Source organism: Myotis myotis, unplaced genomic scaffold (assembly GCF_014108235.1).
Source record: "Myotis myotis isolate mMyoMyo1 unplaced genomic scaffold, mMyoMyo1.p scaffold_m19_p_1, whole genome shotgun sequence".
In the NCBI taxonomy this organism is placed as follows: domain Eukaryota; kingdom Metazoa; phylum Chordata; class Mammalia; order Chiroptera; family Vespertilionidae; genus Myotis; species Myotis myotis.
Genome location: NW_023416313.1, coordinates 216,722,770 through 217,011,127, shown reverse-complemented (window position 1 = coordinate 217,011,127; position 288,358 = coordinate 216,722,770). Strand labels below are relative to the sequence as shown.

Below are 288,358 nucleotides of genomic sequence, written 5' to 3'. Positions count from 1 at the left end.
AGGGCAAAACCAAATCCTCGGCTCTTCAGCCTGCGCTCCGGGGTCTGTTCGGAAAACTAGCTCCTGGTGAGTCTGTGGGTTCAGCTGGCCTATCATCTCGCCGAGGGAAGGTTGGGAGTCCCTGAAGAAACCTGCACTTGGAGGCAGCTCAGGGCAAGTATTTGGTGATGCATAAAAATTCTTTAAAAATCGGAGGAGGGGGTGTTTTTTGTCTGTGGTGTGTGTGTAAGTTTAAAGCAAGAGCTTCCTTAAAAAAAATTTTTTTTATTGATTATAGAGAGCTAGAGGGAGATAGAAACATCAATGACGAGAGAGAATCATTGATCAGCTGCCTTCTGCACACCCCTCACTGGGAATCAAACCCACAACCCGGGCATGTGCCCTGACCGGGAATCAAACCATGGCCTCCTGGTTCAGAGGTTGATACTCAACCACTGAGCCACTGGCTGGACAAACATAGGGGTTTTTATACTTTGGGGTGAGTCCTGCTCATTGTGTTTCTGTGCTGGGTGAGGTTTCTGGTGCCCAGACTCAGGAAAACTCGACTCAGAGCCCATCTGTTCAGTATCTGGAGCAAAATCATGGGCAGGGCTCAGGCTGAGAGTGGTCTAGGGTCCCGATGGTCTAAAAAAAAACCCCAAATTCCTTCAACCACCGTGCCGATGAGCATAATGTCTTAAAACACGCCGCCTTATGAAAACACACCAAGTGTCATCTGCTTTCCTGATCTTTGGGTATTCTAATTTCAGATGTCTGCCCTTCAGCGTGAGGCATGGCTGTCACTTTAAATGCCAGACTCTTGATTCAGGATAGCCTTAAGGGACCGGCGGGTTCTGTGGCTGTTGGAAGGGATGCCCGCCTCTGTGGGTGCCAGTTCCACGGAACTCCCAGGACAGAATACAGGTTGAAGTGTGTTGGGCGTGCATGTCTGCCGGTTTGGGCCACTGTGAGGTCACGCGAGGGTGCAGCCTGATTCCCCCTCCCAGTCAGCTTGAACGGTGCCCGCCTGGCCAGCAGCCACACGGGGCGGAGCAGCTCATCCCTGGGCCTCTTCCCACGTCCTTGAGAGCCAGCAAGGCTCACCAGACTCTGTCCTTGGCCAGGACACAAGCTGTTCCCGTCCCGGCGCCCTCCCCCTCCCCTCTGCTAGGTGCTCCCCTGCTCCGTGTGGAAACGTTCCCGACCGGCCACCATCAGGTCTTCCCCGTGCGTAAGTAAGAATGGTTATGTCCTTCCCCTCGGGTCCCCGGTGTGGTCCTTTCAGACTCCCCAAGAACAGCACGGCGCGCCCGGGATTGGAGCTACTAATTGCAGCAGGGGTCTCCTTCAGACCCGGGGCTGAGGCTGGGGCTGGTCTCCAAGAGCCTGTGAACAACTGAAGGGTGAGGAGGCCGATCCCCCTCACCTGTGTGTCTCCAGCAAAATAGAAGCTCAGTCCGTCTCTGCTGAGGTGAATGTCATCTTGCGAGGCAGAGAACGGAGCATACACGTCACACGCTCGCCATCCCAAAGAAGCCAGCCCGGACGCAATCCTTCGTCTTCCCAGCGTGGGGAACAAGAGGAAACACTCAGGGTTTGTTCTTTGCACTAATTAATACCCACATTTTAAACTCTGAAATCGTTGTATTATCTTTATGACCTGGGATTTATTAGTCCGATAAACAAAGGCAATTCTAATGAGAGGTTGATAATTAATTTTTCTCATTTGAGCGTATCCTCTCTAGCTAGTTTCCTCTTTCTATTAAATAACAAATTCAGGACCCAGGGCAGGGCGTGGGGGATCTGAATTCAGCTCAAACGGATCTGCCAACCCTGCGAGAGAAGTAAGACCTGGCCCACGCTACCGTTTAACAGTGAAATTCAATGTGGAGAGCCCTGGGTCTCTCCACAAGGTGTGTGTCTAAGTAAGCTCCTTTGTAAGTCAACTTGGGGAAAACCCTTGCATTCTGTGTTAACACTTCATACTTTTCAAAGCACTTCTATGTGTCTTATTCTCACAACCACCCACTTAAATGAGAAGAAGTCCCATTTTGCAGAGGAGAAGACTGAGGCATGGAGAGGTCCAGAGATCTGCTGGCGTGAGTTCATAGCACAGTTTGGATCCTAATGGCTTCCCTACTCCTCTGGTTCAATAATTTCTGATTTTACTGCACATTTATACGTTTAACATTGAGTAGGGCCTTGCCAGTGTTTTAAATCATCTGCCCACCTTCCCTTCACTTCCCTCGGGCACATACCAGCCAGGGCCGACACCCAGAACCCAGCCGGCTGCCAGTCACCTCTTTTCTGGGGCAAGAGCCTTTTTCCGACTTAGCGGGCTTCTTAGACTCCACACCGCCGCCCAGCTGGTCTTTGGTTGCTAGGCACAGAATCCATCTCAGGAATTAGAGAATTTAGGGTCAGGCTTCAGAGGCAGCATAACTCAGGACATGCCGAAGAGCAGGACCTCAAGAACAACAGGGTGTGATGGCCGGTTCTGGGTCCAAACCGGCCCACGTCCCCAGCAGCAGAAGTTAGCAGCACTCCCCAGCCTCGCACCCTGCTGTCCATGAGCCCCAGCTCTCAGGGAGGCGATTTGGGGTGTCGCTCTCTGTCTTGCCTCCACTTGCCCAATGTTTTACTGCTGCTCAGAGCAGGTGGAGCGAATGTTCTGAGGTCAGCACATTAGCTGGCATTCCAGTGGAGTCAAACTTTGCCCTTGAAAATATTTTTAGGCCTCCAGAGAGCACAGTTGGTATGGTTTGATGCATAAAGCCCTGTTTGGTCATACGTGTTACACGCAGAACGGGTGAGGTACGATCCTTACAAACACTTAATGTTTTGCCTGGCACCGTCACTCCGGGACCCAGACGCGTGAGCTGATTTGCCCAATGAAAATAGTTCCACAAAAGCCCAGGCATTTCTAACATCTGACTGATGACTTGCAGCAAAGAAAGGAAGGAAGCGCGCGCTGCTCTGCCCAAGTCTGTTTTGAAAACTCCATCAGCTCTATCGCAGTCACTCTGAGTACAGATACAAATATTTGTCATATTTCACAGCCGCAGCTTCTATTTCAGTCAGCGGCACATCACAGCTGGTTCGGATGAATTAGAAGTTACATGTGCATCCTAGCCAGTTCCAAGGTCCCGGGTACTTGACAGTGTAATGTAGTAAACGCATCGTTTTTATCACGAACCCGTGTTTCACCGAAATACATATTTGTACCGAGACCACAAGAATTTTATCTTCAAATGCCGGATATTTTAACTGAATGTACAGTACCGTTTACATTCCTTTAGGATGTTTTACCTTTGCTGGAAAAAGCTTCCTAAAGCTTTATTTCGATTTTATGAATGGGTTGAAAAAACACACAGAGATCCTCAGTGGAGGTACGGATCTACTTAAAACATCAGATCAAATTGGCATCATTGAACCGTTTGCAAAATCATCCTGCCAGTGGAGGCCACACTCCATTAAGTTGCCACTTCTCTTTGTTTGTGTACAAAAAAAAGGTGGAATAAAAAATGGGTAAGATTTTTTTATTGTGGTAAAATGTACATAACATAAAATTTACCATTTTAACCATTTTTTTAAAGGTATAGTTTAGTGGCATCCAATACATTCACATTTTTGTGCAAACATCACCGTCATCCGTCTGCAGAATTCTTCATCTTCCAAACCAAAACTCTGTCCCCCATTAACCGCTAACTCCCCATTTCTCTCTCCCTCCAGCTTCTGGGAACCAGTTTTTATTCTACTCTACCCTACCCTGTTCTTTCTCTATGAACTTCACTATTCTAGATACTCATGTAAGTAGAGTCAGACAATATTTAGATTTTGTGTGTCTGGCTAATTTCACTTGGTATAACATCTTCGAGGTTCATCCATATTGTAGCATGTGACAGAATTTCATTCTTTTTTAAGCTAAATGATATTCCATTGTAACATTTTGTTCATCCGTTCATCTGTTAGCAGACATTTCGTTTGTTTCCGCCTTTTGGCTGGTGTGAATAATGCTACTGTGAACAATGGCAATCCAAATATCTGTTCCAGCCCCTGATTTCAACTCTTTGGGGTTTATACCTAGAAGTAGAGTGGCTGGATCATACGGTAATTCTATGTTTAACTTTTTGAGGAACTATCACACCATTTCCATAGAGGTTACACCATTTTATATTCCCATTAGCAGTGCACGGGGTTCCAATTTCTCCATATCCTCACCAACACTTATAATTTTATCTTTTTTTTTATAACAGCCATCCTAATGGGTGTAAGGTGGTGTCTCATTGTGGCTTTGATTTGTATCAGAGTGACACTGAGTCCAGATGGTGTGGCTCAGTGGTTGAGCATTGACCTATGAACCAGGAGGTCACAGCTTGATTCCTGGTCAGGGCACATGCCCAGGTTATGGGCTTAATCCCCAGTAGGGGACATGCAAGAGGCAGCCGATCAAGGATTCTCTCTCATCATTGATGTTTCTATCTTGCTCTCCTTCTCCCTTCCTCTCTGAAATCAATAAATATATGTATTTTTTAAAGAGTGACACTGGGCATCTTTTCATGTGCCTTTTGACCATTTGTATATCTTCTTTGAAGAAAGGTCTATTTAACTCCTTTGCACAAAAAAATGGGCAAGATGAATTTAATGAACAATTATTTGATTAGAATAAAACGTCCTGGTCCACAGAGTGGCGTGTAAATGCACTTTTCCGTAGCTGTGCACACTAAATCATCCTCTTTGGGCATCGTCTCCTTAAAAGACGCTACCCTTCCCATGGATGTTGATGTTCTCCCGCAGATCGGTGTCTCTGGTTTCTTATGGTCAGTGACGGTGGCCCCGGGCATCTTGGTAAACATCAACATTATGCACTAGGTACACATTGATCATCAACTTTCCAGAAGAACAGAAACCTGTTGCTCTGTGTTCATTAAATACACACACAACCGTTTTTGAGCTTTTGGCTAAAAGAAACAGACAACTTAGACCACAGGAACAGAGACTGCAGGTATGTGGGGACAGATCTGTCTCCGTATTTCTCAGGTACCTTGCGACTTCCATTCCCTGTCTCTCAGAGGCCACGGGGACTCTCACAGTCCGCTGCTCTCGGACCCATCTTTCTGTTAGCTTGGCTTCGTGCTAATGCCTGCCCCCCATGGCCTCCCGCTTCAAGTCGTCATCACCCAGGAGATCCAGCTATCTTAGTGTGGGTTGGTCCATGTGGGTTGTTTTCATTTGACCTTGACAAGAGGATTCTGGGTAAGTAGTTGATTTTGGAGGCAACCTGTAAACACTGTGGGGGTGGGAAAGTGAGACAGGGAAGAAGGAAGTCAATAAAGAGGCCATTATCAACCAAGTTACCACCATGAGCAACTGAACCTCCATCCTCCTGGGAACCTGGCAAACAGAGTTACTGAGAGGGGGGCTAAGGAATTTGGGGGGTCTATCTCACTAGATCTGCTCGTCATGTTGAGGGCTGCTCCTGGGATCATTAACTCTCGGGCACTTCTGACTGGCCTTGTACACCGGCTAAGGGTGCTCCCACTGAGGGTGGAGGAGACATGCATGATGCAAGGGGCACTGGCAACATCTCCTGCCAGCACCCACCCTGGCTGAGAAATCTGTCTCTTGGTACAAATTCTCAAGGAAGAGCACCTGATTGGTCACTGTCCAGCCAATGGGCTGGTTGGCCCTAGGTCAGGTGGTGACCCTCCCTCCAGTCATCCAGGGCTGGGTGGTCAGAATCTGGGCAAGTGTCAGCACCTTCTCCTTCAGCAGGGGCATCAGGCTGGGGCGTTATCACAGACATGGGCAAAGGATGGGGAAGCGCTCCATGCCCATGCACCACATTCCCAAAGTTCATCGTGTTTGTATTTACAGACGGAGTTAAACTCTGTCTCTTGACTCTGCCCCCTCTGAGTCAGGCACCGCCCCGACCCGGCCCAGTCAACCTTCTAGGCCGTTCCTTTCCCATCTCCGAGGCTGCATGCACAGGCCCCTGTGTCTTCTCCTGTCTGGGCTAAATCAATATCCCCCCCGTGTCTTCACCTCATCCTTGCTGCATGCTTGTGTTTTCATTTGATCAGAAGAACCCTCGGTCCAAAGAGGCAGCTGTGAGTGAGGAAGGCAGAGGCGGGAAGCGGGGCCCCGTGTTTGGACTCGGCCTGAGTGTGTGGGATGGCTGGCAAGGCCAGCTGGTAAGGAACTCGGGGGCAGAAGGCCTGGCCTTGGTCAGAACCATCTTGTTCCCATCGTCTCCGAAGCCAGATGGTGCTGGTCCCTTCTGTCTCCAGGAGGAGCCGCTCGGCAGGGAGGTGAGGCGCTTGCTCTGGGCCACCCACGCCCAGCCAGCTGGCCAGGAAACTGAAGTCGATGGGTCTGCTGGTGGCTGAGAGGACCACGCCACGGCCAGCGGGACCCCCGAAGGCAAAGGAAGTGCCTGTAAAGAGAATGCCCCTGAGGCGGACCTAGGAGTAGGCCATTTCTCTCCATCGGTGCCTCTTCATTAAAGAGAGGACATTTTCAGGACGTTTTCATCAGGGATTCAAATAATACTGGACAGATAACAAAACAGGATAAACAGACCAAAGGAACACAAGCACCCAGGCTTGGCGGATCACAGATTCTGTCTGCGTTCTATTTCCGGGTTCAATAGCTCCAACTCACCATGGCCCTTCTTAGAATTGAACCCTCCTGAGTCCAGCCAGTGGCTCAATGCCACCCAGAGACTTTCTTTAGTCGTTCGTGGCTTCTGTCGCCATCAGAATTGGCTTTTCCTTTAGTTGCCAACTCTTTTGGTTTACTGAGATTGCCCTAACCAGTTACCACAAACTGGGTGGCTTAAAACAACAGGAATGTATTCCCTCACAGTTCTGAAGGCCAGAAGTCTGAGATCAAGGTGTTGGCAGGGCTGCACTCCCTCAAGGGCTCCAGGGGAGCATCTGCTTCTTGCTCTTCTGGGTTTAGGTGGATGTCAGCATTCCTTGGCTTGCGGCCACATCCCTCCAATCTCTGCCTCCATCTTCACATCACCTTCTCTTCTTTGTTTATTTCTTCTCCTCTCCTGTCCCTCATAAGGACACTTGTCATTGATCTTTAACTCAATTACACCTACAAAACCCTCTTCCCAAATAAGCTCACAGGCACAGACTCCTAGGACGTTTGCGCAGACATCTTTTTGCAGGCCACCAGTCAACCCACGGTACCAACTAATTGAAAAGTTTGCTCATGGAGTATTTGTTGGATGCCAGCTCTGTGTCAGGCTTGTGTGGGGCTGGGTCTCCTTTGCAACACCCCTCACCTGAGGCCTCGTGGGGCTTGGGGCAATTTCTACTCTACCTTCATCTCAGTCCGCACCTGGCTAGCCAGCCATTGACAGCTGTGGTCTCCAGCGACCCAGGGAGAGCCAGGGCTTGCCAAGCGAGGGCTCACCTTTTCCTGGCCAGTCTGGCTGTGACATTATCACGGGCACCCAGGAAACGGAACCCCACCAGGAAGCCAGCCCGACGTCACCCGCATAGCACAGCATCCTGAAAATGCCGACTCAGGCGCTGGAACTGGGAGGGTCAGGGCATTCGTTTGCCCGGCCGCTGTGACAGAGAGCCACACACTGGACGGCAGAAACTTATTCTCCCACAGTTGTGGAGGCCAGAAGTCAAGTTCACGGTGTCCGCGGGGTCACGCTCTCGCTGAGAGTCTGGGGAGAACCCTTCCTTGTCTATTCCTGGTTTCCAGGGGCGGCCGTTGGTCCTGGGTGAGCCTTGGCCTGCAGAAGCGGCACTCCAGGCTCTGCCTCTGTCGTCACCCGGCCTCCCTGTGTGTCTGTCTCTGTGTCATCTCCCCTTTTCTTATAAGGATGACAGTCACACTGGGTGAAGGGCTACCGACTCCACCCTAACTAATTACATCTGCACGATCCTATTCCAAATAAGGCTACCCTCCGAGGAACCAGGGGTTGGAACTTCAGCATATATTTTGAGAGGACACATCCATTAACTGTAAGCAAAGGGCAACACAGTCAAATGCATCTTACAAACAATGTCTGTATTTGGTATGTTTCTTGTCTATTTCCTCTGCCACTAGAATAGAGATTCCATAGGAAAGGTGTGACTATTTTGTTTGTTCGTGGATATATATCCCCAGTACCTCAAACAATTCCTGACATGTATTAGGCATGTATTCATTCATTCATTCATTCATTTATTCACTCAAGAAATAGTTATTGGGTGTCACAATGTGTCAGGCACTCCCTAGGCACACAAACACGGTCTTAACCTTCTTCCTTGTCTTGCTTCCTTGCCCTTTCCTGGCCTCTGGCTTGCTACTGCCCAAACCCTCTGTACGCCCTGCATTGCCATCCCAGGGTGCCAGCCCTCTAGGCCCCATGGCTGGACTGGCATGGAGAGCAAGGAGCCCCTTCTGCACGGCATGATCACAGGCGAGGCTCTCCCGATGCTTCCGCTGCTGTTGGCGGCTGAGTTGTTTGAAGCCAGAGTTCCTGGGGTGGCTGATTGTTAAACAGTGAGACAGTGTACACATTCAGCACTTCTGCCCGCGGCCCTTGGCAACCGCTGGAGCCAGCTTCCTTGCAGGCTGATAAATTGGCTTCTGAGCCAGCCTCTTCCGGTCCAGTCCGAGCTGGGCAGCATCTCACCTTGGAAGTCAGTTCATCAGAACGTGACAAGACCAGGTCTGCAGAGGTGCCAGGGAGGCTCTGTGCACCATCTCTCAGGACTAACGACTGTGCCTCAACCATTCTCTCGCAACTCTCCCTCAGAGTTCTGGACGTGCAGCAAGACCTACACCCAAAGGAAAATCGATGCACGCAAATTAACCTTGATAGCAGGTGTGCTGTGTCTGCCAATTTGTGAAAGCAAGGGGCTGCTGACGGAGGGAGAGCGGGTTTGTGCCCGCCGACGCCCCGGAGGCAGAGGATGCTCCCAGAGGGGATCGAGGTGACGGGTTATTGCACTTGTCTCCAGCTGCCTCCACTCTTACTCCTCACAGTCCCGTTTCCACACAGCGTCCAGAGAAACCCATCAAACAAACATAAAACAGCCTGGCTGCTGTGGCTCAGTGGTTAGAGTGTCAGCCCACGCACCAAAGGGTCACTGGTTCGATTCCCGGTCAAGGGCACCTACCTGGATTACAGGTTCAACCCCCGGCCCCAGTCGGGGTACCTGTGGGAGGTAGCCAATCTATGTGCCTCTCTCACATCGATGTTTCTCTCTCTCCCCACCTCCACTCTCTCTAAAAATCCATGGGAAAAATATCCTCAGCTGAGAATTAACCAATAAACAAACAAACATAAAGCAGGTGCTTCTTCCCTGCTCAAAACCTTCCAGTGATTCCTCACTCGGAATCAGAGCCAGCCCTTCCCCATGCTCACAGGGCCCTAGGATGGAGCCTCGGCCTTTCTCCAGGCTGAGCCGTCTCTGCAATCCCCACGTAGACCGAGCTCCGTCACAGTGGCCTCCTTGCAGCCCTGCTCTTGGCGGCCTCAGGGGCCTGGCACCAGTTGCCCCTCTGCCTGGAAGGCCCTTCCCTGGTCTTCACATGATGATGGCAGCTCCTTCGTGTCCCTCGAGGCTGAGTTCAGATGTGGCTCCTCCACAGAGCCTTCCGCAGTCACCCCACCCAAAATGCCCCCTCCCCTCAGCACACATGGGAACCGAACCACGTCTCACCGTATCGCCCTCTATTCCCTTCTGAGCAATCATCACTAACCTACAATGACTTTGCTTATGGGTCTACCTGTCGACTGCCAGCCCCTCTATGGGGATGGAACCTGCCGGAGGGCTGGGTCTGCCCGTCCCCCGCAGCCCCAGCCCCTGGAGAGGCCTGACGGGGCGTGTGCTCAGTAGCTTGTTCAGTCACCGCAGCTTGTCTCTGGGACTTAAGATGTGGCCCTGTGCACACGGCCTCGGTTTCCTCAAATGTAACATGGAGCCCACCCTATAAAATAAAAGGCTAATGTGCAAACTGCCCCCTCGGCTGGGAGTTAGACCGGGAGTTGGACCAGGGGGCGGGGCCAGCTGGCCAACCGCCCTCGGACCCCCCCCCAAGCCAGCCCCACCCTTAACCAGCGCCCCCCCCACCCTGATTGAGGGCAAGACTGGCCTGCCAACCGCCCATGGCCCCTCCCCCAGGCAGGCCCAGCCTGATCACCCCCCAATCGGGGAGAGTCTCACCCATGCACGAATTCGTGCACCGGGCCTCTAGTTACCTTATAAAGCTCCCAGCACAGTCCCACACCCTGGGGAATTCGGCACATGCTGGTTAATGTCTGTGTCCATCTGAACACTTTCAGCTGTGCAGACCAAAGCACCCAGGTTCAGCAATAAGGGGCTTCCTGGTCTCACGTAATTAGAACAGCTGCCCAGGGCTGGTTCTCAGCGATGTCCCCATGGTCACCGGTGGCTGCCACAAGTCCAACTCACAAGTAGACGTGACAACATCTGCCTGGAAAGGAAGAGCATTTCTACTTGTGCATCTCCCGTTCATTAGGGAAGCCTTCCTTACCCAGAATGCACCTCCTCTCAGTGGTCCCCTTGCCAGGGCTGGAGCCTATGCCCCTACCTACCTCTGTTGCAAAGGAGGAAGGCAAGGTGCCCATCTGGCCTGTCTCCTCTGTGGGAGGAGGGGAAGCGGTGGGGTGTGCATCCCAGAGGTTCCCTGCCCTGCTCTCCCCCTCCTCTCTGCTCTTCTTGTGTGTTTTGAACTATGGGCCCACAGCTCCTCTCTGCTGTGGTAGGCCCTATTTAAAGGAGGCCTGCAGGTGTCGTCTGGTCGGTGTGGGTGTGTTTTGAGGCTGGATTGCAGAGAGTTAGTAAGAACTAGGCAGAACGAGACGCAGATGTGGCTGGAGGCGGGTAGAAGACGGTGCTGAGCAGCCTGGGAGGGCCAAGGAGGCTGAGGCAGAAGCAGGTGGATGCCTGGATGCCTGGAGCCCGACCTGCTCTGGGAGCAGGAGAAATGGACAGAGGGGGGGAAAGAGCTTTTATTTCGAAACCTCAACTTAACCTCTACCCTTCCTCCTCAGCCCACCACCACCTCCCTCTCCTCCTTCCTGCCCATCTAGACCCTGATGCTGCCCAAGGCTCCAGCCTCCCTCCAGCTCCTCCTCTTGTTCTCTGGGGACCGGCTGCTCCCAAGCCAAAAGGGACATTCCCATCTGAGGACCCACATGGGGCCAAAGGGCCAGGAGGGAGCAGGGTGTGGGCAGGGCTGAGAGGAGCAGCTGGAGCTCTGGGAAGCCCAGAGCTCTCCGCTCTCCCGGTGAAGAGGGTGTGTCTGACTTGTGGGTGTGGTGTGGGTGTGTGTGTGTGTGTGTGTGTGGGAGTGTGTGTGTGTGTGTGTGTGTGTGTGTGGTGTGGGTGTGGGAGTGAGTGTGTGTGTGTGTGGTGTGGTTTGTGGAGTTGGGTGTGGGGGTGGGGGTGGATGTGGTGTGGGGGTGGGGGTGGTGTGTGTGTAGGTGGGGGTGGGTGTGGTGTGTGTGGAGGTGTGGTGTGTGTGGAGGTGGGGGTGGGTGTGGTGTGTGTGAAGGTGGGTGTGGGTGTGGTGTGTGTGGAGGTGTGGTGTGTGTGGAGGTGGGGGTGGGTGTGGTGTGTGTGTAGGTGTGGTGTGTGTGGAGGTGGGGGTGGGTGTGGTGTGTGTGTAGGTGTGGTGTGTGTGGAGGTGGGGGTGGGTGTGGTGTGTGTGGAGGTGTGGTGTGTGTGGAGGTGGGTGTGGTGTGTGTGTAGGTGTGGTGGGTGTGGTGTGGGTGTGGGTATGGTGTGGGTGTGGTGTGGTTTGTGGAGGTGGGTGTGGGTGTGGGTATGGTGTGGGTGTGTGTGGTGTGGGTGTGTGTGGAGGTGGGTGTGTGTGGTGTGGGTGTGGGTGTGGGAGTGGGTGTGGTGTGGGTGTGTGTGGAGGTGGGTGTGTGTGGTGTGGGTGTGGGTGTGGTGTGGTTTGTGGAGGTGGAGGTGGGTGTGGTGTGGAGGTGGGTGTGGGTGTGGGAGTGGGTGTGGGTATGGGTTGTGTGGAGGTGGGTGTGTGTGGTGTGGGTGTGGGTGTGGGTGTGGTTTGTGGAGGTGGAGGTGGGTGTGGTGTGGAGGTGGGTGTGGGTGTGGGAGTGGGTGTGGGTATGGGTTGTGTGGAGGTGGGTGTGTGTGGTGTGGGTGTGGGTGTGGTGTGGAGGTGGGTGTGGGAGTGGGTGTGGGTGTGGGTTGTGTGGAGGTGGGTGTGTGTGGTGTGGGTGTGGGTGTGGGTTGTGTGGAGGTGGGTGTGGGTGTGGGAGTGGGTGTGGGTATGGGTTGTGTGGCGGTGGGTGTGTGTGGTGTGGGTGTGGGTGTGGGTTGTGTGGAGGTGGGTGTGGGTGTGGGAGTGGGTGTGGGTATGGGTTGTGTGGAGGTGGGTGTGTGGATGTGGGTGTGGGTTGTGTGGAGGTGGGTGTGTGTGGTGTGGGTGTGGGTGTGGGTTGTGTGGAGGTGGGTGTGGGTGTGGGAGTGGGTGTGGGTATGGGTTGTGTGGAGGTGGGTGTGTGTGGTGTGGGAGTGGGTGTGGGAGTGGGTGTGGGTGTGGGTGTATGTGGGTGTGGGTGTGGGTGTGGTGTGGTCCACAGTTCATTCCAGACTAGGCTCTGGGCCTTGGGCGCAGTGTTCGGGCACCCGCCTCACAACCTGCCACACGGTGACCAAGAGCTTGGCCCTGACTTACAAGGGTTGGAAACCCAATTTTCATCCTTCCTAGTTAGACATCAGTCACCCCTTCATTTTGCGATGAACCCTCTACTGGAAAAGGTGGAGCCTGCCTCCTTTTCTTTAAAATTTCCATTTCTGCACCGTTAGCATCTAAAGAGTCAATCCGGTCAATAAACAAATTGCAGGAGATTACCCTTCTGTCCTGCATTCTAGCTAACCTCATTGGCTGGATCTAATCGTGTCTTTGTAAATTCTTCGGACTTTTCTACGGAGGCGATCACCGTGCCTGCAGTTTTATTCCTCCCCTCTCCTTGTGCCTCGTATTGCTCTGTCTGGCCCTTATCTCGCTGACCAGGACGCTGACTAGGAGCGGTGAGAGCAGACATCCTTGTCTTTGCCCCAGTCTTTGGGGGAAAGTGGCCTGTCTCTCACCATTAAATGTAATGAATGCTCTTTGTTAAGGTGAGGAGTTCACACTTATTCCTTGTTCGCTGAGAGCTTTTATCATGAATAGATGCCCACTGACCTTTTAATAAAGCTCTCTTCTGCTTCAATCAGCCAGATTCGTTTCTGTTGCGAATAGGAGGCCTGAGTGACATGCTAGCCTTCCAACGTCAGGCAAGCTCCCTAATAGACTCGCATAGCCTGAGCCTGGATAGAAGCCCGGTGATGGAAACTTACGTCCTTTTAATTCCACCACCTAAAGAAAATAGCTGTGATCACCGTTAAGGCTGTTCCCTTGCACTTAATTTGTTATTTTTCTCCCACTCCACTCTCCAATAACCTTGTTTATTGTATGTAGTTATATAAGTAATATATACTCCTTGCAAAGAACCTGAACAATCCAGTAAGATATAAAGAAGGGAGTGAAGGTCGCCTGGATGTCACTGTCCTGAGGTAGCCATCATTAGCAGTTCGGTGATCATCTTCCAAGCCCCTCTTTATGCATGTCCACATACAACATGCATGCTTTTACATGCATGTTATCACATGCTGCTTTATCACAGGCATGTGCCACCCCCCCTCCTATATCAGCACTGCTCCCCACACGCCTCTCTCCTGGTTCTCAGGACGCCTGGGCTCGCCCGCACAGTCCCTGCCGGAGGTGCCATCGTAGAATAGCTCCGGGATGCTCCTCCCACAGGCATGTCCAAACTGGTCACTGTTGGGACCAGCCGTTGGCGCTGCTGTCACCTGTGAGCCCAGCTGGGGCTGTTGACTGGAGCACCTACAGGTGGCCTCTCCCTGGTAGAGCAGGTGAGTGGGGGCGCCAGACCAAGGTGGGGCGCCCATCGCTGTCATCAGGGCAAGACACTAGTGGTTACTGAAAGTTCTTTCTCTTGCACAAAAACAGTCCCACCCCAGCGCTTGCAACTGCTGCTGGTGCTGGCCCCACTCACACCCGTGGCCGGCACCGGACCCACCGCTCACACCCACTGCTGGTACCCGGCACCAGTCCGATTGCTCAGCGCCGTCAGCAGTTTCGAGTGGCAGCTGCCGGCCTTGATCGCCCCTAAGGGCTTCTCCACATCCCCCTGCTCCTGAGGGGCAATCGGGGCAGCAGCTGCTGCTCACACCTGCTGGTGGAGCCGCCCCACTCGCACCCCCTGCTGGCACCAACCCCGATCACTCTGTGCCCTCAGGGAATCGAATCCCCGACCCTTCAGTCCGAGGGCCGACGCTCTAACCACTGAGCAACCAGCCAAGGCTGGAATTGACTTTGTAGCATGAGTACACACACAATAGACAAGCAAGTGAATAAAATAAAGCTAAACAAAAAAAGCTTGCATTAATTAAATCAATAAATCAAATGAGAGGCCCTCTTCCCCTGAGGCCCCGGGAGCTTTATCAGGACTTTGCTTCTGGCTCTGTTGCCTCTGGGCCTGACACTCCAGGGGCTGATATTCCAGCCTGCGTCTTTCGCGGGAGGGACCCTGACCACTGCCCAGGGCTGCCCGTGGAGCGACATTCAACAGCAACTGTACAGTGTGGGTTGCTGTGAGAATTGACATTGATGAGCCACTTGCGACAGTGCCTGGAGCATAGTAGGTGCTTTGCCTGTGTTTGTGGGATGAAGGACACCTCCTCAAGCCTCTGAGGAATGGAGTCAGCTCTTCTGCTGCGGTGGCCCAGCCACCCAGCCCCCACACGCTGGCCTCCAAGCCACGCTGACTTGTCCACACAGACGCCTTTCGTGGTGGTGATGAGCATGCCCGCTCCAACTGTCATTTCAGGAAGACCAGCCGGGCATTCCCCGCAGGGGCTGCGGCCAGGCAGTCACTCATCATTAGCACAGCCCCAGAGAGGCACAAGGGGGGCCTCCTAAATAATTGATGCCTGGCAGTGGAGGCCTAACCTTCCCCGAGTCTGCGGTGCAGTGTCAGAATTCAAACGCCTCGGCTGTGTGGCCTGGGGCTCCCGGCCTGCGGACGGAGGACCAGCAGCCACCCTTGCAGGAGGTTTGTGCTAGTGACATGCTGTGGGTTCGGAGCCCGGCGCTCTGTCGTTAAGCTGAGTGGCTCACCTCCTGTGCCTTCCAGCCCCGGGTAAGTAGGCTAAGGCCAGCCTGGGAAGATTATTTGCAGGGAATTAGAGCAGGGGGATCAGGATTAGGGCAACCTTCCAACCGGTGGCTCCTCTGCACCTGCCATCTGCAAAGGACGGGTGCCACCTTCAGCTGAGGTGACACCGACGAGAGGGAGAGTCGGTCAGGAGCCGGGGGACCCACTGAGGAGGCGCCTCATGAACTTAGGGCAGGTGTTGCCCTGTCCCCGCTCCTCCTGCCAGGACCTCTGACCAGCTGCACCAGCTTTGCAGAGCTGGGCAGGTGGCAGCTGGGAAGGCAGGGGTCTGCGTGGGTCCCGGCCCTGTCACTCACTCTGTCCTGGGCGAGCCACCTCTTCTGCTGGGGGCCTCTGTTTTCTCACCTATCAGACCACCTGGCTCTAATGGTCTTGAGATGCCATTCCAATCCAAAGGGAGGAGGTTGGGAAGGAAAGATAGATTTGGGATTTCTACTGGGTTTGACGGCAACAACAGCAGAGAAAGAGACCAAACTGTCGCCTACAGGGAGATAGAATTTAATGCATGAGTAAGTGACGAGTGAGTGAGAGAACAAATGAGAGAAACGGTAGGTGTGGATGGTATATGGGGCTGTTGAAGGGCAACAGAGTCTGTGGAGACAATATAACTCAGCAGACTTCTGAAGGTAAATCATATAACCCACATAAAGTCAATTATCCGGGTAATCTAAATAATGAATAGTGGCACTCACTGAGCACTTAGTCACAGCACTGTTCTTTGTTTCGCAAGGGTAACCTCCTTTAATCCTCACAATGATATAAAGTAGATGATGTTATAAACCCAGATCTACAGAGGGGGACGCTGAGGCACAGAAAGGTCCAGCTAACCTGGTCGTCTTGCTTCAGAGCCCACAGACTCACTCTCCCTAGAGTAGCCCGAATGGCTCTTAGGCCAGAGCCAGCCTTGGCCACCATGTCACTGAGGCGGGTACCACTTCCCCTGACCAAGGGGAAGAGTCCTTGGCACCAAGTGGGGCAGGAAAGGAAGGGGCTGAGCTTCAGACTCCCTGCCCGCTCCAGGCAAAACCCTCGGGTCCCCCGTGTCCTGTACCAGCGCTGCCAAGCGCCAGGCTCACAACTCAGCTGCTTGCAGCTGGAACCCGGCCACAGCGCCCTGTCCCCAGGCACTAGCAGAGTTGGGGCTGTGAGACAGGGGCACTCCCCACAGCCCCCCTCCTGCTCCTGTGCCACTCACAGGCCTGGTCTCCCTCCAGGTTCCTTTCCCGCCTCCAGCAGGAGTTTTCCCCCAGAGGGATTAGCTCAAGGGAGGGGCGGGGGGCTGGGCCCTGCAGGATGACAGCACTGGCAGGAAGCCCCCAAGTCCGCACAGTGGCACAGGGCTCAGCACGTGGGGGAAGAGCATGTGGTGGGCTCGGTCCTCAGGCTGGTTCCACGACTTAAAACTGACTTCAGGTAGGTCATGGCCTCTGCCCATCTACCAGGAGCCCCGGCTGACTGCACGGGGCTGAAATGACAGATGTGTTCTTCTTCTGTCGCAAACACGTGATTTCTAGCCCACAGAGGTAAACGCTACCTTTGTCCAGCTACTCTAAGACACACTGTTTTGTGGGGTTTTTTTAAAGAATAGTTTACTGATTTTTTAGAGAGAGGAGAGAGAGGGAGAGAGAGAGAGAGAAACATTGATGTGAGAGTGCAGCATTGATTGGCTGCCTCATACAAACCCCCTCCCCCAACAGGGGATGGAGCCCACAACCCAGGCATGTGCCCTGACCGGGAATCCAACCAGCAGCCTCCTGGTGCATGGGACAACACCCACTGAGCCACACTGGCCAGGACCACACTGTTATTTTATATATCGCTAAGAAAGGGGAGATGCAACTTGTCAAATTTTTTGCTACTTGGCAAATTTTGACATGCAAACAATTTTAAGACTCAGCCCGATTTCAGAGGTGGGAAAATGTGCTTCTTGGCATCGATGAAATATGGCAGGATCCCCATTTTATAGACGAGGAAACCAGGAGCTTAGTGTGGGTTATGCCCTCAGGGTCCCATAGAAATGAGACACGTGGTGTTCCAGACCTGTTCTGACAACAAAGCCCATGCTTTGTGCGCTGGGACCCAGTCCCCTGGGGGCTGTGTCAGGAGGGAGAGGGAGGGCCAGCCTCGCTTGCAGACAGAGACGCACACGCATCAGTCCCTGTTTACGGTGGACCACTCGCTGCCTTGTGCCCTTTGGGATGCACTGATTGCGGTGAACTCAGAGAAAGGTTGCAGGGGTGAGGAAGGGATGCTGGGAGGTCAGGGATGAAGGCAGGGCCAGGCGGTGGTGAGGGGAGAGAAGCAGGATGGAGAGCCCCAAATCTCAGCGCTCCTACTTGTCAGCTGGGTGGCCCTGCCCTGAGACCTCTTAACAGAAGAGGGAGCCATCTCTGCGATGCAGAATCATTTGCACTTGGAACATTGTGGAGCACCCCACACATTTAAGTTTGCTAGTATTACAGGAAAAGCACAGGATGCTGTGTGAGGCCCATCTCAGCACTCTAGCCCATCAGAAGAACCCCCTCCCCAACAAACAGGGGGGTGAGGGGGAGAGGAGGGGGAGGGAGAGGGGAGGAGGAGGGAGGGAGGGACCGCGGCTAGCCACAGTGGCCTTTGCCCTTTCTCTCAGATCTTCCCATTTCAGGATCTACCCTTTTTCTCTTGCACACAGATCTCTGCCCTTTTGGAAATAACTCAGTCTGTTTTCTTTGCTCTTCAAATTCTGCAGTTCTACCCCCATCATTATTAGCACACCAGCCAGCCGCCCAGGCCCAGAAGTGCCCACACAGGAAAGGATCCTTCCTTGTGTGGGCGGTGGCGTGGGAGCATGTTAATACCTTTTGTTCCTGGCATATAAATAATCAGCAATGATCTCTTGACCGATCACATCGCTGCTGTCGGATTCATGATTGGCAGGCAAATATAAAGCAACGTATAAGTTCTCCTGGTGACTAAGCTGTTACTACAGACACACTCGCATAGGTCAGGAATCCTCCCTCACCCTCAGGAGGTGCCTATATCCAAGCCCTCACAACATCTAGCACACCGTAGGAAGCTTTCTGGCTATCTTGAACATTGAAATAGTGTTTTGAGAAGATGCATCAGTCTGAAAAAAAGAAAATCAGTCGATGCTAAATTGGGAAGCTCATAAAGATCCCGATAATCACCGGATGGAAACAATAACAAGGGCCAAAGACATTTGACTCGGTGGTTGAGCATCATCCATGCACCAAGAGGTCCCGGCTCAGTTCCCAGTCGGGCACACCTGGGTTGCAGGCTGGTTCTCCGGTGGGGGCCGTGCAGGAGGCAGCCAGTTAATGTTTCTCTCTCATCAGAATGTCTATCTCTCTCCCTTCCTATCTCTCTAAAAATCATTAAAAAATATTTAAAAAAAACAAAAACATGTAAGGACCACTAACAGGCGATGTATTTAGCAGCATAGGACACCTCCCCGGGCCCCGCCAAGCCCAGGCCTCCTGGACGCCTCTCCCGCCTCCTCTGGGGCTTTCAGATCCAACTCAACCCAACCCAGAGTCTCCAGGGAGCTCTAGGGGCCCTGCACCCCGTCTCTGCGGTGGGTGGGACAGGGGCCCCTGAGATGTGCACGCCCGCATCCCCAGAACCTGTGACTATGGGGCCTCGCCTGGCAAAAGGGCCATGGCAGGTGTGGTTCCCGTGCCTGGAGGGGCGGGGGGGGGGGGGGGAGGGCACAGGCGTGCTCCACAGAGAGCCTCCTGGGTAGAGCTGCCCTTGATGACAAGAAAAGAAAAACACTTTAAAAAGGAATTTGGTGTCCTATTTTGAAAAAGTAAAAAAAGGGGGGAAGGGGAGGGGACTCTGGTTTGGCAACATTTTCACTCAGAATTTCCCAAACAACTTTGATTGGAGAGAACAGTGGACTGAAGACCATTGAGCGACCCGGTATGTGTTTCGCTTTCCACAGGCTCCTCTGTCCTACGCGATGCCCGCCCCCACCCCCCCACGAGGGCCAGGGAAGCTCCGGCGGAGAGAAGAGGGAAGACGTGTGCGGCTCTCACAGCCGCTCGGTCTGTGGGGTGGGCGCTCTTTAGAACTCTTCCACTGCAAGTTTTCAAAACATCAGCCCAAACCGGCTGAAACAAATAAACCAAGAAAAGGGGAATTTGCCAGTTCATATAAGAAGTCAAGGGGTGCGTTCAGAGGACCTCAAACAATATCAGCTTGCACACTTGCACTCTCTTCTCTCCTCTCTCTGTCACACACACACACTCACACACACTGTTTCCACCTTTGCCCTTCTTGTGTTGGCTTCCATTCTCAGGCAGGCTGTCCTCAAGACGTGGCAATGAGGCAATGAGGACTCCCCCCGACCCCCACTCCAATCCGCCCCCCGCCCCCCACCGCAGGATTGGATCCTACCAGCTCAGCAGCCCAGGGGGTCAGTGAGCCTGGGCCTGGGCCTGGGCCTCTGTGGTCTGGCTGGAGTCACATTCCCAGCCGCAACCCTCACTGTGGCTGGGGGTGTGGTCAATCCCTTTCCGGTCAAATGGCCTGAGAGCCAGGAGGGAAGGATCTCTGACAGGCAAACCAGGTGCTGTTACTAGAAGGGGGTGGTTGCTGGGGAGGCAAACGTGCGTGTAGAACAGTGACGTTGAACCTATGACACACGTGTCAGAGGTGACACGCGAACTCATATTTTTGGTTGATTTTTCTTTGTTAAATGGCATTTAAATATATAAAATAATATCAAAAACATAACTCTTTGTTTTACTATGGTTGCAAATATCAAAAAACTTCTATATGTGACATGGCACCAGAGTTAAGTTAGGGTTTTTCAAAATGCTGACACGCCGAGCTCAAAAGGTTCGCCATCACTGGTGTAGAAGTCTATCCCACTCGTCGTTCTCATGATTCAGGTGAGAAAACCCAAGTAGACAGGCAGGGTCGGGGTCCCGTTAGCCACGTCTCAGACGCCAGATCCCGTGGCCTGTTAGCTCACTGGTGGGGAGAACCCCATTGACAGGCCTCACCGAGGCTGAATTAGTACCAGAACGCAGCCCACCTGCTGTTCAGCTCCAAACTCACGCTCACGGTCAGAAATCCCAGCTCAGACCCATCCCACCATGCTGCACACAGCTCGCTACTCTACCGGGGGTCTTAATCCAGCATCTAGAAGGGTTCAGCAATCTGGAGAAGGGCTGTGCGTAAATTAATCAAGAGTCAGAGACGAAACATAATTTTGGAAGGCATATGGGGAGTCAGAAAAGACTTAGCTAAAGGAACTAAGTTCTCCTTGTCTCAGGACCCCTTGCTTTCTATTAACACAAATTGTCCTAAACAAGGTGGAGATATACACATCAAAGTGTAGGGTTTGTATACAGAAGTATTGTCAGGTTATCAGGTTTTGGAGAAACTGCCTTCGGCTGTTCAGGTGTTTGGCCAGGAGGAGGCAATATGTAGATTAAGATGCCCTTAGCTGTCTGGCAGCAAACAATCATCCCCCTTTTCAGGTTTGGGGAAATGCCCTTGCCACCGAAGATGATTCAGCCCTTGCTGGAATTGGCTTCGGGCACCACTCTCCCAGCACCACCCCTGCAGAGCAACACCACTGGATTGGAGAGAATGTTTTCTCAGGTTCAGGTAAGTCCATGGCCAAGCCTCCTCCTGTTCCTCCTTTAGACTTACTGGGAGGCCGTCCAGGCCCCGCCTCCATTTCTTTCTGAGGTTGGCCCGCCCCATCCCACCTCCCCAGCCAGTAGGAGGGGCTCAGTAGTGCTCCCCCACTTCCCTCTTTCTCTCCATCACCCTGGTCTTGGGCATCTATCTAATCAGCACAGTCCTGATCTCTTTAAGACTGCTGGACCTGTATTCTTACACATTCAACTGTTCAATGCCAGGGGCTGTGCCCTAGTTCCTTCTCCCCGGGAGGCACTAGTCCAGCACCCCGCACAGAGTCAGCCTTCAGGACCTGAGTCTGACCTGCACTAGGCACAATTTTGGGGTGACTTGAGGGTAACAGACAATAGACTAGAGAAGGCATAGTGGTAGGCAGGACTCATTTCTACTCCTATTTCTAAATGTTCTGGTCACAGATTATTTCAAGAGCCATAGGTTGTTCCCGGGTGGATGGGATGGGAGCAATTTCAGAGGCTATGAATTGGTCTGAGGGTTATTTTTCTAATCAAAGCATCTTTCAGCTGCTTCACAGTGTATTTTTCAGAAAACAATTTCTCCAAATGGTGTTCTCTTTAGTTCCTCGCAGTGAAAGAGCCCCTTTCACATTTCTCTTTTCATCCTTTGGAATTCTCGTTCTTTCTGTAAGCAGAGATTTCTATAGGAGATCTATAGATACAGATAAATATATAGGTAGATAGATTTTTGTTTCCCTCAAATGTTTGTGTCTTCTCTGGATTCTATTCCCTACTTCAGACTGAGCATAGGGAGTTAGATGGTCCAGAGCATCAAAGATTTATCAACTCCATCACTCTTCATAGGACATCCCCTCTTCCGAAGGGCTATCTCCTTGCTTAGGTTATTTCACAGAAGAAAGGGGAATGAATGTTTTCTGAAGCCCAGCGTGAGTTCTCAAAAATCTGCAGGATGGTGAGTTCTTAATAACTTCAACTAACTACCTCTTAAGATTAGATGTTAGGTTGAAGCCTTCACGTGGACACCACTGAAACTAATAAAACCAACTAGAGGCCCAGCACATGAAATCGTGCACGGGTAGGGTCCCTAGGCCTAGCCTGCAATCAGGGCCATCTTCCACCCGCTCGCCAGTCCCCAGTCCCGCCCCGCCACCACCAGCCACCACCAGCCACCCCAGTATCCCATTTGCCATCCGGCAATCGGCAATCGATTGGTGCCTGTGGGCCAGGGGGAGGGACCAAGAGGCCGGCCATTCTGCCCGCTCGCTTGTCTCCAGTCCAGCCCCACTGCCACCACCCACCCCGGTTCCCTATGGTTCCCTGTTCACCATCCAGCGATCGGAGCCTGCGGGCTGGGGGGAGAGGGGAGGCCAGGAAAGGAATGAGAGGTGGTCAATGCACCTCATAGCAACTGGTTGAGCGGTCATTCTGGTCATTACGCCGTATGGTCGCTGGGCTTTTATTATATAGGATTTATTATGAACAAAATGTGGTTTCAGTGGGAAGATGCTTGCAGGGAAGAGCCATCTGTACAAGATTTTCCCTGGTTCAGGTTTGAGGAGATCTATAGTAATCCATCCAACAAAGGAATGTTGGCTGAAAGTGCTAAAATTACATGCAGTTTTCCCCTTTACTGGGAGCAGTGGGCTGAATTCATGTACTATTTGTTTTCTACCCACTCGGTTATAATGGCAGTGAGGAAGGGGAGGGCTGGGTAGAGGATGGGAGCTTGGGGGACCCAGAAAAACATTTATTTGCTAGGTTTTGCTTTCCTTGCCTATTCCCCACAGTGTCTTGGATCTAAAAAAGAGAATGCCACGCCCTAAGGACCGCAATATATTTGACTTGGATCATCATGTTGAAAAGGGTCTTATACGTTTTCCAGACTAACCCCACCCAGGTCCATTTCACAGACACATAAACTGAGGTCCAGAGAGGAGCAGAGACTTGGCCAAGCCCATAGAAAGTAATAGTCTCAAGCCTTCCAAATCCCCAGTCAGTGTTCGTTCCACACAGAGATGCCCCTTTGCTCTCACATGTTCTCAATCCATTTGGGGTGGCTAAGGTGGGGACAAGATCCAAAACACTAGTGCCAAGTCAAGTGTACTTGTTCTTAAACTCCTCACCTGAAGCCATGTTGAATGTCAGAACTCATCTGGACTCTACAACTTTTAAAGGGCAATGAATCCTGTATTGGACATGTGGTGGCATAGGCTGGACGGCACTGTGATGTCTTCAAAGGCAGGGTCTACTCTGGGTAGGCAGCGGGAGGCCAAGGACAGCCAAGGGCAGCCTGCTCTACCGCCTGCTCTTTCTCCCCTCCCCTCTGCCCCATCCCCTCCCCTTCCTCCTCTCTGTGTCCTTTCAGACTAAGTCCTCACTGAGGCAAAAAGAACTAGTAAAAGTCACAAACTGAAGGCTGGGGCATTGTTCATCTTTCATGCAGGCCTCGGTTAAAATCGTCCCTCAGCCATTTGCATATATGGTTATAAAAAATGGAATCATACCTTACAGATTCCTCTGCAACTTAGTTTTTTTTGTTGTTTTAATAGTTTTATAAGCATCATAGACACAGACAACAGCGTGGTGTGACTATGGTGGGAGGAGGGGGGGGGGATGTGGAAGAGGATACATGGGGGATAAATGGTGATGGAAAAAAATATACATACGTATTATATACTTCCAGGTCAATATAGAGCATCAATCTGGCAATCAAAATTATTTTTTTAAATAGATGCAACATATTCCAGCCTGGATAGACTATCAACAACTCCCTATTCATGGATGTTCTGTGTTAATCAGACCTGCTGTTGCAGGAAGTGCAGTGACGAAGCGCCTCGCCCAGTGGCTGTGGTATAAAAACCCAGTGTCCAGTTCCCTATCTTCCTTAGCTGTCGGTGCCTTCACAGCTGTTCACAGCCAGGAGGGGAACTAGAAGTGGAGGTCAGCCATTCCAAAGGCCCACTACGCATTTTGTGATCTCTCCGTGGCTGAGGTCATAGGTTTGCCTTGGTTTCTGAATTTGCATTTGACACTAGTCCTTCCCCTGCTTTATTTCAAAGGTGGAGATCTCAAATGGCAGCACCAGCAGCAGAAAAATGCTCCAAGGGGGACAGAAGCAGTAGCTCGCTGCACCAGCGTTAGAACGGGGGAGACATCACATGGTTCCGGTTAAACACCAGCTTTAACTGGGGTGGCCAAGGTTTCTATTTTGAAATGGTGGTGAGGAAAGCAAGCTGAAGCCCTGAAGTTTCAATGCAATGGACAGAGCCTCATGAAGGCTTCCATCTCGGAAGGACAGGAAAAGAAATGCCGGTCTTGTTTTATAAATGTCGTCACATCCTTTGCAGCCGTACAACTGATTCCCTCCTCCTTCCTGAAATACCTCTGTGTTGCTGCAGTGGGGTAGGGCTACATCCGTAGTCACTCCTGTGACGTCTTTCATCCCAGTGTGGACTTTGGAATACTCGGAAAGCTGGATTCGTACCCGGCTACAGCTCCTAATTACTGGTGCCTCTCCGAGTCTGCACTTGATCTATAAAATGGGAATAACTTGTTAGATCTGCAGTGAGGAGCGACAATGCAACATGTGCAAGTGTGTGATACACAGGTAAGGGTTCAACACCAGTCCTCTTCATGCAGCAACTAAATGGAAACACTGCCCCTGCCCCCCCTAGTGTAGCACATGGTGTATAACATGCTCTATGGTTACGGTTTGTCATCTATGTCCGTTGTCCTTCATTGATTTCCACAGACCGCCAGTGGAAGGTGGCCCTTTCTGAGCTCACCTAAGACTTAAGCGTTTGGTGCTTCTCAGAATGGCTGCTGGAGGCCATTGTCTGTGGGGGAGTTTTGTAGTTGTCACACTCAATAGCCTCGCTTTTCCCACCATGAAACATATTTTTTTTAAAAATATATTTTATTGATTTTTTTTTTACAGAGAGGAAGGGAGAGGGATAGAGAGTTAGAAACATCGATGAGAGAGAAACATGGATCTGCCGCCTCCTGCACACTCCCTACTGGGGATGCGCCCACAATCAAGGCACATGCCCTTGACCGGAATCGAACCCGGGACCCTTGAGTCTGCAGGCTGATGCTCTATCCACTGAGCCAAACCGGTTAGGGCAAAACATATTTTTAATAATTACTAGTAACAAGGTCATGGAAAGAGTGACCGTTCTAATAAATCTTAATTGTTCTGGCTCCACTGGGATGGTCAGGGTCAAATGTGGTCGCACAATTTTGAGAGAAATCTTGGGGTGGGTGGGGAAGGTAGCAAAAGGAGAAAAGATAAACCCACCAGTAGATGACTCACATATAAAATGCTGGCACTGGAAGCAAATTCTTGGAACAGTTACGTTTGGGGGTTGGATCAGGCTATTGATGTTCTCATTTAGTTGTTGAATGTTGATTTCACTCCTCTTCTCCAAAGAAAGGAGGTTTTCTGCACACGGAACCCATAAAGCCAGGCCACTCCTGGAACCCTGAGGAACCCTGGGACTTACCTGAGGCTCAGCTTCTGGCTGCTTTCAGCGAGCTGTTGGGTGCCCTCTTTTCCAAACGTAAGCCCTATGGCTACTCCGACCTGTCTTTAGTCCTGTTTGCTGTGGTTTCCAGGTCATTCGCCAAGTCGGCTCCTCTCCTCTGGACCTCATTCAGACACTAATGTCCCTAAAAAGCGATATTTTGGCTGTTTTGTTATGTACTCGCATTAATATAACCATGATGTGTGGCTTTGTGAATAAATCCGTCTGCATTTCAGATTACAGAAAAAATGAGAATCCATCCAACAATTGGAAGGAGCTAAATAACTAATGATACACCCATATGATGGGCTATTTGTAGCCATTAAGAGATGTTTATAAACATGGGGAAATTTTCTCTAAAGGCACAATGAAAAAGTATACCTATCAATTCCATGAACATTTCATTGGGAAAAAAAAAAGATGAAAATAGGCCAAAATGATAAAAGGACTCCATTCAGTATAGGGCTTGGTCCTGTTTCTTTATGTTTGTAAATTTTCTATAATGTGTATTGCTTATCAGAGGAAAAGTAAAAAGAAAAGAAGAAGGTATGTGTGGGGGGAATGTTTACTGAATGAAGGGCTCTAAGGGCGGCTTACCTGAATAAGACAGGACCCTCACCATCTCCATGATAAACAGTTAATAGTAATTACTGTCCATTAGTCTATTAGTCACATGGCCTCAAATCATGACCTTTTTTGGCAACCATCTCTACGGCCCGGTAAAATGCTCTTATTTTAAACCTAGAACTCTAGGATTTTCCTCCCCATCACATACTTGTGTCATTGATTTAGAAGGACAGGTGAAATGTCATTTCTTGAATTTCGCCCGTTGTCCAAACTTGTCAGGATCCCTGTGGGTTCCAATTCTGTCATCTTGCATAGCTCCTTCTTCCAGCGGCAGGTCATTTGCATCTTTCCTCAGCCTGCCACCACCCTCCTCAACCAGAAAACTTACCAGCGTGTCAAGCAGGGTGAGATGAGGACAGAGCCTGCTCAATCGGAGTAACGCGTGCCCCTCAATGCGCCACCTTTAGAAACCCACTTGACTGAATCCTAACAGCCCCCAGCCCTACCTCTTACCCGTATTTTATGGGAAAGTGCTAGATGGCTTTCTGGAAAAAACATATAAGCATTCCTGGATGAGTGTGGTCCAGCCTGTGGATTTTCTCATTTTCAGCCAAGGGATGCCTGTTTTCTGTAATTCTATGAGAAGAGCATAAAATCAGCAGGGAAGACAAGAATAGACTCAGTATCTCCAGATTCATGCTCTCCCTTTGACCAAACCACAAATTTTGCTGCATTTAAACTGTCCTAGAGAATGTCTTAAAAATGTCTTAGGTCTACATTAGATCATGGTGTGCCCCCTCCCCACCCCCCGCCCCATCAGAAGAAATTATGAATAATACAGCAGAAATTACTTCGAGGAGCTAAAAGGATAAATACTGAAGCGGCTGTTTGTGGATCACATGGCTTGGCCTAGGCACCGATCGCTGCTGGCCAGCTGTGTGACACGGAAAAAGCCACCCAGACCTCCCAAAGCCCGTTTCTCCACGTGTGCATCGGAGGGCCACACACGCCTTCGGGACGGTAGTGGAGGGAATGCGGCCACGCATGTGAAAGCACCACCGAAGAGCTGTGTGCACGTTTGGAGGGGCTTACTATGTGCCAGGCACTCCAAGTGCTTCGTGTGGTTCCCAACATGTAACCCTCGTGGGACCCTAGGAAGCGGTGCCATTAACATCCCTGTGTCTGTGAGGCGCTGATACGAGGGAGGTGTCCGGTCCACACACAGTGGCCTTGGCCTGTGACGCCCTTGACGCTGGGGCTCCTTCTGCACCATCTGGAGGGTGGACATTGGTGGTGGCCCTGTCTGCCAGGACCCATTCTTCTATCTTGTGGTAAAAGCCCCTCAAGTTTCTGGGCCGAATTCTGTGTCTCATCCCGGCGAGACTGACCTCCAGCCGGAGTCGGCATGTCACAAAGGCCGGCCAACGCCCAATTTCCTTCATGACTTTGTATGTTGAGACCCGCGTGGCAGCAGACTCACGCCTGCGTGGTGCCTGGGAAGGCTGTCCGGCCTGCTGCCCGGGTCCCCAGGGCTAACTGGGGTTAGTGTAATTAGAGTCCGTTAGTCTATTAGTCACGTGGCCTCAATCACAGGGAGTGAATGAGTGAGTATATTGAAGGTCAAGTCATGACCTTTTTTGGCAACCATCTCTATGGCCCAGTAAAATGCTCTTATTTTAAACCTAGAACTCTAGGATTTCTAGAGGGAGTAGTGACTCCCTCTCCCGAGTCAGCCAGAGGTGGTTTCTTCTTCTCAAAACGAAAGGCCTCTGATAATATACCGGAACCAGGGAGCACTGCAGCACCTATCACGTGAGAGGCCTGGAGGACAAACACATGGGAGGCTTCCGCACCCTCATCTGTAAGATGGGGGATAGCAGGGCCCATCTGCCCAGGATCATTATGATTAGGGAGATAACGCGTGTAAAGCTCTTGGCTCAGTAACGGACACACAGAAGATACTCAGTGTCGGCTACTATTGCTGGGGGCTCAGTTATTTCTTAGTAAAAAAAGCACTTGGGCAATTTAGCCCATTAGGTGAACCGAATCTCTAAAACACCAATAATGGCCACAGACCCCATGTTCCCACATGTAGGAATGAGTTCTAATAAGTATCCAGGCTCCCACATTTGTTACATAACTGGACTCCATCCTGAGCTAAGGAATCATCTGTCCAGGGGCAAATGATATTATTCCTCCCACTACAAATGGTTGTGACTGAGGAATAACTGGCTGTTTAATAGAAGAACACCTCAGCACTCAATACAGTGAACCTGGTCCTGACACTCCTAAAACTCAAGACGTAAGGGGGTGGCTGATGAAATGAACTGACAGGCAAAGTTTTCTGCAAGGACGGTTATGAAATAACACAGAACTTGAGATTCTTACCTGCGAGTGTGTCTTAGAGGCCATCGCAGCTGTGTGGTACCCTCCCGCCACCCCATTCCTCCCCTCCAGACTGGTTCCCCTCCCCCTTCCTTTTGATTCCCTCCTCCACTAACCCCACTCCACTGCGACGGGTACTCTGCCTGCCTTAACTATAAAGGAGAAAGTACTGAGGAAACTGTGGTAACAAAACAACCAAGACAAATGCCCCAAGACTATACAGTCCCAACGTAGAAACCTTTGGAATCTGGCGGTTTTTTTCCACTACGGCTAGACCAGGTAAGCTGGAAGGAACCACCTACCGTGGAACCACCTACCGTGGCACCGCCCTGAGCTAGCGTGGCACCGCCCTCTGGGCTACCATGGCACTGCCCTGGGCTAGGGTGGCACCACCTTCTGAGCTACCGTGGCACCGCCCTCTGAGCTACCATGGCACCGCCCTCTGAGCTAGCGTGGCACTGCCCTCTGGGCTACCGTGGCACTGCCCTGGGCTAGCGTGGCACCGCCCTCTGAGCTAGCGTGGCACCGCCCTCTGAGCTACCGTGGCATCGCCCTGAGCTAGCGTGGCACTGCCCTGAGCTACTGTGGCACCGCCCTGAGCTAGCGTGGCACTGTCATCTGAGCTAGCAGTGCCTTCTTTAACCTGCTCTGCAGTTCAGTTGGCAGGTGCTGCCATGGACTGAGGAATGGGAGGAAACTCAGTCCTTGCAGCCAACCCCAGGGCCATGAGATTGGTTAATCACAGGGAGTGAACGAGTGAGTATACTGAAGGTTTACTATACAGGCAGTAAAATACGGAAAGGGGGAAGACAGAATAAGGCTTATGGAGCAGAAGAGGAATTGGGGATGAGTGTGAACTTGTGGCTTGTCGTGCACATAGATGAGGGAACAAGCACAGACGTGTATATTTCCACATTGCCCACAGAGAGGACTAGTAGCAATGGTAGCACAGTGGCCATGAGCACAAACTCGCACCCAGATCTTGGTTCTAATTCTGTTCTCCACTAAAGTGAGCCAGGACTGGTGGGGAAAATATGAGGAGCCTGGAGCATCTTGTGGAAGTGCTCAACGAACCATGGGGATGTGCAGCCACTATGGAAAACAGCTGGGTGTTCCTCAAAGTACTAAAAACAGAGTTACCATATGACCCAACAACTCCACTGGATATACATCCAAAAGAATTGAAAGCAGGATCTCAAAGAGGTTATTTGCACACCCATGTTCCTCACAGCATGAGTCACAATAGCCAAGTGGCAGGAGCAACCCAAATGTACAACAATAAATGAACGGATCTAGAAAATGTGGTACATCCACCCAATGGAGTATTATGCAGCCTTAAAGAAGAGAGATCCTGCCCCAGTCAGCGTGGCGCAGTGGTTGAGCGTCAATCTGTGAACCAGGAGGTCACAGTTTGATTCCCAGTCAGGGCACATGCCTGGGTTGTGGGCTTGATCCCCAGTGGGGGGCGTGCAGGTGGCAGCCTATCAATGATTCTCTCTCATCATTGATGTTTCTATCTCTCTCTCCCCCTCCCTTCCTCTCTAAAATCAATAAAAATATATTTTTCAAATAAAATAAAAGTAATTGACCTTTCTCATATACTTGGTAAATGAATGTGAAAAGAAATGAAACAGAGAAATCAAGATGGCGGCATAGGTAAATACCAGAAATTGCTGCCTCGCTCAACCACTTCAAAAATACAACTAAAAGACAAAACGGACATCATCCAGAGCCACAGGAAGGCTGGCTGAGTGGAAATTCTACAACTAGAAAGAAAGAGAAAAGCACACTGAGACTCAGAGGAGGTGCGGAAGTAAAGTGCAGAGGTACGGAGGCGCACATGGAAAGGGCTGGCAACTGAGGACGCAGTTGTCTTTTTCAATCAGGAGGGAGTCTCAAGCTCCTGACTGCTCTGAACTCCAGTTCCAGGAGAGTCTCTGGGGACCCAGACTCATACGGGGAGAAACTGGACTGTCTGGCATCAGTGGGAACTTGAGGGCGGCTTTCTCTCAGAGGTGCTCGCAGCGATTACCAGGACACTAAGACTCAGGGTCTCTTAGGGTAGGACTGAGGATCAGCCATAGCTGTTTGCTCTGCCCTGTTGATCCCGAGACCCCGCCCCACCCAAGCTGTGCACAGAGGCTTTTGCATATGAAAGGCCTGGCCCTTTGCAATCTGAAAATTACCTAACAAACTGCAGCTGAGTCAGAGAGACCCAGAACAAAAGAAGGCCCAAGGCCCCACAGCAGCTTGCACTGCTTCACAGCTGGGCCTCATCTGGGCACATCCAAACCCCAAACAAAGAAGAAGAATCTGCAGATCCCTCCATAGCTCCTGCTGGGTAGCCTCAGGCAGAGGCTAAATTAGCACCTCCTTAGAGATGCAAGAGCCAGTGAACCCAGTGGTCAGAGTGGGACCATCCAGATCACAACTCCTCAGATCCATAAGGGACACACTCAGGGGGCAGACTCAGTGAGCACCAAAACCCCACTGAAGCAAGTCTTGCCCCAGAAGGGTGTCTCCAGCACAGAAGTTCTCCCACTGCAGACACAGCTGATTCTCACAGCCAATTGGCCTGGAGGTCAATTCCTCCCAGTGATAACAACAACAATCAAGGCTTAACTACAACAAGACTGTGCACAAAGACCACAAGGGGGTGCACCAAGAGTGTCCACCTCAGGTAATTGGGGAGGCTGAGTCACTGGGCCCTATAGGACACCTAGCACAGAAAGTCACTCTATCAACACAGGGAAGCATAAAAAATGCAGAGACAAAGAAACAGGTCACAAATGACAGAAATGGAGGAAAGCAAACTACTGGATATAGAGTTCAAAACCACACTTCTAAGGTTTTTCAAGAATTTTCTAGAAACCGCCGATAAATTTAGTGAGACCCTCAAGAAATCTAGTGAGACCCTCGAGGTTATGAAAAAGGACCAACTAGAAATTAAGCATACACTGACTGAAATAAAGAATATTATACAGAGTTCCAACAGCAGACTAGAGGATCGCAAGAATCAAGTAAAAGATTTGAAATACGAAGAAGCAAAAAACACCCAACCGGAAAAGCAAAATGAAAAAAGAATTCAAAAATATGAAGATAGTGTAAGGAGCCTCTGGGACAACTTCAAGCGTACCAACATCCGAATTATGGGGGTGCCAGAAAGAAGAGAGAGAGCAAGATATTGAAAACCTATTTGAAGAAATAATGACAGAAAACTTCCCCTACCTGGTGAAAGAAATAAACTTACAAGTCCAGGAAGCGCAGAGAACCCCAAACAAAAGGAATCCAAAGAGGTCCACACCAAGACACATCATAATTAAAATGCCAAGAGCAAAAGACAAAGAGAGACTCTTAAAAGCAGCAAGAGAAAAACAGTCAGTTACCTACAGGGGAGTACCCATATGATTGTCAGCTAATTTCTCAACAGAAACTATGCAGGCCAGAAGGGAGTGGCAAGAAATATTCAAAGTGATGAATACCAAGAACTTACAACCAAGATTACTTTACCCAGCAAAGCTATCATTCAGAATTGAAGGTCAGATAAAGAGCTTCACAGATAAGAAAAAGCTAAAGGAGTTCATCACCACCAAACCAGTATTATATGAAATGCTAAAAGGTATCCTTTAAGAAGAGGAAAAAGGAGAAAAAGATAAAGATATAAATTATGAACAACAAATACACATCTATCAACAAGTGAATCTAAAAATCAAGTGAATAAAAAAATCTGATGAACAGAATAAACTGGTGAATATAATAGAATCAGGGGCATAGAAAGGGAGTGGACTGACTATTCTCGGGGGGGAAAGGGGTGTGGGGGATGCGGGAAGAGACTGGACAAACACGTGCACCTATGGATGAGGACAGTGGGGGAGGGGAGGTGGTAAGGGTGGAGGGGAGCTATGGGGGGAAGAAAGAGGAACAACTGTAATAATCTGAACAATAAAGATTTAATTAATAAAAAAAAAAATGAAACAAGGACAACAGCAGCACTCCTGGGATCAGACAGCTTCCCACAGAGGTTAGTTTGAAGGATTTCACTAGTTCTGAACATAGTTTAGTAGTACCTTTTAAAAAAGTATAGCAATTGTGTCAGAAAACATGGAAATACATACAATAAATTGGATTCTGAACACAAAAATCAACACAACCTCAAAAAATGATGTAGGAAGTCCTTATGAGTCTTCTGTATATCCTCCACATGAGATGACTACTTACCATTTGTGTAGCATCCGTGGAGTCCATCAACAATTTCACAAAAGCAGCACATACACCTTTGGTTCTCTTCCACTACAGTGAAGAGAGATGTAAACTCTCCAAACTCCTATTTTGCACCTTGAAATCACATTTTGACTTCAATAACTAAAATGAACGAGGTACTGAAATGAAAAGACCAAAAAATAGAGCTGTGTGTGTGATGATGGGGAGGAGAGGAATCGGAGAGAGAAGCAGATACCCTGACGTCCAGCGAAGCCCGGGTTTTTAACTTATTTTAGTAATTTGCAGTATGTTTCTCATAAACACAATTGAGGTGGTTAAGAGAAAAAACCTTTCCTTGGTCCCTGCCCAGGGAGGCAGATCTGAGTGCTCCTTCTCTAGTTCCGCTGCATCGTCACTTATGCACTCGTTCTAGCACTACTGAATGGTTGAATAAAAAAGGTGGTCAGGCGAAAGGGGACCCCCACCACCCGAACAAACCAACCAACCAACCAACCTCTCAATCACGGAGTTACTAACCCCCATGTACGTCCTTTGACTTAAGTGATGATCAACTCATCGATGTTTATTTATTTTTTAGATTCCACACTGCAATTAATTTTGGTTAATCCTCACCCAAGGATATTTTTATCACTGAATTTTTTTAGAGAGAGTGCAAGGGAGGGGGAGAGACAGAAAGAGAGCTACATCGATGTGAGAGAGACACATCGATTGGATGCCTCCCACACTTGCCCAGACTGGGCATCTAGCCTGCAACCGAGGTACATGCCCTTGCCTGGAGTCGAACCTGGGGCCCTTCAGGCCACAGGCCACGCTCTAACCACTGAACAAACCAGCTAGGGCAATTCACCAATATTAAAAGGACAATAACCTTGTGATAAAAATCTAGAACCTTACAACCAAAAAAAAAAAAACAACACAAAAAAACAATGTAGAGCGTGACTTATACTTTTCTCCCCCTACCATACAGAATGGACATCAATCTTTCAGCATGCTATCCTAAGTAATAGTTTGCCAGGTGCCATTCTTAGACAAGATAACAGAACGTATTGTTTTAATCAAAATGAACATAAACTAAGCAATTGAAAAAAAGCTGTGCAGGAAAAAGAAGCTGAAATTTATAGCTTAAAATCTCAGAATGTTATGACTGAGAGGGACTGCAGAACTCATTTAGTTCAACACATATTGTATCGAATGACTGGATTCTGTAAGGACTCTAGATTTATTCATTTAGTATTGAATAAATGGACTATGAAAGGCTGGGTTCCAATTCCAACTCTGTCTCTAACTGGCTATTTGGCTCTCAAGCAAATCCCTTCTTTTCCACTGGCCCCCGTCATTTATTACTAAAATAAATGTGTTGAACTACATGAATTCCATAGTCCTTCTCAGCCATAACATTCTAAGATTTTAAGCTGTAAATTTCAACCACCACCCCCCCATGGCTCTTTTTTGCAGAAATTTATAAGCTGATCTAAAATTCCTATGGAAATGTAAGGCAACCAGAATAGCCAAAACAATCTTGAAAGAGAACAAAGTTGGAGGACTCACACTTGTCAATTTCAAAACTTAATACAATACTACAGTAAACAAGATAATGTGGTACTGGTATAAGGACAGAATTGAGTCCAAAAACAAACACATGTATTTATGGACAACTGTTTTTCAGCAAAGGTGGCAAGAAAATTTGATGAAGAAATAGTCTTTTCAACAAATGATACTGGGACAACTGGATATCCACCTGCAGAAGAATAAAAGTGGACCCCTACTTCACACTCATATAAAAATAAACTTAAATGGATCAAAGATTTAAATATAAGAGTTAAACTTAAAAAACTGTTAGAAAAAAAAGTCATAAATTTTTGTGACCTTGGATGAAGCAATGATTTCTAAGATATGATACCAACAGCATATGGAACCAAAGGGAAAAAAAGGTAAATGAGACTTAAAAATCAAAAGCCTTTATGCTTCAAATGACACTATCAAGAAAATAGACAAACACATAGAATGGGAGAAAATATTTGCAAATCATATATCTAATAAAGTTAGTATTCATATTGTATAAAAAACTCCTATAATTCAACAACACAAAGATAAAAACCCAATTAAAAAATAGGCAAAGCCCTCCATGGTTTGGCTCAGTGGCTAGAGCATCAGCCTGCAGGCTGAAGGGTCCCAGGTTCGATTCCAGTCAAGGGCACATGCCCCGGTTGTGGGCTGGATCCCCAGTGGGGGGCATGCAGGAGGCAGCCAATCATTGATTCTCTCTCATCATTGATGTTTCTAGCTCTCTCTCCTGCTCCCTTCCTCTCTGAAATCAATAAAAATATTTTTTTAAAAAATAGGCAAAGAATCTAAACAGACATTTCTCAAAAAAAAAAAAGATATACAAATGGCCAATAAGTACAGAGAAGATGCGCAACATCATTAGTCATCAGAGAAACGCAAATCAAAACCATAATGAGGTACCCCTGCACACACACTAAGATTGCTAAAACAAAAAAGATGGCGGACGACAAGTGTCACTGCAGACGTGGGGGAAATGGAATTCTCATACGCTGCTGGTGGGAATGTGAAATGGTGCAGCCACTTTGAAAAACTGTCTGGCAGTTTCTCAAAAAGCTAAATAGAGTTACCATATGATCCAGCAATTCTACTCTTAGATACAGGGTTGGGCAATAGGTATACAGTTGTGAGTACGTGAAACAGAGTTCATTCTTGCATTACTATTTCTTAATTATTGTATTATTTTCCATATGAACAACTGTAAGCCTTTGCCCCATCCTGTATATACCCAAGAAAACTTAAAATTTATGTTTATACAAGAAATTTGCACATGAATGTTCACAGCAGCATTACTCAGAACAGCAAAAAACAACCAAAATGTCCATCAATTGATGAAGAATAAACAAAATGTGGTATGTCCACGCAACAGATTCAGCCATAAAAAGGATACTGATGCATGCTACCACATCAATCAATCTTGAAAATATGATGCTAAGTGAAAGAAGTCAGACACCAAAAGCCACATATTTTGTGATTCAGTTTTTTTTCTGAAAACATCCAGAACAGGCACATTTATAAGAGACAAAATAAATTAATGGTTGCCTGGGGTTGGGAAAAAGGGAGAATGGGAACTGACTGCTAATGGGTATGAAGTTTTTTTGGGGGGTGATGAAAATATTCTGGAATTAGATAGTGGTAATGGTTGCACAATGCTGTAAATATACTAAAAAAACCAATGAAATATATCCTTTAGAGGAGTGAACTGTATGGTATGTGAATCATATCTCAAATTTTTAATAAAAGGCAAATGGCCCTTAGAAAATTGATTTCCTTGCTTTTGTTTGAGACCACCTACTGGTTCATAGAAATATCTAAAAGTTTGCAATGATATTTGACATTTATAATCCCACTGTAACAAAACACTACAAAATTTATTTTTAACCTGATGGTCTACTTGTATTTATTTTGCTTCTAAACAGTAAAGATCTAAAAATTCCTCTGAGTTCATGATTTATGTCATAGTCCTTTTTAAAATTTGTGTTTTCTTAAGTAAATGAAGTTAAACAAATGTCTTCATTCTAAAAATTTTAGTAATATTGTCATCTAGAAACAGGTAAAAATACTGCTCCTGCAATGACATCAGTTGATCTTCAAGCAGTACTTTAAATTTTCATTCCTGTTCATGGGACAATAAAAAGGTTAGGCAAGCCCTGCTGGTGTGGCTCAGTTGGTTGAGTATCCCATGCACCAAGAAGTTGCCAGTTCAATTCCCGGTCAGGGCACGTACCCAGGTTTCAGATTCAATCCCCACTCAGGGTGCACATGGGAGGCAACAGATCAATGTTTCTCTCTCACATTGATGTCTCTCTCTTTCTTTCTCCTTCTCCCTGCCTCTCTCTAAAATCAATAAAAAAATTCAAAAAAATTTTTAAAGATTAGGCAAAAAACAAATTTTCAATATCAGTAATACAATGTAATATGTATAACCCAATCATTAGGCCATGAAACAAATGCAGACATTCCCCCCACCTCACCCCACCCCACCCTCCAAAAATAAATAGAATTTTAGGCTTACTCTATTCAGGAATAAGAGTTTAAGTGAATTTTTTTCAAAGCTCCGCAAAGAAAACATACCCTTCATCTTCTGTCACATTGTTGTACCTATCTGGTTTTCAGTATCAGAAGGCAGTAAAAGTATAATCCACAAGAAAAGCTCTGTACGCATTTGCAATGGAATGAAATGAATTCTAGTCTGATTTCACTTATATGGAACTATACATAGTTAAATAAGACTGATCCTTCTAAAAATACTGAGTATAAAGAGGAGAGCTTAAATACTTACAAAATAAGCATAAAGGCCTTCCACGATCAAGCTACATGCTAAAAAGGCATCGACAGATTACAATAGGGCGACATGATTTTCATTTTTAAGTTCAATGGAAATTGCATATATTCCCTTTTTATTCTTAAACACAGGTGGTGTATACTATTATCAGGCTGCCAAGATGTGAGGACAGAAAGGATGACTGTCTCCAGTTACAACATTATGTTTGTCGCATTGTATATAAAATCTAACCACTGCTTAGGCAAACTTGGGAGAAAGCAAGTCTAAAAGATGAAAACATTTATAGCTTGTAAATCAGTGATACTATTATCTTATTGAAATGTGAGGTTCGAATTTATTTCCTTGAAAACAGAGCACTAAACAGTTTCTAACACAGTCATCTAGCTGGTAGTTAAGCTGTGTCTAACATGTACACAGAACGCTTAAGACTGTAACACATCGAGGAATTCTGTTGAATTATGTGTATTCAGATGACGGTGTTATAATTCAAACTGAAGAACAACAAAATCTTGGTAAAAGAAATGGAAGAAATAAAAATTGATTTCTGAACCAAATGTGTCCAACCTCACGCTAGTGGATCTGAGAAATACAGGCATGGAGGAGATATGCTGCATGTGATGACAACTGCATATTATAATTCAAGAGAAGAGTTACAGCCCATACTCTACCTTTTTTTTTTTTTTTTAACTAGGTAGGCCTCAAAAAACTTTTATCAGTTTTTTTCTAATAGCACATCTTTTCTAAATAAGTCTCAGTTTGCATTCCAGAAAATGTAAGAAACAGTTTGCAAGAATTCGTGCAAATATGTTTCTCTAAGGCCATGAACTGGTTTGCTAAGTTGCATTGTTTTATTCAAGTAAAGAGCCCTTCAAGAGTTAGATTCTGTGAAGGAAAGCAAGTACCTTCACCTCTCAGGCCTGCACACAGGTCTCTCCCGTTCAAAGCCAAAAGGTAGAATGCTTATTAGAGCATTGCAAAATATTTACATTGTAAAAAATATAATGCACGTTTAGTTTTTCTGATAGATTCTTTTTGTATATTACAAAAAAAAGCGCAAAAGCTTAGAATAAGAATCCTTTTTTTCTTATAAAGGTCAAACAGATACTTCTTGACATGCTGTCCTTTACACAATGGCATACTGTTCATATAAAAGGTCTCTTATCCTATAAAAATCTTGACAAAGGCAGCCTTCTAATCCGATGCGTCCAGTTTCCGTCTAGAAACCAAGTGAAAAAAAAAGTTCTTTAGTACATTCTCTACCATTAATATACACACATAATAACCAAAATAAGTTAACTTTAGGATTGGTCAGGAAATAGATTACTCTGGTTCACGGAATATGGATATATTATTCAAGTCATGAATTTTACATACATATCAATGTCAGAGAATTCAAATAAAAATTTACAGTAAAATTATCAAGTCTTTGAGAGTCACTTTTTAAAGCCTTCAAGGTCATCATTATGAATATAAATGACTGATTTTCAGTTTTGTGAAATTACCAATCAAGAATTATAGAATTCAAAATGACAAAACATCAGAAGCAGCTGTTCAATTCAACCCTTATTAATTAATAAACATGCTTACTCTACGAACTGCTACTTGATTGTTGCAAACAAGGACACCTCCTACAAATTCAGCTTGGATCCCCTCCCGTAAGAGAACTTGTTTGAAGTCAGACAGTCTTGGTTCGTTCATGAAGACTGACTGGTGTCCAGGAACCTTGGATAGGTGAAAGGGGAAGAAGAACTTGAAACGGAGGACTAGACACATAGCTGTACTGACGAAAGTAAAATAGCCCATGACCTTTAAGACATTTTCTATTATTCCCTGAAGTCCTTCGACAGATCATTTCAAGACTGTAAATCACATTCCAAGTTGTTACTCTGAATCTCACCACATTATGTGACATTACAAAAGCCTTCACATTTTCTGAATGCTTCACAATCAATTTTATTAGTCATGCCTCATAATAAGAGAGACATTTGGTAATGTTATGCTCTTCACTCACCCACTTGCCTCAGGGGGTCAACTAGAGTGCCAGTGGGCACAGCTGAACCAAAAGCCCTTTGCTTAGTTCAGAGGAGATTTTCTCCGGATCCCAGCACCACTTCCCTCCTCCCTCAGAGCGAAAGCAGTGGATGCTACGGGCTTTAGAACCGCAAAGACAAGTGCTTCAACCTAACGCTGCTACTTTGAAATTGCTCTGATGAGTGCTAGCTTCAGCACAGAGAAAAAAACAGTTCTAACTCCTCCCCATCTCAAGAGTAGTACTGACAGGGATGGAGGCTGTCTCTATTCTTTATTGCTTAGAAGGGCTAAGCCATCACTTGACATGCATGTAAGACTCTTATAATACGGTTTTAGTGTTGTAAGTTAATTCCCTGAAACCTCTGCTAAGTAGATATCTCTTGAGAACATGTCAATACTAGACTAGAATTATATTTGTACTAAATAGATTTCTAACTATATCAAAACCAAGTGATTTGAACTGAACTGACAACAGACAAAACTGGGGTGCAGGAGAACAACATTCTTAGGAAATTATAAATCTCCCAATTAGAGGCAGGTAGACAATTCTCAGAATCATCAAACTTAAAGTCCATACTGAAAAAAAAATCATGAAACAATTATGCATCTTATAACATTTGCTAACGGTTTCCTTTAAGTTATTATTCCCTAGCCATACCACACACACACAACGAGTAATCTAAAAAACACCGAAATCAGCCTACATATGACATATATTTTTAATGGAAAATTCAAGGATGACAAATGAAGGAAAAGATAGAAGCAGCGCACGCTTTCCTACCTCATTAGGTGGCAAGGGTTCCAAAGTAGGAATGATCTCACTTTCTTCACCTGTTTCTTTCTCATCATCTCCAAACAGACTTTTCATGGCCTTTTGTTGGGCGATAACGCTAGAATCTGAAGGTGCGTCCACTTGCATTTCTGAGTCCTCTCCATCATCCTTCAGTTCTCCTTCTTCTAAAATAACTCCTGTGTCCACTTTGGAAACTCTCATGTCTAAGACACCATCTATCCAAGCCAGTTCAGCATCTTTTGCCTTACAAAACTGAAGGGAGCTAACAAGTGAGTCTTTTAATCTCACCTACACACGCAAAGGGGAGGAAGAGAAATAAAACCCATGAATAAATTAACCTATTACTATCATTTTCTAAGTCTGGTAATGTGCATTAAAATTTCAAAATCGTTCACTTCACCTGACCTTCACCATGACTGGTAATGACCTAATGACCTGTAAGGTCACTTGGCCCCTGTCTACTTCCCAAAATAAAGCTTCTTACCCCAGACTGCACACTGGGGTCACACTGCACATTTTTCCCCATTTATCAGTGTCAGGGCCCCACTTGCAATGACTCGAATATAACTAGTGAAACTCAGAGCACTGAGACCCCCAGTTCCCCCACAGCTTCCCCAGATGTACAGGTGAGGCTGAAAACCACTGGTAAGTGTCATTCCCTAATACCTGATGGCGCTAGAGCAGCACTGAGTTGCTTACAGTTTTCTAAATAAGCCATGAGGTTTCACACCTCCCTATTCTTAGAATGTTGCTTCCTCCTGTTTTGCCCAGAATGACAAGTTTTGCCTGGGAAATTCTAATCCATTTTTCCCAAACAAACATAGATATCACTTCTGCCTTAACGGACACCATCTCCACTAACAAATAAGAATTAATCCATTTTCCCTCTATTCCTATTTTCTGTGCCTGTCCCCTTTTTTGTTCTATTAGTAGAACCTGACATCTGTGAATTTTTATAAAACTTTTGAATTCTTGAACACTCACCATTCCCCTCAGCTGTATATTTTTGCAAATGTAGTTCCCTCTCTTTCCTACTCTATATACACCCCTGCGAATCCATCCATCAGGATTTGGTTTAGTAATCACTTCCTCTGGGAAATCTTTTGTAGCCTCTAAATATGGGTTGGTCTCCCTCTTTAGACTCTCGTAACATCCTCTACTTTCTCTATCAAAGGTAAAACCATGTGATAAGTACTATTTCCTTGCTATAAGCCCCACAGACTAAGATCTGCCCGGGCAGGGGACCATGTGTGTCACTCACTGCTACATTCCTAATGGAGCTGTCCGTCCTAACCTGCAGCAGGCAGTGTTTCCTATGTGTGGCTCCAGTGCCGGCACGCTCACCTGGTAGATGTGGGTCTCGCTGGTGGCGTCCACGGTCTCGTGCAGCTTCGGCATGTACACTTTAATGTCTTTCCCCCCGAATGCACGGCAGCACTCGGCCAGATCCTGACTGGCCTCTGGAGGCCCGTGGACAATGATCAGCTGTCGGGGTTTCATCTGATTAATGATCTTTTTAATGGAATCCCCATCAGAGCGTCCTTCATAGTCTATGTAAGTAACCCTGGCTCTGTAATTAGACATAATTATTCAATTTTACTTTTCTGATAATTCAAAAACTAGAATTTAATGACTTTTATTATCTGGAAAGAAACATATACAGTATATAAAATGAGGCTTTAAAGAACACACATGTGTTATATTATTATTAATGTGTATTTGAGGGAGGTACTATGGATTTTTTAATAGGTGTTATTAGAAAAAAATGGCTCACTATACAACAAAAAATAAAACTGGGTCTTGACCTAATGCCATATAAAACAGCAGCTGAGTTGAAATCATAAAAAAAAAAAAAGTAAAGCTTTAGATTAAGGAATAAAATATAAGAATTATTTTTGTGACCAAGGATAGGGAAAGACTTTTTAAAATATGAAACCCCAAATACCTAATGGGAAATATTCTATTATTTCCTACATCAACATTAAAGATGTTTTTAAACGAAGTAGACCATGGTCAACTCTTATAAACAAATACTAGAATGAGAGGTGGCACTTATTGGCATTGTCTAAAACAAGCCAGCAATAATATCCAGAATATACACCGAACTCCTGCAAATCAATTAACAAAAAGGCAGCAACCTCTAGAGAAAAACGCACAAAAGATATAAACATGGACTTTACAGAAGAGAAAACAAAAACCGTAACAAGCATCTGAAGAGATAATCAAACTCAATAATAATCACAGTAAGACAAATGGAAATAGCACTGACATGTTACTTTATACCCATGAGACGGGAAACATGAAAGAGTTGGATAAGCCGCATGTGCTGGTGAAACAGGGAAGACGGAGCTCCTGCTCTGCTAGTGAAATGTAAACGGGTCCAGCCATTCTGGAGAGACCTTGTGAGACTGCTGATATGCAGCACTGAGAACTTAGCTTTACCCAAGAATGATACTATATGATATCACTGGACAGATATAAACCAATTTGCTCTCTAATGAGTTTTTTAAATTCCAAAATGATGATTTACTGGTGTTAACTGTGCCAAGCAGAGAAGGAAACAGAGTTTTCTGAAGATCACGATAGCAGTTTTAAGATAGCAGGACACTGGAAATGTCTAAGTCGAGTATATTAAACAAGCACTTGGGAAAATTAAACCTATGAATTGTATGCCTTCACCTGCTACTAGACACACTAGAAATGCCAAAAAGAATGTTTCTTTATATAAATGTACAATTTAATGTTTAACCCCTCCTCTCCACCAATTCAATTACTCTGGCATTCAGGTATAATTAATGAAGAGAAAATACGTCCATACTTCACAAGTCTTTACATGAAAAATTAAATTTTGAAAGTGCAAACTTACTAGAGGATATTCAGAAGTTTTACTTTGGAAACAACAAATTATATAATTCAAGTGTTTGAAATTTTTATTTACAAAATGCAATGAAAGCACTTACTTTATTTCAATAGATTCTGTCATAGAAATACACTTGGTAGGAACATCAGATAAATCCTGATCCATGGGTTCATCTCCATTTGTCAAGCCAGATTCTAATTTGCTTTTTTCTTCTTCAGTGGCTTGAAGTTCTGGCACCAAGAAATCCTCTGGTCTAAATAATAAGTCTCTAATTAGAAGTAGTAACAAACAAGCTAATATTATGTTACTATAACTGACTAGTAGATGGCATAATTTTTAGACTCCTCACATATCTCAAGACTTAAATATACAGTTGATCCAAAGCCAATGCAACTTCATAACATCAATTATCAGATGACTGCATATATTATGTTCTTCATGGCCATTAAGGAGTACGCTTTAAAACACAGCCTGTGAGCCAGTGAGAGCCCCCAGACAGGTCATCAGATCTTAGCGGTTAGTGTAAGTACTATTACAGCCTGGCTCTGCATTTGTTTCCAGTTTCTGTGGTTTCCCTGGCCACCTCCCAATTCTTATAAATCTCATACATCCTTGATTTCTTTAAGACCCCCAGTCCTCCCACCCCTGCTCAAAGAAAGCAGGTAGCTCTCCATTTGCACATTAACGAGAAGACTGACATACGAAATCATCAGCTCCCTCAAAAGCCCCTGTCTTTATTACAACGAACTGTTAAGACATCTGTCTTCCATTTTTACCTCCAGGTTCAGAGAGTTGAATGTTAAAATTCAAAAACAAACTTTTAAAACTGTTTTCTCTAACTCCTGTGATTACTGTCTAGGCCCCACCCCCAAACCCACTCACACTCCTTGGAATCCCCACCTGTTACCCAGCACCTAGACTGCTGCAGCTGCTTTCCCCTGAAGCCCAGTCGCCCATTGTCATCCACATTACAGCAGCAGCAGCCAACTGACGTGCATTTACTATGATTAGACTCTATGCTAAGTGCCTTAACAACAACAACCTTGTTTAATTCTTACCCCATTTTTCAGACAAGGAATTGAAGCTAAAAAGCACCATCCATATGCTAAACAGATTGGCCATTAATTAAGTGGGATGGTAAGCAAACTCACCAGTGCTGTTTAGATTATTTTTCTTCTCTACTATTTTAGACGTCCAAGTAGACAGTGGAATTTTCCTAATTAAACCCAAGAGTGAGTTTAAAACCTAAGTCCACCACAGGCTCAAGACAGTATTATGAAAGTACAACGAGAGTACAAGAGAGGAACCGTGTTGAGGTAGCAAGGAAGAGCCAGGGAAGGTTTCCAATAGTTTGTGGGGCCAGATTTAGCAGCCCAGACACCTGGGATGGGAAGGTGGGACAAAGCAGAAGAAACAACATGTGCAAAGGGGTAAATGAAGAAGCTGAGAGGGAATCTGAGAAGGCTGGAGAACACGGACGTAGCAGAAGGATGTCGAAACATCACAGAACAGGAGGGAGAAACTAGGTCGTGAAAGACATCGTGCGCTGCGCTAAGGCACTGACATTTACCTGAAAGCAATGGCACCCTAAGGGGTCTTTATACAGGATAGTGTTTTCAGATTTGAGATTAGAACATGTGACTTCAGTTCTTTTTCTAATTGTGAGTATAGACTTTGTAGATTTCCCATGGTTCCACTCATGCTATCCCATGTTTTTCTTCTAAGTAAAACATGCGTGTAACACTATCTGAGACATAACCCATTTCCCAAACTTAACATAATCCCACCCATCAAAGTTCTTCCTATCCTTTGTCTCTTCCCAATGCATGTCCTTTATTTCTCTTTTCAAGTGGGAAATAGAAGTCTTCATTCTAAGTAATAAAACTACCAGCTCTCCACCCTAGCTGGTTTGGCTCAGTGGATAGAGCATCAGCCTGAGGACTGAAGGGTCCTGGGTTCAATTCCAGTCAAGGGCCCATGCCCAGGTTGGGGCTCGATCCCAAGTAGGGGGAGTGTAGGAGGCAGTCAATCAATAATTCTCTCTGATCATTGATGTTTCTAGCTCTCTCTCCCTTCCCTTCCTCTATGAAATCAATAAAAATATATTTAAAAAAATAATAAAAAAGTGATACCTGAGTATAAAAAAACAAACAAAAACTACCAGCTCTCCTTTAATTTCAATTCTCTAGATGTTCCTCCACCTTCCCACTTTTACATTTCACACTGTTAAGTCTACATTTTTCAAGCTGAGGTTCTCAGAAAGCAACAAGGTACAAAGACCAGAAAGACCAAATTCACTGGACTCAAGTGATAACACACTTGATACCTCTAATCTGTAAGAAAGAAAAGCTTGTTTTGCTCACATACTTGATAATTTCTCCATATTCATCCCATTTAATTCTCTCTTCTGGGGCAGGAAACATGGGATAAGACTTTTTAGCCTGTTTGAAGAAACTCCCTTTCCGACTGCCTTCACCTTTCATCATCAGGTCGTGCTTAGTCTTATGAGCCGAAGGCTGGTCAATGTCTTCCTCAACGTCACTCTCATCGCTGGAATCTATATCGGCCCTAGGAGGATTTTAGACTAGATAAAGGTCATAGAGTCCCCTAAAGATTTTTAATTAATGTGCATAAAATTATTACTGAATACTGAATATTAACTGGATGGTAATATAATCATCAATATTATTGGGTTGATATTTTGTGAAACATAGCATTAACTGCCAGCTAATAAATACATATTAATGTTAGCAATGAAAGAATTTGATATTCCAGAATCATTTGAAAGATGTAATGAAAGTAATGCGGTTGAAACAAAAGTTAAATATTTTCAATTAAACTTTTTTATCTTAGAAATGTTTTTCTCAAATTACATATGTAAAATTATAATATGTCTGAAAATAACTCACTCTTTGGACTGCTCAAGTTTTTTAGCAGCTTCTTTCTTTAGCTTCTCTCTTTCCAAGTATTCTTCAAGTTCTTTCCCTTCAAGCTTTACCCGTTTCCTCAACTAAAGAGAAATAGCAGACAAAAGGAAATATCATTATGAGATTAAGGTAAGTGAGGTGTGAGAGATATTGTATCTCTAAATTGATTCATCATTTTTAAACTGAATTTTTCTCTGAAATTATTCAAGTGTCCATTATGGGCACTTACAGATCCTATTTAGATTAGTACAAAAATTAAGCTTTCCAATTTCTAGGATGGACTTAATTTAAATCAAACTGGTTTCAAATCACTAATAAGGAAAAGAAAATACAGCTAAGTATTTTTATAATTTAGTGTAGTCAAGGCCTACATATGACATAAAACCTAAAAGCCGTAAGGAAAATATGAATAAATATCCTATATAATTAAATATTTATGCTAAACGTCCAGTCAACTGATTGGTCGTTCAACCAATCAAAGTGTAATATGCTAATGATATGCTAAGGCCGCTCAACCACTCACTATGACATGCACTGACCACCAGGGGGCAGATGCTCCGACCAGTAGGTTAGCTTGCTGCTAGAGTCTGGCCCATCAGGAATGAGCGAGATGGGCCAGACATGTCCTGGGGCCCTCCTGCAGTCCCTCCCCGGCCCCAATTGTGCACCTGTGGGGTCCCTAAGCCTGGCCTGTACCCTCTCGCAATCTGGGACCCCTTGGGGGATGTCGGAGAGCCGGTTTTGGCCCAATCCCACAGGCCAGGCCAAGGGACCCCACTAGTGCACGAATTTGTGCATTGGGCCTCTAGTGGCAGTATAAAAAATAAATCTATTTAACATTTTAAATTTCATAGTTAAAAGAAACTGAAAAATCTATTTGCAGCACTATGTGACTAGCAGAAGCTACTGTTTTCCTAAGAAAAAGATGATCAACAAATCAGAAAAGATCAAATATATAGACAATTTCTAAAATAAGAAAAACAACAGCCATGAAGACATGTAGACTATATCTGGAGGTCAAGCCAATAGGAAGGATTTCTTGCTAGAATGATTATGGCTGTTAAAAGAAAAGTAAGGAAGTTAAAATAAGTTTTAATAATCTGTGCATTAGAAGTCAGGATAGTGTTTACCTTAGGAAGAAAGAGGTAGGGAAGACCAGAAAGGGGGCATCCGAGGTACTGGTAATATTCTATTTCTTGGTCTAGATACAGGCTAGCCAAGTGTGTTCGATTTGTGAAAATTCATCACACTGTATGCGTACACTATGCACACTCTTCAATATATATTATACTTCAATGAGCATTTTTTTTTTTTAATTTCTGGATTTTTGGCTTGCGTAAACATGTGGAAAATGCTGTTATTCCCTGAGATGAGAAAACTCAAAGAAAAGGAAGTTTGGGAGAAGAGGAGACATAGTCAAAATTGTTTTAGATGTACCAAGTAGAGGAAAAAGTAATCGATAATGGACAGAAAAGGGTAACTACACAAGAAATATCCCTAACAAGGTAAGCGGGAATGAATCCTGAGGATAAGTACTACTTATGAAAAAAATTAAAAACCTCACATTTCAAGTTTCAGCTTTGAATGTCATTTTCTATTTTTTTCAAACTTAAACCACGTTTAATATTCTTTTAAGAATTCCTCAAATGGCATATCTGCCTTAATTGAATTTCTAGTTATTAATATTTTCTAATACAGCATTTCATATCTGATGAAACTGTTTCAAATATTTCTGAGCTCTTTAAACTTTGTATTCCTAAGCTATTAAATAACCCAAAAGACAGTATTTTAAATTGGTGTGCTTGCTTTGAATCCTTCCTCAATAATTCTGTATTTACAGTGAATGCATATCAGATTTTAGTTACTATTACTATGGTTTTCTTAAGTAGAGTTAATAAGATACTCTTCCTACTCAGCTTTAAAACTAGACATCCCTTAAAATGGCCGTATGAAGATAAAATGAAAAGCAGTCTTCTAAAACTGCCCAGCACTGGCAGTCATTAACCCATTCAATATCAATTGCTATAAATTTCAGGTTAACAATACTAGTTTTGGAAAATTGATATATTATGGTCTTTTGACATAAGGGTCATTTGACTGTCTCGCTCCTATAACAGGAAACAAGGCAGCAGCAATGCAGATGCAGAAACAGGTGAGGCTATTTAGTGGTGAGAAGATAAGAGAATTCCCATCTGACTCCCACTTCTGTTAACAATTCCCACAACATCATGTACTATGGGTGAGGACTGAGATGGAGCTGTAGGCGTTTTGAGAAGAAAGAAGGTATGAAGTTGTCTTATGGGACAATGCAGAAAACTGCCCCAAAATGCTGAGTGCTAGTATTGGGTGCCCTTCTGAGATGTGAGGTCATGAATGGGCAGGAAAACCTGTCCCCACAGCAGAGAGTTTAAGTCCTTGGGTACAGGCACACACTAAGCAAATGGTTTAACTAGCCAAGGCTTTGCCAGGTGAGTACAATGGCGGAAAGAAGGATAAGAGAGTTAAAGGTGTTCACAGAGTAATGATGGACCACTGACTCAAAGCTGGAGGGAGGACGGATAGCAAAAGTGGTGAGGTTCACGAACCTAAAGTCCCCATGGGACCAAAGAACTGCTGGCATGGCAGTAAGAGTCATCTGTAAGATCAGGGTGGGATGCTTGAGGTAGTGGAGATGTGGAAGTTGTTCATCCATAACAAGGTTAAGGGCATGACCATGGGAATACACAGCACGAAGGTGGGAAAGATACTGAGGTGGAATAGAGGAAAAGATCACTAAGGAATAAGAGGTCAAGAAACAAGAGAGCCAAGGAACTGGGCAGAGAGGAATGCTAAAGTCATCAAGAATGAAGTCCTGAGTACAAGTGGACAGGAAGGCTATGAACCAGGGTCCGAAGTCACAGATGAATGACAGAATGACCAAGAGATCAGTAAATGTCAGGAACAAGGAGGGGTGAGTATGTTGTCAAGTCTGACATAAGAACTGCAGAGGGAAGAGAAATGGCTTCAAAGCTGCAATACATAACAAGAACACCTACCTCACCCAAAGTACGTGGAACATGAAAGGAGGAGAAAGAAGGAAAAAGAGCGTCTGCTTGAGAGGGAGGGCTACAGGGAGAAGTATCATCAGGAAAGCGCTGGATTCCAACTAAGGAAAGGACGCAGAGCACCTTTTCAAAGGGGAAATGAGAACACAGTGTATGTGCATACCGTCCGGGGTGGTTCCGGAGGCTGCCGTGGGAGGGTTCAAGAATGAGGATTTCCAACTGAGTAGCTCTGAAATTGGGCTACTAAAGGTTCTCTACTGTTATTCTGATAAAAACCTTGAAAGTTTTGAGTTTTATAATGTATTCAAAACAGTGTTAAGATAAAATTCATATGCAAGCACTTACCTCTATTTCTGTAACTTTTTCAGCAGGATTATCAATTAAGAAACGTGCTAAAGTCCCAGGAGTAGTTCTGTAAGTTAGAATGATTGAGTTTTTAGGGTCCTCACACCACTGAATAAAGAGATCCCTTGAAAATCCACATTCCAGGTCGGGCTGGCTGGCAAGCACCACTTTAGGACTGGGTACTCGAGCCAAGTCAGAAAGACCATGACATAAAGAGAGATGGCGGAACTGGAATGGATTATTTCTTTTGTCTTCAAAACATCTCATCAATTTGTCACTCATCCATTCTACCTAATATGGGAGAAAGATGACAATGATAAGAAAATGCTATATTATAAATTCAATGTATTCTACCACAGTCAGGAAGTTCAAGTTCTAGCTCAAGTCCGCCCCCCCACCCCCACCACCACTAGTTGCTTAAATTTGTAACTTTCTGACAAGCAGCTTATTTTCTGCTTCTGTCCCCATTAGATCCCATCGCCCATAGTGGTCACCCCCAAAACTCCAATTTTGCATTATGTTTCACTTATAAATTACTTTAAGCCTATTGAGACGGCTACGTATAAGTTCTAAATGAGTATCTTAGCCCTGAGATTGCTATTTCAAAGACAAGAGTTTATTCAAAAGGAAGAGAAAAATGAATTCTAACATTTATAGCCTAAGACTGTGGTTGGCAAACCACGGCTCGTGAGCCACATGTGGCTCTTTGGCCCCTTGAGTGTGGCTCTTCCACAAAATACCACGTGTGGGCGCGCACGTACAGTGCGATTGAAACTTTGTGGCCCATGTGCAGAAGTCGGTATATTGTGGAAGAGCCACGCTCAAGGGGCCAAAGAGCCGCATGTGGCTTGCGAGCCACGGTTTGCCGAGCCGCAGTTTGCCGACCACTGGCCTAAGAGGTTGGTTTAATTTTTGTCACCATCTCCCATGCTAAGTGCTAGAGGAGAAGCAACTTGCCCAATCTGTAAAATGGGAGCGGGGGGGGGGGGGGGAGACAGAACCTACTTCATAGGGTATATAAGGATTAAATGAAATAATACATGTAAAGCAAAAAGCACAGTAAGTGGTTAATTTTTAGCTATTATTATTGTCATCATCACAACCTCTTCAAAAGAAAAATAAAATCTAAAGGGCAATTAAAACAGTGTTGTCTGTAGCAAACTATATTACAAACGATCATGAAAAGACAAACCTGGGACTTGGAAAACTCCACCACATTGTAGCTGACGTTGTTCAGGAGTGCCAGGGAGTAGACACCCAGTCCTGCATCTTTAGTTCGCCAGATCTGGTCGAGGAGCTGCGCAAGTTCCAGAACTCTGCCTGCAGTGTCCACGGCTATCAACACGTTGCCATCCCCGCGAAGTGTCTCCAGGACATTTGCTAGAAAACAAGAGTGTAAAATCCCTATAGAACACAACAGTACTTTGCTACAAAATTAGAGGTAACTTTATCTCCATGTTTTTACTATAAAAACTATGATTTATAAGTAAGCCATTACCAAGTCAGGTACAAAATAAAATAATTTTGTTCAGGCTATTACAAATACTTTTTATTCTCTGAATACATCTTTCTAAGAGTGAAAAACAATGCCATTAACTCTCAATTTTTTTTTCACAGAGACATTAGAAATCACTGGTTTCCAACCCTTAATGTGGACTTTACACTAATACATACATGTTTTATGTATGTGTATGTAATGCCTGTAGAATAAAATAGATCATATTCTCTCTGCTAACAAAAGCATCTTTATAAACAGATTTAAATAGATTCCCTTGCTCTAGATAAAAGTGTGCTTGAAAATATTTAGTAAAACCAACTCTAGCAAAAACAAGAATTGAAAACATTCTTAGTGTAACAGAGTATACGAGCTATACTTTTTAAGTAGAGACAAAGGCAGTGGTTTAAAAAAATGTTTAAAAGTAGAATCCAAGCCCGGATGGTGTGGGTCAGTGGTTGAGCATTGAGCTATGAACCAGGAGGTCATGGTTCGATTCCCAGTCAGGGCACATGCCCGGGTGGCGGGCTCAATCCCCAGTAGAGGGGTGTGCAGAAGGCAGAGGATCGATAATTCTCTCTCATTTTTTTATTTTATTTTGTACCTGGCCTAGTAATGGCTTATTTATAAATCATAGTTTTTATAGTGAAAACATGAAAATAAAGTTATCTTTAATTCTGTAGCAAAGTACTGTTGTGTTCTTATTGATTTATATAAGATCTTTATATTTTGGTATTCCCTAGACATATACCAGTGAGTGCCAGGGAGAGCTAGCCATATGGTGAATGGCAGGGAGAAGCCAATCTTTATACCCATTCCACAAAAATTAAATTCAAACCAATGAAAGCATCTTTTTGCTTTGATATGGTCACATAGGTGTTTTTTTTTTAAATAACTAGAGTTAGACAATCTCTTATGACAAGAAAAACGAAAACCAGAACAGAATAAGCCGCAATTCACTCTCCCAAGCACTGCCATGGCTCTTTACAAAGGATCTTATGCAATACATACTCAGAAGTTGCTCATCTCTCTGTTTTCTCCTCGGCTGCACGTATGTAGCATTAAATGAATCTGTGATAAGGAGGGAGGGTCTGCTTAGCATTTCCAGGGAACATCCATTTAAGTGGCTATAACAAATTTGAAGAAGAGAAATATTTTATATCATTTCAAATAAACCTGAAAATCTTACCTGAAAATAAGCAATGTCTTTTATAAGGCCTTTTTCCTCCCTAACTATAAAAGTATACATACATGCTCACTGATAAGAAAATCTGGTAAATTAAAAAAAAAAAAAAGGAAAACCAAGATCTTCCAGAGTACCACCACTCAGACATTTATAATAATAAAAGCGTAATATGCTAATTAGACCAGAAGTCCTTCTGGGCGACCTTCCAGATGAAGCCGGGGCTGTGAGGGAAGCCCAGGTCCCGGGTGCCAGAGGGAAGTCAGTGCTGGCAGCCGGGGGAAGGAAGGCCTACTGTTGCATGAATTTCGTGCATCGGGCCTCTAGTAATTGATATAATATGCTATGAATACAAAATGAAGTATTTAAAATTAAACTGTTGTGTCTCCTTTTAAAGGGAGTCTGACTTTAAATATAACTATATTAGATGGTAATTACTAACTCTACCAAAAAAAAAAAAAAAAAAAAAGACAAAGTTCCTTTAAATAGCAGGTCAAGAGTATATAAAGTATAGTTTGATATACAAAAATTTATCTCTTTTGCAGCATCTCCAGGGAGAAATCTGTTTTATAGAGTGGACACTAACATGTAAATTTCAAGTATATTTTTTATCTCTTAGTATCATAGTTTTCCCTTACAATGCAAATAATTAAGTAATTTTCAAAATATTAACTAATTGGTGCATTTAAATATCTTTAGATTTCTGGTTAAAAAAATAACTGCTTTCTAATTTTCCCTCCAAAGTATAAAATAATGCCAATTGTATTTCTATTCGCTTTTCTCTTAATATACCTACATCTCCCTCTTGTGGTTGAAGTCAACGGCATAAACAATTTCTTCTTCTCCATCTTTGACTATTTTCCATATGGTCCCACCTATCATATGACCAGCCGGCAGAGGCGTGATAGACAAGCCATGTCCTTTTCCTAGGTCAACGAGATCATGACAACACTCAGATTTCTTTTACAACCCTACAGAGAGGTTATTTATTTGTAAGCTATTTTTTAACAGGTAATATAGACAATGATACAAAATTCCAAAGTAAAAAGGCATACAGTGAAATGCAAGTCTCCTGGCTACTCCATTCCCTCATGGAAGCAAATGTTCTTGTCACTTTATTAAGATTCTTACAGACAGATCTGTGCTTATGAATAAAAGGCTAGAGATTGGACTTAAAGTTACTATTACTAGTAAATTACTTAGTATGAACTACTAAATTTTATTACTTATATTGTACACACAATTATTAAGTATTTACATTTTTGCTAACCTCTAAACTGACCTTTCCTACCTCATTAAAGAATTTATCCTATAGAAAAATTCAGTACATGCACAACTATTGAGACCACTGTGAATTCCTGGTTAAATCTTCAGATTCCACTGTTGCACCATTTTTTCAATGCCAGGGTTCATATGTGAAAATCTTTAATACAATTATCTCTGTAGATAGTAAATATAAACTTACTATGTAACTTCCTGCCTTAATGAGAGAATAAACTTTTTAATGCTTGATTCTAGAATTCAATCATTTTTCTCCTTAATGCTGCCATCGCATTCCATTTCCGTCAGTCACTACAGCCAGCCATCTGTGCTGCTTATTCTCCTCGACCTGTGAGCTCCCAGGAGGATCTGCCCACACTACCTCTGTGCATTACACACAGTAGACACTAAATAAATCTTTTCCAAGTTAAAGGTGTTGTTGCCCTAGCCAGTGGTGCTCAGTGGTTAGTGTCCACCCCCACACCACAGGGTCACAGGTTCGATTTCTGGTCAATGGCACTTATCTGGGTTGCAGGTCTGATCCCTGGCCCTAGCTGGACACACATGGGAGGCAACAAATCAATGTGTCTCTCCCACATCGATGTTTCTCTCTCTTTCTCCCCCTCCCTCTCTCCTACTATCTCTAAAAAATCAATAGGAAAAAAATCCTTGGGTGAGGATTAACAACAAAAAGGCCAGAGTTGTTCACTTTTGTTAGTATTTCGTCTGGAATATTTTCCAGTCCAAATGACTCAGGGGAGGTTCAGAGTTCTTATTAAAAAATGCTAATTTTCTATTCCTCAGACCACAGTGCCTACAGCTTTTACTGCAAATTCCCCTTGCATTTTTCAGTAAGTTAAATCTCATTAGTCCAATTATTTTATTGATGGAAATATTTTTTACCTTTCAAATTCACAATCTGAGAGAATTTCAACTGCTGTATTTTATCAAAAGCTGCATCCACGTCATCTAACGTGAACAGAGTGAAATCTTCTGTATTATGTCGAGACTAAAAGGATAACACAAATAAAAGGTTAAAAATGATCACTGCAGAACCGTTAAAACTTTTTTTAATTGCTTATATTACCTGGTAAAGATCATACATGAACATCTGTCCCATTTTATAAACAGGAATGGTCGCATAGATGGCGCAGTTCAGACCCAGCTTCCCGACCGCGTACGGGAGGGCCCCGAGGTGGAGAGGATCCGGGTGAGAGAGCAGCACCGCGTCGATCTGGTGAACGTGCCTGGAAGAGCACCAGCAACATTACCATTTCCCTAGTCATGTTTTAAGGATGAAGGCAGGACACTCAAACTAATTCACCAATTCAGATTCCTCTCAGCATTCTGAATTGAAGACTATGCTGGAGTAAAAGAGCTAAAAGTATGATGCCTACAAATATTCATTCTAACCACCCCTGTCCTGTGTAGATATCAAAATCATGGTGTAAGTCACACTAGGTATATAGTGTATAGACACACTTAAAAGAGAAAAGAAAAAGAAACGGTAGATACCACATGTAAGCTGATTTCAAATGTCTACCTTATGTACCATTAATTAAAGTTCAAGAACTCAGTTTGGAATTTCAGATATGAAGGAGGAAATACTTAAACAGCCACATATTTATTATGGATTTTTGGCCCAGCTATTTATCATGGCAATTGATAGCATATTCATGATAGTAAAACTTTACTTAATCAAGGAAGCATATGTTCTCATTGACAAAATAAAAAAATGTTTTGCTACAAGTTCTAATTTTTGTAAATGTTTAAGTCCTCTTTCCTTCCCTAATTAGTACAATACTGCAAACATTACTGAGTTTTTCTCCAATTGGTTACTATTGTTTTGTATCTCACGGTCACTATTCTGAGCAACAATTCTCAATGTCCAGCATCAAAAGATCAAAAGTAAGCTCGTGCGATCTGACTGTAGAACTTTCACATGGAAGGTTTTTTTCTCTCTTCAAATTCTTATAAACTTACTCTTTTCTAAAATTTGAGTGCAAAATTTTTACTGAGATCCATTAGCCAAGTAACGATTAACTTAAGAGGATGTTGAATTTCAAATAACATAGCCTATTAGTCGATCAAACTTTATAAGTGAAAACTAGTGGTGCACAGAATTCGACCAGATGACTGGGCACTGAGCATATTAGGCTTTTATTACATAGGATAGTCATTCTTTGGCATAAGTAAAATTAAGTCTTTTACTATAAACTAAATTAGAGCAAAAAAAGCTAACACTATTTAACATGAAAATAGTATTACAATGTAGGAAAGCTGATGTACTAGAAATCTAGAAATATTAAGAGTAACTCACTTCCTCAGGGAATCGATAATATCCATAGAAAAGTGCTCATCCCAGCCGCAGTCCAATAAAAATCTAAACTCATCGACTTGAAGAAGATAACAAAGAGCAGATTCCTCTTGAACCCCAGAGAGGGTGGTTAATTTGATAATAGATGTCATTCTTCTTGGTCCAATAACAACAGTCCAAACAGTTCTTTCAAAAGAAAAATATATATAATTAAGCATAAAAGTACCGCCTAATGTACACACTAGACAAATTAAAATTATATATAATTTCTAAGTGGGCAGAAATTCCATAAACATGAAAAGCAAACATTTTAACACATTAAACGCCCAGTCACTGGTGACAGACACTATACTTTCCGTCCGGAAGACAGAAAAGGCTCAGCACTTAATGTATTAAAGGCCCCTTTTTATCACTGCTAAGTTTAAAAGCACAAACATCTTACACACTATTGTTTACAATGAATACTGCCATGGCTCCCCAGTTTGATTTAATGAAAAGTAGTGGAATGGGAATCAGACAGACTCAAATTTGAATCTGCTCCTATGTGGTTCTGGGTAAGTTAATTAACCTTTCCTCATAAATATTAATATATACATAAAGACAGAATTTATGTTGGGAGACCTACTACACACATTTCAAGAAAATATAACATGAACACATCTATTGAGATTTAGGACCTAAAACTAGAATTGTGGGCTATTAAACAAATGTTATAAAAATATTCACTAGCAAAACAAAGCTCCACAGAAATATTCCAGATTTTGCTCCTAAATATAAATTAGCCTTAGCCCTGGCCAGGTAGCTCAGTTGGTCAGAGTATCTTCCAGATACTCAAGGTTGTGAGTTTTATCTCATCAGGGCACATACAAGAAACAACCAATGAATGCATAAGTAAGTGAAACAAATTAATCTCTCTCTCTCTCCCTGAAAAACAAAAATCAATTAAAAAATAAAATAAATTAGCCTTGCCCAGCTGGCGTGTCTCAGTGGTTGAGTGTCGACCTATGAACTAGGTCACCGTTCGATTCCCGGTCAGGGCACATGCCTGGGTTGCAGGACTGATCCCCAATGTGGGGTGTGCAGGAGGCAGCCATTCAATGAGTCTATCTCATTTTTGATGTTTCTATCTCTCTCTCCCTTTCCCTTCCTCTCTGAAATCAATAAAAATATATTAAAAAACAAAAATCGCCGAGAGTAAAGGTGTGTTGAGACCAAGGCTAAGGTCACCCATACCCTCATATTCCCAATTACTATGTACAGATGTGAAAGTTGGGTAGTGAAGAAGCTAATAGGAAAAAACTGATTCATCTGAACAAGTAGGCTTTAGAACAAGTTAAGCCTGAAACATCACTGGAGGCCAAAAAAAATGACAAAACTAAGGCTGTCCTACTTCACATCCATCATGAGAAGGCAGGGCTCTTTGAAAGTGGCAATCTACTGGGAAAAAGAGAAAGCAGCAGGAAAAGAGGAAACCAAATATGAGATGGGCTGACCCCAGAGAAGAAGCCACAGGCGTGAGTGTGCAGGAGCTGAGCAGAACACTATGGACACCACTCATTTATAGAGTCACCAGGAGCTGGAGCCAATGCAACAGCAGGTAACACACGCACTATGATTTGTTAACGGCCGAAGAGAAACTCTTCGTCTCAAATCTACCTGATCTCCCACTTTACTTCCATCGTGAAGTGAAAATACAAAGTACCTTGCAGATAGAATTGAATGAGTTCATGGTAAACGTTTCTGCAGACAGACCCTGATTTCACCACACGAAAAGTATTTTTATTACAACTTCTCAGAATATAATAAAGCCAGATCTTTGTTAGACATTCATTACTTACTGATATCTCAGTCCTATATACGATGAAACACCATGAATTCAAAGTAAGAGCTCTTTACAAATCTAAAATATGAAGAAATGAGACTAATGAATGTGGCATAACGACTTACTTTAGTTTTAATTATGTTTAATTTCTATGTCTTGCCCTACAATAAACACTGTGAGCAGCAACAAACAATATGATATATGATCTTTTTTCAAAAAAGAAATTTGTCATGCCTGGCCGATGTGGCTCAATTAGTTGGAGCATCATCGAGTGCACCAGAAGGTTGCAGGTCTATCCCAGTTGGGGCACAGACAGGAGGCAACCAATCAATGTGCCTCTCTCACATAAATGTTTCTCTCTCTTTCTCTCTCTCCCTTCCTCCCTCCCTCTAAAAAATCAATTAAAAAAAAAGAAACCTGTCATAATTTTAGGAAGCTTGAGCTGACATAAAACAAATAGGGATAAGATAATAAAAGACATAACAAAAAACAAAAGTAATAATATACTAAATTGGTTATAATTAGAGGCTGAAATATGCAGTTTAGGAAATAAGATTTTTTAAATTGATATTAGCTTATGTTATTGAAAATCATAAAAAGAGTGGAATCTTAAGTTATTCATTAAGGATTGGTAGGACCTGGGTAGAAAGAGACAAAGAGAAAAGGTATACAAAACAGTAACATGATCAAAGGCACAAAACAAAAAAAATTACAGGCTACCAGTGAAGAAACTAGCTGGCATCTGAATAGAAAAGGGCCAGACGGTGAAAGGCCGGAAACTTTGGACCTAGTTCTACAGGCAACAGAGAACATTTTAAGATCCATGGTCAAGTAGGAAGATGACATGACCCAGGTAACTTTATTTTAGGGATATTGGCTGATGTATATGATTGATAAGAAGGTAAAGTTGAGAGATTGCCCAAACCGGTTTGGCTCAGTGGATGGAGCGTCGGCCTGCAGACTCGGGGGTCCCAGGTTCGATTCCGGTCAAGGCCATGTACCTTGGTTGCGGGCACATCCCCAGCAGGGAGTGTGCAGGAGGCACCTGATCGATGTTTCTCTCTCATCGATGTTTCTAACGCTCTATCCCTCTCCCTTCCTCTCTGTAAAAAATCAATAAAAAATATTTAAAAAAAAAAAGAAAGTTGAGAGATTAAAAAGAGGGAGTATTTAGCAGGCTACTTCATCCTTTCAACTTTTTTTTTTTTTTTTTTTTTTTTTTTTTTTTTTTTTTTTTTATTTTATTTTATTTTATTTTATTTTTTTTTTAAATTAAATCTTTATTGTTCAGATTATTACATTTGTTCCTCTTTTTTTTCCCCCCATAACTCCCCTCCTCCCAGTTCCCGCCCCACCCTCCGCCCTCACTCCCCACCCACTGTCCTCATCCATAGGTGCACGATTTTTGTCCAGTCTCTTCCCGCATCTCCCACACCCCTTTCCCCCCCAGGAATAGTCAGTCCATTCCCTTTCTATGTCCCTGATTCTATTATAATCACCAGTTCATTCTGTTCATCAGATTATTTATTCACTTGATTCTTAGATTCACTTGTTGATAGATGCATATTTGTTGTTCATAATTTGTATCTTTACCTTTTTCTTCCTCTTCCTCTTCTTAAAGGATACCTTTCAGCATTTCATATAATCCTGGTTTGGTGGTGATGAACTCCTTTAGCTTTTCCTTATCTGTGAAGCTCTTTATCTGACCTTCAATTCTGAATGATAGCTTTGCTGGATAAAGTAATCTTGGTTGTAGGTTCTTGGTATTCATCACTTTGAATATTTCTTGCCACTCCCTTCTGGCCTGCAAAGTTTCTGTTGAGAAATCAGCTGACAGTCGTATGGGTATTCCCTTGTAGGTAACTGAGTTTCTTTCTCTTGCTGTTTTTAAGATTCTCTCTTTATCTTTTGCTCTTGGCATTTTAATGATGATGTGTCTTGGTGTGGTCCTCTTTGGATTCCTTTTGTTTGGGGTTCTCCGCGCTTCTTGGACCTGTAAGTCCATTTCTTTCACCAGGTGGGGGAAGTTTTCTGTCATTATTTCTTCAAATAGGTTTTCAATATCTTGCTCTCTCTCATCTTCTGGCACCCCTATAATTCTGATGTTGGTACGCTTGAAGCTGTCCCAGAGGCTCCTTACACTATCCTCGCATTTTTGGATTCTTTTTTCATTTTGCTTTTCCGGTTGGGTGTTTTTTGCTTCCTCGCATTTCAAATCATTGACTTGATTCTTGCGCTCCTCTGGTCTGCTGTCGGGAGTCTGTATAATATTCGTTATTTCATTCCGTGTATGCTTAATTTCTAGTTGGTTCCCCAATATAAGATCGAGGGTCTCATTAGTTTTCTTGTAGATTGCATTAAGTTTATCGGCGGCTTCTAAACAGTTCTTGAGAGACCTTAAAAGTGTGGTTCTGAACTCTATATCTTCCATTGACAATTTTGTCCTGTTTCTTTGTCTCCGCATTTTGTTATGCTTCCTTGGTGCACCCCCTAGTGGTCTTTGTTCGCAGTCTTATAGTTAAATCTTGATTGTTGTAGCTAATTCCAGGGAGGGTTTGACCTCCAGGCCAAGTGGCTATGAGAATCAGCTGTGTCAGTAGTGAGAGAACTTCTGTCCTCTAGGGAGGTGCTAATCTAGCCTTTGCCTGAGGCTATCCGGCAAATGCCTCTGTGCAGGGCTTGGGCGGGGCAGGTCGAACAGGATCAACAGGGTGGGCCGGAGAGAGCAGTTATGGCGGCTCTCAGTCCTGTCCCCAGGGGCTCTGCCTCTCTGAGTCCCAGCACCCGCTGCAAAGCTCAGAGAGAAAGCTGCACTTGCTCTGACCGAAGCCAGACAGTCCCGCTTCTCCCGTTTGAGTCTGGGTCGCTAAAGACTCGCCCGGATCTGGAGCTCAGAGTCTGCGACTCCCTCCCGATTGAAAACGCCAACCGCGCCCTCCGCTGCCGCCAGCCCGCTCCGCGCACTCCGCACCTCAGAATTTGACTTCAGCACTGCGCCTCCTCTGAGTGTCCGTATGCGTTTCTCTTTCCTCCTAGTTGTAGGACTTCCACTCAGCCAGCGTTCCTGTGGTTCTGGGTGATGTCCCTTCCGTTTTTTGGTTTCACTTTTGAAGTAGTTGTTCAGAGCAGCAAACTCCGGCGTTAACCTATGCCGCCATCTTGGTTCTCCTCATCATCCTTTCAACTTTATTGGTTCTTTTTTGAGGCTATATTTCTTTAGCCCCCAAAATCTATATATATAAAAGCCTAAGAGACCGTTAAGACCAGTCGACCAAACGACCAGTCGCTATGACGTGCACTGACCACCCAGGGGACAGATGCTCAATGCAGGAGCTGCCCCCTGGGGGTCAGTGCGCTCCCACAGCCAACCTCCCGCAGTCCCTCCCCCTGGCCGACAGGCCCCGATTAGTCCCGATCGCTGGCCAGGTCGAGAGACCCCAACCATGCACAAACTCGTGCACTGGGCCTCTAGTACTTTCTTAAGTCTAAGACATGAATTCATCATTATCTAAGTAACCAACACTTGTAACTCTCCATGTTTAATTCCTTTTTTACTTCTTTTTGAACAGTCTGTTACCAACTTCTGGTTAGTTTTCCCTCAGAATGCCTTGCACATAAGTCATTCTTTCTATTTCTACTGTCAGTACCTTAATGCAGGGTTTCTGTTTCCTGGCCTCCAGTCTTTCTGCCCTTATCTCAACTTAAACCAGAGGTCCTCAAACTTTTTAGACCGGGGGCCAGTTCACTGTCCCTCAGACATTCCACACATGCACACTGTGGGCCCGGGACGAGTCGGCTGCTAAGCAGGACAGGCAGCGGCGGCAAAAACACTCGGCGGGCCGGATAAATGTTTTCGGCGGGCCGCATGTGGCCCGTGGGCCGTAGTTTGAGGACCCCTGACTTAAACATTCCAGCCAGATTAATCTTCAGAAACACCCCTGCACACGTTATCCTCTGCTCAGAAATCTAGGCAGGCTTCCTACTGCTTGAAGAAAAAAACAACACAGAAATCTGAATGCCTTCACCGGCAATGGAGGGTGCCAGCAAGCTGCCTTGACATCACTGGTCACCATCTCAAGACCCAGTTCAAATTCCACTTCCATACTAATTCCTCTGTCATAGTCCAGACTACCACAGGTTAGCCCAGCAAAAATATAACGCAAGCCACAAATGTAATTCCAGGTTTTTTCAGAGCCATGCGGAAGTTTCACAGGTGGAATTAATTTTAACATACTTTTATTTAATCCAATATATATGTAATATTTCAACATGTAATCATTACTAAATTAATGATATTTTACTTTTTTGTATTAAGTCTTTGAAATCTAGTGTGTATTTCATATTTACAACACATTTCAATTTGGTCTAATTACAATTTCAAGATGTGGCTCCTGGTTACTGTAATAGCACAGGTCCAGACTCTCAAATCACTGCTTCCGAGCGCAGAGCATGTGTTCTCCCACTCCGAAAGCGCAGGTTGGCACCGCTCCATTTTTATGCACATGTCTTAGGCTTGGTTTTAATGGTATCACCAACCACTTAGCCTCCCAGACTAAAAACTCTGGAGTCACCCTCTTACCACCAAATGGGCTGCCACCAGGTGAATCCTATTTGACATTTCAGAAATGTCTCTCTGGCGTCCTTTAACTCTCCTACCCCAACTGAGGCACTCATTACCTTACCTGCATGACTGCAATTTCCTCTCATCTAGTTTTCCTGTTCCAAGCTGATCCTCCATAACACAGCTGCCATCTTCTAAAAAGAACAAATACACTCATGCCCCTTCCTTGTGCAAAGCATTCCGTGGCTTCCTAACTATTAAGTCAAATCTCAAATCTTTGCATTCCAGTCCTCCATGCAGGAATGACCTTCTCTTGAATCTAGTAAATTCCTTTTGACCCTGCAGGACCCAGCTCAAATATGTACTCCGTAATAAAGCTTTTTTGGTGTCCTCAGGTAGATATTTTCACCTAGCACACACTGGGGACAAAAAATACTTGTTGAATGGATACTGAATGCACCAGGAGTAAAGGTATCGCCAATACCAAGCGCGGCACTCAGAGCAACATAAATGTGCACTGAGGCTAGGAATGAACGCTAGCCACATCAGAAACGCCTTCTGGACAGTGTTTCATTGCAACTGTCTATCAGTTCCTCTCTCTCTGTCTCTGTCTCTCTCTCTCTCTCAATAATGACCCTGCATGTCGAGGACAACCAAGGGGAATTCTGCAAAATGCAAGGGAACAGGAAGGGGTCCTGGTTGGCCCCTGAACGGAATGCGGAGTCTCTTCCGGGTCACTTCCAGAAGAGCAGTGATTTCCTAACAGGATCAGCGCGGGTGTGCATTTTAAAAATCAGGAGATGGGCAATGGATAACTCAGGTCCGCCAGGTCACAGGAGCTCAGCCTCGCCAGGGGTATGGCTGGTGTGACCTCCTGTCGGCTTAGGAGCCTGTAAAATAGATGGAAGGCGGCCGGGGAGCGGGAGACTCGGAGGACCGAGCCCACTTTCACCAAAAAGGATGCCTGCTTTATTCCCAGTACTTGGCAGCCTCCTGCTCTCTCACCCCGAGACGACGGGGAAACGCCGAGGGGGAGGCGGAGAACACGGCAGCCACGAGGCTCAGGAGCCAAAGCGGGCGTCGGATGAACGCCTCCAGCCCCGCCAGCTGCACGGCGCAGGGAAGCAGCCGGAGGGGGGGCGGGGAGGGGGGAATCGGACGGACGGCCGCCAAAGACCCTCGGAGACGTCACTTCTCCTTCCCTCGCTGAGCACTTGGGCCAAGATGAGCCGGACAGTCGCATCCGAAGCCCCCGGAGCCCGTCCCGGCGGAGGCTGGGTGGGAGCAGACTCCCCGCCGCCCAGGACGCCCCCTCCCCCATCCCGACGCTCACTCCTTTCCTCGCCCGCACTTGCCTCGTCCGTCCTCCCCCCAACGCCGTCCACTGCCCTTCCCAACCCCTCGCTGAATCCAGGTTCGAGAGCGAGGAAAGCTGACGCCCGCTCAGCAGCAGCCGTAACGGCCGGGCCGCAGACGCTCCGCCATGGCGGCCGCCATCTTGAAATTGGAGTCGGACCGCGTGGGCGGGGGGAGACCCGGGGCGATACCATCTGCCGGGGAGGGGCGGGGACGGGATGTAGGAAAGAGACGGCCCTCGCCCCAAGTCTCGCCACCTGAGGCCTAAGGGTTACTCTCGCAATAAAGGTTTCATATGTTAAAGCTAACATAAATATGAGAAGAGTGGAGTATTGAAAGGAAAAAAGGTGTGATATTGCGTGCCCCCCCGTCCTGGAGCGGGCGCTGCGAATGGCGTGTCCCAAGGCCGCCGCTTCCGCCGGCGCTGGAGGCTGGACTCGCCGCTGCCCTTGGTCTTGGGGTCGGGCTGGCACCGAGGCCGCAGGTGGGTTCGGGGTCGACGCCGCGGGCTTCGGTTGTGCAGGCAGCCAGGGTGCGCCCCTGGGAAAGCCCTCGGCGATGGAGTTGGGGGGAGGGGGTCCGGGGGGTCGCAGTCTGGGGCTCCCCGGGGCTGGAGCGGCCCGGCCTCCCCGGGCTTCAGATCAGAGGAGGCGAGATGGGAAAGGGAGGTGCTGGGCCCAGGCCGTCTCGCGGCTGTTGGGAAGGGACTCGGAGGCTGTCATCCCTGGGCACGTGTTGTCGATCACGCGGGGTCCGCCCGGCCGCCCCGAGAGGAAAGCGGCGGGGACGCGATGCTGGGCTGCAGCCTGGAGGGAGCCTCATGCGCCCCCGGTCCCGGGTCTGCCTTCCTCGTCACTCGCCATGGGAAGCTAACCCCGCGCTCTCTCTCTCGTAAATCTCAAACCCTCTGGAGCAGATCATGTGCACGTTTTAAAAATGGAATATTTACTTAGTGCTGAGCTTCTTGGGCGTATGTGTCATTAAGACAGGTGACTTCAAGGAGCTCAGCTTCTCCATGCATCCAGCGCTCTTTATCGTCAGCTTAGTTGACACTTTTTGATCAATACATATAAAATGCTGTGGGGAACAGTTAGAAAGTAGAAATATATATATATATATATATATATATATATATACACACACATATATATATATGTTTATATATTTATGTGTGTGTGTGTGTGTCCCCATCTTTATTTTTCCAACGTGAATTCGGAGTGACATGCAAAAATTCACACCAGATAGTTTTCTTTTTAGAAGGTAAGCGGGGAAAATTGGGTCGAAGAAAAAATAATATGTAGTTAGGGAACATAAGAGGAAGTGAAGAATTATATAACTGTTTACCTCTGTGCTTCCTGTACTAGACAGGAAGCACAAATACAGAGCTTGGCTCCAGGAGGCAGGCTGCCCATTAAGCCCAGCTCTGCCGCTTGCTGCATCTGTGACCTCTGACAAATCAATTAACCCTGGATTTCCTCATCTGAAAAAAAATATGTCGACTGCACTGGGGGCCTTTATTAATGAAAACTTGTGCTGTGAGGATTACTTGAGTTGTGATTAGGAAAAGCATTAAGAACAGTTCCTTGCGGGGGGGTGATGTGGGTAATATGTAATATTACATATTGCATATGTAATAACTTAATAAAGAAAATTTTTTTAAATGAACAGTGCCTTACAGCCCTGGCTGGTTTGGCTCAGTGAATGGAGTGTGGACCTGCAGACTCAAGGGTCCCGGGTTTGATTCTGGTCGAGGGCACATGCCCGGTGCGCGGGCTTGGTTCCCAGTAGGGGGCGTACAGGAGGTGGCGGATCAATGATTCCCCTTCATCATTGATGTTTCTTGCTCTTCCTTTCCCTTCCTCTCTGAAATCAATAAAAATATTTTTTTAAAAATAGTTACTGCTAAGTCAGCTCTTTCTAGAGCAGTGGTTCTCAACCTTCCTAATGCCGCGACCCTTTAATACAGTTCCTCATGTGGTGACCCCCAACCATAAAATGATTTTCGTTGCTACTTCATAACTGTAATCTTGCTACTGTTATGAATCGTAATGTAAATATCTGATATGCAGGATGTATTTCCATTGTTACAAATTGAACATAAAGCATAGTGATTAATTACAAAAACAATATGTAATTATATATGTGTTTTCTGATGGTCTTAGGCGACCCCTGCGAAAGGGTCATTCGACCCCCAAAGGTGTCGTAACCCACAGGTTGAGAACCGCTGTTCTGGAGGGAGGCAAAACAGCTTGATCTGTTATCTGATTCCTTGAGTGCATAAGTTAAAAACCAACTCGTTTTGTTTGTTGTTGTTTTTCTCAGGGATACCACAGCTACTCCCAGTTCGGAAGCAAGAGCAAACTTTTTCTTAAGAGTTTTCATATAAAGAAGACACTAATACAGGGTGTGCGAAAGGAGGCTTACAGTTGTTCGTGATGCAGTACATTTCAGTACACTAGTATATTACTGAAAATAGTGCAGTAATTTAAAAAATAATGCAGGAGCAAATTTTGTTTGGCACTCACAGCTGTAAACTTACTTTTTCCCACCCGAGTGTGTACAGTGCCCTCACGGGCACCCAGGCGATGTCCCTCTGCATCCAAACCCAGGCTTGTCTCATCGGAGCCTGTCCCAGGCCCTCACTCGCCTTTACCCATCCCATATGGCCTTGGGCCCATGACCAAGAGCTGAAAAGCCTGTCCATGCTCCCTCTCCTGTCCATTCTCCAAGAAATCATCCTAGCTCAGTTTTATGTCCATAAATCTTTGTCTTCCCTGGTCACCCACTCTCAGCAAAATACACAGGAAAAATATGTTCAGTGCTACTGCTCCCAAAGCCTATTCAATTATAATATGAAATACCTCTGGGACTAAGATTTGCCATTTCTTGAGGATGGAATCCGGTTTCCTTCGAGGTGGTTGAATCCAACTCTGGATTTTAAATGTACAGAATTCTTTTATCTATCAGTCCCACTATCTTTCCCTGGACTCTCATAAGATCTCTATTCAGCAAGAACCTCAGGGCTTGTATGGTCACATCTGCTCAGAGTAGAACCAGACAAAAGGAGCTTCTGGCCACGTTGGAAGAATGCCAATAGTAAGTGGCTGATAGCCCACAGGTGGTCATGGGCTGAGCGTCCCCAAGTACTTTTTTGTTGGTGGTGAAATACAAACAGTATATAATAGTTATGCTGACGGTATGTTCCCTGACCGGGAAGCGAACAGTGACTGCTGGTTTATAGGTTGATGCTCAGTCACTGAGCATCACTGGCTGAGCTTTTGCAGGTAGAATTTATACTCTCCATTTCACTGCATTATATCATCAGATCACTAGGGAAAAGGTTAATAAATTGACTTTAGTGCATTACAATTTCTATGCTAATCATTGTCATCTATATAATCTTTATCAAGTAGATTTTAAGTAGTATACTACATTCTGATGCCAAGCAATTTTAAAGAGGCTTATGCTTTTTTTTTTTAATTCTCATCAGAGGATATTTTTCCATTGATTCTTAGAGAAAGTGGAAGAGAGAGGGAAAGACAGAGAGAAACATCTATGTGAGAGAAACACATCGATTGGTTGCCTCCTGCATGAGCCCAACCAGGGCCCGGGCCAGGGAGGAGCCTTCAACTAAGGTACGTGCCCTTAACCGGAATCAAGCAGGAACCCTCAGTCCACAGGCCGACACTCTATCGTCTATCCACTAAGCCACACCAACTAGGGCAAGAGGCTTATGCTTTTAATATCCCTATATTCAGGACTATCTCCTGTTTCAGATGCAATTTAAAAGATATTTCAAAGTCAGTTATATTTCTGAATTTTTTTATTTTATTTTTTTTAGCATTCAGGATGAGTTTAATTCAGCTTGTGCGTGACCACTGGGTACATATACTTGTCCCTATGGGATTTGTCATTGGATGTTATCTAGACAGAAAGAGTGATGAAAAGCTAACTGCCTTCCGGAACAAGAGTTTGTTATTTAAAAGGTGAGTTTGGGCATTTTTAAACCAACAATTAGCCAGCTTTTGGAAGTATTCTTAATATCATATACAACAAAAATAAACAGAAGGGGTAATCCCCGTCCTCCAAGGACTTAGATCTAAGTGATATTATTTTGTAGCCTTGTTTGTTGTTTAATGATTGCATAAAACTGTATGATTACATGTGGAATGTAAACAGGTCTTCAGCTTATGAACAGACTATTTCAGATTTTTGGAATTCGGGGTACTTTTTAATATGGAAACACTGCTTGAAATTGAACCAGCCCCCCAAAGCCTACTTTATATACAGCGTTCACATGTATGATGACATACCATCTTACTTGAGTCGGGGTGTAGCTGAAATAAATGGTGCTGACTGTGGCTTGGTGATGTGTTCTCAGCAGCACAGCCTGAGAGCTTTAGACATGGCGGTTGAGTGACTAGATGGCAGCTAGTAGCCGCCTGGTTCCATTGTGCCTGGAAATGGCTCCCCTGGCAGCAGGGAGTTTGAGGTGACAAGATAGGGAGTCTGCCCCTGCATGTGCAGCTGGGTCGGAGGAAGCTCAGAGGGCGAGAACTGAGCAGTAGTCGCAGTCACTGCAGAGGAGGTTCACAGTCAAGGATTTCAAGAAAGATAAATGAGCTGGAAAAGGTCTAGAAACAATTAATAAACTCATTGAGCTTTTATATGAAGACAGACTAAGAAATTACAGTTTATGCCCTAGCCGGCTTGGCTTGGTGGATAGAGTGTCGGTCTGTGGACTGAAAGGTTGCAGGTTCGATTCTGGTCAGGGGCATATACCTGGGTTGCGGGCTCGGTCCCCAGTGGGGGGCGTGCAGGAGGCAGCCAATCAATGATTCTCATCATTGATGTTTCTATCTCTCCCTCTCCCTTCCTCTCTGAAATCAATAAAAATACACTTAAAAAAAAGAAATGACATTTTAATCGGGAAAAATATAATTGAAAAGATAGTAAAGGTTTAAAATCATGAGAGACTAGAATATGTTGACTCAACATAAAATCTTTTAAATGGGTTAATTTAATAGAGTATAAAATACTGAATTTATATTGTTCTGACTTTCCCTTTTATCCCTCATAAAAGTTTTATTTAATACTTTTTCTTTTCCTTCCATTTTTCTTTCCACACAGAGAATTGAGACCCAATGAAGAAGTTACCTGGAAGTAAAGGCTGTGGCTGAATTACAGAATGTTCACATTTTTTAAATTATCAGAAAAATAAAAACACTGAACAATTTAGAATGTGGTCCTTTTAATGTCGAAGTGATCTTTCACATTTCAAGTAATAGGTACACTAGCTTTCAAAATAATTAGTGTCTTGTGTACATTGATGTTAACTTTACAACTAGCATTTAATTTTCTGTTACTTAGTTTAGATCACAGTAATATTCATGTAGCCAATTTTTTCCTCAGATATTTTTCAGAAAATTATTTTCAAACCATGTGCTTCAAAGGAGCTTTAAAAGGAGGATGCTAAGATTTTATTTGCAATAAAAAGAAATGATCTATTGATACAACAGAGATGAATTTCAGGTTCATTATCCTGAATAAAAGAAGCCAAACAAAAAGAGCACACACACTGAATGATTTCTTGTGTATAACACGTGAGAAACTGCAAACTAATCCAGCGTAGAAAGGGGTCGGAAGGAAGAATGACAAAGCGACACATGGAAACTGGGGTATAGTACTGTATATTAGTGTTCTTTTTTTTTTCCTTTAAATATATTGATTTTTTACAGAGAGGAAAGGAGAGAGATAGAGTTAGAAACATCGATGAGAGAGAAACATCGATTAGCTGCCTCCTGCACACCCCCCACTGGGGATGTGCCCGCAACCAAGGTATATGCCCTTGACCGGAATCGAACCTGGGACCCTTCAGTCCCCAGGCTGACGCTCTATCCACTGAGCCAAACCAGTCCCGGCAAGTGTTCTTGATTGTGATGGTTTCATGAGTGGGTATATATGTCACCTGTTAATGTTCAACTACCTTTTCTTGAGAAATTAGTTTCAGATTGAGTATAGACGTAAAATTACAATGAAGTAATACACCCTGATTATCACTGATTCTTGTCGGAACTCAAGATACAAATTGACACATAAATGTTAAAATATCAAATGTTAAAATTTCTAAGCTATTTGGTTTTTAGTAACAAAATGCCAGTTTAAAAGGTACAGTGTTGAAGACAACAGCTATACTGGCACTTGTTAACAGAGTTCTAATGAAGTGGGTTAGAGAAAAGCTGTGTTGTTCAAGGTGACAGGAAGTACTGGAAGTGCATGTATTCTGTCTACCCTGTCTCTAGGAGCCCTCCTGATTAGCTCTGTAACCTCTCCTGCTGAATTATTGTAATACTCTTGCGCCAATGAGTCAAAAAGAATTCATGCATTTATTCACTGTTCTGTACCAGCCCTTGATTACATATTGAGTAAAACTCTGATCCTGAAAAGCTGAGTCTAATAATTGCATGTAAAGTCATAATCCCACCATGATGTAGCAAATGCTTTAATACAGGCATGTGCCAGGTATGGTGATGGCACAAAGGGCTGTTCATCTGAGGACTTTCCGGAGGTCAAAGGAACAGTTGATGTGACTAGAGCAGGGGGAATTCAGGGAGATAAAGCCAGACTGGTGGTTGGTCCAGATCGCAGAGCTTTTTAAGCCAGCAATGGGAAGCCACTGAAGGATATTTAATAGAGTAAAGTTTGTATAATTATTCAAAGATCCCTCCCTCTATAAGCTCCATGAGAAGGGGACCATTTGTCTCTCATGGTTGTCATCCCAGAGCTTGACACATAGTACCACTTCATTTGTTCAATGAGAGAAAAGCTGGTGAAATTTGCATTTCTGAGAGAACACTGACGGCACTAGGAACATAATTGAGACTGAAAGCAGGAGACCAGAGATGCTTGGACTGGACTGCACAGGAAATCAAGAGGGCTTGAACTGAGCAGTAGCAATGAAGAGGGAATGAGGAGTGAATGCACAGCAAGTATTTGAGGACTGGCTGGAACAAGGGGTGAAGTAGAAGAGTTTGGAAAGAAATCAAGAAATTATTTCCAGACACCCGGCTTCATTAATTCATTTGAAAGACATCAACTACTAAATACAGAAAGTCAAATAAGACATTGATAGGGTATTGATTGGTGAAGATGTATGATTAAGTCAAATATGATACTGTATGAAAAGCACCATGTATGACAGGTACATACTGGAGCGCAGAGGAGGGACAGGGGCTTCTAAATTAGTGGGGCAGCAGGGAATACTTCCTGGAGAGTATGGTCATTGAGTTTTGAAAGACAATATGCATTCTCTTACAAAGTTAAAGTTTAGGACATGCCAAATATTAGTTATCAGAATGGGAAATGTAACAAATCTAATAGCCAAATCACACATGGCTTCAGAGACAAAGCCAAAACCAGCACCTGCAAAGCCAGCACCTGCATTCTGACTCCCAGGCATGGATATATTTTCACTTTATGATGCTTGCTATTAATCGCATGCTCAATAGGTCAGGAAGGCCTAATGAAATGGCTGGTATTAGTTCAGCATCCTCCTATATAATAAAAGCCTAATATGCTAAGTGTCCGGTTGTCTGGTCGTCCATTCAACCAATCAAAGCATAATATGCTAATGTATGCTAAGGCCGCTCAACAGCTCGCTATGACATGCACTGACCACCAGGGGGTAGATGCTCTGACTGGTAGGTTAGCTTGCTGCTGGGGTCTGGCCAATCGTGACTGAGCAAGACAGGCCAGATGCCCTGGAGCCCTCCCATGGGCCTTCCCTGGCTGGCCAACCTCCTGCGTCTCTCTACAGCCCCATCGTGCACTGGTGGGGTCCCTCGGCCTGGCCGGCACCCTCTTGCAATCCGGGACCCCTTGGGGGATGTCAGAGAGCCAGTTTCAGCCTGATCCCACGGGCCAGGCCCAGGGACCCCACTGGTGCATGAATTTGTGCACTGGGCCTCTAGTATATAATAAAAGCCTAATATGCAAATCCACCAAGCAGTGAAATGACCGGTGGACTCACCGGTCACTATGACGTGCACTGACCACCGTGGGCAGATACTCAATGCAGGAGCTGCCCGCAGGCCTCAGGCCAGTCAAGGCGGGTGCCAGCAGGGGCCCCCTGATGGCCTCACTGGTCGCCCCGCAGATCAGCCCTGGTCACCGGCCAGGCCTAGGGACCCTACCCATGCACACAGGCCTCTAGTTACTAAATATTGTCAAGAAGTGTTCTAGGTTATAAGGATTTAACAGTGAACAAAACAATAAGGTCCTTTGGGTAGCATATATCCTAGCAAGCAACCACTGTAGAAAGTTGAGTCATGCACTTCCAAAATTCAAGTCCACCCAGAACCAAAGACCTTATTTGGAAATAGAGTCTTTGCCAATTTAATTAGTTAAAGATCTCAATATGAAATCACCATGGATTCAGTTGGTACCTAAATCCAATAAGAGGAGAGGACACAGAAGAGACACAGGAGAAAGAAGGCCACGTGAAGACACTGGTAGAGATTGGAGCTATGTGGCCACAGCCAACTAATGCCAGAAGCCACCTGAAAGCAAGGAATTCTCCCCTAGATATTTGGGAATGTGGCCTTGCTGACACTTAGGGTTCAGACATCTGGCCTTAAGAATAGTCAGATAATTTCTGTTGTTTTAAGTCCCCAGGTTGGTGATAATTTGCTACAGCAGTCATAGGACATGAATACAATCGAATTTTTTCTCAATAATACACTAATATAGTTAAATCAAGAATAAAACTGTAGCCGGGCCCAGTATGTCCCAGTTGGTTGGGCATCATCCTGTGCATGGAAAGATTGCCAGTTTGTTTCCTGGTCAGGGTACAGGCCATGGTTGTGGTCTTGATCCCCAGTAGGGGTGTGCAGGAGGCAAGCCGATCAACATTGATGTTTCTCTCTCTTTCTCCCTCTCCACCCCCTCTCTCTTTCTCCCTCTTCCCCTTTCTTTCTCTCTAAAAATCAATTTTGAAATCTTTAATAAAAAAGAATAAAACTGTATACAGTGAAAAATCTCTATCCTACCCTTGTCTCCTATTTACCTAGTTCCTTTTCCATCTCAAACAGGTTAACCTCTGGGTTTCCTGTATATTCTTCCAGAAATTTGTAATATCTATATGCACACACCTACACAACACACACAATACATGTTTCTCTACACGGAAAGAAAATAAGAAAAAATGTTTTGCATATGTTTTCATTTCATGAGACCATGATTTCTTTCCCCAGTTGAGCCACAATTCCTTAAGAACACAGACTGTTTCCCCAACACCGTACTGGATGGTGGACTGCAAGGAGAGACGTGGAATAAGTGGTGACCGATTCCTCCCCTGAGCACCTGGGCCTCACTAGCAGCCTCCATTGCCTTACCTCCCACTGCTCCTTCTGTTCCTCTGAACCCGCGCTCACCAACGTTACCAGTGGTCTCCATAGCAGCAAAATGTAGCGGGCCCTTGTCCTTATGTTGCAGGACCTATTGGCAGCAACATGGCTGCTCCCTAGAACATTCCCTTTTCAGGGCTCTCATAATATTACATGCTCCTGCATTTCCTCCTAGTACTTCTCTACTCTCGGGACTCTACTCTAGATCCTTTTCTTAGTCTCTTCCTTTTCCCCACTGGTGATTTTATTCACACCTGTGCTGTCAGTCGCCTTTTCTATGTCAACAACTCCCTATTCCACAGCCGAACCAGCCTCCTGCACTCCAGATTATATATATATATATATCCATTATTCAACATAACCACGTAACCTGGCTTCAAGGTGCAAGATCTCCTATTCTACACCACCAGCCTCATCAAACTCTTCTGACCCCCAACCCTAACTTTACTAGGGTCACTCTCAGATCCCTCTACTGACACTTCCTCTTCAGGGCCTGAACACATAACACTAATAACAAGGTGTCTGTCTGGATTTGGACCCCAGCCCAGAACCTTGGACACTGTGCTGTTCATATCCTCTCTGTGCCTCAGTTTCCTCATGTGTAAAATAGGGATACTAGCACCTGCATCAAACGTTGCCGTAGTAAATTTATTAATATATGCAAAGCTCTTAGAAAATTGCCTACCCTCCAGTCAGCCCCATATCTGTATAAATATTAACTATCATTTTTACATAAGTGCTAGGTATTCGGGGAGGCAATGATGCCTGTTTCTTTTTTTTTAAATGTATTTATTTATTGATTTCAGAGAGGAAGGGAGAGAGGGGGAGAGAGAGAGAAACAACAATGATGAAGGAGAATCACTGATCGGCTGCCTCCTACATGCCCACACTGGGGAGGAAGTCCACAACCAGGGCAAGTGCCCTGATAGAGAATCCAACTGGTAATCTCCTGGTTCATAGGTCCATACTCAACCACTAAGCCACACCTGCTGGGCGATGCCTGTTTCTTAATGAGGCTTTCAATGGCGATAGAGAAACATATTAAATAATTATAATCAGATATGATATGTAGAAAGTACAAAGTATAGTGGAAAACAAAAAGAACATAGAACCCGGGAGGTCCTTAAGAATCCATAGCAATGGGTGGAAAGTGGAGAAGATCCTCCAGACGGCAGGCGGCGCTGCAGACACCCTCCCCCCGGCCCCCCCCCCGCCCAGCCTGCCAGCTAACAGTGGATAGGAGGACGCGTTACATAGGTCACGTGTCTCTGCGTTTACCGCCGGGCTTTCACTCGCTCTTCTCTCCACGTGACTCTCATCCTCGGGTGTGATTGGTCCGCGCGAAACACGTGACCAGGGGCGGGCCAGGTGGGGCGGAGCCGGGTGGGCGGAGGGGTGGGGCCGGGGCGGGGGCGGAGCAGTAGGGGGTGGTCTGTCGCGGGGGCCGTTGGCTCCAGACAAATAAACATGGAGTCCATCTTCCACGAGAAAGTGAGTGTCCGCGTTCGGGGGCACCTGCCCGCGGTGCCGTGGCGGGCGTGGGGCGCGGTACTGCCATCTTCCAAAGAGCTGGGTGGGGCTCGTGGCGCCCCATCCCGATCTCGAGGGGCGGGGAAGACCTTCCTCGGGAGGGGAGCTTCCCTGAAGCCCCCACTGCACTCTTCGCCCCGGAGGCCCGTGCCCGTGACCGAGGTGCCCGGGGAGCCCGGGGAGCCCGGGGCCTGGGAAGTCCCGGGAGCCGGCGGGGAGTGTGGGCTGAGCCGGGGGCGCCGCGGGGCACCGGAGCCGGGGTGGCCCAGAGTGGGTTTGCTTCTGCGCTTCCCCTCCACTTTCCGTGGGGTTCCTTCCCCAGTCCTTCCTGCCCCCACTCTCCGTGGGTTGTAGCTCGTCACCTCCCGGGCGCCTCCCTCGCTCCTTCCAACTCTCGCAACCCTGCTCGCGGCAGCATGAACTTTTCCTCCTCTGGGCTCCTCAGTTTCCTATTGGAACCCCCCCATCCGCTTAGTTCCCTGGGCTCGGGTTCACGCCCTGCCCCTGCACCAGTTCCGTGAGACTCCGGTGCCGGGAGCCTGACTCCATCCCGTGGAGGGCCTGACATGTAGGGACCTAGACAGGGAAGTCGCCACGAGAGTTTTTGTTACGAAAGGTTTGGGTTTAGTTTCTTTGGGTTTCGTTTCTTTCGGTAGTCCCATCTTTCCGGATAGGAAACCAGGTTTCTTATTAGGTGTCGGGGGTGGGGGTGGGGGGGGTGGGTAGGGTGGGGGGGTGGGTAGGGTGGGGGGGGGTGGGGGGGTAGGATGGGGGGGTTGGGGGGGGTAGGATGGGGTGGGGTCCTAGCCTGGCTTGTTTTGATTCTTCGATGACGAGGAGCTTGAAAAGATGCTGCTTGTGGCATGCGGAGAAACTCGTCTTCTCCCACATGCAATTAGCTAGCTATTTCGGTTTGAGTGAAACCTTGCTCAGGATAACTTGGGCACATGATATTTTGTTTCGTAAGAGTTTCAAGTTTTGAAGGGGTTGCTGGTGAGGCTTTTAATTAGTAGGAGAAAAGAGGCTTTGTTTTGTTAAATAGTTGTAAATGATCATTTATCCATTTAAAAAGGTTCACAGGCACACCACCATCAAATAAAGTCTAAGGAGGCAACAGCACAAATCTAAAGTTGTTAAATGGAATGCTTTCCTTTTTAAAATACATATTTTTATTTATTTCGCAGAGGAAGGGAGAGGGGGAGAGAGAGATAGAAACATCAGTGGTGAGAGAGAATCATGGATCGGCTGCCTCCTGCACAGGCCCTACTTGGGATCAAGCCCACAACCTGGGCATGTGCCCTTGACTGGAATTGAACCCCCGGGACCCTTCAGTCCGGATGCTCATACTCTATCCACTGAGCCAAACCGGCTAGGGTGCTTTTCTTTTCAATAAAGAGAAGTTTTGGCATTAGAATAGACTAATTTTTATGTATGGGGAGGAAAGACTCAGTAGTATAGATGATATTAATCTTGACTTGTTTGACATGATTTATGAAACTTGGGCAATAGAAATTTCGTTGATTGGCTATAAGGAGATTGGATAAGGAGAACCCTCTATGTACATATTGTTATTACTAATTTTCAGAAATTTTGGTATAAGACCAAATGTCTCAACATGGAAGATTCTTGAGACTTTTGCAATGCATATTTTAAAAATATAGAATGTTACCTATTTTAGATTGATTTCAGTGAAGGTAACTACTAAACCATGGGATCAAAAGGAGTGGAGCAATAGCCTAATGAAAATCTATTTACGTGAATGAAGTCACTCAATTATCAGCTTGAAGATATTTCAGGAATATATTTACCCTTATAAACATATGTACGTAGCAAATTAAGGCTCTTGAATTAAAGTTTTTCAGGCATATTTCAAGAGTATGGGAAGCACCTATAATCATAAGGCCCGTTGTTAGTCTCATCACAGTCCCTTCTCAATATATGAACTTAATATGCCATTTTCCACACACGTATATTTAGCCCTTCCCTTCCACCACATATATTTAACCCTTGCTAGGTCCTGGGTTCAGAGAGCCAAAAACCCAACTCTGGCTCTAAGGAAGCTGTGCATGTAGAGATCTGCAAGCACTTCCCCCTGGAATCTTGGTTTCCTCATATTTAGAGTTGTCACTTTGAGGGTCCTTTTATTAAGTCAAAATGTAAACTCAACAAGTTTGCCTGTTACATCCCCAGGACCTAAGAGAGTGCTTGGCACATAGTAGATGCTCAATAAATATTGAACACATTGAGTTCTTGGAGCATCTAAGATATAACGGTGCTGTGTGTCTAAGCAATTTTTCTGTACATATTTTAGGCTTTGCAGGTCATATATTCTTGTTTATGTGTGTTTTCCTAACCATCTGAAAATATAAAAACCATTCTTAGCTACTGGTGCAGGTTGAATTTGATTCAAGAGCAGGAGTTTGTCCTAATATTAAATGGCTCAAGAGCCGGAGTTAACTCTAATATGAAATGACCACTAACTGCTTTTTGTGTGTTTTTTTTTTGTTTGTTTGTTTTTGTTTTTAAATATATATATATTTTTAAATATACTTTATTGATTTTTTACAGAGAGGAAGGGAGAGAGACAGAGAGCTAGAAACATCAATGACAGAGAAACATCAATCCGCTGCCTCCTGCACATCTCCCACTGGGGATGTGCCCACAACCCAGGTACATGCCCTTGACCGGAATTGAACCTGGGACCTTTCAGTCTGCAGGCTGACGCTCTATCCACTGAGCCAAACCGGTTTCGGCTTTAAATATATTTTATTGATTCTTTACAGAGAGGAAGGGAGAGGGACAGAGAGTTAGAAACATTGACAAGAGAGAAACATCGATCAGCTGCCTCCTGCACGCCCCCCACTGGGGATGTGCCCTTGACCAGAATCGAACCCGGGACCTCTCAGTCCGCAGGCCGAGGCTCTATCCACTGAGCCAAACCGGTTAGGGCGCTTTTTGTTTGTTTTTGATTTTGATTTTCTGTTGCCTGCTTTTGTCATTTTTGTTATCACTTCAATTGCTGGCTGCTCTCGGTGAGTTCACTGTGCCATCTGAATTGGTACTTTTATGTAATGTAAACTGAGAATGGTGACCAAACTTGCTGGGATTATATTTAAAATCAGTGGAAATGCTGAAAAGATGCTGCGCATTGACTTTATGACATCTATTATATGCCCTTTTGTGATTACTGGTTCTTAGCTATCGTCAGGATAGTTGAGGTTTAGTAATAGGTAAATGGCACGGGGAAGTGGTAGTAACACAGACTTGAAGACTCTGCCTGGGTTTGGAGCCCAGCTTTGCCATTTATTGACTACCTGTGTGATCTGGGTAAGTTACTTATTATCTCTGGGATCTAGTTTCCTCCTCTGGTGTGAGGATAGTAAAGTGTCTGCCTCAGAGATATGAGTGCTTAGCCTGCTCCCTGGCACTTTGTGTTGCAGAAGTGCTGGCCTTGTTGTTATTGGGATGCTTGTGTTTGTGAACCTCAGCAGGCGGGGGACCTTGCTATAACTTGGTTGAGATGAAGTGCTGCTTGGTCGATTGGGTGGAGTATTTCCCTGGGAATTTGAGCTGGTTTCGGGTTGGTCCTGAAGACTTCCAGGGCAGTGGTGGATTTCATCCTTTTGTGGTTTTGTAAAGCTGGAGATGCAGTTTGCTTATCCTCTAATCCCAAAGCAAAGTTAGGACTGAAATCATGGAATTTCAGTACCTCTGAACTTAAACTATAACAAAGTGAACTATTCAGCTTTGGTTGAAGCTTGATGAGGAGGAAGTGACTGGGGATAGTTTTTGGAGAGGGGGATGCATAATCTTTAGAGGGACCACTGTACAATTTTTTTGGTCCTTGCAGTATTTGATTCATCTTGTGACTTTAAAAAAAGTGCTTTTAAAATTTGGGCTGGACAATGTGCTATTTTCTCTCATTAAATCATAGTAAAAATACAGAACGATATTATTTCCTATAGCGATATAGTTTTACTTAGACAAGTGCTTATTTTTCATTTTTTTGTATCAAATATTTGGATGTCACTGTTTCTATATATAGTATTAAGTATGGTAACCATAGTTCAAGAGCCCCAAACTGAGGTATGACAGCAGGAGAGAAAATTTGCATTAGGACTGATCCCAGAAAATTCATTGTCTGGTTACCATATTAGGTAACTCTTGCTGTGTGCAATAGCTGTATCTTAGCAGAGGCTTTTTTGTTGTTTGAATTTTTAAATTAAATATAATACATGTAGGGGCACACAAATCATACGAGGCAGCTCAATGAATTCTCACAAAGTAAACATACGTGTGAATAATACTGAGATTGAATAACAAACATGTATTTCCCTGCCTTTCCCACCCCTGCCTCCACTCCCTGCACTAGTCTAACATTGCAGACTAGTTTTGCCTGTTTTTGAACTTTTGTAAATGGAATCATATAGTGTAGACTCTTGAGTCTGTCTTCTTTTGTTTAACATCGTTTGAGAGATTCATCCATATTGTTGCAGGTAGTTGTAGTTGATTCATTCTCATTGTTGTGTACTATTCCTTTGTGAATATAAACCAATGAACGAATACATTGTACTGTGATGGGCTTTTGCTAGTTTCCAATATGAATAAGTAGTGCTTTTTTGAACGTTCTTGTACATGTTTTTTGATGAACATAATTTTGCATTTCTGTTTTTTTAAATATATTCTTTATTGATTTCACAGAGGAAGGGAGTGGGAGAGAGAGATAGAAACATCAATGATGAGAGAGAATCATTGGTCAGCTGCCTCCTGCATGCTACACACTGGGGATCAAGCCCACAACCCCAGGCACGTGCCCTGACTGGGAATCAAACCGTGAGTTCCTGGTTCAGAGGTCGATGCTCAACCTCTGAGCTACACAGGCCGGGCGACATTTCTTTTGTTTGTATTCTATACCTGGTAGTGGAATTGCTAGATCATAGGGTATGTGGATGATAAGCTTTAGTAGGTATTACAAATAGTTTTCCAAAGTGGTTATACTAACTTACACTTTCACTGGTAGCAAATGATAGTTTTGATGTCTCTAACACTTTCCAACATTGTAGCCATTTTGGAGCGTGTGTACTAGTAATGCATTGTGGTTTTAGTATATACTTCCCTAATGGTAATGGAGGTGAGCACCTTTTTGTGTGTTTTAGCCACTTGGCTTTCCTCTTGTGAGTGCTTGTTTGACCTGTAATTTTTCAGCAGAATATAACTAAGATATCTGTATATTCTTCGTTTTGCATTGTAGTTTTCAGTGGGAGTTGCTCTCTGGTGGTAGGAATACAGTAGAAGGAAAAGGAGGTGGAGACAAGTCCTCTTTCACTACCATACCAGGTTATGAAGATAAATTTATCTCAGCCCCTATCTCAAACTGTCTCAATGCTGCTTTCCTATTCCATTACATATGTATTCCTTATATCTTTTTTATAATCCTCACCCTGAGGATGTTTATTGATTTCTTTTTTAGAGAGAGGAAGGGAGAGAGACAGAAACATCAGTGTGAAAACATCAATCATTGCCTCCCGTACACACCCTCACCTGGGGATTGAACCCACAACGTAGGTATGTGCCCTGAACGGGAGTCAAACCCACAACCTTTTGACGTATGGGATGGCGCTCCAACCAAGTGAACCACCAGGCTAGGGCTCCTTATATCTTTTTCAGCAGCTGAATTTTGTTCCTTGAACATTAATTGATCAGGAAGAATATGCATCTTGTAAGATGTTGTTCTTTGGGGTCACTATCTATTATGTAACATAGCTCAGACAGACAGACTGGGTTACAGAATAGACTTTACTGGGGAAAGGAGAACTTAGAAGGCCAGAGTTAGCAGGAGAAACCTGTTTTCCTTGCTGCCATCATCCCACAAAGGCAAACCCCTGGTCTTGATTCATAGGAGGGATCTCGTTTATTCTTGAATGTCTCTTCTTCTTCTTTTTTTAAAAAATAGATTTTTATTGATTTCAGAGAGGAAGGGAGAGAGAAATAGAAACATCAGTGATGAGAGGGAATCATTGACCGGCGGCCTTGGGGATTGAGCCCACAATCCAGATATATGCCCTAACTGGGAATCGAACCGTGACCTCCTGGTTCATAGGTGGGACACTCGACCACCTAGCTATGCAGGCAGGGCTTGAATGTCTCTTCTTAAAAGGCAAGCTTGGAAAAGCAACATTGTGTCAGGGAGAGGGCTGATGAGTCTTCTCAGTGCCAGGCAGTCTGGATACATACTTGGGTTGTCATACATGTAAAAAAGCCATCTGCCCAGCACCTGAAGGCCCATGGGAAGTTGTAATCCCCTGCGACCATAACAGGAAGTCAGTGATGCCATGGGGAGCCGAGCTTGGATGCAGCCCCCCATGTTGGCTTGTCCAGAGTGAGCTCCAGGGCTGCCTTTTGGACAGTCTTGCTCACGGCACCACCCTGTGTGTGTCTTACCTTCAGAGTTCCCAAAGGAAACCTCAACTCTGCAGCCATGAGGTCTCATTAACTTAGATTGTTCTTACCTGTATCAGCTCTTGAGATATGAAGTTACATGAATAAGCATTGAAATCAAGTAGACATTACCCTGTTAAAAGAACAAATGTTCTAGGGACTAAAATTCCCTTTCAGCATTAGTAATTTGCTCTGGAATCTTGAGTGGATTTATTTTAGGCACTGAAAATGAGGGAGGCTAAGTGCTTATAGAGTAATTTTTAGTAAAATATGAGATTGGGTGTATTTCATAGATGTTTGTTTAATATAAATCATTCTTTTTTTTTTTTTTTAAATATATTTTATTGATTTTTCACAGAGAGGAAAGGAGAGAGATAGAGAGTCAGAAACATCGATGAGAGAGAAACATCGATCAGCCGCCTCCTGCACACCCCCTACTGGGGATGTGCCCGCAACCAAGGTACACGCCCTTGACCGGAATCGAACCTGCGACCCTTGAGTCCACAGGCCGACGCTCTATCCACTGAGCCAAACTGGTCCCGGCAATATAAATCATTCTTAAGTTTTCCATTATAGAGCTAAATTATTATGGTTTCATTAATGGCAGGATTGTAAAACAAATGTTAAATGAAAATGCATTTACCTTTTGTTAGTGTTGTTTGTCTAAAGCAGTGGTTCTCAACTCCCTTTGGGGGTCGAACGACCCTTTCACAGGGGTCGCCTAAGACCATTGGGAAACACATATATAATTACATATTGTTTTGTGATTAACCACCATGCTTTAATTATGTTCAACTTGTAACAATGAAATTGGGGGTCACCACAACATGAGGAACTGTATTAAAGGGTCGCGGCATTAGGAAGGTTGAGAACCACTGGTCTAAAGCCAGAAAGGTTCAGTTTTGACCGTTAAGAAGTTAGTCATTAAATTCCTCTTTAAGGAAAGACCCTGAACAAATCTGTTTATCAAGCCACATTTGAATTTTTTCTTTTGGATATTAGCAAGAAGGCTCACTTTGTGCTCAGCATTGCTTGAATAATCTATTGCAAGGAGAATATTTTAGCCCTGTGGAATTATCTTCTATTGCACATCAACTAGATGAAGAAGAGAGGATGAGGATGGCAGAAGGCGGAGTGACTAGTGAAGACTATCGAACGTTTTTACAGGTACTGATTTTAAACTCGCCAAATTGCATTTTCTAAAAAATGTGGGTATTAAGACTCATAGAGAGCCGGCAGATAGTTCTGATGAGGGGGAGAGGGTGTTTGAGGGCATAGAGGGATTGGGAAAAAACAAAAACAAAACACACACACGGGTATGAAAAAGAAAAAGGAAAAAATGTGGGTATTGTTTAGAAAAGAACAAACTATTCTCCCTATCGGGATCTGACTTGTTAATTATAACTCTGCTGTTGACTTTGTAAATGAGAATGCACAAAATGTTATTTTAAATATGCCTATTAATGACAGTTTTTCCTTCTTTCTCCACCCTCAACCCCCGCCTCAACTACCTTTCCAAATTAAACAGCAGCCTTCTGGGAATATGGATGATAGTGGTTTTTTCTCTATTCAAGTAAGTAGTCACAATAAGTACTAAGTGTTGTTTTTGTCCCTGGCTGTATTTAAGCTCAGGGTATGGTTGGTAGAAGCATCTTCTCACAGCGTTTCATAGTCACTCTAATGATATGACCTTTAGAAGTTCCTCCAATGGGTTGTGTCTAAAAGTATAAGATTGTACTCTTAGAGCATTAGACTTTTATATAGGTAAATATGAAAATTAGGATTGTAGAATCTTCATTTTAGAATAGGGCTTTTTTGAAAGATTATTTAATTTGCATCTAGATACTAATAACCTTAACTCCAATAAGTCATAGTCTTTTAAACTTACTATCTCTTGTGTAAATTTGAGAAAATGCAACACCTCACTGTCTCCCTTTTAATCAGCCTACTGAGACTGGGTTATTTTATTATGGCCCGAGGCTTTTTCTTTTCTTTTTTTTTTAAACGTATATTCACCCATAGACTTCAAAGGAAGCTATATTGCTTGTGAGATTCTTTTATCTGTGGGTCTTTCATTGTGTTTCTAACACCTTGAAGGTGCTTCCAGAGTTCTTTCGGAACCTCTCTTGAGGGATCTACTTCTGAAGATAATTTTGTTTGCTTTCCCCTTGCACTGTCCTGGACTCCTCATTCACCAGCATTTCCATTCAGTGCTTCCCTACAGGGCTGGGATGGAAGTCTGAGGGGCCAGCGCTTGTCCTTTGTGGTGTGTGGCGCTGCCCTTGGTGCTGATTCACATTTGCCCCTACATGGCATTCACTTCGTTTGCTAGTTACCAAGTTCGCTTGCCTCTTTGTCAGCTACCTAGAAGGATTAGTAGTGAATTTTCAGAAATCTCCTATTTCTTTCTAGACAGTTTGAAATAACCAGGTTTATCTTTTGTTTTTCCTAAAATTATAGACCTGTGATAACAGAAGATTAAAATCTATGAACACTACAGTTTAAACCCCTAGAAAGAGCTCACCTTAATAGACATATAATTATCACTATTCCTGACATATCAGGTAGTGAGTTGAAATATAACTTTTCTGCAGCAGGACCATAGCGTCCAATTTATCATATGTATATAGAGGACTAGTTTTAAGAATATACATCTGGATTTTTGAGGCAGTTTTATCTAGGAATTGTGTGGTTCCCTGGAATATCCCAGAAACCTAGAGTTAAAAAGACTTTTTAAATGCTATGTTTGTATGTTATTTATAGATTTAGTGAAATATCTTATACACACACACTTTGAAAAAACTATAGCCTTCCAGGGAAATTGATATATGAAATACAATTGTTTGCACAATTAATATGATTTTCCCTGATTACATTTGGAATTGAATGGTTTAGCTCATCAGAATTTGCTGTTTTTTTTAACAGGTTATAAGCAATGCCTTGAAAGTTTGGGGTTTAGAACTAATCCTGTTCAACAGTCCAGAGTATCAGAGGCTCAGGATCGATCCCATGTAAGATTTATTTTGCTTTTCCTACGTTTCTTTTCCTAAATTTGATTATTAAAGTTATAATTTCTTAAGAAAAATATATTTTGAATGTTTTTGTTTTGATGTACCCTGCTTCATTCCCTACTTCTCCTTTTGGAGATGTCCATGAACATGTGCCCTCTCAGCCTGCCTGGCAGCTCGGTGTGTGGTGGCACAGAGCTGATCCTTTAGTGATGTGTGATGCCTTCATTTTGCACAGCATCCCAAATGTGTAGAGATTCATTCTGTTTATAATTTTAAAAAAATTAGTGATACTAAACTGTAAACATAATCTTACTAGTAAATTATCATAAGTTTTATATAATACTTGCCAGTAGACAAACTAAATGACTATGAACTCTAATACTTCAACTTAATATTGGGTCTTTATTTTTTTCCTTTTCTAGAAATGAAAGATCATTTATATGCAATTATAAAGAACACTGGTTTACAGTTAGAAAATTAGGAAAACAGGTAATGTTTCTCCTGCTTCCTTGTATTTTTTCTCATCCTGCACTCCATTTGCAACTAAAATGTTCAACAGTCCAGAGTATCAGAGGCTCAGGATCTGATGAAGAAACTCACCATTCATGTGCAGATATGTAGCATAGTTTCAGTCTTGATAGTTAGAAATTTGCTATTTTAAAAGACAATGTCAGTTTCCAGTATAGATTTATTTGTGATAACCATGTACAGTTTAGGTGTACCACAAGAAAAATTATTTATTTAAGACAAATGCAGCCCTGACTGGGTGGCTCAGTTGGTAGGAGCATCATCTTATGCACCAAAAGGTTGCTAGTTCAATTCCAGTCAGGGCACATACCTAGGTTGTGGGTTTGACCCCTGGACAAGGCAGGTACAGGATGCAACTGATTGATGTTTCTATCTCTCTTTATCTCTCTCCTTCTCCCTCTCCCTCTTCCTCTTTCTCTCTCTCTCTTCGTAATTTTTTTTTTTTAAATCTCAGTTTGACTTGTTTTCCAGTGGTTCTCAACCTGTGGGTCGCGACCCCTGAAAATACATCCTGCATATCAGATATTTACATGACGATTCATAACAGTAGCAAAATTACAGTTACGAAGTAGCAACGAAAATAATTTTATGGTTGAGGGTCACCACAACATGAGGAACTGTATTAAAGGGTCACAGCATTAGGAAGGTTGAGAACCACTGGCAGTCATACTAAGCTTAGCTGGGTTATATCTATTCGTAACGTGAAATTTCCTTCTTAATTATAATGTATATTAATTTAAATGATGGCAATTTTTTTTTCAGTGGTTCAACTTGAATTCTCTTTTGACGGGTCCAGAATTAATATCAGACACATACCTTGCACTTTTTTTGGCTCAATTGCAACAAGAAGGTAAATAAAAATGGAAAATTTTATAATGTTATCTTTCAAAGAAGCTAAATAAAACTAACTCATTAGATATGAATATAACAAAACTATTTTTTTGGCAGTGGCAGTGAGGTAATCTTTGTTTTACATGGTGAACTTGAGGTTGTGGTCTGACTGATACTGTTCAGGGGGAGTTCTCACTGACACCTGGCCCTCCCCTGAGGATGCTGCTTCCTTTGCAGCTCTCTAAGTAATGGCTCTTTTTTCTCCGGTACTTCACATACCACAGAGCCAAAGGGAGGCCCAAGTAATTCTCTTCCTCCTCCTCGCCCCTTCTGGGCCACTGTTATGCCCTAAAATTTCCAGCTCCTTTGAAATACGTCTCACTATACTAAACTTGACCCCCTGATTTTTTGTAGTCATCTGTGATCCGCCTCTTTTCCATTGAAGATTTTAGGGTCTGACTCACTGTCTTCCTTCTGCTTGAACTCCTTTCACCATTCTTAGTGATCTCTATATCAAAAATCAATCCAATGCCTTGCTCCTTAATTGCAAATATCTCTTTATTCCACTTTTGCCTTGCTGTTACCAATAACTGTACCACCTTTAAACCCTAATTGCAAGCATCCTACTTTTTTTTTTAATTAAATCTTTATTCAGATTATTACATTTGTTCCTCTTTTTTCCCCCCATAGCTCCCCCCCTCCCAGTTCCCGCCCCACCCTCCGCCATCACTCTCCACCCACTGTCCTCATCCATAGGTGCAAGATTTTTGTCCAGTCTCTTCCCGCATCTCCCACACCCCTTTCCCCCGCAAGAATAGTCAGTCCATTCCCTTTCTATGTCCCTGATTCTATTATAATCACCAGTTCATTCTGTTCATCAGATTATTTATTCACTTGATTCTTAGATTCACTTGTTGATAGATGCATATTTGTTGTTCATAATTTGTATCTTTACCTTTTTCTTCCTCTTCCTCTTCTTAAAGGATACCTTTCAGCATTTCATATAATCCTGGTTTGGTGGTGATGAACTCCTTTAGCTTTTCCTTATCTGTGAAGCTCTTTATCTGACCTTCAATTCTGAATGATAGCTTTGCTGGATAAAGTAATCTTGGTTGTAGGTTCTTGGCATTCATCACTTTGAATATTTCTTGCCACTCCCTTCTGGCCTGCAAAGTTTCTGTTGAGAAATCAGCTGACAGTCGTATGGGTATTCCCTTGTAGGTAACTGAGATTCTTTCTCTTGCTGCTTTTAAGATTCTCTCTTTGTCTTTTGCTCTTGGCATTTTAATTATGATGTGTCCTGGTGTGGTCCTCTTTGGATTCCTTTTGTTTGGGGTTCTCTGCACTTCTTGGACCTGTAAGTCTATTTCTTTCACCAGGTGGGGGGAAGTTTTCTGTCATTATTTCTTCAAATAGGTTTTCAATATCTTGCTCTCTCTCCTCTTCTGGCACCCCTATAATTCTGATGTTGGTACACTTGAAGCTGTCCCAGAGGCTCTTTACAATACACTATCTTCGTATTTTCGGATTCTTTTTTCATTTTGCTTTTCCGGTTGGATGTTTTTTGCTTCTTCACATTTCAATTCTTTGACTTGATTCTTGCGCTCCTCTGGTCTGCTGTCGGGAGTCTGTATAATATTCTTTATTTCAGTCAGTGTATGTTTAATTTCTAGTTGGTTCTTTATCACAACATCGAGGGTCTCATTAGATTTCTTGAGGATCTCCCTACAATTATCGGCAGTTTTTAGAAAATTATTGAAAGACCTTAAAAGTGTGGTTTTGAGCTCTATATCTTCCATTTCTGACATCTGCATCCTGTTTCTTTGTCTCTGCATTTTTTATGCTTTCTTGGTGCAACCCCTAGTGGTCTTTATGCACAGTCTTGTAGTTAAGCCTAGATTGTTGTAGGTAGTACTGGAGGGGATTTGACCTCCAGGCCAACTGGCTGTGAGAATCAGCTGTGTCTGCAGTAAGAGAACTTCTGACCTCTAGGGAAGTGCTAATCTAGCCTTTGCCTGAGGCTATCCGGCAAATGCCTCTGTGCATGGCTTGGGCGGGGCGGGTCGCACAGGATCAACAGGGTGGGCCGGAGAGAGCAGTTATGGCGGCTCTCAGTTCCGTCCCTAGGGGCTCTGCCTCTCAGAGTCCCAGCAACCACTGCATACCTCGGAGAGAAAGCTGCCTTCGAGTTCCGACCGAAGCCAGACAGTCCCGCTTCTCCCGTTTGAGTCTGGGTCCCTAAAGTCTCGCCCGGATCTGGATGGAGCTCAGAGTCTGCGACTCCCTCCCGATTGAAAACGCCAACCGCGCCCTCAGCCACCAGCCCGCTCTGCACGCACTCCGCACCTCAGAATTTGACTTCAGCACTGAGCCTCCTCTGAGTGTCCGTATGCGTTTCTCTTTCCTCCTAGTTGTAGGACTTCCACTCAGCCAGCGTTCCTGTGGTTCTGGGTGCTGTCCGTTCTGTCTTTTAGGTTTTTTTTTGAAGTGGTTGTTCGAGGCAGCAAACTCCGGCGTTAACCTATGCCGCCATCTTGGTTCTCCCCAGATTCTATTTTTTTTACTATTGCCTCCTATCTTTGCATCATATTTTCTCTATTTTGTCCATTGCAACAATTCTTTAAACCCTACCACAAGGTCCAGACATCCTCTTATAGTCTTACTTCTTATCTTAGTCTGCTTATTTCCTATAATCCATCAGTATAATCACTACAGTCCTCAGCTCCTTTCTCCCTTCCCTCCATCATACTTTCATAACAAAATTCCAAACCTGGTTAAAACCAAAACTTTGATCTTGTCCATTCCTGCACCAGAGCAGCTGAACATGGCTAAAGAATAACATGAGCCCTGGCCAGTTTGGCTCAGTGGATAGAGCGTCGGCCTGCAGACCAAAGGGTCCCGGGTTTGATTCCGATCAAGGGCACATGCCTGGGTCACAGGCTCGATCCCCACTGGGGGGCGTGCAGGAAGCAGCCAATCCATGATTCTCTCTCATCGATGATGTTTCTATCTCTCTCCCTCCCTCTCCCTTTCTTTTTGAAATCAATAAAAATATATTTTAAAAAAAAGAGTAACATAAAATGTGATGATTGATTTGGCTTTAAATCTATGGTCACAAATTTCAAGTGAGCCTTAAGTGCTACTTGCCATTCTTAATGTTTTCCTGTAAGTTCACTTACTCTCCACGATGGTTATTTCACAGCTTCTCTCTTCAGACCTCTAACCACTCCCCTGTCCTTTTCTACATTTATTATATTAGCTGAAAGACTTCTATACAAATAAACTTTCCCTCATCAAGTATTTGGTTATCCTCAAGTATAGTTACATAGCAAAAGCAGGATAAATATTTCTTTTATCAGGTTTTCAAAAAGTTCATTTCATAGTATCTTTCCTCCAAAGGTAACCAATTGAATGGTTGTTTTCTAAAGTCATTGTAAGTTAATCCATTAAAACATAGTTTATATGTTTCAGTTCATTATAATATTCATATTGATACTCAGATTGTCCCATCTTGGACCACTGGGAACCTTTGGAACTTGACTCCCAAATTTCTGAAATGACTCCGATAGCCTTTTGAATCCTTTCTCATATTAACAGAATTTTCAGGCTTATCTTTTATTATTTCCTGCCTTTTTAGTAAAAGTGTTTACAGATCACAGTCTGGGAACTGGCATGCTTCTTGCTGCTGGGTTGGTCCTCATGTAGAGCTTTCCAGTTCACATGTAACTTCTTTGGTTTTATATACTTGTATCTCTTTTCTTTTAAACCCTTAGTTTTTAACTATTCTTCCCTTCTTGAAATGCTGTCTACACTTGGCTGTGGACAGGCCACAGTGCTCTGATTTTCCTCGTCTTTCATGGGCTGCTTCCTTCAGATTCCTTTTGTGGATTGCTCTCTCCAATTTCTAACCATTGAGTGTTCAATCCCTGGACAACTTCTTGACTATGTGCTGTCCCATTATTTTAAGTAACGTCTCAAAATAAGATCTGTATGCCAGTTCTTCCCAAACTTGTATGTGCTGTCTAGACAGCCACCCTGAACACCAAATGCTTAACTTTGATATCTCCACTTGGAACTCCAGAAAGCATTTCAAACTGAACATGTTGAAAAAAGACTGATTATTTTTTCTCCCTGTACATGCTATCCCTCAGGCTTTCCATTTCAGTAAGGGTCACTTTCTTGCACTCTGGTTCCCATATATTATATTGATAAAACAGCCCTGAGTGATTTTTTAAAAAACATAATGCATATTATGGTACAACCTCACCCTTCACCTTTTTTTAAAAATATATTTTATTGATTTTTTACAGAGAGGAAGGGAGAGAGAAAGAGAGTTAGAAACATCGATGAGAGAGAAACATCGATCAGCTGCCTCCTACACACCCCCTACTGGGGATGTGCCCACAACCCAGGTACATGCCCTTGACCGGAATCGAACCTGGGACCTTTCAGTCCGAAGGCCGACACTCTATCCACTGAGCCAAACCGGTTTTGGCCACCCTTCACCTTTGAGTGGCTTCCCAGCACACATAAAATGAAATCTAGTCTTGAATAAAACCTAGGATTCTTACAGTATACCACCTGAATAGGCAGGGTTTCTGCTCTTCATGGGAGGCCATGGTGAGCCGACATAGTTCTCTTCTAAGATCTGGAAATGATTTACTGGCATAAAACATGTTAAACCATCTGAACTCTGAGCACACTTGTCCTTGTGAAACCAAAATGGCTAGCCCAGCCACTGTTGCTCAGTGGTGGAGTGTCAACCCATGAACCAGGAGATCACGGTTCGATTCCAGGTCAGGGCATATGCCTGGGTTGCAGCCTCAACTCCCAGTAGGGGTATGCAGGACACAGCCGATCGATGATTCTCTCTCATCATTGATGTTTCTATATCTCTCCCTCTCCCTTCCTCTTTCTGAAATCAATAAAAACTATTTTTTTTAAAAAAGGTTAAACGTATTATTGTTTTGAGTTTTTCCATTAATACTCTTTGGTCCTATTTATTTGTTTCATTGTCTGTTTTTATTTTTTGGTATTATTTCAGTATCTATTAATGCTCACAAAAGATATCCAGTAACAAGCACCAAAGATTAAGAAAATTTTATGGTAGAAAAACATAAATCGATTAGGATGACTTAGGTATAGCCCACCCTTATTCAGTTTTTACTAGTATATGGAGTATTTAGCTGGGAAAACTGGCTTTCTAGAATCGTATTTATAAAAAATTATATAGGATCAGTGTAATTCTTTCTTTTTTTTTTTTTTTTTTTTTTTAATTAAATCTTTATTGTTCAGATTATTACATTTGTTCCTCTTTTTTTTCCCCCCATAACTCCCCTCCTCCCAGTTCCCGCCCCACCCTCCGCCCTCACTCCCCACCCACTGTCCTCATCCATAGGTGCACGATTTTTGTCCAGTCTCTTCCCGCATCTCCCACACCCCTTTCCCCCCCAGGAATAGTCAGTCCATTCCCTTTCTATGTCCCTGATTCTATTATAATCAACAGTTCATTCTGTTCATCAGATTATTTATTCACTTGATTCTTAGATTCACTTGTTGATAGATGCATATTTGTTGTTCATAATTTGTATCTTTACCTTTTTCTTCCTCTTCCCCTTCTTAAAGGATACCTTTCAGCATTTCATATAATCCTGGTTTGGTGGTGATGAACTCCTTTAGCTTTTCCTTATCTGTGAAGCTCTTTATCTGACCTTCAATTCTGAATGATAGCTTTGCTGGATAAAGTAATCTTGGTTGTAGGTTCTTGGTATTCATCACTTTGAATATTTCTTGCCACTCCCTTCTGGCCTGCAAAGTTTCTGTTGAGAAATCAGCTGACAGTCGTATGGGTATTCCCTTGTAGGTAACTGAGTTTCTTTCTCTTGCTGTTTTTAAGATTCTCTCTTTATCTTTTGCTCTTGGCATTTTAATTATGATGTGTCTTGGTGTGGTCCTCTTTGGATTCCTTTTGTTTGGGGTTCTCCGCGCTTCTTGGATCTGTAAGTCCATTTCTTTCACCAGGTGGGGGAAGTTTTCTGTCATTATTTCTTCAAATAGGTTTTCAATATCTTGCTCTCTCTCATCTTCTGGCACCCCTATAATTCTGATGTTGGTACGCTTGAAGCTGTCCCAGAGGCTCCTTACACTATCCTCGCATTTTTGGATTCTTTTTTCATTTTGCTTTTCCGGTTGGGTGTTTTTTGCTTCCTCGCATTTCAAATCATTGACTTGATTCTTGCGCTCCTCTGGTCTGCTGTCGGGAGTCTGTATAATATTCGTTATTTCAGTCCGTGTATGCTTAATTTCTAGTTGGTTCCCCAATATAAGATCGAGGGTCTTATTAGTTTTCTTGTAGATCTCATTAAGTTTATCGACGGCTTCTAAACAGTTCTTGAGAGACCTTAAAAGTGTGGTTCTGAACTCTATATCTTCCATTGACAATTTTGTCTTGTTTCTTTGTCTCCGCATTTTGTTATGCTTCCTTGGTGCACCCCCTAGTGGTCTTTGTTCACAGTCTTATAGTTAAATCTTGATTGTTGTAGCTAATTCCAGGGAGGGTTTGACCTCCAGGCCAAGTGGCTATGAGAATCAGCTGTGTCAGCAGTGAGAGAACTTCTGTCCTCTAGGGAGGTGCTAATCTAGCCTTTGCCTGAGGCTATCCGGCAAATGCCTATGTGCAGGGCTTGGGCGGGGCGGGTCGCACAGGATCAACAGGGTGGGCCGGAGAGAGCAGTTATGGCGGCTCTCAGTCCTGTCCCCAGGGGCTCTGTCTCTCTGAGTCCCAGCACCCGCTGCAAAGCTCAGAGAGAAAGCTGCACTCGCTCTGACCGAAGCCAGACAGTCCCGCTTCTCCCGTTTGAGTCTGGGTCCCTAGAGACTCGCCCGGATCTGGAGCTCAGATTCTGCGACTCCCTCCCGATTGAAAACGCCAACCGCGCCCTCCGCCGCCAGCCCGCTCCGCGCACTCCGCACCTCAGAATTTGACTTCAGCACTGCGCCTCCTCTGAGTGTCCGTATGCGTTTCTCTTTCCTCCTAGTTGTAGGACTTCCACTCAGGCAGCGTTCCTGTGGTTCTGGGTGATGTCCCTTCCGTTTTTTGGTTTCACTTTTGAAGTAGTTGTTCAAAGCAGCAAACTCCAGTGTTAACCTATGCCGCCATCTTGGTTCTCCATAGAAATGTCCAGGATCAGTGTAATTCTTTCAAAAGACAAGCCACACCTTTCATACCTTATATAGATTTTAGGTGTTGCTTCTCAGACCTTGTTTTCAGTTAGGAAAGGTGGGGGGGTTGGGGCGAGGAGGCAGCTCTTTCCACAGATAACTTATTTTACATTTATTATACATTATTACATATGTCATCTGATCGTGTCCTCATAGTAGCCCTCAGAGGAAGTACTAGTCTCATCTGTTTCACAATTGAAGAAACCAGGACATAGGTGGGCAAAGTGATTTACCGGAAACCATGCAGCTAGGAAATGGAAGAGCTCGCATTAAAACCCAGGCCGACTGCTTCCACATTCCTTGCTCTTACCCGGACCTTTACTGCTTCTCTGCTACCATGTAGTGAGTAGCCTACTTGGTCAAGCACTATTTTAGGAGGACCCTTTATAGATATTGTTTCCTTTATTTCTGATACTCCAGTAGATGGCTGTTCCCATTTTACAGGTGAGGAAAGTTATACTCAAAGACTTACAGGTAATTTATCCTAGCTTACCCTGCCAGTCCATGCAAGAATCATTACTGAACTCAGCTTTTTCTGATTCCTCAATTTATTTTCTTTCCACTACTATACACCACGCTGCCTCTCTAGCTGCTATCATTTTTCATTGATTTTGAATCTCTTACTAGCTGTTTAGTTTATTTTTGCCTTTTTTTTAGGTTATTCTATATTTGTTGTTAAGGGTGATCTGCCAGATTGTGAAGCTGACCAACTCCTCCAGATGATCAGGGTCCAACAGATGCATCGACCAAAACTTATTGGAGAAGAATTAGCACAAGTAAAAGAACAGAGGTAAAATTAGCTCTGCAGTATGGAATGTGTGATACTCGTTCATTACAAGAAATACATTTTCATGCTAACATTGGATGGGTGGTCCTTTTATTGTTGGTAATTTTTTTTAGACCCATATGTTTTAGTGAAGTTTATTGGTTCAAACTTGAATCAACTCTTTGAATTACTTAAAAATGTTAACTTAGAGTCACATCAGAACACAAAGTTTATATTGTTAGACCTTATCTGCGAGAAAAATCTTTAAGTTTCTTTAATTCTATTTTTCTAAGTTTTGACATATAAAATCTTCAGTTTATAAATATTTTTATATCTAAAATGCAAGACTGGTCTGTAGTTATTATCAGTGCTTTCATTCTTTAGCGTCCAGAAAACGGATCTGGAACAAACCTTAGAAGCAAATGAGGGATCAGGAGTGTTAGATGAAGAGGAGGAGGATTTGCAGCGGGCTCTGGCCCTAAGTCGCCAACAGATTGACATGGAAGATGAAGAAGCAGATCTCCGCAGGGCTATTCAGCTCAGTATGCAAGGTACAGACATTCTGACGGGGTTTTTTCATTGTTGAAGAATTGATTCAGGTAATTCTTGGTTTCCTGGAAGTTAATGAACTGTTAGATGTTCTTTGACAGTTACTGCAGAATCAATAGCTATGTACAGTCAGCTGTTCTTTTAGTTTTCTTGTAATATAAATACCTTTTACAACCTATGTTATATTAGGACTGTATATTTTTTAATTCTCACCCGAGGTCATTTTCATTGATATTTTTAAAAAATATGTTTTTATTGATTTCAGAGAGAGGAAGGGAGAGCGAAACATCAATGATGAGAGAGAATCATTAATTGGCTGTCTCTTGCATGCCCCTTACTAGGGATCTAGTCCACAACCTGGGCATGTGCCCTAACCTGGAATTGAACCGTGACCGCAGTTCATGGGTCGACACTCAACCACTGAGCCATACTGGCCAGGCTTCATTGATTTTTAGAGAGAGGGAAAGGGAGGGAGAGAGGGGCAGGTCAGAGGAGGGGAGAGAGAGAAGCATTGATGTGAGATAGAAAATCCTCCTGCACACACCTCTACCAGGGCCAGGGAACTGAACCCACAACCTAGGCACATGCTTCACCCGGGAATCGAACCCACAACCTTTTGGTACACAGACCAACCAAGCCACACTGGCCAAGATAACTAGCTGTATTTTTATTTCTGGTTATTCCATTTGGTTATAATACTATACTAACATAGCAATAAACTGAGGTCAATTTTTGTGGGCAAAAGTGGGGGAACTATTACCCAGACCAACTGTTTCATAAATGTATTTGCTGTTAGACACAAAGGAAGGCCTGGGCAGAGAATATAAATTGATTTTGGAAAACTCTAACATTGGTGTCTGTGCAACGTATAGCTTGAGTCCACTTTGATGCTTTTATAGTGATGTAAGCCCATACGCAGAGGAGAGGCAAGACATATTCCCTAGGGAATCCCGGTGGAAGGAAATGTCTGTTTTGTAGCTCTAAGTGGCTTACATAAAAGCATGAGGAATTTCTTTTGGCAGTTTTGTTTTCATGTAATTAATATGATTTTGCCTTCTACTTTCTAATGAAATTGATTGAATTCCTGAAATCTATATGATAAAAAGCTAGTGGCCGGAACACCAGAACGCTGGAACGACCAAACGACCAGTCACCAGGAGGTGCATGGAGCACCTCGGTCCCTCCCTCCAGCCTGTGAGCTGCTTGCAGCGGCTTGTGGTGGCGAGCTACTCGCGCACGGCAGGTCTGGGGTCCTGCCAGTGCGGCGGGGCTGGGCCACTTGCGATTTCACGTGCTGGGCCTCTAATATCTAAATAAAATTGAGGTAATGGCAGACACTAGCTTTTGCAATTTTAGTTATTTGTGCGTAATTCACTCTACTTACCACTTTATTTCACCATTTGTGCAAAATCTCTGGTTGGTGCAATAAATGAGACCATGGAAATATACTGAAGTTGTTGTAGGACCCAAATTTTTGAAGATAAAGGAACATAGAGAATGTGTTTGTTTCATGGTCATCCACTTTAAGTTGGTTCTAAGGAATTCTATGTCTTTGGAAGTATAGATTGATGTCTAATAAGTTAGAGCACGCGAAAGTGGTGTTAATGGCTCTTCCTCCCTAGTTGGTTGTTGGTCTTAAATCCTCACATTTGCTACCACAGTTGGGTGACAGCTTTGGCTGTAGTGGATACTGGTTAGGTTTGAACTGCGTTATTCAGATTTCCCCTGAGGCTTTCAGACCCTTACTTATCTATCTATTAAAAAGCTAATATGCAAAGTGTCCCCTTGGGAGTTTGACCTGGAGACCGGGAGTTCTATTGCTCACTGTGATGTGTGCTGACCACCATGGGGCGGCGTAGAACGAAGGGAGGCCCTGGCTGGCAACCGGGGAAGGGAGGCCCTGGCCAGCAGCTGGCAGCCGGGAAAGGGAAAGGGAGGCCCCAGCTGGCAGCCAGAAGGCCCCGATCAGCCCTGATTGCAGGCCAGGCCTCGAGCATCTAGTATTTACAGAATAGTAGCAGAATCCGTTTAAGAAGAAAACATTTTAAAAGCTTTTGTGTGAGGAGGTGGGAGTGGCTGGGGAGAGAATGGGGGGAAAAGGGAAACATATTAATAGTTTAAACAATAAAGAATTTAAATTTTTTAAAAAAGCCTTTGTGTGTAATTCGCATAAGTATAAACATCTTGTTACTTTACCTGGTAAATAAACTGTTTGTTTTGGTCCTATTTTCGTTTGTTTTCAGGTAGTTCCAGAAATGCACCTCAAGATGTTCCACAGACATCAGGTACACAGCTGACTTCAGAAGAGCTACGGAAGAGAAGAGAAGCCTACTTTGAAAAGTAAAGTAGTTGGTACAATATTCAAATGGCATATTCAGTCTTTACTTTGGCTATTTTTTCTATTTGTGAACTTAGAGCTTTGGCTTAAACTACTTATTTTATTTAGGATTCTCTTTTTAAAAAAGACTGGTTACTCCCTGACCCTGTGAACACTTGAATGTACTTATTTTAACTTACAACAAATAAACTGTGAAATGGAATGTTGTTTTAGGGGGAAACTTTTCCCCAATACTAATTAAGTTTACATGAAATTGGGTGAAGGAAACCCTGTGAAATTTCAGTCATCAAAGGGAAAATGAAATCAAGGCAAGAACCATGCTTCATGATCCTTTGACTGTGCTTCTCGGCTCCTAATCCTGCAATGTTCTTCTGTCTGTTCATAGGGAACGGCACTTTAGGTCGGGGAGCCCACTCCTACCACAAACAGAGGTGGTGGCTAAGAGCTCTGCTCATTGCGCTCTAGTGCGGTACTGCAGGACTGTCAGCATCTGGCATGGGAGGGCAGCCCATAAATCTGAATCATCAGCTCCTGAAACCTAGCTTTGTATCCGTTTTATAAAAAGTGCCCTTAAAATAAAAATTTTTCCCCAGAAAAATACCACTCTTTCCACTCACAGGTCTTCCCTTTATCTTAATGATAAAAATCCATCTTGGAAATTACGAGATCTATAACAGATATTCAGATCCTCTGATCCCAGATCAGAAACCAAAAGGCCAGTGGCTGAACTTGGCCTGTTAATTACTGTACTTCATCAATTCTAAGATGCACATATTTTCACATCTCCACACCTCTGCACCTGAGAAGCATCTCACAGTCATATTGGCAGTATTTTAGTGGTACTTAAGATATTGGAGCTAAAATTTGATGGTGTAATGGAGATAATATTTACTTTGTTTTCTGTGTTTGTTTGTTTTTAAGTCACAGCTCAGAAGTATATGAAGGAAAATTCTGATCAACTGACATCCTCTTAATGTGAGATATTTCTAGTCTTTATTCAGTGATAGAGTAATAGATTTAATTATATGTAAAATTCCAAAATAGTGCTTATTAGTACTTCTTTTAAATTTAACTTTTATTTTTTAAATATGATAAACTTAAAATTCATATAAAAGTAGAGAAACCAGCATAATGAACCCCTATTACCCAGATTTAACAAAGATTAGTACATACCAGCCTTGTGTTTCTATGTCCCCATCTCCTATGCTTGTCACTCTTCTACCCCCAAGTTGGGATTTTTTTTGTAACAAATCTAAATCATTATATCATTTATCCATATTTATTTCAGTACGCCTCTCTAAATATATGAGCTTATTTTTTTACATAGCCAAGTGCTATTGTCACACAATAATATTTTATAATATCATAAAATATCTAGTATTAAAAATAACTTAAAACTACTTAATTAGATAAAAACTAATACCCTAGAAATTTTATTTTAAGACATATCAGAATTAAAAGGAAACATAATTCTACTTTCCTTATGTAATACTGATGTCAGTATTTGGCACATTTTCTTCTGGTCACACAGACACACATACATATTACTTATACCCATTTCCCCTAATAGTAAGTATTCTTTGTAAATAGGCTATATGGTACTTTATAAAATTAATGTGTGTATCATTTACATATGAACATTTTGATTTTTATTATTATAATTAATAGTGCAACGAACTATCCATGTACTGACTCAGTGTCTCAAATCTATCATTGTTCTAATTATTCTGAGGATGTCAGATTTTTTAGTTAAAGAACATGAACATTTTTAAGGCCTTGGTACAGATTTCTAAACTGCTTTCCAAATAATTTCCAAGTGATTCTTCTACCATGTTTTTTCAGACTTTGTTTTCTTGTTGTTGTTGTTTTTTTTGCCAGAATAAAATTGTCCAAACAGACATACTTAATAGAGAATCTACAAAGTTTACAAATACATCCAAGAAAAGGAAACCGTCTTTTAAAGTATAAAAAACAAATTCCTCTCTTATTTAAAAATTTTAAAAGATATTTTGGATTAGAAATGTAGAATTTTCAATGCATTGAACTTTTTAGAGTGGAAAGAATAATGCAGTGACATTTCATAATGACTAAGTAAATTCTAACAAGCACAATGCCAGTGATAACTGATGCAGATATTTTATCAACCCTGTGCCCTGTTATGATGGCTGAGCATAGGGATAGCTCCCTCCTGGTTGGAGGGTAGTTGATGGGGAGGAAGATGTGCAGGGAAGTTTCCAGCTTCAGGTTTTCATCCTCTGCCTCCTGGTTTGATCTCAGAAATACTGGTGGGGCTCTGGCTGATGTAGCTCAGTTGGTTGAGCATCGTCCAGTGCACTGAGAGATCACTGGTTAGCTTTCTGCTAGATGTCTGGGTTTTGGGCTTGACCCCCAAAAGTAGGGGGCTCTCAGGAGGCAGCTGATTGATATTTCTCTCATCGATTTTTCTCTCTTTCTCTCCCTCACCCTTCGTCTTTCTCTAAAATCAGTAAAAACATTTTGTTTTAATTTCTTTTTAATATATTTTATTGAACTTTTACAGAGAGGAAGGGAGAGAGATATAGAGTTAGAAACATCGATGAGAGAGAAGCATCGATCAGCTGCCTCCTGCACATCTCCTACTGGAGATGTGCCCGCAACCCAGGTACATGCCCTTGCCCGGAATCGAACCTGGGACCTTTCAGTCCGCAGGCTGACGCTCTATCCACTGAGCCAAACCGGTTTTGGCAATATAAAAACATTTTTAAAATGTTGTTATTGATGTCGGAGAGGGAGGGAGGAAGGGGGAGAGAGAGAGAGAGAGAGAGAGAGAGAGAGAGAGAGAGAGAGAAGAGAGAGAGAGAGAGAGAGAAACATCAATGATGAGAGAAAATCATTGATCAGCTGTCTCCTGCAGGCCCCACACTGGGGACCAAGCCCAACCCCGTGCATGTGCCCTGACTGGGAATCGAACCGTGACCTCCTGGTTCCTAGGTCAATGCTCAACCACAGCTATGCTGGCCAGGCTCAATAAAAACATTTTTAAAAAAATACTAGTGGAGAACTAGAGAAGATTTAGAGTCAAATGTTGCTGAGCGGAGTTAAGAGCTAACTTCTTGGTATTTCTTTTTAATAGTGGCTAGCATTCAAATATCATGTAGGGCTTATTAATAAAGGGGCTGAAAACTAATATTTGCCTTTCACTAGAATTTCTGATTATTAAGCCTAGATGGGCCCCTGTCTCTCTAGCTTCCATCTTTGGAAATGTGGCTGTAAGCTTCTCAAGTTAACTCTTTCTTCCTTCTAACCCTCTTCAAACTGACCATGGTGCTAACTTGTTATTTATTAAAATTTATAGGTTTGGTGGAAAATTTTGTTTTTTGTAGGACATTTGAAGCTTCATACTTAATGTATTCATGCATGTAGCATAAAATACTGTTAAAAATCTACCTGTTACAAGCTAATATGTTATGAATAAGAGTTGTTAAATTTTTTCATAGCCGTATTTTTTCCCCATGAATAATCTCTAAACCCATTTTATCTATCATAAAACCCCAGGCAAAACTATTATATCAGCTATGTCATTTACAAAACCTGCCTTCACTCACATGTTATGAGCATAAAATTAGGCAAGGTATGTAAAACTATTTCATAAACTATAAAGTGCTCCATAGGTAGGCATTAGCCTGATCAACGTCTTCTCACAGGTTTTCTCTAAAATGATGCAGATTCTTAATTTAAAAAGTGTTTCCCAACAAGGACTATTTTCATGGTCATGGATTGCTTTCATTTTTTGATTGCCTGATACTTGAGCCACCACTTCAGTGGCATGGCTTGGTCAGGGTTCAGTTTAAGAAACATAAACGACTAGAGTTTTTTTGGGGTTTTTTTTTTTTTTTTATTTTTTATAGATTTTTTACAGAGAGGAAGGGAGAGATAGAGAGTTAGAAACATCGATGAGAGAGAAACATCGATCAGCTGCCTCCTGCACATCTCCCACTGGGGATATGCCCACAACCCAGGTACATGCCCTTGACCGGAATCGAACCTGGGACCCTTCAGTCCGCAGGCCGACGCTCTATCCACTGAGCCAAACCGGTTTCGGCCGACTAGAGTTTTTTTTTTTTAGCAGAAAGTACTTAATACAGAAGGTAAGGCCTTACACAATCTTAGGAAGAGCTGAATGCAGCCTGTAGGCCAGGCCTCCAGAATTCTAACTTGTCTGAACAGCTTTGACTGCTGCCCAAGTTGAGATAATGGGGAATCGGTATATCGAGTTTAGGAACACACTTCCTGAGCTGTGATCCTAGGATCAGGAAACTGCCACCACAGTTGCCTAGACATGAAGACTCAGGAACATGAAATCTGGCTCCATTGCAACTGCCGTAAAGCAGAATTCTGGGATTGGCATCCCCATGACTTGACTTGGTGCAGAGAACAGCGAAAGCAGCAGGGAGATGGTTGTGCCTCATTTCTGCCCTTTAAAGCTCATACAAATGCTTTAAAAGCACTCTTTTTCCAGAATCTGAGGTCTAAAGCAATGTAAGACATGTCGTTTTCAGCTTTCCCGACTCTGTGATACAGAAGGCACAGTGGGAATGGATGCTGAGTGCTATTTGTGCACATTCTATCTCACGGTGTCATCACATATGAAAGGTGTTAGAAGTGTTTCAAGGTTGGCAGTTCATTTACTCACTTTTCATGAATTTAAAGTAGAATAAAAGTTACTGCTCTAAAGTCGCTGTCTCACCTGCCACTCCCTTGCATTCTATGTGTTTTCTTGAGGAGGAAGAGGGCGTGGAGAGAGATCTGATGTGCTAGGAAATCCACATAAGTCTCAACCTGTCCTTCTTGTGCCACGTTCCAGAGTCAGAGTATGCTAGTGGGCGTATACTGCCCACGTGTGCGTCATTAGCCTGCACACCAGCGTCATAAACACGTGCAGATGTCAGTGTGCTCGCTCCAAGACCAACAAGGAGAAATGAGGTTGCCCACTGGTTGAATTTCCTTTGTTGCTCATGTTTAAAACACAAGATTAAGGGGGACCCTAGGGAAAAATGTGCTATTAATAGTGTTACCGCTAATTTTAAAATTCTGTTTCCTTTAAAAATCCTTTTATGCATTTTTTTGAAAGCTATGGCTTCTCAGATTGTTGCTGTTTTTAATTTTTTTAATTTTAGCATATATATGTATATGTGAAATCATTTAAAATATACATAAATGCAGAAATAGTTCACAGAGCTCCATATACCCATTGCTCAGATTCCCCAGTTGTTGATATTTCTGAACCATTTGAGAATTACTTGCAGACATGATTTCTCATTACATGTCAGCACTTCAGTGTAGATTTTCTCAGTACAAGCACCTACCTGTTACGTCATAACCATCATGTTTAAATGTTTTATGACATTGTTTCTCCTGCTTAAAAAAATACAGGGAGAAGTTATTTTAATGCAGTAGATATTACTGAAACTTGGTAATGTATATTAAAGAGTTCATCAAGTAGTTGATGAGTGTCTACTAATGCCTAGCATAGTTTTCTGCACTAGGCAACAAACAAGATAAGGGGAGTATTCTTGTTAGCTTACATTTTAAAGAGGAAGACAGAACACATGGTGATAAGTTCATACTGGAAATTAAAATGAAGTGACGGGATAGGGGGAATGCCAGGTGGCCACTGAGGACAGTGGGCAGGAAAGGTATCTCTGAGGACATATGAAGCTCAGATCTGAATGACAGGAAAGAGCCGGCCATGGAAAGATCATGTTAACGCTTATGGTAATTTGAGATGCTTTCCTTTCCTTGAAGTGCTTATTTTCAGAGACCTCCCACAATATTAAGGATCTGTAAACCAACACATTTGCATAAAAATAGCTGCCAGTGAATCCTTTTGTACAATGTGTTATTTTGTGGTTAAAAATACCTGTCTATTAATTTCTCTGATAAATGCAAATTTTACATCCAGATTTTGTAGGATCGCACTGTGATACTTTTAACTAATATATATATATCAGACTGATTGCTCTTGCATCCTTTTGTGGTTTTCATGTCAGTGACTTTCATTTTGTGGAACCATTTATTTTCCATGTGAATAGCACTCCTCATGGTGTATTTATTCTGAGGGTTTGTTTGTTTAATGTACATTGTCCTTTGCATGTTTCAGGCAGCAGCAACAGCAGCAGAGGCAGCAGCAGAACCCACCGGGACAGCTTCCACACCCACGTGAAACACCCACCACAAGTTCAGGAGCACTTGGCCGTGATCCAGGTACACCCCCGACTATACATCATGGTCGTAACCTGCACACTGTTGGACACACGGGCTCTGTGTGATTTTGGCTTTACAGGTTGTTTCTTCTCTCTTTAGTTGTATTGAAATTTTGAATGGATTTGTAATCTAAATTTCTCTGGATTAAGGAGCAGGCAGACTAGAGCACTCAAAGGGTATTTTGCTTTAAAATTATAAATGATACCCTGCAACATCACAGTAATTAATACATTCTACGCAAGTTCTTCAGAAGTAATGAATATTGCTAGGTAGAAAATAAATACATCTTACCCCCTGGACAACTAAAACCCCCTAAGTATAGTCTAAGTAGCAACAGGAAGTCTAGAGTTACATATCAGGCCTGGGTTTAATAAGTCATAACCTTGGGCCAGTTATTGTTTAGTAGAAGTTGAGTGACAAAATGTATATGACAAAGGACTTCTAAGCAGAATGCGTGAAGAACTCTCAAAACTGAGATAAGAAAACAACTCAAAAATGGGCAAAGGATTTGAATGGGTACTTCACCAAATATATGGGTGACAAATAAGCACATTAAAATATGCCCAACATCACTCATCATTAGGGAAATGCAAATTAAAACCACAATGACATACCATTACACACCTTTGAGAATGGTTTGCTAAAGAAATAAAATTGACAATACCAGAGGCTGACAAGGATCAGAGCGACTGGGACTCACATACATTGTTAGTAGAAATGTAAAAGGGCACAGCACCTTTGGAAAAGGGTTTAATATTTTCTTAAAGTAAACTGAACCATGTGATCTACTGGTCCCACTCTTAGGTGTATAAACCAAGAAAAAGAAAATGGAGGTTTTCACAGAAAAGACTTGCATGTGACTCCTAAGAGCAGCTTTATTCATAATTGCTTTAAACTGGAAACTGCCTAAATGTTGTCCTTCACTTAGTAAATGGATGCACAACCTGTGGCACATCCAAACAATGGACTGTATTAGCAATAAAAAGGGGTGAACTGGTACTGTTTTCTACTCCTGCTAAGTACAGCTAGCAGCCCTGAGCATTTGTATTAAACCAGTGGTTCTCAACCTTCTGGCCCTTTAAGTACAGTTCCTCATGTTGTGACCCAACCATAAAATTATTTTCGTTGCTACTGTTATGAATCGTCATGTAAATATCTGATATGCAGGATGGTCTTAGGCGACCCCTGTGAAAGGGTCGTTCGACCTCCAAAGGGGTCGCGACCCACAGGTTGAGAACCCGCTGTATTAAACAAACCTAAGAGTCTGAAAGGTAGAGAGAAGACAGATGTTCGAGGCAGATCTGGGTTTTCTTTTTGCCTCATCTGTCATGGACCGTGTGCTGGAGAAACCACAGGTGCAAACCAAGAAAAAAGCGATGAGGAAAGGGACCACTGAGCAAGACAGAAACTCTTTGATAATAAACACCTTAGTCCAGCCAAACTGGATGAGGTAAATAAACCGGCCCTACTGCCACCTCACCCTGTCAGCAGAGGCCAAGTGGGAGCCTAGACTTGTATCCCCACCTGGCAGTCATGAGGCACCCCCCCCCCTCCCCCCGCCCCCTGGCTCAGGTGATGTCCAAAAAAGCCAAGTGGGGAACTGGAGTTTTTATTACTCCTCCAGGAGGCAGCAAGGCTGCCTTTGCCGTGTGTCAGTGGTCGTGTGTCCTGGACTTGCACCAGCAATAAAGAGGCGTCCCTCTGGCTTCCTGCCTGGGTGGTGTCAGGAGAGGCTTAGTGCAGATTCAGGATTGTCATTGAGGCGGAAACAAGGCCACTCCCACAGTGTCGGTGAGAAACAGTAACAAGGCCTCCTACCCTCCCAGTCATGGAGACATCAGTGGAGGACAGTGGGAAGCCAGAACTCCCACATGTGCTCAGCAGTTGTGATCACACACACCCTCCCCTATCTGGCAGCAGCAGCAGGGTAGCACCCTTTCCCCCCACTGGTGCTGTGTCGGAGGAGGCCTGTTAAAAGAGAAGATTTAAATAAGATTCAACGTCTCCTAATATCCAGATGTCTCAGAGTCAATCCAGAATCACTTGTCATACCAATAGTCAGGAAAAGTTCAACTTGAATAACAAAAGAAATTACTAAGCACCGTTACCTAGATGACACTGATGTTAGAATGTTCTGACAAGAATTGGTAAAGCAGCCATCATAAAAATGCTACGATGAGCAATTACAGATATGCTTCAAACAGTGAAAAATTAGAAAATATAGGAGCTATAAAGATCCAAGCCCGCCTGGTGTGGCTCAGTAGAGCGTCAACCCATGAACGGAGAGGTCATGGTTCAATTCCCAGTCAGGGCACATCCCTGGGTTACAGCTTGATCCCTAGTAGTGTGCAGGAGGCAGTCAATCAGTGATTCTCTCTCATCATTGATGTTTCTAGCTCTCCCTTCCTTTCTCTGAAATCAATAAAAAAACATTTTTTTTAAAAGAAGAACTAAATGGAACTCTTAGAATTGAAAAATAATAACTGAAATTTTAAAACTTAGTGGATGGACCCAACAGGCAAATGGAAGGACAGGAAAGAGTCAATGAACTTGAAAACAGAACAGAAGTTTCCCATTCTGCCCGCTGGTGTGGCTTAGTTGGTTCAGCCTTATCCCATGCACCAAGAGGTCGCACGTTCAATTTCCAGTCAGGGCACATGCATGGGTTGCTGGCTCGATCCCCAGTAGGGAGCATGCAGGAGGCAACCGATTGATGTTCTCTTTTATCACTGTTTCTCTCTCCCTTTCCTTCTCTCTCTCAGAATCAATAAAAATCATTTTAAAAAGAAAAGAAATTTCCTATTCTGAGCAACAGAGAGAATTAGACTAGGAAAATTAACAGCCTTTAAGACCTGTGGGACTGTAATAAAAGATGTAACATGTTCCATGGGAATCCAGGAAGGAGATGAGAAAGGGGTTGGGTCTGAAAAAGTATTTGAATAAGTAATGGCTGAAAATTCTCCTAATTTGGCAAAAGATATAAACCTACAGATTCAAAATGATCAGTGGACCTCAAATAGGATACATCCAGGGAAATCCATACTAAGACACATATAGTCTAATTTCTGAAAATGGAAGACACAAAAAAAATCTGAAGACAGCTAGAAATAACTTAACCTACAACAATTTTGCATAATAGCAAATTTCTCATCTGAAATCTTGGAGGTCAGAAGGAAATGGCACATTTTTCAAGAGCTGAAAGAAAAGAACTCTCAACATAGATTTCTATATCCAGTGAAAATTTCCTTCAAGAATGAAGGGAGGAATTAGAGACTTTGTCACAGTAAACCTACTCTAAAATAATGGCTAAAGGAAGTTCTCTAAACAGTAATCCTGGAACATCAGGCAGGAAAAAAGAATAATAGAGTAAAAATAGGGGTAAACATACTAGACTTTCCTTTTGAGTTTTCTAAGTTATGTTTGATGATTAAAGCAAGAATTATAACGTTGATTTGACTTTTAGTGTGTATATACAAAATATTTAAGGCAGTTTTAAACGGAGATTAAAGGGGAGTAAAGGGAGGTTAGGTTTCTGCATTTCATTTGAACTAGTACAGCCACTCTGGAAAATACCTTGGGAGTTTCTCACAACCCAGCAGTTACACTCCTGAGAATTTAGTACAGAGAAATGAAAACTTCTGTCCATGTAAAAACCTGCACACAAAAATTCATAACAGCTTTATTTGTTATAACCAAAAACTGGAAACAACCAAGATGGCCTACAGGAGGTGAATAGTTAAACTAGTACATCCACACTGGAATACTACTCAGGATTAAAAAGAAACCAACTATTGCCCTAGCCGATTTGGCTCAGTGGGTAGAGTGTCGGCCTGCGGACTGAGGGGTCCCAGGTTCGATTCCGGTCAGGGGCAGGTACCTTGGTTGCGGGCGCATCCCCAGTAGGAGGTGTGCAGGAGGCAACTGATCGATGTTTCCAACTCTCTATCCTTCTCCCTTCCTCTCTATAAAAATATCAATAAAATATATTTAAAAAAAAATAAAAAATAAAAAGAAACCAACTATTGATACATGCAGCAAACTTGCATGACTCTCAGGGCATTATGCTGAGTGGGAAAAAAATAAAATAAAAAAAGGCCTCAAAAGTGCTTATTCTGTATGATTCTATTTGTGTAACATTCTAAAAACGACAGATTCATAGTGATGGGGAACAGCTTAGTCGTTACTGCAGTTAGGGAAGGTAATGGGGAGAGACGTGGGCATGAATATAAAGGAATAGCAGGAGGCAGACCTTTGTGGTACTGTAGCAGTTCTCTGTCTTGGTGGTGGTTACACAGATCTGCACATATGATAAAATACCATAGAACTACACAACGTTGTACCAGTGTTAATATCCAGGTTTTGGCTTAGGCTGTACTTATAAGATTTGGCGAAATTGAGCCAAAGTGTACCCAAGTCCTGTCTGAATTATCTTTGTAACGTCTGTGAATAAATTTGCAAAACAGATTTTTTTTTTTAAGTAATGAATGTGTATTTCGCCATACTCAAAAGGCTCCATACATACTGCTTCATCCCATTTATGTTGACATGCAGGGAAAGGCAAACTGTGGGGCAGAGAATGTGTCAGTGGTTGTCTAGGATTAGGGGATGGAGATTGGCCACAAAGGGGGAGCAAGAGGGAATTTGGAGGGGACAGTGGAACAGTTCTGTGTCTGGGTGTGATGGTAGTTATTCAACTCAATGCATTTGTCAAAACTTAAAAAACTAAATTCGTGAAGTTTACTATTTTAAAATTTAAAAAACAAAAAGGAAACTATAGTAGTCAAACAAATACATTTTCTAAGAGTTTACCTTTTGATGACTGATAATTTTCCAGAAATATCTAAGAAATATGTGTATTTTCTTTCCCCACAGGTGATATGAGTGAAGAAGACATGCTTCAGGCAGCTGTGACCATGTCTTTAGAAACTGTTAGAAATAATTTCATAACCGAAGAAAAAAAATAATACCTTTTACAAGTCTCTAAAATAGTCATACTTTCCAACATTGTCCTGTGTGATTAAAGCATAGGGTCTATTTAGTAATGTGTCAAAGAGAACGAGGTTCAACAGAGGAAATAAGACTTTTAGGTGGTCTGCAAACAAAAAGATGAGAAAGTAGAAAAATGCATCAGTTGTAGGACTGAGTCATAATCCCTCAAATACTAGCCAAAGAGGCATCCAGCAGTTAAAGAAATTAATAATAGTTTTCTCAATGTTCCTTTTTCATTTTTGAGTGTGCAATATCTAATGTGTCTAAAATTAGGGCATTTTTCTTGACTCTTTTTGCAGACCAACTAATAAGCTCTTGCCATAGAACTTTTCCCATATATTTTGTTTTCTTTTCCTCCCTTCTGTGAGGTAATTGGCTCACTTTCATCACCTAATACAGTAGTTGCTTCTACGTCTCATTAACTAAAATGAACCTTTTAGGACAGTGTCTCTTCTCTATGTCGATAATAGGAACGGTTCCAGAGGATAAGTGTTCTCCCTCCGCCTACATATGGTGCACTTGGATGTTTCCTCATGTTATTGTCTCTGGCCACAATTTATCTGCTACCTGGTTTTTATTATTTTTCTACACTCTGAAAAGATGGGAATTTTTCTTGAGGTTTTTCTTTTTAAGCCCTCCAAGGTGGGATCATTATGTCATGATTCTGGTGCATTCCTAAACTCGCAAGTCAGCTCTGCACAAGTGTTTAAGAATAAATGAGCATTTCTGAAACGTGTCAGCACATCCTTTCCCAGAGGCCTCATGAATGGCTTCTCCGTGTCTTGGAACTTGGCAGCTGTGTCGTAACCCCCTCTCCAGCACGCTTCTTTTCCCCTTTTCCCGGTGAGAAAAACAGAGACGCGGTATGCAAGCAAGTTTCCTTCTGGTGTAAGACAACATCTAATACCCACCATGAATGTGTGTGAGACAAGATTTGGCCTTCACTTTTAGTAGCAGAGCCAGTTTATTTTTTTTCTCTTGTGATGGAGCTGTCTGTTCTGTTTACAGCTGGGTCATGGAATGTAGATAGATGTCAGCTTCTGCTGTACATCTTCTAATAGGTATAGCTTGCCAGAGATGATGGTCTGGAACATGAAAATAATTTACTCATAAAATATATTAAAATTTATACTGTGATTTAACACTTGGTTGTTTAAAATAGCTTAAGAATTATAGAAGTCACATAGAACTGAATGGGTCTGTAAATAAGAAAGTCTTTAGTTTTGATAAACATTCTATGTGATGACCAGAGAGTTTCTTGCTAGGTCAATACAATGGTATGATTTAGGTGAAAATTAACTAGGTCTCTTTGAAATGGGTGTTTTAGATTCTGTCATTTACTCCTCATCCCTCATCCTCCATCCCCTTTTGAAGCCCTTTTGAATGTCAAATTGTTTATAAGCTGAAATGTAAGAAGACATTGCAGCCGATGACTTAGAAAAATAAAATATGGTGTGTTGCCATATTGGTGTGTGGCTGCACACATTTTATCAGGGAAATTTTTTTTATCTAGGATTTATTGCTAAGTGAAAAGAGATGAGAAAATGCATTTTATTTATGATTATGATACAGCTTTTTCTTGGAAAAAGACAGATTTTTTTAGTCATTATTTTGTGCCAAATGAAGTCTTCTGAAGATTCCCTTACATAAAATTAGAATTTTGCTTTAAAATCTAGTTTTCTTTTGACAATTGAGAATGTTCCAGAAGAATTATAACACTTTAAAACTGCAAGTGATGTTAGAGTTTAGTACTACTCTCTCAAGACTTACAAATCAAAATATGTATTTGGCCTTTATTTTTTCCCATTGAAAATTTACTTTAAAACTCTTCATTCACTTGAATTGATGAGCTACTTAATATAAAAACGAGAGGACGAATACACATAAGTTTTAACCTAGAGTTTATAAAGTTTTTATATTACACACCTTTGTCAAAGCCTTTAGGGAAATAGAGCATGTCGACCTTCATTTGCTAGGGATTTTTTAAAAAGCAAAGCTGAGCACACACTGGATACATTTCAATGTGTTTATTTAGTTTGTTGTGACATTGTTATATTTGGCAGGCAGATCCAGAATCACCAGTAAAGTGCCATCGTGTTTGGATTAGGTTAAATGTTCAATTAGAACATTTAAATTCCATTGATTGGCCAGTATGAAAAGATGCCAGTGCTCATAATCACAGTATCAGAAAATGTAAAAGTTACAAAAAGCTACAGATCACACATCAGGAACTGCTGTTTACTATAAACAACCTAGAAGAAAGGAACAATAAAATTCACAACTGTCCTGCTAATAACTTTATATTAAGATTTCCATTCTGTTTCACCAATTGGGAACACCTTAATGTTTAATATTTAAACTATTGGTATCATTTTTCTAATGTATAGTTTGTATTACTAAGATAAAATACATACAGTGGCAATGCTAGTGTTATAAGTAAAGTTTAAACAAGCTTTGGAAATGCCACTTTCATATTTTGAGGTGTCAGATTTAATAAATAGTTATTTATGTTTTAAATTTTGGAATAGTTAACCTCTGATCTAAAACCATCAATTTACATTTTTACAGTAATTAACTTACAAATATTTCAGTACTGTAAATTGTTTGAAGTGATTGCAGTGGGTAAACTATATTTCATTCAGCTCTAAGATCTTGGCCAAATAATTTACAATTCACAGAATATTTAAGAAGGTGCTTTTTTTCCCCTTTAAACCTTTATTTTTCTTAATTATGACTTTATTCATGCCAAAGTTAATGAGGAAAAAACCTCAAAACTAGTTGAGACTCATATGCAAAATTACCCATAGTCTACATTGTTTCACATACTATTAAGTTCAATAAAGTAAATTTTATTTTAGTTAGAGCCTAAATCACATTTTTAGTGTCTGCTTGTTTGATACTATATTTAATAGTATCATGCTAGTGCCAAGATTTACTAAATGTCTTAAAATTGGCCCATTGGACCTGTCCAAATTAAAAAAAAGAATTGACTCAGTACATACACAAAATATAATAATTGAAATATCTTCAGTTGAAAAATCTTGATGTGTTAAATTCTGAGGAAGATTCAATAATTAATATTGATGGCTTCCTACTTGACCTGCAATTAGAGAGGCCGATGACCACTACTTTCAAAGTGAATTGTTACATTGGGGCCTCACAAGTATGGACATGTGTGTGATCTTAATTAAGAAAAAACAACTGATCTCAGTAGTGTAGATAATTTTTCTTGTGTTTTTTTTTTTTTAAATCCTCACTGGAGGACATGTTTAGAGAGGAAGGGAGAGAGAGACATCTATTGGTTGCCCTCTGTATGCTCCCTGAATGAGGATCAAACCCGCATCCCAGGCACTTGCCCTAACTAGGATCACACTGGCAACCTTCCGGTGTATGGAGTGATGCTCAACCAACTGAGCCACACCAGCCGAGCTAATATTTTCAAATAAAAACTTTTCTTCATTCCTGGTCCCTTTAAAACCAGTATCTTTTGCTAAAGAAGTGAACTGGGTTGTATCTTTTAGAGCCTTACACGTAACAAAAGTATTTTTTGTTCCATTCTGCTTTCATGAACAAAAAGATTATTGACATAGTTGGTTAATTCCTGAATTTTGATTTTTTTTTTAATTTGAAGGAAATCTTTGCTGTTTTTCACCCAAACTGAGCTGGCATTTTAAGAAGTAATACTAGTAGCATACTTCTAATTTCACAGTAGTTGGCATGCTAATTAATAATGAATCAAGGAGTGGGAAGCAATAGTGAAGTATATGTGGAAATTCCTGACTTATTGAGGAAGCACGTCAGTTTTCTCTGGCATAGTTCAAAGGTGAATGTTTCTGGGAATGTTTTTAATGCTTTTTTTTTCTTAAAGAGGCAAATGTACATTTGAATGTGGTTATCTACTTTCTACAACACTGGATTACTAGAAATAATTTTTAAAAAATCAGTCTTCTATATAAATAAACTATTTGAAATTCAAGTACAAAAACATCTGAAATAAAAAGCATTGTCTTGGCCATGACACAAGTGCACTGTGACGGTGCCATTTGCTCAGGACTCAACTCTGCAACCCTTGTCTGTGCACCCGTCTGAGTCTTTCGCCGTTAGTACACACACAGGCCTTCCTGTCTGGTCCTTAGAAAAGCCGGGCTTCCAAATCACTGTTGAACACAGGATTCTATTGTTAATGTGGATGTTCTATAAGTTGTATTTTAAATATCACAGATTATTAAATAAAGGTAATGTTTGCTTTTTTATTTCCGTTTTTATGTGTGTTTATTGTTAATTCATAGCCTTGCCATTCAAAGTTTGGTTGGAGGACCAGCAACGTCTGCACCACCCCGAGAACTTCATAAATGCAGTTTCAGGCCACACTCCGACCTACTGAGAGCCTGTTTTTAACAGGATCCCCAGGGGATTCCAGTGCAGAGTGAGGTTGGAGAAGCATTTTATGGACTATGGTGATGAATATAGCAGACCTGGGGCGCTCACTGACACTCTGTTCCAGCTAACTGCTGCCAAAGGGCCCATTACTAGAGCCTCAGATCTTTTCTTAGAAGCTAAGAATCCCACATTTTTATTTGAAATTAAGTTTTGAATGCTGGCTCAATTATTTTTAACTCGGGGCCAAACCACATAACAATTTTTAAGAGTGCTGGTTTTCCCTTATTTTATCCAACTCTGGACACTAGAATCTATAATAATTGAACTCTACCAGGACTAATAGAATCCTCAAATTATGAGGGTTATATATCCATTTTAGCCTTAATTGGGGTTGGACACAAACTTCGAAAAAATTTTTTCAAATAGATTATATGATCTTTTTAACTTACTAGCTTGGTGCTTAGAAGGACCAATTCATTGAATTTGGATGCCACCAAATGAGTGATCTCATCAACACTCACCCGTAGGCCTTGTGAAACATAAGTTGATTGGAGTGCCTATTTCATGTTTCCTTTTTGTAAAAAATATATTTTTATTGATTTCAGAGAGGGGGGGAGAGAGAAATATCAATGATGAGAATCACTGATTGGCTGCCTCCTGCACACCTCACACTGGGGATCAAGTCCGCAACTTGGTATGTGACCTGACTGGGAATCAAACCATGATCTAGTTCGTAGGTTGATGCTCAACCACCGGGCCACGCTGGCTGGGCCCTATTTCATGTTTTCTAAAAACATTATCTTTTATTAAAAGGAATTTTGGGGTTATCCTTACCCTGAAGATTTGCATGTTTAGGACCCTTTTAACCATTTTTTTAAAAAAATTATCTTTATTGTTGGAAGTATTACAGGTGTCCCTCATTTCTCCCCCATCTTTTAACTATTTTGTATGGATATCACCAAATGCTCAAAATTCATGGGTCCAGATGACTTCTTCAGCCTGTCCTTCTGATATTCCCCCTTTACCACTGTAGTCCCACTTCAGTCCTAGCAGAAGGCTGAAGAAGCTAGTAGCGATACAGATCTTCAGATAAACCCGGGCCTTTCCCACCTGCAGGCACTCTGTAACACTCCCTGTCTCCTTTCCTTTGCACCTTTTGCATCCTTGCTCCTATAGTTCACTTGCCATCTCCTGCTTGAAGGACTCTTCCAGCTGGACTATCACTTCTTGCTGCGCTCTCTTCTCTCCCAAGATTGTTCCAGTTCTCCCGGGTCTGGAACCCCAGCCACCCTTTGCCTCATGGGCTGCTAGAGAGAAGTGATTCTTATGTCATTCATTCAAAACATTTGAGCACTTGTCTGTGCCAGGTAGGGTTTTGGAAGCTTAGAAACAGCCATGAATATGAGTCTGTTCTCATGGGCTTGTAATCTGGCTGATAGGTAGAGGGAACATTTAATGAGCTTGCCCTAAAACTGGTTTGGCTCAGTGGATAGAGCATCAGCCTGCGGACTCAAGGGTCCCAGGTTCGATTCCAGCCAAGGGCATGTACCTTGTTTGCGGGCACAGCCCCAGTAGGGAGTGTACAGGAGGCAGCTGATCGATGTTTCTAACTCTCTATCCCTCTCCCTTCCTCTCTGTAAAAAATCAATAAAATATATATTTAAAAAAAATAAATTAATGAGCTTGACTTTATAACATGTTAAGAACTGTGCTTTTCTGTGAGAAAGGAAGGCAAACAGGATATGACATGACAGAATGTGACTGGGAAGGAGGACTGCCTCTGAGTGGGTTCCAGAAAAGCCTCTTGGAGGTGACATTCAGACAGACACCCGAAAATGAGGAGGCAGCCATGCAAAGGCGTGGTGCCACCAGCCCTGTCTGGGAACAGCAAGCATGATGGCCCTGACATGAGCGGTGGCTCCTGTTCCTGCCGAACAGAGGGAAGGCTGAAGAAGCTAGTAGGTAGTGGACAGGAGATAAAATTGGGATGTAGGCAAAATCTTACCATGTACAGTTTCGTAAATAAAGGTGAGTATGTATTCTATTTATATTTTATTACACCAAGCCCTCTGCCTCCACTTTCTAGAATATTCCCAAGCCTTTATTTAAAAAAAAAAATCTTTTAAGGGGCTCATCAACTACATCCACCAAAGAGCATGCCAGTGTTCAATGTAAGTAACCCAAAAAACTGGCTGAATGTTTAACACTAAAGATATTGTTTAACCAATTTCAGATTATAATTTTAGTCAAGACTCCCACTACCCACTTGTGCACTGTGTTTTTCTTCCTGTTAATTTTATGCCATTATTTTCATCACTGTCAGATGACTATAGTTCAGGTTTGAAACCTTAGTATCATATTTAGTTGTTAATTCACATCATCAACTGTAGTGGCTAATATCGGAATCTCTCCCATTTATATCCTTTTTGTCTTTCTCAGCCAGTTCTGGTCCAGTTACTATCATGTGCAGTAACATCTTAGCTGTTCACTTCGCCTTCAGCCTCTGTGTTTTTTCCTTTTTTAAAACTGATTTCAGAGAGGAAGGTGAGGAAGAGAGAGACAGAAACATCAATGAGAGAATCATCAACCGGCTGCCTGCCTCCTGCATGCCCCCGACTTGGGGGATCGCTGAAACCTGGGCATGTGCCCTGGCTGGGAATTGAACCCAACCTCCTGGTTCATGGGTCCAGGCTCAACCACTGAACCACGGGGGAGGGGCCAGCTTCTCTGATTTTGAGTCCAGCCTTCCCAAAGCTGCTTAGCCCCATCACTCCAATGACCTTTAAGTGAATCTCCAGTACTGTCAACATGTTATTACAGGTTTAATATCCGTAAACACTGGAAAGGATGATGCCAAATTAGCATTTGCTGAAATGATCGTATGCCTAGACAACCCAAGGAAACTAACTGAAACGCTACTGAGCTAAGAAGGGAGGTCATTTTACCATGAGAAACGGATGCACGAAGTAGCCTTAACTCAAGGTCATGCAAGCTAACGAGTGAGACCCAGGCAGTCAGCCCCAGGGTCTGCACCTCTAACCCGTGGGCAAATGTTTAACAAACACTTCCGGAACGAGATGCAAGCGTTCCTTTAAAACTATCCCAGTTTCAGGGAGAGCTTGCCTGGTGCCCTCAGATTCCCATGAGTGGAGGCATCGCCGTGTTCCATCCACAAATAGTGCAATCTGCTAGGCCCCCCCCACCCTTTTAAATATTTTTTTACAGAGAGGAATAGAGAGAAACATCGATGAGAGAGAAACATCGATCAGCTGCCTCCTGCACACTCCACTGGGGATGTGCCCGCAACCAAGGTACATGCCCTTGACGGGAATCGAATCTGGGACCCTTCAGTCCGCAGGCCGACGCTCTATCCACTGAGCCAAACCGGTTGGGGCTGTAGCCCCCCCACCCCCTTGACAGGCTGTTTAACAACCGACACAGTAACCGGTGATCAGCTGTGCGAAGCCTCTTCCTGCGCGGTGGAGCGGCCCCGCCAGTCTCCTCGCACCACTGCCTTCGCGGGCGTCAGAATCAAAACACTCAGGTTCCACCAACACGGAGCCCACGGGGTTCCGGGCCACGTCGGCTTCGGGGCGCACCCAGCGAGGGCGGGCTCTGCCTGACACACAACCTCCGCCCGCCGACAGCCCCGCGGGCCCCGCCGGCGCGCGACCTGGAGCGCGACCTCGCGCTCAGCCTGGGACAGCGGCCCCAGCCGACCCGCGCTGGGTCTTCCGCGATCCCACGCTCCCTTGCGCTAAGGACACGTCCGCCGGCTCCGCAGGGCCCTTCTAGGCCACCGCGGCGCCTCTCTATGGTCCGTTGCCGCGTTGCGAGTGGCTGTCATGGCGGCCGGCGTCGAGTTGGCAGGAGTTGCTCACAGAACTGGGGCGAGTCACTGAAGCAGAGGGAGAGGCGGCCCAGCTGGACGGCGGGAAGTCGCGGGGATGAGCCGAGGCCCCGCGGGGGTGACCGTGTGACCGGAGGCGGGCCCCCGGGAAAGGCCCAGGCCGGGCCTCCGCGTTTCTATGCGGAACGGGACGTTGGTGGGAGCCCCCGAAGCCCGCGTTGCCTAGGAACCCCGCCGGGTGTCATCGCATCCTGAGGGTTTAGATTTTGGAGCGAAGGCAGCCGCTCCAAGACGTTCGGCGGCGGGGGTCGTCGGACGGCGCCGGACGCGCTTTCCCGGAGCGGAGCGGAGCGGATCGGGTGGTTCTCTAACCCGCGGCGATGTCTTCCTGGTTGGGGGGCCTCGGCTCCGGCTTGGGCCAGTCGCTGGGTCAGGTCGGGGGCAGCCTGGCTTCCCTCACGGGCCAGATTTCAAACTTTACGAAGGACATGCTGATGGAGGGCGCGGAGGAAGTGGAAGGTACCAGCTGGGGCGAGGGGAGGGCCTTGTGGGCCCCGGGAGCGTGCGTTCGGTCCCCACCTCCCTCTGTCCGGGGACGCGGACGGGTCGCCGGGGAGGTCACCCCGCCCCTTCGCGCTCGGCGCTCCCTTCGCCTCCTCCGACCCGGGTTTCCCGGAGGAAAGGCCGCTGGCCTCCGGGAGGAGGTCGGTTCTCCGCCCCGTACATGTCGGGATTCCTCCGGGCGGAGCGGCGCTGCTCCTGCGGGGAGTAGTTTTATTTTGGTTTGGTTCGTCCACGCCCACCGCTCGCTTTGTCCTGAACTTGGGGGCGGAACTGATTTTGGCTACTTTTCCTTGATCTGACGGTGGTTGTTGTTGTTTTAAATATATTTTATTGATTTTCCACAGAGAGGAAGGGAGAGGGACAGAGAGCAAGAAATATCGATGAGAGAGAAACATCGATCAGCCGCCTCCTGCACACCCCCCACTGGGGATGTGCCCGCAACCGAGGTACATGCCCCTGACCGGAATCGAACCTGGGACCCTCCAGTCCGCAGGCCGACGCTCTATCCACTGAGCCAAACCAGTCAGGGCTGTTTTTTTTTTTTTTTTTTTTTTTTTTTAATGATGTGTGTATGACCCACAGTCGCTTTTAGTCCCTTTGGTTTATGTAACAATGGCAGTCACTCACGAAGTGCTTGGTGTCGCTCACCCTGTCCGGTTTGAATATATTGTTAGTGAAACACAGCTGTTTTTCCCGTTCGTTATTTTATATATTTTTTATGTGTTTTTCCGCCCAATCGCCCGGTGGAACAAGGGAGAGAGTCTGTTCTCCGGGGGTACCCTTAGCCACCTTCACTCGTTTTTTAAGTCCTCGTTTTGGTTTAACTGATGAACAGCGACTCAGAGTTGCGTGTTGTTGGATGGTTACTTACTATTTTGATTTCTTGATACTTCTTTCAACAAGTAGTATCTAGATCAGAAGAGTCCTTTTTTTCTTTTTTAGGACCATCCTAAATGGGTTTATTAAAAAGACTATTTGCGGAGGTGTGGAGAGGGTGGAGAGCAGCCGCCAGGAACGGGGAAGAGGTGTCACCGCCCCCGCGAGGGGCGGGCTCAGAAGGGCTCTGGAGCCCTGACCTGGGTTTGCCTCCAGGCCCAGGACGACAGCAGTTCCTTTGGCAGCTTTACTTTTTGTGCGTTAGTACACTTAGCACTCTGGGTTGATTTCTAAAATCCTGTTTGGACTGAGCCTTCATGTGTATTTGGCTGAAGGAAAGTGAGTTTGACAAAAAGACAGTACTTAAATTTAGAATTTCTGTGGGTGCGTTTAGAGGGGAGGAAAATTGGTGCGCTCCCGAAATGCATTTTACTGCTTGGGGTATCCCTGGGGTGGGGCCGGTGGGAATGGGGGTGAAAGGGATTCTTCCTGTGTTGGGGAAGGAGAGGGTCAGGGAGGTCAGTCAGAGGCAGGGAAGGGCCCCTGACGCGGGGAGGGACTATTGTATACCACACAGGGGAAAACTGCTGGCCATTTCTTTACCTTAAACCAGAAAATATGCCTGCCCCAACCTGGATGTCCTGCAGGCGTAAGGTGGAATTAATTTTGTTCTTCCCACCAAACGTGTTCCTATAGTCTCAGTCTTACTGGTTTCACCATCCACCAGTCTCCTAGAATAGAAATGTTTGTGGTCTTTGCTTTGCCTCTTTTTCATCTTCCAATTGGTCACTAATCTTGGTCATCCTGAGCCAGAATTGTTACTTTTATCTGTCCTTTCCTTACTTACTCCTATTTCTTTAGTTCATACCCCATTATCTTTCCCATCCTGTCATTCATTTCTCCCCGTTCCACTTCATTTTCTATTGAGTTGCCAGTTACTCTTCTAAAACAAATGTGCTTTAAAATCTCTTCACCATGACTTCCTTGATAAAATCCAAACCTCTTAATTTTGGGAGACCAGAAACCTATCTTATCTGGGTTCAACCTACCTTTTCCAGTCTTACCTCCTGTTCCCTCCCCTTCTCTTCCAATTGACAAACATAATGCACATTCACATACACATACACATACACACACACATACACACACACATACACATACACATACACATACACATACACATACGTGCTTGCATCCAGAGCAATGCCACGTGGAACTTTGTGCCTCTGCATGGGAGACAATTTTTCCTGTGTGACCCCGCTCACATGTCAGGGGCTTGGTGGAACTGTTCTCACTCCATGGCAGGTTAGATTGATTGCAGGCGATCTGTGTTCTAGCAGAACTTTGTGGGTCTCTGACCGCACTCACCATGTTGAGTTATCATTTCTCTCTTGGTGCCCAGGGTGAGGACTATATTTTATTTTTCCTTATGTGGCATCTTCCCTGGTACATAGTGGATGCTCAGTAAAAATTTTGCTCAGTGATTAAAAATCTTCAAAGTTGCTTAGTGCTTTTGTTTTCCTTTGTATTAAAATAGGACTTGCTTAACACCTAATTACTGGTTTTATAAATCATTTAAAGATCAGGTCAGAGTCCAGTTCATTGATTCATGCAACAAGTATTTATTGAGTGTGTATCCTGTGTCAGCGGTGAACAAGATAATAGTTCTCAAATAGTACTGTTGGTACAGCTTGAAAATCATCCGTGTTTACAATATCAGAAAGTTGCTATTCTACCAAGCAAACACTGTACTGATTTATTCAAGGTTAGGAGCTTGGGATATTAAGTCAAACATGGGTTGAAATTCTCCTTCCATATATTAAAAATTGTGGGCTCTTTGGCAAATTATTAAGTATTTAATTTCTAAAAGGCAGAGTTTCCTTATCTGTTAAATAGGGATAATCATATCTATCATGAGATTGGGAGGATTAAATGATGTCATGAGTATAAAACACTTAGCACTGTGCCTAGAGAATAGTAAGCATTACTAAACGGTAGCTATTGTTTTTGTTTTCCCTGTGTGAGGAATAATTTTTTGTCTGTATTACATCTCCCCTTTATTCTTAAAAAGGCCAAGATTTTTGGCGGGGGGGGGGGGGGGGGGGGTAGGGAGGGGTAACTTTGTTTTATCCCTCTTTGAAACAATTGCTGGTCTATAATTACCTTCCTAAACAGATTAAATTATAATTTGTTCTCTTCTGACTAGCAGTTAGACCAGGGGTGGGCAAACTTTTTGACTCGAGGGCCACAATGGGTTCTTAAATTGGACGGGAGGGCCGGAACAAAAGCATGGATGGAATGTTTGTGTGAACTAATATAAATTCAAAGTGAACATCATTACATAAAAGGGTACGGTCTTTTTTTTTTTTTTTTTTAGTTTTATTCATTTCAAACGGGCGGATCTGGCCTGCGGGCCGTAGTTTGCCCACGGCTGAGTTAGACAGTCCTGTCAGAGTTTTAACCACGATGTATAAACAACCACAGAAGCAACTGCACCTGGTGATTTTCAAAACAAGAAGAGTGGGTTTGTCACTTTTATTGGACGCCACTTGTATTTTCTTCCAATTTAAACTGTAATTCAGAGAACTTATTTTTATAGTATTGAAGTGCTATGAGTAATGAAAAATACTAGTACTTAGGAAAAAACCTAACTGTGCATGATACTTTTCTGGTCGCATGAATGGTGCTTTGCCACTACTGGCCTCTGATTCTTTTCTCACTGGTATATGAAAGTGTGTGAACCTAGACTAAGCTATTCCTATTAGACAAATTTTTTTTTTTTTTTAATTTATTTCAGAGAGAGGAAGGGAGAGGGAGATAGAGATAGAAACGCCAATGAATCATCAATCAGTTGCCTCCTGCAAGCCCCCTGCTGGGGATCGAGCCCATAACCCAGTCCTGTGCCCTGACAGGGTTCCAACCAAGGATCAAGGCTCAGCCACTGAGCAACACTAGCTTGGCTGAGCTATTCCTATTGTAAATAAATTGTGTCTATGTTATTTGAAATAAGTGTTCTTGTAGCATATTTTCATTCTTTGTTTCTAGGCCATTAATTATTTGATAGTAGTGGGAGCAGAAGTTAGAAATAAGGCCTTAAAACCCAGTTGCATAAATTTCATCTAAACACAGAGAGATTTCATTTGTAAAACTTAATTTTCCAAACTTTAATGAACACTTCCAAGGAATAAAGGAGGATATCCTAGGGTGTATAAGATAGGCAAAAAGAATGACTTCTCTGACAGTAAAGAACACTTGTAGCAGTAGGAAGTAGTGATAAGATCAAGTAATATTTATCTTCTGAATAGATTCTAGGATCAGCATACCATTGTTTAAAGCTCAGTGCAGTATATTTCCCTTACAGTGCCTGTTTATTAGTTTATATGGTGTTGATCGTATATTCAGTATGTGCTGTTTCTTTTATAGCAGAATTACCTAATTCTAGGAGAGAGGAAATTGAAGCCATTCATGCAATCTTAAGATCAGAGGTAAGGAAAATTAAAGACTACTGTTGAACTTAGATTTTTCTTTTTCAAAGTCATGAAAGTTATTCATGCTTTATTTTGGTCCTCTCTTTTTAATACATTGCTTGCCACTTTTTGTCTCTGGCTCTTTAAGTTTTTTAAAGCATTATCAACTTCCTTTAGATGAAGACTATATATGTTACTGCACTTTGCTATGTAATATTTCCATCTCTGCTTCTCTATGCTGGGAGTAGGAAAACTGCTAAATATCGAAATAATAATGGTAACAGTTTATTATTGTCAAGGATTTACTGTGTTCTGACTGTGCTAAATTAAATTGCACACTTAAGTGTAATGTTTGTATACAGAAAAATTAATAATATAGGTATAGCAAATTACTTTTATCATCTTTTTCATTACTAGTTAGTGCCTTGTGGTGTCTAACTCTGGACATTATGCATACTTAATAGGGATGAGGAAAACTTGGAAAGGGTTCAAAGGAAAGCCACAGAGAACATGAAAGGATTTAAAGTGAGATCTGTTATAAAGTATGAGACATTCAGTGATTTAGTCCAAAAATAAGAGCATTGAGGGAACACGATCATATTTTAGGAAAAGACATTCTTAGAGGACTGTAACAAGCATGTTTTCCTGTCTGTTAAGCTCATAAAAAGAGAAAATTGAATTTGAAAAAATTTACTTACAGCAAGCATTTTTGAGTTTTGATCGAGATTACCAAGATGAGATTGCGGAATTTGCAAACAGAAGACCTCTCAAGAAGAATTACAGTGATATTTTGCCTCCATAGAAAAGGGCAGGTTGGTGACACGTTAGAGACGTTTTCTGTAATTACTTAGTAAGTAGATGCTTTTGTGACAGGTGAACTTAGTTTCTTCTTTTTTGTAAGACTGAGATAGGAAATTGTTCCTGTAGTCCCTAGAGAAACCTTTAGTACAGACCATCCAGAAAAATTATATGGCAGTTGTGTGTAGTAGCATTAATTTTGGTAAATTTACCAGTGTACATTTTGGGGGGAAATAGTAAATAGGGTTAACGATCTTAATGAATGTCTGCTCTGTTATAGAGCTTGAGAAGGGAGATAGAAAGAAACCTTCCATCCCTCTTTGATCTCAGGTCTAATCTCTCGTGTTACCATTGGGCTACATGGCAAATATGATTCTAGTGTTTAGAAATACATATTTTTAGTATGACACATCCCCAATGAAAACCTACTTCCTCTTTTGGTGCTTATTCAAAGTAATGTGAGCTACTCAAGCACTAGAGGGAAACATACTATTGGGCTTCCCAAGGGCTTTGTTTTCTAAGGTGATTTTAAGTGTACATGATTCTTGCCTTATGTCAGCACATAAGCATGTCACACCCTAAATCCTTATGTGACTGTGCAATGAAAGAATAAGGTGAAGATATGATTGAAGCTATCAGGGAACTTACAGTATAAAGTTTTAGTTTAGACAGAGTGCAGTGTGTTTTCCAGAGGAAATTATATACAGATGTTAGTATTTGAAGGTGACTGAATTAGCTGGGTTTCTTTAGTTGCAAGTAACAGCAACCAATCTAAGCAAATTTAACCCTCTATACCAAGAAAAATAGTTATTACATTTGCCATCTGGATCCAGTGGGCTCTTTTAATTTTTTAAATATTAAATCATTTTATAAGTAATTTACAGAAGTAAGAATGAAGTCATAGTGAAAAATTTTATTAAATATTTTAATAAGAGCTTATATAGCAAATCCAAAATATTGTTCTATATGTTTCTGGTTTTAAAAACATATACTCAAAATAGGCAATGTTCTTTGAATGCAATTTACTGCTTATTAACTCTTATGCATGAACTGGATTATATCTTATCTTGTAAATACTGATTCTAGATCCACTTATATTTCTAATAGATATTAGCTTATTTATTTAACTTCTGTTTCTTTATTTGTGTCACTAAACCCAATACTTTTGAAAACTCTGATGGTTCATGATTTTGCTTGTCATCTTTGCTCTATAATGGCAAAACATTTTTTTTATTTATTTTTATTTTTTTAAAAAATATATTTTATTGATTTTTACAGAGAGGAAGGGAGAGAGATAGAGAGTTAGAAACATCGATGAGAGAAACATCAATCAGCTGCCTCCTGCACATCACCTACTGGGGATGTGCCTGCAACCTAGGTACATGCCCTTGACCGGAATCGAACCTGGGACCTTTCAGTCCGCAGGCCCACAATCTATCCACTAAGCCAAACCGGTTTCGGCTGCAAAACATTTTTATTCTTAGATTTATTAATGCCAATTTAAAGGATCAATCCTTTGAATTTTTTTCATCTTTAAGTTATCTGTTTCCTCCCAGTCATCTGCCTTCAGCATTTACCCCTGTATGAACTATATCAAATAAATGCTCAAATGTTCATAATGAAAGAATACTGTCACATATCCATTTAGCACAGTGGGAATGGTTCAAGTTCTTGTCAAAACACATTGTGAAATAAAATATTTTCTTATTGAATGACTAACTTGATGAGAACACTATATTTCCTTTTTATTCTTTTTTTAAATTATTTTATTGCTTAAAGTATTACAAAGGGTATTACATATGTCTCTTTTTTTAAAAAAATATATTTTGTTGATTTTCCACAGAGAGGAAGGGAGAGGGATAGAGAGTTAGAAACATCGATGAGAGAGAAACATCGATCAGATCAGCTGCCTCCTGCACACCTCCCACTGGGGTTGTGCCCGGGACCAAGGTACATGCCCTTGACTGGAATCGAACCTGGGACCTTTCAGTCCGCATGCTGACGCTCTATCCACTGAGCCAAACCAGTCAGGGCTCCTTTTTATTCTTAGGGATATATTGTTGAGTCATCAGTTCTTGAGTTTGAGAAAATTTACTGAGGCTATTGTTACTTGAAGATTTGTCTGAGATTTTGCTTCTATACTCAGTTTCACCATAACTGTTAGACTCTAGAATGCTTTTTTCTATCTCTTTGCATCAGTCTTCTTAGTTGTGTAATAATTGTTTAAATTTTTTGTTTTTTTCTCTTTGTTAAAAAATGAAAATTCTGAATTTTCAACTGTGTCCAATGAAAAAAAAAAAAAAAAAAAAAAAAAAAAGGCTACAAAGATGAGATCTCCAGATAGTTTTTATCTTTTTAAAAAGATGATGCAATACATTGGGCAACACAGTCAGAAAACTGGTTAGTTCATTATTGCATCATTCTTTTAGAAGATTCCACTAGTCTTTCATTTTCTTATTATTTAATTAGTTTTTAGCATAGTGGGAATAATTGATGAATAATGACAAAATAATTCTTAGGATGATAAAATAGCAAAATGTTTCAAGATATGGAAAACAAGATCATTATAATCCCATGATTATTCTTAGACTTATAAAAGGGCCCAATGTATCCTGTGGTACTTTCAAGATAGAATGAGTTTTATTCTGTTAAATAAATGTATTTTCTCTTTGTTTATTGGAAGATCTCTAAAAAAAGAAGAAAAGTCATGAAGATCAGTTATTTATTTATTTATTTTTTCAATCCTCACCTGAGCATATTTTTTCCTTTGATTTATAGACAGAGTGGAAGGGAGGGAGGGAGGAGGAGAGAGAGACAGAGAAGCATTGATGTGAGAGAGACACATTGATCGGTTGTCTCCTGCAGGCGTCCTGACCAGGCTAGGGAACCTACAACCAAGGTGTGTGCCAGCAGTTGAACCTGTGACACTTGGGTCAGTGGGCCAACGCTCTATAACCACTGAGAAAACCAGCAGGGCATGAACCTCAATCTTTTTTGATAGTTAGGACTACTCAAACAGGAAACTCATAGGCTAAAATTGGTCCAGTAGACCTTGATGGTATAACAAGGATTAAGCAGAATGGAATAATTTCAGAATAAGAGTATCATGGATTCCAGAGGCAGAAATTGGAGCCAGTCTTTGAGAAGGATCTGCAACCAGAACTGGAGCCCTCAGGAATCTCTCTCTGTCATAGCTCCTCTCTTCTTTTTTGTGTTTATTCTTTTCTCCTTTCAGACTAGCCCCCTCGGCTTCATATTCCACATAATAGAAATAGCCCATGACAGTTCCTGGTGTGTTATGGGTCAGCACATGAAGGCTGTCCTTCATGTGCTTTATTAACCTTTCTGATTCACACAGCTAGGGAGATGAGGAGAGGCAGCCAATTAGATATTGGCCAAATTTAAAGTTTTTAAGTTATACTTATTCTGCAGAGTTACAGGTAGTCATATGTATTGTTTGTGAAAAAGCCTAGAGTGGATTTTTATGACTAGGCTTTGACTTCACTAGATTGTATTGCTTCAGTTATGTATGGTGTTTTTCCTGTTAACAGAAAATCATGTAAGAGCAGCCAATAGAATAGAAAGTGGTTGTGTGACCATTAGTCCTGTTTCTTATTAATATTTCTTCAACATAACCAAGGTCTGGTTAGATTTCTGGAGATAGTCTCCCAAACTAGGATTTGTGTATATTCTAATTTTTCCATTAATTTACTCCACTGATTGTTCTCTAGGAATTCACATAATCTCCCTGGATCATAATTTTCACATCTGTCAATATAAGAAACTAGAGGCCCGGTGCATGAATTCATGCATGGGTGGGGTCCTGCCGGAGAAGGGGCCAGCCCCTGGTTGAACTCCTGGTCGAACTGCTGGTTGAGGGGACAATTTGCATATTTGCCTTTTATTATATAGGATTCCTCGAATATAAGAAGAGAACAGATGACATCCTCAAAGTGAAAAAGTCTTCGCCTCCTAGCAGCAGCTTTCTTTTCCACCATCAGGCTCCTCAGACTCAGTTATTATTGTTAAACTGTGTTTGTAGATATATTAGTAGAAGTCTTAGTAAATTATTATCTGTAATAATTTGTAAATTCCTTTTTGCAGAAAGTTTTAGGGTTCATTTCTCTTGCTCCATTATGTACTTATTCATTCAGATTTCAGAGAATGATAACAGGTCAAGATTTAATATTTAGGTATATAAAATTTAATATTTTTTACGTGTCAATATCTTAAAATAAAGGACTGTGATATCTAGATTCATTGAATTATACTTAGAATATTTTGTATAATTCAAACTGTAGTTTTTCAAACCAAGTAGTTTTTACATTGGATTTTTAGAGGTGCCCCTGGGATTTAGGCAGACAAGTGATGTAAGGCTTTGGCCTCCTATCTGTACTTCAGCCAGAAGTCTTTTTAAAAAATATTTCTTTAAGAAAGTTCTTCTGTTTGGAGAGAAAACAAAAGTTTAAATATGTAATCTAGTTCATTCATTTACCAGACATTTACTGCCTATTATATGCTAGATACTCTGTATAAAAAGATGGGGTAAACATTGATCAGTGGTTTGGTTTTAGCAGAAAATCAAACTGAGAAAGATTTATTTTTTAATTTTGCTTTAGAATTATGCATAATCTCTATAAACATGCTTATTGCACTAGTAACTTTAATGAAACGCGTATTTTAAAGACCAGAATTCTGTCACATCTATTTTTTACATCTTTTTTTTTTGTATAAAGCATTGTTCTCACAATGCCGTGAAATAACTATTACTAACGTTTTACTTTTTAGTCACTTTGTTAAAATACTTTTTTCTTTGCTTCTAGAATGAAAGACTAAAGAAACTTTGTTCTGATCTAGAAGAAAAGCATGAAGCTTCTGAGCTTCAAATAAAGCACCAATCTACCAGTTACCGAAATGAACTGCAACAGAAAGAGGTAAAGGTTATTACAGTTACTTCATACTTCACTGAACAGTATCTAGGAAGTTTTCAAGAATTGTAAGATAAATCGAGCTATATTTAGATCCTTAAAAATATGGAAAGGGTGTTGAAGTTAATAATTACCAATTCAGTTTGTTATCATTAATTTAACAAGAACTCTGTAAGCTTTTTTATTATGTTTATGTTACATAAACTAACCTTTGTGGAGTTTAATTTCTGCTTTCCCAAAGAAGAAAAGTCCTATCTATAAAAATAAAAGCATAATATGCTAATTAGACCAGACGTCCTTCCGAACGAAGCCGGGTCCTGGGTGCCAGAGGGAAGCTGGTGCCGGCAGCTGGAGGAAGGAAGGCCTATTCTTGCACGAATTTTGTGCGTAGGACCTCTGGTATAAAATATCTTTAGGCACCCGTTGCTTAGAATTTCTCATTTTATGAAACCTAATTTCTTATCTCTCTACCTGAAATTGTTTGAAATCTGTGATCATTGCTAATTTTAACTACAAGTGTTAATATATGTTGGCATTCACTTGATTTTTCCATGGAAAAACAGAATATTAAGTATTTCATAGTTGACTTATACTGTCATATAAATTTTTTCTCCTTTAGTTTGACAGAAATAGGTATTTTGGAATTAGCTTTTCTTTGCAGTTCAGGTAATAAATATTATACAATATAACCAATGTTATCATGAATCCTTAAAATTTAGACTATGTCTCTATGTTTCATTCTGTTGTTGAATTCTCTTTAGTGTTCAGTACATAACTAGAATTCAGTTAACACTTCTATTGAATAGAACCATGTCTTGTTTAATTATCCAGATCACTTGAGTATTCTTCATTTTGTTGATAAAATGTTCATTTCTACCATAAATTCATATTTGGGTTTTTAAATTTAGATGCACTGATTTCTAGTTCTTTTAGTGACGTATTAAGATGAAAAATTAAAGCAAACCACCTTAAAGATAAATACACACACTTAAAAAAGAGCTTAATTTCCAGTCTGTTGGGAATTTATTTCATAAAGTAGAATAGAATGAATTACTACAAAAATGAATATAAAAACGCATAACTACAAGTTCAAATTAAAAACCCACCTTATTTTAAAAGGCTCAACAGATATAAAATTATTCTGTCAAATTGGTTTAAAAGTCTTTAAGCCTTTTGAATTTCTTTACTTTTCATGGACAGGTAGCAAACATTCATGGCATCAGTCCACACATCACGCTTTGAGCAGCACTGACTTACAGATATTACAATAGAGCAATAGTTCACATCCAGGGGTTTATAGCTGAATCATAAGCGACACTTAAAAAATACACCAGCTCATGTTTTCCAGGAGATTCTGGGTTAGCATACTGGGAAGAGGCCCTGGTATTAGTATTTTTTGAAAACTTCATAGGTGGTTTCATTGAAAATACCACTGTGGAAAACTTTGGCATTTTATATTCTACTTAACTATTGATATTAGACCCCCAAATTAAGAATTCAAGTTTAGAAATGCCTTTGTTATTATTAGAGTTTACACTTTTTAACTCTACAACTTGATATAAATGTCTCTTGTATAATGAGAACTTTCTTTGTATTGTAGCTACATTTGAAAAAAATTGTGCATTTTAGTACTCTTTACCAGAATGAAAGATAATATATGAACATACTTTAGCAGAATCTATTTGTTGTCCTCACTGTGATGTTCATATTCCTTAAAGCTGCAATTTGCCTCATACTGTGTATAGAAAAATGAATGAAATCTGTGTATTACTATTAGAACCTCCATTAGAGAAGGAACTCTGATGAATAAAACCTGTTTGCTGTGACATTTGACATAGTTGTGTTTGGTGTTTGTCTAGTTGGTTGAGGTTACCCGTGTAGAAATGCTATATTAGTTGGTGGCTTGTCTTTTCAAGTATCCAGTTTTCCTCGTTGCGGAAGGGTGGCTTCTGGACTAGCTTGAATATTTTAGGAAGCTTATTTCAGAGCTCTCTAGCTTACTTCTATGTTTTGTCTCAGGTGCATGTGGCATTATGGTTAAGTCCTGTGTTCATAATTTCTTTTGGACAATGACTTATCAATACTCTGCTCAGGGTTTTAGAATCTTTAGTATGTTTTCTCCCTGAGTAGAGTCAAATTTTCATTAGCCCCTCTTTGCCAAGACTAAAGCCAAGCCTTCTGTCAATGCATGATTTCCTTCTAAACTCATGAGCCAGTAACTATAGTCTCACTGTGTTATCATATCTGAGAAGACTGGATTAATAAATCAAAGCATTCTCCCAATAGCATTATACAGACCACAACAAAGTTATTCCTGATTCATGATGCATTTTAAGCCTAAATCCAGCCATAATCAGTTACATAAGAGTCTTCCAACAAATGTTCTCAAGAAACTTTCCAATGCATAGACTAACACAGCTTTTACTTCCTCATCATTTGAGGTTTGATAATCACAAACAAAACTCTGAGGAATTGCCTATCCTACCTAATACATAGAAGCTAGTAAATCCATGTTTAACTGAGAAATCCCATTGCTTTAGTTACCATCTGAGTGAAACATTATCTATGCTTTAACTATGGTAATTATATTTGCTTTTAAGTAAAAATGTATGGTTGAGATGTTATAGAAAACTTAGATTAAGTTGATAGCATACAATCATTGGATAATGTTAAATTATTATGACTTTTAATTTTATGAATCTAGAACAGCGGTTCTCAACCTGTGGGTCGCAACCCCTTTGGGGGTCGAACGACCCTTTCACAGGGGTCGCCTAAGACCATCGGAAAACACATATATAATCACATATTGTTTTTGTGACTAATCACTATGCTTTAATTATGTTCAATTTGTAACAATGAAATTGGGGGTCACCACAACATGAGGAACTGTATTAAAGGGTCACAGCATTAGGAAGGTTGAGAACCACTGATCTAGAATATGGTTATTTTAAAGTACCTTCTCTGAAATATGGATTATAAATATATAGGTGGAAATCAGCCATCTTAAAGCAAGACAGATTGCACTACAGGATCAATTGCTAAAGCTGCAGTCTGCTGCTCAGTCTGTAAATTCAGGAGCTGGCAGTGTGCCCACAACCACTGCATCATCATCATCATTCAATTATGGTATCAGCCATCATGCTGCAGCTTTCCACGATGATGACATGGACTTTGGTGATGTAATTTCATCACAACAAGAAATAAACAGATTGTCAAATGAAATTTCAAGGCTTGAATCTGAAGTTGCACATTGGAGGCATATTGCTCAGGTAGGTAAACTTTTCATGAATTTTTAGAAACTGTGAGTGGGTGAAAATACGGGTGCTATGTGTAGAGATTTCATTATCAGAACTATGGACTAGAAAATCAAAACTTGCATTCTAATTCTGCCAATAACTTTCTAAGTGATTGTAATCAGATCATCTTTCTCTCTCAGCCTCAGTTTCCCCTTCTGCACAATATTGGGAAGAAATTTTCAAAATAAAAGTGGAGTTGCTGTGGTTGAACCAGCACCTTTTTCCCTGGAGTTCCTAAGGCTTTGCTGCTGGAAGTCAGGGCTCCAAGGCACAAGATTTGAAACTACTTGGTTAGATATTGTTTGAGGTTTCTGTTTGCATTAATTACATGTAAAATGAAAATCTGAGAATTGGTATTATAAATTTTAATAACTATTTTGACCCTAGCCAGCTTGGCTGAGTGGATAGAGCATCAGCCTGCGGACTGAAGGGTCCCAGGTTCGATTCCGGCCAAGGGCACATGCCTGGGTTGCGGGCTCAATCCCCAGCTGGGGGTATGCAGGAGGCAGCCGATCAATGATTTTCTCTCATTGATGTTTCTATCTCTCTCTCCTTCTCCCTTCCTCTCTGAAATCAATAAAGAAATATATTTAAAAAAAAATTTAAAAACTATTTTGTGTTGTTTCTCATGCATTAGAAATTAAATACTTGCTATTTTGGGCTGTAAACTTTCTTCCAGGGAATGCTTTTTTGTCTTAGATATCAGATTTTATATGTACTACTAAGGCTGTCAATAGATATGAGATTCAAAATATACTGGGACAGAAAAAATACACTGGCACATTGTTCATATGGGTTTAATTCATGAGTGTATAGAAAAATGAAGTATTTTCTGTCTTTTTGTGAGTGTAATCTAATTATGTAAAGGAGAAATCCTCCCAATTAAAATTATTTCCGGCTTCCCAAGTTGCTAGACATTTCTGATATTCAAAGTAAATCTGGAGAGAATGATCTGTCTGTCCATCTTATGTGTAGTAGTAGTTCTTAAACTTTGTACATGTAAGAATAACCTGGGGAACTTGATAATATTGTAGATTCCCTGTCCTCCCTTAAGAGATTAAGATTTTGTAGCCTATTTTGAGGTGTTGAAAACTGCATTCAAAAAATAAATCATCAGGTGATTCTGATAATATGAGTAAAACAGTTTAAGAAACACTGCTTAGGGTAAGATTTCATAAGGAAGAGATGGATTTTTTGTATGTTTACTTAAGCATACCTTGAATGCCTACTATATGACAGACCTGTACTGGGATATAAAGGTGAAAAGGGCATAATTGGGACCTTTCAGGGAACTTAATTTTCTAGCAAGGCATAGTAAAAGTTAATATTTGTATTATACTTTACAAGATGTTTCCATATATACTATCCCAAAATATGTTATATGATCCTATATAATAAAAGCCTAGTATGCTGTGTCCGGTCATCCAGTTGGCTGTTCAACCAATCAAAGCGTAATATGCTAATGATATGCTAAGGTCGCTCAACTATATGATGTGCACTGAACACCAGGGGGCAGTCGACTGGTCGACCAGTCTCTATGACGTGCACTGACCACCAGGGGGCAGACGCTCTGACCGGTAGGTTAGCTTGCTGCTGGGGTCCAGCCAATTGGGACTGAGCTAGATGGGTTGGACATGCCCTGGAGTCCTCCTGTGGTCCCTCCCTGGCTCGCCAACCTCCCACGTCCCTCCCTGGCCCTGATGGTGCACCTGTGGGGTCCCTTGGCCTGGCCTGCACCCTCTTGCAATCTGGGACCCCTCGGGGGATGTCGGAGAGCCGGTTTTGGCCCAACGGTGGAACGACTGTTTGCTATAACATGCACTGACCAGCAAGAGGCAGACACTTAATGCAGGAGCTACCCCTGATGGTCAGTGCACTCCCACAGGGGGAGCACTGCTCAGCCAGAAGCCGGGCTCATGGCTGGTGAGCGCAGTGGCGGTGGCGGGAGCCTCTCCCACCTCCAAGGCAGTGCTAAGGATGTTCGACTGATGGCTGAGGCCCCTGTGGGGAGCGAGCCTAAGCAATCGGTTGGACATCCCCTGAGGGCTCCCGGACTACGAGAGGGCACAGGCTGGGCTGAGGGATCCCCCACCCCCAACCAGTGCACGAATTTCATGCACCAGACCTTTAATCCTTAATAGGTATGTGAGTATTTATTATGTTTTACAGATGAGCAAAGTAAAAGTTTAAGTAATATACCCACTGTCACAGTGATTAAGTTGTGATTCAAATACATACCTTTCTACTCCAACCCTAAGTTCTATTATACTGTGTTCCTTCTTAAAAAAAAAAAAATTGATTTTTAGAGAGGGAGAAAGGGGGAGAGAGAGAGACATTGATCAGCTCCTTCCTGCACACTCCCTACCAGGGATTGAGCCCACAACCTGGGTATTTGCCCTGACTAAGAATCGAACCGGCAACCTTTCGGCGCACAGGATGACACCAACCAACTGAGCCACACTAGCCAGGGGCTCTGTGTTCACTATTTTATCCAGAGAGCAACTTTTGGTTCCTTAACACACTCTATAGTAAATGTTAATAGAGGTAAATGAACAAGCTTTGAATAAGAAGAATCCAAAAGTTATTTTATTTACTTGTCAAACCAAAGGTTATTCTGTACTGGAGTAGAAGTCTTCTGGATGAAATCCTTTTATTTTATTTTATTTTATTTATTTATTTTTTAAAAGATTTTTATTGTTATTATTAGCATTCATTTTAGAAATTACCTTTTAGGACACTGATATAAAGTTGGACAAACTTCTAAAGAATGAGTAAATGACTAGCTCTGCTCATCTGCCAGAAATTTGCATTGGTTTTGCAAAAATAGAAAGGTCCTTTTGCCTTTGTGGTAAAATGTTATAGAGACTTTTTAATACATATTTTGTTAAATAAGTAGAATATTCTGTGGTGTTTTTCTTATTTTGTAAAACTGTTGTCTCCCCTATTAGTTAACATACTTGTGAAGGTATCTTTTTCTTATTGTGTATTACTCACTATTGGACTAGGTTTCTTAAAAGATGCTTGGCATTTTAAAATCAGAATTTGTCTTGGAAATGCCCCATTTTTTAAAAGTATCTTTTAATAAAGTTAGTCTGTGACTTTCTTTTTTATAAGAATATCAATATAATTTTTGAAATCTGTTTTTCTGATCTAGATTTCTAAAGCACAAGGATCAAACAGCTCTGATCAAAGTGAAATTTGCAAACTGCAAAATATCATTAAGGTAAGGCAGATTGTTGGAACAGTGGCTGTTATACATTTAAAATTTGCTTATGAAAATCATAAGCCTAAATTAATAAAAGTTGTAAAAGTAACTACAGATTAGGGTATTTATTTCTTTTTACCATTTTATATCTTTTTTAGTCTTTATGACAAGTTAGGTATATCTCTCCAAAGTCATTTGTTTTGAACATTTATTTATTAGGTAGTTTATATTCTGTGTCTCTGTTTTCTATTGTATTTCATAAAATGGTCTTTATTAAAATAGAATTCTAAGGTTGCTGAAGTTTCAAGGTTTAGGGTTAAAGGATATTGATAAAATAAAATGCTAATGTTATTCATTACAAATAATTATTTTCTCTTAATGATAGAATTTTGCTAGTTTGATCAGTTTTGGGTTTTATTATTATTACGGTACTAGTGTGGTGGGTTCCTCAGTCAAACCTGTGTTTGAATCCAGGCTCTACTATTACAAGCTGTGCTTCTCTGGGCAACTTCTGTTTTGTTATCAGTAAAGTAGATGTCATCATAATACCTTGTTTGTAGAATTATTTTGAAGTATAAATGTAAAGCTCCTTGCCTAGTGCTGGCACATAAGTACATAGGAATAAAGTATGCCTTCACTTGTCTTCTCAGAAAATAGAAGCTAATTTATAGATTAGGATTCTTCATTACAAGCAGCAAAACTCATCTCTGGCTAAATAAAGCAAAAGAGGATTGATTGATTGATTGGATTGCTTGATTGGAAGGACCCTGGGTTGTTTGTTCATGGGATTGAAGGAAGAGTTGAGCATTTTGGCCTCAGAAAAGACAGGAATGGAAACAGCATCGAGGATCTAAGTAGTGGGACACAGTGGACAGACAATTCAAGGTGCAGCTATCATTATACTTCTGGTTTAAGCAATTTCCCTCTTTGAGGGACTCAGCCCAAGATCTAATTTGGGCTAGCAGAGAGAGTAGTGGTCTCAACTTGGGTAGCCAGTCAACTTGGTTGACCGTTTGGGAGTCCCAGCAAGACTGGAAGGAAAAACTGAGCGGGAGGATGGAGTAATAGGACAATAGTCACACATTAGCTAGAAGTTTGACACTGATATTGGTGGAATGTCATTAGCAGAAGTTCATGGTCACGGATGCTAAGGAAAAAAGATATTTTGCTCACTTTTTGTTTCAGTTTTTTCTTATTGGTATTCCCTCATTAAAAGTAGAAAAACTGTTTTTAAGGCTCAAGAGAGGAAAGGGTGGCTGGAGTCTCAGAATTGTCCAAATGTTGGGCCTGTGTTTAAATTTTTTTCAGCTTTAGCACTTTCGGAGAATTATTTTTAATAATACAGACTTTTGGGCAAAAATGAAATAGCTTAGATAAGTTCATTGATTATTAAAGTGGTTAACTTTGTTTTTATTTTTTAAGGAACTTAAACAGAACCGAAGTCAGGAAATTGATGATCATCAACACGAAATGTCAGTATTACAGAATGCACATCAACAGAAATTGGCAGAAATAACTCGCCGGCATCGAGAAGAGTTAAGTGAATATGAAGAACGAATTGAAGAACTGGAAAATCTGTTACAACAAGGTTATTAATTTCATTAATGTAACATATTAGCTGGCATAATTAAATGACAAGCCTAGCACTGTAAGATCAGGATACTGATGTAAAGTTGGACAAAGTCCTAAAGAATGAGTAAATGACTAATTCTGCTCATCTGCCAGAAATTTGCACTGGCACTCCTATTGTCATGGCTCTGCAAAAATGGAAAGGCCCTTTGCCTTTGTGGCAAAAGTTATAATACGGAGACTCTTGCACTGTTTGGTATATTTCACTTTCAAATTCAGATACATAGACTTTTTAGTATTTGACTCAAATAATATCTTTCCTCAACTATTTTTTATTTATTTCCTCAACTATTTTTAAATGCTTTGCTTATTGTAGTTACTTAACTTCTTTTAGACTAGATTTCTTTAGAACATTTTTAGATTTACAACAAAATTGAGAAGAAGGTACAGAGATTTCCCTTATAGTCTCTGCCTCCACCCCTACCCCCACCCCCATTTATATTCTCTACTATCAACTTCACTCAGAAAGATGACACTTTATTTATTTATTTATTTATTTATTTACCAAGGATAAAACTACATTGACACATCATAATTGCCCAAAATCCGTAGTTTACTTTAGGGTTCATTCTTGGTGGTGTACATTCTATGGATTTGGACAAATGTATAATGACACGTATCCATCATTGTAATGTCATACAAAGTATTTTCACTGCCCTAAAAATCTGCCTATTCATCCTTTTCTTTATCCCCTGCAATTGATCTCTTTATTGCCACCATAGTTTTGTCTATTCCAGAATTGTTATTACAGTTGGAATCGTGTAGCCTTTTCAGATTGTCTTCTTCCACTTAGTAATATACTTTTAAGTTTCCTCCATGTTTTTCATGGCTTGATAACTCATTTCTTTTTAGCACTGAAAAATATTCCATGCAGTTTATTAATCCACTCACCTACTGAATGACATTTTGATTGTTTCCAAGTTTGGGCAATTATGAATAAAGCTGCTATAAACATCCTTTTTGGGGTTGTTATGTGGATATAGTTTTCAGCTCCTTTGGTAAATACCTAGGAGTATGATTGCTGGATCATATGACAAGAGTATGCTTGTTTTATAAGAAACCACTAAACAGTCCTTCAGAGGAGCTATACCATTTTACATTCCATAAGCAATGAATGAGAGTTCCTATGCTCCACATCCTCACCAGCATTTATTGGTGTTAGTGTTTTGGATTTTGACTTAATAGTAGTGTAGTGTTATATCATTATTTTAACTTTTCAAGCCTTCCAAATTCTGAAGTTTATAAAATCTTAGTTGTATATAGCAAGTTATTTAACTATTGGTACATTTGTTGTCCTTGACTTATGTTTATGTTCCAGGTGGCTCAGGAATTGCAGTAACTGATCACTCTAAAATCCATGAGATGCAAAGAACTATTCAAGTTCTACAAACTGAAAAAGTAGAGTCTACAAAAAAAGTGGAAGAACTTGAGGATCAGATAAAAGATATAAGTAGAAAATTATTGTCTTCAGAAAATGACAGAGAAGTTTTGAGGAAGGAACAAGAACGACTAAACGTGGAAAACAGGCAAATAAGTAAAGAATGTGAAAACTTGAAACTGGAATGTAGTAAATTGCAGCCTTACGCTATGAAGCAGAGTGACACTGTGAAGGAAGGGGAAAGCATTCTTCCACAGAGCACATCACTGGAAGAAGAGGTGTTCAGACTACAGCAAGCACTGTCTGGTATAAAATGTTTGGAACTTACTCCTGATTGGTTCTTCATTGCATACTAGCTGTTTTTAGAGACAACTAGCTCTTTGTATAACTGGGTACTTTGTGGAAATGAAATATTTATGGAAATGACTGGAATTTGAATAGAATTGTTTGGTTTAGATTCAGTGTCATAATATATCACAAATAGGAATTTTCTACTAAAAAGGGTTAAGTGTTGGTTAGGTGTCTCTTAACCTCTCTTCCTCATCTTTTAAGTATTTATGTGTAACTCACTGATTTAGGAGGCCATGTACATTTCTGAGAAATGTTTATATAGACATTTGTTGGGAGTATAAATGGGCCTATTTCTGTTAATTTGTAAAGAACCAAATATTTCCTATAACTCATTAGGGCTCAAACCCTCCAGTTATGGAATTCAGCCTACCTTCTTCAAAACCTTGTGTTACCTTTCAAAATGATCTCCTGAATCTAAGCAAACCTGAGAATGATAGGAGCCATAGGTCTTCCATAGTTGTCCATACTTAAGGTGATATTTAGTTACCATACCAGTGTTCTGTTACAAAAAATAAGTATTAAATGAATTAGGCCAAGCAGCGGTACTCATTCATGCCAGAAAAACAGGAGCTCTTTAGCTGAAAAGATACATCTTATTTTCCACTGTGTCCTCGTCTCACAATAAACTATATGAACTCATTCATTCTTGTTCTGGAGGTTTCTAGCCCTTGTGTGTTTGTGAGTACCCATGAATTCCTGACCTGGAGGGCCAAGTTTATAAATTTGAATTTGTTAGGTTCAAAGTAAAATCTCCATGTCCTCTCTTCTTTTCCTACCTTGGTAATTGCTAGGTTTATTAGTCTCCCAAAACAGAACATTTGAAGTTATTCCTTAGAAAGTTTGTAGGTTCTTAGTACTTTATCTTCCCAGATGAGCTGTAGGGTTTCTCATAGGTACTTTAGTCCTAGGAGCTGCCATGAAGGCAGAGGGAAAGCTGTGCAAGTTGGATCTTGGACTTCTTTCTCATTTGACTTCGAAGTAGCACAGCTCTTTTCAAAATAAATGTATTTAATGTATTGGGTGACCCATATGAGTTTACTTGCTTTAAAAACAAATTTATTGGCTTAGGCCTTCCCCTTTTTCCGTTTCCACTGCCACTGAATAACATCAGCCAATCATAATTTTTTTTTTTTTGGCACAGTTAACTTTCATAGTCCCTGAACGAAGTAGGATAGCATACTAGTTAAGAACACAACAGAGTTGGAATCCAACTCCATTACTAACTAGCTGACCTTGGATAAGTTAATATCTCTATGTTTTGTTTTTTTCATCTACATGGTTGCGGTAATATTATCTTCTTTATAGTTGTAGTAGTAATGGCGATTTTATGACTTACTAGCTGCAAAGTTCTCTTTAGAATAGTGTCTAGCCTACAGTAAGTTTTATAAATGTGTTAGCTGTTATTAATCTCTGGGCTTCATTATCCCCTCTTCACATAATTCTTTTTTTTTTTTTTTTGCTAAACAAAACTTCTGTTGAGAGAAAAGAGTACCAAGAGGCTGTCTTCAAGAGGTTCTTGAGCCTCAGCCCTCAGGACGTGGGGTCCCTGGGCCGGTGATCTATTAGGAAAGAACTAGAATGAGGTTCCATGGCCAGGCTACCATGTGTTTCTCAGATACCATGCTGAGCTGCAGATCCTGGGCCCCTGTTTCTAGGTTAAGGCCTACCTGTGGACTCACAGGCAAGGTCTGCAGTCCCCACAGTTTGGTCTTCAGAGGTGGCCTCATGGGGCAGGTTATATATTTGCTGGCAGAGCCACAGGACAGATATGCTTGGTAGCATCACCGCTTGGTGTCTTAGCACTGCTTGGAGCAGATCCACATGGCAGCGGGCTGCTAATGCTACCAGGTAGATGAGGACATCACTAAGCTCCTCCTGAAGGGCTTGCACTGAAAGCTCTGCGGGCTCCTCCACTTCCCCAACCCAGGCCAGGAGGTTCTGAGGCTGGTGGAACTGGTCCGTCCCTTGCAGCAGCAAACTCTGCATGGAGGCAGTACATGTTCTTGAGCATGGGCTCCAGCTGAAGCTGAAGGGGCCAGCAGCATTGGTGCCCTCCCCGCACATCCCCAAGTTTCTCCGCACCCACAGTGGACATGGCACCCACTGCGCTGCAGCCAGACTGCTCTGAAGAGCCCCGCGCCCAGCCTGGAGCCTGCCTCAACAATTTTTTTGTTTTTTTGCAGCCAGAATGATTTTTCAGAAATGCAAAGCAGGTTACATTCCTGATGAGTACTTTGTGGCTCCCTGTGAAACTTCTTCTTTTTTTAAAATATATTTTATTGATTTTTTACAGAGAGGAAGGGAGAGGGATAGAAAGTTAGAAACATTGATGAGAGAGAACCACCGATCAGCTGCCTCCTGCACACCCCCTACTGGGGATGTGCCTGCAACCAAGGTACATGCCCTTGACTGGAATCGAACCTGGGACCCTCCAGTTCGCAGGCCGATGCTCTATCCACTGAGCCAAACCAGTTAGGGCCCCTGTGAAACTTCTTGATCAGACAAGTAATATCTTAATGATCTTTTTTTTTATAATATATATTTATTGATTTCAGAGAGGGAGGGAGAGGGAGAGAGAGGAGAAACATCAATGATATGAGAGAATCATTGATTGGCTGCCTCCTGCACGCCCCCTACCGGGGATCGAGCCCACAACCCAGGCATGTGCCCTTGGCCGGAATCAAACCTGGGACCCTCCAGTCCGTAGGCTGACGCTCTATCCACTGAGCCAAACCGGCTAGGGCTGAACTTTCTATATGGCTCCTTAAGCTGGCAATGTTGTCTCTTAGCTCTGTTGCCTTTGCATTTACTGCTTTCTCTGTGTAATCTCTCTCTTTTCACTTACTCTTCTTTGCATATTAAGATTCAACACAGGTATTATGTTCATTCTGAGGCACTAGCGCAGCTGCTTCCCTGGCCCCACGTGTCACCCCACCCCACCCCGTCCTTCGGGTTTAGGAGTTTGCCCTCTTTGGCCCAATAGCACCTTGTGCTCCCTGTATCACACCGTACTGTAATCACGTGCCTACTTTCCTTACCCTCTGAATTGTAAGCTCCTTGAGAGCAAGCAAGGGCTACATTTTTCCATTTTGTGGTCTAGCAGCTGACCTCATAGTAAATGTTCAGTTTTTCCTGTATGAACATTGAATGAATTACTTCAGCTGAACTCATGGTATTCTGCATTTGTGTTCTAAAACCCCTTCTGTTTATGGATCTATCCGGAATACCAGATTGGATGGTCTTTTTATTAGTAGTCATATCTAAGTCACTTTAGAGAATTGATAGATTGTGTATTGTTGTATAAATATACATTTGTGTTTTAAGCCCTCCCCCCTCCTTGGTTTTAGTCCTTATACTATTTACTGTTACACAAACTAATCAACTCACTTTGAAACAGTTGTTACTGTTTTTATCAAGGCAATAAATATGATTCACTCAGAATACAATTATAATTCTTACATTGTTTCATAGAATTGGATTTTAACATAGTTTATACCTTGCATTTATAATATGACTTCTTTGGAATAGTCAAAATAGAAATAAAAAATAACAAACATACATTTTACCCAAGAACTCTCAGGGCTTGCTAATTGTGCTTATAAATATACTTTATTTTAATTGGGTTTCATTTCTGAGTTTAATTTTAGGAGGGAATTGTGAAGTTATTTTAAAGAATTCTAATGTCAGATTCATTGTTGTTTTTACAGATGCTGAAAGTGAAATAATGAGACTGAGTCATTTAAACCAGGTAAACTCATTTTAAGAGAGAAAGCTTTTGGCATTGGTTTACCCAGAAAAACCATTACAGTTGCTTATTTTGTGTGTGTTTTTAAATATATTTTTATTGATATCAGAGAGGAAGGGAGAGGGAGAGAGAGAGAGAGAAAAACATCAATGATGAGAGAGAATCATTGATTGGCCTACTTCTGCATACCCCTGACTGGGGATCAAGCCCACAACCTGGGCATGTGCCCTGACCAGGAATCCAACCATAATCTCCTGGTTCATAGGTCAATGCTCAACCACTGAGCCACACTATCCAGGCTGTTGTGGTGGTGTTGTTTTTTATAAATTCATGTGAACTTATCCTAGGAACTTTTATCTTGGGAATTTCATGTTTGCTGATTAACAACAAACTTTTTGCATTATAAATTAACAATTTTAAAAGTTCCATAATTGAAAAATGCAAGTATATCTCTTTGAATATTAATTAAACAAATGTTATATTTGTAGAGACAGTGGAAGCAGATCCTCTACCAAAATGAGAAATGCATTTTGGTTTCCCTTTATGATATTTAGGGAGTTGTTTCTTTTTCTGATGACTACAGGTTATTTTGTAAATGTATTTGTATATTTTTTCAAATATAATAAAGAGCCCTAACTGGTTTGGCTCAGTGGATAAAGCGTCGGCCTGTGGACTGAAGGGTCCCAGGTTCGATTCCAGTCAAGGGCATGTACCTTGGTTGCGGGCACATCCCCAGTAGGGGGTGTGCAGGAGGCAGCTGATCGATGCTTCTCTCTCATTGATGTTTCTGACTCTCTATCCCTTCCTCTTCCTCTATGTAAAAAATCAATAAAATATATATATTTAAAAATATATATATATAATAAAGAAATCCTCTCTGCAGATGTCTGTTAAATGAGTGATGGGCTTTTTAGATGGTCCAGTGTTGCATGCTTATAATTTTTATGCCACTTAAGAAATGCAGAGTACAAATACCCAATTGTATATCTTGCCTGCTTTCTTATAAACTCGAAATTTCCCATCATCTGAAAACTGTTTTTAACATGTTTACAGGATAATCTCACTGAAGACAATCTGGAACTTAAAATGCGTGTCCAAGTTTTAGAAAAAGAGAATTCATTATTGAGTCAAGAAAAGGTGGGTGCAATAAAAATGGGGGCAGAATTAAAAGGTGTGTATATTATATATCGATCACAGCTAGGAGCCAGTTTATATCAAAATGAGTGTTTAGTTCTTGAGAGTCCTGAGGGTAAAGCTGATCTCATCGGTGCTTGTCAGGCCAGGTTGAAGTACTGGGCAAGGTTCAGAGTATGAGCCTGGCCAGAGTTTCTGTTTAGAGATAAACCAGTAGGCATACAGATAGGAGCAGAAAAGAAAGGTAAAGGTTCTTTGGTTTCAGATGAAGTCCTGACAGCAACATACACACAGGTGGGTCGGCAGCCTGGAGTGGCATACTATAGTAACTATACGTACTGCTTATATGCCCCAGATTGTGTCTAGTGTGGTGGACAGGAATTTTTCAGTGGTGAGGGGCAAAGAGGGACATTGCCAATGGTAGAAATAGGGTCTCTTGTGTGTATTGGTAGCAAGGATAGAGTAAGATTTTGTAATGTTATGTTGGCTTTGTTTATATTTTTAATCTTTCAGTGTCTCTTCTTCCAATTGATAGTATGTGTTGTGGTTTTCCCCTTTTATCATTTAAGGAAGAACTTCACATATCACTTTTAAAATTAAACAATGAATATGAAGAAATTAAAAGTACAACTGTGAGAGACATGGATTTGGATTCAAAATTACATGACTTAAGACTTAATTTGGAGGCAAAGGAACAAGAACTCAATCAGAGTATTACTGAAAAGGAAGTACTGATAGCTGAGTTAGAAGAGCTGGATAAGCAGAACCAAGAAGCTACAAAGGTAATAAGTACCATATTAAAGACAGCGTGGTAGCACATTCTAGCCAGTAGACCGAACACTGGATTAACAAGCAAGGTGATTGGTGTGACTTAATTTTGTGTTTTAATTAATATTTTAGTTTATTGATGCTCTAGTCATAGAGGTTGGCGGACTTTTTCTGTAAAGTGTTAGTAAATATTTTTGGCTCTGCAGGCCATATAGTCTCAGTTGCATCTGCTCAACTCTGTTCTCAACTCTGTTGTCATAATATGTAAACAAGTGAGCCTGACTCTGTTCCAATTAAAACTATTTATAAAAACAGGTGGCAGGTCTGATTTGCCCATTGGCTGCTAGTTTGTTGATTCCTGCACAGTGTTTAAAGTTGAAAATAAACAACATATATCTTTTACCTTCTTTAGTTTTAAATTCTAATTTCTAAAATGATAAAATAATTTGCTATTAAATATTAGTAATTTTGTTGGGTTTTTTAAAAAAAGAGTTTTAAGAAGGATTAGAGCCTGGCCGGGATGGCTCAGTGGTTGAGCATCGACCTATGAACCAGGAGATCACGGTTTGATTCCCAGTCTGGGCACATGCCCAGGTTGTAGGCTCTATCCCCAGTGAGGGGTGTGCAGGAGGCAGCTAATCAACGATTCTCTCTCATCATTGATGTTTCTATCGGTCTCTCCCTCTCCCTTCCTCTCTCTGAAATCAATAAAAACATTTTTTTAAAAAAGGATTAGAAATAACTGAGAATTATTATTCTATTGTATATGACATTTTATAAAATTTCCTTTAGGTACTAAAATGAGAATGTTTTAAAGTTAATATGCAAATTATTATTATTTTTTGCAGCACATGATTTTGATAAAAGATCAGCTATCAAAGCAGCAAAATGAGGGAGATAGCATCATCAATAAACTTAAAATAGATCTAAATGATGAAAAAAAGAGAGTTCATCAACTTGAAGATGATAAAATGAACATTACTAAAGAGTTAGAGATGCAGAAAGAAAAGTTAATTCAAAGTGAACTGGTCCTAAATGACTTGCATTTAACCAAGCAGGAGCTAGAGGATAAAATAGAAGATTTAGTAGATCAACTAAATAAATCACAAAACAATAATTTAAATATCCAGAAGGAGAACTTTGAGCTTAAGGAACATATTAAACAAAAGGAGGAGGAACTTTCTAGAGTCAGGTGTGAATTAACTCAGCCTCTTAATCAAGACTCTAACAGCAGTTTTAAGGATGACTTACTTAAAGAAAGAGAAGCTGACATCAGAAACTTAAAGCAAAATCTTTCAGAAGTAGAACAGCTCAATGAAAATTTAAAGAACGTTTCTTTTGATCTCAAAATGGAAAATGAAAAGTTGGTTTTAGCATGTGAAGATTTAAGACATCAGTTGGAAGAATCTATTGCTGGTAACAATCAGATTTCTCTGGAAAAAAACACAGTTTTGGAGACTCTAAAAACGGAAAAAGGACAGTTAGAAGCAGAATTGTGTCGGGCTGAAAAGAGGCTGTTGGAAGAAGCAAACAAGTATGAGCAGACCATTGAAGAACTGTCAAATGCACGGAACTTGAGTGCCTCTGCTTTACAGCTGGAACATGAACGTTTAATTAAGCTCAGTCAAGAGAAAGACTTGGAAATAGCAGAACTCAAAAAGAATATTGAGCAGATAGACATTGATCATACAGAGACTAAGAACATTTTGTCATCTAGTTTAGAAGAGAGGAAGCAATTAACACAACTTATAAATGAGAAAGAAGTTTTTATTGAAAGACTTAAAGACAGAAGTTCAGAGCTCCAGGAGGAGTTAGATAAATATACTGAAGCCTTCAGAAAAAATGAAATTTTGAAGCAAACCATAGAAGAGAAAGACAGACATCTTGGATCCATGAAAGAAGAAAACAATCACCTAAAAGAAGAACTGGAACGGCTCCGGGAACAGCAGAGTCGAGCTGCACCTGTGGCTGAGCCTAAAACCCTTGACTGTATTACCGAACTAGAATCTGAGGTATCTCAACTGAATATTATAAAGGATAGCCTTGAAGAGGAAATAAAACACCACCGAAAGATAATTGAAGATCAAAACCAGAGTAAAATGCAACTACTTCAGTCTTTACAGGAGCATAAGAAGGAAATGGATGAGTTTAAATACCAGCATGAGCAAATGAATGTCACGCACACCCAGCTCTTATTAGAGAAAGATGAGAAAATTAAGACTTTGCAAAAAACAATTGAAGAAATCAAAACCCAGTTGCATGAAGAAAGGCAGGGTATTCAAACAGATAATTCTAATATTTTTCAAGAGACAAAAGTTCAGAGCCTTAACATAGAAAACGGAAGTGAAAAGCATGATTTATCTAAGGCTGAAACCGAAAGGTTAGTAAAAGGAATAAAGGAACGGGAATTAGAGATTAAACTTCTAAATGAAAAGAATCTGTCTTTAACTAAACAGATTGATCAGCTGTCCAAGGATGAGGTGGGAAAGCTAACTCGGATTATCCAGCAGAAAGATTTGGAGATTCAGGCTCTCCACGCTAGAGTTTCTTCCGTTTCCTACAATCAGGATATTGTTTACCTTCAACAGCAGCTGCAGGCCTTTGCTATGGAAAGAGAACAAGTATTAGCTGTTTTGAATGAGAAGACTAGGGAAAATAGCCAACTAAAAACAGAATATCACAAAATGATGGATATAGTTGCTGCCAAAGAAGCAGCCCTCCTTAAGCTGCAAGATGAAAATAAGAAAATGTCCACTCAATTTGAAGGTGCTGGCCAAGAAATGTTTCGAGAAACTGTTCAGAATTTATCTCGTATCATTCGAGAAAAAGACATTGAAATAGATGCATTAAGTCAGAAATGTCAGACCTTATTAACAGTTTTACAAACATCCAGCACCAGTGATGAGGTTGGAGGTGTTAATAGTAATCAGTTTGAGGAGCTTCTACAGGAACGTGATAAGTTAAAACAACAAGTAAAGAAAATGGAAGAGTGGAAACAGCAGGTGATGACCACAGTACAGAATATGCAACACGAATCAGCCCAGCTTCAGGAAGAACTTCATCAGCTTCAGGCGCAAGTGTTGGTTGACAGTGATAACAATTCTAAGTTACAAGTGGACTATACTGGCCTGATCCAAAGCTATGAGCAGAATGAAACCAAACTCAAAATTTTTGGGCACGAATTAGCACAAGTTCAGCATAGCATAGGGCAGCTTTGCAACACCAAAGATCTCCTTTTAGGAAAACTTGATATTATCTCACCTCAGTTCTCTTCTGGATCATCTCTTACCTCCCAGTCTGCAGAGTCTCTTAAAACAACTAAGTCTGAAACATTAAGTGAAGCTTCCCAGCACGAGATAGATGAGCTAAGAAAGTTGCTGCAGGAAAAAGATGCAGCAATTAGAACTCTCCAGGAAAATAATCACAGACTCTCTAATTCAATTGCTGCCACCTCAGAGCTAGAAAAAAAAGAACACGAACAAACGGATTCAGAAATTAAACAGCTAAAGGAGAAACAAGATGTTTTGCAAAAGTCACTTAAAGAGAAAGACCTCTTAATTAAAGCGAAAAGTGATCAGTTACTTTCTGTAAATGAAAATTTCACAAACAAGGTGAATGAAAATGAACTTTTAAGGCAGGCAGTAACAAACCTGAAGGAGAGAACATTAAGTTTAGAAATGGACATTTGTAAATTAAAAGAGGAAAATGAAAAAATAGTAGGAAAAACCAGGGAAAAGGAAACAGAATATCAAGCATTACAAGAGACTAATATGAAGTTTTCTATGATGCTGCAAGAAAAAGAGTTTGAGTGCCACTCAATGAAGGAGAAGGCTCTTGCTTTTGAGCAGCTACTGAAAGAAAAAGAGGTATGTCCTGAATGGGGTATTACATACAGAGGGAAGTTCGGGTGGAGGAGATTTTTAATGTTACTCCATTGATATTATCTTTGAAGGGGAATATGAATTTGTTCACTTAGAAATACTTATTTCAAGGTTTTGTGTTTCATTCTAAATAAATATTCTTCAGAGGCATCTGGAAGTTTCTCCCCCAAATGACTAGGTATTTCCAAATATTTTTTTATATTGGGTTAATCTTTTAGAGCCTGTTAAGTAGGAAAGGTTTAGTAATAATATTTTTCTTCAGAAAATAGAAATGTGTTACAAGAGTATTTTAAGTCAGTGCAACTTAACCAAATTTTAGGCATATTTCAGTAGCTGCTAGTAATGTTAACATTTCAGAGGTTTTTATATGTGATGAGAAGTTCTGTGAAATACATGCTCCATCTTTGACAATCTGCAATAGGTTATACATTTTACCTCGTAACACAGTAAGCACTTGTGTGTGTGTGTGTGTGTGTGTGTGTGTGTGTGTGTGTAAAACAGAAGTTTCAGGAATTAGAAATTACCCTTACTATATGTGATGCTGTATTTAAAAAAGTTTGACATGCTTGCATTAAATTGATTATTATGAATCAATCACAACCTAGGATTTGAAAAATGTTAGCCATGAGTAGTGCTTTTCACATAGTAGACTCAGTCAATATTCTAATCCCAGCTTTGTCATGAACCAGTAGGTCAGGGTTCAATTCCCATCAGGGCACATGCTCATGTTGCCGGCTCAATCCCCAGTGTGGGGCCTGCAGAAGGTAGCCGATTAATGATTCTCTCTCATCATTGATGTTTCTATCTCTCTCCCTCTCCCTTTCTCTCTGAAATGAATACAAAGATATATATTAAAAATAATAATAATAAATAAAATGACTTCCCTATTTCTCCTCTGCCAGCATCTTGACACTTACTTTCTCCAGCAACAATTGTGAATGCCTGATGAATGCGCGCGCGCACACACACACACACACACACACACACACACACACTTTTTTTGAGTGATTTTGGGTTTGTGAACACTGTTGTTTAGGGTAAATTTGAAGAGATTGTGTCTTTTGAGTTCTTTTTAAATATATGTAATAAACTTTTTCTTTAAGAGTCATTTTAGATTATTAGAAAAATTGCAAAGATACTTGAGTTCCCATATACCTCACACCGAATTTCCCTTATTTTTAATCTTACATTACTATGGTACACTTGTAACAACCAGTGAACTAATATTGATACATTACTATTAGCTAAAGTTCACACTTTAGCGGGCTGGAGGGAGTTAATGGGAGAAAAAAGAGACATATGTAATACTTTCAACAATAAAGATTTTAAAAAATAAAGATCACACTTTATTTGAATTTCCTTAACTTTTAACAAATGCCCTCTCCTGTTTGAGGATGCCATCTAGGGTACCACATGAGTCCTTACGCTCCTTTAGACTGACAGTTTCTCAGACTTTCCTTTTTTGATGACCTTCACATGGTTAACTATATTTTAAAATTAATTAGTGAAGAAATGTCATTCTTAAGTGTATTTTTCTTTAAAGCTAAAGTTATTTCTTTCCTAAAGGGCGAGACGGGGGAGTTAAATCAGCTTTTAAATACAGTTAAGTCAATGCAGGAGAAGACGGTTACATTTCAGCAGGAGAGAGATCAAGTCATGTTGGCCCTGAAACAGAAACAAATGGAAAACACTGCTGTGCAGAATGAGGTATTCTTTCACTTTAAAGAAACAGTGATTCAAACACCAAGCTTAATCATTATGAGGAAAACTGTAAGGATTAGCATTTACAATGAATTTCTTTCATTGGCGATTTTTTGCTTAGTCTTGCTCTAGTGTGCTGTGGTAGAATTTTCATCTAGAATGCATTTTGCTTCAGTTTTCAAAAGTGAAAATTGTGACCTAATCATTATGTTTTACACCTGAAACTAAATTATACCTTGATATTTTTAAAATAAAAATGTGAAAACAAAGGCATATCTTGGATATAAGAAAATTCTTTTCCAGTCATAAAATATGGGAAAAATGAGATTTACTGAAAAAGTGGTCTGTGTATAATCTTTGTATAATTCCATAGTCTATCATAGCCACAGGAATGAGGTCTTACAAAAGAAATCTTCCAAATGAATATTCTGGATCATTTCAGACTTTTTTCCTAGCATAAATGCATCTTGCAGTATGAGAAATTAATATACATTAATACACTTCAATAATTGGGAAATTTGATAAGTTAGTGGCTTGTGGAGGGGGAGGGAGCATTTTATAGAAGAAAAATAAAGAAATGTCCTCTATCTAGGTTCAACATTTACGTGACAAAGAATTACGCTTAAACCAGGAACTAGAGAGATTGCGTAACCATCTTTTAGAAACAGAAGATTCTTATACCCGTGAAGCTTTGGCTGCAGAAGATAGAGAGGCTAATCTAAGAAAGAAAGTCACAGCATTGGAGGAGAAGCTAGCTTCATCCTCTAGTGCAATGGAAAATGCAAGGTAACTTTCTCCCATTTTTAGTCTTAATAGTAACACTTCTTGATTATAAGACTCAATAAGCATTTTTCATATTTTGCCTCATTTTTTTCTCACAAAATTTATTTTGTCTATTTTACAGACAAAGAAACTTAAAGAGGCTTAGTAACCTTCCTGAGGTCAGGCACAGTGTGTGGGGGTTTCATACTGGGGTCTAACTCTTAACTAGATCTGGCATTCAGAGTGAGGTTTCTTGGAATCTTAACCATTACCTAGATAATTGAATTGCTTCTCATCATTTTAGGAGTTTAGACTTAAATCCCAACTGATTCATTTAGTTTTCAAGCTCTTAAAGGATTAATTTAATTAAATTTGTGTGATTTTATTTTTAATCAAATGATCTGAGGTTGAACAAGGTTTGGCTCTAAGAAGGAGAGAGTAAAGGTGAAGAATTAACCTGGGTCAGTAAGAATTAACTCTTGGTTTCTTAGAACTTTTGAATAACCGGGTCCCTATATATATATATATATTTTTTTTCTTTTCTTTTCTTTTCTTTATTGATTAAGGTATTACATATGTGTCCTTATCCCCCATTGCCCTCCCATCCTCCCACTCATGCCCTCACCACCCCACTCCCTCACTCATGCCCGCACCCCCCTGGTGTCTGTGTCCATTGGTTTGGCTTATATGCTTGCATACCAGTCCTTTGGTTGATCTCTTCCGCCTTACCCCCACCCTCCCCTACCTTCCCTCTGAGGTTTGACAGTCCGATCGATGCTTCTCTGTCTCTGGATCTGTTTTTGTTCATCAGTTTATGTTGTTCATTATATTCTACTAATGAGTGAGATCATGTTATTTCTCTCAATAAATGTTTTGTTTTGTTTTCTTATGACAAAACATTTTATTTTTCACTTTAGGAAAACCACTTAAGCCAAAAGAACATAAAGTCACAATCCCACCCACCCTCAAATAATCTTTTTATTTTTTTGCCTTTATATGATTCTGTATGTTTGTGTACATATTTTATATTTTTTAAAGCAAACTAGAGATTATATATTCATACTGTTTTATAAACTGCTTCTGTTACTTAATATGAGTATCAGTACATGTTAAGCCATGTGTTTCTGCAATGTCATTTATGGCTACAGAGTGTACCGTTATTTGGATTGCCATAATTTCTTTAAGCCGGTCATTTATTATTGGACATGTAGAGTTTCAACTTTTCAAAATTATTAAGAGTGCTATCATATCTCAAGATAGGTATTTTTGTGTTGATGACAAATTACTTTCTTGGTGTAAATTTTTAGAAATGGAAGTTTGGTTCAATGGTTTTTTTAAAACTTTTGAAATGTACTGCCAAATAATCTTACAGAAAAATAATGTCTATTTATATTTCCATTTAGTGATATGCACATCTTTAAAAAAAATTTTTTTTTAAATATGTTTTTATTGACTTTAAAGAGAGGGGAAGAAAGAAGGAGAGAGAGAGAGAGAAACATCCGTAAGAGAGAGAAACATCTATTGGCTGCCTCTTACACTTCCCTTGCTGGGGTTTGAGCCCCAGCCCAGGCACGTGCCCTGACTGGGAATCAGGTGACTTTTTAGTACATGAGACAGCCCTCACCTAAATGAGCCACACAAGCCAGGGTGATATGCACATCTTTTAACTTATTTTTTTATCATGTATGATGCTGAAGGATATACAAGGAGATAGTAAATATATCTGTGTGCAAATAAATTGTGGGCCAGTAGAGACAATACTTCTGAGAATGAAGTCCTCCCTCACATTGTAGGGTATATTATTATGCCTTCAGGCTCAGAAGGAAAGCTTTTTTAAAGGGAGATTGAGAATAATGGATGATCATTTGTGTATGTGTTTCACAAAGGGAGAAATGCCAAAACATCCTCAGACTATGAAATTGGTACTTTCCTTTAAATATTCAGGCCCTTGTTTTCTCTCATTAAAACAGTCTAGTCTCTGCCTTCTTTCATTTACCCTTCATAATTGCCAGAATAACCTTCATTCAGTAGAGCTGTGACCTTGTTACTCCTTTTTCCAAAATCATTAGCCTTATTTCTCACTATTGTCTACATTACCCAAACTTTATCACTCAGTTCTTCAGATACAGCTATTTTTCTATTTCTTTCTACTTTTTGTTTATATTCTTTCTTCTACTGAAAGCGGGCCTGATCCCTAACAGTATTTCTGTCCATCCCATCTGGCCTTCAAATAGCATTTTCTTCATTAACGCTGTTTCTTCACCCCACTCCTCAAACCCAAAACCAAACCCTGGTGTGATACTATTTCCTTTGAACCCGCATAGTAATTTGTGTCTTTGATAGGGCACTTCTATCTTACTTTAGGGTACAGGTAATGTTGACCCATCTTACACTTTCTCCCACCCAATGGAATGTAAGGTTACCAAGGGTAGGAATGATGTCATTTGTTTTGTACCCTTCCCACAAGCATATATTCTCACACATAATTTAATAGATGTTCATTAAATATTTTTATATAACTAATTCAGATCTACAAACCTACCTAACAACAGTAACATGTAGTAATCTGTTAACCTCTTGAGTGACATCCACAGCTCATTTAATCTTTACTATCTTTGAGTGATTTTCTAACCAGCAAAGTTGAATACAACTCAGGGACATTTAAGGGCAGTTGTCTCCTATTTATCAATTTACTGCTCTTTCCACAAGAGGGTGCTACTGGGTAAAGTTTCTTCAGAGTAGCTGCTCTAAATGGACTTTGATGGGCTTCTCGAGTAAGGATTTACCTGGGTATTAAAAACTCAGGAAAGACTATTGCAATATTTTGTATGTAATAATTATACATTAAGGAAGTGCATCAGTGACATAAGCCTGGATAGATGCTATATAAATCTCTTAGGGAACTCTGATTTAATCACTTGGGGCAGTTGTAGGGGTTATTTAATACACACAGAAAATGATGGTAAAAGATAATTAACTAGTAATCAGAGCAGTTAATCTATGGGCTCACCTTAGGAAAGCTGTGACTTTATGATTTCACATGTTAAAAGCATGGGGGTGTCATAGAATTCATTGCTCATTGGATTGGAAGCTGGACAAAATGCCTTCCAAGGGCCCTTAGAACTTACAATTTTATGATAAATTACATCATAGAGTTGCCTGCTGTTTATAAATTTTTCTCATGGTGACAGTTCTTGTTTACGCAATGCTGTCTTTTAAAATGATTGCCATTTAGAGTCACTTTCACAAGAAGGATGGTTAAAAACGGAGAACAAAGATCAGAGGCACTCTTCAAGTTTCTTTAATGCAATAAAATATAGGTCACATCCATAGAGACAGAAAGTAGAATTATGGTTGCTGGGGGAACGGGGAGTTGTTGTTTAATGGGTGTGGTGTTTTGGCTTGGTAAGATGAAAAAAGTTCTGGAGATGAATGGTGGTGATGGTTGTACAATAATGTGAATGCACTTAGTGCCACTGAACTCTACACTCAGAAAAGATTAAAATGGTAAATATTATGTATATTTTAACAATAAAAAAAGTAGGAGGCTTCATCTTGTTAAAGTTATCTAAATACTATGAAGTCTAATTTGCATTTACTCCACTAAAATGTACGGAAGATGTTTCATCTTGTAAAGAACCTAAATAGAAATAGTTTGACTTTTATTCTTGTTGTTTGAAGCCATCAAGCCAATTTGCAGGTAGAGTCATTGCAGGAACAATTGAATGTAGTCTCCAAGCAAAGGGATGAGACTGCCCTGCAGCTTTCTATGTCTCGGGAACAAGTAAAGCAGTATGCTCTATCACTGTCCAACCTGCAGATGGTACTAGAGCATTTCCAGCAAGGTAAGTAGTATGGTTAGTCTCACACTGAAGAAAAATTATCGTAGTTTTTGGGAATTATGGCTTATTTCAGTGCCATTTTAGATTAGGCCTGGGGATGTGGATATCTTTGAAAGATTACCCACTAGTAGGGAGGAAGATAAGTAGCCATCAACAAGTTAATTTAGACTGCTTTTATAATTAAGACTAGAGAACAAAAACTATATATAGTAATTATTAAAAATTTATTTTAGTATCATGTCATGAGCTATTAAGGTAAGTGTTGGGTAACTATAAGTGTAACAAAGAAAGGATGACCACATGATAACAAGTGGAATACAAAGGAAGAGAGAGGCACTGGTAGAAAAGATGGTTAGGTTTTGAGATATCGGTTGGAGGTTGAATCCACTTCAAAGAGTTAATCATCAGTAACTGCTGTCCTTTGAAATATTGATGAGCCTGTTCTGAGCTCTTCATCTATACTTTGAGGTATTTATGTTTTCTAGTCCTGGTGGAAAATAATTTTTGGAGACACAATAGTGACTGGAACAGTTGGACCCTGATAACTGAATATGCTTTCTCACATCTATCTCCCATCCTCAGATTTACCCCCTTAGATCATTCTCCCATCCATTTGTTTATCCATACATTCAGTAATTATTGGCAATGAATTAACTGCTAGTGAGGGCAAGTGGGTGATTAGGGGATATGAGGCTAATGAAGCAACAGGGGTTCTAGTTTTGTGCCTAAGTCAAACTTTAAATTTGTACATATGTAGACCTTCAGGGTTACTCATGGTTGAAATGTTGAATTTTAAATATAAGATTTCTCTAGATCTACTCTATATAATACTAAACTGAACATGTGTACAAAGTATATGGTACTGGGGCTGTAGGGAAAGCTTTGCCAAAGAGGAAATATTTGGGTGGAGTTCTGGAGGGAGGGAAGAGTTTGCAAGATGGACAAGATGGAGAATCAGTTAGGCAGAGCAAACTGATCTCATTACCTTAATTCCATTAACACTATCACTCAGGCATGTGTAATTGTTGAGACATATGAAATGTTTTTGTTGAATTCTTAAAATTTCAGGTAGTTTAAAATTCTAATTTTATCGCACAGTTGCAAAATACTATGTAACTTTTTTCCTCTCTAGAGGAAAAAGCTATGTATTCTGCTGAACTAGAAAAGCACAAACAGCTTGGAGCTGAATGGAAGAAAAAGGCAGAAAATCTGGAAGGAAAGCTGATGTCAGTGCAGGTTGGTTGAAATAATTTCCCTTGTAAATATTATTTTTAATGAAGCAATTTCTTATAGAATCTTTGTCTTGGAAATAATCTCTAAACAACTAATTTATTAAATATTATTTGAGTAACTAATCTGTACCCCATAGTGTGGCATAATAGTGAACAAGATACTCAGGATTTTCCTCCTGTGACGTACAGAGTAGACACAGCAAATATGAGATGACAGGACATTTTCAGTTTTTTTGGCACAGATGAGTATTTTAGAGATCACTGAAGGGAAAAAACAACAAATTAATCTACAATTTTAACTTTATAATTTTCTCTTTTCAACAAAATATATTGAGTACTTTATTTCACATGGATTAAATTAATGTATGTTATCCCATTAGATTTTTCTTTTGCAGAGTAATCCTTTAAAATATTTTTATCTTTATTGTTATGCTATATTTCGTCTATGCAAAAATCATACATAAGATATAAATAAAATGAACCTTCATGAAGAGATATGACACCAGAGTGACTTGCTTTTAGATTTAGGATAAACTTTTCTAAGTCATGAATTGACGCTGGTGGAAAATAAAATTTGTTTACCTGTCATGTTGTGCAGGCACATTAATATTCCAAATAAGTAAAGCCATATTTCCTATAAAGTTTTGAAATTATTAACTATTGAGTGGTTGTAAAATAGTATCCTATATAATAATCCTATATAATAAAAGGGTAATATGCAAATTGATCCTAACAGTGGAACGACCAGAACGACCACTCAACCAGTCACTATGAGGTGCACTGACCACCTCTTGGTCCCTTTCCCAGGCTGGCAGACTCCAATCTCCCAATGGCGAACAGGGAATTGGCGTGGGTGGCAGGGGATGCAGGTGGCTCCACGCCAAGGCCCCCACCCCACCAGTCACCCCACACACAGAGGGCAACCTGCGGCGGGGGCAGGACCGGTGAGCGGTGGGAACAGCCAACCTCTAGGTCCCTTCCCCTGGCCATCAGGCTCCGATAGCCTGATGGGGAATGGGGAACCGGGGTGGGTGGTGGCCGGGGCGGCAGGTGGGGAAGGGGGTATGGCCGGCTGTGGGCAGCCGGGGAAGATGGCCCTGACCCTGACCTCAGGCCAGACTAGTTTAGATAATATGCATAAAATATAAAAATAACAATACAGCAAATACCCACATACTCACCGCCCAATATAAGAAATAAAATGACACCCTTTGAAATTCCATATGCACTTTTCCTCATATCATCCCCTTCTTACCACCTCCTATTCCAAAAGCTTGTTTTCCCCCTTTGTTATTTTTATGGTTTTAACATGTAGATTTATATCTCCAAACAATACATTGTTTGGTTTTACATATATTTGAATTCTGTATTAAGTGGAATTTTAAACTACAGTGGGGCCTTGACTTACGAGTGTCCCGACTAACAAGTTTTTTGAGATACCAGCTGTCTCTTGGCCGATTTTTTGCATTGAGTTGATAGAGTAATTTGAGTTAGAGCTCCTTAACGAGCTCGGTCTCGGAACGAATTAAACTCCTAAGTCAAGGCCCCACTGTATATGTAGATTGAGTAGTTTTTCTGAGACTTGCTTTTTTGCTTAGTATTATGTTCATGATTTTTAGCCATGTTACCGTGTGTTACTGTGTGCAGATGGTTCACTCTTTTACTGCTCTATTCATTGCATAAATACATAATTATTTACTTATTCTATTGATAAAGTAATTTTCATTATCTACCATGCAAACTATGTGGTTATGCACTCCCGTGTTTGTATCTCCTGGCGCACACACACAAGAGTTTCCATTTTGTGTGCATCTTGATTGGAATTGCCGAGCTATGGGATATATATGAGCAATTTCAACTTGATTAGATGATGGAAAATTATCTTTTAGAGTAGTTGTGCTTATTTAGTCCTTCCAGTGGTACATAAGAGTTCTTGTTCTACATCCTTGTCAGCACTTGACCTTATAAGAATATTTTCACTTTTTGCCAATGTGGGAGGGAGGAAGGGCTATCTTCTTATGGTTTTAGTTTGCATTTCTTTGATTACTAATGAGGTTAAGCACCTTTTTATTTTAATTTATGTGTGTATTTACTTATGTATGTATGCATGTATGTATTCATTTTATTTATTTTTTTGGAGAGAGTAAGGGGGAGAGAGAGAGAGAGAGAGAGAAACATTGGTATGAGAGCCAAACATTTATTGGCTGCCCCCTGCACACCAGGGGATCGAGCCCGGAAGTCAGGCATGTGCCCTGACCAGGAATTGCACCACCAACATTTTAGTGCACAGGACGACATCCAAACAACTGAGCCACACTGGCCAGGGCGAGGTCAAGCATCTTTTAATGTTCATTAACCATTTATGTTTACTTTATGGCCAGCTCATTAATACATTTAAAATGTATTTTATCCAACACTTTTAGTTGTTTCCATTGGGTCCAGAGTATCCAGTCTGTCACACTGTTTGAATAGAAGTCAGATCTTCTTTTTAAGCTAGGTGGTTTTTTTCAAATTTAAAGTGTAACATATATTTAGAAAAAGAATAAAATAAATTGGAAGAAACTAAAGAGGGAATTAGTAAAGATAAAAGCTAAAATTAATGAAATATAAACCAAACAATAGTAGAAAGAGTAACAAAATCTAAATGTTAATTTTTGAAAACATCTTAATGTAGTTTTAAGCTTTAATAATTTCTTAAATGTAAACAAAATGAGATTTTAAAAATATTACTTGAAAACATACTTTCTTTACACTAAACTTAGTTTTGTGCATTTTGAATATTAAATTTTTAATGTGCGAACACTTACGTGTACACACACATATATACATTGATATATATGCTGTACACACCTGTGAGATTTATTACAAGAATTGGCATTTTGATTGTGGGGGCTGGCTAAGCAAGTAAAAAATTAGTAGGCCTAGCAGTCAGAATGGGAAGGTCACAGAATAGGCAGGCTGGATAGAATTCAAAGACATGGGCCACAGCTATTGTCTGCAGGTGCTCAGGAAGGAACATCACCAGCGGGAGGGACTCCATGGGCAGCTGTCCACAGAAGGAATGCCTTCTCTTTCTGGGGGAAGCCTCTGGCCTGCTTTCAATGACTTTCAACTGGTTCAATCAGGCCCACCCTGATTATCCAGGATAATGTGTCTTCCCTAAATTAAACTGATTAGAAACTTTGACTGTATTTGTAAGATACCTTAACAGCAACATCTAGATTATATTTGATAGAAAACGGGATTATAGCCTATCCAAGATGACACACCAAAAAAGGTATCACATTCTGATTCAAGATGGTAAAACTTGACCTGAAATTTACACGAGTGAATACTTTAGAATAGCTAAGAAAATTGTGTAAAGAAACAATTGTAAGGAGGGACTTTCTTACTAAATATAAAAATAGAACCATAAATCAGTATTATATTGACTAGAGTAGTAGAACAGGTGGAAAATTCAGAAACAGAGCTCAAGATATATTTGAGAATTTAAAACTAAACCCTAAGCTAAACTAATTTCAATTTAATGGGGAAAGGGTAGATTATCTAATAAATGATATGGATACAACTGCTTTCTGTATGGAACAAAATAAAATGGGACTTCTATCTCACACCATATACAAAATTAAATTTCAGCTGTATTAAAGCAAGGACGCTCAACTGGGAGTGGTCCTGGAAGTCTGGGGTTTATTAGAGTGACTACATGGTTCTCTGGCATTTAGTGGTCAAAGGCCAAGAATATTAAAAGTACTCCCATTGAGAAACATTATTTTAAAGATGCAAATATTTTTAAAAATATTAAATTTTTTGTAAGAAAATCTAAAAGATCACATGTATGTAAAGAGGTTTTCACAGAAGAGCAGATCTAGCTGTCCTGTAATCATGAAAAAACTCTCAAATTCACTAGTAGTTAGGGAAATAAAAACTAATAAGGAAACATCACTTTATACCCATCAGGCTTACAAAAATTAAAAAGAACATTTGTTGCTATCTTTCTTGATGTTCTGTATCTGCTTTTTGTAGCTTTTATTCAGTTCTGTCACTTTTTTTTTTTAACTTTTGTCACCGTGTTGTCTTTTTGTATTAGTCTTTTTCTGATTAGCTCCTCTTAACACAGTGTTGTGTTGTAAAGTGTGGGTTCTATCTTTGACACTTAGTTGCTTCATCTTGCCCAAGGTCACCAGCTGAAATGAAAAGTGTTAACTGACTCTAAGAAGTCTTCTAGCCCTATGTTTGTGAAGTAGTTTTTACATGCTGCTTTTTATTTTTAAAATATGTATGTATGTATGTATGTATGTATGTATGTATGTGCCCTGACCGGAGATTGAGCCCTCAACCTTGGCTTATTGGGATGATGCTCTAACCAACTCAGCTATCTGGCCAGGGCTTTACTTGCTGCATTTTTTTTGTTTTGGGTTTCTTGTGTGTGTTTTTTGTTGTTGTTGTTAATCCTCACATGAGCATATTTTTCCATTGATTGTTAGAGAGGGTAGGAGGGAGGGGAAGAGACAGAGAGGGAGAAACATCGATGTGAGAGAGACACATTGTTTGGTTGCTTCCCTCAGGCAACTGCGGTAATGCCCTTGACCAGAATTGAACCCACAACCCTTCAGTCTGCAGGCTGATGCTCTATCCACTGACCCAAACCAGCTAGGGCTACCTGCTGCTTTTTAATGAACTTTTCTTCCTCAGGAACGTTTGGATGAAGCAAATGCTGCATTGGATTCAGCATCAAGACTCACAGAGCAATTAGATTTAAAGGAAGAACAAATTGAACAACTTAAAAAACAAAGTAAGTTTTTTCCACTTTTCCTTTTTTTCTTTTTCCTACAAACTAGTATTGAATCAATTGTAACATTCCCCTGTGCATTGGTACAGTTGAGTGAGACCAACTTCCTTTGGTGGGTGACTTCCATTTCCATCTCCCATTAACCAGTTTGCTTACGTTTGAGTATGGTCCTGTGAAATCAGACTCATAAATTGGCCCTGGCTGTCCAGTTAGTTTTCCTTGGTATTGAGGCAGTCCAGTTGTGTGGGCTTGATTGACCCTGTTGACCATCAAGGGGATTAATTTGATTTACCTGATTTTTGTTTATGACTTCTCCCTAATCAGTCTGTGTTCATCCTACTTAAAGCCATCTGATGTGTTAGAGAGTGCAATATCATCAAGTAAAAGTAACTTTTTGTGTAATGAATGGGCATAAATAGCTTTTTAGGATTATAGATGGTGCTTTACATAACGGCCACTCATGTATTTTTTGATGCTTGTAAGGTTTCTCATAAGCCTTGTCAGTTCACTAAGTTGAGTCCTGTGCTTAGGATTATGATTTGGGTCTCAGAAAATCAGGTGGTTCTTAAGTGCTTTGTTGAATCTAACCTCTGACAAGGATGGCAGGTCCTCATTTAATCTCTGATTTAAGGGTCCCCAGGAAGTTGAAGCTATTCTAGGGCTGCATTTAGTAGGTAACAATGTAAGATTGTCTAAAGGTGATAAAGGAATCAGAAATGCAGCAACTTTAGTGCCTGGGTTAGTCATAGTAGCACCAAAGCACATAATTAGCTTTATCCTTGGCCAGAGTTCATGTACCACCTAAAATAAAATAGAAATTAGAAACAGGCAGAACTAGGAGATGGCACAGCAGAGATGCTATCAGACAACAGAAACAGCGACGTGAAGGCTAAGGAGGCAAGCAGACAAGAACCTCTGAAACATGGATACCAAAGGACAAGCCAGGGTAGGTGGGCCTAAATCCAGCAAGAGTCGGAGATAAGAGATTTTTAGGAATACAAAAATAATAAGGTGGATCAAGTGAGGCAATTCCTCTCGAGATAACTTCATTTGGAGGCAGATTACTGGCCAACTAAAAGTCCTCCGTTTACTTTGTAGGGCTTGGCTAGCCTGGGAATTGTAATTGTCTTAGAGGACCTGGAAACTGGCAGCAAGCACACAGTTTTATATTGAGTACCATGGATATTTTATATAACATTTACTGTATATTACGTCTTATTTCTTTTACTCTTCACAGCAACTTTAAAGTAGGTAGTATTAGTTCCATTTTATAAGTTAAAGAAGCTGAAATTTGAACTCTGATGTTTTACCTTTGGCCAAAGTTCATGTTCTTTTCATGTTACATCTTTCTTCCTGTCAGGAAAATGGCTTTTTATAGACTGACTTATATTTGTTCTGTATATCTCCATCTCCTTTGAGGAAGGGCAGTATCCTCTCTGTTGTACCCTCAATGTTGAAATGGTTGCTCTTATCTGGAGACAGTATTTATTGGGAAAATTAGGTTGAAGGCTACTAGTGCAGCCACAGCATTATCTGGAAGACATGAGCAACTCAGAGGGGACACACTGGCACCCAAGGGATTAGCCAGAGAATTGCTATCTTAGGGTAGGGCTGACTAATGGAGGTGAAAAGCAGTATTCTGAACCACCTCCTTGGTCTGTGACAGCTCAGTGTTGTATGTCATGCTATTAGAATGTCTGAAGCCACATCCCCTTTTAGACATCTACCTGAGTTATTCTTATCAGAGGTGATAAATATTAGAATTCCTGCACTGCTTAGTACGTATTCAGGCACCCATTTAAGCTCTCAATAGTAGTAGAATATTTTCAGATTTTGGTTATAAATGACAAGGCTTAAATGGCCTACGTCCCTATTCATGTAAAAAAAATTACAATTAATATTCATTGTAAATGTGAAGTAGCTTTGGACTTATTTTGTGGAGTCAATATTAGCTGTAGAAAAAGCCCTAATTATGCTTATACAACTGATATTTGAAAGGGCAGGCAAAAGGCCAGTACTGCATAGACAGGAAGTAGGGAGTAGAGAGAGTTCTCTTATGCCTTTAAGCTATTCTTGCCATTTACAATCTCCTTAGTGTTCTGTTTTCTTTTATTACCTAAGTGCTTGATATTGCTTTTATATCTCTAAACCCAAATGTGATTTTATTTTCTCAAAGCTATACTCTTGATTTGATAATATAAATAAAACTTTGATTGGCTTGGTTGTTTCAAAAGAATCATTGTATATTTTCTTTCATAGATCATTAAGTACCTTAAATGCTGATTGATGTTGTAATACTGTACTTTATTTTTAACACAAAACTTGGCCAGACAGCAAAAATATTTGCCAGGAGAAACAATTTTGAAAAGGACAGATTGGCTTTTGTTGCAAGAAAGTACATAGAGACTTGAATCGTAGAGGCAAAGTATTGTTTTATTTCTAAGCATATGTGGACTGATGATTAGTTGATATGCAGTTTCAACATTTAAACAATATTAGGAAACTCATTTTAAAAAGTGATTTTTTATTCAAAATGCTGATTATGTCATTGCTACCAGAAATGAGATGATTCAGTCTGGTCAAACATGAAAAGGGAGCTATTGTATACAATACCAGGATTAAAACAGTAATTGGTGATGATTTCTATCATTCTTAGAATACATAATTGTTAGTGCCAGGTACGTGTAACTGCTTGTGAGTTCAGGCTCTGGGTGGAAAGTATGAAGATGCCTTATGCGGCATTAAATACTTAATGACAACCAACTACTTGGCTTCATTTTTGATGCTGTGTGAGAGACTAGATAGGATTCCTTTTTTCATCGAAGTGACACAGAGCATAGATACACCATAGGTTCATAATTTCAGACAGTGGTGCCCAACAGTGCTCCTAACACAGTGCATGTTTAGTTCCTCAAGAATCCCATTAAGGGGCAGGAACTGGGAAGGAACTTGAGCAGAGCCCCAAACCCTGGGCTTTCACCTTGACAGTGTGAGAACTTCTCTCTTGTCCCCCACCCCTAAGGGAAAGTAACAGTGAAAGAAAACCCTAAGATGATAGCGGCGCTGCTGTACTTTAATAGATAATGTTGGCTCGTGGAAGATTTAGTGCTTTCCTTCCTTTTAGAAACTATTCTTTCAACATTTTACCTGAAAGTATTCAAGTATTCTTTTTCCTCTCCTCTCCTCTCCTCTCCTCTCCTCTCCTCTCCTCTCCTCTCCTCTCCTCTCCTCTCCTCTCCCTCCCCTCCCCTCCCCTCCCCTCCCCTCCCCTCCCCTCCCCTCCCCTCCCCTCCCCTCCCCTCCCCTCCCCTCCCCTCCCCTCCCCTCCCCTCCCCTCCCCTCCCCTCCCCTCCCCTCCCCTCCCCTCTCCTTTTTATCCCTCCCTCCCTCCCTCTCTTCCTTCCTTCCTTCCTTCCTTCCTTTTTTCCTTCTTCTTCTTCTTTTTTTTTTTTTGTTGTTAATCCTCACCCAAGGATATTTTTCCATTGATTTTAGAGAGTATGGAAGGGAGGACAAAAACAGAGAGAGAGAGAAACATTGATGTGAGAGAGACACATCAATTGGTTGCCTCCCACACACGCCCCTAACTGGGGCAGGGATCAAGCCTGCAACCAAGGTACATGCTTTTGAATGGAATTGAACCTGGGGTCAGCGCTCTATCCACTGAGCCAAACTGGCCAGGGCTGAAAGTATTCTTTTTCAATATACAGTTGGTCCTTGGGTTACATCAGAGATCCGATCCTATCGTGACGTAACGCGATTTTCGCCGTATGTCGGAACCCATCTACCTGAGCACCTACGTCACTCATATGGAGCACACACACAGCAGTAATGAGGTGAAACAGTAAAAAAAAAATTTAAAAGAAAGATAATTCCTGACCTTTACTTGTGGTAAATAAATAATAAAAAACATAAAGCACATATGTACATACGTTGAAATGATGGAACTTTTTTTTTATAAATGGAGATGGTGATGTAACCACTAAACGACGTACGTCGAGTCCAACGTAACCCAAGGACCGTCTGTAGTTCCAAAGACTTATTTCACATGTCATCTTATTTTTTATTGATTTTTTTTAATGAAACAGGTAAGTCAGTGTCATTCATTAATTATTCTGAGTTGATCAGAGTTCATAATTTCCATGGAATTGGTATTCATGGGAAAACACTCACCTATGGAAACCTAGACTACAGTGGAACCATTGAAAGATGTGTTATCTTGCTGTGTTTATGGCCAGCTTGGACATTTTTCTTTTCCTTCTTTCACATCTTGTTCTTTACCATCATTCTTAAAATAAATTCCTGCTTAAATGAAGATGATGGAATAAAATTGAAATGGAAAGAACAAAATAGTTTTTGTTTTAATAACTAATTATGCAAAAGGGTGGTGAGTTTAGTGGTACACAAAGAAAAGTAAGTTTTCATAAACAGTGCCAGTTTAGATTCTACATTGGTAAAATCTTTTAGCCTATCTACTAGTCTATACCCATATTTTAAAGGGATCCAGAACACTGCTTTTGGTGTGTGTGTGTGTGTGTGTGTGTGTGTGTGTGTGTGTTTTAGGGAATGTTTGGTCACTGCTTTTTAAAAAAGTCTTCTGTGAATTGAGAATGGAAAATTTTCTTAGAGTGTTTTTTTAAAGAAAATCTAGAAGAATGTAAAAATGAGACCCAGTAAACCTGCTTTAGTATGAAGTATAAAAACATGAGTTAAAACTACAAATATAAGAGAAGTTTACAATATTTTTTTATGGAACTACGTTTTGGGTGCTGGATGGTAGAGTTTTTATTTTATATAAAGACATTCCGTTTTCCAAGACATGATTTATATAAGAAAACATATAATGTCCTGTTGAACATAGGCCAAATACATTCCCAGACGCTTTGTTACCCAAACCTTTTGAGGGATTTCTTTATAGATGTTTTTGGCAGAAGTGGTGATTTTAGAGGAAACATATAAGAAATACCAGATGCAGTTTTCTGAATTGCCATAAATGGTTAAAAAGTTATTTGTGACGATATAAACATCTGGGTATATACTACACAATGCCAAAATTTTAGTTGAGAAAAAAGTTTATATCGGTTAGATAAATAATTAAGCCCTTTTCAATTTAATGGTTATATTTTTGCATGTGTTTTATTAATTCTTATAAAGGAAAAAGTTAATTATGTAGAGATGAGTGTTTTGAATTAATGTTTTGTGTATTTTCCCTCATATGGATGAATAATTCAGAACATAAATCACTTATTCCTTTTGTTCAGTGTTCTGTTCTTCCCAGATAGTCTCCCCTCCCAGAGAAAAATCACTCATTTATTAATAAAAAATTCATTGTTTTCTGTTGTGTACCAAGCACTAAAATAGGCACTAGAGATACAAAGATAAGGGACAAGGGTCCTACCTTCACAAAGTTTACTGTCAGGCAAGAAGGGGAAGGCTACATGTAATCACATACAGGCAACAAATTGTTTACAAAGGAAGGAGCAATCCATTCTGCTTGGTAATAGTGGTATGAAAGGCTAGGAAAGACTAGTGAAGGGTGTACTTGACCTCACTTGAATGATGAATAGGTATAGCTAAGCCAACAGGGAGTTGGGGAAGAACATTCTTTTTCTTAAATATATTTTTATTGATTTCAGAGAGGAAGGGAGATGGAGAGAGAGATAGAAACATCAGTGATCATTGATGTTTCTATGATGAGAGAGAATCATTGATCAGCTGCCTCCTGCACCCCCCCTACCCCCCACTTGGGATTGAGCCCACAACCCAGGCATATGCCCTTGACCGGAATTGAATCCATGACCCTTCAGTCCTCAGGGTCTGTGAACAGCCAACGCTCTATTCACTGAGCCAAACAGGTTAGGGCGGGGGAAGAACATGCTAGACAGAGGGAGGAATTCATGTGAAGCTATGTGACATAATCTGGAAACTGGCTGAAGATCTGGTGAACTGGTAATGACTAAAGGAGTGAGTGTGTGTGTGTGTGTGTGTGTGTGTGTGTGTGTGTGTGGTGTGTGCTAGTGGACAGAGGTGGAAGTGGGTTGCAATGTGAAGAAATAATCTTAAGTTTGGATCACAAACACAAATTGTAAACTGAGGCCTAAATTATGATAGGAAAGAGCAAATAGGACTGAGACTATGGTGAATTGGAGAGTTTCTTAGAGGGGGCAGGAAATGCTCAGCTCCACTCAGCTGTTGCCTTGCAGGAATGTGGGCCCAGTGTTGGTAGATCTTCAGCTCTTTCAAGAGACACTGGGAATGTAGACTTTAATGTGAAATATTTCACTTTTTTATTGTGACACCTATTTCAGTTTTTTCTAAAAACCCTGTGTGGGCTGAACATAACCTTTTGGAGTCAGAGTTACTCTGTACTGATTTGCAACAGGGAGCTTTCAGGAATGAGGTGAGGTCCAGTCTGCAGCTTAGAAAGCCTTTTGTCATTGGTATATTTTCTATAGTGATAGTGATATTCAGTAAGTGGCAAAATTATTATAATGACTTTACTTTTCTTTGACAAAATTGCCTTCCTTTTTGGGGGACATAGCTGGGCTATGTGAAGCTTTACAAATTAAATATAATTTGACTCACATTAAAAAATGTTTTGATATGGAAAGTACAGTACAAAATATCAGATTTCATACTGAAGGATTATAGAGAGAATAAATTTGATTTGTTCACATTAAAAATTTATATAAAATATCTTTCAAATGCACATAGTAACTCTAATTTAACTGTACAAATAATCCAGAAGACCTCGATTTTGCTATTTCAGTTAAATTACTGATTCTGATCTAGTAATAATTATAATTATGGAAAAAGAAAATATTCAGCATGTACTCTACCCCTTAAAATTCTTCTGATATGGTTGAAAGAATTGAGTTAAAAGACAAAGCAAATCTGTTTTCAAATATAAATAAATTATAAAATGCCCTTTATTTTTTTTCTTTTTAATCCTCACTGGAGGACACGCTTTAGAGAGAGATTGGGGTGGGGTGGGAGGAGAGAAACATCAATCAGTTATCCTCTGTATACACCCCTACTGAGGATTGAACCCACAACCCAAGTATGTGCCCTGACAAGGAATCAAACCGTCCATCTTTCAGTGCGTGGGATTGACGCTTCAACCAACTGAGCCACTCCGGCCAAGCTTTTAAAAATCTGATTTGGTGCTATAATGAAAATGATCTTGTATAAGTTGAAATTCTACTTATACACCCCACCCCACCCCAATCTCTCTCTAAAGCATGTCCTCCAGTGAGGATTAAAAAGAAAAAAAAAAAAAGGGCATTTTATAATTTATTTATATTTGAAGACAGATTTGCTTTGTCTTTTAACTCAATTCTTTCAACCATATCAGACAGAATTTTAAGGGGTAATGAAAAAGTATCTAATTTCTAGCTTTTGCTTTGATTATATTTAATTAAATGAAGAGGCTAAATTTCCTTATATCAGCTTTAATGTATTAGATGTAAATTTATTTTTTAGGTAGCCAGTGCAAGTAAGACACAAGACCCAGTTTATTTACTGAAATATCTATAAGTAGAATCATCTTTTTAACATTTTTCTTCTTTTGATTCCTTTGCCTTGGTTTATAAAGATGACAAGGCAAAATGGAGGGAAAATATCAATGTTAATGTTAACCAAAGTGATATATATTATTGATATTGGTTAGGGCTAGATGGAGAGATGATATTTTAAGAAATCAGATAAATGAGTACTAATGCTTTATATATAGCACTTTTCTGTTTAGAAAAGTCACATTTAATCACTCAGACTCTCTAAAAATCCTCGGAGATAAACATGTTCTTTTTATAAAATAGGCAACAAACTCTGACCCTGGTGACAGAACCATGATTCATACCCAAGTCTTGTGACAGGACCATAATTCATATGCAGGTCTTCTGACGCTTAAGTCCTGCTCCAACCACCATTCTCTTCTTAGTCAGGTGACTGTTAAAACACTGACTTGAGTCTAGTCCAAGAGAGCTTAGTCATGAGTAGCCAAATAACTTTGTGACTTAATTTTATGATGTTCTCTGAAGACAGTGTTACTAATCATAAATAAAATGTAAAGTTATGATGTGCTAATCTGTTGTAGTCAATTGCATTTTGTGTTCAGTTTTGATTTTAAATCAAGTGGTGAAGGTCATGGTGCCATCTCTAGGCATTACCGAGAAGAGGCTCTGATGTGGCAGGTTTTAGGGTGTCATCTTTTCAGAGTAACTCTCCCCTAAACTAGACTAAATCTCAGACTAAAACTAGACTATTGCTCAACCTGAAAGTGTACCTACTGCCTTCCCTCTCCCTCTCTCCCTCTCCCTCTCTCTCTCTCTCTCTCTCTCTCTCTCTCTCTCTCTCTCTCTGTCTTTAACTTCCAAAGTATTTTTTTGGCATGTATTTCACAGGGATATTGTATTTGGCTAAAAACCCATTTCTGAATAACCATGTTTTTGCCTGCCCATATAAATACAGTTCTGATTTCAAATTGTGGTTTGAGTTAGTGTTCAGTTTTTGTGGAGAAATATTCAGAGTCTCTGATGGGAGGAGATCAGGGTGCCTGGAGAGAAAGACAGTCTGTAGGGACCTTTGAAGTCTGTGCTTTTCTAAACCTTTCCTAGTTCATACCAGCCTTCCAGCCTCTTCCCCCAAATTCTGAAGTTTTTATCTGGACTCAAATATCAGAACACATTTAAACTACTGCTTGGATTTGAAACAGCCCTGTGATGCCTTCGAGGAGATGCAGCTATCAGTTCTCCATCACATTAGCTCAGGACTAGCTTGGATTCTGATAGTGAGTGTAAGAAATGTTTACCCTGATATTTTGGCTTTAAGGACGCTTTGACCCTACCTTTCAGAACACAGATTTTTTATCAATTTTATAACAACATTAATGAATTTTCATTAAAATTTTTTTGACAAACTCTAAAACAAATTTCTTGATCAGTTTTTCATAGGACAAACTTATATTTTTCTAATTTACCTTAGTAAAGTCATTTTTATCAGAATCCGCTCTTTGCTTTGTGAATTTTACTCTGAGTATGTCTATCATTCAGTTTTATCTTTTATTTTTAAATAAGAGACAGTATGTATAGTGGTTATATCCTGGTTATGCTCCAAAGCAGTGCTGTCAAAAAAAAATGCAAGCCACATGTATAATTTAAAATTTCTTAGTAACCACATTAAAAAGGTAATTAATTTTAGTACTATATTTTATGTAACCCGATATGCCAGGAATATCATTTTGACATGTAATCAATATAAAAATTATTAATTTTAGAAGAAAGTAGATAGGAGAAGGGAATCCTAGAGAGGAAGGAAGGGTAGGGTCAGGATAAGTTTGATCTTTTCTCTGCTACCTCTCTTCACCTTGGGGAGGAGAGAAAGCAAAGACTGCGCCCATCTTGACTCTGGCTCTGGTTTTAGCTTGTAAGTGGAATGGTTAGTTCACAATGGTTAAGTTACTTCTGTTCTTCCTCTGAATAGTTGAGAGTTCTATTTATATTCAGGATGTAGTACTAGAAAAGCCCAAAGAACACCATGTGTTCATAGTATATATGTGCACATTAAGAATCCAAAATGTCTTTTGCTGGCTCCAGCTTTAAAAATAGTCTTGTGTGTGTTCGTTCTCTCTCTCTCTCTCTCTCTCCTTTTTCCCCCCTCTCTCCAAGATTAAATTTCTTACTGGAAAGAAAGAAAACTGTAGTAAATTTTCCGAGCACAAACCTCACTTTTATAATATAGTTATGACAACCATCTCTGTTTTGGTAAAGTTAGCCTATTATATGAATTACATTTTGCAATTTAGAAAACCTATTAGGCATTGCAAACAGTTAAACTGGATATTTTCTATATATATTTAGTACTATATGTAAGTCTGAAGTTTAGTCATTGTCCCGACAGATGAAAACAGAAAGCAAATGGACTTGGCTCAATCTGTAAGTTCAGAGGAAACTTCTTTGAGGAAGTGACCTGGGAATTAAGATGTGAAGGGTGGCAAGGGGGTTAATTGGTAGTGCCAATGGAAAAGAGCTTTTCAGGCAGACAAAAATCATTTACAGAAGTCTTGCAGTGGGCATTGGAAGTCCAGAATAAACCATACTTTTAAAATATATATATTTTATTGCTTTCAGAGAGGAAGGGAGAGGAAGAGAGAGATACAAACATCAATGATGAGAGAGAATCATTGATTGGCTGATTCCTGCACATTCCACACTGAAGATTGAGCCTGAAGCCTGGACATATGTGCCCTGACTGGGACTCTATTTCAGTTAAATTAGATTTAACTATTTTAAAAGCCATACTTTTATAGTCAATAGGTTTTCAACAGAAGTGCCAAAAGAATAGTTTTCAACACCTGGTACTAGGACAACGATTTCCACATACACAAGAACAAAGTTGGACCCCTACCTTACACCATGCATAAAAATAACTCAAAATGGGTCATAGACCTACATTTTAGAGTTAAAACTGTAAAAGTCTTAGAACAAAACATTGTACTAAATCTTTGTGATCTTGAGTCAGGCAACAGTTTCTTCACTATGAAAGCACAAGCAACAACAACAAAAATTAATTGGGAGTTCAACAAAACTAAAAACTTGTACTTCAAGTGATACCATCAAGAGAGTGAAATGACATGACAGCCCACAGAGTGGGAGAAAATATTTGCAAGTCATGTCTCTGATAAGCTACTACTAGGAAAATGCAGCATAACTCAGAGAGTGGGTTTGTGGAAAGAGGTCGGAGTGTCGTGTGTGGATGTGTTTCTTAATTTGAGAAATGGAGCTCTGTGGCAAAGCAGTCTTCATTTCTCTCAGGATGAAATGTGTAATGCACCTTGAGGTTAATAAGCAGCTCCTTCAGCTCAGACTCTTCATTTCTGAGGTAATAGGTGTAAACTCCATGGGTTTGGCTGAGAGTTCCTTAGTCTAGGAATTCTTGGCCCTCTAACATGCTTGGATTTATGAACAGAGTATTGTTTCCTGTTGAAATTCTAGACTTTGCTTTTAATACTGCTCAAATTCGAACTATTCCACCAACATTTTACAGATTCTGCTTTCTTTTAAAATAAGAATTTGAAAATAAGAGAGTCCAAATATCCTTCTGAGTCAGTCCTAAGTTATAGTATCTTGATTAGTATGTTAGAATCAGTGATATGAATTGTATTTTGCAATTTTTTAACTCCAGAATTTGCCCTATCAGCTACATCCCGAGCTGTGGTCTTAGTTGTGTTAGATACTTTTCTTAGCTCACGAAAAGCAGAGTCTAGCCAGGAAAATGGAAAAAGGAAAATCTAAAATTCTCCTTTCCATTTCTTCCCATTAATGAGGGCTCTGGAAACGTTTCCTGCAAGGAAGCAGTGGGGAAAATCTCTTCTTTGCTATTAAGCTTCAGAAGCGAAGGAAAATCTTTTTCTTTGATTTTTATATTTTCTGCTAAAGAATTGATTACTTTATTGGGGATAAACCGTGTGAATAAATGCATACCCTAGTTTACAGGTAGATTCTGTGTCAGCAAACGTAGTCCACTAAACCAAAGAAGAGATGAAATGGAAGTAAATGAATATTCCTAATTAGAATAAGTACATATATTCAGAATTCACAGCAAAGATGTCTTAAATCTCATAACATATTCACCCAGATTGTTTTAATCAGTTAATGACTATCTTTATTCACATGTTTTAAAACAGATGAGCTCCGACAAGAAATGCTGGATGATGTACAAAAGAAATTGATGAACTTAGTCAACAGCACAGAAGGAAAAGTAGACAAGTATGCTCTGCCTTTTTACTTTTATGTATTTTATGAAGACTACTTTTATGGTAAAATTTCTACACGTTGATGTTTATATGTAATTAGGTTTTTTAAAAAATCTTTTTCTTATACAATGATGAGATATAGGTAGTTTTAATGAGATAGTAGAATAGCTTCTCTTCTTTTGGCTGTTATTTATTTTTCTTAGAATATGTTTTTATTGATTTGAGAGAGAAGGAGAGAGAGAGATAGAAATATCAATGAGAAACATCAATCAGCTGCCTCCTGCATGCCCCTCACTGAGGATTGAGAGTGTAATTCGGACATGTGCTCTGACCAGGAATCAAACCATGACTTCCTGGTTCATAGGTTGATGCTCAACCATTGAGCCATGCTTACTGGACTTCTCTTGGCTTTTAACTAAATTTTTCCAGCTCAAATTCTTTTTCTTAAAACTATATGGAAAAGTTACAATAGTACCATAACTAGAAAATAAAAAGTTTATTCTTACCATTCTTTTTTTTTTTTTAAGTTTTTTTAATTGAATTTTAAAGAGAGGAAGGGAGAGGAAGAGAGAAAGAGAAACATTGATGGCTGCCTCCTGAACACCCTCTCCTGGGGATCGAGCCCAAAACCTGAGCATATGCCCTGACCAAGAATTGTCCCGTACAATCTTTTAGTGCATGGGACGACACCCTGAGCCACACCAGTCAGGGCTTTTTTGCTCTTTGTACTGTTCATAAATGAACATATTCTCAAATGTATTAGATCTGAAATTTAAGTATATATGTAGTAAATCATTAAAATTTTAAAGATTTCCATATTATTAGCAAATTTTTAATAAGTGTGCGTGGGGAAATATAAGCATAGCCATGAAGCACATGAACTGTCATCACCATTTAAGGTGGGGGTGGGAAAAATCTGAAGTGTCTTCTTAAGGTTGACATCAATGCAGATAGGCACTGAGCGTTACTAATGGTCACCATCTCAGTTGATTGGTTGAAGAAAGTGGTTTCATAATAAGTGATGTTTTCTGGGTATACGTTTTGAGTTGTTTGAAATATTCTTAATTAGACACATCAAAAATTTTTAAATGCTACTTTAAAATATGCTTAGTGTTTTTTATAATTAAGTATTGTTTAAGTCTAATTAAATATTTGTATTTTTAGCACGCATTTATTATTTCGGTACACTAAATATTGGGAGAGCTTGTGCAGCGGTTCTCAACCTGTGGGTCGCGACCATCGGAAAACACATATAGCATATCAGATATTTACATTACGATTCATAACAGTAGCAGAATTATAGTTATGAAGTAGCAACGAAAATAATTTTATGGTTGGGGGTCACCACAACATGAGGAACTGTATTAAAGGGTCGCGGCATTAGGAAGGTTGAGAACCACTGTGAGTAAGCTTGAGCTGTTTCTGCCTTCATTTCCATAGAATCCTAATGAGAAACCTCTTCATTGGACATTTCCATACACCAAAGAACCAGCGTCATGAAGTGTTACGATTAATGGGAAGCATTTTGGGTATCAAAAGGGAGGATATGGAGCAGGTAACTGAATAATAAAAGCCATTCTGAATACATTTATAACTAAAGTAGTGGCATCAGATAAAATTTTCTTTTACTGTATATTATATAACTTTTCCTGAATACAATTTTTTCAATAATTTGGAAATGGAATAATTTCATACTATAGTGAAGGAGTGGACTTGTGCAATTTGTATATCAGTTTAAATATTTTGTAACTTATACACCACCCCTCTTATCAGAATGCTGAAATTTTGATAGTCCTCAACTTTTATCCAAGATAGTGTTTGGGAGGACATTTCATTGTATTTGTAGCTTCTCTCACTAAGAAACATTTGCTAAGAATTGGACTTGAAATATGGTTCTTATTTTTTCTTTTCTTGTACTGATAACACTTTTCTGTTTTAAAATAATTTTTCAGTTGTTGAATGAAGATCAGGGTGGAGTTACCAGATGGATGACTGGGTGGCTTGGAGGAGGATCGAAAAGTGTCCCCAACACACCTCTGAGACCAAATCAGCAATCTGTGTTTAATAGTGTAAGAGCTGATTTTATTTTTGGTGAATATGAGTAGTCAGATGATAGCACATCACATTCATTGGCAAGAATCAGATTTCTCTTTTAGCAGAATTACAATTATGAAGTAGCAACGAAACAGTCCTTTTATTTTGAAGTTGTAGAAACAGATCCAGAGATGTAACTAGCTTAAGGATAATAAGCCAGGTTTAATAAGTTTATTGCATATAGGTTTTATTTTTTATTACTTATATAGTACTTTTATTTTTAAAAGTATTATTCCTTTATTTGTATTTGATCATAATGCTATAGGCACACAATCATTTGTCTTACTACTCTATTATGAGATTCTTAAGATGGAAGCTTTCTTTTATGCATGTATGTATCTACCTGGTCATGGAGCCAGTGAGTACTTATTGAGCACCTGCTGTGCACCCAGCTGCTCTAAGCATTGAGAATGTTAAGCATTGGGGATGCAGCAGCAAACCAGATACAGTGCCCCCCTCAACGACCTCCCTCTGGTTGAAGAAGGCAGATGGTTAATAAACAGGAAAAATAGCGCCTGTTATGTAGTAGGCTGATTGAATTGAGTAGCACTGTGAGTTAGAATGTGGAGTTTATTTCTCTATTTTATTTTTTTTAATGAAGAGGAAACTGAGGATAGGTGATCTACCCACAACTTGATAAAGATAAAACCCTGTTTAAAACGGGATGGCCTAAAGTTTAAAGGAAAGGTCTGCACTACATTATTTTAATCTAATGAGTTACTGGTGAACTTTTGCTATATTCATTGATTGTGTGTTACTTTAGAAGAATGAGCTTAATATTTGTTTTCTGTCAATACAAATTTTCATGTGTATGTAAACAGTTATTAAAATGATTTAAGAAATCTAAGTGGCTAATTCTAACCATAGGTTTGTGAAGTGTTTTGTCATTAAAAATTATTATGTTGAAGTTTTTACTTGATACCTCTATCACTGAAGTGCTAGCACTTTTTTTTCCTGAACCCAGGAAAAGATAATTGCTCATACATGTTATTGGCTACAAATGCCAGGCCCCATTTTAAGTGCTTCTCATGTTTTATTTTCCCAACAACTTAGATGCACCGTCACTAAAACTCACTTCTCAGGGCAGAAACAGGCAGGTTAAATGCATCTAAGACTACACTGACAGTTAAATGGCAGAGACTCAGGATTTGAACACTTTCTGGCTCCTGAGAACATATGATTCACAGTAACTGCCCTCTGAAATAATTACAATATTACCATACTAAACCCTCACCCAACTTTCACTAAGTCAATAGTGATCCACTTATTATTCTCATAGCATCCAGTTTTATGTGCAGAATGACATATATCCATTTGCACAACTGCCACAAAAACTGTTAGGTGACATGTTCACTCTTAATGGAGTTGTGCTAGAACTACCTACTTACTGTTATCTGGAAGTTACTAGAGTAATCACATCTCCACAAACATTTTAAAACTACATCCCCTCCTAAGCCTCAGTTAATATTAATAATCTACTTATTATCAGACCAGTTTTTCTGATCTCTTCCCCTCCAAGACCTAGGAATTATAATTTTATGTGTCTCAGGCATGAAACAGGTCTGGCCACCAATACAGGCATCAAGCTAGAATGAACTAAGGACTGTACATCTGCCTTGCCCCTGATTGATATAAGAGCAACACCACCAATCAGGTGTCTCCTTGCCCATTGCCAGGGGGTTAAAGTGCTAGCATTTTAATTATTCATAAAGCTTATAAAGAAACTAGAGGTCCAGTGCACGGATTTGTGCACATTGAAAGGAAGTTAATTAGAAAGTGGCCGGCAGGGCATGACTGTGTGAGACGGGCCAGACACGCCCCATAGCCAACCTCCTGCAGTTCCTCCCTGGCCAGCTGCACTTGGGGTGATGCTGGGGCTCGAAGGGCGTCTGTGGAGTGAGCGGGGTCCCTCTGGCAGGTGGGGCCCCGCGGCCTGGCCTGCGGGGATTGGGCCAAAACCGGCAGTCTGACATCCCCCCGAGGGGTCCTGGAGTGCAAGAGAGCACTCTGCAAAGTTGCTGTTGCTCAGCAGCTCCTGCATTGAGTATCTGCCCCCTGGTGGTCATTGCACATCATAGTTACCGGCTGGTCGGCTGGTTGCTTAGGCTTTTATATATATAGATAGATGATTCAGATGGCATGATTAGCTTTTAATATTTCATTAGAATACCTGCTATATTTTCTGTAGTGAATATAATTTTAATATCTGCCTAATATGACAGAAATATTTTTTTCTTAGTCTTTTTCAGAACTTTTTGTTAAATTTCTAGAAACAGAATCTCATCCATCTATTCCACCACCAAAGCTTTCTGTTCACGATATGAAACCACTAGACTCACCAAGAAGGAGAAAACTAGATATAAATGTACCGGAAAGTTTTAAAGGTAAAACTAGATATTTATTTATTCAACAATTTAAGAAATGAAATGTTTAAGTTTGATTATGTTTTACAGTGATATTAACTAAATTTTTAATGTTTTTGAAAATGTGCAGTGACTTCTAAAATTCCAATAAGACATTATATTTTGGTTTCATACATTCTGTGGTAACCTGATATTTAATTGGTTTAGATTAATTTAAAAAATATGTAATATTTTTTTCTTTGTATATTGGTGTCATTGTTTTCTCTCTGTGTAAGCCACTTTGAATTACTCTTCTTGGAAGAGGTGATTAAATGGTAAGCCTTTGTTTGGGCACCTGTTTTCCTTTCTCACTCATGGTACTTATTTCTAATCAGAGAAGTGTAGTTTATAGTTAAAGATTTTTTTCCCCCTGAGAAAATCTGTTATGCTCAATACCCCAACCTTGGTATATTAATAATATTTATAAGAGCAGTTTAATAAACTGGCTTAAATATCCAAGAATGATAGGAAGCATTCTTATATGTTGAAAGATGTGCCTAGAAGCAAGTAGTTTGGTTATACCACAGTAGGTGTGTGTGTATGTGTGTGTGTGTGTGTGTGTGTGTGTGTGTATTTTTTTTTTAATCCTTGCCCGAGGATATTTTTCCCATTGATTTTCAGAGAGAATGGAAGGAAAGAAGGGGGCAGGGTGGAGAGAGAGACATCAATTGGTTGCCTCCGGTGGGGCCCCGGGGATAGAGCCCACAACTGAGGTATGTGCCCTTGACCGTGAATTGAACCCACAGTTCTTTGGTTCATTGGCTGACACTCTAACCACCTAGCCAAAGTGGCCAGGGCTGTGTACATAATTTTTTATTCCACTAGTTTATAAGGGTTTTATTTATATCCATATCCCCTATATTAGCATGCAGTATAATTTCTTTTTTTTTTTTTAAATATATATTTTATTGATTTTTTACAGAGAGGAAGGGAGAGAGACAGAGAGCTAGAAACATCGATGAGAGAGAAACATCGATCAGCTGCCTCCTGCACATCTCCCACTGGGGACGTGCCCACAACCCAGGCACATGCCCTTGACCGGAATCGAACCCAGGACCCTTCAGTCCGCAGGCCGACGCTCTATCCACTGAGCCAAACCGGTTTCGGCCAGTATAATTTCTTGAGTTGAAATTTAAATATAACCTTTAAACTACAAAAAGATTATTTACTGTAAGGTCCCTTTTTTCCCCTGAAATCTTTATATTTTAATATAAACTAACATGTTTGCTAGTGGAACTGTAAAGGTACATATCTATACTAATAAAAGGGTAATACGCTAATTAGACTGGACAGCCAAACGACCTTCCAGACGTCATTCCGGATGTCCTTCCGGACAAAACTGTGGCGGCGAGGGCCGAGGCAGAGGCAGTTAGGGGCAATCAGGCAGGCAGGCGAGCAGTTAAGGGCGATCAGGCAGTCAGGCAGAGGGGTTAGGGGCGATGAGGCAGGCAGGCAGAGTGGTTAGGGGCCATCAGGCAGTCAGACATCCCCCGAGGGTCCTGGATTGCGAGAGAGTGTAGGCCAGGCTGAGGGACACCCCGCCCCCTACCCCCCCAACCCCCTTGTGCACGAATTTCGTGCACTGAGCCTCTAGTACAGCAGTTCTCAACCTGTGGGTCGCGACCCCTTTGGCAGTCGAACGACCCTTTCACAGGGGTCGCCTAAGACCATCCTGCATATCAGATATTTACATTACGATTCAAAACAGTAGCAACATTACAGTTATGAAGTAGCAACAAAAATAATTTTATGGTTGGGTCACAACATGAGGAACTGTATTTAAAGGGCCAGAAGGTTGAGAACCACTGCTCTAGTATGTTATAATCATATCACATGTCAGATGCTAAATTTTGAATAAGATATTAAATAATTTATATTTTGAAAATTTAAAAACTTGCTTAGTCATTTAAACAAAGTTATATTTTCCTCAACTTTTATAGAAAAAGGAAGTGGTAAAATTTATTTGTTGTTTAGATAAAAGTTTTGGCTGCTAAATTTAGTGAAAAGTCTTAATTTTAACAGATGTAGACTGTACTAAAAATACTTTTTCTTGTTACACTAGGTTGTAACATCATAAAGAGGATTCCAAAATTCATTATGACAGGGTCTCCCTCTCTTTTACCCCTTCTCCCCTCAGGCTCTTCCCCCTTCTCCCTCTTTCCTGCTCTCCTCCATTCAGTTACAAGTCCTGCGTCAGTTCGATTTGTACTATTTAGACCCAAAAGCCCCTGATGTTCTGATTGCTCTAGGATTCGCAGGATTAAAGTTTAGTCTTTGATCCTGGATTTGTTGTAGTGGGAGCTAAAAAAATACTTTCCTCCCACCTTCTAAGTTCTTCTATCTGAACTAATAAATCAAATTAACAGACAAAATAACAGGAGAAAATCAAATTTTTAATATATGTGCATGGGAAAGGGGCTCACATACACATGAGAATTCCAAAGACAGGCAGCATTGGATATATATGAAATTTTGGACAGTGGTGAAAGCGGGGACCGGAAGGGTTCTGAGATTTCAGAAGTGAGAATGGGCAGGTAATTGAGGAAGAGCAGAGCGCCCGTGCAGGGAAATCCTTGCTCAGTGACCAGATACATTGGGACGTGGTGGGCATCTAGCTAACAGGCCCGGCCCCAAGTCCTCCTGTTACCACACGCAGTCCAGGCGGGCCGCGGAGGCCAGCTTCCGGAGTGTCCCTGCCGCAGTCCGTCTCTCCCTCCGAATCTCCTAGGCAGGGAAGGGGAGGCTCAAAGTTCCTTTCTGAGCCTTAATTGCCCCTTAAAAATCAATGTCCTAAGAGGCAAAACTTTGTTCCCCTTCAATAGTAAATTAACTTTATCAGTTATGTAACTTGTATTTAAATGTAAAACGACAGCATTATTGTGTTTAATGAAGTATTAGTTACGCATTCAGGTATCCTTCTGTCCCGTTTCCTTTCTCCCATTTCTTTCTCTGTCCTTCTACTAGTATATTTCATAGACCCTACGTATCGGATCCAGAACCCAGCAGCATATGAATTAAATTTATTTAGGGGCCAAATCTTGGAACCTAAAACACTTGTATAGTGCTGATTAAATAACATATAGGAGACTAAGTAATTCACATTTTGTCATTTAGATACGACAGAACCCAGGTCTGGGAGAAGAACAGATGTGAGTCCGTTCTTAGCTCCCCGCTCTGCGGCTGTGCCTCTCATGAACCCGGCTGGCCTTGGGCCTGGGGGGCCTGGGCACCTCCTTTTGAAACCCATTTCAGACGTGCTGCCCACGTTTACGCCTTTGCCAGTGTCGCCTGACAACAGTGCCGGGGTTGTGCTGAAGGACCTTTTGAATCAATAGATGACTCTCAAGCCAGAGACGACATGCACAGCACTTTAGAGAAACACTAAATGTATGTACTTTATCACGAAGTGGCCTTTTGGAAAAAGTCATGTATTTGTTTGCAGTTGTACTTTCTCTGAATTTAATAAAAATATTCGTATTGTTTTTAGAAATTGCAGGTGTCACAGGAGGAAGTGTTTGCTATATATTTTTTTCCTTCTCTGATTTAACCTAATTCAGGCTAGAAACATTTGATTTTTTAATCTTAACTTATGGAAGTAAGTAAAATAAAAGTAGCTATATATCAGGTTTTGATTTCTTTCTCTGATTTTCAAGTTAATTTAGGCTAGTTGAGACATGTGGTTGTCTTTTAAAGATAATCATGAGATTTACCCAAAAAAGAAAGAAAAAGAAAAGGAAGAAGAAATAATAACTGTGGCTCATCTGCATAGTGCAGAAAATTGACCTGAAGTGTATATTAATCATCTTTATAGAGGATTTTGTGTAGACAGGACAAGAAAAGGTTGCCCCTGGGAGGACATAGGTGTCTTGAGGTGGAATGTGTGTGTATTTTGTTCTATGCAACTTTATCACATGTGTAAATCCATGTGACCACCACTACAGAACAGATACATCAAGAACCCCTCGTGCTACCCTTTTTACAGTCATAGCCACCTCCTTCTTTAGCTCCTCCCCGAACTTCTGGCAACCACTCACTATTCTCCGATTTCTGTAGCGTGCTATATAAATGGAATCCCATAGGATGTAACCTTTTTGAGATTGACTTTTTCACTGAGTGCAATGCCCTTGGAAATCTATCCAAATTATTACGTGTATCAGCCTTTCTCTTTTTGTTGTCAAGTGCATACTATGGGCATATGATTTGGTTTTAAGAGCTAAGGTATCTTTTTAAAGTTATCATTTTAAAACTACTTGTTTTTTTCACACCTATACATACAACTTTCATGTAAGCGTTAAATCATACAGCTGCATTTACGGAACTATAATGAGCAATATCACTAAACACGGCCCCTCCTTCCTCTGTCTGAGATGTCCATGTGACAGGCATGTTAGTCCAGGAATTGTCCATTCGCATCCTCAAGGTCACCGAGGGCAGTGGAATTACTTCAGCAACACCAGCATCAGGTGTTTGGAACTTAAGAATAAGGGAGTATTTCTTTAATTTTTTATAAACCTATCATAAAAAAATCCTGGCTTGGAACTTAATCAGGATGTTCATGTTTGTATAAGTTGTTGAAGTTGTATATTTAAAGACATTTCTTGCAAATTTTGTAAATTTCACTATGCCTTTAAAATAGAAACATCTATATAACAAGGAAAGGTGGAAATGATATTGATCCAAATATGTAAATAGTTCTGGCTCCAGCCAGGGCTAAATTTGATCATTTGTAAATTTTGCTGTGATTAACTGTATACTTTCTACTGTATTTAGAAGGTTGGAAGTCTTTATGTGTTGATGGGTGAAACTGGTTTTTCTGAGGAATTCAGTAACTGAGACATTGCTGCTTCACAACGTCCTGTCTCCTTAGCTAGCTTATTTATATGGCCATTCTTTATTTAGTGTGCTTAAAGGAAGTGGCCATCCAGTTCTATATTAGAACTGCCAAGCTGCCTCCTGTCTGTTTTGCCCATTATTTCTCTTATAAAATTATTACCCTTGGGATCCTTTCAAAGATACTTTCACTGACCAGCCTAAATTATTTGCTGCTTGCCATTGAAGTTTCATTTCAGTGTGGAGCATCTGAAATAAAAATTTCTAAGTTAAAAAAAAAAAAAAGACACATGCTCTTTCATTTTGAAGAAATAGAAAATGCATAGAGTTTTTCTCTTATAATTTGAGAATTAAAACTTAAGTAGTAGGTATTTAAGTAGCATGTCATCATATTTTAAATGTCTTTCATGACATTTTAAGTATTTCCTTCCCTATTCAAAACAGCCTATCTCCCTTCACCCCGTAGTTTAACATAAGTTTGAAAGCTATGATGGGCATACAGCATGACCTTACATGGCTGCTGTTTGATTATGTGACCTTGAACTGAAGCTGTAGTACCTAATGTTTCAGTTGTATCATCATTGAAACTATAGCTGCCTGGTATGCATACTAAGTGTTTGTTGATCTAAACCAGACATAACTCATCTACTTTCCTGAAACTAAGTTGTGTCAGAGATGAACCATCTGCTCAAGGAATCTTCTTAGTAACCAGCCATACAATGAGGAAGCATATAATTCTAATGTCAGCAGTAGGACATTTCTAACAATAATTTACTGCAGTCGTTTAACGACAGTAATTTTACTGTTTACTTCTCTGCAAACTTACTAGGATTTGTGGTTGAATTTTGCTTTAGCTGCCACAGTTTTTCACAACATTCCTAATGGTTTTCAACTGCTAATACTATAATAGAAAATCCAGCCAGACATTGAATTTGATTTAGTACAATTCTGTATCATATGGCTGTTTGAATTTTAGTTCCTGCCATTATTTATTTAAAAGAAAAAAAATTGGGGAAAGAATTTAATTCTTTAAAACCAGCCACTTAAAATATTAAATATCCCCCCCAAATAAAACCTCCAGTTTATTTTAACCATTCAAAGGTTAATCAAAAGGGAGAAAAACACTTTCAAAATAACTTATTTGATCCTTAGGTGGAAAATATGAAAGTGTCCTCAGGGACAGGGGAGGGATGAGAATACTTAGAGCTATTATGTATCAAACTTAGAGCATTTGAATTTGATTTAAACCTAATGAAGTTTTTCATATATCAAAGTATTTAAAGCCTCTTCCATCAAAAAATTTAATTTTGTAAATATCAAGTCAGTTATACTTGATATTTATTTTATATATTCCTATGGAAAAAGTAAAGGCGCTTTTAATGTTCTGACATTTGTGATTATTTGCCAGTGTTTACTTTTTAACTTATTAAGGTTTCTGTACTTAAAATTGATCAATTGTCTTGATTTTTAGGGAAATAACTAAATAGGGGAAATTTACAACCCAACTATAGTATTGGGTTGTGTTTTATAGAACTAAAGTCAATGCATTTCTGAATTTCTCAGGAGCGCTGCAAGGCAAAAAAATACTCCAAATAAAAATGATATATGTGAGTTGGCGATGTCTTCATCCACAATAAAAAAAAAGATTTTTTAGCAAACAGCTGCTGACTTGTTCTTTAGAAGGGGGAGAAATGACTTACACATGTTGTTTATAGCAGCCGTTGGTCAACTACTGAAGCTAATGTCTTCAAGTGCTCGCCGGATGTCTGCTGTGAGGATAGTGTTTGAGCCTTGGAAATGTTAAGTATGAACAGTTCATAGAGGCTTAACATAAGATAACGCATGAAAAGAGCATCTGAGAGGCTTTAGCCAGCCTGTTCCGAGGTGATATTATGCATCATCCGGCCTTCGTGTTTCTGCAAGATGATCAGTCAATCCTGTCTTCGTTTTTCTTAGATGTGGAACTTGAATAATTTTAACTGTTTGTGTGATGGCAGCATTGGAAGGAACATGGGTTTTTAAGTTGGGAGGTGGCTTCTTTTGACTTTTAACAGCATTACTTTGATGGAATTGATTTTTCTCATCTCAAATAACCTAGGTCAGTGGGCGGCAAACTCATTAGTCAGCAGAGCCAAATACCAACAGTACAACGATTGACATTTCTTTTGAGAGCCAATTTTTTTAAACTTAAACTATATAGGTAGGTACATTGTTATTAACTTAATTAGGGTACTCCTAAGCTGACCTTTGCTAAAAACGTCCTCAATCTGATTGAGGTACGTTCGCTGAGGTCGACCCCTTCCAACTCTCCCATCCACACTCGTCTTGTAGACTTGTTTCAGATAGACGAGTGTGGATGGGAGAGTTGGAAGGGGTCGACCTCAGGGAATGTACCTCAAAACAATGTACCTCCCCCGCACTGCGTATCCCGTGGCCTGCCTGCGCCGCGTCTCCCGTTGCCCAACCCACCGACACCCCCACTTCTTCTAACGCCACTTCTTCAAAAATAGACTCGCCCAGGCCGAAAACCGACTTCTGCACACAGGCCACAAAGTTTCAGTCGCACTGTACGTGCGCGCCCGCACATGGTATTTTGTGGAAGAGCCACACTCACTCAAGGGGCCAAAGAGCCGCATGTGGCTGGTGAGCTGCGGTTTGTTGACCACTGACCTAGGTAGTAAGCTTATGGGGTTGTAAGCATCAAATGATGCATTCATTCATAGTATTTATTAAATGATAAATGTACCACTTGTGGAAATGCTTTATAAAATCTAGTTCTATACAGATGTCAGAACTCGAGGTTATTATTGCCAAAAAGGGGGTAAGCATGTCAGATGTGGGGGTGTTGCCAAAGCCAAGAATTATTTCAAGAAGATGGGAGAGGTCAGAAGTGTGGAGTGCTTGCTGCTCTGGTGAGATAAGCTTGGATTCTGGGACCAGGGAGTTGTTGGATTTGACTTGGTGTTGGTGGAATGGTGGGAGGAAAAACCAGTCGTAAGTGAGTTGAGTAGGTGGTGAGCAATTGGAGATAAGTGTTTGTAAGAGCTCTTCTGAGAAATCACATTGTCACGGGGAAGGAGGACACCAGGCGGAGAGAGGAGAGTGGGGTGGCGGGAGAATTGGTTTAAGCTGGGAGGCTTAAGCATGTACAAATCCTTACGGGGTGAAGAGAGTGGAGAGAAGAGGTCCGGAGAGGGAGCTGGTAGCACCCGAACACAGGGGAGGCGTCGGCCTTGCATGGAAAGACTCCTTTACTGGCACAGACGGAATGCAAGAGGGGGGGATGCAGATAGCAAATGGATTCGGGTAGTTGTGGGAATTTCTTCTGTGAGATGGGCAGGGAGCTTTATGGGCTAAAAATGAGGGGTGCGACGACGGTCTGAGGCTTGAGAAATTCAGTCTAGTGGGCGAGAGAGACTCGTCCACATTGCTAGAGCAGTGAGAGGTGCTGGGGAGCCCTGGGTTGGCCCTGGCAGGCAGATGGGAGGAGCGTGTGGTGGTTAAAGGAAGTAACATTTGAGCACCTTAGGAGGAAGCGAGCTAGCAAAGTTAATGTCCAGCGGTCCTTGCCCCAACCAGTTCTAATGGAACACAAAATGTTACTCATCTGAACTTGTTTTCCTGTCCTTGGGGCTTAGGTCATGTGAATATAAGATATGATATGATGGAAGGTTTTACAGCATGTTATTGTCATAATTTAATACATCCAGTAAAGTAATAATCCTTTATAAACACACCAGTATTTCCTTTGGAGATAAAGGAAAATTCAAGAATGTTAATAAATGGATCACTTAAGGCAGATGTTTGACCCCTTAGTTTGTTTTCTGCCTTGGCTACTACTGTGCATCAAACTTTTAGCCCTTCTGGGGTTAAGAAATTAATAATTCGCATTACGATGATATTTTAACTGTGATCACTTTCAGCTGTGGCTGTTTTTATAAGAGTTACTCCCCTTTTCAGCTCTAACATTCTTTGACTTCAGTGAACTATTTCTGACCCTCAAAAATTAAATCTCAGTGATTGAAAATATTTGTGAACTTAATGAGTTTGGTGAAGTTGTTTCCTAGTTTTCCTTGGGCTGTTAAAAATGTAATTATTTTTTGTAAAATATAAGGCATTTAAATGTGGCAGGACTAACACTGTGAGAAGTTTTCCTCTAACAATGGTGAGTCAATGTATATTCTTGAATGAATTCATTTCCCAAAGGACAAGGCCCATTCCAGATGGTGAAGGCAAACATGATTTCTTTTAAAGAAAAGAATTGGAAGCAAAGTAACACAGCTTTGCTTTAGGTTTCCAAGCAGCTCTGTCCATTTAAGCATATTTAAAGCACCACGGTGTCATCTGTGAGTTAACACATTCATCCCTGTCTAAAAGGCAATTCCAGGCCCTCTCCATTAATAAAAAATGGGGTGATGGTGATAAAGTTACACATTCTAGACTAATGAGGTAATTTTTTATTTTTGAAAACGTATATGGAATGTGTAGCCTTTGAACATTTTTGGAATCGTTTCAAAGTCATCTCCCTAAAGCATTTGGCATGCCTCGCACATGCAGGCTCCCGCTCGGAGAGTCTGGATGTATGCATTCAGCCCGCAGCACTCTTCAGGATCACACGCACCAACTGGCGCTCCCGTGTTGAAAAGTACTGATGGTTGAAATCAGTTCTCCATAGAGTTGCTACTTGAGGAATAGATTTCCATTTTTTAAAGTGTTTTCACTCTTAATTTTTTTCCTTGAAACATTAGTTTTACCTGGAAGTAATTTTACTTCTGCCTTCATCCTTTATTTGTGGGTTTCAAATATTTCAATCATTCAAGAATAAACAAAGGGGTATTAGGAGGGATGGACATCTGGCCATGGTAGGGTGAAGAGGTCAGCCAGTCCTCCCTGCAAAAAAACAAGTATATAACCAAAATGGTGAAAGACAAGAAATTGGAAATGGTTGATTTTTTAAAACCATCTATACTCTATAGAGCAGCGGTTCTCAACCTGTGGGTCGCAACCCCTTTGGGGGTCGAACGACCCTTCCACAGGGGTCGCCTAAGACCATCAGAAAACACATATATAATTACATATTGTGTTTGTGATTAATCACTATGCTTTAATTATGTTCAATTTGTAACAATGAAAATACATCCTGCATATCAGATATTTACATTACGATTCATAACAGTAGCAAAATTACAGTTATGAAGTAGCAACGAAAATAATTTTTTGGTCGGGGGTCACCACAACATGAGGAACTGTATTAAAGGGTCGCGGCATTAGGGAGGTTGAGAACCACTGCCATAGAGCTGCAGGTAAGAACCACTGGAGTCTGTAGCTTCCTGCCTGGGGCTCCCCGACTCCCGTCAGCCTGTCTGAAAACCAGCAGCTTTGTAGCCTGAGGGCATGAACTCCATGGAATGGGGTGGAAGCTGAGCAAAAACCATGACTTTGCCAGTTAAAAGTGGTGAACTTGGAAGGAAACCTGGAGAAAACTCAGCTCTGCTAGGCTGAGGGTGCAACTCCAGGTGGGGCAAGTGCCGACCAGTGGAAATGTAATGAGGAGCTGAGAAAGCCATGGCCAGGGCAGAACCAAGAGAGCCCCATGAGAAGACAGCCTCGGCCACCCAGAGCCTGGCCTGTATTTTTCAATCTGCACCCTCACCCATCGGCAGCGGATGGGAGCCACGGGGACTCTGGGTGTCTAAGGAGCACAGCCTCCTGCTGACCAGTCCTGCAGCAGCAACCTCTGGGAGGCCAGAGTGAAAGATTAAGAATGTAAAACCAGCAGAGACATCAGCAGCCACACTCTCCTGCAGGGAAGGCAGATTCCTCAGTTTAAATCCAAATGTTAGCCCGAGCTGGTTTGGCTCAGTGGATAAGCGTCGGCCTGCGGACTGAGGGTCAAGGGCATATGCCCTGGCTGCGGCCGTGATCCCCAGTGTGGGGCGTGCAGGAGGCAGCTGATCAATGATTCTCTCTCATCGACGTTTCTATCCCTCCCTCCCTCCTTTCCTCTCTGAAATCAATAAAAATATATTTTAAAAAACAAATCCAAATGTTAAAATCAGAGAAATACATCGCAATTAGTAGTTGCTACACGTAATCTAAATTGTCCAAACTTCAACCAACAACGATGAGTAATGCAAAGAAGAAAGTGTGACCCGTACTCAGAAAAGAAGCTGTCAAAGAAACGGTGGGCTTCATGTTGGATTTAGCCCACAAGAACTTCACTGCTGTGATCATAAATGCAAAAGCTGAAGTCTGTTCACAGGATACCGAGTAATCGCTGTATGTTCATTAGCCAGCTTCGTCAAATCTTAACCTTATGCTGTATTTTCCAAAAAAAAATTTTTTTTGACTTTTTATTAGAGGAAAATGTGAATGTAGACACAAAAGTATAGAAGGTAGCCAAAACTGGTTTGGCTCAGTGGATAGAGCGGCGGCCTGCGGACTGAAAGGTTCCAGGTTCGATTCCGGTCAAGGGCATGTACCTGGGTTGTGGGCACATCCCCAGTAGGAGATGTGCAGGAGGCGGCTGATGTTTCTCTCATCGATGTTTCTAACTCTCTATCTCTCTCCCTTCCTCTCTGTAAAAAATCAATAAAATATATTTTTTTTTTAAAAAAAGTATAGAAGGTAACAATGTACCCATGTACCCATCATCCACTTCAATGATGAACAACTCAGGATGACCAACTCTCATTTCATCCTGTACCACCAGCCACTTCCCCTTTTAATTTTGGAAGCATTTTCCCATAACTTGTCTTAACATTGTAATGAGCCAATCTTCTTACTTTCTGTAGGACAATAGAGATGTGGTCAGATAATGTATGCCTCTCCTGTCCCTGAACTCTATGGGAATATTGTTGAAACCTGACATCCCATCTGGATACATAGAGAAGCTTACAAGGTCTCTCCTTCATGTGGTGTTAAAAGTTCTTTCTTTTATGCAACATGGTAATATGCTATATGATAGTTGTAATATTTTTTATTTTTATTTGGCAGAATTAAAAGCTGACAGCATAGCCCTGGCCAGTGTGGCTTAATTGATTGGGTGTTGTCCCATGCACCAAAAAGTTGCCAGTTTGGTTCCTGGTCAGGGCACATGCACGGGTTTCAGGGTCGATCCCCAGTAGGAGGCAAGCAGGAGGCGGCCGATCAGTGTTTCATTCTGACATCAATGCTTCTCTTACCCTCTCCCTCCCCTCTCTCTAAAAATCAATAAAAATTCTTCAATTTTACAAAAAAGCTGACAGCATAATATTGTTTCTTCTAATTTTTGAGGGTGTTGATTTTACTGGTTTGGTAAATTCAAGAATATGGGAACCACTTTCTTATATGGATTGTAAATAGGAAATGAGATAATTTGAACATCATCTATACTAATAAAAGGGTCATATGCTAATTAGACTGGACATCTTCTGGACGTCCTTTCAGACAAAGCCACGGTGGCAGGGGTGCTGGGGTCCAACCCCAGCAGATCCAGGGGTCCCCAAAGGTGTGGACGGAGTCGGCGAAGAAGGAATGACATGGAGGCAGCATTCAGTTCATCAGTGGCCTAGCCAGGATCTCCAGCCAGGATCTCCAGCCAAGTTCTGGTCTGGATCTCCAGAGAGGTTCTGCTTAGGATCTCCTGCCAGGGTCTGTGTCCATGTTCTCTTGCTAGGTTCTCCAGCCAGGTTCTGTCCAGGTTCTCCAGCCAGGTTCAGTCACCAGGTTCTAGTCAGGTTCTCTTGCCAATTTCTGTAGTCAGGTTCAGTCCAGGATCTTTTGCCATGTTCTCTCACTAGGTTCTGTCTCTAGGTTCTGAGGCCAGTTTCTGTCCAGGAACTTTTGCCATGTTCTCTCCAGCGAAGTTCTTCTGTCTCTAGAGAACGTTCTGTGTAGGTTCTGTGCCTAGGTTCTGTCTCTCTCGGTTCTGTCTTCTTAGTTCTGTCTCCTAAGTTCTGTGTTCTAAGTTCTGTCTTCTAAGTTCTGTCTTCTAAGTTCTGTGTCTTGCTGTCTTGTTACATCTGTATTTATACCAGTTGATTCAATCCTATCAATCTCTATTACAAAGGTTAGGGCGTTTCTTATCTCCATTCCAGGGAGTAAAGATTATGTAGCTTAAGCATGATTGTTCGTAGTTAAAGTGATTAATTACCCGCCTGGCACTTAGTTAAGAGGTTTTATTCCCTCCCTAACTTCAGGGGAAAATCCCTACCTGGGGAAACAACCTTTCTCAGAGAGGAGACCTTGGTTAAAACACATAGTGCCAAGAAGGTGAGCAAACATATTAAGAACAGTATGCCATATATGCCGGGTCCCTTGAAACAGCAAGGATGGACCGGCTCCCGGCACAGGGGTTGAGGCAGAGGCGGTTAGGGGCGATCAGGCTGGCAGGGGAGAGCAGTTAGGAGCAATCAGGCAGGAGGGGAGAGCGGTTAGGGGTGATCTGGCAGGCAAAGGCAGTTAGGGGCAGTCAGGCCAGCAGGGGAGAGTGGTTAGGGCGATCGGGCAGTCAGGGGAGCAGTTAGGGGCGATCAGGCTGGCAGAGGAGCAATTAGGGGCATCAGGCAGGCAGGCAGAGTGGTTAGGGGCAATCAGGCAGGCAGAGGGGTTAGGGGCGATCAGGCAGGCAGGCAGGTGAGCAATTAGGAGCCAGTGGTCCCAGATTGCAAGAGAGATGTCCAACTGCTGGATAGGGCCTAAACCGGCAGTCAGACATCCCCCAAGGGGTCCTGGATTGGAGAGGGTGCAGGCCGGGCTGAGGGCCCCCTGTCCCCCTTGTGCATGAATTTCTTGCAACAGGCCTCTAATACTTTTATAAAATTATATTAAATATATTCACTTTGTTCCAAACATCAGTACATATTGTCAGAAAACAAACAGACAAAAATGAAACAGAGAATGCCATTAGCTACTTTCTTGATTGCAACTCCGGCTCCATAGCAAAGAGTGTGTTGGCCTAAAGTCTCTTTGATAGTGGAACTCTCATAGTTTACACATGATCATATGTTAGAACCACAGTCAGTTAAAACAAACCATACGAAAAACCCAGGTGTTTTCATGATTTTCTGATTTTCCCGAGAATTCCAAGTATGTGCAGAAAGTCCTGGCATCCTTGAGCCAGTTGGTTGCAGTAAAGTACAGTTTAGAGACCAAATGTAATAGGAGAAGCTATCCTGGAGTAGAAGTCCAAAAACCTGATTCCGACCCCTGCTCTGCCTTCAATGATAGGATCTTGGGTAAATTAGTCCCTCTGAGCCTTAGTTTTCACATTTGTAAAATTGGGGTACAGTAAGTGATGTATAAAGTCCAGGACTCTGTCACCTCCTCCAGGCAATGCCCTGGTGCCCTGCCTTGGCCTATGCACACCTACTTGCACTATAGGCTGATCAGTGACTCATGATAAAAATAAAAGAGTAAGTTTCCTAACCTTTATTGACCTACTGTGCATTGGCACCTGCTAGGTGCTTTATGAACACTGTTGCCTTTACAATACCATGATGTTATTTTTGCGCCCATTTTATAGCTGAAAACCTGAAGCTTGTTAAGGTTAAAAACTTGCTTAGGTGTTGTATTTGTTAGGTTTCTCCAGGGAAACAGACCAATATTTTTTTAAACATTATCTATGTTTAACATAAGCATGACACAGAGGGCAGACACTATACAGGATGGGATTAGGACGTCCAAATACAGAGAAATAGAAAATATGCATTTTCAAAAATCTGTAGGTTAAAAGGTAAAAAATAACAACAAAAAAGAAAATATTTGCAATATAGATGACCATGGAGAAATCTCACTATAGAAATAAAGATGGGCAAAGTCAAGATAATTGATGTTCTTTAGGGTTTCTGGCTGAGCTGGCAGTTTGTCTCTGGATGACCATTTTCTGCTTTTTAGCTAAGCAGGTTCCTACAGAATGTGAGAACATGTATCATTTTGTGACACATACCCGTTGAGCTATTTCTATTAAAACACATCACCACCACCCAAAACCCTAAGCCAAAGTCACTAGTAGGGTGGAACACATTTGACTTTTATATTAGTTCTCAGGGAGTAAAGGAACTACCCTGACTAGGTGACTGAGAAGTCAGGAGAAGAAATGGATTTAGGGAAATTTAAGGAGTTGAACATTTGACTCTGTCAAGAAAGAGACACGTTAGGGATGACGAGAGGGATTTGAGAGTCATCGGCACAATGCTGACGGTATATATCAATGCCCCATAACAGTAGTAGGACTATTTCCACAAGAGGGTCGTGAGAAAGAGTAGAGAGGCTGGATTTAACTTTGGGGGACTTTTTGGCCAGAGAGGAGGAGAAAGAAAAGAGGCTGGAGAAGATGCAGTCATAGTGAGGAAACCAGGATAACTTAAAGTCATGGACATGAGAGGACAAGATGGATTATCAATGGTCAAATCCTTCAAAGCGACAAAAGAACAATTAAAAATGAAGGGCATGGTATTTGGCCATGAGAGCACGAGGGAACTTAGGAAGCACCATTGTGGGTGAATGGTGGCAACATGGCCGGATTTCAGAGAATTCAGGTGGGACTCGGTGGGGTGACCGACACATGTACCCATGTGTCATGGGTACTAGCTGTGTAAGCAGTAAGTCAGAGAAAGCAAGTGTTTACCCTGAGAAGGAATATATCTTCCAAGAACTCCTAGTGGTTAATTGGACTCAACCATTGCTGGCAGGGGCCTCTCACACATTCTGCATTTCAGTGAAAAGCCACAGACAGAGCTGCCAGCCTCCTGCACTCTCCTCCTGCCCTTTGAGCCCACCCTTATGAATGGCTCCTGAGGTCATCTTTGCACTGTAAGATAGAGACCTGCCCTGTCTAATGGAAATGTCCCGCTTCATCCTCATTTGCATCTTTACTGGCCAATCAGAGTGGCTTCATAAGGACCAATCAGGGCAGTGCTATTTGGACCAATCAGACTGTGCACATTTGGATTCCTAATTTGCATAAAAATGGACCAATCAGAGACGAAGGCAGGACTTGATAAAAAGCAGTCTCCCCTTTGGACAGAGCCCACTTCTGGGGGGCTCTCAGGTTTGCAAACTGATTATCTGTATAGTTCCTCCTTTGGGATATCCCATATTGGGGATTTCTGTGGGTATTAGATTGGTGGCAGTGAACTTTTGTTGAAACAAGGCTTGGTAAACTGGAAGAATGAGGACTGTAGACTCAAAAGGGCCTGGTTTAGGCTAGAGTTTGGATTGTTTATTACCTGTGTGGCCATAGTGTCTCTGGGTCTGTTTTTTTTTTTCATGTGCAAATTGGAGGGGGTGGGGGTCACAGGAGAGGGTGTGTGTGGAGTCTAGCATGATCATGAACATTCAATCATGTCACCATCCCTGTTTTACATTCTCTCCTAGAAGGGCAATGTGATGTAATCATTTTTGGACAGTGAAAAAATAAATAATTTAATATTAGTAGTCAAAATATATCATTACTTTTATTAATTTTGTGAAATTTACTCCCAATTTGAAGCATCAGCTTAAAAAAAAAAAATAGCCCATCTGTTTTCCAGCCCCCAGCGCAGTGAGGAAGTTGAGTTTGACTGGAGCCAGGAAGGCCCCATTCAGCAGATGATAACCTGTTCCCTTGACGTTACAATTTACGTTTTGTGAAGTTGTTCTGTGGTTGTGATTGTATTTGATTCCAATGATGGGAGGTGAGGTAGATGTTAGGATCTTCATTTTGCACCAGAACAAAAAAACAACAACCCACAAACCACTTAGAAAAGGAAATGATGGCGTTTAAAAGCCAGAAGGATCCCTTAGCAGTTCATGCTCAACAAACCTCATTTGCTTTTTTAAAATAGAATTGCTAGACGGGAAATGCTACGACTCTGTTCATTTTGATGTTAGCAGGACATCGGATAAAGTCCCCTACCAACTCTTTGTGGACAAGATGGGGGAATGGGAGCTGAGTGAGAGAAGTGTAACATACAGAGGAGTTCACAGATCCTAACCGTCCGCTTCCCTGTAGAACCAGCACCCAGATCCAGAATTAGAATATTACCAGCACCCAGAAGGCTCCTGGGGCCCCTCCCAGTCACGACCCTATTTTGATTTCTATATAAGTGGAGTCATCCAATATGTACTCTTATGTGTCTGACATTTTTTATTGGTTGCACAATACTTCATTTTTGGAAGCTCTTCCTTTAACTCTGCTGGTACCCAACTGATGGACTTTGAGGTTGTTCACAACCTTTTGCTATTACGAACTTTGGGGGCAACGAACAATCTCGTAAAAAAATGTGTTTTAAAAAAATATTTTATGCGAAATTTCTAATACATACAAAGTAAACAGAATAAATGGACACTCAGCTTAGACAACTATCACCATTCTGCCTTTCTTGTTAGATGTCATTGTAGAGTCCTGTGGGGGCTTAAAAAATTAATACTCCTCCCCCACCCACCACCTTCTAAGTCCTTCTAGCTGGGCTAATACATTCACAGAGACAGATTAACAGTAGGAAATAAAAATGTTAATACATGCACATGGGGAATTCACAGAATCATGAAACGACATTGTTTCATGTGAGGCGACATGGGTAACTATGACGTTTTGGACAAAGTAGAAAATGGGGAACGGAGTCTCAGATTCCAGAAGTGAGAGTGGGAGATTTATAGGTAGCTGGGGAAGAGCGGAACACCTGTGGCTGGTGGACGTTTGCTAGCCCACCCAGAAGCAGTGAGACCCGGGCGGCAGTTCCAGGAGGCTGCTAGGTCGCACACCTGACGGTTCCCTTCCCTGAGTAGGTCTCTCCCTCTGCATCTGCTCCAGTGTTCTCAACCTTGGCTGCACATTAGAATCACCTGGGAATCTTTTTACAATCCTGATTTCTGGGCCTCATCCTCCGGAAATTCTGTGTCTTTGTTACTCATGTTGTGGCCCCACCCCATCACAAAGAAACAGAATTTCCGGAGGATGAGGCCCAGAAATCAGGATTGTAAAAAGATTCCTAGGTGATTCTAATGTGCAGCCAAGGTTGAGAACCACTGTGCTAGGCAGTAAAGGGGGCAAGGTCAAAGGTTCTTTCTTAATTACTTGCTTAAAAATCAATATACCACCTGGCCAACGTGGCTCAGTGGTTGAGCATCAACCTATGAACCAGGAGGTCACAGTTCGATTCCTGGTCAGGGCACATGCCCGGGGTTTCGGGCTGGCTCCAGGGTTTGGGGCGTGCAGGAGGCAGCCGATGAATGACTCTCTCTCATCATTGATGTTTCTCTCTCGTTCCCTCTCCCTTCCACTCTGAAATCAATAAAAACATTAAAAAACATCAATATCTGGAGGGCAGCTTCAGGTGGGGAAACTCGGGCCCCTCCAGCAGGATTCCATTCACTTCCCACCACCACGCCCTCCGGAAGGCTGGCCCCGCAGACTGTGGCTCTCCCCTGTGGGCCAGGGGGTTCCTCACCGCTCTCAATGGGGTTAAAGGACCGCACAGCCTCTCCAGTAGGTGGGCGCTGTGGAGGGGCCCCTGGGAAGATGCAGGTGGGGAGGGAGGCCCTCGACCCCTGCCCGTCCACTCTGGTCTCTTAGGGAGTAGTGTCTCTGGTAAGATTTAATTTGATGAAAAGGGTTCCAAAGCTTTAAAGAGAGAAAAAAAGAAAACGAAAAAAAAAACCCCTTTGAAACCACCAATATAATGAATATGAAGGACTTAGCATAGCACTTTGAGGTTATCGTCATCCTGTTTTTCCTGGCTGTCCTCTTCCTCTTTGCAGATCACCTTTTCAGTTGTTAGCATCACCTTTTCTTCTGTTATATAATCACCAAGGGACACTTTTGCTTTCTTAATGAAAAATAATATATTTTTCTCTCGAGCCGGGTGGGGATAGGATTGACATATAACTGTGTGTAGGTTTAAGCCGGCCAACGCGTGGATGTGCTGCATGGACACTTTTTAATGAAAGCAAGAACGTGCCGCCAGAGCGCGGGGTGGCGGCGGGGCGCGCCCGGGAAGGTTTGCGTTGCACAAGCTGGTGTCTCGCGCCCCGTCGGCCAGATGCCGTCCCCCTCCACCCCTTCGGGAAAATCGCGCGTTCCTGTCGCCATCCCCCAGCCGCTGCTTCCCAATAAATCCTAAGACCCGAGTGCCTGTCGGGGCGTTTGTCCTGAGCGCAAGTTATTGGAGAGGCAGCTAACTTTGCATGGGCGTCCCCAAGCCAGGGGCGCTGGGCCCCCTGCCCCGCCGCGGCCGGGACCGCCCCGCCCCGCCCCGCGCGGGGATGTCCTCCCGGGTGGGAAGTAAAGGGTCCGGAGGCCCTCCCCGCCCCCGCCCCCGCCCCCCGCGCTCCGCACTTGCCCGCCCCTCGCCTCCAGCGGAGATGCTGGGAGCCCGAGTGCGGCTGCTCGCCCGGGACAGGGCTCTCCTCCCAGCGCTGAGCACTGGGTCCTGGCAGACGCCCCAAGATTGTTGTGAGCGCTGTAATCTGAACCAGCTGTGTCCAGACTGAGGCCCCATTTGCATTGTTTAACATACTTAGAAAATGAAGTGTTCATTTTTAACATTCCTCCTCCAATTGGTTTAATGCTGAATTACTGAAGAGGGCTAAGCAAAACCAGGTGTTTTCCCCGTCGGCTCTCCAGCGGCTCGGAGGACCCAGGCTCTCCCCTTGTCCTCTCCACGACTCGCTGTCCCCCCCGGAATAAAATCTCAGCCAGCCCCGCGGGCCCAGAGGAGGCCGAAGTGCAGGAACTGCTCCGAGGGGCCCCCCCGCACTGCCAGCGCCGTCTCTTTCTCCCTCTGCTTCTCCGGCTCCCGCGCCTTGGACATGCCAGGATTTACAAGGTGGGTTCTCCCTTCTGGACTCTTTCCCCCGGGGTCTGGAAAGCTTCCCGAACGCCCGATGGGTGGAAAACGGCTCTGCACGGATCCAGGCGGTGTCAGGAGATTGGGAAAGGCGTTAGCTGGTGATGCAATGACATTGTTAATTATAAAAAGCTGCGCCTCTGCGCGCTGCCTCCCGGAGCCTTCTTTTGGGAGTGGGCATTTTATCATCGGCTCCAGAGGCAGCCTCGACAGAGCCTGCAAACGCCTCCGAGCTCCGTCCCTCTTTCTGGTCGGAAAGGCAAGCTAATCAAGTGTGCCGTTTCCCCCCCAAAATTCACATCCTCTTTTAAGTTCGGGGAGAGCGGTTACTGGTTCACTAGCCGATCTTTTGCTGCATCGGCGGCTGGACAAGCAAGGGGGTGAGCCGCACATCCCGGGCCAGGTCTGCCCTATATGTGCGATCCAAGGGCATGCGACCCAGAAGCCTGGAGCCGATGAAAAGTGGGGACCGCAGACAGAACTACATGTAAGCAAACGTCTTGCTTTTCTTTAAGAAAAATTGCGATTCCCGTCGAGGGCTCCTTCAACTCTGAAGAGCTTTTATCTAGATTCTATCTGCACAGTCTTTACTGAGCAAAACTCTTGAAAATGTCGCTGCTTTATTTGTTTATTTAAAATCTATTTTATTGATTATTTTTACAGAGAGGAAGGGAGAGGGATAGAGAGTTAGAAGCATCGATGAGAGAGAAACATCGATCAGCTGCCTCCTGCACATCCTCTACTGGGGATGTGCCTGCAACCATGCCCTTGACCGGAATAGAACCTGGGACCCCTCAGTCCACAGGCTGATGCTCTATCCACTGAGCCAAACTGGTCAGGGCAAAATGTAGCTATTTGAGAGAGAGAGAGAGAGAGAGAGAGAGAGAGAGAGAGAGAGGGCACATATGCTGAAAACTAAGCTGTAATAATGTCAGCCTGGACTGGGGACACAGCCCTGGTCCCGTGGGTCTCAGGATGGTGCACAAAGTGCGTGGACCCACAGTTTTCCACAGTCCCGGGGACCAGTTCTGAGCTTCAGAGGTTTCCCTCTAATTAGTTTATTTTTGTGGTTTTCTAGAGTTTTTTGTGACAAGGTGCCACTGTTGGTGCCATGAGAGAGCAGCACGCGTGGGTGGTATTTCATTTTGTCGAACACCCTCTCCGTTAGCCTGGAGCTTACCTGGCCCCCAAGACCCAGCCGTGGCTCTTCCCGGAGGCTGGGCCTGCGGCCGCACCTCTCAGAGGGGACCTGTCTCTGAGGGCTCTGGGCCAGAGAGCGCGGGGGAGTCAGGAGTCGGGGGAGAAATGAGGTTAGCACGCCTTTTCCACTAGCTCTTGAAGTCCACGGCATTCAGGCAACCTGTTCTGTCTCCAACATAAACGAGACAGGGTTTTATAACCATCTGAAAGGAAACTTCATGCGAAGAAACAGGAAAACATTGAAATTCATCATATACAGCCTGGAAAATAAATTTGTTATTGTTCTCTCATTCCTTCCAGATATAAATCTGGCTGTCGCAAATATCAAAAAGCCCTGGGATTTGGCTCTGCGCTTTATAAGGTCGGAGCTGTCTCCAGCGAGCGAGAACCTGGCTCACGCAGGCACTTAGATGCGATGAAAACCGGGGGGTGCTCAGGGTCTTCTTTCTTGGGGTTGGAGACGCGGTGAAGGACTTGGGCTTGCATCTTCTGGCGCCACACCGGGGTTTTGTTCCCTGTGGATGTCTCCTTAATTCGAGGGCCCCCCACGAACCTAGAGCTGTTGATTCAGATGAGCCTTGTATTATGGCTGGAGTGGGCTTTGCAATCGATCGAACACCCTTTCCATGAAGGGAGGGATTGTAAAGTGGAGGTGTATTTGACAGGAATAGGCCACTGAGTCCAACCAGGGCCCAGGCCCCACTGCTCTATCCAAGAAGCCTTCAAGGTCACCTCCTCCAGGAAGCCCTCCTTGACTTTCCTGTCCCTAACTCCCAGCCTGGCTCTCACGGCACTCAATGGGCATGTCTGTCAGTGTCCTAACCAACGTGTAGAGACATTCTTGATTCATGTGGCTCCCCAACCAGCTCTCTCGGGCAGCGATTGGGTCCTAGTTTTGTGGCTCTTCTGCCTGGGGTTTACACCTGCAAAGAGTAGTGACTCAGACAAATCCGTGTTGAAACATAACACCAAATAAAGCTCCACATGTGTATAGATTTTATATATATTTTTTACCGCCTTAGTCATGTTTAAGCATACAGTTCAGTGGTGTTAAGTACATTCACACCGTTGTTGTGCAACCAACCTCCAGAACTCCTATCATTTACTTTGCAAAACTGAACTTTATCCGAATTAAACGACTACCCATTCTCTCCTTCCTCCGGCCCCTGGCAACCACCACTCTATGTTCTGTCTCTACGATTTTGATTGCTGTAGGCACCTCACATAAGTGGATCATACAGTGTTTATCCTCCTGTGACTGGCTTATTTCACGGAGCAGGATGTCCTCAGGGTTCCTCCAGATGTGGCCCCTGCCAGAACGTCATTCCTTTTTAAGGCTGAGTAATATGTCACGGAACGGAGACACCACATTTTGCGCGTCCTTTCGTCCATCCAGGAATGAAAGTTGCTCCCACCTCTTGGCTCTTGTGAACGATGCTGCTAGGAACGTGGGTGCACCGGCATCTCTCTGAGACCCTGGTTTTCATTCTTTGGGGCGTGTACCCAGAAGTGGGGCTGCTGGGTCCTATGGTGATTGTACTTTTAATTTTTAAAGGATGGGCCATCCTGTTTTCCATAGCGCCTGCACCGTTTCTCACTCCCACCCCAGGTGCTCCGGGTCCCGGTAGCTCCACGTCCTCCCCACGCGTGCCCTGCTCTGTGATTATAGCTCCCCGGGTGGGCGTGGCGCTCAGCGGTTCAGGTTTGCAGAGTGAATGAGAGGAGTTCTGGCGGCGGTAGCGATGCCGTATTTTGAAAGCATATGGGTGACGACACTTTTATTGGGAAGAAGTTTGTGTTGTGGAGGGTGGGAGTCTCCGGCACAGAGAGGTTTGGTGGCGTGTGGATGTCAGAGCTGCCCCGACCCTCCATTTCTTGACTCCCCCTAAGCTTCCTGCTGTGCTGCTTCTCCTGTTGCCCGGCCCCCTGGTCCCCTGCTCCCTCAGGGGCAGCGGGATGCACACTCCACCCCCTGGATCAGCTGACTTTCCTGCAACACCTTCCTTCTGTGGAACCGTGCACCTCCCATTTGCACTGTCCTGTCACCGTTGGAGGGCGCGAGGGCTCCTTCCCTCTGTTACCGGTTCAGAGTAAAGATGTTTGAACTCAGGCCGGCTGGTGCCGGAGGTCAGAGCAACTGGCCAATACATGGTCAATACCACAGCCGGCGGGGTTTAGATTTGTGCTTTGAAGTAGCAAAAACCTTTCATTTAAAGAAATGCCGTCTAACACATGATCTGAACATCTGACACCAGTGGAACAGACGGGTCTGTATGGGGTGGTTGGGGTCCCTGGGGTCCCCCCATCTAAGCCCAAGGTGACCTCCCGTGGTAAATGCCCAGCAGCGGGCGGGCCGTGTGCCCTCAGACCCGGCTCCTGGAAGTGCCCTGGGCATTGATTTCGCCTTTTTGCCTTTCGCAGGATTCTCACTGTCACCATTCTGGCTTTCTGTCTTCCACGTCCTGGGAATGCACAGGTAAGGTTTTCATTTTGTGAATCACGTAGAAGCATGTTAAACATAAGGTTGTCCAGCCACACATTGTAGCATCCTAGGATTTATTTTGGTGGGGGGCGACGCCGTGCGGGGGGGGCTTTATAGTTTACCTAAATCGAGCCCTTCTTTATACAGAGATGAAAGCTGGGGCTCAGAAAAGTTGAGACCTGATCGAGGTGATGCAGTTCACACGTGGCGGGGCGGGGACCGGGTCCCTGACTCCCAATCCAAGGTTCTTATCATCGGATCCCCCCCCTCATTTGCATCCCTCTGGGGGTGTCTTGACTTACGTGAGATGTTAAGTGAGATGTGCTCTGGGCAGGTGTTTCTGGGCAGGGGTGCCCCTGGGTGCCTGCCCTTGGCATCAGTCGGTGAGCCAGGAACCCAGCTCTCCTGAGGGTCAGGGGCAGCCCCCTGGCTCCAAGGCTCCTGGGTCTACTCCCAGGAACGCAGGCTAGTCCAACCTCTCCACACACCCACCCTCAGCTCAGGGAAGCCCGACTCCCGACGCCTGGTTCCTGTAACATGGCAGGCTCCAGGGTCTGCCCAGGAGGACCCCTGACTGTCGACCCCCATGGCGTTTTCCTCTCTCTTTTTAAACATTGATTTCAGAGAGAGGAAGGAAGAGGGAGAGAGAGAAACATCAATGATGAGAGAGAATCATTGACCGGCTGCCTCCTGCCCACGCCCTACTGGGGATTGAACCCAGAACCTGAGCATGTGCCCTAACCAGGAATCGAACCATGACCACTGGGCCACACAGGCCAGGCCATGACACTTTTCTAAATGCATAAAGTTGTAACTCACGTGGTATGTGAAGCCGACAGTCCTTGGGGACGGTGGAGATCTGTTTCTGGAAGTGTCTCTGTGATTGTCTTCTGAGGCTGAAATGGAGGCGTCTTCCCAGTGCTGCTTGTCCTAGGACAGTGGTCGGCAAACTGCGGCTCGCGAGCCACATACGGCTCTTTGGACCCTTCAGTGTGGCTCTTCCACAAAATACCGACTTCTGCGCATGGGCCACGAAGTTTCAATCTCACTGTACGTGCGCACCCCCACGTGGTATTTTGTGGAAGAGCCACACTCAAGGGGCCAAAGAGCCGCATGTGGCTCGCAAGCCGCAGTTTGCCGACCACTGTCCTAGGAGACTGACTGCATCACTGTGTAGCTTTTATTTTACGTACAGACCTCAGGATCTGGTGGAGGGTTGCACAGGGTGCAAAGGACTCACACTGGGTGCTGAGAAGGTGAGGTTAAAAGCGCCCAAGGAGAGTGAGTGCCCTTAAAAAGCAGTCACATCCCTTCCCAGAAAGGAGTGGACACAGGATGTGCCTCGTCGGGCAGGTCAGATGTCATTATTATTGCATTTCATGAAAAAGCCCCAGGAACCATCTGCTAAAAATAGGGGTTTTGGAGCAACAGTGAGGGAGCTTTACAAGTAATGCTAAGTATAAAAAAATGTACGAAAATGCAGAAGAAGAAGAAACAGGAGAAGGAGAAGGAGAAGGAGGAGAGGAGGAAGAAGAAATAGACATTATAATACAAGCATTAGTATTATGGCTGCTGTTTTTCCCCTTGACTCTATTTCCTGAACTTTCTGTGCTGCCATTACAATGCGTTTACAGTTAAACAAAAATCAGTGAGTGAAATGACCTCGCCTCCTCCTCTCTCCCCGCAGCAACAGTGCACAAACGGTTTTGACCTGGACCGCCCGTCGGGACAGTGCATAGGTAAGAGGCCAGGGACGACCCCTCACCGGGTGGGGACGCTCAGTGACACTGTTGTCCAGGATTGTCAAATCTGTTCGCCTTGCCCATGGGAGAATCAGTGCCCCGGAACAGATGAGGTCCCTGACACCCTTCCATCCACCACCACCTTTGTGCCCATCACCTTAACGGTTAAGGCTTCACCGTAAGCCCTGGGAGGGGGCAGAGATGAGTAAGAATTGACTCCTGTTCCCAAGGAGCTCGCTGTCTGTGTTAGTGTCCTATGGCTGCCATAATAAATTACCACTGACTTGGTGGCCTAAATAATACACATTTATTATGTCACTGCTCTGGAGGTCAAAGGTTCGACAGAGGTCTGCCAGGCTCACACTGAAGTGCCAACGAGGCTTTGTTCCTTCCTGGGTGGCGGGCAGAATCCATGTCCTCACTCATGTGTATTGCTGGCAGAATTGAGTTTCTTTCTTTTTGTAAATTGAGATACAGTTGACATATCACTTTGGCAAGGGTAAACTGTCCAACATGTTGATGCGATGTGCGTATACATTGCAATATGACTACCACCATAGCGTTTGCTTTTTTTGTGGTGAGAACACTTGAGAGCTACTCTCGTAGCAAAGTTCAGTCATACAACACAGTCCTGTTAGCGATAACCACAGGGTGCACGTCAGGCCCCCAGAACTTACCAGAACTTACCAGAACTTACCCGAACGTTCGGGCTCTTCTACCAGCCTCTCCCTGTTTCCTCCGCCCCCCGCCCCTGGCCACCACCATTCTACTCACTGTGTTTCTAAGTTTGGCTTTTTTCGATTCCACGTACAAGTGACATTATACAGCAGTTATCTTTCCGCGCCTAACTTATCTCAGCATGACGTCTCCAAGACCCACCCATGTTGTAGCAAATGGCAGGATTTCCTTCTTCCTTGTGACTGAATGCTATTCCTGTGTGTGTGTGTGTGTGTGTGTGTGTGATATCTTCTTTATCCATTCATCTAGAGAGGGACACTTAGGGTGTTTCCACACCTTGGCTGTTATGAATAATCCTGCAACGAACATGGGAGTGTGGATAGCTCTCGGAGATCCTGTTTTCATTTCCTTTAAATAAATGACCGGAAGTGGAATTATTGGATCAGATGGTAGTTCTGTTTTGAATTTTTTGAGGAACTCCCATCCTGCTTTCCCACAGGTTTGGTTTCTTGTGGTTGTAGGACTGAGGCACCTGTCTTCTTGTGGCTGTTCGCTGAGGACCCTTCCCAGTTTCCTTCCCTCACTCCTTGGCTCATGGTCCCTTCCTCCATCTTCAAAGCCAGCGCCACGCTAAGTGCCTCGCGAGCTTCTAATCCAGTGGTTCTCAACCGTGGCTGCACATTAGAATCACCTGGGAATCCTTTTAAAATCCTGATTTCTGGGCCTCATTCTCCGGAAATTCTGTTTCTTTGTTATGGGGTGGGGCCACAACATGAGTAACAAAGAAACAGAATTTCTGGAGGATGAGGCCCAGAAATCAGGATTGTAAAAAGATTCCCAGGTGATTCTAATGTGCAGCCAAGGTTGAGAACCACTTCTTTTCCCATTGTTACATCCTGGACAACCCTTCTGCCTCTTCTTCCCCTTTTAAGGGCTTACATGATTACAATGGGCCCACCCAGATGATCCCCACCTCAAGGTCAGCTGATTAGCAACTTTAGTTCCCTCTGCTACCTACTTCCCCTCTGTCAGGTAACCTAAGGTAACCATAGGGTTGGGACAGACATGTTGGGGGCTGTTCTCCTAGCACACCCTCTAGTGGGAGAGGTGCACCTGGGTGTAGTGAACGCTACCAGGTGGAATAAAGTCATGGCCAAGTTGAGGCAATAGCGATGGGCCCTGCAAAAGGAGGAGAGGGTCCTCTTTTTGAATTGGATCTATCGACCTACCTATCTATCACCTATCTAGCTATATCCAATTCAATATAGATCCAATTATATATGAGATTATACATGAGAAGAATGAGTAGGAGCCTGAGAAATGGCATTCCAGGTGGAAGGGACAGCATAAGCAAAGACCCGGGGGGAAAGGACGTTGAGAGTGTATAATAGTTTGTTGTGGATGGAGCATCGGGTACACAGAAAGAATAAGGCATCCCTGCCTCAGATATATATTTAGCTTTTTAAATATATTTGATTTAGGCCAAATCATACCTCTTTCCTGAGCGCACGTCAGCTCAGAGAACCAGAGGGGAGGTAGGCGGTTTAAAAAAATGACAAGTGGTGAGGAATAAAACCCTGCCCTGGAAAACCTAGGCCTGGAGGGGGTGAGGCTGTGCCCAGGGCACAGAAAGGTGAAGCACCCATCTTTTCAGACCCACCAGTTTTTTAAAAATATTTTTTACTGATTTCAGAGAGGAAGGGAGACGGGGAGAGAGATAGAAACATCAATGATGAGAGGGAATCATTGATGGGGTGCCTCCTGCATGCCCCACACTGGGGATCGAGCCCTGACTGGGAATCGAACTGTGACCTCCTGGTTCATAGGTCGACGCTCAACCCCTGTGCCATGCCAGCTGGGCATGCTGACCCACCAGTTTTATGGGTGATTTCACGCTTGCAGCTACTGAATGGGCCATACAGAGCCTCAACATCTCTGGTTCCCAAGGTGGGAGCTGGTGGGAGTTGCTCAGGTGAGATGGCTGGGAGGAGCTGTCAGCATTCAGGCATCTCTTCCCCAGCCTCCTGTCCCCCGGGGAGCAGCCCCCAAGGCTAGGGAGAGGGCCCAGTGTGGGGGGCAGGTCAGCTGCTCATGCTGGAGCCAGAGTTCAGGCCTCCCCTGCCCGGGCCTGGCCCAGGAAATCAGGTTTTCTAGAGCACCTACCTCCCCTTCCAGGCATAGCAAGCAGAACACCAGCCCGGCTGGAAATGGGCCCGGCTGCTGGCATAGTGTGAGCTGACTTTCAAGTAAGGCTCCACTTTCCTAACAAGTAACCAGCTCTCGGCCAAGCCTTGTCTTTCTTGAAGCCCAGCTGTTATTCGGAGTGGAAATGGGAGCGATTCTTAGGTGTATCCCAGTGTTTCCTGAGTATCCCGTGGGCACACAGATAAACTCTTTTTTTTCCATAGTTATATCTTTATTTTTACTGTTACCTTCTATTTATGTTCATTGATGGTGTTCTTCATTTGCTGCAGTCATGTAAAAGTTTTAAAAATATGTTTACTCAAATTTCAAATGTGGGTTCATGCCGGGAGCCGGTCCATGCTTGCTGTTTCAAGGGACCTGGCATATATGGCATACTGTTCTTAATATGTTTGCTCACCTTCTTGGCACTATGTGTTTTAACCAAGGTCTCTGAGAAAGGTTGTTTCCCCAGGTAGGGATTTTCCCCTGAAGTTAGGGAGGGAATAAAACCTCTTAACTAGTGCCAGGTGGGTAATTAATCACTTTAACTACGAACAATCATGCTTAAGCTACATAATCTTTACTCCCTGGAATGGAGATAAGAAACGCCCTAGCCTTTGTAATAGAGATTGATAGGATTGAATCAACTGGTATAAATACAGATGTAATAAGACAGCAAGACACAGAACTTAGAACACAGGACTAAGAAGACAGAACCTACACAGAACCCAGAGACAGAAGAACTTCGCTGGAGAGAACATGGCAAAAGATCCTGGACTGAACCTGACTACAGAAATTGGCAAGAGAACCTGACTAGAACCTGGTGACTGAACCTGGCTGGAGAACCTGGAGAACCTAGCAAGAGAACATGGACACAGAACCTGGCTGGAGATCCTAACCAGAACTTCACTGGAGATCCTGACCAGAACTTGGCTAGAGATCCTGGCTAGGCTGCTGATCAACTGAACGCTGTCTCCGTGTCCTTCCTTCTTCGCCGACTCCGTCTACACCTTTGGGAACCCCTGGACCTGCTGGGGTTGGACCCCGGCAGGTTCATTTTTTAAAAAATATCAAGCACACAGTAATACAGGCTTTTGTGGATAAGGCCACGGCCGTGGTGGTGGTATTTGATGGCTGATGTTTGGGGGACGCTAGTCAATTTGACTCAGCGTGGCTAACCTGTGGGAGTACCTGCGGGCGATGAGCCAGGCACTGTTGGGCGGCGATGCTGGTGAAGTGTTTGGTGTGTGTGTGTGTGTGTCTGCCTCAGGGAGCCCCGCACACAGTGTGGCCAGGGGCCGCTGACGCTCTCCCTTCTGTGGCCTTCCAGATATCGATGAATGCCGGACCATCCCTGAGGCCTGCCGAGGAGACATGATGTGTGTGAACCAAAACGGCGGGTACCTGTGCATCCCCCGAACAAACCCAGTGTATCGGGGGCCCTACTCGAACCCCTACTCCACCTCCTACTCAGGTCCATACCCAGCAGCTGCCCCTCCGCTCCCGGCTCCAAACTACCCCACGATTTCCAGGCCTCTCATCTGCCGCTTTGGATTCCAGATGGATGAAGGCAACCAGTGTGTGGGTGAGTAGCCCAGCACCTTGGGCCTCTGTCCATTGTGCCTGGCGAAGGCCACGCCCTAATCCAGCAGGTTCACCCCGACAGGTTATTAGCGGCCCTTCCATGCACCTGTGAAACAATGACTTACTTTCTACATAGTTTTTTCACTCTTAGCAGCATGTCTCTGGGAACCCTCCCACTGAGGAGTAGTTTAGTTTGCTGTGTCATTGACAGTTCTCCAGAAAGCCAATTCATCTACCTACTCATCTATCTATCATCTATCTATCTATCTATCTATCTATCTATCTATCATCTATCTACCTACTCATCTATCTATCTATCTATCTATCTATCTATCTATCTATCTATCTATCATCTCTCTATCTATTATCTATCTATCTATTATCTATCTATCATCTATCTACTTATCTACCTATTTATCATCTTTCCATCTATCTCTTGATATTATCTATTTATCCTCTATCTACTTAAAGACCAGGCTCATATGTTCTCTGTGCAATAAGAAATGCAACTGGTCAAACTTAGTAAGTGAATCCCAGAATGAGATTGAGAAAGGACTAGAGCTTTCTTCCCAACACCCCTCGCCCGTGAATGGAATGTATGCTCCTGAAGTAAAAGAAGCCGTGAGGGCCAAGACCACCTGTTCTGGAAAGAAAGTGGGTTCCTTGAGTGGGGACCAATGTCCTTTTGGCCAAAAGAAGCCTTGCTGATGGGAGCTTGTAGCAGGAGTAGATCTCTGGGAGAAGGAGTTTTGATGAGGTCCCAACGGAGCTGGTGAGTGGTGTGATGGGTGCCCTGGTGAGCTGTGGTAGTCCGTTGGCCAGGGTCACCTTGGCAGAGGGTTACCTGGAACCCTCCCTGGTCACTTGGCTGTGGTCAGACCAGAACCTTTGCAATTGTCTCCAGCTTTGGGAAATGGAATGATGGTGACTCCATGTACCTCATCTACAAAACCTACCTGGAGCCCCATTTTAAGCATATTTATAAGTTATATAAATATCCTGTTTTACTAGGATGGTTTGAGGAGCATAGAGCATACATAGGAAATAGAAAAATTTAAGGGATGTGATAAAAATTAATGTGAAGTTCTAATATGTCCCGTTACCCCAAAAGTTTAGGAGAACATCGGTCTGCTTAGTGAGATTTTTGTTGGACCCATTTGAGGGTCCTGGAGTGATGAGCTGTAGCCAACTGTTAGAGGCTGTGTGGTGATTTTGTAATGTCTTTCATATGTCCATGCAAATGAGTGCATTTATATTTGAATACATGCAAATCACATGTAAACGTGTCCGTCAGAGCTACAAGGGAAAATTGGGTACACCTGAAAACAAACTTCTCTGGTCTCAAGAGGTGGGGTATCAGGGGGACGGGGTCAGGGGGGAAGAGCTGGTTGATGGTCACTTGGGATGTTGATGACTGTGCAAAGGGAAAGAGTGTGGGGCCCAGTCCAGTCAGGGCTGGTGCTTTGGTGGGGAAGATAGGAACACGCTTCCTTACAACAAGCAGCAGAACCACAGACGTGGTAGCTGGAAGGGACTTTACAATTAACTTTGGCGTCTTCACTTTACAGAAAAGGGAATGTGGACTCCAATGACTTAGATGACAACAGAGGTCAGATGGGGGCCCACTGTCCTGACAACCAGTCTGCACTCTCCTAACTGCACCGCAGGCCGCTTGCCTCTGTAGAAAGACATGATCCCAAAAGCAAGTGCAGAGAAAGCGAGGTTGGGGTGGGGGTGCAGCTCTTCCCTGTGGGGCCGGGCGGGCCCCGGGACCGTGCACCTCTTCAAGTGGAGAAGGGGTGTGATGACAGGTGGAGTGCTCTGGGTTTCCAGGAGCGGCTGCTCTATCTGAGGTCTTGGGCCATCTCACGGGCCCCTGTGGCGGGGCAGCTGGGAAGTGCCCAGGGCTCCCCGACATCACCCTGTCTCCCACAGACCTCTTCCAGGACCCCAGTGCCCTTGAGAATGAGGACATGGCTGGGAAACCTATTCATCTCTGGTCCCTAGGATGGCATGCGGTTTTACAGCTCGAAACCTGTCACACGGGAGATGTGGAGCCTTCATAATGGCCCTTTTGTAAGGAAAATACAATCTAGGAACCCTAGTGGGGACTGGCACTGGGCCCGTCCATTTCCAGAAAGTTCAGCATTATGCATTCATCAGTCGGAGTTCTTTCTAACTTCCCTTCACCCCACCCACCGTTTCCTGGTTTACAGAGGGTCCGTCTGGGCATGGAGAAGGGTGGCCTCCTGGGCAGGAGCAAGGGAGGGGCAGGGAAGGGAGTCTCTCTCTCCAACACCGCTCCTGCTGGGGAGAGGGAGGAGGGAGGAGGGCCTGGGAACCGGCCACATGGGAGCAAGGCACAGAGGTGGCCGGAGAGGGGGAAGGACCTGAGAGGGGACATTGTGGTCCCTGCCCAGAGAAAGAGAACGTTGGTGCCTCCCAGAGCGCAGGTCTGGTCCATGGGATGCGCGGTGTCCGGTCAGATCAAGTTGGGAAATGTTTCCGAAACTTCGGTGTTCTAAGAGAGGAGGACCGGATCTCCAAAGGAGTGCCCTCCACCTCCTCCTCGAAATAAGAGTAAGCAGCAGAAACCACCGTGGCAGCAGTAATGACCATGAGCACTGGTAGAGTGCTGTGCACCAGCCCTTTCCTAGGAACGCACACCTACCCCTCCCCGCCGCCCCACGAGGTAGGACTGCTATTCCTCGTGGACGCTGAGGACCCGAAGCTCAGAGAGGTGGAGAAGACGGGGCCACGCCAGCACTTGAACCCATGCAGGCTCTGGAGGAGGAAACTGAGGTCCAGTGGAGTAAAGGTTTTTCAGATCCTCCCAGACACTCAGTACTGGAGCCATCACTAACAACCAGCCTTCTGTTGTTGTTGTTGTTGTTCTTCTTCTTCTTCTTTTTCCTCTTCCTCCCCCCCTCCTCCTCCTTCTTCTTTCTCTTCCTCCTCCTCCTCCCCCCTCCTCCTCCTTCTCTTTCTCTTCCTCCTCCTCCTCCCCCCCTCCTCCTCCCCCTCCTCCTCCTCCTCCTTCCCCTCCTCCTCTCCTCCTCCTCCTCCTCCTCCTCCTCCTTCTTCTTCTTCTTCTTCTTCTCTCTTCCTCCTCCTCTTCCTCCTCCTCCTCCTCCTCCTCCTCCTTCTTCTTCTTCTTCTTCCTCCTCTTCCTCCTCCTCCTCCTCCTCCTCCTCCTCCTCTTCCTCCTCCTCCTCCTCCTCCTCCTCCTCCTCCTCCTCCTCCTCCTCCTTCTTTCTTCTTCTTCTTCCTCCTCCTCCTCCTCCTCCTTCTTCTTCTTCTTCCTCTTCCTCCTCCTCCTCCTCCTCCTCCTTCTTTTTTGTAACTAACATTTGTGTTCTGTAAAACTTTGAGCCTAGACAAAAGCAGAGAGAACATCATGAACACACACCTCCTTATCGCCCCGTTTCAGTAATTGTCAGTATAGACCCAGCCTCATTTCTCCTTTGCCCTCACCTCGTGGATTTCTTCAAAGCAAATCCCAGGCATCATCTAATTTCAGCCTGAACTGATAAAGTGGGGTTCTCCGCGAAAGCCAATTCATCTACCTACTTATCTATCTATCTATCTATCTATCTATCTACTTACCTATTTGGGGTTCAGAATGTATCTCTCAGTGATAAAGTTTCTTTTAAAAAATAGCCACAGTACTGTCATAAACCTATAAACATCAACAATGGTTCCTTTTTCTTACTGAATATCTAGGTAGTGTTCAAATTTCTCTGATTGTCCCTAAATGTCTTTTTTCTGTTGGTTGGTCTGAATCAGATTCAAGCAAGGTCTGCAAGTTACATTTGGTTGACAACCCTTTTAACTCCCTCTTAATCTTTTTTGTTTCCTTCGCCACTTGAAAGAGGCTGAGTTGTGCGTCCTGCAGAATTTCCTGCATTTGGGGTGTAGCCGATGGCATTCTTGTGGTGGCATTTGGCAGGTGCCTTTCTCCCACCGCTTCCCTGTGAGCTGGAAGAGTTACATCCAGAGACTTGATCCAATTCAGGTTTAATTTTCTTGGCAAACTGCTTTCCAGGTAGCACCCTGTTCCTTGGTTCCTTCCATGTCCTGCTTTCTTCACCTAAGTCTATGAAAGTCTACACACGAGTTTATAGAAGCAAATGGACATCCCCTTTCACTGTGGCTGTGTTTTTCTGAGTTTTGGACCCACCTTCAAGGAAGCAATTTCCTCCCTTGTGCCCAAATTAGTCCGTGTTCTGTTTCTGCAGGGTGGGCGGGACCAGACTTGGCACCCGGGTCCCTTGGGCCTCTGAGCTTGCTGCTCCACTTCTGTTCTGGGTTCCTCATTGAAGGTGACTAGACGCTGCTCCTAAAGAGCCAGGAAAGCTTTCTGTTCTTTAGAAAACTGGCCTCTTGGCTTGGGGGTGCCCAGCACCAGGGCCCCCTCCACAAGGGCGGTGGGACTCCTGGCTATTCAGGGTGCCTCCCGGGTCCTGGGCCCTTGGCAGATCTGGAGACCAGTTCTCAGGATGGAGAGCTGGAAGGACGTGGTTAATTGGCAAGGAGGAGAGGGCTGCTGGAAGGAAGCCTCGCTTCCCTAGAACACAACCAAGGCCCAGACAAAGGCCACATCTAACGTCTACAAGGGGTTCTGAGCCGCAAGACGTGGCGGAAGCAGGGTGGGGTGGGATTAACAGCATCGGTGTTGAGGGCTCAGGGTGAGCCGAGCCGAGGGCTTGGGGCACCCTGGATCTGAACCCCCATTCCGGAACCCTCCTTTCCTAGCTCACCACCTCTGAGACGTTTGGTGTAGGTCCCCGAATGTGGATGCCACTTGTTTCTGACTGTTCATCTCCTTTGGGGCTCAATTTGTCACCTCTGGGTGAACATGCTTAGTTCTGTCCTTGCTAATCAAGTTGGCAATGGCAAATCTCATGACCACCGTGCATGGAGAAAGCACCATTTACTGGAGCCACGCTGCCCTGGGGACCGCCCAGACTCTCTGGCCACTGGTGATAACGCGGTGTCTTTATTCTCCCGGCCTGGGGTTTGTTCATTGGTCAAAGCACCCAAGTGGACGGAAAGGAACACGTGTGGATCCTTTTGAAAGACGGATGGTTGTTGGCCTGAGGCTTTCTTCTCAGTTATTTTTCTCTGAAAGCCAACAGGTATTTTATTCAACCAATGTATGCAGAGAACCTTATTGGTGCCACCCTCTGGCCTGGGCACTGAGGGGTCAGGGAGTCCGGGCACAGCCACAGGGCTCTCTCCAGAGCTTACTGTCAAGGAAGGGAGAGCAGACATAAAGCAAGCAGCTGACATACCAGGTGACCACAGACGGGTTCCTGAAAAGGCGGGGCGACCTTCAGTGGAGAAGGCTGGAATCTAGGAGTCAGACAGGCTTTGCTTCTCCCCTTGGTTGGGCCACTTCTGAGCCGTGAGACCTGGGTCTCAGTTTTCTCCTCTAGACAATGGGTACAATAATGCCTACCTCACAGTAACATGTGAAAATGCCTGGTCTGGGTCTGCATGGAGTATCACGCAGCAATACTGCGGGGGAAGGATTCGAGGAGGAGGCAGCGAGGGGCCGGAGATGCTAACCCGTGGAAAGATTCGCAGGGTCTGAAAAGGAGTGGAGGCCTAATTCTTGAAAACCTTTAAAATGCCCTAAAACTGAGCTTGCTACACACCCACCTTGCAGGGTTTTGCCCTGTTCAGCTCTTCACAGAGACATCAGTCAGGTTCTGCTTTGAAATACCAGCCAAGCCTGTGTTTGTTTAACTTGTGAAACAAAACGATGGAAGTAGTTCCAGGCAGGGGCAGGTAAGACAAGGACGGGGACACTTAGACCCCAGCCAATGGTGTCACAGGCCCTGCAAGCTTTGCTTCTGCTTTTCAACAGACTTGGGCTGTAACTTGAGACCAAGCCCTCCGGATGAGACCAGGAGGAAAACGCAGGCAGCCCAGTCAGCTACTGGGATCTTTAGCTGCTGAGGGCTTTGGAACAGGGCAGGCTGGGGAGGAAAGGGGACCCAGGACGGAGGTGGGGGCTGCGCAGTTGGCCTTGCTCGTTCAAGTGCAGCCCCGCTACTCAGGCGGCCCCTCTTCCTTCAGGTCTTTTCTCATCCTTGGCTGGGATGGTGAGCAAGCGGTGCAGCCTCTCTGAGACTCCGTTTTTCCATCTGTAAACAGGGATCGCAGTAGCAACTTCCATAAGACATTTGTGAGAATTAAATGAGATAATGCACGTGAGCCGCCCGGCATGGAGGCTGCCTGGTGTGCGGAAAGGGTTAAGCACAGTTGTTAGGATTTTGTTTTCATCATTTCAGGTCTCACTATCCCATGATGCATTCTCCTATTGCCAACCCTGACTCTTGTTATTCTGTTATTATTTTTTCCTCGGGGGATTAGAGTGACTAGCACCTGCCTTTTAGAAGGTGGAGGGTGGAATTCTTGTCACTTTTCAGCATTAGGGGTTGGGGGGATTTATACCTCCAAGGAGATCTCAGCAGAGAGGGGACCCCCAGGATCACCCAGAGCTGCTCTTCTGGGCCGTCATGTGCCCATGAGTCAGCACCTGGGGAAATGCAGATTCTGACTCAGCAGGTCTGGGGCGGGGCCTGCGACCCGAATTTCTCACCAGCTCCCTGGTGATGCACTGCTGCTGGTCCACTTTGATCAGGGCTCTAGTCCCATGGTCGGCAAACTCATTAGTCAACAGAGCCAAATATCAACAGTACAATGATTGAAATTTCTTTTGAGAGCCAAATTTTTTAAACTTAAACTATATAGGTAGGTACATTGTTATTAACTTAATTAGGGTTCTCCTAAGGCTTAGGAAGAGCCACACTCCTAAGCTGGCCTTTGCTAAAAACGTCCTCAATCTGATTGAGGTACGTTCGCTGAGGTCGACCCCTCCCAACTCTCCCATCCACACTCGTCTTGTAGACTTGTTTCGTCTATCTCCTTCCGTTCATCCTCTCTATATGTCCAAACCATCTCAACATACCTTTCTCAATCCTCGACACTACGTCTTCTTTCACTCCACAACGTTCCCTAAAATTAGCTTAATAAACTTTACTTAAAGTTTTAATTCAACTTTCGCACTGTATGTGCGTGCCCGCACGTGGTATTTTGTGGAAGAGCCACACTCAAGGGGCCAAAGAGCCACATGTGGCTCACGAGCCACGGTTTGCCGACCACTGCTCTAGTCCATCTGTCTATTCTTAGATAGGACTGTATCAAGAAAGGTGGAAACTTTATTTTTAAATGTAATTCCCACATGGTTTAAATTTGTTAAAAAGAATGTATTTTGTTTAAACACAAAAAATCTAAAAGAAAAAAAATGTTAAGCCTAAATTGAGGCATCAGTTTAGGATAGGTCATCAGTAAGAACTGGGCTTTGATCCCAGGTTTGCTATTTATTAGCTGTATGACATTTAAAAGGTCACTTGGTCTACATTTCTGGCCTACATTTTATTATTTGCAGAAAGAAGGGATAGTAGGAAATTAGGGGTCTTAATCTAGGGTCTGTGGGTAGAATTTTGATGATTTATTTTCTTTTTTTTTTTCCTGCACTAACTTTTAATGAAACTTAGCATTACCTTCAATGGATATAGGCAATAAGCTATAGGATTCTTAGCAGTACCTGGGACAGTATTAACAAGAGAAATACAGATATATATATATATATATCACACTGCAGCTGCAGCAGTTCTTCTGAAATATTTTGAAGATTTGACATTATGAAATATTATTTTGAAATATCATTCTCATTTACCCCTACTGCAAGTTGTAGAAGATAGTAGACCTGCTGCCAATGTTGTTTAATGCACCGATGAAGAAGCATATATGTTATTACATCACAGATATCCTATATAACAAAGGCCTAATATGCTAAGTGTCTGGTCGTCCAATCGTCTGTTCAACCAATCAAAGCGTAATATGCTAATGATATGCTAAGGCTGCTCAACCACTTGCTATGATGTGCATTGACCACCTGGGGGCAGATGCTCCGACTGGTAGGTTAGCTTGCTGCTGGGGTCCAGCCAATTGGGACTGAGCGAGATGGGCCAGACATACCCTGGAGCCCTCCCGTGGTCCCTCCCCAGCTGGCCAACCTCTCGCAATCCGGGACCCCTTGGGGGATGTCGGAGAGCCAGTTTTGGCCCGATCCCGCAGGCCAGGCCTAGGGACCCCCGCTGGTGCATGAATTCGTGCACCAGGCCTCTAGTGTTTTGATAACTGTCTTTCAATATTGCTGTTTTCTTTTGTAATCCTATGAATTTCATGGTATATAATTAGAAGCAGTGTTCTGAGCAGGGCCCACGGGCTTCATCCAACTGCAAGGCAAGTTCATAGCATGCACACAGGAGGCTTGAATTCCCCAGACCAGACGGCTCCTAGGTCCCCTCCAGCTCAAGACGTTCTCCTGTTCTAAATCTTGCCAATCCGTAGGGAAGCTAGCGATTGTGTCCAGACAGTCTGGGTTTTCTGTTAACTCATTGTCATCGGGATTGCTCCTTGTTGTGGTCTGTCTCTACTTGCCTTTCCACCAGCCTGTGTGCTCAGTGGCATCTTCTGCCAGGACTGTGTCCGCTCTGCAGCTGTGGGCCCCTCCCACCCACAGCTGGAGCTGCTTTGGGAACTGGCCCTGGGGCACGTCCAGCCTCGGGGCCTTTGTGTAGTAGGCACTTCCCCGGTGCCCAGCACGGCAATTTTCTCAATGACCTACAAATTTTTCTTGGCTCTCACCTTATGTTCCTTGGTCTGGTTGTGTTTCTTTTAATTATGTTCCACTCTGGAATTAGCCAGTTGTGTGTGGAAAACAAGTGGTGTTGCAAGAGGCGAGGAGAAGTGTGGACTTTCAACGGGACAAAATTCAGCTCTGCTTTGGAAGGTTCTGGCTAACGTGGGTGCATGGCCAGGTCTCCAGAGAGTGCCTGCTGGAGGACAGAGGTGGCGTGACCTGCCAGGTTGTCAACAGCCTCAGATGCCAGGGAGCCGCCCATTCGCACTGGTTAGCCAGGTGTGTTTTCATTTAGTGCAGTGGTTCTCAGCCTTCTGGCCCTTTAAATACAGTCCCTCATGTTGTGACCCAACCATAAAATTATTTTCGTTGCTACTTCATAACTGTAATGTTGCTACTGTTATGAATCGTCATGTAAACATCTGATATGCAGGATGGTCTTAGGCGACCGCTGTGAAAGGGTCGTTCGACCGCCAAAGGGGTCGCGACCCACAGGTTGAGAACCGCTGGTTTAGTGGGAGGAGCATGTTCTGGTGCTTCTGAAAGAGGCTCAGTGGTTCCAAGTGTGTTGAAACAGAGGAGGGCGATTGTACCTTCTCTTTTCTCCTCAAGGCTAGTAGACTTCTTTTCTCCTTTTTTCTTTTTTTAAATCTTTATTGATGAAAGTATTACATATGTCCCCTTTCCCTCCCACCCCCATTGACCTCTTCTAGCCCGCCCCATTCCCCTGCCTCAGGCCTTCACCACCCTATTGTCTGCGTTCCTGGGTTATGCATATATGCATACAAGTTCTTTGGTTCATCTCTTCCCACCCTCGACTCAACCCCACCTCCCACCTTCCCTCTGAGATTTCGAAGTTTGTTCTATGCTTCTATGTCTTTGGATCGATTTTGTTCATCAGTTGATTTTGTCCTTTAGATTCCACATCTGAGTGAGATCATGTGATACTTGTCTTTCTCTGACTGGCTTATTTTGCTTAGCATAATACTAAGTCCCTGCATGCTCTCTCAAAGGGTAAGAGAGCCTTCTTTTTTACTGCTGCATAGTATTCCATGGAGTAAATGGACCACAGCTTTTTTATCCACTCATCTACTGATGGGCACTTGGGCTGTTTCCATAGATTTCTTTTCAAACATCCTTCTGATGGAAGTGGGGTGAGCACACCACTGGTGAGTCCAGGACAGAGTTGCTGGCTTAGGGTCTGTGCCTACACTGGTAGCAGGTAAGATGTCCCCCCTTCTTATCTGCTCGTGTAGACGGGGTCCTCAGGGCATCTGCAGCTCCCACCCCACCCAGTGTGATGCTGGAAGTAGAGCGATTTGTGCTATTGGGAATGGAGTCAATGAAATGAAGAAGTAAAAATACCACGTGAGTGCAAAATATTAGTGTCATGGAGAGTGTGCGCATGAGAACAATAAAACTAATTCAAGCAATAAGTTAGGAATCATGGCTAATGCTGTCGACAACGCCACATGTAAATATCTTCTGGTAGGCCCGAGTGATACTGTCTGCTGTTAGGGAAAGAAAGGGGCTCTTTATTTCCTCAGAGGACCGGAGGGAGTGGGTTATTAGTCCAGGATGTAGTGGGAGGTAGTATGATGCCATGAAAAGGGCATGGGCTTTAGATTCAGACATGTTGGGGTTCCAGTGCCACCCCAGCACAGGTGCCTGGCTCAGGGCGTTAAGCCCTTAGGATACTAGTACACACCTTGTGGGATTGTTCGGGGGCTTAGCAAAGGGTCTGCTGTGTGTCTGACAGTCAAGTCTGCACCCCCTTACCCATCGCTGCTGTCACGCCCCTAGCCCCTTCACTTGGGGGCAGCGATCTACTTGCTTACATCTACGGACCCCTGCCCAGTCACCTGAAAGTGGGGTGCTGTTGGCTGCTTATCTCAGGTGGGCAGGTTGGGGGAAGTAGAAGGAGAAGGACTGCCCTTTAGTTTGTGACCATGTGCTGACCCTTCTCCCCTCCTCCACTCTGACCCCACTCACACAGGCTCCCTGGGGCCCTTCTCTGGGGCCCTCTTAGCTCTGGGAGTGCCAAGGAGCGACCCGGGTCCATTCATTCTCTTCTCCCATAGGCTGCCAGCCTCTCTGGACACATGGACATGCAGGCAGAAAGAAAGACAGACTCCAGACCACGCTGGCCCGGCTGGCTGTGACTGGGAAAGTGCTGGTGGGTTGGGTTGAACCCTCATCAGAGAGGCCCCCCTCCTGAATCAGATGACCTCCCCCAGAAGACCAGCCCCCAGCTGGTCTCCTGCTTGGAGGCAGCAAGGCCACAGCTTCCGGGCAGCCCCCAGGTTGTGACAGATGGCAGGCAGGGGCCCACGGGCTCTCATCAGGGTGTGGGTGTCGAGGGTTGGGCAGTGGACAGAGGCTTCCTTGGCTGCAGGCACCTGGCACCTGGCAGCATGGGCTCTCAATGAGCAATTGTCACCTGAATGAATGAATGGATGAATGGATGGATGAATGAATGGATGAGTGAATGGATGAGTGAGTGAACAGTGGGGGCAAGTGAGAGGGGGGTCTTCACTCATTTCCACACTCCATCTCTCATTACCCACTGGAAGCACCCCTACCTCTCGCTGGGAGCCAAGAGGGGACCAAGGTCTCCTTGTTCCTTGCGTGCCCTGTGGCCCAGAGCCATGGTCTCCACGTATGCCCATGCCCAGCTGGGTCCTCACACCACGGCACTCAGTGAGCACTGAACTGAACTGAATTTACCCTGTAGCCAAGAGGCTGATGCCTGTGAGGAACCTTCTGGTAAGATGAGCTTTACAGGGACCCACCTCGGCGGCCCTTTCCCCTTGGGGATGCGCCAGAGGGGAAATCCGTGGTCGCTGGGCTCTTCCCACCGTGGGGCCAGGCTTCGTTTCCCTGCCATGGGAGGGACTGGCTCCCAAGGATTTGCCTCCAGCCAGGGCCAGCTCCTTGCACAACTCCAGGGGGCGCCGTTCAATTGTATGACATGCCATTGGCACCCCCTCCCGCCCCACAGCCGGCTTGAGGCTCCTGTTTGTCTTGGAAAGAGAGGAACTGCTTGAGGAAGGGTCCCTGGGCCATCTCCTTAGGGGCTGGCAGAGAAAGGACATTCACAGGATTCCTTCCCTCCAGAGGGCCCCAGACAGCAGACTGGATGTCAAGGACTGACCTGCCGTTCCCCTCCAGCTGTCGGAGCCAGGCCAGAGGGGAGATGGGGACACCCAGCACTGGGCCCTGCCCCGGCCGCCGGCATCCACAGGCTCCAGGGGCCGGCGCGGGCGGGCTGGGGCCCGGGAAGCAGTGAGGCTCGGGGACTTGTCAGTGCTGTCTGACTTTCCTTCAAGCTAGAACATTTGCAGAAATCCAGCCGGAGTTGATTTATGAGCCCCACATATTTTGCAGATCTTAACACATCCCCCAGGAACCAGTGAGGTCAGGCAGAACAGACTTTGCATCCGCAACCAGTAAGAACTTGGCATTTTCAATAGCTCCCCGGGGAATCAGGGCGTCCTAATTGGAGGGAGAGTATATGAAACAATGGAAAGGCATACACACACAAAGAAAACCTGACTCTGCTTCATTCCTGCTGGGGAGATAGGTAAGCCATCTGCGAGCTGGGTGAAAGGTGGCCACTGTGACCAAAGGAAGCGTCATGGGACTGGGCTGCTGGGACCAGCCGTGAACTCAGAGCCAATTAGCAGTGACCAGAGCGTCCCGTCCTGTGTTCTCTGGAGCACGCCCCGTAACTGTGATAAATAGACGCTGGCGATTATTTATGTAACATCTCTATCCAGCAGGAACTTTCTGTCTTGCTCGCTGTTGGGAGAGCTGCACGTGGTGAATTGTACCTATAGGATTCCGATGAGCAAGAGAAATTGATTATGTCCTAGGTGTCCATATAGGTTAGTTTATTATTATTAACTAGAGGCCCGGTGCATGAAATTCGTGCATGGATAGGGTCCCTAGGCCTGGCTGGCCATCAGGGCTGATTTGTGGGGCAACCAGTGGGGCAACTGGGGGACCCCCGCTGACACCCACCTTGGCTGGCCTGGGACCTGTGGGCTGGGGGCAACTCCTACATTGAGCGTCTGCCCCCTGGTGATCAGTGCACGTCATAGCGATTGGTCATTCCACTAGTCATTCTGCCATTCGGTCTATTTGCACATTAGGCTTTTATTATATAGGATGGGCTTGATTGCTTCATTTACCATGTATGGGCTGGGGTCTGTGCTGTGCACACAGATCAGTTAGGCATCATTACTGCCCTGGGGAGTTCACATTCTCTTGCCAAGAGTCGGGGTGGGATGGTAGGAAACATCCCAACACATACATTAGCTCTAGCCCAGTGGGATTGGGCAGCAACAGAAGCAGGCAGGAGGCTCTCTGCGGGCGCTGGCTGGCATGGCCGCGGAAACCTTCCTCAGAGACAGGTGTTACCCATCTGTGCGTCATGCGATTAAACAGTTACTCACCGAGCACCTCTCTGTGTCAGATACTGCCAAGTGCTGGAAGGGGATCTAAAGATGGAGGAGACTGTCGCTGCCCCCAGGATCTCGCAGCTGAGCGGGTATGAGTGGGGTTGGGGAGGGGAGGATGTACATAACTCCCCAGAGTCTCCCATGAGCCAGAGTGTGAAGGGGGCGAGAGCAGTATTGCCAGGTGCCGTAGGAGTGCCCGCGGGAAATGGGGATTCTGCTCTGGGAATGGATAGGATGGCCTCGGTGTGAATTTTGGAGCCTTGAGTAGGATTTTTATGTGGGAGGCGAGGAAGGGCTTTTTGGGTCAAGGAGATAACGTAGACAAAGACATGGAGGCAAGAAATTGCCCGGCACATTGAGGAGTGCTGTTGAGGGCCAGCCTTGGTCATGAGCCCATTGGTCACCTGCCCATTCACGATGCCCAGGACGTGGCTGCAGCTCGGCCTTGGATTGGGGGCGGGGAGGATCGAGGGAGAGGGGGGGCTAGGAAACTTGGCAGGAACTAGACTCTGGGGGCTTGGAATGCCGTGCCAATGGCTCAGGCTTTGTCCTGTGAGCGCTGGTTTTGGAGTGGGGGCGTGGTGTGCTGACATCTGTTTGGAGAAGATTCCCCGTTTAGGGGCCCAGTGAACTGGGGTCTTGATCTAATCTTAGCACCGCAGCCAGCTCAGTGGGTGGTTGTGGCTCCAGTCCCTTCTCTCTCTGGCTCCGTTTTCTCATCTATACACATAGTCTCCAAGGCTGCCCCCACCCTGACCACTCGGGATATGAAAATCTTACCACCAGATGAAGAGGAGCTTCTGGAGGCAGGGACTTTGCATTTAGTCTAAGCTCCAGGGGCTGGTGACTGGGCCACCTGGTAATGGCATCACTTCCATGTTCTCAGAGTCCTGGGCGGAGCCTTCCTTTAAGATTGGGGCAGAGATGAGCCCTTTTCGGAGTCCCTTTAGGAAAGGGGCATCGATGGACGGCGTGTATCTGATGATAAGAGGTGGCCTGGTCCCATGAGCAATCTGGCATTGCCTTTATAACACCTGGGAGGGTCTGCAAGGAGCTGGAGTAAAACACAAACTCCTTATGAAGCCAAGAATCCTCTTAGAGTGACCAGTAGGGTGGCAACATAAGAGTTCCACTATTAGCCCTGGGCGGGTATCTCAATTGGTTAGCAGTGGTCGGCAAAGTGCGGCTCGCGAGCCACAAAATACCGACTTCTGCGCATGGGCCACGAAGTTTCAATCTCACTGTACGTGCGCGCCTGCACGTGATACTTTGTGGAAGAGCCACACTCAAGGGGCCAAAGAGCCTCATGTGGCTCACGAGCTGCAGTTTGCCGACCAGGGGGTTAGAGCATTGTCCCGATACACCAAGTTCGATCCGTGGTCAGGCCACATACAGGAATCAACCAATGAATGCATGAATGAATGGAAAAACAAGTTGATGTCTCTCTCTCCCTTTTTCCTTCCCTCCCTTCCTCTGTTCCTCTCTCTCTCTCTCCAAAAAAAAAACACCAAAAAAAAAAAAAAAAAAGGAAAAAAAACCGAGTTCCACTATCAGGCCTTTCTGGAAAATTTCCCACCTCAGACCTCCTAACAGACCCTTTTAAAAGAATCATCTCAATGTCAATTAGCTCCAGAGAGCCGGCGTTGGCCAGGGACCAGGTGGCGCTGGCCTGTGGTCTGTTGGCTTGTCACTGTGGGAGGCTGGATTCTGTGGTTACATCCTTAAGCGACTCCCTTAATTGCAATAATTCCCACTTGAACACTGCCTCTCCCTTATCGCAATCTCTCACATCCGCTAACTCACTGAATTCTCAAGTGACCCAGTAGGCAGGCTCACATTGTTTTCCCCATTTTAGAGCAGCATCCACAGTTCACGTATGGGAGAGACCCACCAGAGGGTAGACTTGCTGACTTTCAGACCCTGCCCCTCCCATAGCATGTCCCATTGCTCTTTGTTGTTCACAGGCTATACTGGCCTCCTTTCTCTTCCTCAAACATGCCAGGCTCTTCCCTACCCCAGGGCCTTTGCACTTACTATTCCCTCTGGACCGCTCTCCTCGATCTTCACATTGCTGTCTCATTCTCTGCTTCCAGGCTTCAGCTTAGTTTAGATGTCACCTCCCTAAAGAGTCCATCCCTGCCCAGCCTGCCCACAGTCACCCCACAGTCACTCTCCATCACAGTCTTCAAACTCACAAACTCGAGCTTGCGTAACATCGCCGGGAAGAATGAAAACTCAGGTTGTGGATCCCACCCCCCAGAGTTTCTGATTCAGTAGATTTGGGGTGGGGCCTGGATTTCCCAGGGATGCTAATGCTTCTGATCTGGGGACCACACTTTGAGAACCACGGAGTGATAACTATCTTTTAATCAATTAATTCATGAATTCATATTGAGGTAAAATCAGCATCAATCAGGTATATGGCATAATGATTTGATATTTGTATACACAGCATCAGCACAGTAACCCTAGTTAACATCCATCACCACACAGGGGAAAATAGCTTTTCTTGTGATGAGAACTTGTAAGGTATACTCTCAGCAGCTTTCAAATATGCAACATAGTATCATTAACTATAGTCACTGGGCTGTACATGACATCCCATGACTGACTTGTTTTATAACTGGGGGTTTGTTTGATCCCCTTTACCCATTTCCCCAAACCGGACCCCCTTCCTCTGGCCACCACCATGCTGTTCTCTGTACCTATGACTTTGTGTTTTGTTGTTTTAATGATTTCGTTCAATGTAAATGAAAGCATGTGGTCTTTGATTTATTTCACTTAGCATAGTGCCCTCAAGGTCTCTCCATTTTGGTGCAAATGACAAGATTTCCTTCTTTTTAAAAAATTTTCTTTTTTATTTATTGGTTTTTAAAGAGAGAGAGGAAGGAGAGAGAGAGAGAGGGAGAAAGAGAGAGAGAGAGAGAGAGAGAGAGAGAGAGAGAGAGAGAGAGAGAGAGAGAGAGGAGATATTGACTTGTTGTTCCACGTATTTATGCATTCATTGGCTGATTTGCTTATTGCCTGCCCGTCTCTCACGTTGGTTCTGCGGCCTCCCTAGGGCCTGGCCCTCGCTGGCGCTTGATCAGTATTTGTTGCCGAGTGTGGTCTGAAGACTCAGCCAGGGCTCCTTGCTTTAGAATCATCCCTCCTGCACAAGCGGAAGAAGACCAGACGTTGCCAGGAGCCCTGGGAGTTACTTGGTCGGATCTCTCCTCCCCTGTTACCTCTTTCTTTTCACACTCGAGCTTTTTCTAAGGGTCGTTGTTAATTTTGTGTATAGATTGCATGGATGATGTTGATAAAATCGCAGGTGGATGCATTGGACGGTCTGGGTTCAAGGAGAGTTGCCAGAAGAAACCCAGCCAAGCTGCAGGGCATCCAGCAAGTATGGCTCCCACGTCGGCCACAGCCGTGCTGTGCTCCGACCTTCCCTTCAGCCGAACTCTTCTCCCTGGGGACAGATGACAGAAGATCTAGCTGAGGTCGGGTGGGTGGGCATTGCAGGCGGAGCCTGTGGCTCAGGGTGTTCCTCTGGGAAGGGCAGACTGGCACAGAGGGAAGAAACCTTGATCTGGGGCTTTTGGGCACCACGTTCTAACAAACGGTGTGACCCAGCCCAGCCAACACAGCTGTAAACCTCTGGGGAGCTTTCTGGGTAAGTGAATTAAATTTTTATGACTGGCTTGCACTTCTCATAATTCCCAGACTGATATTTTCAGAACTCTGGAGTGTCTGAGGCCACTGGCGCCTAGTCCTACTCTTTGGTTTCAAAAGAACAAAGTTGAGCTCTTGCCGGACTGGAATTGGGTTTTAGCTGTAAAATTTTATCTTTCCTGGCAAGGGGGAGTTGAAGATAAAATCTGGGGTGACTATAGATCCCCCGAAGCTATTACTGTGGCCAACAATTATTGAGAGTGAGCTTAGACCAAGCCGGCTGACACTGCCTTCTCCAGGTGGGGATACAGCTCCCTCAAGGACTCATAGGATATGGGGTGTGTGTGTGTGTAGGGGGTGAGGTGCCAACTCTTATGGAGACCACCTCATGGCCACCATGGACTAAGTATCATGGGAGCAACTAGTTCTGCCCATGAGATGAAGGCAGCCCACACAGAGAAGGGACAGTCACAGGTCAGTTGGGAAAGCTGACGAGATGTCATTTACCCAAGGTCACCTAGAGGTCATTTGCAGAGCTGGGATCCTGCTCACTGTCTCTGGGTACTTATTCCCAAGAAGACAGGCTGGATTTGGAAGCTGACTGGCCTTGGGCAAGTCACGGCTCTGCTGTGGGCTTTGCAGAGGGGGGCGATTCATCAGATTAGCTTAGAGACTCCTCCGGTGTGAGGGAAGGTGAGGCTACAGGTGAACACCACAGGACCTCAGACTGGCAGTTTTGAGATCTTTGCTCCTGTTGCCCATGCACATTTTTATTGATTCTAAGCAGCGTGGTCAGGCTGGTGATTGTCAGGATAAGGGGAGTCCGGGCAGTCAACGGAGGTGTCTTTTTAAAGTGGGCTGTGGCCTCGGCCTCAGGTCTTCAAGCGAGACTTTGCTTTTACAGGAATCCCCACCCCCCCCACCCGCCCCCAACCCAGCCACATGGACATGCCACACTCCGCCTTCTCTCCAGTCAGAGCTGTCTTCCCACACTCAAGCTCCAGAAAGAGCTGGAAGCGGAATACATTTGGCTGCTAGCATTACTGCCTTCTGAAGATGAAAAATAAAACCGCGGCAGACCCTGGTAGGCGAGCCACAAAAGGGTTAATGAAACAGAAAGTGGTGGAGACCGTAGGAGCTGGTGGCTTTTAGCTGTGAAGAGGAGGGCAGGCTGGCCACGACCCAGGGGAGTGTTCCAGGCAGGCTGCTGACCCTCCTGATCTGGGGGAGAGTGTGTGTGGTTCTAGAATCGGGCACGTGAGCCACACCCACGCTAATCACGGCGCCGGGACCAGACGGGGGTCGGGGGGAGGACAGGGTGTTCACTTCCCTCTGGGAGGCTGGGTGGCCGTCTCCAGTGTGGGAGGTGCTGGGGAGCACACGGAATGTGTAAGTCCACACATTGTCTCAGTTCTGGAGGCTGGAAGCCGAGATGAAGGTGTCAGCGAAGCTGGATCTGCTGAGGGCCGCGGGGCGGGAGCTGTTCCGCGCTTCCCCCCGAGGCGTGTGGAAGGGTGTCTGCCATGGTCTTTCCTCTAAGCATCTCTGTGTCCGAATTCCTTCGTCTCAGGAGGATGCCAGTCCAACTACTCACCTCATTTCAACTCAATTACCTTTTCAAAGGTGTCTAACTATCTCCAAGTAATCACCTTCTGAGGTACTCAGGATTTGACTTCAACGTATGAATTTGGGGGACACAGTTCAGCCCACAGCTAGGACACAGTCCTGTTCCTCCAGCAGGGACCCTTCTGAGATCTGAGACACAGGAAATGCCATTCTTTCTTCTCATCCTTAACAACCCAGGCCATATGCGGTTTCTTCTTGGAGGCCTTCTTAGATCTCTATTACCCCATCCCAAGCCCATTGGAATTCTCTCCCCACCCCACATCGAGTTCCCCAAACACTCGGCCTGTTCCTCCGCTGGCCCCTTACCTTCTACCTTAGACTTAATGAGAAGCGTGTCTGTGTTTCTGGCACACGAGAGCTTCATGTCTTACGTGCCCGTATCGCTCTCACTTCCCTCCCCTCCTGTGCGGCACATGGAGCAGCAGGTTCGATGCTTGCTGGCTTGTTGATGGGTCGGCCGTCTATGGAAGTTGGGTGATAGGTGCCAAGTCACCAGGGAGATGCAGCTGTAAATAAGGTGCCTTTCCTTCAATTCTCTGCACCCACCATCGCCGAAGTCCAGCTCCTGGATTTCTAAAGCCAAGACGCTCTTTTTCATCCTTCTATCCTGGTTTGACCACAACGGGTCAATGGAAGAATTTGCAAACTGGGCGCTCAGCATTCTTCAACCCCCCAGAGTTCAAAGAGAATGACTCCTTTGGCCTGTCTTGAAGAAACTCTTCAATCATTTCTTGAATAATGGCATTCTTTTGGCTCGGCTGTATGGCTACTCCTCCCTCCGCCCCCAGTCCGGTGACCTTCCGCCCCTTTGTTTCTTGGCTGGAAGTCCGGGTCTGCTGCAGAGAGCAAAGGCAGTCTCAGCCGAGCGAGGGTCCTTCCCACGAAGCCGGAGCCACACGCCCAGAAAGCCTGACTGTGCAGAAACAGCTGGCTCTTGGCAGACCGATTTTGAAAAACAATGCTAACAATGTAAAAGCACTCAGGTCCAGCCCGTGTATGGAGCATAAAGAACACACTGTCGGAAACGGCAGGTCACCCGGCTTGTTAAGAGGAGACTCACTTGAGGGTTTGCTCCAAAACACATCCCCTCACCTTCCACTTTTACTTCCTCTAGTAACGCCACTCACCTGGCCCCTGGGAGAGAGGCGTGGCTGGGGATTGGTTGGCTCTTGGGATGGCTGGGAGGGGCTTGGGATGCCTGAGTCCTTGGACCAATCACCTGTGCTCTCTCCACTGTGCCTTACACACTTCTAGAATTTTCTGTGTGTTTTCCTCGATGTGGGAAGGACTGTTTTAGACTGATGTGTTCTGCGGAGATTGCTAGGAACACAGAGCAGGTTTCTCAGTATTTACCTTTTAAAATGAAACGCATTCACTTAATGCTGTCAGTGCTCTGACTTTGGCAAAGTGAAGGCCGACATCCGGACTCCGGGGTTCAATGAAACTGTGGGGCACTTTGCTTACACTCAGCGTATTTATCATCAAGACTCTCGGTTGCAAGTAACAGAGACCCAGCTCAAAGCAAACAATAAGACTAAACCAACAAACACAAGAGTTAAGAAAAACTACATGCCCACATTATTTATTTTTATAACTGAAGAGTCCATGAGTGGAATTCGCCTTAGCGATGGCTGGATGCAAGGGCTCACGTGTTAGCGTTCGGACTTGGTTTTCTCTCTCCATCTAGTACCCGCCGTGTCTTCATTCTCAAGGCAGGCTCGCTCAAGAAATGGCCCTGGCAGCGCCAGGCTTTTCTCTTACCAGTTGGCCCGCCCAGAGAGAATATGCCTCAGTCGCTAGAGCTCCAGCCAAAGGCTGTGTTCAGGCTCTGGTAGCCAGCTCATGTCACATGCCCATCCCTGAGCTCATGACTTGGCCACGTGGGGTTTTGACTTAGCAAGCCTCTGTCACAAGTCCAAACCTGGAGCCAGTAGTGGGTCTAATGCTACCTGGAACTCATGCACTCAGTGTGGGGAAAGGTGTTCCCTCAAAGGGAAATTGGGTGCTATTACCAGGTGGAGGGGGTTTAGATGTCGAAGGGCAAGAGCTATATCTGGGATCCCCCCTTCCACTTGGAAAAGGAAGAAACAGAAGCAGCTAAGTTTATTCTGAGCCAACAGCCAGATGACAACGATGTGCGCACTGCCGATCCAGTGCACATGGGGCACACACCCTCCCTGACATCGGGGTTCACCAGTAAGGAAGGAAGGGCCTGGAGCCCTCATCTATGCTGCACACCTGTCCTCAGGTGCGCAGGTACCCACACTGCACCAAGACAACTAATACTCTTCTTCATTGTAAATTGTCAGGGGAACAATACCATGAAGTCTTTATAGAAATATCAAGCTGTTATAATGCCCCAAGTCAAGAAGAAATGTCTAGCCCAGATGGTGTGGCTCAGTGGTTGAGTGTCAACCTATGAACCAGGAGGTCATGGTTTGATTCCCAGTCAGGGCACATTCCCATTTTTGGGGGGGTCGGGGGGGTCGGGGAGGGCTCGATCCCCAGTAGGGGATGTGCAGGAGGTAGTCAATCAATGATTCTCTCTCATCTTTGATGTTTCTATTTCTCTCTCCCTCTCCCTTGCTCTCTGAAATCAATGAGAAAAAAAAAAAAAGAAGAAGTGTCTAGGGCAGCCGTGGGCAAACTATGGCCCGCGGGCCGGATCCAGCCCGTTTGAAATGAATAAAACTAAAAAAAAAAGACCGTACCCTTTATGTAATGATGTTTACTTTGAATTTATATTAGTTCACACAAACACTCCATCCATGCTTTTGTTCCGGCCCTCCGGTCCAGTTTAAGAACCCATTGTGGCCCTCGAGTCAAAAAGTTTGCCCACCCCTGGTCTAGGGCCTTGCTTGAATCTTTTGTGCTGCTGTCTTTCTCATCCTGCCCTTAGGAAAAACAAACAGTGGTAGGTTGTTACCATGTCTAACCACCACCATCACCATCATCGCACACCAAAGTACCTGTGCCTTTCTGCTCCCATTTTATTTTAATGTGCTCCCCTGGTCATGCACTCTGTCTCCACTCACATGTGCAGAGCTGTTGGTCCTTCTTTGTCTCCTGGCCCCTTATCATAGTGAATCTTGCGAATGGCCTTGGTTTTCTTATCGTAATATGAGGATAATGCCTATCTCATAAATATTTTTGTGAGGATTAAAAGAATGTACACAAAGTATGTGACCTTAGAACAGTGATGGCGAACCTTTTGAGCTCGGCGTGTCAGCATTTTGATAAAACCCTAACTTAACTCTGGTGCCGTGTCACATATAGAAATTTTTTGATATTTGCAACCATAGTAAAACAAAGATTTATATTTTTGATATTTATTTTACATATTTAAATGCCATTTAACAAAGAAAAATCAACCAAAAATATGAGTTCGCGTGTCACCTCTGACACGCGTGTCATAGGTTCGCCATCACTGCCTTAGAAGGTGCTTAGTAAGATGCATAGCTATATATTGTCCTAAGAAATGTTTCATGAATGTAAGTCACTTTTTCTCTTAATAAAAAGTCCCACTGGTCACTTACAAAGTGCATGAGAGCTAGTTCTAAGAGCTTGTGAACTGGAATGATGGTCCAGGGGTACACCACTGCCCTATACCTGAGAAAGAAAATCTTAAGCAATTGGATAACACTATTCTGAAAACTGACCAGAATCATTCTAGAAGCTTAGTGCGAAGGTATCAGAAACAGACTAGACTCTTCCCTGCAAGCGTTTAATAGAGCAACATCTATAGAAAATCCTCCGGGCCAGGCCCAGGATCTCAGGGTTGGATGCCAGCTCAGCCTCTCACTAACTGTGTGATCTTGGACAGATGTCTGAAACTCTGAATCTCAGTGTTCTCATCTGTTAAAGGGGATAACGATTCTTTCTCTGCCGACTTCACAGGATGATTAGTGTGATGCAGTAGAGCCTTTAGCGCCTATAAAATCTGCAGGACTAATTGTTTCCAGAGCATTTTAGAGATTGCTCGATTCTATTATTTATGAGTGTGTTGTAGCTGTTGTCAGTCTCTCTTAGTCAACCATGTGCTGAACTGTGGAAAGGACTTGTGCAAAACTTCGTATATGCACAAGTGATATGTAACATATGCAAGCAGAAGCTTATTAACGAGGCACACGGGAGAACCCAGCACCCAACCGAAGAACATGAGGCTTCTCCGTGATGGCACCGTCTTTATCCAAGGTCTTCTGAGACTTTCCCATTCCATTCAACATTAGGTTTCTAAGATTCTGATCCATGTTGTTGTGTGTAGCTGTAGTTCATTGATAAAAATACTTTTCCACTCTGAGACTACACTATAGCACAATGTATTGATTCATTATTTTGTCAAAAGACATTGGATTGTTTTAGGTGTTTGCTGTTAGAAAGAAAGATGCTATAAATATTTTCTCAGGCTCCATAGAGCTGTGCTATAGGTATGGAAATGTCAATTTCCCAAAATAATGTTTTATAATTTTCCAGAACACCAGTTTGCACTCTAATCAGCAATTATTAAGAGTTTCTGTTGGTCTACAATCCCTCCAGCATTTGGTATCGATGGACTGCTTAATTTTTGCCAATCTAGTAATTAAAATGTTTTTTTCTCATATTCTTTTAAAAATATGTTTTTATTGATTTCAGAGAGAAAGGAAGAGGGAAAGAGAGATAGAAACATCAATGATGAGAGAGAATCATTGACTGGCTGCCTCCTACATGCCCCCTACTGGGGATCGAGCCTGTAACATGGGCATGTGCCCTTGACTGGAATCGAACCCAGGACTCTTCAGTCCGCAGGCCGATGCTCTATCCACTGAGCCAAACCAGATAGGGACGGGGCCTCTTTTAAACAATTACTCTTGCTGGGTTTGGTATCAGTGTCACTCAGTGTTCACTATCACAGCTTTATAATAAGTCTTATTAAATAAGCCAGGGTTATTTATTCTCTTCTCCAGGAATGTCTTGGCTATTCTTGGGCCAAGTGCCTTGAAAAAAAACAACCCACAAAGCAAACCCTGTTGAGATTTTGGTTGAAATTCCTTGAGTATTTAGATAAATGTGAAGAAAACTGACATCGTCATTTTATTGATTTTTTACGTCCTTGAACATTAAATCTCTCCCCCCTTTAAGGTCTTCTTTAAATATCTTTCAGTAAGGTTTCATTATTTTCTCCAAACAAGTCTTGCAGCCTTTGTCTAGATTCATTCCTAGCAAGCTTATATATATTTTTTGTTTCTATATTAATAGCATTTTTAAAAAATTCAGTGTTCCTTTTGTTGCTGGTATGTAGAAATGCAATTTAGTTTTGAATATTGATCTTGTATCCTGATGGCTTGTGAAATTCTCTTATTATTTCCAATACTTAGTCTGCAGAATCTTTTGGGTTATTCTGACAATCACACTACGTGTGAATAGTGAGAGTTTTGTCCTCTCATTTTTATACCTCTTATTTGTTTTACGTGTCTTACTGCACTGGCTAATACCTATGCAATCATATGGCATATAGGTGGTGAGAGTAGGCATCCTTGTCTTTCCCCTGATGGTGAAAGAACTGTATCTAATGTTACCTCATTAAGAATGAGCTTTGCTAAGTTTTCTTTCTTTTTTTAAAAAATTATTAACTAGTATTAAATTTTATCAAATGCTTTTTATACAACTATTGAGATAAGCATATGTTTAAAAATCTGCTTATGTGGGAAATTACATTGACAGATTTTTCTTATTAAACCACCTTTCATTCATTCCTAGGATAACTAACTTGGTCATGATGTAGTAAAATTTGTTTGGTTAATATTTTGTTTAGGATTTTTTTCATCATGTATATATATTAAAATGGCCTGTCACATTCCTTTAAAAAAATAAATTTTATCTGTCTATCACCTACCTACCAGAGAGAGAGAGAGAGAGAGAGAGAGAGAGAGAGAGAGAGAGACATCAATTTGCTGTTCCACTTACTTATGCATTCATTGGTTGCTTCATGTATGTGCCCTGACCACAGATGGAACCCTCAACCTTGGTGTATTGGAACTACACTTTAACCAAAGTGCCCGGGCACTTTTTAAACAATTACTCTTGCTGGGTTTGGTATCAACATATTAGCTTGGTGGAGTGAGATATTCTTTCTTTTCTATTCTCTGGAAGGCTAGAACGACCTATTTATGGAAAGTGTATTGGAATGTGTCTATAAGATCATTGAGGTCTGGTGGGTTTTTGTTTTGTGGAAAGATTTTTGTCGGAAGATATGATTTCTTTAACAGTTAGGGGATTATTTGGACTTTTTACTCCTTCTTAAGTCAGTTTTGCAGTTATATTTTTCTAAGAATTTGCCCATTTAGGTTTTCAGATTAATTTGCGTGAACGTTTTCATAGCATTCTTTGTATTATCTTTAAAATCTCAGCTGAATCTAGTTCCGTAGCTATTCTTATTCCTAATATTGCTATGCTAACTCATTTTTTAAAAAAAATGCTAAAATTAAATCTATTTTATTTGGCAATGTTAAAGAACTAATTTTTGACTTTGTTGATCTCTCTTGCTTATTTCATTTTTCATTTTATTAATTTTTGCTCTTATCTTTATTATTTTTTCTATTTTTTTTGGATTTTTGTATCTTTCCTAATTTCTTAAGCAGAATGCTTAGCTCATTCATTGCAGAGCTTTCTTCTTTCTTAACATTAGCATTTAAGACTACATATTTCTCTCTGTGTCCTACAAGTTTGGATATGTAGTATTTTCACTGTCATTAAGTCCTAAGAACTGTCTGATTTATTGTGGTTACTTCTATGGCCCATGATTTATTTAGTGATGAGTTTAAAATTTTACACATTTATGGAGGTTTATCTTTTTGTTATTGATTTCTATTTAATTGCATTATCACCAGGGGATACCGATTCTATGAAATTTGTTTGGAACATGATTTGTTCGCTTTGGTATCCACATTGCCTAGCATAATGCCAAGAATGTAGAAGTAGTTTGGTACGTGTTTGCCAGTCTAATGAATGACAGATGAATGAATGTCTAGTGACCAGACATTAGAGGAATTGTCTCTTCCTGCCCAGCCAAGTTGTCCAGTCTTTCCAGCTACATCATATTCCAAAATTGCCTTGCAAATGAACACCAGTAATAAAGTGGTTCTCCAAAATTGTCTTCTAGCCTGCTCACCCCCTTCCTCCTTTTGGCCTGGGAAGCAGACACTGAGTATGTGGGTGAGAGGCTAGTTACAAAACGGGTAGGTGAGACCATCAGGCCCAGACTTACTAGTACATGTAATAGAATTAGATCATTGTTTTCCATTTATTTCTCCTATGACCTGGAGAAAAGTATTTCTTCTCTAATGCTAATAGTTCCTAAAAATACATGAAGGTGACATTTCTTCCAAAGGAAACTCTTATCTCATTGAATCCCTGAAAGTAATCAGGCATGATGCCTCCCCTCCACCCCCCTTTACAAAAAATGGGAAACTTGACATAAATCTACTTACTTAGTGGTGAGGTTGGTTGAGTTCCTGGCCTGTGCTTTTTATTCTATACACTAACCTTCTTCACCTCATTTTTGTCACCTACAATAGCAGGGTGGTTAGACTTGCCCAAGAGAATATAAAGGCAGGTAAAACCACTTGACTAATTTCTGCTTGTAAAGGGCATTTGAAGACAAAGAATGAACAATATATCCCTTCTGCACGAGTCAATGTATATTGCTTAAGTGAGTGAGTGAGTGAATGACCAGTCCTTATTTTGATGAACACATTTCCTCCTTTTGGAATCAATACCATGCGGGCATGCGAAGGAGAAAAGAGTGGCCCATTAGCTCCTCTGTCTTTTCCTGAGCCCCCGAGAAGCGCCTTTGGAAGATGCCTGTTCCACAAAACATGAAAGAGATCCAGATCGTTCTTATTTCCGAGTCCCAGGAGCGGTGGCAGCGTTTACACATCATAACAGCATTTAATATTGCAACAGCATTCACCTAGTATAACCATGTTCACAGGCTGCGGCAGTGCTCATGCATTATGCCAATGCCTATGTGTTGTCGTAGACATTCAACATGGGGCTGACCAGACAGGACATGACTCATGGTGCCCCACAGAATGTGATAAAGTGGTGTCAGGCGAGAAGCCCTTCCTGTTCAGGTCACCCTCTTACCTTAAGTCTTCTCCCTGCTTTGTGATAGTCTGGTCTACCAGGTCATGTCCTCATTGTCATGCAGAGGCAAATTGTGGATGTCTCCCAGCCACCTTAGGTCTTTTCCTCCTGCGTCCTCCAGAGGGCCTCCTCAGGCCTGCCCAGGGCAGAGGTGTGTGTGGGGAGGGAGCCATCTGGAGCACAGAGGATTCAGGTCCATCTACCTTCCCAGGTAAAAGAGACTTTAGACCTCGTTTTTCAGAGGAGGAAACAGGCTGAGAAGGACTTGCCCGGAGGTCACCAATGAGCTAGTAGAAGGGTCTGGACTAGAACTGGGCTTCCAACCCCCTTTTTCCCCTCTTTTTTTAGGAGTGAGTTTCATACCTGCTGCCTTCCTTCCCTTCCTCTTGCTTCTTGGCATGAAGCTGTAACAGTCAGACTGGACCATGGGACGTTTCTGTGCCCGGCATGATTTCAAGACTTGATTTACACGGGATCCTCACAAAACCCCATGAGTTATAAGACATCACTAACTCCTTTTACAAATTAGGAAACCAAGGCTTTTAGTGGTTAAAAACAAAAAAATAACAACAAAAAACTTGCAGAGAAAAAAAGTGAGGGGGCTGGGGGGAGAGGGTGCGGCAGGATTTGAAACAGGTCTGACTCCAAAGCTTGAGTTCCCACCATCCTGTGTGGCCTTTGAACCAAATTTCCAGGAGCACAAAATGCCTATAGTCCAGACCTCTTCCTTCCCTTCTCTCCTCCCCATCCTTCTATGCCTTCCTTGTTCTCCCCGCCATTCCTTTTCTCCCTGACTCTCTGCTCCCATCTGGGGATCCTCGAGTCTTAATTCCTTGGTGGAGAAGGGGCGGCAGAGGAGTGTGGGCTGTCTGGGCAGACCTACGCCCGTTGGGAGCTCAGGAGGCCGCTGTATGCTTGTTCACTAGGATTTTGCTTCAGATCACAGGTTAATGCTGTCTCTGGGTAGGAACAATCCATAGAATTTAGAATGGAATTCAGTGAAGATGCATGCTTTGATTTACAGATATTAACTTTTTTTTTTATTGTGGTAAAAACACACACACAAACCATGAAATTTACCATCTTAACCATTTTCAAGTGTTCAGCTCAGTGGTGTTAAGTACATTCTTGTTATTGTGCACTCACTCTCCCAAGCTTTTTCTTCTTACAAAACTAACACTCTGTACCCATTCAACACTAACTCCCATTCTGTTCTCCCAGCCCCTGGCTGCCACCATTCTACTTCCTGTTTCTATGAGTTTGACTATTGGAGATACCTCATATAAGTGAAGTCATACAAAATTTGTCTTTTTGTGACTGGCTTAGTTCACATAGTATAATGTCTTTAAAAATTCATCCATGTGGTAGCATGTGCCAGAATTTCCTTCCTTTTTAAGGCTGAATGATATTTCATTGTGTATGTATGTAATTCATTTTGCTTATCCACTCATCTGTTGATGGACATGACAAAGGATGGCATCATGGGAATCTATGGAACAAAGTCTTTATTTTATTTATTTATTTATCCTCACCTGAGGCTATTTTTCCATTGATTTTTAGGGAGAGTAGAAGAGAGAGGGAAAGACAGAGAGAAACATCGATGTGAGAGAAACACATTGATTGGTTGCCTCCTGCACGAGCCCCAACCAGGGCCTGGGCTGGGGAGGAGCCTGCAACCAAGGTACATGCCCTTGACTGAAATCGAACCCAGGACCCTTTGGTCTGCAGGCCGATGCTCTATTCGCTGAGCCAAACCGGCCAGGGCTGAACAAAGTCTTAAAAAAAAAAGAAGGGGAGGTTGAATGTGCCACATGCTGCTGAGAAGTAGCAAGGATGATGCCTGAACCACTGGATTTGACCTTGTGGAGGTCGATGGTGACCTTGACAAGAGAGGCTGCAGTAGAATGGAAGAGATGGGAGCCTGATTGGACTGGGGAAGAGAGAGAGAGAGAGAGAGAGAGAGAGAGAGAGAGAGAGAGAGAGAGAGAGAGAGAGAGAGAGAAAGCAGAGGCAGAACAGTGACTGTATATGACACTTCTAGGATGTCTGTGGCAGAGGGGCACAGAGAAATGCCGTGGTCTCGGGGGAGGTACCTTGGGCCATCTGTTTCTATTTGTTTTCATTAGAATCTCCTCACTGCTGCTATTAACGCTCATCAAACATGCATTTGCTAGGAACCCAGTTGAGCAGACGCTTTACCCAACTGTTAGAATCAGGGACTACATTTGGCCGGGGGGGGGGGGGGGGTGCTGGGTGGGGGGAGGGGGGAGAGGGGCTCACCTTATTGTGGCTTTTTAAAAATATGGAAGTCAAATGGTTCTGATTAAAGCTAACCCAGAGAACTCATTAAAACATAAAATGTAATTTTAATTTTTGCCTAAATTGGTTTCATCTCTTCGTTTTCTTTCTTTTCTTTTCCCATTTCCAGTTCGTTCTGCCCCCATTCTCCATCTCTTTCTCCTCCAGCCTCCTTAGCTTGGCACCTGGTGCTTTTACAAATGGTCTTCCCTCCACAGGTACTCACAGTGCGTGCCCACACGTCTGCTCGTGTTAACAGCTCTTCGCGCTCTGGCTGTGCTGTGCCTCTCATGCCTTTGCACGTGCCTCACTCCATCTACTCCTTTCGACTAACTCCTATTCATTTGTATTCGGGTACAAGCTAAGCTGCCATAACAAAGAGGCCTTCAACACACTGGTGTAGGTAAGAGGGACTTTTATTTCTCTCTCATGGCATAGTCCAGAGGCAGGTGATTCAGGACTGGTAGGGTGGTTTGGCCAAACTCAATGTGTGGCTTTCACTCTGGATCCAAGACAGCTGCTGCAGCTCCCACCATCACACCTGCATCCCAGCCAGCAGGAGGAGGCACACCCTCCTTCTTTCTAAAACACGATCCAGAAGTTGTTACACATTACTTTTACTTACACCCACTGGCCAGGATGCAGTCCCATAGCTACGTGTCGCTGTAAGGGAAGCTGAAAAGGAACCTTTACTTGGGAGACTGGATATTGGAGGACAAAATCCAATGGTGGCTGCTTTTGCCACATCATCCATCTAGATTTACCCAAATATCTTCTATCCCAGGAAGCCTGTTCCTCCGGGAAGTACCCCATCCTTCTCTCCAGCATGGCACCTACCATATGGAATTGGAATGATCTGGCTCCCTATCTGTTTCCTTCTAGACCAGCCGTGGGCAAACTACGGGCCGCGGGCCGGGCCCGTTTGAAATGAATAAAACTATAAAAAAAAAAAAAAGACCGTACCCTTTTATGTAATGATGTTTACTTTGAATTTATATTAGTTCACACAAACACTCCATCCATGCTTTTGTTCCGGCCCTCCAGTCCAGTTTAAGAACCCATTGTGGCCCTCAAGTCAAAAAGTTTGCCCACCCCGGTTCTAGACTGTAAGCAGAGATGGCTCCTTTATCTTTGAATCCCTAGGACCTATAGCAGTGATGGCTCATGGTTAGTGTGTGCAGCACCTATGAATCCTGAATAGCTGTGTTATTGGCACTGGGCTCCTCCCGGTGGGAGAGAGGGAGGGCTACAGTGGCCTGGCAGGTAAATTAGTTGGTTGGCCCCACCTGTAGCTCCTTCACCACTCTGCCTTCCACACTAAAATCCAGGAGCTGCTAGCGACCACAGAGAGGGGGATGGGAAAGGGCAGCCCTCGGTTCCTTCAGCCAGGTAAGCACGCAATCCTGAAAAGTGTTTAGTCAGTTCAAATATTTATTTTAGGTTCAGGTGATATAATCCAACTCTCACCAAGCCCCAGATGTGGTCGGGAGTGGGCGTGGCTGCTTCAGGCCTGTGCTGTGTGCGGTGGGACCCTGGCTTCCCGACTCTCCGGACATGCGTCAGTACCCTTGGGCCGCTCTCTCCCCGGCATCCTCGCCCCACCCCCATGGCCTTATAGGTTTGTCGCCTCTTCTCGCCATCTCCTGAGGTCTGCCCTCCTCTTGAGCTGTAGCCTCAGCAGTTATTCTCTGACTTGCTGGGGTGACCTGCTGGAGACGGGGAGCAGGAGCTGTGGATGGTACCAGCAGGAAGGAGTGAGGGCAGGAGAGGGGACCAGCAGAGTGGGCCGGTCTCAGGATGAATATCCATCTTCTTCTTCTCCTGCTGACCCATTTCTTTCTTTAAAAAAAATATTTTTATTGATTTCAGAAAGGAAGGAAGAGGGAGAGAGAGACAGAAACATCAGTGATGAGAGAGAATCTTTGATCAGCTGCCTCCAGCACGCCCCACACTGGGGATCGAGCCCTCAACCCAGGCGTATGCCCTGACCGGGAATGGAACCATGACCTCCTGGTTCATAGGTCGACACTCAACCACCGAGCCATGCCGGCTGGGCGCTGGCCTGTTTCTTGTTAAGTAATGTTGAAAGAGCCATCCCTCTGTCACTTCCCTCCTTTTTCCTAAGAGGCTTCGGGTTCCAGGAATGGGTGTATGTGAAGGGACTGTTCTCCTACGTCATTGTTCAGTGTCAAGACCCGCCCACCCCCGCCCTCCAGATGTGGGACACTCCCAGTTATGTGTCCTCACTGCCCTCTGCAGTGCCCTCCACACACTTGTGTCCACAGCTGTCTTCCCCACGGGCCTGCGCGCCCGAGGAGGGCAGGGGACGGTCGCCTCATTTCAGCCACAAGGAGGCAGGTGCAGAAAGTCAGTGAGATTCACCAGGGGACCTGGTTGGCTAGTGATGGAGTCAGAGTGGTGGCAGGGCTTTCTGATCCCGGGGGTGGGAAGAGAACAGGTGCTGATGCTGTGATCTTGCTCCGAGAGGGGCTGCCAAGGGACGTTTGTTGAGCCGGCTGATTCCTGGCGGTGAATTTGCTCACCTGGCTCTTCTCACAGCCGGCACCAGGCTGCGAGGCTGTGCTGAGCCTGAGAAATGGATCGGGTTTCCTGGCGGTGCCCTCAGAGGTCCTGTGGATGCGTTCTCAGGCCAGGCAGAGGCGTGCCTTTCCCCTCCTCTGATGTCCCCCTCCTCGGTTGCTAAGAATAAGCTTCGTCCTCGTCTGGGAGGAAAGAGGAAGCAGCTCCACCAGGCCCAGCACCTGGTGGGAGGAGGCCTCTGGGGGTGAGGATGCTCAGATCGCCCAGGGATGGGAGCAAGGCCCCAGGCCCTGCCAGCTGGGGCCCGAGGCTCTGTGGGGCCAGAGCTGCATCCGTCACATCCCAGGAGAGTGTCCCAGGGGAGTGTGATACTGGCCACGGGCCACAAAAGAGGTGGGTGGCTGAACTTTTTCCTCCAATGTCCGTGGCTTCCCCGCCTTCCCCTCTTGCCTTCAGAGAAACCCAAGAACGAAGCACCTTCATTTCCAATGAAGTTCACTTCTGCGCTCTGCCTTGCCAGGCACTGTTTGCTGCTCAGGACACAGATGTGAGCAGGCCCCAGCCCTGCTTTCTGGAAGCTCGTGGTGTAGTGCAGGGGGCGGAACCACACACCCCGAGCCGCGTGCCGCCGTGTGGAGCGCTCGGAAACTGCGTGTGCTTAGCGTGCGTGTGAGTGTGGAGCCGTCTCGACGCCCTGCGCGGCCCAGGTGTCAAAGCCCTGAGCTTTCTAAGGAGGCGACACACAGTTCTGAGAGCCACACGATCTCCCCTGTGCCTTGGATGGTTCTGTGTGTTTAGTGCACTTTCCTGGGGGAGTCACTGGAGACCAGCAGACGAGAGGCAAAGTTACTTCAGTCATTTAGGGCAAAGTCAGGCCTTGGAGTCTTTTGGGGGTGGGGACGGGGGAGGAGGGGGGGAAGGAGGGGGATTTGCGAGGTTTCCAGAAGAACTGCATGAGAGCAGGGAGTGTGGGGAGGGGCAATGTGAGGATGACTGAAACGCGGTGGAGAAGAGGGTGTGGGGATGGGGAGGCCGGGACATGAGAATGGAGCCCGGAGGTCAGGCTGCGGGGGAGGAACCTGCAGGGAGGTGGCAGGACTGAAGAGCTGGAGCTTTGCAGACTGCTGGGCTCTGAGAGTCCTCCCTTCAAAAGGGATGGTCTGTTTGCTCTGCAGTCACAATTATGACCAAAGCCTCACGCCCTTTAAGTAAAAAAATGCCGGGTCTGGATTGGCATCGAGCAGCCCGTCCTCCTCCTCTCGGGGCGTCTGGCTGCGTGATGCTCAAGAAGGAATCGATCTGTCAGCTCCCTCTCGCCACACCCGCCTCGCGTGGCCGGGACCATTCACGCACAGCAAGGCCCAGGGGGCCAGCTCGCTGCCCGGCGACAGCGGCAGTGTCAGCTGATGTTTACCGAGCACTCGGGCTGAAAATCATTACTCAGGAACCAGCAATGTGGTCCCCATTAGCGGAGCGTTTGTTTCCATAGAAGGTCAGGGCGAGAAGGGGCCCTTCAGCCTCCCCTCTAGGCTCTCACTTTACTACGGAGAGGAAAGTAGAACTCACGGCGGCGAGGTGGGGACCTGCATTCCAGCCGGTTTCGCCGTCCAAAGGAAGGGATAGTCTTGTTGTGGGTTGGAAAACGGACCACGTATTTGTTGCCCCGATGGAGGTACAGAACCGGCAAGCTTTGTACCCTATGCGTCCTGTCAAGCGCTAGGGAACATGCCGTAAACACAGAACGATCTGGTTCCTGACGATCGCCCGGGACCCACAGACACATGGAGTGCAGATGTCCTGGGAATCCGTCGAGCGAGTTCTCCAACGCTGAGGTCTTTAATTAAGCAGGTGTTTGGGAAGTAGGCCCTGTGCAGCTTCCAGCCTTGGCCGGGCTTGTCTCGCCGAAAAAATGGCCCCGGCCCAGCTCAGCAGCAGGCCCGAGACTGGCTTCAAGCGGAGACGTAGGAATGTGCCATTGTTATGTTCTTCTTGCTTATCAAGCCCCGTTAGCTGGAGCGAGGAAGGAACCAAATCGGGCTGGGAAAACATGTTGTTTCACTGGGTAAAAATTTACTACCAAGGAAATGATTGGTGCCGCGTCCAAAAAAGGCCCCGTGGAGGCCTTTGGGAAGGTGTAGTTGTCCGCATTCTTGGGGACGTTTCTCCCACCGGCGCCCAGTGAGAATGTTTCCTCTTGGCAGACGGCAGAGACGTTCAGCTGAGGTTGTGAACACGGGCTCGCAAAGTCAGCCCTTTGCTGTTCACAGGGGAAGAGGAGACACAGGAAGAGGGGAGAATCAGACTGTGCAAAGGGTGATCATGTTTGGCTGTGGAATGCAGTCGGACACCCATGCGCCCGGGCTTTCGGATCAGACCCCCGTGGGACCAGAGATGGACCCAGAGATGCCGCAGTGCAGCGGGGACCCCGAGAACCCGGGAGGGAACGCTCCCGCCTTTGTGCACGTCTTGTCCCAACCTCCTGACACGTGTCTGGGCTTAGGGGGGAGACGGCTCTGGCTCTGGTTGAACCACAGAGCGGATCACGCCTGTCATTTCGGTGTCTTTGGTGAATTGCAGAACAGAGCCTGCAGGAGGCGGCAGCCCCGCTGCCCCAACCTCTCACGGGTGCTAGAAACAGCCCCGCGCCAGGGAAGGGGACACAGTTTCCCTGCCACCTCCTGTGTGCCAGGCAGTGGTGGTGGGACCGGTGGACACATTCATGGATGACCTCTCGGGGCAGCCGCTGAGGCAGGCCGCCCGCTCTCTTTTGCAGGACACCCGAGGGAACGATGCTCGGGAATGCGTAGGTACTACGTGCAAGAGCCTGAGGCAGGCCGCCCGCTCTCTTTTGCAGGACACCCGAGGGAACGATGCTCGGGAATGCGTAGGTACTACGTGCAAGAGCCTGGCCGCACACCCAGCTCTGCCTGCCCCCCAAGCTCTGATGTTTTTCCCCACCGTCCTTTCTGGGGAGACTCAGCCCTTTGTGTTTGTTAGTTTGTTTGTTTTCCCTCTTGTGCTTCGGTGCTGGGCTCAGGGCCTAGGAAGTGTGCTCCCTGAGGGCCTGAAGGAGCCACTAGTTCCTGCTTGGTTGTGTTTTTCCTTACAGCTTTTGAAGGGCACTTTATTTCGATTAGAATTGGTGTTAGGAAAGCAGTTTAAGTGTTTTCCTTTCAACGTAGAGGAGTAAATGGTGAAATATACATTCAGATGTACATATACACGTTCAACTACAATGAACAGCTGGCATACACACACAGAGGAGTTATAGCCCAACACATTTACGTCAGCACGTTAATTGCTCCACCTCCCTGTGGAGATGTGGATACAACAACCCGCGAGTTACCACTGGGATTGCCCTCGGAGCCCTGTTTCACACGGGACAGAGACGTGGGTTGTGTGCTGTGTTCTCAGAACCCGCCCACTCCAGGAAGGACATGGGGTGTGGTATCAGGAGGTCCCGAGAGCTCATCCGACAGACGGCTGCCCGTCACCGCTCGCTTCCCTCAGACGCCTGCTCCGAGGTGTCTCTGTGGCCCGCGGCCCGCCCGCCTGCTGCTCAAGTCAGCCTGGAAGACCCCTCGTTTGTTGTCCCAGGTTGCTGGGTCGTGTGTCCTCATGACCGGAGGCCGGTCCCTCCATCTGGTGCCTCCGTGAGGCCGTGACTGGACTGGAACGTCGTTCTTTATTCACCCGCCTTCACGCACCTGCCCGTGTGAAGCTGCTGTCTGGAGGGGGACGTGAGACCCAGCCAGTGGCATGAACCCTGGACGTGTCCCTGATGGACGGCCCGCTATCCCGAGGCCCGGAGCCCACTTCTGCCCGCGGCCTCCTGGGCCATCAGGGATGCGGTGGGCTGTGTCGATGACTAAGTCAGCAGTTGCTTTCACTGAAGGGACGTCGGCACAGGATGACAGCTCAGACACAGCTGTGTGGGCCAGCAGAGCTGGGCTGCTCACGCCCGGGAGGATTCGTTCCTGGGCGGGTATCGTGCTGGGCGCTCGCAGCTGCAGGTTCTGGAGGAGTCAGCAGGCTCCTTCCTCCAGCGGCCAGGGTGCTGGTCGCCCGGACGGCGGGTGGAGGATGCCCACCTGGGGAGAGACAGGCCACAGCTGCTGTGGTGCAATCCTCCACGTGCCCAGGCAGCTGCCCAGGCGGAGCTCTCAGGAGGGAGCAGGAGCAGGCAGAAGGGCTCTCAGCAAAAGCTGCTTTGGGGACTAGTCCAGATGGAGGGACTGTGCTCGATGCCAGCTCTCCTGAGTGACACACACACACACACACACACACACACACGAGCACGAAGACTGGGTGAGAGCTGGAGTGAACAGAAGCCTGAATGAACCCAGCAGCTTTTCTCTTAGGAGCCTCCTCCTAAATATCACACAAGAAGGAAAGGAAACAGCGGGCAGCGCGCGCCCAGGGCTACCGACACCTACTCAGGTTGCCGCAGGGCGTGCCTTTCCACCGTGCAGAGCGGACGCTTTGCCAAAGAATGTCCTTGGAGTGATGCGTCGTATTTTTCCTTCTGTTATTTAAGTCGAATGTATTGAATGTAAGCAGTTCGGCTGTGAGCTGGAATGTGTGGTGGGCCCTCCAGCCCCGCGTGGAGCCCTCCGCGTGGCCGCCGCCAGGGCATGTGGCCGACAGTGGTTTTCGGCGGGGCTGGTTGTGTTTCCTGTCCACAACCCAGAACGGGCTCGGTAGCAAGCTGTCTGGGACGCATTTGTCCGTGGTCTAGAGGCATTCATGTTTGCAGTTCATGCGTTCATTCATCCTCGCACCAAACAGTTACTGAGCACTTACTATGGACACAGCGTTATACCACGTGTGTTTTGTGGCTACAAAGATGGGATGCACCCTCCACCCAAAACTCCAGGGCAAGCATGTCAAACTCACGGCCGGTGGACCGCATTTAATGAGGCATGTGGCCCGCCGACCGCGAGTTTGACATGCTTGCTCCAGGCACTTCAGTTCTCAAAATACATTTATATTGACAGTCCATTCAATCAGGTAGCGAACGTTACAAATTAGTTCCTTGAGCTACATCAACAGAAATGAGTTAATTCTTTAACTCAGTAAAAAAGGTAGTGTTTTTTTTTAAATGAACTTTAAAGATTGTGTGTCTTGGTTGGATTGCCTTGCCTGTGCCTGTGCCTGTGCCTGTGTGGCCGTGCATATACACACGTACATACACACACGTGCACTCATAGGCCCCTGCCTGCCCTTCTGAGCCCAGTCGGGTCCACTTGCAAGTGTTTGGTCTTCCCTGTGGGGCCCTGCGGGCACGTGGCGTGCGTGTGAGCTACACAGACAGACAGAGCCTTGGGAACTCGCGGTCACCAAGGCGCTCTCATGGCTCTGCTCGCCTTGGGTCTCCCTCACCCCGCATTGCCCTCCGGGCAGGAAAAAGAGCACACATTCCTAAGGCAGGGTTGTTCCCAGGGTACAGTTGCCATCCATCACTCCCCTCCGGAAAAATGTAAATATGCTCTGGCCGATAGTGGCATTATTTATTATCCTAGCTTCAGCGTGGATGTGAGCAGGCCCGGCTGCTGGCCAAGCCTTGTTCAGGGTTCCCCTGGGAGGCTCGGCTAGGTGGGCAGAGCTGGCGGGGGGGGGGGGGGGGGGATGTGGGGCGGCGGCGGGGGGCCGGAGGCAGAGGCAGGAGCTCCTGCAGCTGAGAACTGGGCTGGTCCTCGCCACCGAGGCTGGAACGGAAGTGGCCCCCACCTTGGAACCAGCTTCTTGGAGTCTGTCCATGTCTAGAGACTGAAGGCTGGCTCCATGCGGGGCCCAGACACACGGTTCCTGGCGGGTGGGAACTGATCGGTTTCTTGGTGTTTGACTTGTGGCGGGCGGGGGATTGTGCTGGTATCACAGGAACCCAAGACACCGTGGCTCGCCTGGCCAAGTGTATCCCTGAATCAGTCATCTCTCCCTGAGTGCACAGCGGAACAGGCCCGTCATGGAAGACCCCTGTCCTCAGGGAGCTTCCACTGAGGGGCCCCCGTTGCCCCCCACTCCCACCACAGTCTGCAATAGGCAACATTCAGAGGCAGACACTTCTCTAGGAGAGGCAGGAAAAGGCAGCAACAGCTCAGTGTGGTCCCCCTGCCAGGTGCGCCAGCTCCCTCCCCTCCTGACCCTGCCAGGCCCAGGGGCGGAACGGCCTCTGTTATCCTGCACGGGGTGGGCTTGGAGTCAGGGGGGCCTGGGCTGAGCTCTCGGCTGGGCTTGTGAGCTCCTCCTGTGCAGTTTTCCCGTCTGTAGGATGGGGATGATGAGCCCATCGGCAGGGTGAGTGTGAGAATAAATACACTAACATCTGTGCGGGCCCAAGCACACTACACAGCCCAGCGAACTGCGGCTTCCAGTGTTATTTCCAACTGTGCGATGGCCGCTGGGGGAGGCGGGAGGAACTGCAGTGATGAGGGGGCAGAAGGCACAGACAGGCCAGGGCAGGGCGGGCAGGAGGAAAGACGTTGGGGTGAGGCCAGGCAGAGCCAGGGCTTGAGGTCAAGGGAGAGGGCGGGGACAGAAGGTCCCGTTATAGCAGTGGTTGGAAAACTCAGTCAGCAGAGCCAAATATCAACAGTACAATGATTGAAATTTCTTTTGAGAGCCAGATTTTTTAAACTTAAACTATATAGGTAGGTACATTGTTATTAACTTAATTAGGGTGCTCCTAAGCTGGCCTTTGCTAAAAACGTCCTCAATCTGATTGAGGTACGTTCACTGAGGTCGACCTCTTCCAACTCTCCCATCCACACTCGTCTTGTAGACTTGTTTCGTCTATCTCCTTTCGTTCATCCTCTCTGTATGTCCAAACCATCTCCACATACCTTTCTCCATCCTCGACACTACATCTTCTTTCACTCCACAACGTTCCCTAAAATTAACTTAATAAACTTTACTTAAAGTTTTAAGTCAACTTAGTACTGTACGTGCGCGCCCGCACGTGGTATTTTGTGGAAGAGCCACACTCAAAGGGCCAAAGAGCCGCATGTGGCTCGAGAGCCGCGGTTTGCCGACCGCTGTGTTATAGGATCTGAATGCTCTCCCTAAAACACAGCATGGGAGACGGGAAAGAAGGGTTTGTTTCAGTCGAAATCGTTTTGAGGCTGAATGTGCCCACCGGGTGTCGTGAGAAATATGACTACAGCTTGGTCTTTATGCTTCGAGGCTCTCAATGAAGACGGGACTGCCTTAGACACAAGTGACTACAGACAGACAGACAGACAGACAGCGATGGGCATGAAACGGTATAGACAAGCCCGGTGTGGGCAGAGGGCACAGAGGTCAGCTGCAGGAGGGGAGGGAGCACTGGGGGCTCCATGAAGCATCGTGAAGGGGCAGGAAACTCAGACCGAAAGATGTTCATGGACAGATCCAATCCAGTGGCTCGATTCCAAGCTTCCTCTGGCAGACGGCCTTTCCTTTTCTTCTCTTATGTCCTCAGAGGTATTGTAGCTCCGCGCACACAGTAGAGACCCCAAAAGACCCCCACGTAACAGGTGAAAGGAGAAGCCAAAACAAAATGCATTTCTAAATCCAGTAATGGTCATTGTCAGGGTGACCTGCTTGCAGAAAACGATGGGCGAGGGCGGCGGAAAGGAGCCACGGATGTGTGTTCCCTTCTTGGCCATTTCCCTTGGTGGATTTCTGGGCAGCAGACTAGCTCCACGAAAGGCCAGTGTCTCCCAGTGGCACCCATCTGGAGGTGGCCCCATCTTTTGGGGTAGAACCCAGGAATGTGATCAACTGCCCCCCAGCCAGACAAGCAAGCAGCTGGCACCCCTGGTGGCACCGGAGCCCTACACAGATGGAGGTAACATTCTTCGGAATCTGTTTGTGTTATAGATGTGGACGAGTGTGCAACGGATTCCCACCAGTGCAACCCCACCCAGATTTGCATCAACACCGAAGGAGGGTACACCTGCTCCTGCACCGAGGGCTACTGGCTCCTGGAAGGCCAGTGCTTAGGTAACAGCTCTCGGGGGCTCACGGGGACTCTTGGAAGTGAGGGGTTGCCAGGGTCACTGTGAAATGGGCATCGCTGGGTGGGCTTTGCAGGGGGTGGGGGGAGGTACAAGGCTATGAGCTTACATGTTTCAGTACCACTGTGTTTCTTCTTGTTGTTAATCCTCACCAGAGGATATTTTCCCATTTATTTTTACAGAGAATGGAAGGGAGGGAGGCAGAGGGAGGGAAGTAAAAAGAGAGTGAGAGAGAGAGAAGCATTGATGTGCAAGAGACACATTGATTGGTTGCCTCCTGCATGCTCTGATTGGGGCCAGGGAATGAACCCGCAACCGAGGTAAGTGCCCTTGAGCAGGAATTGAACCTGCGACCCTTCGGTGTGCAGGCCGCTACTCTAACCATGGAGCACACCAGCCAGGGCCACACCACCTTTTGAAATCAGTTGTCACCATCTCCGCCATGTCAGCGTCTGAATTTTTTAATTTACTTGAAAGGCTCCTGTTTGATTTTACCTACACCTTCTTCCCGCCTTCAGGACGTTTATGTCGAAGGCAGGAAGGCGGAGGAGAGAGTTAACCTGTCCTAGTTAGAAATCATACTAAGAGAAGGGCACACTGCTCAGCCACAGGCAAGTTCCAGCTCTTCCGCGTGGGCAGGAGATCCTGCGCGAACCCCATCTCCGCCCCACACCCCATCATGCCCGCCCACACTCCATCATGCCCGCCCCACACCCCGTCATGCCCGCCCCACACTCCATCATGCCCGCCCCACACCCCATCATGCCCACCCCACTGGCTGGTCTTTCTTTTTGCTGTGAAGGAGCCAGCCGTCCCAATTGAGAATTTCGTTGCTTGCGGTTGGCATCTGCTCTATGGTCTCTCTGTTTATTTTCACTGGAGGGCTATTTTCCTTTCTTTCCCTGTAGTTTTCGGTCTCGCCAAGCGAATGAATTCATAGCCATCTCTCGCTGTCAGTGCAATTTCTATTCTGGGGAGTGATTTCTATGCTGTTTTCTTGGAGAAGCCCTGCCAGGTTCAATTCTCCGAAACACGGTCCTGTTGCCCCAAAGTCAGCCCTGGAGGAGCCGAGAAACAAATCCACACGACATCATGGAAACAGAAAAAGAAGGTTCTTTTTTCCAAGTCTCTCTCCATCGAGACTGCGTTTAGGTCGGCCCCAGGGCCCTGTCTGCGGCCTCCTGGGGGCCCGATAAGCCAGCCTAGACTTGGCGGGGCTCCTCTTTCCAGACATGCACCAGAGAGCTGGCTGCACACGGCATGTGTGAATGTGATGGTTGCTGTGCATTTTAACCAACCTCCGCTATTATGGAAAATTTGATGCCGCTGCTTTGAACATAAGCACATCATTGTGAGTTGTTTGTACAGGAACTTAATATGTAGAATTTCAGAGCTGGAAGGGACGTTCTATATTATGTCATTCAACTTTTATGCAGTTGGAAACTGACTCAAAAGCGGAGGGACATTTTGGACAAAGTGAATTAGGTCTAAACCCACCTCCTGTTCTTCAGTCCAGTTACTTTCCACCACCAGGGGGCGCAAGAGAGGATCGGGTGCTGGGGACACCCAGGCTGGACGGATGATACAGAGGAAACCCCTCTGATCTGACGGTGGCCAGACACTGGGACATTCCTCTACCTGGGCGGGTGGTGCCTGGCCCCCGAGTGTGCAGCTTTGGGAGGGGCTCCTGGAGGCCTGACAGGTTTGCCTGGTGCCACATGCACTTCACATCCTAATTGTGGCTGAACGCTTGCCATCCTCAGGCCAAACTTTTTTTTTTTCTCTTTAAGACACAAGTTCCATAGCCATGTCCACTGCCCCCTCAGTGCACCTTTGGAGGCATTGCTTTTGGAGAAAAAGGAGGGGCTGGGGGCTGCGCTGGTGTCACTGTGCTGGTGTCAATTCTGTTTCTTTGTTATGGGGTGGGGTCACAACATTAGTAACAAAGAAACAGAATTTCCGGAGGATGAGGCCCAGAAATCAGGATTTTAAAAAGATTCCCAGGTGATTCTAATGTGCAGCCACGGTTGAGAACCACTGGTTTAGAGGGAAGTGGAGATGAGATAACCAGTTACAGCTACAGTCAGATCATTCGGTCACAGCAGGTGCTTGTATAGGTGAGGACTTTGTCTCCACCTGTAGGCTTCATTCAAGACATCTTATCTCACAGGAGTGAATTTTCCAGCCCACCAGCCCATGAACTTGGGGGGTTGAGAAGTGCTTCCCCAGGGACACTAGGCTCCCCATGGACTGGTCCATGTTGGCAGGGAGGTCAGATTGCCTACTCTGCTAAAAGGATCCATTCATTTGCAGAGCGGCTTGCTCAGGAAAGACCAGCCGTGGCTTGGCAGAGGTGTGTTTAGCCAGAGTTGTATGTCCGCTCTAGTGCAAGGAGGAGATCCCCGGTGAGCTCCGGAGTCTGGTGTTACTGGATCCGTGGGTCTCCAGACTGCAGTGCGACCAGCTCGTCCTCCCCCACACTTGTTCTTGTTCTTGTTCCTGACACCTGGGCATGGTCATTGTTGATGGAGCTGGTGAGGAGTCTATTGGAGCGAGGCTATAGATTCTTCTTATACTTTGAGCTAATGTGTCCCGCTTATATACAATCTTAAAGTGGACTCTTAACGTGGATAAAATCTGAGCAGCCATCTTGCCCACTCTAAGCAAAAATCGTCCTCTACAACTTTCAAGATAGGGTCAGGTGTTCATGGGACCAAGATGGGTCGGGGAGGATTATAGGGAGATGGAGCCTTGGAATCCAGAGTGTCACCAGCCCTGACACTTAGTAGGTACGGTCTTCACGTCGGTTCTCCTTGGCTTCCCTCCGAGCTCTCTCTGCAGAAGAGATGGGGGGCATTGCGGTGGAGAAGAAATGTCTTACCTTGCGTGTTTCTGTTTCCAGACATTGATGAATGTCGCTATGGCTATTGCCAGCAGCTGTGCGCGAATGTTCCTGGATCCTATTCCTGTACTTGCAACCCTGGTTTTACCCTCAACGAGGATGGAAGGTCTTGCCAAGGTATGCGACGTGAACGGTAACTCGAACACGCCGTGAAACACGAGAGGCTGTCTTCTGCGGAGCCTGACAGCTCCTGCGGGTGGGAGAGGCCGCGCCGTTAAAGCGCTTGTCCGCCCAGTGTCACTGCCCGAGCATCTCCTTGCTTACGGAAACCCGAGACCTGAATGGAGGTTGCATGATGCATGTCAGGGAGTGCTCTGGGCATTGCTGGAGTGAGAAGCGCAGCCATCCGTCAGCTGGGAGCTACGGTTTCATGGGCTGGCTCCTCTGTCTGCTGTCCAGCAGCAAGCAGCCTTGCCGGCTTTCTTGGCTCATCAGAAACGTTCTTGCATATCCTGTAGCCTAAGTCCAATTCCTGGGCCAAAGTGGGGTGGTCGGAAAGAACGCCTGACCTGACCCTTGATGAATGGCGAAATAAACACGCACACTCTATGCAGGGGTTTCATGGACAATTTTTATGCCTCGTGTTACAGTTTCCCCTTCAGCCCATGCCAGGAGGGCCTGTTACTTAGCAAAGAGTCTGGTGGCGGCGGTCACGTCCCCTACCACTCAGCATTCCTCACAGAAACGGGACGAAACAGGCGCATTTTCTGGTTTTCACATGATCGCTTCGAGCACTGATAAGTAAGAAAAACAATCTCCGTGCCTATTGTGGTTTCCATCTGCCAGTTTCTCCTGCTCAGGAAATGAATTGGGGACTTAAGATTCGAGGAATTAGTGCAGGTCCCGCCTGGCCTGGCCTGGCCGCCGGCTCCCCGCCCGCCCCAGCCCCCGGCCGGGGCCTCCGGGCCCTGGCAGCTGCTCCGTCCAGGGTGGAGGCAGTGCCGGGGACTCAGAATGAGGTCTTTGTCTGGAGCTGCCACCAGGTTTCGCAGGGCCCATTTCCTTGTCACACCACCAGAGGCCTGGCTGGCGGGCTTCTGGCCAGCTAGTTGGAGGATATTATGTCTCCATTTAATCGCATCTAAATCGTTGGGTAAACAGGAAGGCATGGCCTTAAAGAGCGTGATCCTGGACTCTTTGGAAGTCTCCCGTCCAGAGCTGGTTCTGCTGATTGTTCCAACAAGGCTCCTCTCGCCAGCAGAGGTCATTTTCTTTTGGGAGTGGAGACGGGGCTGGGCGGTTGAGGGGCCGATAGAGCAAGGGCCCTCCCCTGTCCCTGGAGTGGGAGCAGGCGCCTGGCTCCCTTGCCGCTGTGATAAGCAGCTCAGGGCAGACCCAGGCGTGTCCATGCCAAGGCTGGGGGTTGGACGTGCCAGCCCAGGCCCCCTTCTCTATCCCCCCTGCCCCCCGACTCTGGCTTGGTGCACCCGACACCCCCTGAGGAACAGCCAGGCACAGCAGAGGCCAAAGTCCCATGTGTCCTTGAGCCTCTCAGGGCCGGGCCTGTGACAAGGAGCAGATAATACGCCTGGCTGTGCCAAGTCCCGCAGCAGGCACAGCACCCAGGCCTGGACACGGGCACTGGGCCACTGGGATGTTGCATCAGCTGGGCCCGCTGGTGACACGAATGTTCCCAACTGCACGGGGCTTGTGTAATTCTTAACACCTCGTGCGAGGAAGTGTGCTCTGCCCTCTTCCAAGCATTGTTCCATCCGTTCATTTCACTGAATCCCAACAATGGCCTGGACGAGGGAGGCAGGGCAGGTGTGTGTGGCTCTCTGCACAGACGAGGAAATCCAGGAGCCAAGAGGTTAAGCAATTTGGCCAGTGCCTCAGCCAGGTGGTGGCAGAGCTGAGCGCAGGCGAAGGCCCCGGCCTTCCTGCCCAGCAGTGGAGCGGCTGCAGTCTGTTCCCACGGGACCCAGAGGGTGTTTGGACATGTGTGGCTCCTGGTACTGGCAGGAAAGGGCAGCCACGGTTCCCGGGGGCAGGATCCTTTGGGTCCTGCTGCTCTGCAGAAACAGATGAGAGAGAGGGTGGGACTGGAGTCTGCTCATCTCCGTGTGCCGGCGTCTGGCTGGAAGCCACTAGTGCCAGCCCTAATGCTCAGCAGCGCCGTCCTGCCTGAACCTGCCTCCACAGCCCGGCGCCACCACGTTTTCCTGGCCCCCCGGGCGGAGAGCCTCCAAACCCCCATGGGCACCAGGGGACACGGGTATCTCACTGGACCTACCCCGCATGGCCGACTACTGTTTTTCTTTCTCTAAAATGCTCCGAGGGGTTCCAGGAAGCAGGAAGTATCTGGGCATGGAATTATCCCTCCCCTTTAAGAATAGCTTCTCAAAGCTACTCACTGGGAAGGCTTTCAACTCTGAAAGCACTCACCTCTCTGTTCAGAGTCTTAAGAGGGTTGCCGGGACGTTTGAAGAGACCAGAAGTTCTCTCGGCTGGAACGTTGGTCATCGGCGTAAAGAGCATGGGAGAGAGAGTGCTTTAAGCTGGGCAGCCAATGCTAGCGCAGGAGGGGGCTCCCCAGTCCTCCTCCCCGTCTCCGTCAGCTGTGCAGAAGGAATCTTGGGTTTTAGGGAAAGACCCTTAACTCCTGTTCCAGTCACAACTGCACCCTTGTTAGCTTGGGGATTTGGGTACATCGCTCAGCCTTAACACAACCATGACCATCTTGGTGATGTATAATTGACGTGCAATGAACTGCACGGTTCAAGGAACGTGCTTTTGTGAACTTCCACAGAGGTATACACCCATGAACCCATCACCACACTCAAGATAATGAACATTCCATCATCCCTAACAGTTTCCTTACACCCCTTTGTGGTCCTCGCCTTAACCTACTGAACTTGGGGCTGTGGCCCTAGAGCAGGGTTGTTGTGAGGATTCCGTGAACTTGAGATTCCGTTATTATCAGTGATGTTATTTATGCATCATTGTCTCAGTCAACTCGGGCGGACACAATATCATAGACTGGGGGACTGAAACAACAGAAATTTATTTTCTCACAGGTCCTGAGGCTGGACGTACAAGATCGGGGGGTGGGGCGGTGGGCAGCATGGCCATGGGCTTTCGTGGGCGCTTTTCCTGGCTGGTCGATGGCTAGCTTCTCTCTGAATCCTCAGCCGGCAGAGAGAGCAAGAGCAAGTCTCTGGTGTCTCTTTCTATGAGGGCACTAATTCCCTCAGGAGGTCCCCACCCTTAGGACCTCACTTAAGCTTAAGTGCTTCCTAAAGGTCCCAGCTCCCAATGCCATCACATAGGAAGTTAGGGCTTCAACATCAACTTGAACTTGGCTGGAGGGGAAGGGGGGGGGGCGCTGAGAAGGGGCACAATTCATTCCACAGCAGTAATAAGTAGGGTTATTATTAGAATTGTCACAGTTATTTGTGTGTTTACCTGAAATGTCAACGTCAGTGGGGGTGAGGGCAGAGTTCATTGGGAATGGAATGTGGCAGGTGCGGGAAAGAGCAGACATTGCCTAGAAATTCCTGTTGGTGACCTTGGAGAGCGGACTTCCTAGGAGGTATAAACACGTACATGTGCGCACATGTATAGGACGTGTATACATGTTGTTTCTACCCTTCCCCCTGCGTGACTCCAGGAGGACCTATGGGTGGAGCCCCTGATTCTTCAGTGAACACTTCTGGGGGCCGACTTCTCAGTCTGATAGGCCCCAGGTGGAGAACCTCGCGGCCCGTGGACCTGGCCCCCCAGGGACAGCAGATGGTGTTGCCAGTGCATGTTTACCTGCCTGGTTCGTTGTTTGGGAACGGTCAGTGACGCACTCTGGCTTTTCACAGACGTGAATGAGTGCGCAGCGGAGAACCCCTGCGTGCAGACCTGCGTCAACACCTACGGCTCCTTCATCTGCCGCTGTGACCCAGGATATGAACTCGAGGATGACGGAGTTCGTTGCAGTGGTAATGGGTTTTATTTAGTCCTGGAGACCTCCACCTGTCCTAGGGGCGCAGGGGTGAGGGGTGGCGGGCCAGGGCTTCCTTCACAGGTGTTTCCTCTCATTGCCCAGAAACATCTCCAGTTTGGGACACAACCACACAACACAGGGACGAGTCACTTCCGGAAAGGTGGAGTGAGGCCAAATGCAAAAACCAATGGGGCGACCTGTCAGAGTCTGAGATGGGGGCGAAGAGGGAGAGGGGTCACCCAAGTTTGCACGTTGGTGTGGGTTCTCTGTCCTCACCCAGCAGTGACCCAGGTCCTGGGGAGAGCACAGACGGTGCTGACACAGGGCAGTGGCCCAGGAACAATGGTCTATCTCATACGGTTGGATCAGGAGGGGCTTGTGGAGAGAATGAGTCATGTATGTAAGTGCAAACACTGAGAAATTCTAAAATCTCTGCAAACACTCGGTGCCCAGCTCCAGGCCTGGCACCTAGCGAGCATGAAATAAGTAGTTGTCAGATCAATGCGCGAATGGTTGAACAGCGAATGAATGAGCCCTTAACTTGTTGTGAGGACATAGATGTGACGGCTTAGTTGAGCCTTTTATAAATCCCTTCCAAGCCCAATAAGAAGCTGGTGCTCTGCCCATGCTGGACGGTGGATTCTGTCCTAATTTTCTTCTTAGCCCTTGTAATAAGAAACCTGTCAACTCTTGTCAACTCCTTGAAAACAGGGACCGCATCGTACTCCTATATTAGCATCCTGCACAGAGCCATGCGCAGCTCTTTCTTTCGTTCTTCCTTCTTTTCTTTCTCCCCTCCCCCCTCCCCCTTGTTTTTGTTGTTGTTTTTGTTGTTTGGTAAATGTTGAATTAAGCCCCAACCCATCACTTTTGGCATCATCATCATCATCATCAGTGGTAAACCAGCACAGGCCGAATTAATGATGCTTCGCTATATTTTTCAAAAACCAGTGGTTGCCATGCCCGAGGGTGTGAAAACCTTTCTGTCTCGCAGGATGGAACGTTTCCTAATCCTGGGTCTCACTGTGACAGGAAGTGCCCCGGGGACTGGAGTGTCTGGGGACAGAGTTCCCTGAGACAAACGAGCTCCTCTCCCAGGGGCCAGGAGAGCCAGGGCAGCGAGTAGGCAGTGACAGGGAGCCTTCCACCCATTAAATGTCAGCCCAGAAACGGTAATAAAATACCCTCAGGCATGAAAAGCTACTTTCTTTTGAAATTTCTGTTTCCCGCATGGCACTCCTTGGGGCATCTGGGCCAAGGAACCAATTGGTGGGAGGGTTAGCATCAGGAGATGGGGTCAGCTGTGTCTCTAGAGTTCCTTGCACGCCCACAGGGGTTTTTTCCCATCCGCAGAGGCGGTGCGGTGGAGCCAGACAGAGCTGAGTTCAAATTTTGGCTCTACTGTGTAGTGCTTGCCCTGGCCAGGTCACTCCCTGCGCCTCAGTTTCCTCATTCACTGAAAAACAAACACCCGCAGGGGTGGTCACCAGGATTTGACATGTTGGTGTAGCTAAGTGCCATTGCAGGTTCGCGTGCTTTCTCTAAGCGTAAGTGGAAGAGACCTTTGGCCTTTCCAGCAGTGTACCTCCTCGGTGGTTTGGCAGGGGGTTTCCGTTGCCTGGCTTCACGTAAAATGGCCAACTTCTCCACATCCACCAGGATGCCCGTGTTCCTCAGACTTAGAGTGACCATGACCCCCGGTCATTGAGGGCTTTAGGGCTGGCTTCGGATAGCATTGTGACACAGAATTTATGTCCCGTCTCTTCTACTTACCCCCTTTCTCTGCTAATCACTTTCCCCAGGAAATGTCACCCTCACTATTATCACAGCCAGTGTGGCCCCTCCATGCGGCACCAGACCCTTCCTATCCGTGTTCCCTTGTCCCTCGGGGATTTGGGAAGCCCAGCTGATCCCGGAAACCATGGTGGGTTTTCAGGTGGATGAATGAGAAGAGCCTCCTGCATGCTCCCTGCCAGAAACTGGGCTCATATTTCAGCTCTTAGGTCTGGGGATTGCAAACCCTAAGATACACTGAGTGTGTCTGTTACGGCCCTTTGCTGCCTGGTGGGAGGTGGGGAGGGGTGCTACCATCTCCTCTGCACAGGAGCTCACCCTGCTCGGGGGATGTCCCCCAACCTCAGGACTCCCCAAGTCCATCCATTTTAAGTCTCCAGTATGATCGACTCAGGGAGACCTTACAGAATTGTGTTGACAAGTATAGGATCTGGAGGCTGGCTGGGTTCAGATCCCCACTTTACTGGTTAGTCATTATCTGTGAATTGAGTAAGTTACCGAACCTCAGTTTTTCCCTGTAACGCGTGGCTACTAATAGCACCTCCTCCACGGGCTGAGGTGAGGATTAAATCAGATGAGGCAGGTAACGCATTTAATTGGGTGCCTGGTACATAGCAAGTCTCAGGAACTGCCAGGGGCTACTCCTGCTTCTACTGAAGGTCTGAACCAATCCACACGCTGACCCATTTCCAGCCTCCCTCAGCCTGCCTCACCCCAACACCAAGTGACAATTCTCCCCAGCACCGCCAGGCCATAGAGATAGAACGGGAGCTACCAATGGGAGCCTCGTATGCAGTCTAGGAGTCTGTGCAGAGTGAGGACACACTTTGTTATGATGAGCGGGGCTCCCAGGGGACTGGGAGGGGCCATGGCAGAAGCGGATCTCACTGCACATACCTTAGCTTTCAAATCCGCATCCCAGTTCTGCTGGCTCGGAACCCATCACCTGAAGGTCCCGAGAGAGACTGGAAGGATGCGAGAGGCATCAGGCATGTAACACCCGGGTTTTCTGATGGCGGAGAAGCCTCCTCATTGGCTGACACCCACTCGGGGGTGATCCCAGCCATCAGCGGTCTGTGAGCTGGAGAGCAATCTGAGGACATGTCACAGGGGGAAACGAGTGAAAGCAAGTTTTCGGGAAACAACAAATGAAATGAAAACATGTTTTCTTTGGCCTGTTGGTTGAATGACGCTCACATGGGGGCTTCGCTGCCAAACTCCGTGTGTGATAAAGAGCTGGCTTTGCTGCGATGCCTGCTTCTGCAGCCACTGCCACCGCCTGCGGTTGGTTCAGAGGCCCCCAGAGGCAGGCGGGCCGCTGAGCCACGGGGTGCCCGCCCGCCCCATGCCCCTCTAGAGTTTTCTCTTCCAAGGAGGCTTTTGGACATAAGGAAGTTTTGATAGAATGGACACCCCCTGGCTTTCTGGCTATGTCCCCTTTCGTTGTGGTTTTAGGAATAATATGATTTTTCCACTTGGGGCAATGAATAAAGTTGCCCTTTTAGAAGACCAGGGCCAGTGAGTCATTTTTGGGTTCCGAGGAAGAGCTCTGTAACCAGAAAACTCCAGCCAGCAAACAAATCCCACCTCCAGAGATGGAGGGTGCACTCACCTGCAGGGCACAATGAGTCAGCCATGTAGCAGGGCCAGAGGCAGAGGGAGTGGGAAGCTCGATGGAGAGAGAGTTCATTTCCTAACAGAGTTGTCCAAATATCAATGGGCTGCCTCAGTAGGTAGTGAGCTCCCCATCACCAGACATATTCAAGAAGCAAACTGGCAGCTTCTTAGCAGTAAAGTTGTCACGTGTCCCGAGAGTGTGGAAGCAGGAGTAGACGGCCACTGAGCTCCCACCTCCAGGGAGTCTGTGATTATAAACAGCAGGTGTAACTTGTCCCCTCTCCCCCAGACATGGACGAGTGCAGCTTCTCCGAGTTCCTCTGCCAACACGAGTGTGTGAACCAGCCTGGCACGTACTTCTGCTCCTGCCCCCCTGGCTACATCCTGCTGGATGACAACCGAAGCTGCCAGGGTAAGGCCGGCCAGAGGGGCCTGGCGGAGGGGGACGTAAGGTGGGGCTGGCTCAGATGTCTTCACCTGCGGACTCCTGTGCCGCTTTGGGAAGGTGACGGGTGAGAGCATGAGCGGGTGTTGGCGGCTCCCAGAGTGGCAGTTTCTGGGCAGGATGCCTGGGCTGGTGCCTTTCTGCCCTGTGATTCATCCTTTGGCCCCAGAAAGGACATGACCGCTCGCGCTTCTGTAAATGAACTCTGCGGATAGAGGTGGCATCCGCCAAGGGCCGGTCCTGCCTCCCTCGGCAGATCTGCGGGCCCTCTGAGGGCTGCTCCCGACCTAACTAGGACATTTTGTGACCTGAGCACCAGAGCCCAGGCTTTCTCATGGCCCCTGGGGGCCTCCTGGTCACCCTTTTTCTACTGACTTTCTAGAGAAGGGATGCCAGGGAGACCTCACCCATCTGACTGCTATGTCCCCATGCTGAGTAAGGGGTAGGTCTTATTCAGATCCTACACTTGGCCATTTTCCAGCCCCATGCTCCACCCACCGGGGCCAGTGGGGGAGGCTGGTAGCTGAGCGGCTAACCCACTTCAGCCTTCTTGCACCTGCCTTGCCCCAACACCAGCAAGAATCCTCCATCGCAGTGCCAAGCAATAGAAACACATGAGCTACCAATGGGAGCCATGCATGTAATTTAAATTTCTCCAGGAGTCACATTAAAAGAGTGAAAAGAAACAGGTAACATTCGTTTTAAGACTACATTTCATTTAATGCAATGTATCTAAAATGTTCCAACATGTACGTACTCCGTATACAAATCATTAATAGTTTACGTTCATTTGTACAAAATTGTCGGAATCTCATGTCTTTTCCACTGACCGGGGCACATCTCCGTCTGGACCAGCTAGCTGCATTCTCAGTGCTCAGTGGCCCCACGTGGCCAGTGGCTGCCCTCCTGGCCCGTGCAGCTCTGCAGTCAGACCCAGGCAGCCCCCACCCCCAGGCACCCCCTCTGCCTGACCCAGGGCCAGCACCGGGGGAACACTGCCCTGCTTCAGCCTCTCCTCTTCCCTGCTTTTCAGACATCAACGAGTGCGAGCACAGGAACCACACGTGCACCCTGCAGCAGACCTGCTACAATCTGCAAGGGGGGTTCAAGTGCATTGACCCCATCCGCTGTGAGGAGCCGTACATTCAGATCAGCGATAAGTAAGTCGTGGCTTCCCCTGGGAAATGGGCAGGTGGGGGAGGGGCCTGGTTCAGGAGGCTGCCAGTGCGGCGTGAAGGAGAATACACCTGCCAGGGGGACCCACGGGCCGGTGGGACCCTCCCCCCCAGCCCCCTGCCCCCCCCCCCTCCCAGCCCAGCCACACACACAGCACACAGTCCTCAATCACTCCCCCACTCACGCCAGAGCTACAGGAAGACTCCTGGAGCTGACCAAGAGGAGAGTTCGGGAACTTTCTTTCCCTTTGACGACTTGGCTCTGGATACACGGGATTCTTGCTTGGGCTTCTCAGACGTCTTGTGCTTTGGACCCACTGGTGGTCGTGTTAGAGTGCAGGTCCCGACTCCGTGGGCTCGGGGTGGCCTGAGGGCCTGGCTTTCCAACAAGCTCCCAGGGGAGACGGGCAGTCCCCCTGGACTGTGCTGTGAGCAGCGAGGAGCAGGGGATGTCACCAGGAAGTTCTCAGCCCCTGGGTACTTAGCTTCCTGTAATCACGTTTCCGGTGTCGCGATGTTCACTGTTTACTAGCTCACCAGATGGCAAATACTGGAACTGGGGACGGAACTAAAGGGAAGACCACCTCTGCAGCTGAAAGCCCTGGACAGTGTTTTCCTGTGTGTGGCCTCCTAGGAGTTCCTTCTCTTTCTTTTCGTCCCCGTTTAACCATCCCAGCTCCTCCTCGGGAACACACACACACACACACACACACACGCACGCACACACACACACACGCACACACACACGCACACACACACGCACACACACACACGCGCACACACACACACGCACACACACACACACACGCACGCACGCACACACACACACGCACACGCACACACACACGCACACACACGCGCGCACACACGCACACACATGCACACACGCGCACACACGCACACACACACACACGCGCACACACACGCGCGCGCGCACACACACAGACACACACGCACACACACACGCATGTGCATCTTCTGCCCTCCTCTCTGCTGGTGACACATTTACCACCCTGAGCCCCGCCCTAGCCCTGGGATGCGCTGGACACGCCCCTGGTGTCCTCTAGGAATGCAGCCTCTCAGAGGAGGTCCTGGCGTAGCAGTGTGCTTCCCCCTCAGATCAAAACTGACAAAAGAAGTAAACCAGTCAGAGAAAGATAAGTATCACATGATCTCACTCATTTGTGGAATATAATGAACAACATAAACTGATGAACCAAAACAGAGACAGAGAAGCACCCATCAGACCATCAAACCTCAGGGGAAGGTAGGGGGGGGGGGGAAGAGGGAGAGACCAGCCAAAGGACTTGCATGCATGCATATAAGCCTACCCAATGGACGCAGACACCAGGGGGGTGAGGGCATGAGTGGGGGGAGGCAATGGGGGGTAAGGATACATACATAATATCTTAATCAATAAAGAAAGAAAAATTTTTAAAAAACTGACAAAAGAAGACAAAGCAGGGACAGGTCCTTTAGAGCGTCTTTGCTTGTTGCTCAGAGATATGCTCCCAAGCAGCCCTTTGCAGAGGCGTCTCGTATTTCTGGTCCCACGGCCCTTTGTGGCAGAGCTGAGCCGTGGGTTACTCCTACCGCCTTCTGTTCCCAGTTCTCTCTGGGCTGCTCCAGGCTGCCCTGGTCTGTGGCCTGGAAATTGACCAGGTTCAGCTGGCAGCACTGAGCTGGTGTTACGGCGGGCCCCCGGCAGGCCACTGCAAACGCCCAGTGACCCCGGCCTCCAGGTCCCTGCGCAGTCAGACCCCAGCCACCTGTCCCAGGTCATTTCCTTGCCCAGGTGTCCTGTACTCCTGCCAACCTGAACAGGGCACGCTCTCACCTTTACCCCAGCGTGTCCCGCCTCCGGCTTTCACGCACACATTGTCTGCATGTGGAAGCCATTCCTCCCGTTGCCACGCAGATGGATCCGCCCCGCCTTTCAGAGCTCAGCTCCCTGCCAATCCCAGCTGCTGTGGCCCTCTTCAGCTGGGAGCCATCACTCCCTCCTCCCCATGTCTTCTAGGAAACAGTTCTTCGTGTGACTTTTAATGTGACCGTTTGGCACCGGGGACATTTGACTTGGCAATTTCGAAGCAGCCTTAAAGAGCAAAACTTTAAAAATGCTTTTACACACCCATTGAGGTGTTAGTTGAGATCCTGTTACGAGCCAAACACGGTGCCGAGTGCCCTGGGCTTTGCTCTTCGAGTAAAGGAGGAGAAAGACGTTAGACGTACCGTCACACAGCAGCACACCATCGTAGGTTGTGACGGGTGCTATGAACGGGGAGAGCAGACATTTGCAAAATGAAAGACTAGGTTGGACCTGGTCTAGACTGGGCGCTTACAAGCCCTTCTGAGGAAAGGACATTTGAGTTGGAATGGGAAGGTGAGTGGATGTTAACGTAACAGAGAGTGGAAGGGCAGACGGAACAGCATGTGCAAAGGCTACAAGGCTGGAGTGACCTTGATTTCTTCACTGTTAAAACTCATTGTTTTCTGTATAGAAATATGAAGTAAAATTTCTTAATGAGTGCGTATGGCTGGGGAAGTGAAGGGCTGTGCCATGGTGGCACATTTCACTGACGAAGCACATGAGAAAAGTGAGTGGCGAGGGCCAGGACTCCGAAAACCAGACACCCACGGGTTATACCTCCAGTCACAAGAATATCTGATTGGCCAGAATGGGCCATTCTCTAGGAAACAGAGAGCTCGCCGATGTGCCGGAGAGGTTTGAAAGGAGAGGCGTCTACGGTTACCGCATTTGGATGACAAAGACGGGGTGGCCTCCTTTTCGTGTTTTAAACGGGGAAGTGGTTCCGACCAGCGACTGGAAAGGACTGACCACGTTCTCACACGATCCCCCTTGTCAACAGCCGCTGTATGTGTCCCGCCGAGAACACCGGCTGCAGAGACCAGCCCTTCACCATCCTGTACCGGGACATGGACGTGGTGTCCGTACGCTCCGTTCCTGCTGACATCTTCCAGATGCAAGCCACCACCCGCTACCCCGGCGCTTACTACATCTTCCAGATCAAGTCTGGGAATGAGGGCCGAGAATTCTATATGCGGGTAAGAGGGGTGGAGAGCGATGGTCACTATCTTTTTTAAAAAAACAAATATATTTTTATTGATCTCAGAGAGGAAGGGAGAAGGAGAGAAACACCAGTGAGGAGAGAGAATCATGGATCGGCTGCCTCCTGCACATGCTACACTGAGGATCGAGCCCATAACCCGGGCATGTGCCCCGACTGGGAACCAAACTGTGACCTCCTGGTTCATGGGTCGATGCTCAACCACCGAGCCATGCCAGCCGGGCAGATGGCCACTGTCTTCAACCATGCATCGTGTCGTCTAGCGTGGCACGTGTTTCTAGAAACAGGTCAGCGTGCAGCTAGGAGGGGCTGGGGTAGAGAGGGCAGAGGAGAGGGGAGGGGAGTTAGGCCTCCAAGGTGCTGTTCCAGGAGCGTTCTCTATGGCCTTGCGAGAGCCACTTCTCCCCCGTGGGCCTCTGGATCCTCGTCTGTGCCACGAGAAACGAGGCCAAGATGCAACTTTCTGCCTCTTTCCTCCGACAATCCCACGGGAGAGGCATTTGCATACCCTCTTATCCATCCACTCATCTGACAAACGCTTATCAAGTGCCTACTATGCACAACTGGAAACTGGGAAAATGGCGGTTTGTAAAACATCCCCAAACCCCCGCCGGCGTGGTACCTACGCTGCAGTGAATAGAAAGGCGCGCCTGGCGGAGGTGGGCTCTGCCTGCGTGTCCGACACAGTAGCCACGGTCTCTTTAAATTTAAACCAATTAAGATGAAATAAAATGATAAATCAGGTTCTTCCGTGGCACCAGCCATATTTCAAGTGCCCAGTAGCCACACGGGGCTGCCGTATTAGCTCAGAGAGAGAGCAGCTCTACCTCCTGCCACCTCGGGTGGTGGCACCTCTTAGCGCCCACAGCTTAGGTGTTTTCCTCATTTCTGTGAGAATTTGGGCACTGGCCCAAAAATGGGTTCCAGAAAATCTGGAATTACCTGAATTTCCCAAAATAATTCAAAATATGGCGGCCGAGGCCTGGAATGCCAGTTTCCTATGGCTGCTGTAAGAAATTGCCAAAAACTTGGTGGCCTAAGACAACAGAAATTTATTCGCACGCAGTTCTGGAGCCAAAAGTCTGAAACCACTTCCACTGAGCTGACATCGTGCGTTGGCCGAGCCGTGTTCCCTCTGGAGGCTCCGGGCGAGAATGCCTCCCGTCCCTCCTCCGGCTTCTGGTGGCTGCTGCCATCGCTAAACTCGTGGCCACATCGCTCCAGCCTCTGCCTCCTGGGGCACGGGGCCGCCTCCTCTCTGTGCAACCATCGCCCCCCCCCCCCCCCCCCCCCGCCCCATCTCTCACAGTGACACTAGTGTTTGGGTTTTGGGCTACCCAGCGAATTCAGGATAATCGCTCTGTGGCCAGGTCCTTAACTTCATCACACCCGCAGTTTCCTTGTCCTTATACACTAACATTGACAGGTTCCAGGGATTAGGACCAGATATCTTGGCGGGGGGTAGGGGTGGGGGGGGGGAGCATTCGCCAGGAATCTGCATTTCTAACAGATGCAGCAGGCGGTCCTCCACAGTCACTGTGGGCAGCGATACGCAGAAAGATAGGCCATGAGAGCTTATCCATTCTAGGGCGGAGGGTCCAGGCCTGCAAGAGGGCCACGTGTCTGAGCTCTCTCCCTCTTCTCTCCCCATCTCCTGGCAGACTCTTCCAATCCCTGCCTCTGGGGATGCGACTATGAAAACAGGGAGGTCTCAGAAACAGAGGCTAGAACAGGTTAGAAAAGGTCCCAGGTGCTGGCGTCGTGCCTGCGTCCTCACTCACGTGTTTTTGGCAAGACCCAACGCAGGGCCAGGTCACGTGTGATAACAGGGCCTGTGAAGCCAACATCTGTAGGCCCGTGTAGCAAGGTCAAGGGCTTTGGGAGGAGATGGAAGGAGGGGAGGGGAGAGGCGCTTCTGCCAGATGAAGAAGACGGAGCTGTGTCTATGTCTGCCCTTTCCCCCAACCCTTCAGCAACAGCTGTCCACCAGAAACCCACAGCTGGGAGCTTCTGGGGGAAGCCTCGCCCACTGGCCTTCACCAGCCTGGCCTTCACCAGCCTGGCCTCTCGCATCTGGACAGACACCAGGGGCCCAATCAGAGGGCACACCGATGCTTCTCTTGGGGAGTTAAAATACCTTCACTGACACCACCTGCCTCCGTATTTTCTCTCCCAACAGAATGGCAGACCTGCAGAAGGTGGTCTTGTCTAGGCAAGACTGGGCTCCCCAGGATGCCACCCACTGAAATCCCCCCAGACCCAAATGTTCCCGGTGGCTGACTTGTAAGAGTGACGGTGGAAAGGGGATTATCCTGCAGGTGGAGTGGGCAGGTGTGAGGGCTCCTTCCTGGAGGCTCCCTCTGCTGCCTGGGGTGTCGCAGTAACTGGGGGCCCCTTGAAGCTCACAACGCTGAGCTGCACGGAGCGTGTGCCCTCTGGAGGACTTTGAGAAGGGCCCTCATTCTTTAGTATTTCCTCAGAGGATGCTGAGGGGATGAGGGGGACGCAGGCCTGCTCTGAGAATGGCTGAAGGAGCTGAGGGACGGGGAGGGAAGGTTCCGAGGGCTGAGTACAGGCTCCGTGTGGGGAGCCCGTGCCGAGGCCGCGGGAGTGGGAGGAGGAAGACGGACAAGGCGGCTTCCACATGTCCAAGCTGCCCAGCATGCAGCACCCTCCTCAGGAGGCCACACGCTGTTGTTCTCTTTAAAAATGTATTTTTCTTTTTTTTATATGACTTTGTTTTTACATATTTATGGAAGAAAAATGAGAGTGTACAGACAAACCAGAAAGTTACAGCGTCGTCACTCTAGTGTGGGCCCTGGAGCCGGGCCGAGCGCCTCACTGGCGTCCTGCGCTTTGCCAAGCGCATGACCTTGGGCCTGTTACCTAACCTGCTGGGCCTCCGCCTCCTCGTCTGGGAAGACGGACGATGGCAGTGTTTACTCTGGGATCAGATGAGATCATGCACGTAGCGCGGTGCCTGGGACACCGAATGACGGTTTTTATCAGGCAACTGGGATGGGCAAGGGTGGAACGTTCCCTGGCTCTCTTCTCACCCGGCTGTCGAGCCCGGCTCTCCTGGGGGATTCCCAGGTGCTCTCGGTCACTGTGGAATGGTCTCCTTCTCCCACAGCAGAAGTCCGGGCTGGTGGAAGCGGAGCCCTCAACCTCTCAGCCTCTCATTCCGTTGGTCCAGGGCCAACTCCATTCTGTCACTCATTCCTTCTGCCGCCACCAGCATTGGTTCAGCACCGCCATGTAGGTGGCTTTGCGTCAGGCCGGAGAGTTCTGGAGCAAACAGGATATAGCCTCTGCCCTTGAGGAGCCCACACTGAGGAGGGGGGCCGGGGGGAGGGGAACAACCAGGCAAACATTTACAATGCAAAGTGGGGGTTCTCCAGTAGTGCGAGTGCTGTGAGGCGGCAGGAAATGGAGAGGTCCCGAGGCCTCATCATTGAGCAGAGGGGTCAGAGCATGACTGTGAGTCAGGCACTCTAGTACCATGTGCAAGTTTTGTAACCTTAATTAGTGTACTTAACCTACTTACACTGCAGCGTTAGGAGGATCAAGTAGGAGATGTATGAAAGGTCGTAGCCAACCACTACCCCCACCTCTACCCACCACCATCTCTACCTCTAGCCACTACCACCTCCACCCACCACCACCTTTACCATCATCATCATCATCACCACTACCATCACCGTCATCATCATTACCACCACCATCTCCACCACCACCATTACCACCACCATCACCACCATCATTTTCCAATGACCACCAAGTCCATCGATGACCGGAGGCTTCCAGGGGCTGCTTCATTAATGCCCTGACTCTGCCCTAAAAGCCTAGAGGAGGTGCAAGTGGCTGTCCTCAGCTCTCCTCACAGGCACTTGAGTCCTCCCTTGTGCAGGGGGCTGGCCTTTCTCCGGCTGCTGCCGGTTGGAGCCGGGTGGAGATTGAACTTGCTGATCTCTATAGCTATTTCCAAATTGGAGGCTTTGACCGGGAAAGCCCCACGGAACAATTTGGAAGTGTCCAGTTGTTCCATTCCCCCTCCCGGGCTTTGCAGCTCTCCCTCCAGAGGGCTACCCACAGCTCAGACTTCTCAACCCTTGGCCTTTGCTCATGCAAACAATAAAAACTGGTGAGATATTTGTGTATGTAAACGCTGCATTTCCCTGTGTGGCTGTGCCCGCTGAAGTCCTGGCCCAGGGCCCCCAGGTTTTGCAAGAGCTGACAAGGAAGTTGGAGTGAGCCGCTGCGTGAGCAGGTGCCAGTTTGCCCTGATGCTGACGCGAACAGAGGGAGCAGATGCCAAGAGGAAATTGCACCAGCGGACAGTGGCGGTCCCAGTACCTGGCTGGCACCTGTCTGCCAGCCCCACCCTTGACGTGCCTGTGGAGAGCTTGGGGATGCCCAGAACTTTACAGGAGATCGATAAAACACCTGGTGTGGCCAAGCTTCTTGATTCTGCAGAGACTGTTGCTTTCAGTTGCTGGGCTCTGCAGCTGGTAGGAAGCGATTGGCCAGCATATCCTCGTGTCCTCTCCAGGGGCCCACTGTGTGGCCATTCACTGAATCCTGAGCATCTCTCCTGAAGGGCCGTGTGGGAGAGGAAAAGTGGTACCCACCAGGCGCTTGTGGCGATTGTGCAGAGAAACAGGCCTGGAGATTGCCGTCAGAAGCACCTGAATGAAATCCCTCAGCTCGGCCCCTGACTAGTTGGGTGACCCTGAGCAATTCCTTAACCTCCCTGGGCCTCAGTTTGCTTATTTATAAAATGGGGAAATAATGAGACACCTTTAATACGGTAGCCAGGGTCTGTGCTTTCAGATGGGCACTTCCCAGTTAGTGTGCCCACGAGTCACCTGGGGATTGTGTTAAGCTATGGATTCTGGCGCAGGAGGTCACAGGTGGGGCCTGAGGTCCTGCATCTCTAACCAGCTCCCAGAGGATGCTGATGCTGCTGGTCCAGGGACCACACTCTGAGTAGCAAGGCCTTTCGGGGCTTCCATGAGGATGACATAAGCACATGTACATCCAAGTGGCCAGAGGAGAGCCTCACACGTGGTGATGGGTGCTCGATTGATGTCGGGCTGCTGTCCCTCCCTCCTCAGGACTTTAAGAAAAAGATTCAGTGGAGGAGAAAAGTTCAGGTGACATTAGGAGGACCACAGCGATAGTTGCAGAATGGTAAAGCTGGAGGTGACTACAGTCTCTAGACAGGAGCCACAGCAGGGCTGCGCATGGAAACCAACTGGAGGCTCATAAACAAATGACAGGTGCCCCAGGCAACATGACAATCCACGGAGGCAGAAGATCTAAGAGTCCGAGGTGCTTTGGGGGCTATTAGGAGCTGGGCCCCAAGAGGTGAAGTGACAGCTTTAGGTCACTATTTCATCAATCCTTTGTTCTTTCATCCAAGACATATTTACTGAACACCTACTGTGTGCCAGGCACCACAGTGGTGGTTAGGGGATTCAGTGGTGACAAACCTAACCCTGTAGATCTGATCTCTACAGAGCTCCTGGTCTAGTGGGGACCTGAACATCAGAGGTGGTCTAAGTAAATAGTGTGGATGATGACACGCGGTCATGAATACTTCCCATTCTAGGCAGAGTAGCAGGTGTAATGGCAGAGGGTCCAGAGGGTGGGTAGGAAGGGTGACTTCGATCGAGGAAAGCAGGGAAGGCTCCTCGGAGGAAGCGATGTTTCTAGGTGAGACCCGAAGAGTTAGCAGGAAAGAGCCAGGTGGAGTGTGGGGATTCCAGTGTGACGGAAGTGGGCCAGGGGGAGCACCCTGATTGGGGCTGCAGGAGCCGGCTGCTGCCAGACCACCCAGGCTTCTGTGGGGATTGTGTGGGAGGCCACGCGTTCCGAGGGACAGCTCTGCTTTCCTTGACTTCTCTGCTGTTCCTGGGGACCAGCTGCCCCTGCCCCCTCAGGCAGGCCAGGCCTTCTCTAACAAATGCCCCCGGTTCTGTCCGCAGCAAACAGGCCCCATCAGTGCCACCCTGGTGATGACACGCCCCATCAAAGGGCCCCGGGACATACAGCTGGACTTGGAGATGATCACTGTCAACACCGTCATCAACTTCAGAGGCAGTTCCGTGATCCGACTGCGGATATACGTGTCGCAATACCCGTTCTGAGCCGGGGCCGGAGCCTCCGACACGCCTCTCACCAGCACCAAGGGCCAGGAGACGGGGAGCGACGAGAGGGAGAATGAGAGGGAGACAGACGCCCCGCCTTTCCTGCTGAACGTCCCCCGGAGTCAGCCCCACTGTCCTGGCCACGCCTGCATTATCGTAGACCTGCCGATCAGAGGACACGCTTCCCCAGTTCCTACAGTGCAGTTATCGACAAGGCTTATCCTTGGCACCCTGGCCCGAGGGTCACGGTGATTCTTCCAGGCCTTCCGTTTACCTTCATATTTTTCAAAGAAATAGATTAGGTTTGCTGGGGTCTGAGTTCATGTTCAAAGACTGGGAACAGAGTCCTCCCCGCTCCTCCGTGCCTCCCCACCCCTCCTCCCGCGTCCACGCTGATTGCCGCTTTGCAAAGGCTCACAGAGCCCCCGGGGACGCTGTGTGTAGCTAGTCCGCTTCCTGTATGCACAGAGCAGGCTACGGAAAGAAGCCACTGCAGGACCGAAGGGTTCTTACAGAGTCTACGCCAAAACCACGTCTGGTATCTGCAGCCGTAAAAGAAGGCTTAGAGTTGTCCTGAAACTTGTATAACTGTTTAATCCTTTCTTTTTGTTCATTTTGAGTTTTTTGTGTTTTGTTTTGTTTTTAATTAAAAAAAAAGAATAAGTGGTAGAATTCCTTCCGGAGGCCTTCGGGCACATGTTATGTTCTGTCTTCCCAAACCCAGTCTCCTCTCCATTTTAGCCCCGTGTTTCCTCTGAGGACCCCTGCATCATGCTTGCTTTCGAATTTTTTTTTTTTAAATATATTTTATTGATTTTTTACAGAGAGGAAGGGAGAGAGATAGAGAGTTAGAAACATCGATGAGAGAGAAACATCGATCAGCTGCCTCCTGCACATCTCCCACTGGGGATAAGCCCGCAACCCAGGTACATGCCCTTGACCGGAATCGAACCTGGGACCTTTCAGTCCGCAGGCCGACGCTCTATCCACTGAGCCAAACCGGTTTCGGCTTTTTTTTTTTTTTTTTGCTTTCGAATTTTGACCCGACTGGGTTGGAAGGCGGAGGTCTCCGAACTGATGAGGTATCTGAAGAGAGTCTGTGTGTGGTTCATCCGGGCACCGTAGGGGATTCTGCACTTGGGCCGGTTCTAGCTCTCTGTGAAGCTGCTTATTGTGCTGAGAAGCTAGTAGGAGCAGCTGGAGAGCTTGATCATCATCATCATCCTTCAGGCACCTGGTGGGGAGCGAGGGTGGGAAGCAGAAATGAGGTGAAGAAGTCAGGGGAAGCATAATCCTGAATCCTATTCATTTGACTAGAAAACTAGCAAGTCCTCTGTTCTGAGGATTAGTTCCAGGGACTCTTCCTAACAGGAATCTATTCAAGTCACTTTAAATCAGGGGCCCTCACCCTTGACTGCCTGGGGGAACAAGAAGGGAGCTTTTAAGCAAAAAGCTGACTTCCTGGGCGGCACTCCCAGAGGTTCTGATTAAGTTGGGCTGAGGCAGGGCCCAGGCATGGGGAATCTTAAAAACTCTAATAAGCGGTCGGAGTTGAGGGCACGTGGTTAGAAACCCTGTAAAGAGAGGGAGACAAAGGTGGCCCCAGTCCCGGACACCTTGCCCTCAACGTCTTTTTCAGTTCCTTGCAGGGTTCATCATCCTTGTCCTGATCGAGGCTCTGTATTTCCTCCAAGCGTCAGACCCCCAGGCAGAGGCAGAGAGCCGGCAGTGCCCGTCCCGGTTAGGGAACAGGTGGGGCCGCTGCCCTGGTGTCCCACCTGCAAGCTGGCCCCAGCTTCAGAGGAGGAGGTGCCCTCCCCGGTGGCCGAGGTTGCCTCTAGAGCAGGGGTTCTCAACCTGTGGGTCGCGACCCCTTTGGAGGTCGAACGACCCTTTCACAGGGGTCGCCTAAGACCATCGGAAAACACATATAATTACATATTGTTTTTGTGATTAATCACTATGCTTTCATTATGTTCAATTTGTAACAATGAAATTGGGGGTCACCACAACATGAGGAACTGTATTCAAGGGTCGCAGCATTAGGTAGGTTGAGAACCACTGCGCTAGAGGGTGGACCTGTGGATGCTCCCGTTCTACCCATTAGGATATATTTATTAAACCCTACTGCATGCTGGGAACTGGGCCCTGGGTTCTTAGGGTTGAGAGGGGTTTCATAGAGCTGGTTCTTCAGTGGAAGGAATGGCCTGTTGGGCCTCCTTACCCAGAGAGCATTTCTCATTTCTCACACCCACACTGCACACCTAGCTTTGTTTTATTCTCCAAATCAAATCCCATCCGAACCGTTTCCCAGTGTGCTCCCTCAGTGGGTTCAGGTGACGTTAACAGTAACATTCACAGCAAATGGCTCAGCGCGCCCGGTCCTCAGCTGAAGAGAGCGGACGGTTTCCTGCAGACTCGCCGGCTCAGGGGCCCCGCTTAGCTCTCCGCTGAGCAAAGACCAGAAGGGGGCCCTGAGCCGGGCTGCGCTTGCTCGCTGGGTCGCTGGGTCGGAGGCCGAGGCCTCGGGAGTGGGCGTGGAGCCAGGGCTGCTGAAGGTTGATGTGAGCTCTGCAGGGAGCAGCTCTGAATTACCGGTCCAGGTTCAACCCCGCACACGGGTAAGGCTGCCTTGAACTTCTGGAAGAGAGGGAAGGGAAGCTTTGTCCTGGTCTCAGAGGTGCCACAGGGGGAACTAGACCCGACTCTCTAGTCTAGAGCTTGCATTTTATTTGTCTGTGCGAAAAGGTGGCTTCCTGCTCCTAAGGGGAAAAAAAAAAGCCCAGAGACTCATAGAAGCCGGCTCCTTGGGCCCCCGGTCGCTCTTTCCCAGCCTGACCTGATGAATTCAGTGCCAGTGAATCAGAAGCGTGTGGGGTCCATTTACCTTAAAATACACTTGGGCCTAAAATTCAAGGGGGAAACACTCAGGGGCGAAACATGTACCGTAAGGCCAGACCCCAGACTTTGGGAAGCAGCTCCAGAGGCTCCCAGAACCCCAAAGGCTGTTTACTTTGCCGCCCCCTCCCCTCAAGAAGAGACAGATGTTGTTCTTTTAGCAAGATTGCGGCTAAGCCTGCCCTTTGAATCACACAGCCTCGTGCTCCCGCCACCAGAGCCTGTGGGGCTGGCTGTTCGATGGACGCTTGAGATATCTGGGCATTCGGCACCTGTCCCTTCTCAGCTGGGCAAGGGCTTGTCCTAGACCCCTGCTCCGTGCTGCTCCAGCAGGTCCTGCAGGAGGAAGGGGTCTGTGGAGGAAGGGGCGCCGGATTAAGAGCGGGGGCATCTGCAAACGTCCTTGTGTTACCGTCTCATCCGGGTTCACTAAGGACCCAAACTTCTACTCAGCGGCCTCTGATTCTCCAGTTTTGTGATTCCTTGAAATGTGCTCTGGGGACGACAGCCAGCATTTCCTTTAAACAGCCCCTGGAGAGTTTCACGGGGGTTTGCCAACCATAACACGTTCTGATTGGTGTGGGAGCTGCACACCTGTGGCCTCTCAGGCCTGGGTTAAGTTTTCCTAGGTAACTGGCTTGGCCCTTGCGACGTTGTTTTCCCAGGTGGTGGAAACATTTCAATAGGTGGGACGACTTCATTTTCAGTGGTTTCAATGTATTTTTGTGGGCTGAATGTTTATTGCAAGGTGCACAAGTTCTTCCTGAACCGAGAGAGAGAGAGAGAGAGAGAGAGAGAGAGAGAGAGAGAGAGAGAGAGAGAGAGAGAACATGACAAAGGAGCAAGTATTCTTTACTCCCCTCTCAGCTCACGCAATCCTGTTGGTAAAGGTTTCTGTCCCGAGGGGAGAACATGCCGTGGTTGAACGCCCTCCCACCCACCCAAATTTGGCTGAGCCAGTTTCTGGATTCAGAGAAATAACCAAGATGGATTCCAGTTCATGGATAAGAACATGTATCCAGGGTTTATGCAGCCAGTGAGACCAAACTAGGAGACAGTGTGATAGGAGCATTTTAGCAGCGCGAAGAATTGATTTGGGTTGGATTTTAATAGTTATCGGCATTGATTTCACACTACAAAATCCTTATGAACCTCCACAGACACATCTTTAAAATTTAGAATGAGATGCCTCTTGCTTAGAACTATTACATGCATTGAAGGGAAACACAAAATCTACGTGAGGTGAAAAGTTTCGTTCTTTTTGATACAGTTTGTATGTACTGTAATGCAGTCTTTCCTAGAAAAAGAAAAAAAAGTCAACATTTTAAAAACTCTTCATTATTTTGGAATTGGCCGGTGCTCATCACCTTCAAACAAATATACAAATCGTTCCTTCTTGTTGATATTTTTGTTTTCATATCTTTGTATCTTTACTCAGCAGACGACTGTCTCCATTGGAACTCCAGAAAACTAAAATATGTTAAAAAAAAATAACGAAGAGGCTTCAGGACAAAGGGAATGAATGCACAGAAGCGAGCTTTATCGCTTGGACAGCTTCTATTGCGATGACAGCCCTGAGTTAGAATCTTTGACTTGCTAATGCTGTCTAATAATGAATCTTCCCGAGTAGCCATCAGTGAAGTATGCATTAGGGAGAGAAAAGAGTGGTCAACCTAGGAATGATCTATTAATTTGTCACTGACGTGTTCTCTCACAGTGGTGGTGACATGTATATTACATGGGGATTATAGGCAGTGACAAACAGGCCGTGACAAACTTTCATTCAGGAATTTGGAATATTCTTGAACAATAATGTCACATAAAGGCAGGGGTAAATTGTGCGTCTATATAAACACCACAGTCATTAGGATACTCATTTATCAAGGTCTGGTAGATTATTAATTAATTAACACCGATTTAGGGCCAAAGAGTCACTGGATAGCTTGATGCCACTGAAGTGTCGGTTTTGTTTGGGGAGAATTGTTCTGGTTTCAACCTAGCCTTTTTTTCAAATTCTTATCATCTGCCCTTTTATGTGAAAGGCATTCGACGTTGCAGAACTGGCTTGTATCACACGGTAGTGACTGTCCCTTAAAACAGGTGCCTTGGGTTCTTCTGAGGTTTTTTCTTTCTTTTTAAATTAAATTTGTTGGGCCCGGCCAGTGTGGCTCAGTGGTTGAGTATCGACCTATGAAGCAGGAGGTCAGGGTTTGATTCCTGGTCAGGGCACATGCCTGGGTTGCGGGCTCGATCCTCAGTGTGGGGCGTGCAGGAGGCAGCTGATCCGTGATTCTCATCATTGATGTTTCTCTCTCTCCCTCTCCCTTCCTCTCTGAAATCAATAAAAAATATTTTTAAAAAGATTAATTACATTTGTTGGGGTGAGGTTGGTTAATAAGGTTAATAGGGTGATATATAACCTTCCGAGGATCCTTCCAGCTGAGCATCTATGCACATTTAGGGAGAGCGAGCCCCCCTTGCCTCCTGCTTGTGTTCCTGTCGGAAGATTGGCATTTACTAGGGCAACTGTAGAGATGGGGCAGCACCTGGAGGAGCAGGAGTTGCTCCTTCCAGCTGATACCCAGCCGATACTCTGCTATTACGCAGCTAATAAATACTTGGCTCTTTGCGCTCAGTCCCTTCAACCCCGTGCTTCCATCTTGGGGGAATCCCCTCAACGCTGCCCTTCTTAGTTTTCACCAGATCTCACTCAGCCCCACGCCACTCCTTTGCTGGTTCTTTAACAACCTGCGGAGGGCTGAGGAGGGAGGGGAGAGGGGGAGGATGGGGCTGGAGCTGGTGCTCTTGTTGCCCCCTCCAAACCCCCCCACCCCGCCAAGGTTGAACTCTGCTTCCTCACTCACTTCTGAGCAAGGTCATGGGCTTGAGAGAATTCTTCACCCTCTCCTCTTCCGCTTCTCATGTCTTCCCTTTCTTCTCTCCTCTCGCTTCTTTCCTTCTCTGCACCGTCTCCCCACCCCCACCTGATCTCCATCCCGAGGGTGGAAGCCGGTGGTCAGGGATGGGACTGGTCCAGTGAAGGCGGAGCTGGGAGCTGGATCCGTGGGACAAAGTACAAGCTGTTGGTGAGCTTTGCCCACTTCTCCCTCCGGCTCCTCTTCTCCTGCAAGCACACGGAACCTCTCCCCACTCGCCAGAACACCCCTTCCTCAGCAAAGCCAGGCCTTCCTTCTTCTCATTCCTCTCCTGTTGTCCTGGCTCAAAGGGAAAACCTCTCTGTTCAGTCACCTGACGCCGGGCCCTCCTCGTGGCTGTTCACGAGGCCTCTCTTAGGGCTCCTTCCGATCTCCTCTCTCCGTTCCAGGCCGGCTTCTATCATTCCAACACCCCGACTCCCCGGGCCAGGCCACCCCGCTCATTCCCAAAATGCACTTTAAAAAAATCTGTCCAGCCCTCCCTTTGTCCCTCGTCCATCACGGTATCTAGTGGCTTGACGTGGTGTCGACATCCTTCTCGTTATCTGCATCAGTCAGGCTGTCCCTTTAAATACGGACAGTGTTCAGTCTCTAGAGACCAGACTCCCTTTGGCAGTAACAATCCTTGCCCTTCTTTCTAAAATGTGGTCTTGCACGCCTCACAGATTACAGTTATTCATCCAAATGAGTCCCAGACAGTACGTGGACTGTAGCCTTCATTCAGCTTCACCCTTAGCTTTGCCACTTCCACCCGTACCCTTGATATCTGGCTCTGATTTCAAGGATGATTAGGAATTCCTCAAGCATGGGGAGGGAAGGGCGCCGAGAAGGCCAGCGTGGTGGGGCAGAGGATGCAGGCGTGTGTATGGCAGGGAGGGGCAGACGTCGAGGCCGGGTTTTAGGGGAGGGCCATCTAACTGAGTTGGGACTGTATTGCAGAGGCCGTCATTTTACAGAACACCGGCCCCTGGAGATGCTGACCAGTGCTCCAAGGGCAAAGAGCTCACTTGTTTCAGAGATTGGGGAATCTGAATTCGGAATCCCCTTTTTAAAAGATTCACAATTGACATTAGAAAATGAAAGCCTCTGAGAAGTCCTGCAATGAAAAGGAAACCTGTTTAATTTTGCATAAATGTTCATCAAACTTATTTGCAAGGGAAATTACCCCTCCCCCTCCCTGCCTAAGAACAATCAAGTCCTTCAGGAACCGTTTTCTTTAGAGTCTGGGAATTGCTCCTGTCTGCTCAGAGGAGTTATGGTAGGGTTGTTATTTTGTTGTGTTTTGTTTTTTAATTAAAGAAGAGACATGGCCTTATTTTTAGGAAGATCACTTTGGAAGTGGTATATGAAAATGGGAGAGCCCTAACCAGTTTGGCTCAGTGGATAGAGTGTTGGCCTGCGGACTGAAAGGTCCTGGCTTCGGTTCCGGTCAAGGGCATGTACCTTGGTTGTGGGCACATCCCCAGTAGGGGGTGTGCAGGAGGCAGCTGATTGATGTTTCTCTCTCATCGATGTTTCTAACTTTCTATCCCTCTCCCTTCCTCTCTGTAAAAAAAAAAAAAAAAAAAAATCAATAACATTTTTTTTTTAAAAGAAAGAAAATGGGAGAGATAGGAGTCAAGAAAAGTATTGCAGTTGTTCACATGGGAGATCATTATCTCTAAACAGATAGCGTAAGGCTGACTAGCTCCCTGCTTAAAACTCTCCTACCATCCCCTCTGCCTACCCGTTAAGGTTCAAACTCCCGAACACGATTAATAAAGCTGCCATGGTCTGAGTCCTGTCTACTACTCCAGCCCCAGCTCCAACCCTTTCCCTTCTTTATAATGAATTCTCAAACAAACAACTCTCCCAAACCTGAAAGGCTTATATATTCCCTTCAGGTGTTCTTGCTGGAGCTCTTCTCATTGGCAGTTCTTCTCTGTGCCCACTTGGCAAATGCCCATTCATCCGTCAGCATTCCCCTTGGAGGGCAGCACCTCTAGGAGCCTTCCAGACCCACCCCTGACACCCTCCACCGCGTTGCCCACCCTGTTTCCCACTCCTGTGTACTGCGATTTGCTCCTTCTGTGGTACCTGTGCTTCTGTGGTTGTGGTGACCACATGGAGTTCTGAAATGCTAACTCCTTCAAGACACTATGTCTCTGTGGCTCATCACTGTAGACATAAGGGCTAATACAGGGCCTGGCACAAAGCGCATGGTCATGTGAGCGACTGTGATGATGGGAAGTGACAAGAGAAAATGGAGAGAAGGGGAAAGAATCAAGAGAGCTGTCAGAGATGGAATCAGCAGGTCTTGGGGATTTATAGGGCGTGGAGGCTTAGGGAGCTAAGGGACACCCTGACTTGAGCTGAAGAGTACTTTAGATTACAGCGGTTCTCAACCTTCTGGCCCTTTAAATACAGTTCCTCATGTTGTGACCCAACCATAAAATTATTTTCGTTGCTACTTCATCACTGTAATGTTGCTACTGTTATGAATCGTAATGTAAATATCTGATATGCAGAATGGTCTTAGGCGACCCCTGTGAAAGGGTCGTTCGACCGCCAAAGGGGTCTCAACCCACAGGTTGAGAACAGCTGCTTTAGAAGGATGAGTTTTGGTAGTGGGGGAAGATGAATTTCATTCTAAATGTGCATCCCTTAAGACAACATTTTTTAAAAAATATATTTTATTGATTTTTCACAGAGAGGAAGGGAGAGAGATAGAGAGCTAGAAACATCGATCAGCTGCCTCTTGCACATCCCCCACTGGGGATGTGCCCGCAACCCAGGCACACGCCCTTGACCGGCATCGAACCTGGGACCTTTCAGTCCGCAGGCCGATGCTCCATCCACTGAGCCAAACCGGTTTCGGCAAGAAAACATTTTTGAGGTATAATTTACATGTAGTGAAATGCATAGGTCTTCATCACACAGTTACATACCCTTGGGCAAATAGAATATCTGAATTGGAGTGGCTGTGAGACATTGGGTGCAGGTAGTGAGGATGGTCAGCAGCATGTGTTCAGTGGGAGAGTTTGGGGCCAGGGACTGGGCCCTGGGGATCCTTGTGAGAAGTGCTTCTGGGGAAGCAGATGGGGTGGCTACTTGGGACTGAGAAGCCGGAGGACGCAGTCTGTGATCTAAATGACCACATGTACTCATGAGAGCTGCTGTCCCCTCAGAGGGAGTCAGTAACTTGCTTCCTGAGTGACAGGGATCCTAGCCCCAGTGACTGTGATCAGCAAACACCACACATGAAGAAAAAATGCTAAGATAAACAAAAATGACTCAGAGCCTAATATGAAACCCGAAAATTGCATACTATCTATTAGCTTCCTGAAGCAGCAAAGTCTTTTTCTAATTAACCCATTAGGCAAATAGATGTTCTTGGCTGGAGGTTAGCATTCATTCCCCTCCCAAGTCTACTGCATTTACCTAAATGGATAGGAAAATTTCGGATGGCCTTAGGAGGTATGGTGATACCGTGGGAAGATCTCTAGTCTGGGAGACTATGCATCTCTGGAAAAAGAGTGACCTTTTTTCTCTCTTGACCTTGGGCGAGTCACTTGGCCTTGCTGAGCCTCGAGTCCTTCTTTTGTAACCTGAATCCGGTATTTACTCAACTCCTCAACAAGTGTTTTTCAAGTTTCTCCTCTGTTCCTGGCTCTGGGCTTGTTAAGAATCCCGGCCCTAACAATTCTTGGCTCTGGCCCTTGGCCAGGTAGCCATCACTCTCCATTCCAAAGCATGCCTGTGTTCCCTGAGCTGGAGAACAGAAAAATGAGCTGCGCACCCCCAGGTCCCTTATAGGAATTCTGTTCTGGCTCAGACAACGGGGGGTATTGGTGCCAATCTGGGGAGGCAGAGGGAGCCTGGGATTGGAGTTGATAGACCTGGATTTGGATCCCAATTCTGCATTTACCAGTTTGTGACCTGGAATAAGTTGGCTAGGTCCTCTGAGCTCATTTTCCTCTTCCATTAAATGGGATAAAGATAGGTCTTCGTTGTTTTGCGAAATAAGATGTGTGTGGAAATGCTTTCCTCCCCTATTATCCTGGCAAGTAGCAATGGCCCCAGGCCTTCCTTAACCTCAGACGTCCCAAACAACAAAGCCATTCACCTGAGTCACAGCTCCGTTTATAAATAGTTCCTGGAACTGGCAGGACCAAAGTGGCCCCACTTCCCTCAGCACATTCTCAGCAATTTCCTTCTCACTCCTTTTCATTTCATTGCGTTTAGTTTCACTGAGACTTGAAATTAGGTCATTTCCTCTCCACTTTCTACAAACTGGGAATGTGGTTCCTAGCAACATTTTTCACTCTTCCCGCGAACTACGGATGTATCAGGGAGGTCATTGTGGTGGAATTTTATTGATCATGCCTCCATATAGACCATGACAGATCAAAGGATCTAGAAATTATGTCACAAGGTCCAATCACCTGTTTACAATGAGGAATCTGAGGCTGGGGATAGGGAGTGGACTAGCTGCAGCTCACCTGGTGGTAGACTGACATATGGGTTTCTTGATTCCTGGTCTAGCTCACTTTCCTCTAAACCACAGAATCTTTCCAGTCCTAAACCCTGTTAGCTGCTTGCGTCTCAAGTGGTCTGAGAGCTATTTGCTTAATCCTTGCCCTTTTGTGCGGAAGGACATTCACCAATTTAGACCACTTCCATGGGAGTTCAGTAAGGTCAACCCTGGCACTGTGCTGGACACCAGAAACCACTAAGAGGCCAGAAACCACAAAGTGGCAAGTCAAGTCAGAGTAGAGAGAGAATGTCCATCATTGGAAAAGGAAAGACTTCAGAGGCGTTAGGGGGAAATGAACTGCTGCCTGCAGTCTGAAGACCTGGGAGAGAAGCAGAAAGGGCTCCCACGTGGTGCTCCAGTCTTGGAAGTTCATTAGGATCACGAGGAGGTACTCATAGGATGGACAGCTCTGGCTGACAGTGGGGGCAATTTTTGGTGACACTGCATGGGGTAGATACTGTTCACCCCACCCCTAGAATGCTCAGGGTATGGATTGTGGAGGCTGAGAGGAATGTGTCCATCTGTCAGTCAGTGGATGCTGCCCTGGACACTTTGGGGAGATACTAAAGGAGTACAAGAGGTCGTCCCACCCTTGAGGAACATTCCAGAAGACCACCCTTAGCTTTTCTTCTTTAAAAGCTTTCTTCAGGCTACCAATGAATGCATGAGTAAGTGGAACAACTTATCTCTCTCCCTTCCTCTCCTTCTTTTTCTTCTTCTCTGTCTCTAAAATCAATTGGAAAAACAACAACAAAACTTTGTTCAGGCCCTGGCCGGGTAGCTCAGTTGATAAGAGCGTTGTCCCCATATGCCAAGGTTGTGACTTCTGTCTTTGGTCAGGGCACATGCAAGAAGAAGCAACCAATGAATGCATAAATAAGTGGAACAGCAAATTAATGTTCCTCTCTCTCTCTCTCTCTCTCTCTCTCTCTCTCTCTCTCTCTCTCTCCAATCAATAAAAAGAATTTAAAAAGTTTAAAAGCCTTACTCAGCTTGTTTGGTCTTTCCCATCTTCCAACAACAATATCTTACATTCCAATCCTCCTCCCTCCTGGAATTTCCTCCTCTTCTATGTGTCCATAGGTACAGTTTACCTTATTTCTATTCTCTATGCTTGTGAACTCCTAAGGCCTGGGAAGCAATATTGTTCTTTCCACCTTTTATAGGAAAAAAGCAAATCAAACCCAGAGATACATGGAATTGCTGAAGGTCACCTGCCTTTCAGGGACAGAGCTTGCCCTAAACTGCAGGCAGAACCCTTCCTGCAAACCCAGGCCCTTTCTCTGCGGGGTTGGCAGCGTCAGCCCGTAGCCTGGAAAAATCCACCCCGTTTGGACCAGCCGTCCTGTCAGAGCGCGTGCTGTGGCTACTTAAGTCCATCCCATGCAGATACATGTTGTGTTTTAGGACCCGATTCCAAGCCTGGTCTTAAATTGTTTACTAACTGGTTTGAAGAGCTCTGGATTTTCACTCTGGCCTCAGGGAAATGTTCTTACTAGGTTACACGACTATTTTGAAACTCAGTCCTCACTCCTTTTTTTTACTCAATAAAAGTTTGCGCAAACAATGCATCCCACAGGAGAAACTCGCGCCAGATTCCAGATGTTTAACACGTTTGCTTCAGATATTGGAGTTCATGGCCTCTTGTGTTTGTTAGACCAAAAAATGTACGACCATAGAAATAATCTTTCATATCGAGGAGCGCTGCAAGGTCAGGCTGGATTCTGGGCACCTGTGGCATTTCAACAAGCTTCTTGATCACAGGGTTTCCCGCGGTGTGTGTGTGGGGTGGGGTGTGGTGTGTGTGTGGTGTGTGTGTGTTTGTGAGTGTGTGTGTGTGGTGTGTGTGTGTGTGGTGTGTGTGGTGTGTGTGTGGTGTGTGTGTGTGTGGTGTGTGTGTGGTTGTGTGTGTGTGTCTGTGTGTGGTGGTGGTGGTGGTGGTGGTGTGTGTGTGTGTGTGGTGGTGGTGGTGGTGTGTGTGTGTGTGTGGTGGTGTGTGTGGTGTGTGTGTGGTGTGTGTGTGTGTGTGTGTGTGTGTGTGTGGTGGTGGTGCTGGTGGTGGTGGTGTGTGTGGTGTGTGTGTGGTGTGTGTCTGTGTGTGGTGGTGGTGGTGGTGGTAGTGTGTGTGTGGTGTGTGTGGGGTGTGTCTGTGTGTGGGGTGTGTCTGTGTGTGGAGTGTGTCTGTGTGTGGTGTGTGTCTGTGTGTGTCTGTGTGTGGTGGTGGTGGTGGTGGTGGTGTGTGTGGGGTGTGTGGGGTGTGTCTGTGTGTGGTGTGTGTGGTGTGTGTGTGTGTCTGTGTGTGGTGGTGGTGGTGGTGGTGGTGTGTGTGTGGTGGTGGTGGTGTGTGTGTGGTGGTGGTGGTGGTGGTGGTGGTGTGTGTGTGGTGTGTGTGGGGTGTGTCTGTGTGTGGTGGTGGTGGTGGTATGTGTGTGTGTGTGTGTGTGTGTGTGTGTGTGTGTGTGTGTCTGTGTGTGGTGGTAGTGGTGGTGTGTGTGTGGTGTGTGTGTGTCTGTGTGTGGTGGTGGTAGTGGTGGTAGTGGTGGTGTGTGTGTGTGTCTGTGTGTGGTGGTGGTGGTGTGTGTGGTGGTGGTGGTGTGTGTGTGGTGGTGGTGGTGTGTGTGGTGTGTGTGGTGGTGGTGGTGTGTGTGTGGTGGTGGTGGTGGTGGTGGTGGTGTGTGTGGTGTGTGTGGTGGTGGTGGTGTGTGTGGTGTGTGGTGGTGGTGGTGTGTGTGTGGTGTGTGGTGGTGGTGTGGTGGTGGTGTGTGTGGTGTGTGTGGTGGTGGTGGTGTGTGTGTGGTGGTGGTGGTGGTGTGTGGTGGTGGTGTGTGGGTGTGTGTGTGGGGTGTGTCTGTGTGTGGTGTGTGTGTGGTGGTGGTGGTGGTGGTGGTGGTGTGTGTGGTGGTGGTGGTGGTGGTGGTGGTGTGTGTGTGGTGGTGGTGGTGGTGGTGTGTGGTGTGTGTGGTGGTGGTGGTGTGTGTGGTGTCTGTGTGTGGTGGTGGTGGTGGTGGTGGTGGTGGTGTGTGTGGGGTGTGTCTGTGTGTGTGTGTAATTTTTAAAAATAGCCTAAACAGAGAGTTCAGTGAGGGGGAGCATGAACTCTCTCATTTTGCCTCAATTCCAGTTCATTTCGTTTGATCTATGCCAAACGCTCAGAAAGTTTCTTTTCTAGTCCTGACGTTGACTCTCCAACCTGTCATCACTCACCTGGGTCTGCCATCCCACCAACCAGTCAATTCGTGGTGAGTCTTGGGATTCAGAACGCCGTGACTCCACTACGAGCCAGCGTCTGCCCGGGATGACTTTCTTTGCGTATGTTATACCGTTGAACCTGTCACCTTCACCGCCACCGCCTTGGTCCCAGCCACCCTCCTCTCTGCCTCCACTGTGGGCAGTGGCAGCCTCTCTGCTCCACATTTGCAGTTTCTTCTCAATGCAACAGCTGAGCACCAATGTTAGTCGGTCCATGCCATTCCTCTGCTCCATACCCTCCAACGGCTTCTCAGCCTATTTGGAGTAAAAGCAAATAACAATGGCCTACACTATCTCCTTCACCCTGACCCCATCCGGTGCCCTCTGTCCTCCATTTCTACCCTCTCCCTCTCTTCCTTTTGCTCCCGTCGTTCTGACCCTCTCACCGTTCCTCAAGCGTGCCAGGCAGCCTGACCCACGTGGCTCAGTGGTTGAGCGTCGACCTATGAACCAGGAGGTCACGGTTTGATTCCCGGTCAGGGCACATGTGCTGGGTTGTGGGCTCGATCCCCAGTAGGTGGTGTGCTGGAGGCAGCCGATGAATGATTCTCTCTAATCACTGATGTTTCTCTCTCTCTCTCTCTCTTTCCCTTCCTCTCTCTGAAATAAAGAAAAGCATTCAAAAACAAACATGACAGGCAGGTTTCTTCTGTAGGGTTCACTGATCCAGCATAGCTGTCAGCACACATGTTACATTATGTGTATTAAGGTAGGAAAGTGGGAGATATTTGTTTCAAACAATTGACAACAAGTTAAGGATCTATGGGGTGGGGTTAAAAAAACCCAAAGCCTTTGGATTCATTGTCTTCAACAATCTGTCTTATAGGAAATTTGCCCAGAAACAGGTTTCCCTTATAAATGAAAAAAGTCAAGGTTAGTGAGGCAAAGATAGCATGACAGAATATACTTATTATTGGGGGACTGCTCATTTTCACTTTTATAAAATGTTAAGGGTTGGGAATTTTTCCACTATGGGGATCTAGTACCTGCAATTAACTTACTGAACCATTGAATGGACAGCAATACCCCCAAATTAAGGCTCTCTTGAATAGTTGGGAAAAAATGAATCATTTTGGAAAATGTGTTTCAGCTAATTAGGGATATACTTTTTGAAGCACTAAGCTTTAAAATAATTTTAGTCATTTTGATGGATATTAGAAATAAAGTATTGACCATTTTCCTGTCTTGAAAGCCAAACTACCATGTGTAGAGTTTTACACATGCCTTTTAAAAATATATATATATTTTTATTGATTTCAGAGAAGAAAGGAGAGGGAGAGAGAGAATGAAATATCAATGATGAGAGAGAACCATTCATCGGCTGCCTCCTGCAAGCCTCCTACTGGGGATCAAGCCCACAATCTGGGCATGTGTTCTGACCAAGAATCGAACTGTGACCTCCTGGTTCATGGGTTTGATGCTCAGCTACTGAGCCACACCAGCAAGCCTAGTCAGATGCCTTTTCATGAACCGACCCACTCTGACTAGGGGAATAAAATTGTGGGAAACTATCGCAGCCACAGTGCTGTAAAGAGATGTCTACTTGGAGCATCCCTAAATTTAATAGACAAAAATGTCCCCTCAAGAAATATCCCACTCAATTTTTGGAAAGTAACTATTTGTAGAACTCCATCACAACATTTTTCCGTGTTTAAAAGAGCCAGCACAGTGCCAAAGAGAATGAGGAGAAATCCATGTAGAAAAGCTGAGGAGCCCTCATTACTTTTAGCCAGCCCAGGAAGTAAAGAAGGAAGGTGGACTTGGGAGATGGCCCAGAGCAGTGAAAACAAACCGGTAAAGGAGGGGGTGGGGGAGTCACTGTGACTAAGAAGACTAAGCACAGAATAGCATGACCGCCGTACAATGACATCGATTTTCAGGCCCGGCTATATCCTGGAGATATAAGGAGAAAAAGGGAGGCAGAAACTCCTAGAATTAGGAAGGTTATTCATCTTCTGGTCTATTCCTTCTATTTTTCACATGAGTAGATAGATTGAAGAAGTCATCTGCCCAGACCATAAAGCCTTAATTATTTCATTGGCACAAATGGGAAAAATAATGACCCCAACCCTTGCCTATGTCAGGGGGTTATTCTTCCGAGGGAAATTGGAAGAAAGTCACCAGAAGTTGAACAGTGCGTTTTTCACCGTGAGGCTGACCTTTGCCAGATAGCAGGTATAGATACGCAGATGGCTGAGGAAGATGAGACAGATGATAAAAATAGGACAAGGGGATAAGGGAACGGTCCTGAGTCAATGGGTTATGAAGGCAGACTTTACCTCCTTCATGATCGATACAAAATTAGATCCTGTACAGCTTACGCAGGACAGTCCCAATCTTGTGAATCTTCTCCTAGTTAATAAATGCCAGGGCTGGTCACAGCCTGAGGGTTTTTCCATTCACCTGACTTTCTTTTCAAATGTCTTACACCAGTGAAATGTCTTTTCCAATATCCATTCTATCCCATAAGCAGTAATATCGTTTGGTAAGTTAATTTCAACGTAAGGGTTAGTTAGGCCCAATTAGTCAAAACATGATCTAATCCTCTTTGCCAGTTATTTGTTCAAGAATAAGCCTGTGGCCAAAGAGATATGAGGAGAGGTGTGCCGGCTTCTGGAAAAGTTTCTCTCTTGAGAGTGGTCTAGGGGAATTCATTCTAACCCCTCACCTGAATTGAAAGAGAAGTTCTGACGGCCCCTGGCCACCATTCTACAAACACAAGGCAACTAGATTTAGGATAAAGCTTGCATAACCTGGGACAGAGCAAAAGGAAGGAAAACATTCCATGATAAAGTGGTTGAATTGCTGGATCAATGACTCTGGAGTCTGATCTAGCTGGGACTTCCTTTTAGGCTAGTCATGTCAGTTATCAGTTGCTATATAACAAGCCTTCCCCAAACCCAGTAGCTTAAATCAACTTGTTATCATTACTTAGTTCAGGAATCTGCAATATGGGCAGGACTCAGTGGGGAAGGCTTGTCTCTGTTGCACAAGGTGTCATCTGGGGGCTGGAGGATCCACTTCCCAGATGGCTCACCCACATAACAGGAAAGTTGGCACGGAAGGGCTCAGTCAGATCTGAGAGTCATAACCCGTGGTTCCTTTTCATGTGGGCCTCTCCACAGACTGCTTAGGCTTCCTCAGAGCATGGAGGCTGGATTCCAAGGGCAAGCATTTAGAGAGAACCAAGCAGAAATGGTATTGCTATTTATGACCTGGCCTTGGGTGTCATATTCCAATATTTCCACACTAGAAGCCCAGTGCATGGATTCGTGCACTGGTGGGAGGGGGTGTGGCCTGAGGGTATCAGCCCGCTGTGGGAGCGCTGCTCATCCTGGTCAGCTGAGCTGCACTCCCACTGTAGGAGTGCACTGACCACCAGGGGGCAGCTCCTGCATTGAGCATTTGTCCCCTGGTGGTCAGTGCATGTTATAGTGACTGGTTGACTGGTCGTTTGGTCGTTCTGCTGTTTGGTCTCTGGGCTTTTCTGTCATTTCCACAGCACTCTCCTGGTCAACCAGGCACTATGGTTAGCCTACATACAGGAGAGAGGACATCCCAGTCTTTGAAGAGAGGAAATTCCAAGAATTATGAACATGATTGAAACCACCACACTTGCTAATACATTTCCTTATTTTTATGACCGTTTGAGTTGGGCATTTTATTTGTGGCTAAAGACACCCTTATTGATGGAGTTAGTGTCATCTTGGCTGTGGGCAGCAGAATGTCATAAATTAACAGTTTTCAATACCAATGCCAATAGTAACAGGGTTGCTAGTAATTTCCTAGTGATTTAATATCAAGGTTTTGAAACTCTTTACTTTTTTTTCTCTTGAAAATTGGAACAGAATCAAGCTTGCCACTATCATAGCATACAAGTCATTTATCTTAATTCTAGTAGACTTCTCTAAATGGGTAATAAGGGATGGGATCAGAGCAAGAATATGGTGTCTAAGAATATCAGTCCAAATTAGGAGCTTTTGGCTGGATGTCTCTTTCAGTGAGAGCTGGAGGGTACTTCAGAGTTCATGTGCTCAGGGTCAAATTCTTTTCCTTCTCCACATACACTCCAGTTAAGCCACTGAGGTTAAAGACTTGGGGGCCGACTGTGATATTCTCTTTATAGTTCTGCTGGTCTTTCTGTGGGCAAGGGAAAGAATCAAGAAATTCTTCTTGACCATCTGCATTGTCCTGCTCCATGATGAACTCTGTCTAGTAAAACAAACCTTTGTAAATGTCCACTGTGTGCTTAGCACTCGGCCAAGCATTGCCGATATAATGACCTGAAGGTGTGGTTCTCTGGGAACCTAGAAAATAAATGAAATGCAGTTGAAGAGCAGTGGGGGCTACTTGCAATGAAGGGCTACCCGAGGTATATAAATCAGCCCTCTAGAGGAAAGGGGAGTGAATGAGAGCTGAGCATTTACTGAACTTCAAGGTGCTTCCCCACCCACAGGGACAGCAGCAGATCACCTGGTCCTCTCCTTCCCAGCTCCCTCTGTCTGGCCCAGGGTGGACCTAGGGGTGCCCAACCATAGACCAGCCAGCAACCTGTGCCTCTTGTGGTTCAGCTGAAAAACATAAGCTGAGCCCATCAGATTCTGCTCCCAGGAATCTGGAAAGTGACCGCAGTTATTACTCTTAGGAGGTGGGCCCTGAGCTCAAAGGTCCAGTAGATTTGCAGTAAAGGAAGTCTTTGCAGAATTGGGGGCAGACTGCTGCTCTGAGGGACCAGAGACTCAGAGAAGCTGGTTGAGATGTACAGGGTGTGCAGAGAAAAGTGGCCTGAGCTGAGAGGCTGGGAGGTGCCTGGGCTGCCCCAGGTGCTGCCCTTCCTAACGCCCGCTTGTTCAGATTCCTGATTCCTGGATGTTCTGTTTCCTCTCCCATGTCAGGGCTGGGATGAGAATGCCATGCTGAGCCTTTTACTTGAACTACTTTTGGTGGGTTTCTGTGACTTGTAACCATCAGAGTTCTGTTCAGAACAAGTCAAGCATTCACACGAGAGATGATGATTTCAATCAGCCTTGAGAAATGAATTGAGTTTATGTAGAAACAACTGCTGTGATTCAATGAAAGCAGCTTGACCTTGGGAGTCACACGCGGCCTTGGGTTCAAATCCTGGCTCCTCGATCGCTTCTTTGTGATCTTGGAAAAGGTACTCCTCTGTAAAGTTTAGATAATAATATCTACTAGGATTAAACTAAGTATGTATGTATGGACCATTAGCACAGTGCTTGGCATGTGATAGGCCATTGAGGAATGAGTGCTATTATCACACCAAACAAGGAAGTAATCCTCAACCCTGTTCCCAGGAAAGTGAAATGGTTTTGATTGAGGCCTTTTGTATTTCTCAACACTTTAAGGCGGCTTTGTATGTTTGGGGTACGGGGAGTGTGGGGGTGTGCGCATGCGTGTTCTTTGGCGAGGGTATTGCTTGCCTCTCCTTGTCCCCTTTCCTCTTGAAGCTGTATTCACTGTGTTCTTGGACTCGCTGTTGTTGTTAATCAGGCATTCAGTGGGAGATGAACAGGGGCGATGAGTTGGTCAGGCTGCCAAGCAAGTTCATGTTTTGCAGGAAAAGCCAAATTGTTTCCTGAGGGGATGTTTTGCAGAAATGGAATGGTGTGCTTCGCTGGCCCTCACAGACCCCGTCCCATCCCGGGAGTGCTGTCACCTTTCAGGGTGACGCGATAGCCCATTCAGCGCCAGTGCAAGGGGTGCTGTGGAGTGGAGCTGGAAGAGTGTTGCATTGTTGTTGTTGGTTTGTTCTTCTCGTAAATGAAGCCCACATCAAGTAGGAAATGGACTGCAGACCTCCCACATTTCCTGAAAAAAAAAAAATATATATATATATATATATATCCCAACATCATCAGTCCCTCGCAAACTGGAAGGGTGGGGGAAGCCGGTGAAAGGCAGGGGGCGGTGGGGAAAGAAGGAATGTCTAAACAAATAGATTATACAGTGTTTTGAGGACCCCCTACCCCCAACAATGCTTCTAATTCATAGAAAGACCAATGCATACTTCAAACTAACAAATTAAGATACAGTTGTCATTAAAATATGTCTTTGGACATTTGGTTCATCTGCCAACCACATTTATTCGTGACTTCTCCTTATGGGCTTGGAGCAGATTTGAAGAGAGGGGAAGAACGTCTTGGCATCCTAAGCTGCCTGGGGATTTTGTTGGGTGTATTAGTTTTCCTAAAACTCTGATAAAAGCAAAAATCACAAATGATAGATTTCAGATTTGTGTGTGTGTGTTTTTTCAGATGGTGATTTAGAGTTGTATTTGCAAATGGTCCTTAATATTCAGAAGTAGCCTTCGAAGAGTTTTGTTTTAAATCTTTCTCTCCTCTGCTGCAACAATATTTAGATTTTACATCGGACCAAAAGGATAGAAAATGTCAAACAGAATTTGACTGAGGGCCCCAAGATGACCCTCTAGCTTACCATTGGCCCAAACTGGTGCCTCCTAGTGATTTGGCAGGAGAATCTTGGGCACGCTGCTCTAGAACTCTGGGGCCACAATGGGGTAAGAGCACCTCTCCCATCATCCCAGAAAATCATAATTGGAGAGTATCTCAGGTAACTACCACTGTGTATCAAACAGTCCCAAAATACCATGGCATAAAACAATAATCAGCTATTCCTTCTCAGCTGTCTGCTGGTCAGCTGGGGTCACGCTGATCTAGTCTGGGCTTACCTGGGATGACTCTGCTCCATGCCCCTCATCCTTCTTGGACCAGCTGGCTGGCCCAGGCAAACTCCTCTGATGGTATTGGCAAAAGCACAAAGAGGGAAAGCAGAAATATGTGAGGTCTCCTCTGGCCCGAGCTCAGAACTTTAACACTGTTGCTTCTATCTCATTCTATTGGCCAAAGCAAGTCACATGTCTGAAGTCATAATCAAGGGGTAGAGGAATATATTACACTCCTGGAGTGAAAGGAATTTCAAAGTCATGGCAAAGGGTATGGATACAGTAGGAGATGAAGCACTGGGCTAATACTGTAATCGACTACAGAGAAGGCCTATGGCTACGACTGTACCCTTGATGAGTGGAGCCACACACTTGTCTACAGCTGTGACAGGCCAGTGTGTTCTGTGGGGTTGATATGTCTATCATAACTGGATGCTATTCATCACTCAGTATCCTTCTTCACTCTTCTAATTTCGGTAACATATCCCTCCTCAGCAACCTGATTATCATTTAGCTTCCTGTATGGCTATTTCTGCAAGTGCAGGGCTTTGACCATAAGAGACAACTGTCTGGGGCCTGCAATAATTCTATTTCTCATGCTATATTAATAGGCCCTGTTAATAGGCCTTATTGTCTACTTCAGTGTCTAGTGAGCCTGACTGAGTCTTCTTCAATAGAGTTTAACCTAGTATGCTAAGTGGTGGTGGGTGGGGGGAGAAGCAAGTTTCTAAGCTTGCAAAGCTGAAAGTCAGTTTTCATTCTACAGTAAATTCACAGTAGGAAGCCACCCTCTCTTGGGGAGACCTCTATCAAGTAGTACTTCTCCCTCAGATTTCTGTAATTCTTGTAGATAACCTTTTCCTTTAATAGTAGAAGGGAAGAGAGGTACAAGTCACATAGCCTTCCTTTTGGGCATCCAAGCACATGCAAGGTGAATCGGAGGGCTTTGATCAGAGAAGATGAACCATTAGAGTAATACTGACATAGAATGTAAAAACTGTGGTAGAAACTGGGAAAGTCAAGTCCTGGAAGCCGGACTGACGGACCAGAGAACAGTCACTAACCAGCTCCCATCAAGCCCTGGTAGATGGATCTACAGGGTCAGAACTTTGGGATGAATCTAGGAAGCCGGGCACCTGGAGCTGCTAGAGTGGCATCCAGGAGGAGAGCTGTGGGAAGTCTGTGGCTAGCTCACCTCTGTAGGTCTTCAGGCAGCTCAGGATGTAGGCCTGGTGCTCTAGTGCTCTGCAGGGCCAGCGATTAGGAGGAAGAGCTAAGGAGCAAGGACAAGCTAGAACCTGGCAGTGTCTCTGTGTGTGTAAGCCACTGTGTGTAATTATGAGGATTTTCAGAGAGTAATAGCTCTGTTTCACTCCTACCTTCCAAGTCTTGTCCAAATTCCACTTTTTGGTCAATTCAACATAGAACCCCACAGGGAAAGAAATCTTGGGAAGGGTAGTTCCGGCTTAAGCAAGTTGACTCGTATTAAACTCTTGTAAAATGAGTCCAGAAAAATGCACTTGTTTATTTCAGATTTGAATCATTTCTTCCAATCCAGGAATTTAGATGTTTCTGTGCTTTATTCAATGAGTCTGGGGGCCTTTGTTCTAAAATCCTGAGACAGTTTTACACCACGTGCTCCATGTATGTCTCATCCTCTTTGGACCCGCTTCCCAGCCTGGAGGAGTTGATTTTGTACTTGGTAGAAAACCCTCTTTTTTCTTCCTTCCTTCCTTCCTTCCTTCCTTCCTTCCTTCCTTCCTTCCTTCCTTCCTCCCTCCTCCCTCCCTCCCTCCCTCCCTCCCTCCTTCCTTCCCTCCCTCCTTCCTTCCCTCCCTCCTTTCTTTTTTTCTTTTTTCTTTCTTTCTTCCTTTCTTTCTTCCTTTCTTTCTTTCTTTCTTTCTTCTTTCTTTCTTTCTTTCTTTCTTTCTTTCTTTCTTTCTTTCTTTCTCTCTTTCTTTTCTGGATTCTCTCTTTCTCCTTTACAATCTTCCTTTGATCCCACTGGTGCTATCGTCTCCTGTCCTAGGGGCTGGATGTTTTCCGTTTAGATCTCCAGGAAACTATCAGCCATTTGGTGCTATGAAGTGTCATTGATTAATGGGGTTTGGAGCAGGGAAGGTATTGTGGGGTGAGGGTATTGAGAAAAGAGGCCCTTGGTGAAGTATCTATAACCAACTATTTTCCCATTGTTACCTTTGCTTTAGTGGGTACTAGTCACTTAGGAAAGAATATGATGAAGAAGGGGGCGGGGAGAGAAAAAACAACTCATCCCACCACAAATAGTCCCTAGTTTATTCAATTTCTGTGTCCTGTAGATTAATATATAAACTTCTTAGTAAGACATTCAAGAGCCTATAGGGCCTCTCTTCTCACTCCTAGCACTTTAGTTTTGTGCCCAGAAAGAGGAATCAAGGTTTGGTGAGCATTCATGATTCTGCTGAAATGTCACTTTCGCTCTGAAGCAAGTGCTTAGGACTGTACCTGGTATACTATGGACACTCAGAAATGTTTGTTGAACAAGTAAATGAATGAGTGAATAAATACCTATGTATAAGTTTGTGATGCTGTTTTCCTAAGACAGAAAATGGGAAGGGGATCATTTGAGGGGACTCTGTCTCTCCCCCCCTCCCTGCATTGTATTCACGTAACCATTTATATTTGTGAAGTTATCCCCATTTTACAAGCACTCTAGGAATTCATATCCTTTTTCCTTCATTCAACAAATATTTTAGTGGTTTCTATGTGTCAGGTGCTAAGCTATGTGTCCAGGAAACAGGTGGAAATTTTGATTCCTGTGTATTGGTAACTCTCATGGAATGAGTTTAGTAGCAAGAGGAGAAAGAAGGCAATCACCACCGTTATTGTACAGGCGGCATTATTGAGATACGGAGGGATTGTGGCGGGAACACTGAGAAGGACACTTAATCCGCCCTGGGATGAGTGTTGTAGGGTTTCATCTTCAGAAGAGGAGATACTTCAGCTGAATAAACATGAATTTGCCAGTTGGTCCCCATAAAATAGAGTTAAGGGGAACAGTAGTGCAAATTTGGCAATGTAGGGAACTACAGTTGATTCAAAAATGTGTGGTGGGGGGTAGTGTCAGGGCTGGACTGAGTCACAAATCATTTACAAGCTGCACTGAGTGAAGGAAGAAAGAAAAGGGATTCGGACAGGGATTCAGTGATTTGTTTCTACCAAATGAAAGAATCGATTTGCACAACAAAATCTAAGCAGCCCCGTTACCCACAGCAACCCAAATCTTTTTTTTTTTTTTTTTTGCCTCAGATCTGCCTCAAATAATATGACATTACTATTAACACATTAATGTTTAACATTAAAATCCAACAGACAAAAACCCAAAACCTATTCAGAATGTTGCACAACCGTCTCTTTGTGGGAAGAGGTTAAACGCCGGGACACAAAGAAAGGTGTATATACAAAATCATTTCTACCAACGTAGCTCCGCCTCTGAAGGCGGAACAGGAAGGAGGCCCATTTCAAGGAAAATAAAGGAAGTGGCTTCAATGTTTTCAAAGAACTATTTCTGCCAACAGAGTGGATTCTTCTAAGGAATCCTTTTTAGATGGGAGATGGAAGAAAACTAAGAACAATTGGGGAGCTCTTGCTCTTGGAGCTTCTGCCTCAGTGAAGAGGTTGTGAAGGTTGTCCGGTTAAGGCACCAAGGACTCAGTGCCATTCAGTAAGCATCATTAAGCATTCATGCATTCATTCATTCTTCATTCACTCAGCACATTTGTGTGACACCTTTGGGTGAACTATGATGTCAGGTGCCGTTGGGAGTAAAAGCCCATCCTACACCTTTAAAAGGCCTTCAAGTCTGAGGTCCAGAGTCAACCTCGACTCTACACTTGGGCAACCACTGTTTGACCCTCAATACCTACAATTGTAAAATGAGGATAATTACAGCTACAATACATCATCACTGTGAGGATTAAATGAGATGACTCATGTGAAAGCTTTATGTAAACAGCACAGAACCTTGCAAACATTTGTAATAGGGTAAAAATTTATTCAAAGTGAATGTCCTTGGACGTTAAAGCAGAATTGATCGGAGTGTGTTGGTTGAAACACTAATGTCCTGGGATTGTAACTGGCATTTCACAAGAAGAGATTTGTATGGTCTCTAGGGAAGGTAAAACTCAACCCTCTTAGGGTTTCTGACTAGAAATTAGAATTAAATTGACATAAACAGATGAACAAGAGAAAAGCAAACAGATCTTTACATGTACAGGGGAGCAGCCATAGGAAATTGAAGGCCCAAAGAAGCAGTTAGAGCTGGCCATTTATATACTAAGGTGGACAAAGAGTAGTAAGTAGTGATAATGCGACAAGACAAGGGGACTTGAGTTCTGGTAGTTAACACATTGCGGACCAGTATTTTTCTTGCTAGCTTTACCAGTGGCCAAATAAG

The 288,358-nt window shown here is 44.5% G+C and overlaps 5 protein-coding genes and 1 pseudogene across 21 annotated transcripts; 4 read left to right on the top strand and 2 right to left on the bottom strand.

The window, feature by feature from the left end:
* Positions 1-36,991: 36,991 nt before the first annotated feature.
* CPSF2 (cleavage and polyadenylation specific factor 2) lies at positions 36,992-63,073 on the bottom strand. 5 transcript variants are annotated; one of them, XM_036315753.1, is made up of 16 exons: positions 62,906-63,073; positions 57,006-57,067; positions 55,171-55,353; positions 53,938-54,097; positions 53,754-53,859; positions 52,387-52,516; positions 51,419-51,534; positions 50,105-50,292; positions 48,913-49,203; positions 45,506-45,606; positions 44,964-45,164; positions 42,697-42,849; positions 41,081-41,306; positions 39,725-40,024; positions 38,500-38,634; positions 36,992-38,128 (listed from the first exon to the last, which is right to left on the bottom strand). In XM_036315753.1, the coding sequence occupies exons 3-16, from the start codon at positions 55,317-55,319 to the stop codon at positions 38,036-38,038; spliced, it is 2,349 nt and encodes a 782-aa protein (XP_036171646.1). In that variant the 5' UTR covers positions 55,320-55,353; positions 57,006-57,067; positions 62,906-63,073; the 3' UTR covers positions 36,992-38,035. The 5 variants fall into 5 exon arrangements, with proteins under 5 accessions (XP_036171646.1, XP_036171648.1, XP_036171655.1 ...); XM_036315755.1 differs by lacking the exon at positions 62,906-63,073 and adding an exon at positions 61,672-62,678; XM_036315762.1 differs by lacking the exon at positions 57,006-57,067.
* A 163-nt stretch (positions 63,074-63,236) lies between these two features.
* Positions 63,237-68,144, top strand: NDUFB1 (NADH:ubiquinone oxidoreductase subunit B1). Its single transcript, XM_036315784.1, has 3 exons — positions 63,237-63,390; positions 66,748-66,892; positions 68,037-68,144. Exons 1-3 carry the CDS (start codon positions 63,297-63,299, stop codon positions 68,071-68,073), a joined length of 276 nt encoding a protein of 91 aa, XP_036171677.1. The 5' UTR covers positions 63,237-63,296; the 3' UTR covers positions 68,074-68,144.
* Positions 68,145-73,722: 5,578 nt separating this feature from the next.
* Positions 73,723-111,007, top strand: ATXN3 (ataxin 3). Of its 4 annotated transcripts, XR_004968621.1 has the most exons (12): positions 73,723-73,801; positions 81,281-81,445; positions 81,807-81,851; positions 83,204-83,289; positions 83,712-83,778; positions 84,580-84,667; positions 92,527-92,659; positions 93,020-93,186; positions 95,428-95,524; positions 96,444-96,497; positions 101,662-101,765; positions 106,638-106,666. XR_004968621.1 is itself a non-coding variant. In XM_036315749.1 (11 exons), the coding sequence occupies exons 1-11, from the start codon at positions 73,778-73,780 to the stop codon at positions 106,727-106,729; spliced, it is 1,068 nt and encodes a 355-aa protein (XP_036171642.1). In that variant the 5' UTR covers positions 73,723-73,777; the 3' UTR covers positions 106,730-111,007. The 4 variants fall into 4 exon arrangements, 3 of the variants coding, with proteins under 3 accessions (XP_036171642.1, XP_036171643.1, XP_036171644.1); XM_036315749.1 differs by lacking the exon at positions 96,444-96,497 and having other exon boundaries at positions 106,638-111,007; XM_036315750.1 differs by lacking the exon at positions 106,638-106,666 and having other exon boundaries at positions 101,662-101,793.
* A 3,623-nt stretch (positions 111,008-114,630) lies between these two features.
* Positions 114,631-180,066, top strand: TRIP11 (thyroid hormone receptor interactor 11). 8 transcript variants are annotated; one of them, XM_036315742.1, is made up of 22 exons: positions 118,802-118,944; positions 119,851-119,909; positions 120,592-120,703; positions 125,513-125,623; positions 128,605-128,886; positions 132,068-132,136; positions 133,541-133,706; positions 135,066-135,431; positions 139,184-139,224; positions 140,275-140,358; positions 140,925-141,137; positions 141,972-144,989; positions 146,571-146,711; positions 147,298-147,491; positions 151,149-151,312; positions 152,442-152,545; positions 157,234-157,333; positions 169,014-169,095; positions 170,523-170,637; positions 171,035-171,151; positions 173,416-173,560; positions 176,693-180,066. In XM_036315742.1, exons 3-22 carry the CDS (start codon positions 120,626-120,628, stop codon positions 176,911-176,913), a joined length of 5,811 nt encoding a protein of 1,936 aa, XP_036171635.1. In that variant the 5' UTR covers positions 118,802-118,944; positions 119,851-119,909; positions 120,592-120,625; the 3' UTR covers positions 176,914-180,066. The 8 variants fall into 8 exon arrangements, 6 of the variants coding, with proteins under 6 accessions (XP_036171637.1, XP_036171634.1, XP_036171633.1 ...); XM_036315741.1 differs by lacking the exons at positions 118,802-118,944; positions 120,592-120,703 and adding an exon at positions 114,633-115,503; XM_036315740.1 differs by lacking the exons at positions 118,802-118,944; positions 120,592-120,703 and adding an exon at positions 114,633-115,503 and having other exon boundaries at positions 119,848-119,909.
* Positions 172,713-172,857, bottom strand: LOC118662117 (annotated as a pseudogene).
* On the top strand, positions 176,850-264,296 carry FBLN5 (fibulin 5). Of its 3 annotated transcripts, none has more exons than XM_036315748.1 (11): positions 176,850-176,965; positions 196,840-196,894; positions 198,588-198,639; positions 202,835-203,089; positions 242,377-242,499; positions 245,416-245,532; positions 249,225-249,344; positions 253,050-253,172; positions 254,239-254,365; positions 257,251-257,446; positions 263,460-264,296. In XM_036315748.1, coding segments are annotated over exons 1-11 (1,332 nt in total). In that variant the 5' UTR covers positions 176,850-176,963; the 3' UTR covers positions 263,622-264,296. The 3 variants fall into 3 exon arrangements, with proteins under 3 accessions (XP_036171641.1, XP_036171640.1, XP_036171639.1); XM_036315747.1 differs by lacking the exon at positions 176,850-176,965 and adding an exon at positions 192,736-193,197; XM_036315746.1 differs by lacking the exon at positions 176,850-176,965 and adding an exon at positions 193,370-193,705.
* The last annotated feature ends 24,062 nt before the right edge of the window (positions 264,297-288,358 follow it).

Excerpts from the sequence above, each read along its gene's own strand:
- NDUFB1 (XM_036315784.1), top strand. The coding sequence starts at position 63,297 with ATGGCGTGTCCCAAGGCCGCCGCTTCCGCCGGCGCTGGAGGCTGGACT. Across the intron at positions 63,391-66,747 it reads GGCTGGCACCGAGGCCGCAG|CATTCAGGATGAGTTTAATT; the intron begins GTGGGTTCGGGG and ends TATTTTTTTTAG. Across the intron at positions 66,893-68,036 it reads AAGAGTTTGTTATTTAAAAG|AGAATTGAGACCCAATGAAG; the intron begins GTGAGTTTGGGC and ends CTTTCCACACAG.
- FBLN5 (XM_036315746.1), top strand. The coding sequence starts at position 193,650 with ATGCGACCCAGAAGCCTGGAGCCGATGAAAAGTGGGGACCGCAGACAG. Across the intron at positions 253,173-254,238 it reads TGACAACCGAAGCTGCCAGG|ACATCAACGAGTGCGAGCAC; the intron begins GTAAGGCCGGCC and ends CCTGCTTTTCAG. Across the intron at positions 257,447-263,459 it reads GCCGAGAATTCTATATGCGG|CAAACAGGCCCCATCAGTGC; the intron begins GTAAGAGGGGTG and ends TTCTGTCCGCAG.
- TRIP11 (XM_036315740.1), top strand. The coding sequence starts at position 115,365 with ATGTCTTCCTGGTTGGGGGGCCTCGGCTCCGGCTTGGGCCAGTCGCTG. Across the intron at positions 147,492-151,148 it reads AGTGCAATGGAAAATGCAAG|CCATCAAGCCAATTTGCAGG; the intron begins GTAACTTTCTCC and ends TGTTGTTTGAAG. Across the intron at positions 173,561-176,692 it reads TGTACCGGAAAGTTTTAAAG|ATACGACAGAACCCAGGTCT; the intron begins GTAAAACTAGAT and ends TTTGTCATTTAG.
- CPSF2 (XM_036315752.1), bottom strand. The coding sequence starts at position 61,727 with ATGGAGGATCAGCTTGGAACAGGAAAACTAGATGAGAGGAAATTGCAG. Across the intron at positions 54,098-55,170 it reads ATTATCGATTCCCTGAGGAA|GCACGTTCACCAGATCGACG; the intron begins GTGAGTTACTCT and ends GTGCTCTTCCAG. Across the intron at positions 51,535-52,386 it reads TTCAACCACAAGAGGGAGAT|CCACTTAAATGGATGTTCCC; the intron begins GTAGGTATATTA and ends AATTTGTTATAG.
- ATXN3 (XM_036315749.1), top strand. The coding sequence starts at position 73,778 with ATGGAGTCCATCTTCCACGAGAAA. Across the intron at positions 83,779-84,579 it reads TTAGAAAATTAGGAAAACAG|TGGTTCAACTTGAATTCTCT; the intron begins GTAATGTTTCTC and ends TTTTTTTTTCAG. Across the intron at positions 93,187-95,427 it reads TATTCAGCTCAGTATGCAAG|GTAGTTCCAGAAATGCACCT; the intron begins GTACAGACATTC and ends GTTTGTTTTCAG.